Source organism: Elaeis guineensis, chromosome 13, assembly GCF_000442705.2.
Source record: "Elaeis guineensis isolate ETL-2024a chromosome 13, EG11, whole genome shotgun sequence".
Lineage (NCBI taxonomy): Eukaryota > Viridiplantae > Streptophyta > Magnoliopsida > Arecales > Arecaceae > Elaeis > Elaeis guineensis.
The window spans coordinates 10,823,987-11,112,344 of NC_026005.2; the positions used below are offsets into that span (position 1 = coordinate 10,823,987).

Genomic DNA, 288,358 nt, shown 5'->3' on the forward strand with positions numbered 1-288,358 from the left:
TCCCTCACAAAAGCTCTCTCTCTCTTGGAGACCCCCCTGAACCCCTGAAGAGCCTGGCGACCGCTGTCCAGGAGTCTCCTGCTCCTTCTCTCACAGCGCCCTCACCTCTCTCTCTCTTCTCGGGGTCGTACGGCCTTCTTACGGCGAGAAACACAAAACCACAACCCTCTGTTTGTCTCAGGCCTTTTTAAAGGCTTAAACTAGGTTTAATCCTTGATTAGAGAGGGATTAGGAATCCTAAACAAAGCCAAAAACCTCCTGGACCGTCGGATCAAGACCGGGAACCACCTGGGCCCTCCGATTGCGCTCCGGTCCACGGAATAGTGCCGTGAACCGCGAGAAATGCGTGGGAAACGCCCACGCGGTCCACAGACCGCGCCGTGGACCACCCGGTCCACGGTGGATCGGGGCAAGGGCCAGCAGGCCGCTGGCCTAGGCCGGCCCGCGCGCACGGGCCTGGGCCGCGCCTGCGCGCGGGCCCGTGCGCGCCTGGGCTGCGCGCCAGCCTGGGCCACGCGCCCCGCTGGGCTGCGCGCCCGCCTGGGCCGCGGGCCCCCCCGCGCGGGCCTGGGTCGCGCGTCCCGCGCGCCGCCGCCTGCGGCCGCGCCGCTGCCGTCCGCCGCCGGTCGCCGGCGATCCTCCGCCGCCTCGATTCTCGTGCCGACTTCATAAGCTCGTATCTCCTCCATCCGAGCTCCGTTTCAGGTGATCTTGATCTCGTTGGACTCCGTTTTTCGCCGCGAACCTCGTTGTGGGCTCAATGTGGGCTGAATCTCGAGGCGTCAAATCCTAACAGTTATATACTGAAGCTTCAAGCACTATATATTTTGGTGCCAATCGGACTCCTGGGCAACAATTTTTTTTTATATAAGCTCCATCATTGAAGCATATGGTTGTTCATAAATAAGCATAATTTATATTATATACTAAAAGTGGATTGAAGATTTTGAATATATCAATTTTCTACTGTTACCGGAAAGTAATTAGAGGAGGATCATCAAATTCGATCTGATCACTACGAGTACAAGTAGATAGGGTTTTGAAATAAAATCTGTTGCATCAGAAAGTTGAATCACATATCAATTTTATAAAACAAAAAGATAACTTTTAATAACCTGCTCGTACAATATTTGACTAAGATGCCTTTTTAATAAAAAAAACAATTAACTATTTACAATATTATACAATCAAAGAAAAATTCCATCATGTAAGTCTTGATATAGGTTGATTAAGGTAAAAATTATCGTTTCAGCAAGGATTTTGATTGAACATATCTCAAACTGAAAAGAATTAGGCAAAACAATTAAAGAAATTTGATTTAAAAGTCGAGATCTACCTCCTATAAAATTTTAATTTTTTAATTCTTATCCTCACTACTCATATCTAATTTGGAAAAGTTGTAACATCTTTTAATTAAAAGAGAAACCTAATTTAGATTATATAAGGATGCATTTTATTAGTATAAATTGAGATTTTGTAACTCAATTTTATCATTGCTAATAAAAGAAAGTTCCTTAATAAATCTGGGTGGCAAACCTTGCTTCTCTTTTCCTTCAAAAAAAAAGAAAAGAAAAGAAAAAGAAGAAGAAAGAAAGGAGGACTAAGATGCTACTTTACCAATTTTTCTATTAACTATTTTTTTTAAAAAAAATTAAACTTAGTAAGTAGAAAGAATTTCTTCCTTCCTCTCGATTGGATTAGGTTCAAAAGCTTGTTTAGTTCTGATACATTTCAAGTTAAGACCATGCACCCATGGTCAATTATAGCATGACCTAGACATATTTTAGTAATGCATGGAAAATTCATTAGAATCTCCAAGCATATAGTGTTGTCAGCAAGAATTCTTTTGATTATGAAGTAAGCAATGGGATTCCCTATTCTCTTTCCAACCAATGCTTAAGGTTAACGCTAACCCACCTTACATATCTTCATCCCAAATCTTGATTTACCCACAAAGTTTCTATTTTTATCACATTCATGACCCAAAGTGTTTGGTTCATCGATCATTTTATAATAAATCAATTTGGCAGTAGAGGCTCTCCTTCTTTGTCATATCATTGCTTGGTTCCTAAAAAATCCAGAGATGAAAGATAAAGTCATGCTGTTTTTGTCCACTTTTTGGCTGTAGAGCATAGAAAATGTATGATAACAAATCCCTCTTTTCCGTGCAATCAGAATTCCCGATTATTATTTTTGTTATTTTCTCTTCACAAGATGGTTCAGACTCAAGACAAAATCAAGTAGAACATCAAATGTTAAAAAAAAAAATCATTTTTTACCAGCACCATCCTGCCATAAGGTACTTGTATGTTTGTTCCCCCACCTTTGGCTTGTAAGTAGGAAATGTTTTACTAAAGAGAGGCACAACATAGAGGCATAACCTTGTTCCATGTAAAGGTAACCAAGAAAAGATGAGTAAAATTCTCATGACTCTAAGAAACAAAAAGTGATTTCAATGATTGGACTGCCCTCAATCGATACACTTTGGACTTTTTGCACAAGACACTCATGTGTTTGCTCAGAAAAAAACATAATCCAAACTTCATCATACAACATTTTAGATCACTTTATGGGTGTTATCCATGTGATGCCTGCATAGGATTCCACATGCACATTACTTTGGTTGCAAATGATTAAAATTTCCAAAAACAAAAAGAAGAACAGCCAAAGTTGAACATGGCAACATGTCTCAAAACAATTATACTTGTATTCATTGCCAACAAAGCGACTAATTCTATGATAGCATGGCAAAGAACCTCCTTCCTTCCAATATAATTTTATCATCCAAGTCAATTTTAAAAAAAAAAGAATAGAGATACATGTATAGAGTTGAATACATTTCGGACATATATATTTGATTGGAGGAAATTGAGCTTTGAACGAGTGATTTCTATTTTAATAATTTGATTGACAGAATTACATTCCTTACTTTAATTTCAAAGAACATAAAAATATCATAATTTTTTAAAATTCAATCTTGATTTTTTTCTTAGTATTTAGATCCGTTTCAAATCCTGGCTAAAGTCATGAATCAAATGAGCCGAAAAAATATGATCATTTTAATTCTTCTTTTAATCCATTCCACTTTCGATTTCAAGAACCCAACGCATCTTTAAATAAAACTATTTCATTATTTCTAGTAGAATAATTCTTTCAAAATTAAGCAGTAACCTTTTTAATTACTCTTGTTTTACCGTTGAATAAAAAAAAACTGAATAAATAGATTTTATTCCACATTTCAATATGTCTGCCTAAACTCTTCAAGCATCAGACGTCTAGATTTGAATGCATGAAATGGACGGCGGAGATGGCCCCCTGATTGACCTGCTTTCAGAGCGAGCCCTGCCCAATCCCTGGCGGCGACTTGTAAGGACTTCGGACAGCGTACCTAAAACATGGTGGACCCGCACCTCTTCTCGCAACCAACCTCTTCTCCAACCCGCACATTTTGTCGCGTACCCATTTCTCCACCGGCTCGGCGCGAAAGAATGATTGATCCCTTTTGTGTCCGACGACCGTTGGATCTCACCCTGCCTAGCCCTCAAAGCATTCCTACCCCTCCATTCATCCGTTGCACAGATCTCGAAGCTGCCATTGTATGATCCAACGGTCAATACCTGCGGAGGAAGGTGAATCCTTCTTTCGTGCAAAAGATACGACCCCTCATTGCCCTAGAGTACCCCGACGCTGATTGCTGACTAGGGTAATTGCTGCAAGCAATCTAACAGCCAATCCGAGTAAAAAAAAATTTGGGCACCGGGAAAACGTAACAACGAAGGAATCCAATCAAAGAGAGAACCGAGGACTGGTGCCACAAAGAAATAGGTCCCATTCTTTTGTCCCTTCTCGGGGTGCAGGAACATTATGGGAGAAAATGGAGCGAAAACGTGGCCCCACCCCTATCTTACTTTTTTTAAGTAGAGACGCTGGAGGAAAGGCAACCAACAGCTCAAAAAACCGCAGAAGAATTGAAGGGAGGGGAGGGGCGGGCGAAGAAAGAAAGAAAGGAATGGAGGCGAGTGCAATGAGAGCCGCTCTCTTCATCGTCCTCGCCACCGCCGCCGTGACCGCCACCGCTTCTAGCGAAGCCGACACCGTGCTCTTGCTCTCGACCTCCTTAGACGCAGGTAAATACTCTCCTCCTCTTCCTCCTCTCAAATCAATTAAGGGTTCTTATTGCTTCCATTTGAACAGATTTTTTTCTGGGGAATGTCTCTTGGTCGGCTCGGGTCTCGATCTCGCGGGGATTGGACTTCTTTTTCCGATGGGAGGAAGGGGATTTCTTGGATCGGGTCGTGGTGGGGTGGAGGGTGGCGCGGAAGATGGCGGTTGCGCCGCTGCTGCGGGCAGCGGTGGTGCTGTGCCTGGCGATGTCGGTGATGCTGCTGGTGGAGGTGGTATCCATGGCCGTCTGCAGCCTCGCCGTCAAGCTCCTCCGCCGGCGGCCGGAGAAGCGGTACAAATGGGAGCCCATTAAGGGCGATCTCGAGTCCGGCAATCTGGCCTACCCCATGGTCCTCGTCCAGATCCCTATGTACAACGAGAAAGAGGTGCTTCTCTCTCTTTCTTCTGGTTTTATTAGCAATAGCTGTGGGGATTAATGGGGGAAAGGGATTGGGTGCTCATAGGTGTACAAGCTATCAATTGGGGCTGCGTGTGGGCTCTCCTGGCCGTCGGATCGAATCATCATCCAAGTTCTCGATGATTCCACGGATCCAACGATCAAGGTACATTGCATCATAATCTCGATTGGTAGCTGGATTATTTCAGCACATAAATATATATCATTAACCTGGTAGATTCGCTAATTAACTATATTTCCATTTCGAAAAATTGATAATTTCACCCTTCTATTTTGCGGTTTCCCACCTAATATTTTCTTTCCAAATTTTAATTGTTGTATTGGTTGGGGCCGGGGGGTTAGTGTTAACTTCAACCAGTATTTTTATGTTTCCAGCGAGTTGTAGTCTACTGTTTTTTTTTTTTTTGTTCCCTTCCTGCTAAAAGAAAAGCACTGGATGAGAATATCCTTATTTTACCTTCTCCGACTTAATTATGAAAGGGGTAAAAAATGCAGCTGATGAAAGTTACCGTATCATGTCACATGGAAAGTATCCCTGTAATTATGAACACGTGGGCCCCACACATCGCGCAGCGTTTTCGTCCTTGGGCTCGTTAGTTGGCTGGCGTGGGCCTAGAATGTTACAAACGAGAAACAATGGGAGCGCGGTTTGGTCGGAGACGGGCGGCTGAGTTAGACCGCTAATGACCGGACCTGTTTAATGACTTCCTCGTGCTCCTTGGAGCCCGTGGGAATTGTGGGATCTTCTGATGTTAGTCCTAGCATACTTTCCTTTACTAAACTTGTCCCATTATATCCACTTGATATAAACTATTGGTGTAGTTGTTTTTTCCTTCTTTTCGGTGTGCGAGACAAAATTATATCACCCTCTGACATTTAGAATTTTATCAATTTAACATAAGAAGTTATAGTTGTCTCACATGGTAAATTGTTGTTATTGGTTTGGTCAGAATGAGTGGCCTGTTTTGTTAATCCTTTGGTCAGTCCAGGTTCGAGATAAAAAAAGTCTGGTGAGTCGCAAACGTTTTTTTTTTTTAATAAGTTGGGTGGTGGCTTCAGAATGTGCCTAGGGGATATTCTAAGAAAAATGATATCAAGACAAACCTTGTGAAAACAAATATGGAAAGAGACATGGAAATAAGGATGATGTGCAGGTGGTCCCTACCTGTGAGCTGAAAATGAAAGACCTGTGAGAAAAGTCCTAAGAGCTGGTGTGAGTGTAGCAGTTGTCATATTCTTTTTGGAGGTTTCATTATTTTTTCCTAATCCGAAGAGGGGGTGACTTGGTGGTAACCGTTTGCCAGCTTTTCATTGAGATTATGTTCCAAGGAGTTTGGTTTTCCTCCCAATTTAGTACATGATATTTGCTCTTTCTAACTTGGTGATAATGAGGCCTTCTGTTAGCCAAATTAAGCATGCTGAAACCAAAAGGAAAAATTGCGTATTTAGCAAGTCAAAGACAGAAATGTTATTTGGAGTCAAGAAACTAATCAGTTATTTGTATGACTATTAATATAGAATCATGGTGATTGTAGATCTTCATTTACCTGAAAATATTTTATAGTGATTAGATGTACGGCGTAATGCCTAAATGGGCAGTGGACAGGATTATTTTGTTGAAATTTGATGTTTCTTTTAAAATTTAAACTTTAACTTAAAGAATGATATAGGATCAGGTCTGTCATCTGCATCAAAATGCCATTGGGTATGATATGGTTCAAATAACATCCACCAGTTGGCAGTTTCATCAAGTTTTTCTGCTGAAGATATTTTATGCCTAGTGGCCCAAATTTCATCTGAAAATATGAATAAATTATCCCTGATGGCCTTTTGTCTTTTTGTTTCTTAGTTAGTGGAACATATTATTATTAAGATAAAGAACCCGCTGAATTAGCTGCAAGTAAGTGAATTCTAGTTAATTCAGATCAAAATGTCTTCATGTAAAGTGCAACTAAAAGAAAGATATCATTGCTGGAGATTTGGCACTTTTTTTTTTCTTTTGAAGTTCTGCTTTGTGCTTAACTCAGGATCAGTGGACAAGTCAACCTGGTTAAACTAGGGTAATTTTCCCAACCATCTTCTCTTTAAAATCATTATAATCCATTAGTCTATGACCTCAGCTCAGGCCACTTGATATATTGTAGAGCATTTCAAAGTAAAATTGTGGTTGGAATCACCCATAAAGAATGGCACTATGGCTATTCACTCTTGTTAAAATGGTTCTAATTTCTAAAGAATTTGGACCCTACCTTTCTCGACTATGCCAAGCCTATTAGCCCATCAGTATCAGGTTCTAGAGTATGTTAAGCCTTGTGACCCAACATACAGTTCCTTCTGCTCCTTGATTATATCATTGATCTCGTGGGATAAGTGTATCCTGGTTTGTCTGTGGAACGGGATGCCTCACTATCCCGTCTTGTTCTAATGGCGCTTCTGGTCATACATTCTGATAGATATCCTCCATCTTTCTTCCTTTCGTCTTTCATTTCTCTTTCTTTCTTGCATTCTTTTTCTTCTTTTTTCTCTTCCTTCTTTGCTTTCTTTTTCTTCTACCTTCCTTTCTCTTCTTTCCTTTTTCATTTTTTTTCTTATCCATTTCTTTCTTTTTTTTCTTTTTTCTTCTTCTTTTCTTTCCTTTCTTTCGTATTTCCTACGTTTTTTTTCCTTTTCTTTTCCCTTCCCTTCTTTCATTTTAACTTCTTTTTTCCTTTCACTTTTTTCCTTTCTTCATCTTTCCTTTTTTTTATTTTTCTCTTTCTTCCTCCTCATATGGATGGGTTTCGAATTTCCAACCTTATCCTGGTCCCATTTTATCATAGGAACATGATGGGACAACTAGGACACACTCCATCTTGCTAGGACATAAAATCTTGGATGCAAGGACCGCCGAACTGGAATCAGAGCCCGTGTCGACCAGTCGACAATACGGTTCGGTACGGATCTGTACCGTTCCATGCCAGGTTGAACCGATAGGGTAGAGAAGGGGAGAGGGAGAAGAAAGAGAGGAAGAAAGAGAAGGGGAAAGAAGGGGAGAGAAGGGGGGAGAGAAAGAGGAAGAGAGGTGCCGGAGGTCGTCGGAGGACCTGAGGGCGGTCGAGACAGAGGAGGACCTCTGCCCTCCTCCTGTGCGAAACAGGGGTCCGCCCCTTTTTGCATTTTTTTGTGGCTTGTATCGAGCGAAGCGCGATAAAAGCCAAAAAAAATGCAAAACAGGGGCGAACCCCTATTTCACATGGAAGGAGGGCGGAGGCCCTCCTCTGGCCTCAGCCGCCCTTAGGTCCCTCGGTGTGGGCTCGTCGGCTGTCGGAGATATCATGGTGGTGGCATCATCTGTTCGAAGGCCTCGACAGCCTTCGAACACCCGATAAGGCTCTCCCCCTCTTTCTCTCCTTCCCTTCCTCCATCGTACTATGCTCGGCAAGAGGTTGGATGGCTTTTGGCAGCCGTTGGAGGCCCTTTCTTCCTCTCCCTCTCCTTATCTCCTCCCTTTCTCTCTCTCTTTTTTCTCCCTCCCTCCAAGATGGCCACTATGCCGTTTTGTACGTTGGAACCGGACCGGTTTTTCATCAGTACGGTTCGGCATGGCCTGAATTGTCCGATTCAGAACGGTTCGGCATGGCCTGAATTGTCCGATTCAGAACGGTTCGGATAACGATGCTTAGATGTAACCTTCTTTTCTTTATGAACTGAACTCAATTTAGGTATATATTCTATTTACTTATTATAATTCTAAAAATTATGCATCTATCTGTGTTTTTAGATGCATCAAAAAGTATTGATAATTCATGGCCAATGATTAAAATTTACATACAACATATTTTCTACTAGGCTTCTATGATATTATTTCTTATCCAGCAAACATATACTGCTAAAGTCAGTGCTCAAATTTATTTTGGATACCTTTCATCTTAAATTTATTTTGGATACCTTTCATTAAAACCAGCATTGATACCACATCATATCACATAATCATTACCATAACCTTCAAGACTCATCCCAACTACTTGGGTCATCATGCCACATCCCAGTGACAAATTATATTCACAGCAACTATGAAAAGATTACATTTGAATGATGAACATCAAAAAGAAATAAATAAATAAAATTGAACCTTGATGCCAATTTTCTATGCACATGGGAGTAACAATAAACTCATGGTTCTGGTTCATACATGGCTTATCTTGACATCTAAAGTTGTTGGTATCTGGCATAAGGCACAAATAATTCACCCAATTAATTCGAGGAAACCTGCCTTGGAAATTGACATTGATATATTATTACTCATCAAAGATATACCTTCCAGTCTGAACCTCACCGACGGAGTTGTTACAGCCAAGTTGTTTAACCTGTCTTAATTGTAAGCTTACGGTTTTGCAGCAAATAATTTAATGATTCCAATTCTATCTTCTAGGTAAGTAGGCTAGCAATTAATTTTCGTTCCTAAGAAATTTGAGTTTTCTAACGCTCTTAATTTCCTTTTGCAAAATTTCCATGCTAGGATCTAGTGGAACTGGAATGCAAGTTTTGGGCAAGTAAAGGCATGAATATATATTATGAGGTCAGAGGCAACAGGAAAGGGTACAAAGCAGGTGCCTTAAAGGAAGGAATGGAACATAGCTATGTTCAACAATGTGACTTTGTTGCCATATTTGACTCTGATTTCCAACCAGAATCCGACTTTCTTATGAGGGCTATCCCTTTTCTGGTGTATAATCCAAAGATTGCTCTTGTTCAAGCACGCTGGGATTTTGGTAAGACCAACAATTTCTTCTGCATAAACTTCAATATCCATAGAAGTAATTTCACATATAAAAGAATTTTACTATGTTACGACTTAATGGCTCATTTCATAATGTGCTAATTCCAGACTGCATCTATTTTCTACATCTAAACTGCCAAGTGATTTGAGTTCCCGAAATAATGTGTGCCACTACTTCGGCTAAGACACCTTAAAACTACGTTGCATTAAGTAGGACATGATCTAACCTGTGAAACATTATATTTATGCTTGCATATGTAGACATTGCATCTGAGTGATTCACATACCCAAGCACAAGACTGTACCTTGAGCCAAACAAAGGGGCAAAAAAAAAGAAAGATTTCAAGTCTGAAGACATGCAGAAACTCCTGTTTACTGGTAGACAGAAAATGCTGCCTTCCTTGTTGAATGTGAAATTAGGTAAAAATGTCTGCAATTTTGAATCGACTTCAAATCTTCATTAATTCATCTCCATAGATGACATTAATTTAGCCCTGGTGAAATCTATCTTGTCAATGCAAACATGCAGCCTAATCTGATAAATAGACTTTATAGAAAAGCAGTTAGACTTTTGAAACACTAGACATTTAAAACAAGCTTCATAATCATAAAGTTAGGCTAAATAGGACACAATACTCTGATTATGTAGATTGCATTTTAAGCACAAGGAGAGTTTATTAGATGCAAATGTGGAGATGAAATAGTTTATTAGATGCAAATATGGAGATGAAATGCAATTAGTGGAATTTTATCCCAAGACAGTTTGACTTTGAAAGTGGGCCTAGAAAAATGGATATGAGATCTTAATGATCAGCCCAATAGAACAAATACTCTATTCATTTTGTAATTTAAGTTCTAGGGAAGTTGAATCATGAATGTAGAATTGGCCATTGTGAGCTCAAGAATGATGAAAAAATTGAGTAGAATATAACACTTGCAAGTATTCGATGGTTGAAAGAAGAGTGTGAGAAGGTAGATAGTGTGCCTTAATTGGGAGAAGTGTTCTTTTTGGCTGTATCTTTGAACTGCAGTCAGATATGGGGTTCCTTCATGTGCCATTTTTATCACATTATTATAAATATAAACATCTGGTTTGAGGATGATGAAACAATTTGCCTGTTCGCCTTTCCTTTCTGCTCTTTTCTTTCCTTTTTCTCCTGATGCTTGCTTCCAGTTTGTTAAAAATCATTTCATGTACTGTTTGGTGAAGACTTTATACTTTCCATTTGTTTAAACAGCAAATTATATTTTCATAGGTGCAGTTATCTTGAGTCTTCCAAGAGAATTATGTGTGGCTATCTATGGGTTCACCACCTATATGATCTTTGTCAAGTCAGCACACTCATGGTGAAAAGTGGATGGATAGGTTCAAGTCCTTCCGATTATAACCCCGGAACAGCTAAATAAAATGATAGAAAAATAATAGAAAATAAATTTGGCATGGTACAAGATTTGACATGGTTCACCAAAAATTTGGGTTACGTCCGCTAGAGCAGTGAGAGATCCACTATAATAAACATAATATAGGGATCTATTGTAATAAACCTAGGATACGGCCTTTTACAAGAGTTTGCCGAGAGGAAATAATCCAAAAAAATACAAGAAGGATATATAAGAACAAGAATTTGCCAAGAAATCTATCACAGATCCACTATGGTAAACATAGTATAGGGCCTTTTACATAAGAACATATGAGGATAAACATATGTGATAGATTTCTTGGATTTTAAAATTTGGAGGATAAACATAGTATTTACAAGAGGAAATAATCCAAAAAAATATGAGGATAAACATAAGAACAAGGCTTTGCCAAGAAATCTACCACAGAAGAAGCATGTCTTTTAGAGACCTAATACGTTGAGACCAAGATAAGACTATGGGAAAATAAGTTTATTCTATCTATCCACCCTCTCTCTCTTCTCTTTCTGTTCCTCTCATCTTCTCTTTCTTTTCTCTTTTTCTCTCACTTGCTCAAAAGCACCACTGAACCGCTCTTTTTCTCACCGGCATACAAGATGCAAAAGCTGCTCTTTATATGACTTGAGAGAGAGCATTGTTTCTCTTATTACCCAAGTTAGTTAAGGAATTTGTCCCTTCCTAGATGGTTGCATAGTCAACTCCAAACCAAACTTCGCTAAATCTGGGCTTTCCTAATGGAAATAGAAGTCCAAAACCCAATATTCTCCACCTTAGCTTCAATTGCCAAGCCAACCAGGAAATCCTGCAGAAGCCCTCTATCTCCCATCTCTCAAACAACGCCCCCTCCCCCTGGAGTAGTTCAACTCCTACTTGTGAAAAGCTCAAGCACCACTTGAATCTGCTTCTCCTGCCACCAATAGCATCACTCTTCCAGAAATTTCTCGGGGAAACTGCTTCTCTTGCTATAGCAAAAACAACCCTAGATGGCCACTTGCCTCCAACTACATCTTCCCAAGCATCATGTCTCCATTTCACTGTACCCACCATTAAAACTCTGCATACAAACCTGTGTCTAATCAACTGGTATATGTTGTCGTACTTCTTGCCTTTTATTAGCACCATGATGCCACATGTCATTCTCCACCTCATGCTGAACGCTTATAGCCTCTACAGTCTAGTGCACCAAGCAAAATCAACTTTCTGCAAATCTTTGGGATAATATCTCACCCGACTCAGAGTATGCACTACTCCATCAAACATCTGGATTTTTATTGTCGCTATACCACCAATCTCAAAAACTGAACTAATAGCCAATTGAACATTACCTTTACCTCAAAAGAATTGAACCCATCCCTTCCAGAGCAAACATGGTAAGAAATACCAAAATCCAAAATCCAAGCACCATCGAGAGCACCCATACCTTTAGAGATTGTAAGAACCTCCCCAACACCAATAGGCATAGATATTACCGTTTCTTTGGAAAACTCACCATCGTTCTGCTTCTATGTATGCTGTAGACATACATGTCTAACATACTCCTTATGGTAATGAAACTACACTTTGCCTTTATCTATAGACTTGAATCTCGATTATGCATCATCAAATCCTTTCTCTAGGATCTTCCTCTCTATCAGTGTAATACTTGAAGAGCCCACCTAACTATTTTTTCAAGCCTCCTCAATAAGCAATATTGAAACCAAGTTCTGCTGAGAGTTGCTGCACCATTGAAATTCATGATCAAACAATCCTATGCAATCAGGCATGGAGCTAAGCAATACCGCTGCTTTCTCCTTATCGTTGACCACGATCTCATTGATTGCTAACTAGCTAATCAATGTATTAAACCAATTCAGGTGCTCTTGCAACGAAGCTCCTTTCATCTTCAAGGTGTACAACTGGCTTCAAAGAAAAATCTTATTTAGTATAGATTTTCCCTTACATATGCTTCTCAACTTTTGTTACAATCCTTCAGCAGTAGTTTTTGAGGAAACATGAAGCAGAACTGACTCATCAAGTGTCAGATGAAGATCAGCTGTCACCATCTTGTCCCTCTTGGCGAGCTCTTCCTCAATCATCATAGAAGGTTTCTTTTCTTTGCCTTCAACCACCATGTCACACTCATCCTTCACCAACATAACCTGCATTTTAACTTCCAAAGTGCAAAGTTGATGCTCTTAAATCTTGGAATTTAAAATTTGGTCAAACTGCCCACCATCATGAAAAGTATATTAGTTTTCTCTACCATGGTTCCAAGATCAGATACCAATTGTTATAACCCAAGGACAACTTAATAAAATAATAAAAAATGATATAAAATAAAACTAGCACAATACATAAAGATTTAATGTAGTTCATATCAAATCCAGCCTACATTCATTGGGAAGCAAGATATTCATTATAATAAATAGAGTATAAGGCTTTTCATACGAATGTACCGAGAGAAAATAACCCAGAGAAAATACAAGAAGAGATCTTACTGAGAAATCTAACATGGAAGGAACATGTCACCAAGAGACAGCGGAGATGTCGAGACTAAAGATACAACTCCAAGAAAAATAATTTTCTTCTCTTCTCTCTCCTCCTCTCTCTCTCTCTTCTCTTTCTTTTTTTCTTTTTCTCTCAACTGCTCAAAAGTGCAGTGGAACACCTTTGTTCCACTCCTGCGTAAAAGATGCTGAGACCTCTTTATATGACTTGAGAGAAGGCATCAGTTCTCTTATTACCCAAGTTAGACGAGGACTTTGTCCTATCGTTGTGGTCCCATAATCAACTCCGACTGTGACTTGGCTAAATGTGGGCTTTTCTAATGACAAAATAAGTCAAAAACCCAACAATTCCGGGCCAAGTAAGGATTATCAAAGCCCCCTTGCCGCCCCTTCTTTCTCCTCCCCTCCCTCAGCACCCCGATGCATCAAAAAATAGGAGAGAGAGAGAGGGGGGGGGATAACATGTATGCTAAAAATTAAATAGTCATTGCGGCAAGTTTACCTTACACTTGGTTTTGTATGAGGCTTAATACACTTTCTGCAAAGTTTCCTCCACGAGTTTTGCAAAAAAGTTTTTATTCATTCTGATATTTCTGTTTTTAATTGACAGGAAGTTGCTGATGTGGCATTTCCCGGACGATTTTGCAGTGAATTCTACTGAGTGCTTGATGACAAGGATACAAAAGATGACCCTAGATTACCATTTCAAAGTGGAGCAGGAAGCAGGTTCATCCACCTTTGCCTTCTTCGGATTTAATGGTAAACCACCACCCCTTTTAGTCTCAGTTTAATTATTTGGAATGGGAATATGTTTATTGTCCTAGTAGATATATCAATTTTGCACTTTTTTTTTTTGGTTAAGATGACTTGGTAAGTTTCCTTTTGGCATTTGTTATTGTAATGGAAAAATGACTTGAATTTCAATTTAGTCCTGAGGAAAATCAACTGGATGCTTTAAAAATGGAATAGAGATCGAGAAATCAGAACTCAATAGAAGTTATAAGCTGAAAACACATTTTCAAGACATGATGTTTTTTCTAAGACTTAACCTCTTTTTTCTTTTTTTTTTTTTGATAAACTAAGACTTAACCTCTTTAGATTGATATTATCTAATGGATCTGCTTATAGGCACTGCTGGTGTGTGGAGGAAATCAGCTATTGATGAAGCTGGTGGTTGGAAAGATCGAACTACAGTAGAGGACATGGACTTGGCTGTTCGGGCAAGTCTTAAAGGATGGAAATTTGTTTATGTTGGTGATATTAAGGTATTAAATCTGCCTTCATTTAAGCTTGTTTTTGAAGTTAGTGGTGTGGGACATTGTAACATAGTTTATGTGGAAAGACCAATGTCATGTTCTCTTAAGTCTTAACCATTGTCATGGGTTGATGAATGCCTCACTTTAAGTGAAACCATGGATAATGGTTTTTCTTCATTTGTGTGTTTCAAGCTTGATCATTGTCCTTACAGGAAAATTCCACCAATTGAATAAAATTGACAAATTTGACCCATGCAAGATGGGACTACAGACCTTCAAGTTATGACTGACTCTATTCCAGAATCCAGCAAAATAAAAATTGAAAATCACCAATGGCCTTTTACTGGATAAATTTTTTTAACCTAGCTTATATATACATATATAATGCGTGAGTTTGAACTATTTCTACCAAAACAATGGTTGACAAACTTCCTGCTAGATTACTCATTCTTGTAGTATGGAGAGCACCGACAATTTCCAGATATTCTGTATGCTATGTAATCATCTCAGATCCACTGTGACTCTGACAAGTTATTAGTTGTCTGTGTACCACATTCAGTCAATCATTTTAATCTGCAAATCTCTGGTGAAGCCAATTGTTTTTTATGTTAACATCAACTGTAGGTCAGAAGTGAGCTGCCAAGTTCTTTTAAGGCATACCGCCATCAACAGCATAGGTGGACTTGCGGGGCAGCAAATTTATTCAGGAAAGTGGCAATAGAGACTGTAATGACCAAGGTAAGAATTCCTGGAAGGTGCAGGGTATGAGGATATTATGTAGAAAATTGTGTTTTGTATTATCTGATATGTTCTTTGTATGGAGCAGGAGGTATCCTTGTGGAAGAAGTTTCACGTGCTTTACAGTTTTTTCTTTGTGAGGAAGATCGTAGCCCATATCGTCACCTTTGTTCTCTACTGTGTTGTAATTCCAGCATCGGTTCTGGTTCCAGAAGTCAGCATTCCTACCTGGGGAGTGGTTTATATCCCAACAACTATTACAGTTCTCAATGCCATCAGAAATCCTAGGTCTGAAACTTTCAAAAATTATTTAAATATTCTATTTTACCCCTAATGAAGTGCCCTTGTGTGGTAGAGTCATATTAAAACTAGCTCTGCCATGTTCTTAACAAAATCACTGACTATTTGACTTACATTTATTGTCATTTTATGCAAAAGCATGTGCACAAACTCTCCACTTTATTAATTTCTTTAACCTGTTACGCTTTTGATTTGGATGTCAACAGGTCGATCCATCTTATGCCATTCTGGATTCTTTTTGAAAATGTGATGTCCATGCACCGGATGAAAGCAACCATGGTTGGTCTGTTTGAGGCAGGAGGTGTAAATGAGTGGGTTGTGACAGAGAAACTGGGAGATGCTCTCAAGGGAAAGCCTGAGACCCAGATACTCGAAAAGCCTCCGATCAGATTGAAAGACAGGTAACAATCATGCATATTGTATATGTTTACATCAGACGGACATATTACTGATATTGGTGACTTGCATTCTTTCATCAGAATCACGTTCTCAGAAATTGGATTTGCAGTCTTCCTCTTCTTTTGTGCATGCTGTGATGTTGCTTTTGGAGAAAATTACTACTACGTTTACATCTACCTCCAGGCTCTTGCATTTTTGGTAGTCGGCTTTGGTTATGTTGGCAGCTTCATCCCCAACTCATAGCAATGCTGGCACAATCAGTCATCATTTCTATTACTTCTGACAATTCTTTTGCTAGATCATAAAAATCACACATGATGTGAGGAGCTGTTGACAAGGAAACCCCGAGTTCTGAAATTGCTCCCTTGTAACAGTACAGTCAAATAGAGGCTTCAACCCAAAACAAGAAAAAAAGAAAGAAGGGCCAGATTTTTGGAGCCCTTGTTCCAGTGATTTCACATTTCATCTAACCGACGCTCCGACCATTCTTCTTGCCAGGTAGAAGCATAAATTTGATGACCATATGAATGCATTATTTTTATATGCAGGAGAGATGAAAACGAAGTAAAATGATATTTTGTATGCCCCTGGCTTTCTGTTAGAATTTGTTTTTTTTTTTTTAATTTTTTGAGTCATTTTTTTGATAAATTCTTGAGGAAACTTGAATTTAACCATTGGTTTGAGTGTTTCGATTGTTCTGGCTGTGGTGGCTGATGCATTGTTTCATGTATGCAACTGCACTTGAAGAAAGCAAATATACCACTCATCTGCAACAAAGCTCTGTCATGTGTATGGAGCTGATCAATGCTGCTGAACTGTTATGGCAAAACTCGTCGTGGGTATGACAGATCTTTTAGTATTGGATGCATGTCGTACATTCATGGAAGTGAAGGAACCTAATGACTGCAGCGTAAAGTGCGTGTTGTTGGACCTGTGTTTGTGAATACCCAAGAAATAGTTTGCTTGTGGGGAAGTCCACGTAGAATCACTGGAATCCAGTTGATGTTTATTTGGTTTTCGCTGCATGGCAGTAGGAATGAATATGATATAGGTATTATTCGTTTTGATTCATTTTCATATCTGAATTAATTTAAATATAAATAAAAATTTAAGGATGCAATTAATATCAGTATTTATATTTATGTTTGTTAAAAAAAAATAAATATGAATATTGATAAATAATTATCTAATTTATATTCGAAAATACAAATCTATATGTAATCATATATAATTATATAATATTTATTATTTTTTTTTAAAAAAATATAATCATATAAATATGTTATTAATTTGATTTATCATTTATTTAACAGTATTTTTAATTTATAATCATAAAATTTAATTATTTAAAATATATTTATAATTATATTTATATTTTTAATATTTAAATTATATTCGTATTTATTTAAAATAAATATGAATATAAATTTTTATATTTAAATAATTTTTATATTTATATTTATATTCATTAGATAAAATAAATATAGGTATGAATATATTGATATTCAATCCGTGTCTAGCCCTGGATGGGAAGCCAGAGTGAGTTTACAGAAGAGCTGTAAAACTACTCCGTTTTGGTTCCCGTGTTTACAAGTGAAGGTTACCTAAATAAATATAGGCATGGATATTGTGGTATTCAATCTGTGTCTAGCCCTGGATGAAAGGGCAGGATGAGTTTATAGAAGAGCTGTAAAACTACTCCGTTTTGGTTCCCGTGTTTGCAAGTGAAGGCGCCTGAAAACTGCGTACGCTCCACACCATTGCAGCATTTTGATTTTCCGCTTATAAGTTTATTAAAAGAAAAAAAATCTAGCTTCTGCACATTTGGTGGTAGGATTGCCAAAATACGATCCAATCAACCAATCTAATTCGTGTTCGACTCATCATATACAGATTTGAATTTAGACTAAATGAATTTGAGTCAGGATTGATCCATTTAATCTATTTAATAATTAGATCAGATTTGAGTTTTAGATATTTGACATGTTTAACTCATTTAATATTTAGATAAGATTGAATCAGATAATTTATTTAACCTATTTAACCTATTTCTGACCCATTTAATCCGATCTGTCTAACCTGTTTAATTTATTTAAGATCTATTTAATCTATTTATAACCTGTTTAATCTGTTTCTGATCCATTTAATCCGTCATGTTTAATCTGTTTAACCTATTTAATTTTTTTAATAAATAAATTAAATAGATCGAATCGATTATCTGATTAATAAATAGATCGGATTCGGATTTCAATTTTTGATCCGTTTAATAAATAGATCGGATTTGAGTTGATAATTTTTTGATCCGATTTATTTATTATCCGATCCATTTATTATCCGATCCGATTGCCATCCCTACTTGACGGTGATGTATCGATATAATAATCTATTATTATTATTATTATTATTATTATTATTATTATTATTATTATTTTAATTTATATTTATTTTTATTTTTATTTTAGATTTTGTTAAGCTTATCCAATGAAGCGGCGAGAGCCCCAAGGCCGGGTTAGCGATGTGGGAAAAGCTGACCAACTGCAAATAGGACATAGCCACTTTTCTGGTTTAAGGGTAAAAATATATAGCACTGCACGTGCCAGACGGTACCTTAGTAACGTGGATCGGAGCTTGATCACGGTAAGGCCAAAGCTTGCAAGCAAACGTGGCGCCCCAGGTTCTGAATTCCGAATAAACGTGGAAGAATGGTCGCGGATTTATGCTGTCACATCCGGTAATACAAGTTGAGCCGGTCATGTCTCTTGTGGGCTATAAATATAATTTGGACTGGATGATTCTAACCTAACCTAATATATATTTTGGACTTGATTTGGTTCATACCTTTATTTTCAGCAGATTGAATTTGGTTTTCTTAAAAAAAATAAATTTGGGTTCGAAATGCATAAATATCATACCAGATTTAAACTAGGACCAGACTTAAAGCCTCGGACAACCTAATAAGCTCATTCCAACCCAGTTTATCATGCACGTCACACCTCCAAAATAACAGAATTCTTTTGGAAACCTGGCCAAATCTAATTATATTCGAAGTAAACCAACGCTATTTAAGTTTAGATTTAAATCACAAATTACATTATGAATTCTTGATTTACTTTTAGCATCTGGCAGTACGAAGCTAGACGGAATGAATAATCACCCCTCATCCTTTTGAAAGGAAGGAACAAAGAAGAAGAAAAGTTGAATACAAATTGAGCTGTAACTGATAGTCTTAAAAAGAGATTAGTTAGGTTAGACTAGATATTATAAAAATCTATGTTTGCTTTGATTTAACGCTAATGGTACGGTAAGATCACCAGGTTGCAGCAAACTTGCTTTGATTTAACGCCAATGGTACGGTAAGATCACCAGGTTACTCGAAAATATCTCCGCCTTGCCTGAAACAGAAGGACACAAGCACACCATTGGCCGCATCCACCTCATGCCAATCCCAGCCAGACAAGAAGTAATCTCCCCTCCACCAGCAGGAACAATTCAGATGCCAGCACAACTCTTGCTGTCTCTCTTTAATATTTTTATTTATTTATTCATGCGCTATCAGAATATTCGAAGAAAAAACAATGTTCACATATCGGAAAAACAAAAAAAAAAAAAAAAAGGTGTATCACACATAACACTAGATCCATTGAATCCAACGTCACTCTTAGGTCGGCAAACATTGATAGCATGATTCGGGAATCAACCAGAAAAAAAAAAAAAAGAAAAGTAAATAAAAATAAATAATTATCAAACTTTGGGTTGGGTGGGCTGGTAACAAACTTCCAGATCATTCTAGAGTTCCACTATCAGTCCTTTTTAATCCACCGCCCAAGCCTCCTTTCTTCCCAATTTTATTCCTGTTCTTTTCTAATCTTAATTCCAAAATCTCTCGCTCGAGGTGAGATGGCGGCGGAGTCGGAGAGCGAGGCAGCGAACGCGGAGCAGCAGATGAGGGAGGCGGCGGCGGAGTCGGAGAGAGAGGGGGCGAACGCGGAGCAGCGCGTGAGCGAGGCGGCGGGCGGCGGGGAGAGGCGGAGATTCTTCCCGATCTTCGTCGGCGTTATGGGGCCGCCGCCACCGGCTGATGGAGGACCGGCGCCGCCGCCGGACCGGATCGTGCTGGTGAACCCGCTGACGCAGGGGATGGTGGTGCTCCAGGGGGACCCGGAGCTCGTGGCGGAGCTCCTCTCCGGGAGGGGCGGGGGAGGATCAGGCGGCCCGCCGCCGGCGTCGAGGGCGTCGATCGAGGCGATGAAGATGGTGGAGGTCGGGCAGGAGGGGGAGGAGGTGGGTGAATGTCCGGTGTGCCTGGATGAGCTCGCCGGAGCGGCGGAGGAGGAGGCGGCGGTGGTGAAGGAGATGCCGTGCCGGCATAGGTTTCATGGGCGGTGCATCGAGAAGTGGCTGGGGATGCACGGGTCGTGCCCCATGTGCCGGTTCCGGATGCCGGCGGAGGAGGAGGGGGACTCGAAGAAGGGCGGCGGCGGGGAAGAAGGGGAGGCGGAGGAAGAGAGGAGGAGGAGGAGGAGGGAGGTTTGGGTTGCGATCGCTTTCAGCAGGGGACAGCGAAGAGATCGGCAACGGGGAGAAGGGGAAGCAGGTGATGATTAAGGAGGCAGGTTGATGCTTTGGGATTTGTTTTTTTGTTTTTTTTTTAAGTTAAGAGATTCTTTCCCTTTTGGTTGAAGGAGGGTGTGTACAGATGATGAAATGTGAAGCAACGTTTTATTTTCGGTTACCATTTATTGATATTTGGATGATTGCATGATTAATAGATGTGAACTCCGAGGTAGCTATGATCCAGGGATAATGATTCACGAGTAATCTGTATTTCGTGAGAATCCAAAATCATCGTTTAATAAAACTATTCCAAATATGTTTTTGAAGAAACATATTTTTAATCCTATTAATTTTGATGATATAAATATATATTAATTAATATTATAGAATTAATAATTTTTTATATTTATAATATATTATTTTATTATTAGTATTTATTTTGATTAGAAAATAAAAAAAAAGTAATATATTAAATAATTTCATTATATAAGGTACAATAATATATCATTAAAAAATATGATTAATAATATAATATAATATAATATATCAACATAATTTGGTATTATATATAATTTGATATAATATATTGATTGTATATTAATATATTAATTTTTTTTGTTGGATTATGAGATATTTTTATCTTTAAATTTCAATTCAATATCACTATCTTATGGTGGTCTTAGATTTCCAACCTTCGATCATTGGGTTTGGTGATGGTTTGAAATTACTATTATGTAGGATCATCATGGTGCATTTAGATATGGTGATTTTATTATTTTTATTTCATCATTCTTAATCTTAGGATGATCATTTCGTATTAAATTTCTTTGAGGGTTTAAATTTTTATAATGTGGCTGAATTTGAAAGGAAAAATTAATGTCTTGGAATGGTTATGGATTTTTGTTACTTCAATAAGTGGTTTTGATGATGTTAAAATATTTGAATATAAATGGTACTAGTGTAAGTTTAATGGAATGGTTGTAGGATTTTTATGGTATAAAGAGTCGATCTTGAGTTTTTTATTCTTTTTTTTTTTTGTAAAAGATCTTTAGTTATTAAGAGTTGATCTTTGAACATCCATGGATTTAAATAGAAGATAAATAATTATTTAAAATATTTAAAAATTGATCCTAGATATTGGTAGTTGATTTTGACACATCTGAAAAAAATTGATACAATTCACGAGTTAATCCCAGCAAGATATGAGCGACTTCTACCGGCTTTAAGGGAGTGTTTGGTTGTCTTTATTTTAAGTGAAATAAGGATTTATTCCATCTTATTCTCCCAAACATCTTCTAAAGTGGTGGTCGGTTCTACAGGAATATCAATTTCAGTCAACCTGCATTAATTATGCATTAATTGCATCTTGTTTTTATCTTCCTTGAATAAGCTATTCCATGTTGGATCATGGAATAGCCTATTCTAGGACTTTAACGAGAATTAATTGCATCTTATTCTAGGTTAGAGAAAAATACTGCATTAATTGCATCTTATTTTTGATAGAATAGTAAATTTCCAACTAAACAGAAATCTGAAATAGGTGTGATAAATAGCTATTCTCTGAGAATTCGTATTTTTATTTCAGAAATACCAAAAGGACTACCAAACACTACCTAAGAGTTTTTGTATTTAAATATTAAATTCTTTATTTGTTATATTTATTATTTTGTAATAAATTTTTTGAAAATAGAAATGTGGGGATTAAAAACTATCTAAGCCCAGAATTGGATGTATGTACTTGACTGAGTCTTGAAAATTTAGTTGGAAAGATTTTGGTTGGTGAGTTTGATTAAAATCAATTCAGTTTAATTATGAATTTAGATAAAATAATCCGACTATAATTAAGTGAACTATAGTCGAAATTTCAAAGCAGGAGACCTTAAAAAGTGAACGCATATACTAAGTTTGGCATCACTATAAATTTCTTGTATTGTGATTGTGTGTTTGTTTATCTCTTTTTCTGTTACTATATTTGCTTTTCTCCCAGCATATCACAAGCACACTTGTAATTTGCATCTCGAACTGCTATTTTTGGACAATAATTTTTGTATGATCTCTCATGATACCTATAATTATAGATCACAAAAAATATTCATATATTTGCCATTTAAAGACTACATTGGTTTATCCTAGTTTCCATCAATAGTTTTGATTTGTTTTCTTAACTGCATTTATACGAGAAAAAATTACAAATACACCTCTAGTTTGGATGAGAAATACTTCGATCCTATATTTAAAAAAAAAAAGTTAATTAGATACCATAACTTATTTTGCAATTGCAATGGTTCAGCCGTCTATCAACACTTTAACATCGTTAACAGAAAATAGAAAATTACTAATTTACTCTCCATCTGATTGGAAGGAAACCGTTTTAGGGGGAAAAGTTGCCAACTCTCCGATCTATTTGGGAGTTCATATTCACTAGCACAGTAGGAATCCACGAATTAGCGAGTGCTGGCGTTGGTGGCAGAGGGTGACAGTTGCTAGCCGACGCCCATGGTAGATAATACTACATCTTAGGAGAATAGCCGGCAACAGTTGTCGGGAGCGGGTAATAGATTGCTGGATCCGGCGGAGTTCTCCCTTCTCTGCCACTCATATTTTTTAGATGTTGACACTGTTTCAAAATCTATTATCTCAATAGATCAGATACTACTTTGAAATATTTTCTTGTCATTTTCCACAAAAAAAAAAAAAAATCCAACAGAACCTTGGTAGTTCCTATAGTTTTTGAGAATATTATGGTTTCTAAGAGCTCAAAAAAAAAAAAAAAAACAATTAATTGTTTCTAAGAAAGGTTAATATATTATGTTCTTATTGGCAGTTAATATATTATGCACCGATTAAAGGAAAAGGAAATAATGGAGAATAAAACTAATGAACCGGTTGGTGTCTAAGGTAAGTTCGGTAGTTTTGACCAGTGGTTCTTAAGCGGGAGCTACTCGCATTGATTCGATCATTGACGAATTAATAGCAAATCCCCACCACTGATCTCACTTACCTGGCCAATCTGGTAAGTTAGATTTTGATTAGATCACTTGGTGATTAGAGCTCACCCATGTCATTAGGTAAATCAGTGTGATTGATTTAGGTGCTCCTAATGCCAGCTTTAATTAAATTCTTTTTTAATCTGACTTGGTGAAGTCAGTGGGAGGATTGAAATTGGCTGGATGATTTCTTCTCCACTATCCTTTAATAAAATCCTCAAAAATTATTAGGTCCCTAAAATAATTAAGTTATAATGATAACTAAGTCAATGCCTCCCATTAAGTGAGTGATAATGAGTCCATTAGTTCAATGATCATTGGAGGCCCAAAGGCCTGGTGCTCATTGGCTAATGGAATTATCATTCATAATATGATAATTTGGTTGAGTCTTTCTGATGGTGGTTAGGTTGGCCGGTCAAAGTCGGGCCTGATCATTTATTGGTCTGATTCACCAAATTAAGTCATGTTAATGGTTGGACCTAACCAGATCTTTTCAGTGGAGGCCAAAGCCTACTGATTAGGTTCTGGGGCAAAATCAATTACTAGAAGTTGTTTAGAGAAATAACTGGTTAAGAACCTACCCATAGATGCACATGGGTTGACCAACCAAAGTTGGGCTCGTGTGTAGTCTGTGTGGATTCTAGTACCCATTAAGGAATTAAAGTAATTCCTCGAATTGGAGGTTGAGGCTACCAGTTCGTAAAAATATTGGAAAAAAACTTTAGACTAAAGTCCAAGTCTTTAGTATTAATTTATGTATTAATAGAGGTCTGCATTTTCTTTATACAGCTATGGCCACTACCCTGTCGCTCCAGTCATTATTAGATAATGACAAGCTCATTGGACCTAATTTCGATAGCTGGTATCGAAAATTGAAAATCGTCCTTGAGCATGAGTGGATCCTTTATGTAGTAACGGATCCAGCACCTGAGGAGCCAGCTCCGAACGCTAGTAAGGCGATCCGAGACACTTACCAGAAGTGGCTCAATGACCGCACCACCATCCGATGTATTATGCTGGCAGCAATGAATGACGAGTTCAGCCGCATGTTTGAGAACGTCCAGCCACAGGAGATGCTTCAAATGTTGAATGACTCCTTTGGCACGCCTGATGACGTTGAAAGGCACAAAACTAGTTGTGCCATTTTCAATGCTCGGATGAGGGATGGGGCCTCAGTCACTGATCATGTACTGTACATGATCGAGATGATTGAGCGCCTGAGCAAATTGGGTTTTTCTCTGCACGAGCAACTCGGTAAGGATGCGATCCTTAATTCCTTGCCCAAGTCCTTCCTCCCATTCCTTACTCATTTTCGAATGACAAAGCCTACAGTAAACTACCACGGGTTGTTGGGGTTGCTGCAGAACTTTGAGAAGGATCACCAGCTCCATAAGGAGTCGGCGAATGTAGTGGGAGGGTCTTCTTCTCGTCGTCGACCCTTTGGGAAGGGGTAGAAGAACAAGAACAAGAAGGTGCTGCCTCATACTGGGACGGTTGCACAGGGTCAGACCAAGAAGCGCAAGTCCGACCAGAGCCAGGCGGAGTGCTTCTTTTGCAAGAAGCAGGGGCATTGGAAGAGGAACTGTCCTCAATACATTGCCTCCCTGGACTCGAACAGGCCGAAGAAGAAGCAAGGTAATTATATGATAACTCCTTGCAACTTTTCTATTTGTGATACTACTGCCTGGATATTGGATACCGGAAGTCCTTATCATATTTGTAATTCGATGCAGGGTCTGCAGGTCAGTAGGAGATTTGATGAAGGCGAGAGGTTTCTGAACGTTGGAGATGGAAGTAAATTCCAGTTCTAGCTTTAGGAATCATGAGTCTTGTAATCAATTCTCGTAATGTAATTCTGAGTGAATGTCACTATTGTCCAAGCTTTTTATTAAATATTATTTTTGTAGGCCTTTTGGCCATGTACGGTTATGATTTTTTAATAAAAAGAAATATTTGCAATATCATTTTGAATGGTGTTACAATGTTTGTTGAACAATTAAATAATAGAATTTACTTACTATCACAGCCTGTTAATGTGGTTCAAAACTTCGGTAAACATCCTAGAATAGATAATATGTCAGAAGTCTACCTTTGGCACTGTAGGCTAGGTCATATCAATAAGAACAGGATAAATAGGTTGGCTCAAGAAAGAATTCTTGAACTTGGTGATCGTGAATCACTTCCAACCTGTGAGTCTTGTCTTCTTGGAAAGATGACCAAGTCACCTTTTACTGAAAAAGGTGAGCGAACCAGTGAACTCTTGGGTCTGGTACATTCTGATGTATGTGGACCTATGAGCTCAAGTGCAAGAGGTGGATATTTCTACTTCATAACCTTCACAGACGACCTATCGAGGTATGGGTATGTCTACTTAATGAAGCATAAGTCGGAGTCGTTTGAAATGTTCAAACTATTCCGAAATGAGGTAGAAAAACAAACCAGAAAGTGTATTAAAATTCTTTGATCTGATCGAGGAGGTGAATACCTTTCCAATGAATTTCTGACGTATCTAGGAGAGAATGGGATTCTCTCTCAGTGGACTCCTCCTGGAACACTACAGCATAATGGTGTGTCTGAAAGGAGAAATCGGATCTTATTGGACATGGTTCGATCCATGATGGGGTTTGCTGGTCTACCGATCTCCCTCTGGGGATATGCGCTCGAATCGACTTGTTACCTTCTAAATAAAGTTCCGAGTAAGTCTGTAGCCAAAACGCCATATGAGATATGGATAGGACGTAAGCCAGTACTCTCGCACCTTAGAATTTGGGGGTGTTCGGCTTATGTTAAACATTTAATTACAGACAAGCTTGGACCTAGGTCTGACAAGTATAATTTTATAGGATACCCAAAAGAGATCAAAGGATATTATTTCTACCTTGCTGATGAGCAAAAGGTGTTTGTCAGCCTTAAGGCAATCTTTTTAGAAAAGGAGTTCCTTAGTGAAGAAACTATTGCCTCTAAGGTCGAACTTGACGAAGTTCGACAGGTGAAAAAATCGACACATGTTACTGAACCTGAACTGGATTTGATTAGATCAGATCCGGAGACCATTGATTATGCACCCTTAAGGCAGTCTGGTAGAGTACCACATCAACTGGACAGATACTATGGTTTCTTGGTCCGGGATGGCGATCCTGTCGAACTTGATGAAAATGATGAGGATCCGATCACCTACATGGATGCAATGCAGAGACCTGACTCTGAGAAATGGCTAGAGGCCATAAAATCTGAAATGGAGTCCATGAAGGTCAACGATGTATGGACATTGGTTGACTCACCCGAAAGAGTGAAATCCATAGGGTGTAAGTGGGTCTTCAAGAGGAAGAGGGACACAGACGGAAAGGTGGAGACCTATAAAGCCCGTTTGGTTGCCAAGGGATATCGTCAACGTTATGGTATAGACTATGACGAGATATTTTCTCCTGTGGCAATGCTCAAATTCATTCGGATTATGCTTGCGATAGCTGCCCATCTAGACTATAAAATCTGGCAGATGGATGTGAAGACAACTTTCCTAAACGGAGAGCTGGACGAAGAGGTGTATATGATACAACCTGAAGGGTTCACATCCACAGATGAGTTTAAGGTATGCAAGCTACAAAAGTCCATTTATGGACTTAAGCAGGCATCTCGGAGTTGGAACATACGTTTTGATAGGACGATCAAAACGTATAGCTTCGTTAAGAACGGTGAAGAGCCCTGCATTTATAAGTGGGCTAATGGTCCAGTAGTAGTATTTCTTGTATTATATGTGGATGACATTCTCTTAATCGAAAATGATGTCCCTGCATTACAGGGAATAAAGATTTGGCTATCGTCACATTTCTCCATGAAGGATCTGGGAGAAGCTTCCTACATCCTAGGGATGAGGATCTATAGGGATAGATCCAAAAGGTTGCTTGGCTTATCCCAGTCCACGTACATTGATACTATGCTGAAAAAGTTCAGCATGGAGAATTTCAAGAAAGGCTATCTACTGATAGGCCATGGAATTTCTCTCTCGAAAAGAGATTGTCCGACAACACCTCAAGAGAGAGAGCGTATGGGTAGGATTCCATATGCTTCGGCAGTGGGATCTATCATGTACGTCATGACATGTACACGATCAGATGTGGCATACTCACTAGGGGTAGTGAGTAGATACCAATCTGATCCAGGGGAGAATCACTGGAAGGTTGTTAAAACCATCCTGAAGTATTTAAGAAATACTAAGAACCAGTGGCTTATATATGGTGAATCGGACTTGAGACTTATAGGGTTTACAGACTCTAGTTTCCAGTCTGATCGCGATGACAGCAAGAGTGTGTCAGGATTTATTTTTACCCTTGATGGTGGGGCTGTCTGCTGGAAGAGTTTCAAGCAGCACACTGTGGCTGATTCAGTATGCGAGGCAGAGTATATTGCTGCATCAGATGCTGCCAAAGAAGTGGTGTGGCTGAGAAAATTCATCATCGAGCTTGGAGTAGCACCATCCCTTGTTGGTCCAGTTTTGCTCTACTGTGACAGCTCTGGAGCCATTGCTCAGGTGAAGGAACCGAAGGCACACCAGCGGACGAAGCATATTCTGTACCGCTACCATCTCATCCGGGAGATCATGGATCGAGGTGACATCGACCTTCAGAAGATCGACGGGAAGGAGAACCTGGCCGATCCATTCATTAAAGCCATTGCGGTGAAGGAGTTCAACGACTACAAGTCGAAGATGGGTATTAGATACTGCACCGATTGGCTTTAGGCCAAGTGGGAGATTGTTGAGAATAGTGTCCCAAAGCCAATCGTCAGCCTATTGACGGTTGTGCTCCTTTTGTATTAGTACATGAATTATAAATAAATAAAAATTATTTTAGCATTTTTTCATCACAAATGTTTCATCTTCTAATGAACTCCTGTGTTGTGGTGAAGTCCTTAGGACTATTTAGACTCGACAAAGGAGGATTTGTCGCTTAGTCCTTAAACCTGTTCGCGACCAAATGATACGTTGTTACCAAAGACGACAACGTTTATCGAGCATAGGTCGTTGTGTGCCATATGGGTTGGTTGTCCTCATAACCAAGGAGTGTGGAGACACTGGTATGGCATACAGGTGAGATGTAATGGTACATCTGCACTGAACGTGACCGACTTCGGAGTTATTTCTTCTGTCAAGATTTGCTCCGATGGGATATGGATATAAATATCCCTCCGACCTGAGACCGCCACGGTGACTTGCAAGCAACTCACTGCACTTAGGCACTGGACTACCTGAATTTCTAATTCAGTGACGGAAGGCTGCTGGGTGTAGTCAAGTACTTGACTTGTCGGTACGTATGTCAAGATGGGATTGACCACTCTAGTTTAGGAGCTGTGTACAGTCGTGTTTCAATTTAGTAAAACCTTGGCCAGGGTAGTCCTAGTGAGGAGTCACAAGACTAATTGAGTTGAGCACGATTCGGATGATCTCATCAGGGTTGACAGTTTAACCCTGAGTCGTCCTAAACACAGGGGTCAAAAGGGATGAATTATACGGTAACCATATTCACGTAGGTTCTGAATATTGCGATTGTGACTATTCGACCTATCCGATCGTCGGGTACCATTGCTAGATGGTCACTTCGATTAGTACAGGAATTGGTTCCTGTGCTACCGGCTTAGGTTCGAACCTGCGGGGTCACACACATTAGAGGTTCCTTTCTGATCTGATGGCTGATTATGAGTCTTATGTGTCTGGGACTCTATAATTGAGAATTAGGATTCTCTGATCATGAGTTCCACACATTTTGGGTACCGAGGTCAAAATTTTGAATTTCAAATTTTGAATTTGAAATTTGAACTATTTGATCAGGGTTTCATATCGATGGTCTCTGATACCTAATTGCCCATTGGATTTGGATTCAATATTTATGAGAGATTTAATTAGTGATTTGATCGCTAATTAACTCAATTTGATTGAGTAATTATTTTTAGATCAAGTCCAATTGAATTGGATTCAGTTTGGATTGACCCGATTAGGTTAAGTGTTGATCTAATTGCTAAGGTGGCTTAGTCCCTGATTTGATTAGGGGTTAGGTTTAGTTAATTCTTGATTTGATTAAGATTTTATTGAGCCTAATTAAGCCTAATTGTGTTAGGTTTAATCTGGTCTAATTGTACTTAACTTATTTTAATTAGGTTGGCTCAATTTGAATCAGACCACCTTGTTTTAAATTCTCTGCGCCACCTAACTTCCTTGCGTCCATTTGAATTCACGAGAAAAAATTTTCTCATGAATTTTTTTTCACGCAAAGCTCTCTCACGCCCATGTTTCTGTGCGCCAATTATTTGGATTAACTTGGTTTGTTACCCATCCAAATTCAAAGGGGTTTTGAATTTGAATGGATAACCAAATAACCATGCGCCAGCTTATCTTCTTTTGTGCGCCCCATATTCCACACGAGAAATGGTTTCTCGTGAAAGTCTCCACGCATAAAAAAAAGGCCACACCATCTCTTTTTTCTCACACAAATGGATGAGGATAAGATTGGTTGACACTTGAATTCAAATTTGATTTGAATTTAAGTGAGCAACCACCTCATCTTATCCACTCACACGCTTTCAACATCTCTTGCGATGTTTTATAAAATGAGAAAGGGAGGGGGCATGGGAAATGAAAGAAAGAAGAGATAAGGGACGTGGGGAGGTTCTGAAAAAATTTTAAAGTGTTCAAAATTTATCGAGAGGAGAGAAAAAGGAGAGAAAAGTGGGCGCAGGGTTTTTGGTGTGTACCCTAGGGTTTCTACCTAGGATTCGGGAAGTGAGATTGGTGTGCCACGAGTGTCGTGAGTCCACCAAATTTCAGGAAGAGATCCATCAGCCTCTCAACCAATCATGCAGACGATCCGGAGCATCCGAGGAGTCGGCACACATCGATCGAAGGAGTTTGATCAACATCAGCCATCAAAAGGGTGAAATCACGAACTAGCATTCGTGAGGAACCGATCAGACGGGAGCTTCGTGTGGATGATCTGCAGAGGCCAGACACTAGTGTGGCTGCGATGTGACAATCAGAGCCCTCCGACGGTGATCAGATTGCGGTGATCGACTACCCACAAAAGGTGATGTGTTCTGAACACAGTACAGTAAAAAGTTTACTGTTTCAAATTTAAATTTCAAATTTAAATGTATGCTGTTGTATCATATTTAGATCCTAATGTAGGGTTAATTAGTATTAATTAATGAGATTAATTAATAATTTCACTGTAAAATAGTAATTTTGAAAAAAGTTTTAAAATTACCATTTTGCCCCTGCACTGAATTTTCACTTCACGAAAATCATGAAGAAAGGGGACGGATCTCTTGTTTTTCGAGAAAAAAAAAGAAAGAGGAAGAAAAGCTTGCCAGCCGAACCCCATCGCCGACCGGCTTCACATGGTCAGCCGTCGTTGCCAGACCTTCGGCCAAGCCGCCACCCCATTGGAGCCCGAGCCACTGAGGGGGGGACCTCACGGTCTTCCCCTGTTTCGGCCCAAGAAGGCCGCGGGAAGAAGGAAAAAGAAAAAGAAAAGAAAAAGAAAAAAGAAAAAGAAAAGAAAAGAAAATACAAAATAGAAAAAAAAATAAAAAAAATAAAATAAGAGAAAAATTTTCTCTCTCCCCTCTTTCTCCCTCTTTCTCTCTCTTTCTCTCTCTATTTTCTCTCTCTAAAAAGAAAAGAAAAAGAAAAGAAAAAAAAATATATATATAATAATAATAATAAAAAATATATGTGAGAGAAAGTTTTTCTCATCTCTCTCTCTTAAGTCTTTCTCTCTCTAGAATTGAACTTTTTCTCTCTACCTTCTCTCTAAAATTTCTCTCTCTAAATTCTCTCTCTATTTTTTCTCTCTAGATTTTTTATCTCTTTTTATGGATTTTATCTCTCGAGGGTCATTCTCTCTCTCTGATTGTATCACAGACCCTAGGATAAACTTGAGATGAAAATATGATAACCTGAAATTACTCCGATATTCGTGCAGAATTGGATCCCGATCCAATCTTTATTCGAAATTGATAACATCAATCATGGTTAATCCATATTGAGTCATCCTGATATGATCTTTGATGATCTCGATCATGATTGCCACTTTTGAAGGATACGAAGATTCTCTCTTCACTTTCTCTCTCTACTTTCTCTCTCATGATCGACTTTCTCTCTCTCTAAAAAAGGTCTATGAATCCTGTATCGAGTAATGCCTTTATCTTTTAGAAGCTCATATTGACTCTAACAAGATGATCCGAAGTTGCTTTGATATCCATGCTGTATGTCAACTTCATTTGGCCATATCAAGTATTTTTCAAATCCATTATTAAAGAACCCTATTGATTGATCTTGACCTTAATTCGATCTATGCTTCACGATTTCTTGATCAAGTCACTTAAATCTGATCCTCAGATTAGAGACCCTGAATTGCTCTGGTATCTGGATGGTCCGATACATCCGGACAACAGTCCTCTTTCCTTATGATTTAATCTTGTTATATTTATGGAATAGAATTTGATAATGATTTGATATTTTAAATAGGATTAGCTGATTTTTCTAACGAAGTCTGAAGATCTAAGATGAACGAGGTAAGTAGATCTTATGCTCCTTATTTATTTTTTAAATGATCATGTTTTTATGTAAAGAATTGCTATCGATGAAATCATAATTTTTCATAAAATAAGGATCGGCATATGTAATATGAAAAAGCATGTTTTATTATGAGCATTGATTTCATGAATATGTCTTATAAAAATAGCATGATTATGAAGCATGAATTTTATTGTTTTTCCATCTATGTATATGTATGCTTTAAGAAAAAGATATAATGATTTCAAAGGCTCTCAGATGGCTATGAATGAATCCCTTCGGGAAGCTCGACATCCGGAGCTAGCATCCACATGAAACATGGCCCTACCAGCGGGTATAAAATTGGCACATGAATTAAAAACTCTGTCGATTAAGAAATATGGCCCTGTCACGGGTATAATAGTGATCTTAGCACGAATATCTGTGAGCAATATTTTGAAATATGACATGAATATATGATGAAAATGATTTACGATTCATGATTGTGAAATATACATGATTTATGCATGCATGATGAGTTTATAACTCGTTTTGTTATATGCTCTATGAAATGCTTTATTTTGTATTACCTGTTATTTTCTAAATATTGCATTATCATGAAAAACTTATATTTGATCCGATAAGAAAGTGCAAGTTCTACTTACTGGACTAGTGTACCTCATATTCTTTTTGTTTTCTTTTTATTTGAACAGAGAAATAAGGTTAGGATCGGTAAAAGGAATCCAAACTTGAAGATCGGCATAGCAAGCTTGAAAATTTGGCAGCCGAAGTTTAATTTATTTTAAAATCATAGATTTGTAGTTATTTATGAATGTTGAGATTCGGGTTAGTACTTGCTTTTGGATTTAGATGATATGAATCAATATTGGTTCGATTATTTGATGAATAATAGAATTGAATTTTTTTTATTTGACAAATTTTAGATGATTACGATGGATTGGCTTCGTGTTATCGTGGGCTCTATCCCTCGGTAGTATGACCGTGTTATGTCTCCGATTTGGGGCATGATAAATATACAACAACAACAACAAAAGATGAGGGAACAATGCTGGCTCTCGATGGCCTTCAATAACTGTGCGAAAATTATCATTCTTTTCCAAGCGATCCTTTTGATTCATGAAACATGTGTGGTTCCTACCTGCTGCCATCTAGACGGTCGTGTAGCAGATCACAATGGTCATCTTCATTTATAACTTGGCTTTTGTGAATATCTTTTTTTTTTTTATTTTGATTTATTTGAACTACGACATTCACACTAAAGAAAAATTGGAACATGTTAATATTGGATCAGCATGTTACTATCCGTACATCCTAAATTGATTTTTCTATATGCCAACCAGACAGGATGATTGGCACCCGTCTCAACATGGCTTCTGGTCTGGTTCTAGTTATAATCACCATATATGCATAACTACACACACGCTCTTTAGACTACACTTGAATAGGTCTCAACTTAAATTCTGTCAAGTTTAGATTATATGTAAGAGATTTTACATTGATGGTCTAAGTTATTAAATATAATTTATTATCTCTAAATTTTTTATACCATAAAAATTATGTAATTTGAAGATCTTTAGCCTATATATTAAGTGATCAAAATTTAGATAGTTTAAATAATATGAAACAATATAAAATATTTTGACTACTTAAAGCATAAACTAGATATTTGTAAATCATATGTTTTTTAATATGTAAATAATTTAAGATAGTAGATCACATCCAACTTTTTAGATCATTGATACAGAACTCTTAATTTAGACCCGATCAAATCTGAATAGAGATCAACTCGAGTGTAGCCTAGTCAAGCTCTTTATCTCTCTCTCTTTATATATATTCGTGTGTGTGCATGCGCACGCATAAGATAGACTATGTTTCTCTTAAAAGGATGTATCTACTACTCTCGCATTCAACATCAGTAATTGGGGATCCAAACTAAAAAGACACCATTTGTCCTAATTTATATCACTAAAAATACGTAGAAACAAAATAGCATATATTTTCATAGTAAAATAATAAAACCATATTTTGCAATGACCTGAGCATTAATTTTAACATTTGTGGATTATAATCAATAAAATAGATTATTAATTTAAATACTTTATCATATATCTTAGCTTACTAACACAATAAAAATTGTTCATTTTTATGTCCGTATGATACAAGATTAGAAATATATGATATTTAATTTTTAGATATTTGATGGTACAAATCATATTTAATAGTGTAGATCTTCTAATTAAATGCCCTATTATTGGCTTCGGACTGGGAAGAGGTAGAGCCACCACATTAGAATCTCTCCCCAGTGCACCTGCTGGGTGAAGAGACCCAGCAGGCCGGCCAAAGGCCAGTAGGCATCCAGAAAACCCCATGAATAGGTCTAGGATCCCTTGGAGCATCCTCGGCATGGTGACCTCAGGCTTACCTAACAATGGCTCAAGCAAAACTAATTCAAATGCTATGTGTCATCTCCATGTTGCCCAGCTTCAATCACTGTATCTAAATAAACATACAGTATATACGAGCTATAATGGAGGACCAAGCTTTAGAAAGGTCTGGTTTTCTCACCAAAACTAAAGACAAAGGTAGGTCTGGTTTGGGCCACCATCCACACGCGTACATCAACAGTAACAAACATATAGGAGAGCAGCAGCTAATGGCCGAAGAACTCTCATATGCTGTGGTCCTCAAAGTAAGAGACAATTCTCATAGGCTAATCACTAATGGCATTGCTCACTCCCAGCTTTTACTGGCCAACTATCTGTTTAGATCAAGCTCTCTTGGCACCCCAAAACTATTAGTTTCCTGCATGCCAATTGCTGGCTGTTTAACACTGGCTTCCCCAAAGACGCTGCTGCAGCTTCTCTTTGCCCCACTGAGCTTGTCGTTCACTCGAGTCTCAATTGTTTTCCTGCTATTAGGATTGATCTCCTCAGACCCTTCACTCCAGTTGTCGAGAGAAGAGCTGCGCTCCAGTTTACACTGCTTTTGAACCTTGGCCTCCTGTCTCTCTATAGATGAAGTTAAGCAGCTGTCTGTAGAGCAATCAGCATGTTCAGCTCGTTTGGGAATCAAGCTACCTTGCGACAAGGAAGAACTCAAGCACTCTGTCTCTACTGCAGAGAGCAGCTCCGAGAGCTCGGCCTTGGCAGCCTCCACTCCCAATGAATTCGAACTGTAACTAGCAAGTGCTTCCTGTGCCTTTCTTAGAACCGATTGCAGATACTTCCCTTGCGCTTCTATGCGGAGCTGTAAGTGCCTCTGCACCTGAAGGAGCCATTCAAGTCCTCCATTAGAAAAGACTTTGGTTTAATCCGATGACTGTAAGTATCGTCTGATCTCACCTCAATTTGTTCCTGCAATTTTCTCTGCACCTCCATTTGCATCTGTAACATGGTCCTAGAAAGAGAGAATTTTTATTCTATGAGCAGCAACAATATACTGTGAGCATAGATTGAGAAAAGAAAACAGTTTGTGATTTCATTCATCATACTCATCGAATTGAGCTGGTGTTTTCTCCTCGTCAATATGCGCAGCTTCATTCTCTATGGTCTTGTTATTAGCTGCCTCACAATCTGCTACAGAAGACCATTTTAGTCCAGCAAGAGAAGTTTTCAGTTCAAACAACACAATAACAGAGTACTTCACCATCTTTTCTATCATCATTTGCTGTGTTCGTATCTCGACTCTTCGCGAGCCTATATTTCTGAAAAATACAAGAGTGGTCCATACTTCAAACAATTTTCTTTTCAAGAAGATTCTGAAGGTATTGGACTTGTTAGGGAGAGAGCATGCCTGAAGATGACTCTTCAGATGGTACAGAGTAAGGCCGGGAACTCCCATGTTTCGCATCAGTGATTTCGGTGTCGCTTCTGTGATTGGATAAGAGACACGAGAACTTCAGAATAGAGAGCAAATTAACAATTCTAATGCAACAAGTTAGAGATTGATACTTACTATCCGCACCACCGAGCTGAGAGACTGCATCAGTGAAGCACTCATGAAGTTGTCGAGTCCATTTAAGCCGTGGCTTAGCATCAACCGACAGGACCAACCCTCGGTTGTTGCCTTGGTTGGGCATCTCCTGTGAACCCATCAAGAACTAAAGGCATGAGAACTTGAAGAAGGTATTTAACACCCTTGGAGTCCGGTATGGGGCCTAGGTCCTTGCCTCTCTTCCACCATATATCTGTTGCAGGAGATGCTCTCCTGATGCCTCTGGGCTTCACTCAGCCTTCTCACGTATGAATACATGAGTGGGCCTTGTGGAAGAATATATGCATGAGCTGTGGTTCATCTTTTTCTCCACTCCATGCCATCTTTCTTTCATTTTTCTTTTTCTCTCTAATTTTTTCCACTTCTTTGACTTGAAAGGGAGAGAATCTTTGGCACAGTAAACAGAGAAAAGCAAAACAGTTCAAATTTGGGTCTCAAAAGGATAGAAAATAAAAGAAAAGTAGCTATCGTTTTTTCACTGTTCCACATTCTCTTCTCTTTGCTGGATCCCTCCCCCACCATATTGAATAATGAGGTTGCAACTTTCACCAGCAGCATGTAGCTTTGAGTGTCAAATATAATTGACTTCCCTATATCACATATTTCTCTCCTAAATATCACAGCAGAAGTTATCTAATTGCCCAAAAGGACATTTCTCACTACAGAAGGCAACAAAATTTTTTGATACAAGTGGAAGATTGTATTTGGCTCTTCTGCTGATAAGAGAATCAAAGAATCCAATCTAGATCTCAGAACAGAAAAATTGGAACTCATCTTGCTCATTAGTCCATGCAAAAGGACAAAGTTCAATATAAACACAATAATCCAAAGGACAATAAAGATGACAAGATTACAAAAGAAGCAAGATGACAACCTTATTGGAATCAAACTTTTTAAGCAAGGGCTGTATGGAAAAGCAGTTAAAATGCAGCACTCTCTGTATCCAGATGGTGACTTCACATGCTTTATACTATAATTCTTGAAGGCAATGAGTGCTAGTACATAGATTAACAATCCGTGAAAAGCAGCACCTCTTATGGCCGCAAGTTCTCATATCTTTCTGGCAATGAAAACAGATACCTGGAATACTTCAACATGGGAAGCAAATCCATGCTGTATCAGGTGCTTCAGACTCTGAAATACAGAAATAAAAGCCTTCCACAGGTTGTACTAAGGTCATTTTCCCATCCTGAATCTGGATATCATGGTATTCTGAAGCTCTTGCGTTTAGTCAAGAAAAGGGACACTCCATTAATCTTTTAGTGGGCAGTGTGGACTCTATACCATTCCCAACTTCATCTCTTTGAACATGAAATCCAACACTTGCAAAATGACAATTTAGCACCTCCTTTGTTTTTTCTTTTCTTTTTTTTTTTTTTGAGGGAAAGGGAAGCAAAGATGCCACCCTGATCTAATCCAGAATTTTGCACCAAATTGTTTCAATTGTACTTCTGTTAGAACGAAAACATATATTTCAAGAGGAATTGTATTTTCTGTCGTTGAAAGCTATTGTTTGATCCAGAAGAGATGGATGAGATGAGTCCATTAACACATCTGAAAGGACAAGCAGATTACTTCCATTTCTCGGGATGCGGATTATTAAAAGTGCTTTCCCAAATCAGAATTTGATGATTGATCTTCAAGTGCTGCCATATCATTACAAAACATTCTCGTGGTCTGTTAATCATTCAAAGCTGCAAAGTTTAGACATTAATATAGTATTGAAGTTAGAGAGATAGGAGAGGTTCTTTTAGTACTATATTATATTCCAACGTTGTGTCGGTGCAACAGCACACAATCAAACCAATAACAAAAGGATCTGACAAAGCATCCACTCGATCAACAGAACCACTTGTAGTCCTTAGTGCCATTTCCTCCAAAAAAAAAGGCCCCCATCTTCATGTTGCAAATTCAGGACCTACTTTCAGTGTGAAAGCAAAATGTATACATCCAGTAGAATGAAAACTTCTTCTTATCTTTTACTGGTTCATTCCTAAGTGCCCCTAGCAGCTATGATTCCTTGGTGATTCACCAAGATGGCATGCTGGAATATTGGATTTTTGATAGTATTCCCTTTTAGAAAGAAGAAGAAGAAGACGACAATTTGTTATAGTAGTTCAAAGGTTTTGCTAAACCATTTGACCTCTGGGAATTGTTCCCATAGCAAAATTAAGTCACACTGCTGTTTATAATACCAGGTTTTCTTGTGCATGGAGTTAATAGTTATGTTTCTCAGAATACTCATCTCTTGAAAGCATTTTTTTATTATCTTCATTGCCTTCTCATTTTTCAGTTAATAAAATAAATCAATATCTATAATCTAGTAATTTTGAGCTATGTTCCCATGCTCTCATCAATATTCATATCTATCTTCATGTTAGAGCATTGCAGAAAATTAGAAAAATATCATGATCAAGTATATACCATTGCTTCCTTCTTCTCTTCTCTTGGGTGTAATTTACCTCAAATACAGCAAAGAAAGCTGTCCACACGTATATCAAAATATATATTTAAAGTATAGAAGAGATGCGAACAATTGAGGTACCTTTTCTTTTTAACCAGCTGCTGTACGTTGGAATGCTTTCTTGCTTTAATATATTCCAAAAAAAGAAAAGCTGATTCCGGGATGATGCTGAGAGACCCAAGGTCAGTAGGCAGTAGGTAAGGCTACTCACAAGTCATTTGGCAAAGGTGCCCATCAATAATTCCTAAAGAGCTCATCAAAGTTGATCATCTAAATCCAAAAGCATGCAAAGGAGGTGAGAATATGGCTAAAGGAATCAAGAAAAGGACTAGCAAGATTCCCCACTTAAGAATTTCCATGTATATCATTGCGGTCTCATGGATGATAAACAGAAAACTTCCAATATCAAGTGAGCATGATTTCACATTTGTGCAATGGAAATTAATGTTGAGAAGGTACTTTGTTGATGGGCTATACCAGATTTCTTCACCAAATTGTTGATGTGTTCTTGAATCATCATATTTCAAGGAAAGATGGTTAAAAGACAAGATAATCCTTCTTTTCTTAGGGAAAAAGACAGGATAACCTTGGCCAAGCCTGACAAGATATTACAAGTCTGATTCAGATATCCGCAAGCCATCTTCAAACATGACTTGGCTGAACAGCTGGCTGGCTATATGCTTTCAGATGTACATGGAAAGAATCAAGAATCCGGTTCAAAAGCTGCAGCAAGATTCTGATGACAACATTCAGTTCTGTGAGGGAAGGGTAGCTATAATTACAGCTGGTTGCAGCTCAACTACCTAAATTATGACCCTACTTGGATAGCATATTACTTAGAGTATCCAACACAGCAGGAACACCATAGTTGCAAAATTTGAAAGAATGGGCTAAAGCATCATAGATTAAGTTACAAAGTCTGACCAATCAACACCTACCGTGGATGCTTTTATTATCACCTCAACTTTCTGAGCTTTTACTGTAATAACCCAGATATAAAAAAAAAAAAAAGAAAAAAAGAGAAAACAGAGGATATCGGGAGGAAGAAGACTCTCAACGGGAGTCTTCTTCCCACCGTGAAAAGGAGAGGGGAATCCGAGTAAAAAATGGATTCCTCTTCTATAAAACCCCCTTTTCCCTCCCTTTAGGTCTTTATCACGGGATTTTGAGAGATTATTAAGAGTTTAGAGGGATTTTTTCAAGATTTTTGCTGTGAGTTGTTTGAACAGGAAGAAAGGATTGCCGGAGTTCTTCTCGGCTGTCGGAGCTCGAGGTAAGCCCCTTCCTTTCTTCCTCTCCCTCTTCCCTTTCTCTCCTGGCCTAAGACCACACCGCCGGCCATCGATTTTGCTGGAAAAAAATTTCAAAGAAGATCCCCTGTTTTTCAAAGAAAAAAAAAAGAGTCGCCGGCCGAACCCCATCGCCGACCGGCTTCGCACGGTCGGCCGTCGTTGCCGGATCTCCGGCCAAGCCACCGGAGCCCGAGCCACCGAGGGGGGGACCTCACGGTCCTCCCCTGTTTCAGCCAAGGGAGGCCGCGGGAAGAAAAGAAGAAGGAAGAAGAAGAAGAAAAGAAAAGAAAAGAAAAAGGAAAAAGAAAAAGAAAAGAAAAAGGAAAAAGAAAAAAAAAAAGAAAAAGAGAGAGAGAAAAATAAAAATAAAAGAAGAAGAAGAAGAAGAGAGAGAATTTTCCTCTCTCTCTTTTCTCTCTCTTTTCTCTCTCCTCCTCTACCTTCTCTCTCTACATTTTCTCTCTCTAGATTCTCTCTCTAGACTTTTCTCTCTCTTTACGGATTTTGTCTCTCTAGGATCTTTTCTTCCTCTCTGATTGCATCATGAACCCTAGGATAAAATTTAGATGAAAATAAGATGATCTGAGATTGCTCCGAAATTCGTGCGGTAGATCTGATCCCAGTCCGATTCTATTCGAAATTGTAACACTTAATTCATATTGAGTCACCCTGATAGGACCTCTGATGATCTCAATCATGAGTGCCTGATCGAAAGGATAAGAAGGTTTCTCTCTTCACTTTCTCTCTCTACTTTCTCTCTCTAGAATTTTTTCTTTCTTCATGAATTTTCTCTCTCTAGAAGTATTATGGATCAGTGGAGGATCCAGATACATAGACAAGTCCTAATTTTGGTTAATCCTAAGAGAGATCCTCGATCTGTATTATTAGGATCGATTATCGGTAATTTTCTCCATATATGATCTTTAAATTTGATCAAGGTTACGAAGAGATGATTGTCTGCAAATGATATCGAGTGGAATATTTGTTAAAAAGAAATTCATAAATCAAAGAAGAACATTGATTTCTGTGCTTGGATCAGTCACCAATAAAGGTAAGAATTCCTGTACATTATCACTATTATATATATGCTATTTTACTGTTGGCCTTGCATTATTGGTTTTGCATTATCCGATTTGAGATCGATGAATTTATTATATCTGAGATACTGTTATTTGATTTTGAGCATGAGTATGTTATGTCAATATATATGTATCAGAGATTGATGGCATGATTATACATATCTGAATTGATCATAATGCAAGTCGGAATTAATTTGATGAAATCAACACATAATGATTAAATGAAAAGAAAGAGATATATGTATGGACTAGCCTTGTCATGTGGAACAGTCCGCCAGGAGCTTATGCCTGAGACAGCCCCCACTGGCTTACAGGTGGATCAGCCGGTCAGGAGCTCATACTTGGGACAGCCCGCCAGGAGCTTATGCTTGGGACAGCCTCTCACGGGCTTTGGTACGTGGGACAGCTGGCCAGGAGCTCATCCTGGGACAGTCTTGAAAGACTTTTTAAGTGGATTCGATCCGGATGGTGACTGAGGTATAGAATTGGATAGTCCAGAACCAGAAAGAAAAGGCTAAAAATCATGTGATTATGAAAAGAGAAATGAAAGATAAGACATGAAATAATTGTTGAACAAAAGTGTTTTACCTGTTAACATATGATGATGCATCTATTTTGACAAGACAGAAAATTTATGAATATTGCATTATTCTGGACATTGAACATGAGATTTTATATCTTACTGCTTATCCTTATTTTCAGACTATATTACTATATCAGTGTGATATGGGAATTCTAATTGGGCTGTAAAGCTCACACCCCTTCATTTTTCTTTTTCTTCTCAGAGTTACAGGACATTCATGATTGGCTATGGCTTGGATTTACGGGTGAGCAAAAGGATAAATAGAGTGTCATAGTATTTGATCAGAGAATTGAAGAAATTTAAATTGTAATTATGCAAGATTTTACGAATTATTGTTAAAATTAATTGTTATGGATGTTAAGGTTGTAGTGATTTAATTTGGCTTTGCATATTCTTTAGGGCTTGCTCTAAGGAGTGTGCGGCCATCACGTATCCGACCCGGGTGTTGGGTTCAGGGCGTGACAGAATGGTATCAGAGCATAGGTTTTGATCATTGGAGATTACGATACAAATGATTAGGATGTGATAGAATAATATCAAAGCTGAGGTTTAAGATCACTAGGGATTATGAAGAGATATTAAAACTTTATGTAAGATCAATAGAATGTGACAGAGTGATATCTGAGCTTAGAGCTTAAGTTACATTTATTTGGAGACAATGATACAAGTGATTAGGATATGACAGAAAGTTTAGGATCACTAAGGATTGTCATATAAGTGATATCAAAATTTTGGGATTATAATCAATAGAGTATGATTGATAAAATCAGAGTTTAAGATTATGATTATTAGAGGTATGATAGAATGATATTACAATTTAGGTTATGATCATTAGAGAATATGATTTAAGTGATATTTAAGCTTAAGATTATAATTATTTGAAATTATGATTTTAGTGATATTTAAACTTAGGTTATGATCATAAAGAATATGACAAACATAAAACAAATGATTCAGTAATTAGATTTCGAATCAATAGGTATTAAGATGAAATTTATGCATAAGTGGCATGTGATATTTATAATAGAATTGACGAGTTATATCTTAAATTTTAATTAATAAGGGTAACCTAAGTATGAAAAGAGTTGACCTTAGAATAAAGTGGGAGGTATTGATAAGTTATGTTGAGTATACTAGAGGATTTTAGAATGTAAAACTTATATGATTGAAGATCATGATTTTTCTTTTAATTCCAATGATAATTGTCTGAACATTATGAATTTTGGACTTATCAAAGAAAGTTAATTAGGGTTTGGTCTAAGAAGAAATTACATCATATGAGAGAGAAATATTTTTGAGCATTGAACCTATAAGAGGATCATATATGAAACTCAATCTTAGAAAAAAAAATATACATGAATTTTATCATGAGAATATGAGATACACATTTTGGTGAAATCTTTGGTTACTCAAAATATTATATTCTGAATATGATTCTTTGATCTTTCAAGTTGCATTGAATTTCAAGTGAAAAGTTTACTTTTCTAAGTAGATCAAAAGTATTTTATTATTGTTAAATTAAAGAAAAAAATTTATTTTATCAGAGTATGATATACAGGTTATGATGAAATCTTTAACAATTTATATTTTCATCTTTGGATTAGATTCTTTAATTATTGAAGATAGTGGAGTGTATTAATTATTCAAGTCAGAGTTCGGATTTCTGAATTGAACTAAGACATCTTGTTAGTGTTAAATTTTGAATGACTTATACAAGGGATAAGATTTTGTATGGATTTATCGATTAATATTAAAGGTTGTGATGAAGAGAGCTCTATAAGAAATAATCAAGTTGATTCTACTTAAGGATGTTGGCTTAAGTTCTTTTAGTTGTCAAGTTAGAATTAATTCTTTTAAAAAGGAAGATTGATTTAGAAATTATCTAAATGATTGTAAGGTAAATCTAAGATTAACTTCAATTAATTCTAGACATGTTGGATTCTTGAAAAGTGATGAAACTTATACAATGATTTCAAATATAGAAAGTAGATCAAGATTTAATTTTTATATGCTATGCCCAAAGGTAGTAAAGATGAAGAAACTTAAAATTTTGTCCTAAGTCTTATATGAAATTTGAAGGTTGGATCTATCCTGGATCGATCTAACATATAAGGATATTTTTATCTTTGATATAATTATATAATTTGATAAATTAAGATCAGAGTGCGCAGCAAAAGCATGATGGGTTAAATTGATTAGAAATATTAATTCTTTGATTCTGAAGATATTATGGAATACATTAGTTGTAAATAAAGAATGATTTTTAATCTGATCATAGTCAGATAATTTTTGTTAGTAGGTTGCTTCATTGTAGATAATGCCAAGAAATCCTAGATATCTCAAATTTATTAACAGCTTGATAGTTCTATTATCAGTTCAAACTTAGAATGTCTTGACATAGATCTCATATATTTTTTTTTAATTTAATATTATTACTTGAACTGATATAGAAGATTGAGATTTTTCTTAAGATGAGAGTCTATATATAAAATTTGTTGGAAGATCAAGTGAAGAAAGAAATCGATGATTGTGAAGAGTGACCGATGTTTGACGTTTATTTATTTTTCTATCAAAGGTAGTCTGAGATAATTATGAAGTTGAGTGAAATGTATTAGACAAATAATGGTGGTATATTAATATAAGTCCAAAATATTATAGTTCTTCAAAAAGTTGAGAAATCAATAAAAAGGGATGAGTTTGAGATTTCAAATAAATTTTGTTATAACAAGATCATGAGAAATAAAAGACATTATTGTAAGCTTGAGAATGACATGAAGAATGTATACTTTGAAATAGGTATCTCAAATGACATAACCTAATTTCGAGGACGAAATTATTTTAAGGAGGGAAGAATGTAATAACCCAGATATAAAAAAAAAAAGAGAAAACAGAGGATATCGGGAGGAAGAAGACTCCCGTTGAGAGTCTTCTTCCCACCATGAAAAGGAGAGGAGAATCTGAGTAAAAAACGGATTCCTCCTCTATAAAACCTCCTTTTCCCTCCCTTTAGGTCTTTATCACGGGATTTTGAGAGATTATTAAGAGTTTAGAGGGATTTTTTCAAGATTTTTGCTGCGAGTTGTTTGAACAGGAAGAAAGGATTGCCGGAGTTCTTCTCGGCTGCCGGAGCTCGAGGTAAGCCCCTTCCCTTCTTCCTCTCCCTCTTCCCTTTCTCTTCTGGCCCAAGACCACACCGCCGGCCATCGATTTTGCTGGAAAAAAATTCCAAAGAAGATCCCCTGTTTTTCAAAGAAAAAAAAAAAGAGTCGCCGGCCGAACCCCATCACCGACGTGCTTCGCACGGTCGGCCGTCGTTGTCGGATCTCCGGCCAAGCCACCGGAGCCCGAGCCACCGAGGGGGGACCTCACGGTCCTCCCCTGTTTCAGCCAAGGGAGGCCGCGGGACGAAAAGAAGAAGGAAGAAGAAGAAAAGAAAAGAAAAGAAAAAGGAAAAAGAAAAAGAAAAGAAAAAGGAAAAAGAAAAAAAAAGAAAAAAAGAAAGAGAAAAATAAAAATAAAAGAAGAAGAAGAAGAAGAGAGAGAATTTTTTTCTCTCTCTTTTCTCTCTCCTCTCTCTACCTTCTCTCTCTATATTTTCTCTCTCTAGATTCTCTCTCTAGACTTTTCTCTCTCTTTGCAGATTTTGTCTCTCTAGGATCTTTTCTTCCTCTCTGATTGCATCATGAACCCTAGGATAAAATTTAGATGAAAATAAGATGATCTGAGATTGCTTCGAAATTCGTGAGGTAGATCTGATCCCAATCCGATTCTATTCGAAATTGTAACACTTGATTCATATTGAGTCACCCTGATAGGACCTCTGATGATCTCAATCATGAGTGCCTCATCGGAAGGATACGAAAGTTTCTCTCTCCACTTTCTCTCTCTACTTTCTCTCTCTAAAATTTTCTCTCTCTTCATGAATTTTCTCTCTCTAGAAGTATTATGGATCAGTGGAGGATCCAGATACATAGACAAGTCCTAATTTTGGTTAATCCTAAGAGAGATCCTCGATCTGTATTATTAGGATCGATTATCGGTAATTTTCTCCATATATGATCTTTATATTTGATCAAGGTTACGAAGAGATGATTGTCTGCAAATGATATCGAGTGAAATATTTGTTAAAAAGAAATTCATAAATCAAAGAAGAACATTGATTTCTGTGCTTGGATCAGTTACCGGTAAAGGTAAGAATTCCTGTACATGATCACTATTATATATATGCTATTTTACTATTGGTCTTGCATTATTGGTTTTGCATTGTCGGATTTGAGATCGATGAATTTATTATATCTGAGATACTGTTATTTGATTTTGAGCATGAGTATGTTATGTCAATATATATGTATCAGAGATTGATGACATGATTATACATATCTGAATTGATCATAATGCAAGTCGGAATTGATTTGATGAAATCAACACATAATGATTAAATGAAAAGAAAGAGATATATGGTATGGACTAGCCTTGTCATGTGGAACAGCCCGCCAGGAGCTTATGCCTGGGATAGCCCCCACTGGCTTACAGGTGGATCAGCCGGTCAGGAGCTCATGCCTGGGATAGCCCGCCAGGAGCTTATGCCTGGGACAGCCTCTCACAGGCTTTGGTACGTGGGACAGCCGGTCAGGAGCTCATCCTGGGACAGTCTTAAAAGACTTTTTAAGTGGATTCGATCCGGATGGTGACTAAGGTATAGAATTGGATAGTCCAGAACCAGAAAGAAAAGGTTAAAAATCATGTGATTATGAAAAGAGAAATGAAAGATAAGACATGAAATAATTGTTGAACAAAAGTGTTTTACCTGTTAACATATGATGATGCATCTATTTTGACAAGACAGAAAATTTATGAATGTTGCATTATTCTGGACATTGAACATGAGATTTTATATCTTACTGCTTATCCTTATTTTCAGACTATATTACTATATCAGTGTGATATGGAAATTCTTACTGTGCTGTAAAGCTCACACTCCTTCATCTTTCTTTTTCTTCTCAGAGTTACAGGACATTCATGATTGGCTATGGCTTAGATTTACGGGTGAGCAAAAGGATAAATAGAGTGTCATAGTATTTGATCAGAGAATTGAAGAAATTTAAATTGTAATTATGTAAGATTTTACGAATTATTGTTGAAATTAATTGTTATGGATGTTAAGGTTGTAGTGATTTAATTTGACCTTGCATATTCTTTAGGGCTTGCTCTAAGGAATGTGCGGCCATCACGTATCCGATCCGGGTGTTGGGCTCGGGGCGTGATATTTACCAAAGCCATTAGGCCTTTATTTAGGTATGATACTGCGAGTTACACATCCATTTGTGCGATGGTACAAGTCCAGCAGCATGTAGGAAGGACTGCAAAAGCACAGGATATGATGAAGAATGCTCCAAACATAAGAACTGACCAAGAAATTCAGGTATAGCATTGTATTTACTTAAGAATGATGATTTATGACTATAATTCTTCCAGTAACATGTAACTATATCTTAACCTTGATTTGCCAAAGGACTACATTCTTGCCTACAGAGACATCCACTCTCAGTGAAATCAACAGACCAAATGTTATTACCTGCAAAGCGGACAAGGTCAAGGATGTACAGATGCTTTCCTGACAGTTAGATGGTTTGACTTGGTCAGCATGTCCAAGTATACATTTTGAGAATTGAGCCTGGAATTGATGAAGGATCATTCCATTCATACCAGAAAACTCATCCTTTGGTTTCTTGTGACAATCTCTAGTTTGACATCATGATCACATTTCAGATCCTATGCATCAACAAAAGAAATTAGGAGCTGCGCAATGTGTATGTCCATTTCAAAAACATTAAAACAGTTTTTACTAAGACAAAAGGAGGTCACAAAGTGAAACAAAGGTCATATGACGGATGAAACAATGGAGATCCTCAAGCATCAAATGGAGGAATCACGTTAGAGAGAACAAATGATATGTCAATATTGCAATATAATTAATAGTTTAGGATCTTTTAGCCATAAAGACTAGAACAGAATCTAGCTATAGTAACAATGACAACCTTCCCACAATGTTTCCATCCTGTTTAGATACCCCATGTTCCATCTCATCCCAAAGGCTTCAAAAGAACCTTCAATCATCCTGATCAGAAGAACAAATGATTCTTTTCTTCCTTAAGGCTTCCCAAGATAGTGACAGAGCAGGACCCCATATGCTAAAGGAAAACATATAGTGCCCTTATCTGCAAGGAAACTGGTAGATAGAATTTTGAGAATAGATGAAAGTCCAAACAAGCTTGACAGCTCTGACGCATAGCAAAAATCAGAAGGGACATCTGTTGCTTCCATATCTTAACTTGCTATTGAAGCATCCACTTAAAGAACATTATCTCTAGAAAGAGAAAATCCCAAATTCGAGGCTGCCAATCTGGATCTTTTTTAAACATTGAGACTTTTGTTTCCCAACCTTGCTACGCCCCAAGCCTCCACTACTATTAACAATAATCTTCCCACTAGCTTAAGGCACTCCATAGTAAGAGCCATAAGCTAAAGCTGCTAAACGACCTCAACTTTTCCAGATTGGCTTATTAAAGATTTGCTTGAATTTGAAATGCTTACTTTAACGAGAAAAGATGAGTTATACTCAGGTTTTATCCTGAACTTTTCACCTACTAAAAAAAAAAAAAAAACAAGAGAACAAAGTTGTCACAAGTCTCAACTATCATGAAATTCCTTACTTTAAATGAGTTACACTCAACTTTTATCCTTAACTTCTCACTTACTAACAAAAAAAATTAACAAGAGAACAAAATCGTGGCAAGTCACAACCGACATGAACCACTAAAAAAACAAAATTCAGCTGGATTCAAATAAATATTCTTGAATTCATGAAAACACTTAGGAAAATGCGCTAAAAGAGTTTGCCTGATCAATTACCGTATCTAGAAATGGATGCCATATTCAAAATATTTTGCGTAGGTCTGTCATGCTTCCCTGACCATCTACACTTGTATTCTCTACAGTTAAAACATCCCATGCCCATATGTGTCATGCAAAATGCAAAACCTTTTTTTTTCTTGTTCTTGAAATATGATGCATGCTGTCGCGTGAACGATTTAAAATTTGTGTACATTAAATAAATTTTATACCAGACAACAGAGTAGAGTACCGTTGCTTTAACCTTTTATTGCTTCCATGTAACGTGTAGCACTCTCTTCCCCAAATTTTTAATGCATAACTCCATCTTTCAGGCATTTTATCTTTTTTTAAAATAACCTCAGCCATAGCCCACCTCGCCTTTTTCAAACCCCTCACGCAGCATCAGGGGTCACTTCCATGATTCCAGCATCACATTTTCTCACACAAACCTTTCTCACTTCTCATCAGAACCTTTCCTTGTCTTAGATGACGAACTTTTGTGGTCCACCTCCAATATTTTCCCTGCAGCACCATCACCCCATTACTCCAATTACCAAAGAGAGCATCAATTGATGACTTTGTTAGAACTGAGTCAGAAAGCATAAGTATTTGATGGTGGGGCCGCATTCTTGCACTCAAAGGAATAGCTCTCATAAAAGAAACCAATCTATTTGGAGCTGATGTCAAACATAGGGCTCTTTGAAAGGAAAACTGTATTTAATTCAGCTACCTGGATCTTCTCAAGAAAAAATTCTGCAACCTGGATGGTAAGTCAGATTCTTCTGCATTCCTACATACAGGCTCCTTGGGAGAAAGTTGTATCCTCAGCTGCTGGAGATGATAGATGTGATCTTGATAGATTTGTATGCTCCAGCCATTTGACTAAGTCAGAACTCAGAAGCATAAGTATTTGATGGTGGAGCAACATTCCTGCACTCAAAAGAATAGCCCTTACTAGAAAAACCGATTGATTGGGAATTGATGATGTCAAATATAGAGCTCTTTCGGGAGTAAATTGTTTGCGCTAAAATTAATTCATCTATCTGCATAATGAGTCATTTTCCTCTGGTTTCTTCCACAAAGGTTCCTTGAATGATATTTATTCTCTCAGCTGCTGGAGATGATACATGGGATCTTCATTGCCTGGTGTATTTGAGCCATTCAACTTAACAGTGGGCCTCTATCTGTGGGAAGCCACTCTGGTAAGCACAGTTTATCTTGAAATAAGGACCAGGGAAACAAGGAAAGAAACCATAGTAGAATGCCTTCCTTATAATTGGATCCATTCACAACGATCACCCCTAATTATCTAATACACCATCCGAACTGTCCTTTTTCATCAACACATCCTGCAAACATAATCTCCATGAAATTGGTGTGTCACATTTATACAGGTTTGATATAGACAAATTTATCTTTTCTAACTGCCATGAGCCATTTCACAGAGTAAGAGAAATTGGTGGGTTCTTGGATATTTTGGTTATGAATTAATCAGTAAATGTTTAAGCTGGCATTGCTCAACAGGACATAAGGCCGAACCCTACAAGACATAACATAAAATGCTCTCTTAGAGAACAGGCGATGCAAATAGTCACCATACAATAGTAATGCAGGATTTCGTAACCTACCAAGTGGTGCTCCTCCTTCAACATTTTTCCTCCTTCCTGATCTGTGGATCATTAATTTTGTCAACTGCACCAAAATGAGCTCAGAAATCGATATTTGTTAAGTGCCTTCAAAGAATTGAAGCCCAATCAGGATTTATATTGCTTACCCATAAAAGTAAAATCTATGAATCACAATCAGAGGTCTAGAAACACTGTATTAGGAGGCAATATGTTGCTGCATATAAATGTGAAGATTTACTTTTTTTTTTTTTTGATTGTTGTTATATAGAGGTAATTACTTAGGTGCTATTTCTCTTGAGATAAAGGAAGAGTCAAGGCTCCACCTTAATTACTACAAAATCAGCAGAAGTCTTGTTGATAACAGGAGAATTTAGGAACAGAAGAAATTTTAGCAGGAACAGCTTAGATACATGATGTGAAATGAGTGATATTTCATTCAGGCTAACCATTAACACCATGACTAAACTGCTTAGAACACATCTATTTGAAAGAATTTTCAAAGCAAGAAAATAGAAAGTCCCCAAATTTCCCCTCTTCAGTGTTATGTGGTAGGTTTCAGATGTTCTGTGCAAAGTTGCATGCAATTTTAAGCATTCCCTTAACCTTAATTTGCACTGAATGACTGAAATAGATACATCAAGCTGTGAGAATTTTCTAGTACAGGCTCTGAACAAGACTTCACCACTAACAAATTGGTGCCAAATTCCTAGCTAGGGTAACTTCAGGTAAGATAGAGGCTTGCCCTTAAACCTAAAAGGATTGTTCGGCCAGATGGAAAACTTACCTCATAAGTTGTAGATCTTAAGCCTATGCAACTCATAGCAGCTATCTAAGATTCTCCGCACTTGGAGATAACCAGATAATGAGGGAAGGAGACGTGATTCAGCATGGATTGAAAATTAAAAGCTAAAGAAGCAGACTGAAATACAATCCAAGTTTTCATCAAAAAGTGCAATCCAAGTTGTGAGACCTCTAAAATGAATGTCGCAATGTAAAAATAATTCCCAGTAACAATAAACTAAAATGCTCTTATTCACTATTTCAGACGTGATTCTAGTTGACCAAATTGATATCTAAATCTCACTCAAAAAAAAAAAAAAAAAAGATATCCAAATCAAGTCATGACCTCTTAAACGTAAAATAAATCATAATTTCCAAAAATTAGTTTTTCTTCCGAGATCAAATTTCCAAAAAATTAGTTTGATTATATGTATCATGTATGTGTCAATGCCCTGCATCATGCTTCACTGACTCATTTGAAAAGTTAGACCAGAAGACAAATCTAAATTCCTGCGCCAACACTGAACCTTGCTACCATGCTAGACTATAGAGTGACGGTGAAATCACACAGCTAATTTGGTACATTAAAATAAAGAATCCAAATGAATCCTTCTTGACATAAATTGCCTTGTCAAATTTTATCTATTGCCCTGTTCAAAAAGAAACATTATCCATTGTTGGGCATATTCCTAGGGGAGGTACTTCCTCAAGGTTGAACATTTTCTTTGGTTTTTGAGGATTTTTTGTTCATGAGTGCTTTCATATGTAAGATGTTGTCTGAAAGAATCAAGACAAGTACTCCTAAGACTATAATATAGCAGGGTTTACCAACTTTGTGGATGAGTTCCAAGCTTTTTGATAAGAGTTAGAGCTCAGTCATGAAAGCTTTGGCTTATCCTATCAGACTCCGGCCTCTTTTTAATAGCAAACAATGAGCCGTCAGCATATCTTACATACCAAAATTCCTTCTTTTGACTAAAAATATGGATAAACAAGATTCGTAATATCACAAAATAAATCCCATGACATGATTAGAGCATAATTAGCAGGATATGATGAACAAGATTCAAGTACATTAAAACAGAATGTAATGTACTAATATCAAATGATGTAACATCATGCTAAAAAAAGTTAGGAAGGTTGTTGCTGTGTTTTCCGGCATAGATGGTTCACGTAATCTTGTGATATATCATCTCCAAAAAGGTCCAACCTCTAATATCTCAAATCCCCCACAATTTTCTATTCTTTTATTTCTTCACATCTTGGAGCCTCTTTTGGCCTCCATGCCACTGCCAACGGAGCAACCCCATGACGAATAGGAGCACAAAATCACCTTTCAAAGGTGCCATTTTTTCCAAACGGGATTTTGACGGGGTTCGGCTGATGGGATTGAAATGGAATGGAAGGACGCGGGAATCCATCAATTGGGGAACCGCAAGGTGATCGAATTCTTGGGATTGCTCCGAAAAATCGAGTCTTTTTAGATGTTCCCGGCTCATGATACGTGGGCACCGAGCCCTAGGCCGAGCTCTATTACCGAACCCCCCACAGGTGACGTGCCTTAAAAGGAGGAAAAAGGTCCGCTTAGGGATCCATGTATTAATTTTTATTTCATGTTTGCGGAAACCCTCTTTCTTGATTCATATTTATATAACAAACCAAGAAAACACACAAAGCGCACCGTCGGTTAAATCCTCTTCAAAATTACATAAACCTAATTATGAACTTTGCTATGGATGCAAAAGAGCAAACTTACACTTTTCTTTATTTATAAATTAATTTGTTTTTTATTTTTATTTAAAGTACCCCGATATAAAATATATGAAAAATGCAAGGTTCATATTTTATTCTATACAAAACTAATACATTAGTTAGAGTATGCATAAAATTTTCTACATCATAGTAAGTTTAACCTCATCCATGAGTTAAAATAGAGTTAACAGGGAGTGTTTTATTTGAATTATTATGATTTTTTTGATCATTTTTTAAATATGTTTAAAAAATAATATTTTTTTCAAATATTATTGTACTATAAATAACTAGCAAAATATCAAAAATAAAAAAATAGACTCTTTATTTCTTTCTTTTTGATTTGAAAGAAAGGGAAGGGCATCCTGTTGAACTTTAGTTACCCATGCCGAAATACCTACCACTGCACCCTCCCCCGTTCGAATACAGAGCTTTTGTTTCCTGAGTAAAATGCTGTGACTATTGGGACAAACATCTCCTCTCTTATTAGTTGATATTAGAGAAATATTTTCTCATTCCTCTGTATATGATTAGTTTTGATTCAATAAGGGAGAAGAAAGATTCCATCTGCCCAACTCATATCTCCCAAAATAATTTATAAAAAGATAAAAAATCAGCAGAAAAGTAGGGTGTTAGTCCTTTTGTCGTTCCTTAACGATCAATTGATGAATCAAAATTATAATATATATTTTCTATTTATAATAATGAGATCCATCAATGTACGATTTGGATTGAATTCTTTTAGTAGTTCGAATAATACTAACTTTTCAGCAATAAATATAACTAGTAAGAAAAAAATGAAAAAAAATAAAATTTTATAGAAGATAGATTTTGACTTCTATATCAACTTTGCTTGTTGTCGCTTTATTTATTTTTTCTTGAATTGGAAGATAAGTCCAGATAAATTTTTCTCAAAAAAATATTTCGATTTGACTAGTCTATTCTGAAAGATCAAATGATAGAATTTCGGCCTATTTTAATCTTCTATGAGGTTGATGCTATATAAAATTATCTAATTTTAAAAAAATTATCTTATTTAGGCATCATATGATCAAGTTATGATCTCTGAAAATTTGACGTATGATTGGACTTTCCAATATAGTAAATCTTACTTCTGGATCTTGTCAAGCCCTATTAGTAGTGGTTAAAGTAGTTCATATTAAATTTGATGATCTTTCTGAATATAATCAAAATGATTTATATCGAATCTAATGATCCATCTAGATATCTGTAGTGTCAAAATAGTCCATATTAACTTTGATGATTTTTTTGAATTTTTTTTTTAAAATAAAGGGCATAAAAGATCAGCCCATACTTTACGAGGAACAAAATGGATAAAAAAAAGGAGGGAAAAAATAAACGAAAGAAAGAAAAGTAAAAATGAAAAGACAAGAGAACCCAATCGTCTCACGTATAAGCTTATCTTTTCTGCTAGAACTTAGAACGTGTACAAGACATGTTACAGACCATTGATATTTTTCTAAAACAAATTATTGCTCAATCAGTTGTGCACCCATAGCATGTTTTTTTTTTTGGTTATGTATCATAACCAAACAAGCCTTGTTGTCACTATCTGGACATCTTTATAAATCCTTACTCACCTAATCATTCTTATGTGGAATTATAATTGAAGTATTTTTCAAGTTTTTCATGTACTTTGTCACAACTTGCATCCTTAATATTACTTTTTTTTCTTTTTACTTTACAACCTTAAATAGCATCCCTCCTTAATGAAGCTCACCCTAATCTTCTGTATATCCAACCAATATCATCTCCATTAGTTATACACTATTTTGTTCTTAACTTTTGCAACTCATGTAACTTCCGTAATATAGTCATTTTTTACTCTATCTTTTCTATATTTGCCTTGCATAGGGCTGAAAATGGGACCGGCTGGCCAGAAGGTTAGATTTGGGCTTGGATTGATTAAGTTTGGGTCAGATTTGAGCTCAAAATTAGAGCCCATAAACCTTTTAGGCCAAGTCTGGGTAGTTATGTGGCTTGGCTCGAGGCAACCGTGAGCTTAAACTCGAATTCAAGCTTGGAACCAGCCAGATATACGGCCGCAGAGTTGGCCTAAAAAAGTTACATCACTTATGCGGTCTAACTACAGCGGACCCATTGCAAGTTCCAGTGGAAGATTGGATTCATCTGTGTTTGGCTTTGTTGGGCTCTAAATTCTAATTCTCTCAAAGTCCTACCTCTTCGGTGACATCCGACAAAACTGAAAAATAATTCTCTTGAAGTCCCAAATACTCCCGATCCCTTGGAATCTATTTTTTTATGGATAAATATCATAAAAAAATTAGTCAACTTTCTTATTGACCAACTTATTTATGTTCTCATATTTTTCAAGATGAATAAATTATTTTTTCATGGATAGTATTTATCTATCAATTAAAAAAAAATTCTAACCCATCTAAGGGATGGCTAAATTATTTTTTTATTAATTAAAAAAATAATCTTTTAAATCATTTTTAATATATCCTTAACCGTATATGTGATAATCTGATTTTTTTGCACGAATCTCAAAGCAATCTAAAAAGAAATAGAAAAGATACAGAAGGAAAGAAACGAAGAAGACTCCCAGCGGAAGTCTTCTTCCATCCAAAATCATCAGAGGAGAATTCAAATCCGTAGAGGATTTGGCCTCCCCTCCAACCTATAAATCTCTCCCTCTTCGTTCATAGCAATCGATGCCGAACAACAGACTTCTTCCGTCCTCTTTCTTTCTCTTTTCTAACATTGAAGCTATGGACACTCTCACCATGTCTGCCTAAATTTTTCACCGAAGAAGCTGTTGAAGCTCGAGGTAAGCCCTAGACTCTCTTCCTTCCCTTCTTCCCCTTCTTCCCATATTTTTGCATATGGCCATCGACCATCGAATCCATCGGAAAAGCCATATGAATCAAGACCCTATTTTTTCCTATTTGGTCGAGCTTTATTTCTCTTCTTTCCGACCACCGACGCCGCCGCCTTCGGTGCTACACCCCTGGATCTTTACCCCCAACCTATCAACTACCTTCCCCAGAGGTTTCGGCCATCGGTGATCGAGCATTGACTGAAAAAATATTAAAAAGGGTGAATCCCTTATTTTCTGAAATTCTTCACTTGATTTTCTTGTTGTTCGGCCCCCACCGCCAGTCGGCCCTTTCTCCACTACGACCACCTGCCGTCGGCCACCTGCTGCTATGGTACACCATCGGTCTTCTGGCCAAGAACCACCAGCCTCGGCCCTGATCCCTCCTCTGTTCGGCTAAGAAAAGAAAGAAAGAAAAGAAAAAAAAAAAAGAAAGAGAGAGAAAAGAATTTTCTCCCTCTCTTTCTCTCTCTAGGGTCTTTCTACTCTCTCTTTCTCTTTCTAACTGCACCATGGATCCTATGACGAACTTAAGATGAAAATAAGATCACCTAAAATTGCTTCAAAATCCATGCAATAGGTTGGATCTCAGCCCGGCCTTTATCCAAAATTTATAGCATCTGATCACAGTTAATCCATATTGAGTCACCTTAATATGATCTCCGATGATCTCGATCATGATTGTCTCTTCTGAGGATACGAAGATTCTCCTTCTATTTTCTCTCTCATGACTGACTTTCTCTCTATAAGAAGATCTATGAATCTTGTATCGAGTCATGCCTTCATCTTCTAAGGACTCATGTTGACTCCAACAAGATGAGTCAAAGTTGCTTTAAAATCCGTACTATATGTCAACCTCATTTGGCCATATCAAGTATTTTTCAAATCCATTATTAATAAATTCTATTGATTGATTTTGCTCTTGATCCGATCTGTACTTCATAATTTTTTGATCAAGTCACTTAAATCTAACCTTCAGCTCGAAGATACTAAATTATCCTAGTGTCTGGATGGTTCGACACGTCCGATCAATAGTCCTCTTTCCTTATGATTTAATCTTATTATATTTATTGAATAAAATTTGATAATAATTTGATATTTTAAATAAGATTACCTGTGAAGTCTAAAGATTTAGGATGATCGAGGTAAGTAGATCTTACGCTCCTTATTTATTTTTAAATAATTATATTTTTTATACAAAAAATTATTGTTAATGAAATCAAATTTTTCATAAAATAAGGATCAACATATGTGATATAAAAAAGTATATTTTATTATGATCATTGATTTCATGAATATATTTTATGAAAATAGCATGTTTATGAAGTATGAATTTTATGACTTTTATATTTATGTATATGTTTATTTTAAGAAAAAGATTTAAAGATTTCAAAGATTCTCAGATAGCTATGAATGAATCTCTATAGGAAGGTCGACATCCGAAGCTAGTATCCATATGAAATATGGCCCCGTTAATGGATATAACGTTGGCATACGAAATAAGAACTCTGTCGATTAAGAAATATGATCCTGTCATAGGTATAATAGTGACCTTAGCATAAATATCTGTGAGTAATATTTTAAAACATGATACGAATATTTGATAAGAATGATTTATGAATCATGTTTATGAAAAGTTTATGATTTATGCATCCATGATTAATTTATGATTTATTTTATTATATGCTCTATGAAATATTTATTTTTATAATATTTATTATTTTTTAAATATTATATTATCATGAAAAAAAAATTATGCTTGATCCGATAAGGAAGCGCAGGTTCTACTTACTAGGCTAGTGTAGCTCATATTTTTTTTTTAATACAGAGGAATAAGATTAAGATCGATAAAGGGTTTCAGGCTTGGAGATCAGCATAGCAAGCTTAAAAATTTTATAGCAGAAGTTTAGTTTATTTTATGATCATGAACTTGTAGTTATTTATTTATAAATTTTAAAACTTAGGTTGTATTTGATTATAGATTTAGATGCACTGAACTAAATTTGATTTAATTATATGATGAATAATAGAATTGAATCTATTATTATATTCTATTTATAATGGATTTTAGATGACTATGATGGATAGACTTCATGTTATCATGGGCTGTAACCCTCGGTAGTATGACCGTATTATGTTTTGAATTTGGGACGTGACATTTTATGGTATCAGAGCAATAGGTTTGATAATGGATAGAACATAACGTTTAGCAATAGGTTTGATCATTGATAGACCTTAAGCTTAGGATTGTGATTCCTAGAGATGACAGACAAAGAATATAGAAGAATTGATGTAGATTAGAATTATACAACATGATTGGATTTCAAATTAATAGATATTATGATATAATATCTACATAAGTGGCATACGATGTATATAATAGAACTAATGAGTTATGTCTTAGATTTCAATAAGTAGGGTGACCTAAGTTTAAGAGATGTTGACCTTTGAATATGAGATGTTGTACTAATGGTTTTGCTGTATTGTGTATACTTGTTCCATTATTTAGATAGTTTTGAGAACTCTAAACTCGATATGGGTGAAGATCTCGATGATTTTTTTTTATGTTGATTGTCTGATCATTATAATTTTTAAAAAGAAGTTATTTAAGATGTGACCTAAGAAAGAATTACATCATATGGAGAGAAATATTTTTCGAGCATTGAGCCTACAAAAGAATCATGTATGAAACTCACATGTAAATAAAAAATATATTTGATTCCATTGGTGAATTGAATTTTATTATGAGAGCATGACATACACATTCTAGTAAAATTTTTAATAATTTATATTACTATTTATAAACTGGATTACTTTATCTTTCTTTTGTTTGTTGGAGATAGTGAGGTTATTAATTATTTTAAGTTAAAATTTAGGTTCTTGAGCTGATTTAAGATATGTTGCTATTGTTGAATTTTGTTTAAATGAATTTTAAGATGAAAGGGACAAGATTTTATGTCAATTTATTGATGGATGCTAAGGGTCCTAATAAAGGAAGCTCTGAGAGAAATAATCGAGTTGATTTGATTTATAAGGGATGTTGACTTGAGATCTTCTAGTTTGTTGGAGTTAGAGTTAATGCTTTTACAAAGGAATATTAGTTGTAGCTATCTAATTGATTGTTAAGTGAATATAGGGTTAACTTATTTATTTCAATTAGTTTTAGATTTATGAGGTTTTAGATGAATCATGGAGCTTATATAAGGGCTTCAAATATGGAAGCAGATCAAGATTTAATTCTGATGTGTTATGCTTGAGGCATAATAAAAGATAAAAAAATTTAAAAATTTTGTTTAAAATCTATCAAAACTTTGAAAGTTGGATCTTTTGAGATTCTGATATAAAATGATATTCTTGTCAAGCATTTATCTGATAGCACTATAGGATTCAATGGGTTCAGATTAAAGTGCGCAACAAAATAGTAGTTGAATTATATTAAAACTGGCTAAAAATACTAATTCTAACACAATAAGTGTTATGAATGGAGACTTAATTTTTAATAAAAAAAAGATTATCATTGACAAATGAAAGGATAAGCTTGTTGATTTTTGGGCTCATCTAGATATTGCAGTACTATTTTTGATGATTGATTCTTTTATTATTAGTAATGATCAGAAGAATTTAAAGCATCTTAAGTTTAAGATTAGTGGACTGATATTTTTTGATATAGTTTGGATGTAGAATGCTTCAGATACAGATATCTTTTTTTTTTAGCTTTGATATTATTACTCTAGTTGTTTGAATGGATTTAAAGATTTTTTATGATAAGAGTTCAACTGTTACATCATGCAAGAAGTTAAAAGGATAAAGAAGGTTGCAAATTATGGTAAGCATCTATTGCTCCAAACTCTTTTATTTTTATTAAGAATAGATAGAGTCGATTATGATTTTCATATGAAATAATCAAAAGCAAACAATTTCATAAGCAAAGAATTATGATATTTTAAGCAAAGATTAAAAGATCAAAGAAATTCATTATCTCATGGATAGAAAGATGTCATGAGGTTTGGGAGGCACGACAAGCTAAGTCCATGATATGTTGGGTCTTTTTGAAGTCTTGGATAGAGTAGAGATATTTCTTATAAACTAGCTTTGCCATTAGAATTGTCTAAAGTGCATAATGTTTTTCATGTTTTCCTATTGAGGAAGTTTGTTTTTGATATGAATAATACGATAGATATGAGCTATTGCAAGTTAAGTCTGAATTATTCATCGAAACAAGCAAGCAAGTTTTGAGGATGATTTTTTTTTCAAGAAGGGTAGAATATGACAACCTATTTTTTTTTTATCATACAAATCTCAAAGCAACCTAAAAAGAAAAAGAAAAAAAAAGGAAGAAAACGAAGAAGACTCCTGCTGGGAGTCATTTTTCATCCAAAATCATCGAAGGAGAAGTCAAATTCGAAGAGGATTCAGCCTCCTCTCTAACCTATAAATCTCCCCCTCTCCGTCCTTAGCAATCAACATCGAACAGCAGCCTTCCTCCCTCCTCTTTATCTCTCTTTTCTTCCATTGAAGCTGTGGACACCCTCACCATGTATGCCTAAATTTTTCACTCTACCGGTGCACGAGGTAAGCCCCAAATTCTCTTCCTCTCCTTCTTTCCCTTCTTCCCATGTTTTTGTATATGGCCATCGACTGTCGGATCCATTGGAAAAGCCATATGAACCAAGGGCCTATTTTTTTCTGTTTGGAAGAGCCTTATTTCTCCTCTTTCTAGCCACCGATGCCACCACCCGTGATGCCACACCTTCGGATCTTTACCCCCAACCTATCAGCTATCTTCCCCGAAGGTTTCGACCGTCAGTGATCAACCATTGATTGAAAAAATATGAAAAAGGACGAATCCCCTATTTTCTGAAATTCTTCACTTGATTTTCTTGTCATTTGGCCCCACCGTCGGCCGACCCTTTCTTCACTACCGCCACCTGCCATTGGCCACCTACTGCCATGGTCCACCATCGATCTTCTGGCCAAGAACCACTGGCCGCGGCCCTGACCCCTCCCTGTTCAGCCAAGAAAAGAAAGAAAGAAGAAGAAAAAGAGAAGAAAAGAAAAGAAAAGAAAAAAGGAAAGAGAGAGAGAAAAGGATTTTCTCTCTCTCCTATCTCTCTCCTTTTCTCTTTAGGGTCTTTCTACTCTTTCTCTTTTTCTCTCTCTAATTGCACCACGGATCCTATGACGAACTTGAGATGAAAATAAGATGATCTGAAATTGCTTCGAAATCTATGCAGTAGGTTAGATCCCAACCCAGTCCTTATTCGAAATTTATAGCATCTGATTACAGTTAATCCATATTAAGTTATTTTGATATGATTCTGATAATCTCGATCATGATTGTCTCTTCTGAGGATACGAAGATTCTCTTCATTTTCTATCTCTACTTTCTCTCTCATGATCGACTCTCTCTCTATAAGAAGATCTATGAATCTTGTACCGAGCTATGCCTTCATCTTCTAGAGATTCATGTTGGCTCCAACAAGATGATCCGAAGTCGCTTTGATATCCGTGCTGTATGTTAACCTCATTTGGCCATATTAAGTATCTTTCAAACCCATTATTAATGAACCCTATTGATTAATCTTGATCTTAATCTAATCTGTGCTTCACGATTTTTTGATCAAGTCACTTAAATCTGATCCTCAACTCAGAGACCCTAAATTGCCCTGATGTCTGTATGGTCCGATACGTCTGATCAATAGTCCTCTTTTCTTATGATTTAATCTTATTATATTCATCGAATAGAAATTGATGATGATTTGATGTTTTAAATAGGATTACCTATGAAGTCTAAAGATTTAGGATGATCGAGGTAAGTAGATCTTATGCTCCATATTTATTTTTAAATAATCATATTTTTCATGCAAAAAATTATTGTTGATGAAATCATATTTTTTATAAAATAAAGATCAGCATATGTGATATGAAAAAGTATGTTTTATTATAACCATTGATTTCATAAATATATTTTATGCAAATAGCATATTTATGAAGTATGAATTTTATGGCTTTTTCACTTATGTATATGTTTGTTTTTGAAAAAAAATTTAAAGATTTCAAAGGCTCTCATATAGATATGAATGAATCTTTATGGGAAGGTCGATACTTGGAGCTAGCATCCACACCAAACATGATTCTGCCAATGGGTATAAAGTTTGTATAAGAAATAAGAACTCTGTTGATTAAGAAACATGATCCTGTCATGAATATAATAGTGATCTTAGCATGAGTATCTGAGAGTAATATTTTAAAATATGATAGGAATATCTGATAAGAATGATTTATGAATCATATTTATAAAATATTCATGATTTATGCATCCATGATTGATTTATGATTTATTTTATTATATACTTTATAAAATATTTATTTTTATAATATTTTTATCTTTTAAATATTATATTATCATGAAAAAAATTTACATTTGATCCGATAAGGAAGCACAGGTTATATTTACTGGACTAGTGTAGCTCATATTTTTTTTTATTTTTTTTATACAAAAAAATAAGGTTAGGACCGACAAAGGGATCCAAGCTTGAAAATCAGTATAGCAAGCTTGAAAATTTTATAGTAGAAGTTTAGTTTATTTTATGATCATAGACTTATATTTATTTATTTATAAATTTTAAAACTTAGATTGTATTTGATTATGGGTTTAGATGCTCTGAACTAAATTTGATTTAATTATATGATGAATAATGAAATTAAAAATTTTATTATATTCTATTTATAATAGATTTTAGATGACTATGATGGATAGGCTACAAGTTATCATGGGCTGTAACCTTCGGTAGCATGATCGTATTATGTTTCGAATTTGAGACGTGACAGTATAATAATAATATAATATAATATAATATAATAATCATAATAATATAATATAATATATTATCATATAGTATGATAATATGATATAAAATATTATATTATAATATTATAATAAATTATTATAATATAATATAATATATCATATTATTATAATATATTAAAATAATATAATAATATAATATATTATTATATATTAGCATATTATAATATATTATAATATAATAATATAATGATATATTATATTATTATATGTAATAAATTATATAATATGTGTTATATTATATTATACTATATTATGATGTAATATAATAATATAATAATAATATATAAAAATAATATAATATAATAAATCATATTATGCTATTATATATAAAAATATTTATAATAAAAAATATTATGAGAAATATGGATAGATCTTAGCAACTTATCCAAAAAATTAGTAATATAAAAAATATGGGTAACAGATTCACAAGCCATTTTTTAGTACATAAAAGAACTTGGATAAATTATTTTTTTATCTAAATATTGTCTAGAAAATATTTACTCAGAAAAATATAGATTTCTGGATAAATCTTTTATCCTTGAAAGAACCTGCCCTTAGGAGGATGTTTGATTGGGAGAATTGGGGTCTGAAATCAGAATAAGAATGGATGACTTCTATTCCAATCATTTGGTTGTAAGGAGCATCATTTCAACTTCGATTCCGAAGTGGAATGAGAATGACTCAATCTACCTAAAACTAAATCTCTCTATTTTTTTTAAAGATTCAAATTTCTATTCTGATTCTGATTTTGATTACGAACCAAACACTTTGAGAAATTTAGCCATTCTGATTCCGGTAGCGAACCAAACATCCCCTAAAAATCTTTGATCAACTAAGGCCCTCTCTTGACATCTTCGAGTATCCACCTTCATGTCCTCGACCTCCACCAATCCATCGCCTCTGATAGCTAGTCATCAATCCAAGTAAGCAAAGGCAAGATTCAGACTTCGCCATCGGGGGAAACGACTACCATGGCGATGGAGGATGAGTAGTTGCAAGAGGAAGCCAAGGTTGGCACGTTGCCAACATTGACCACACTGCCATTCGCAAGTCCATCTTTGATCCCAAGGTTTCTCACCTCTATGACTTCAGTATGCTCTCAATCCGATCCCTACCTAATTTCGAACACTATTTAGGGATCGGTTGGATTGGACTGATGAATAGCAATTTTAGGATAGGATTGACAGAATCTAAGGCAGAAGTTTCTAAATTTTGTTGTTGGGATTGGCACCCTAGTTTAAAAGGATGGTGGTGGATTCAAATGATCCTATAAGACTCTGGATCCTCTAATTGCATTCTTACGGGCAGCGGATGTTGACAGTGGTAGTTGAAGGTTATAGCTACCACCCAATTTTTGGCCCAAATGGGTTATTTGGCTTGCCCGATCAGATTTTGGTCAGGCCTTGGCTTAGGGTTTGATCAGACTTGGATCTAAATTTTTCAAAAAACCTTCGATCCTAAGTCTAACCTGAAGCCTAAAAAAATTTTCTAGCTATATTCGAGTATAGGTATAGCCCAGGCTAACCTAATCCATGTGATAACCCGGCCTGTTGGGCCTAAAGCCCATTAAGCCCATCCAGAAAAAAAAAAGGAAAGAAGACTCCCGATCGGAGTCTTCTCCTTCTCCGGTTCTGATTGAAAATTAGAGTCCTAGGGCCATTGAAGGACCCTAAGATGAGCCCTATAAGAACCCCCTCCTCTCCTCTATGAGAGGAAATAGCAATCACCGACGATCACCGATATTTTCTCTCCGATTTTTTCGATTGAAGCCGCGGCCCCTCGATTCATGCTCACCATGATTTCTCATCGATGGGGTCCCTAGAGGCTAAGGTAAGCCCTTCTTCCTCTTCCTCTCTCCTCTCTCTTTTTTTCGTGCCTCTGTGCACAACTGCCAGCGATGGGTGTCATCGGATTTCGTCGGAGAAGGGATCCTCTATTTGGTCTCTTCTTCTTTTTGATTTTCTAGCGCCGGCGATCACTGTCGACCGTCGGCCTTAGTCCCTCCAAGCCTCGGGAGAGTCGCCCTCTTATCGCTGGCCACCGCCGTGTCGGCTGCGGCCCCTGATCAGCCGACCAAAGGGGAGACCACACGATCCCTGCTTTTGCCCAAGTGAGCCACGGGAAGAAGGAAGAAAAAAAAAAAGAAAAAAAAAGAAAAGAAAAAGAAAAAAAAGAAAGGAGAAGAAGATGAAGAAAAAAAAGAAAAATAGAAAAAAAAGAGAGAATTTTCTCTCTCTTTCCTCTCTCTTCTCTTTACCTTCTCTCTCCAATTTCTCTCTCTAAATTCTCTCTCTATTTTCTCTCTCTAGACCTTTTATCTTTTTTTATGGATTTTGTCTCTCTAGGATCATTCTCTCTCTGATTGCTTTATAGATCCTAGGATAAATTTGAGATGAAAATATGACGACCTGAGATTACTTCAAAATTCGTGCAGTAGATTGGATCCCGATCCGATCTTTATTCGAAATTGATAACATCGATCATGGTTAATCCATATTAAGTCATCCTGATATGACCTCTGATGATCTCAATTATGATTGTCACTTTTGAAAGATACGAAGATTCTCTCTCCACTTTCTCTCTCTATTTTTTCTCTCATGATCGATTTTTTCTCTCTAAAAAGATCTATGAATCCTGTATCGAGTCATGCCTTCATCTTTTAGAGATTCATATTGACTTTAACAAGATGATCCGAAGTTGCTTTGATATCCATGCTGTATGTCAACCTTATTTGATCATATCAAAGATCTTTCAAATTCATTATTAATGAACTCTATTGATTGATCTTGATCTAATCTGTGCTTCATAATTTTTTTTGATCAAGTCACTTAAATCTGACCCTCAGATCAGAGGTCCTAAATTGCTTTGGTATCTGAATGGTCCGACACATCCAATCAACAGTCCTCTTTCTTTATGATTTAATCTTATTATATTATGGAATAGAAATTGATGATGATTTGATATTTTAAATAGGATTAGCTGATTCTTCTAACAAAGTTTGAAGATCTAAGATGAATGAGGTAAGTAAATCTTATGCTCCTTATTTATTTTTAAATGATCATATTTTTATGCAAAGAATTGCTATTAATGAAATCATAATTTTTTACAAAATAAAGATCAGCATATGTGATATGAAAAAATATATTTTATTATGAGCTTTGATTTCATGAATATGTCTTGTTGGTGCAGAATTCCGTCGATGCCGGAGAAGCTAGAGTCGAGGGGATCACGGCCGCCGTCGGGACCTGCAAGAAAAGTCTAAACCGAAGTTGGGGGTGCTCCAGCAAGACCCTCCAATGCTCAAGTCAGTACTCTGCTTCAACAGAAATGGAGCACTCGAATGAGATTTTAGCAGAGTTTGAGAAAGCTTGAGAAAACTTTCTAAAACTTATCGAAACTGTTGCCTTACCCCATTTTATAGTAGAATGCGGTATGGTCCCGCCATTAATGGTGCAGACAACTGGAGAGTTGTCAAATCGTCGGAGGCTGTCAAATCGATATGGGTTGTCAGATCATCAAAATTGACCCATGTCTTTGGTAGGACAATACCCGAGGACGGCCGCACAGCATGTCCTTGACGGGACAACAGCCCATAGCGGTTGTACAGTGTTTGGATGGGATGGCCGACTATATGTCGGTATTCGACTGTCGGGATGTCAGGTGATGACTCGGAAACATCATCGGCTGATCTGGTGCCTTGTGGAAGCTGGACGTTGGCTGCCACCCCCGACAGTAAGTCAGTGATATGGGTTCAGTCGTTCGATCAGTTGGAAACAGTATCGATCTGTTTGACCGGTATACCTTCGGTCGGGTATTGTCGGCAGTCATTGTCGGAGTCATCTGTCTGTCCGGTAGGTAGAGTCGAGCGTTGGTCGGACCGGTCCGAGGATAAGTCGACGTACGGGGGTCAGTCGGTATATCCCAATAAGGACCATGCAATGGCTCCTTTCCTGTCTTGTGGTCTATGACCACCACCACATGGGCCGATCACAGAGAGGTCATAATAGTGGAGACCCTAGAAGATTCAAACTCCTTCCTTAGCATCCAGCACTACTCAGTTGTAACTGAGATGGAGCCCATCCGTTGTAGAAGTTCGGATGGAGATCGGTTGCCGTGAAAGTCCGAATGGAGACCGCTTATCGTAGAAGCTCGGATGGAGACTAGTTGCCGTGAAAGTTCGAACGAAATTCGCTTACTGTTGAAGCTCGGATGAAATTTGAAAGGTGGTCGACCATTGTAGAAACTTGGATGGAGTCTGGTTACTGTAGAAGTCCTGCTGCTGGAGAAGTCCAGACATTGACGGAGTCCAGAAGAAGCTCGAAGTAAAGTTGATCGTGATAGGAGGAAGTCTGGAAAAGATTCAGAGAGTAGTCGATCACTGTAGAAAATCGGTTGACAGTGAAGCTCAGAGAGTATTTGGAGCAGTCCGATAGACGACTGAAGGAGCTCATTATTGGAGAAGTCCGAAGGGTACGATAGGAGCTCGTCCGTTGGAGGAGTCCGGAGGACACTGTGAAAGGTCGACTGCTGGAGGAGTCTAGATGGTACTGTAGAAGCTCGTCTGTTGGAGGAGTTCGGATGGTACTGTGAAAGCTCGTCCGTTGGAGGAGTCTGGAGGATACCGTGGAAGGTTGACTGCTGGAGGAGTCCGGATGGTACTGTGGAAGCTCGTCCGTTGGAGGAGTCCGGAGGACACCGCGGAAGGTCGACTGCTGGAGGAGTTCGGATGGTACTGTGGAAGCTCGGACGGTCGGAGAAGTTTAGAAAGACGTCGCACGAGGTCGGAAGTCAAAAGAGTCCTGAGAGGGTTGGCCTCTTACGAACTTCGACTGGGGTTATTTTATACCCAACATGTCTTATAAAAATAGTATGATTATGAAGTATGAATTTTATTATTTTTGCATCTATGTATATGTATGTTTTAAGAAAAAGATATAAGGATTTCAAAGGCTCTCATATGGCGATAAATGAATCCTTTCGGGAAGGTCGACATCCGGAGCTAGCATCCACACAAAATATGGCCCCACCAGCGGGTATAAAGTTGGCATATGAATTAAGAACTCTGTCGATTAAGAAACGTGACCCTATCACGGGTATAATAGTGACCTTAGCATAAATATTTGTGAGCAATATTTTGAAACATGACATGAATACATGATGAAAATGATTTATGATTCATGATTGTGAAATATACATGATTTATGAATACATGATGAGTTTATAACTTATTTTATCATATACTCTATGAAATACTTTATTTTGTATTACCTGTTATTTTCTAAATATTGTATTATCATGAAAAACTTATGCTTGATCCGATAAGGAAGCACATGTTCTACTTACTGGACTAGTGTAGCTCATATTCTTTTTTTTTTTTTTTTCTTATACAGAAAAATAAGGCTAGGATCGGTGAAGAAAATTCAGGCTTGAAGATCTGCATAACAAACTTAAAAATTTGGTAGCGAAAATTTAGTTTAATTTATGATCACAGATTTGTAGTTATTTATGAATGTCGAGATTCGGGTTGGTACTTACTTTTGGATTTAGATGCTCTGAATCAATACTGGTTCAATTATTTGATGAATAATGAAATTGAATCTTTTTATTTCATAGATTTTAGATGATTATGGTGGATTGGCTTCGTGTTATCGTGGACTCCATCCCTCGATAGCATGACCGTGTTATGTCTCAGATTTGGGGCGTAACATTTTATGGTATCAGAGCTTAGGTTATAATCATTTGGGGACTATGATATAAGTGATTAGGATATGATAGAATAGTATCAGAGCTTAAGGTTATAATCATTAGAGTTAGGTTATGATCACTAGAGAATATACTTAAGTGGTATTTGAGCTTAAGGTTATCATTATTCGGGATTGTGACTTTAGTGATATGTGAACTTGAGGCCAAGATCATGAGGAACATGATAGATATAAAAAAAAAAATTCAATAATTTGATTTTGAATCAATAGGTATTATGATGAAATTTATGCATAAGTGGCATATGATGTCTATAATAGAATTGATGAGTTATATCTTAGATTTCAATTAGTAGGGTTGACCTAAGTATGAGAAGTGTTGACCTTAGAATGAAGTGGGAGGTATTGATATGTTATGTTGGGTATATTCGATGATATTGGAATGCTAAACCTATATGGATAAAGGACATGATAACTTTACTGATTTTGATGTTAATTTTTTTTTTTTTGCAAAGAAAGATTGGTTTGAAAGTTGTCTAAATGATTGTAAGATAAATCGAAGGTTAACTCAAATTAATTCTAGACATATTGGATTCTTGAGGAGTGGTGAAGCTTATGTAATAAGTTCAAATATAGAAGGTGGATGAAAATTTAATTTTGATGTGCTATGCCTAAGAGATAGTAATGACAAGGAAATCTTAAATTTTATCCTAAATTTTATATGAAATCTGAAAGTTGGATCTATCTTTGATTGATTTAACATACAAAGATATTTTTATTTTTGGTAGACTTAGATAATTTGGTAAGTTGAGATCAGAGTGCGCAGCAAAAGCGTGGTGGTTTGAATTGATTAGAAATATTAATCTTTTAAATCAAAAGATATTATGAAATACGTTAGTTATAAATAAAGAAAGATTTTACTGATAATAAAAGAATGCTAGAGAGAAAATCTATCTGATCAAGGAAAGACTCAAGGTAGCACAGGATAGACAGAAGAGGTGAGCAGATAGAAAAAGAAGAGAATTGAAATTTTAGGTCAGTGATCATATTTTTCTAAAAGTATCACCTACAAAAAGTGTCATGAGGTTTGAGAGACATGGCAAGCTTAGTCCACGATATATTGGACCTTTTAAAATTTTGAGCCGAGTAGGAGATGTTGCTTACGAACTCCCCTTACCATCGGATTTATCTAAAGTGCACAATGTCTTTCATGTTTCACCACTAAGAAAATTTGTACCTGATCCAAATAATGTGGTAAAGTATGAGCCATTGCAAGTTCATGAAGACTTGACTTATGAAGTTTTTTCCCTCCGAATTGTTGATCGAAAAGAGCAAGTGCTAAGACGACGCATCATTCTATATGTAAAGATTCATTGGAGTAATCATGAGGAGAGAGAGGCTATTTGGGAGCTTGAAGATGATATGAAGATGAGATATCCATATTTATTTGAAAATAAAGGTACGTTAAATTTTGAAGATGAAATTTTTTTGAAGGGTGGTAGAATGTGATAACCCGACCTGTTGTGCCTAAAGCCCATGAAGCCCATCTAGAAAAAAAAAATAGGGGAAGAAGACTCCCGATCGGAGTCTTCTCCTTCTCCGATTCTGATTGGAAATCGGAGTCCTTGGGCCATTGAAGGACCCTAGGATAAGCCCTATAAGAAACCCCCTCCTCTTCTCTGTGAGAGGACATAGCAATCATCGATGATCGTCGGTGTTTCCTCTTCGATTTTTTTGATTGAAGCTGTGGCCCCTCGATTCGTGCTCGCCGTAATTTCTCGCCGGCGGGGTCACCGGAGGCTGAGGTAAGCCCTTCTTTCTCTTCTTCTCTTCTCTCTCTTTTTTTCTGTACCTCTGTGCACAACTGCCGGCTACGGGTGTCGTCAGATTCCGTCGGAGAAGGGACCCCCTGTTTGGTCTCTTCTTCTCTTTGATTTTTCAGCACCGGCAATCACTGCCAACCGCCGGCCTTGGTCCCTCCGAGCCTCGGAAGAGTCGCCCTCTTGTCGCCGGCCATCATCGTGCCGGCTGCTGCCCCTGATCGGCTGACCAAAGGGGGGACCACACGGTCCCTGCTTTTGCCCAAGTGAGCCACGAGAAGAAGGAAGAAAAGAAAAAGAAAAAGAAAAAGAAAAGAAAAGAAAAAAAAAGAAAAAGAAAAAGGAAAAAAAGAAAGAAGAAGAAGAAAAAAGAAAAATAAAAAAAAAGAAAAAAAAAGAGTGAGAATTTTCTCTCTCTTTCCTCTCTCCTCTCTTTACCTTCTCTCTCCAGCTTCTCTCTCTATTTTCTCTCTCTAGACCTTTTATATTTTTTTATAGATTTTATCTCTCTAGGGTCATTCTCTCTCTCTGATTGCTTTATAGATCCTAGGATAAACTTGAGATAAAAATACGATGACCTGAGATTGCTTCGAAATTCGTGCAGTAGATTGGATTCTGATTCGATCTTTATTCGAAATTGATAACATCGATCATGGTTAATCCATATTAAGTCATCCTGATATGACCTCTGATGATCTCAATCATGATTGTCACTTTTGAAGGATACGAAGATTCTCTCTCTACTTTCTCTCTCATGATCGACTTTCTCTCTCTAAGAAGGTATATGAATCCTATACCGAGTCATGCCTTCATCTTTTAGAGATTCATATTGACTCTAACAAGATGATCCGAAGTTGCTTTGATATCCATGCTGTATGTCAACCTCATTTGATCATATCAAGGATCTTTCAAATTCATTATTAATGAACTCTATTGATTGATCTTGATCTAATCTGTGCTTCACAATTTTTTTTGATCAAGTCACTTAAATCTGACCCTCAGATCAGAGGCCCTGAATTGCCCTGGTATCTGGATGGTCTGACACATCCGGTCAACAGTCCTCTTTTCTTATGATTTAATCTTATTATATTTATGGAATAAAAATTGATGATGATTTGATATTTTAAATAGGATTAGCTGATTCTTCTAACGAAGTCTGAAGATCTAAGATGAACGAGGTAAGTAGATCTTATGCTCTTTATTTATTTTTAAATGATCATATTTTTATGCAAAGATTCGCTATTGATGAAATCATAATTTTTCATAAAATAAGGATCAGCATATGTGATATGAAAAAGTATATTTTATTATGAGCATTGATTTCATGAATATGTCTTATGAAAATAGTATGATTATGAAGCATAAATTTTATTATTTTTTCATCTATATATATGTATGTTTTAAGAAAAAGATATAAAGATTTCAAAGGCTCTCAGATAGCTATGAATGAATCCCTTCGGGAAGGTCGATATCCGGAGCTAGCATCCACATGAAACATGGCCCCGCCAGCGGGTATAAAGTTGGCACATGAATTAAGAACTCTGTCGATTAAGAAACATGATCCTGTCAGGGATATAATAGTGACCTTAGTACGAATATCTGTGAGCAATGTTTTGAAACATGATATGAATATATGATAAAAATGATTTATGATTCATGATTGTGAAATATACATGATTTATGCATGCATGATGAGTTTATAACTTATTTTGTTATATGCTCTATGAAATACTTTATTTTGTATTACCTGTTATTTTCTAAATATTGCATTATCATGAAAAACTTATGCTTGATTCGATAAAGAGGCACATGTTCTACTTACTGGGCTAGTGTAGCTTATATTCTTTTTATTTTTCTTTTCTTATATAGAGAAATAAGACTAGGACCGGTGAAAAAAATTCAGGCTTGAAGATCTGCATAGCAAGCTTAAAAATTTGGTAGCGAAAGTTTAATTTAATTTATGATCATGGATTTATAGTTATTTATGAATGTCGAGATTCGAGTTGGTACTTGCTTTTGGATTTAGATGCTCTGAACCAATATTGGTTCAATTATTTGATGAATAATGAAATTGAATATTTTTATTTGATGGATTTTAGATGATTATGATGGATTGGCTTTGTATTATCGTGGGCTCCATCCCTCGGTAGTATGGCCGTATTATGTCCCGAATTTGGGGCGTGACAATCTATTTCCAACTCTTGCCTTGTATCTATCTTATATTACTATTTTTCTTATATTTATTACTTTGGTAGCCTTTTTATTCTCTAATACTTTGAGCTATATAACATTGCGCATCTCATTTCTGTTTTATGAAATTATCTTTAAGGTTCTGAGGTACACATTAATATGATAATGTTTATAGTTCCCAATTCACAAGTGACTGTTTTAATTATACTAAACATGAAACTGACATTGCCATCAAAAGTTATGATTTGATTTAAAACTTAAAAAATTAGAAAATGAAAATCCACATGTTATTGGCTTCCTTTCTCTTTAGTGATGCATGCATAGTAAATTACCAAGATCATGATCAGACCAGTCATTTGTATTGGTAAGGAACCTACAAATTTTATGTCAAATATTTCAGATCAACTTTCCAAATTTTTCATTCATGTATGTCTATACGAAGGGTCCTCTAGTGTCAATTACCCAATCTTTTTAATTCTTATTACCTTCACACATCACCTTCTCTTTTGATCTTTTACACAATTTGAAGCATCTCTTAGTACAGAAAAATCTCATCCAATCGAGTTATTATACCCTGCACCATATATACCATATGGTGGTGCACCACACCAATCATCCCATTTCATTCCTCTGGACTCTATTCATCATACAGTCGTTTCAGATTGCTGTCCGCAAAAATTAGATGAGGTGCTTGGCTTTGTTTATATTTTATCTCATTTTCATAACACAATCAGAGGCTAGGCTAAAGTCCTATGCCAATCCAAGTTCTCTCATTGGGTGAAGACTCGTTGAGATCAGACTCAACATCCTAGCAGCCAAAAAATTACTATCCTGGTCCACTGGGATGCACAAGCCTACCCTGGCTTTAATTTAGAAAAATTAAAATAAAATAAAATCCGGCACACTTATAATCTTCTCTCTTGCATTAAAGACTTCCTAAAATATTTAAGTACCTGAACTTCCCATGCTTACAATTTTCTGATAGTCCGGCGAGCATCAGAACATGGTGTCCAAGTGCATGTCTTCACCACACACCGGATCACATTACTACAGCAACTACTCTTGCTTCGGGTCATTCATTCCATTAAACTATTTCAGTACTAATAAGTTGTTAGATTATAAGATACTACTAGTTACAGCACTGACTAACAAAAAACAAATCATCTTAAAAGTCTCAGGTCCTTCCAGGTGGCTTGGGAGTGTGGCGATTGTTAGCACCAGATCCCGGATAGTCGTTGCTTATCTGCAAATCTATCCTGCCACTGATAACTTCTGATATGGCTTCTTCCATGTTTATCTGCATTCATTAGCAATGATTCATTAGTGCACTTTGCTTAGCAAAAATTATATGAGAGCCTAAAGAAGGAAAAGAAGAGAGAGAGAGAGAGAGAAAATTAAGATTCAGATAGCAAATGGTTCCCTTGTTTTCAAACCTACTCCTAACCACTACCTTGAATATATAATTTTCAACAAAAAATGCATATATATTTAGAAATATAGATTCTTTTTCTTTCACTGGATTGCTTCGCTTTTTTTATTTTTAATGTTTTTATCTGGCAAATGGTTTCACGCATTTGTTATAATGCTTCATTTGAAGGAAAAAACTATACCGTTCATGAGAGACATAATATCAAAGACTTTCTCAAAGATGTTCATTTACTGATTCTTGTTTGAATATTTAATATATATTGTTATGAAGAACTAGTCTACTTCATGTTTTCACATAAAATATAGACAAAGAAAGCCCAATAAGCATGTGCTAAGGACCAACATGGCTAATAGATTTGTCAAGTTCGTAGAACTACCTAAACAAGAATCTCTCCTTGATATTTCCATTACGTTCAGTTGCCGATGCATGTTTAAAAATATACGATAGAGGCACCAAAGTATCTTTGACTATTTCCAAAGTCTGCAGCTTAGATCTGGGGGGTTTTTGGAGCATAAAGGCCTATAATTCCTGTTGGCTATGTGAGGGTGGCCTATGAAGGGGCGGGCTTTGGTGTGTTGTTGTATGTTGACCTCCTTCTCCTTGTTCTTTCATTTTGCTCTTTTTCTTTCTCCTATCTTAATTTATTCCTTCTCTTCTCCTTTGTATCATTTCATTTCCTTAATGAAATGATGGTGACTAGTTAACAATTTTGCTCTTAAAACAAAAATAAAAATAAAAATCCCGAAGTCGAGTCCATGTTTCCAAATAAAATATGGAAACAGAAATCCTTAAATAAATCATTTCTTCTACAAGTTCAACCTGACTAATAGATTTTTCAATTAATTTTCAAAGGAAGCGAGAGTCTCTCCTAAATATTTTCATAAAACTCCTCTTTTTTTCTTTCTGAGAAACAAGGATACATGAGATTTTTTATAATTAGCGTTGTTCAAGTAAAAAACAAAAAACAAAAAAAAAAAAACTGAAGAAACCAAGGAATTAAGCTTGAATTTACAACTTGATGCTCTATGATATGCTGTTTTGGAGGGGCATGTCTAATTATGTGCTTTTCTATAAGCACAAAAGCAAATGAATTGTGAAGGAAATGATAAAAGAGAAGGAATACTTGAGATGAAGATGTCAAAATTGAATGAACTTAAAATTTAGTTGCCGGTTTTCAATGAAATTATTGGTACCTCTGAAGTATCACCAAGTGATGGAAGATCTCCAATCTCCTGCAGCAGCTTTTGAACCCCTGAATCAAACACAAAAAATCAAGTAGTTCAGTAGAATCCTCCCAAAAGTAGTTCAAAGGAAGAAGCTAAGAAGGGAAGAAAAAAAGGGGGGTGGGGGATTTAGATGATTACTTGTGGAAGGAATAGCATTGGAGGGGGTGATGAGGTGACAAGAGACCAATAGAATCACAAGTAGATGAAGGCAGGCCCTTCCCATTTCTCAAGCTCTCAATGCAAAGCAGGTGTTGCTGTCACATGTATTGCTCCTCGATTCAAAGTTCAGTGGTCTCCTTTTATACAATTCCTTGTAATGGCCAGCTGGGGCACATTCGTCCCCACTCGAGCAAAAGGCAGAAAGGTTAATTAAGGAACACCCTGTCTGAATGCAAATGGACATCTACCTAACTCCCACTCTCTTCTCTTTATTGTCATATTCCTGTTCCCAAGAACAAAGTATCATATGATTCCCATCTCAAAAAATGCTTCACATGATTCTTAGTTTGCCCTCGTGTAGGGAACGACAATGAAACCCTTGTGGTGTACCAAGAGAAGTAATTGTTGCACAAAGGGGTATTTGGTGAATCCAGAACAGCAGCAAGGAAGTGTACCATGTTACAAATGAGATATTTAGTTGGGAGTGGGTGATGAGGTTATAATGGTGGGGGAAATTAAAGTGGCCAATGGGGCATAAATTATTATTGAATGGAAGTGGGGGGATGCAAGTCCACATGGAGGGGGAAAGAAGTAACCCACTCGAGGAGTGGGCTATGATGTCAGATAGATTGTGATGTCCAAAAATCTTAAAGCTCGAGACTGCAACCAATTTAGTTCAAGTCAAAAGTTCTTTTGAGGTCTTGGGAAAGGCTCACGGAAGAAACAAAGCCGACAGTGGTGCCTTTAGTATTTCCACCGACCAATGACTTCCTCATTGTCCCTTGCTCTGCATGGTTGGATAGGGAATTACAGCATTTCATTAAGTCAAAAGTCCAGTGCTTCGTGCACTGATGTGAAATATAGGAACACAGTTTGAGAATTAGACTTCAAGCATGGGCAGTTGTACTTCTCTTCCTTAAACTAAACGGTTAAAGTCCACGGGGGTGATGGCCTCTGCTAATAGGGATGCTGAACTCTGCAGCCTTCCACTTCGTCGGTAACTCACGACAGATAACTTCCAGCAACGGTCGACGCCCAAGAAACTTGCCTACAGGGCAAAGTTTTCACGGCAGACGCGACCGTTGAAGCTCTTCTTCTTTTTGAGGAGTAGGGGAGGCTGGAATAAATCAGCAACCCATCTTTATTAACAAAAAAATGAAAAAGGCTATTTGCAAGAGAGCTGACTATGTTGAAGATTACGGATCACTGAAAAATATATTTTTAAAATCAAAACAGAAAATAAGAATATTATCCTAAAATATAGAAAGCAGCACCCAAAGCTCTTCTTCTTCGTCAAAAGAAACGGCTTTGTTTAACTGTTTTCATAGCCTTTCAATATACATGAAAGAAATTGTTATTAAAATTTTATGAAGCAATAGAACTTATATAAGATAAGAGCCATCGGTGCTGTCTAGGATTTTTTGCACCAATCTGTCTACAACCGCAAGAAGAAATCAAGTTGGATGTGCTTTTCACTATCGTGGAGCAGCAAATTTTTTTTTTTTGGCATAATTGAGTTATTGAAGCCTAACTCACGTTGTGGAGTAGCATCTTGATTTTTCAATTTTTCTTCCGAATATTCACATAGCCTTTTCAATATCTACGGACGAAAGAAATTGTCTCCCATCAACCATCTTGGTCCTCCAATTGAGCCACTTCAAGCCAACCATCTGGAACACTCTCCGAATAACTCTTGGTCGATCAAACCCAGGCGGAGGTGACGACACTTCCTCTGATCGTATGCTAGTTTGGTCGGACGCCACGCGGCCATTGGCAATATACTCACCACCACCCCGTTCCCCCGCTCGCTCTTCCTCAAGCTTATCAGCGTTGGAAAGTTGATCCTTACTCCCCTTGATTTTTTTTTTTTTTTTTTTTTTTGAAGAAAAGGAAACTGACACGTACTTTAATTACCTAAATGTAGAATTTTAGTTCTGTTTTCGTAATTTCCGCTTGTTAGTACATAATTTCTGATGACTGGTAGGACAAGTCTCACGTCCTGACCGCTAGTTAAATTATATATGATCGTACACAACTCTCTCTACTTGAAACGTGAAGAGGAGAGGGCTAGAATTCAACGGAAATCGTGAGGGATAAATCTTCTGTTTTGAAGAGCCTGAGTAAATAATTTTTCTTATAGTATCTCTATTGGAAGAAGAAATGAAAGAGAACGGAAATTATTTGACATAAATTCGCTGAATCTGCTTTATCTTTCCAAAAGATAGAAGTGATTGCAGATGCTTGGAATTTGTTTGCAAGCTATTTTGTGTTGTGTATGCACAAACGTGTGCGTACATAAAATGGTCCAGCGGTTGGGCCAAGAAATTAAGCCATATAAGCTTCCTGACAAGTGGATTCGTCCTATTACTTTGGACCATTAGACCATCTGATTTTGACCCAAGACCGTTATTAAGTAGATATCCCAAACCAGACATCCCAAAAGGACAAAAAAAATAAATAAAATGAAGAAACAGAGATGCCAATCACTGGACATGGTCCTACTAACCTATTGTAACACCCGATTCATTTGGGCCCTGGATCAAGCCCAAAAGCCCAAAGCCCATATTAAAAAAAAAAAATGGAACGAAAAAGACTTCCACTGGGAGTCTTCTTCCACCCAAATCACCGGAGGAGAAGTCGAATCCGAGGGAGATTCGATCTCCCCTCCACTTTATAAGACCCCCTCTCTCCCTCCTAAACAACCCACGATGATCATCGATCTCTCTCTCTCCTTTCTTCTTGTTTTCTCCAATTGAAGTCAAGGCCTCCCGTACTCGTGCTCGTCGGAAATTGGAGCCGATGACGCTGTTAAAGCTTGAGGTAAGCCCTTCTCCTCCTTCCTCTCTTCCTTCCTCTCCTTTCCATGGCTCCGTGCACCCCCCCTCGTCGGCCTTCGAGATCGTCGGAAAATCCATGAAAAGGGTGAATCCTATTTTGCTCTATTTCAGCCGGATCCTTTCCTCTCTTTTCCGACCACCGGCGCCGTCGGTTGCGGCATCTCATCCCTAGGATAGAATCCTCATCCCTTTATCTCTCTTCCCTGAAGGTATTGATCGCCGGTGACCGGAAAACAAAAGAAAAAATGGCTGTCCTCTGTTTTTACGATCTCTTCTTGATTTCTCGCCGGCCGAACCTTGCCGCTGGCCATCCCTTGCTCCACCTCCGCCTCCACCTGCTGCCGGACCTCCGACGAAGCCATCGCCCTCGCCGAAGCCAAGCTGGAGCCCCCCTCGTCCGTCCCCTGTTTCGGCCCAAGGGAGGCCGTGGGAAGAAAAAAAAAGAAAGAAGAAGAAAGATGAAAAAGAAAAGAAAAAGAGAAAAAAGAAAAAGAAAAAGAGAAAGAGAAAAATAAAAAAATAAAAAAAAAGAAGAGAGAGAAATTTTCTCTCTCTCTCTCTCCTCTCCCTCCTTCCTCTCTCCTCTCTCTACATTCTCTCTATATTTTCTCTCTCTAGACCTTTCTCTCTCTTTATGTATTTTATCTCTCTAGTATCTTTTTCTCTCTGATTTCATCACGAATCCTAAGATAAAATTGATATGAAAATATGATGACCTGAGATTGCTCCAAAATTTATGCAGTAAATTAGATTCCGATCCGATCTTTATTCGAAATTGATAACATCAATCATGATTAATCTATATTGAGTCACCCTGATATGACCTCTGATGATCTCGACCATGATTGCCTCATCGAAAGGATACGAAGATTCTCTCCCCACTTTCTCTCTCTACTTTCTCTCTTCATGGATTTTCTCTCTCTTCATGGATTTTCTCTCTAGAAGTCTTATAGATCAGTGGAGGACCCAGATACTTAGACAAATCCTAATTTTGGTTAATCCAGAGAGAGGTCCTAGATTTGTGTTATTAAGATTGATTATCGGATAATTTTCTCCATATATAATTTTTATATTTGATCAGAGTTATGAAGAGATGATTGTCTGCATATGATATCGAGTGAAATATTTTGTTAGAAAAATTCATAAATTAAAGAAGAACATTGATTTCTGTGCTTGGATCAGTCATCGGTAAAGGTAAGAGTCCCTGTACATGATCGCTATTATATATGTTATTTTACCGTTGGTTTTATCTCATTGATTTTGCATCGTTAGATTTGAGATCGATGAATTTGTTATATCTGAGACACTGTTATTTATTTATGTGATTTTGAGCATGAGTATGTTATATCAATACATATGTATCAGCGATTGATGGCATAATTATATGGGTATGATATATTTATTACACTGCAAAATTTGAATTGATTAATGAAGTCAAATATTATAATTTCATGAAAATGAAAAGAAAGACAAATATGATTTGGACTGGTCTTGTCATGTGGAATAGCCTGTCAGGAGCTTATGCCTGGGACAGCCCCTACAGACTTATGTGTAGAAGAATCTGATCCGAGAAAGATCATGAATGATTTGATTCGAGAAAGATCATGGCCACTTTGATCCGAGAAAGATCATGAATATTTCGATCCGAGGAAGATCACAGAAATTGATCCGAATAAAAGATCATCGCATGATCCTGATAGTCCAAAGCCAAAGCCAAAAAAAAAGAATTAAAGATGATGTGATAATAGAAGAAAATAGAAAGATAAGATATGAAACAATCGTTGAATAAAATTGTTTTACTTATTAACATATGATAATGCATCTCTTTTGATAAAACAGATAATCTATAAATATTTACAGTATTCTGGACAGTGAACATCGACTTTTATGTGTTATTGCTTATCTTTATTTTCAGATTATATTATTATATTGGTGTGATATGAAAATTCTTACTGGACTGTAAAGCTCACACCCTTTCATCTTTTTTTTTTCTCAGAGTTACAAGATGTCCATGGTTGGCTATAGTATGGATTTATAAGTGAGCGGATGCATAGATAGAGTACCGTTGATACCTGATCAGAGGATTGAAAGAATGTTAATTGTAATTATGCAAGTTTTATGAATTATTATTGAAATTAAATATTATGGTTGATAAGGTTATAATGATTTAATTTGGTCTTACATATTCTTTAGGGCTTGCTCTAAGGAGTGTGCGGCCATCACGTATCCGATCTGGATGTTGGGTTCGGGATGTGACAAAGTGGTATCAGAGCTTAGGTTTAAGATCACCAGAGATTATGAAGAGATATTAAAACTTTATGTAAGATCAATAGAATATGACAAAGTGGTATCAGAGCTCAGGTTATGATCATTAAGGATTATAATATAAGTGATTTAAATATTACAGAGTAATAACAGAGTTTAGGTTATGATCATTGGAGATTATGATATAAGTGATTAGGATTTGATAAAATGATATTAGAGCTTAAGTTTAAGTCACTAGGGATTATGAAGTGATATCAAAACTTTATGCATGATCAATAGGATGTGACAGAGTGATATCAGAGAATATAATAGAATAGTACTAGAGCTCAGGTTTAAGGTCACTAAGGATTGTCATATAAGTGATATCAAAACTTTGGGATTATAATCAATAGAGTATGATTGATAATATCAGAGTTTAAGATTATGATCATTAAAGGTATGATAGAACGATATTAGAGTTTAGGTTATGATCACTAGAAAATATAATTTAAATGGTATTTGAGTTTAAGGTTATAATTATTCAGAATTATAATTTTAGTGATATCTGAACTTAGGTTATAATCATGAGGAACATGATAGATATAAAAGAGAAGATTCAATATTTAGATTTCGAATCAATAGATATTAAGATGAAATTTATACATAAGTGGCATATATATCTATAATAGAATTGACGAGTTATATCTTGGATTTCAATTAGTAGGATGGCCTGAATATAAGAAGAGTTGACTCTGGAAGGAAGTGGGAGGTATTGATATGTTATGTTGAGTATACTCGATGATTTTGGAATGCTAAACTTATATGGATGGAAATCATGATAATTTTTTTAATTTTGATGTTAATTATCTGAGCATTACAAATTTTAAATTTATTAGAAGGAATTAGGATATGGTCTAAGAAGAAATTTCATCATATGAGAGAGAAATATTTTTGAGCATTGAACCTATAAGAGGATCATATATGAAACTCAATCTTAGATGAAAAAATATACTTGAAATTTATTATGAGAATATGAGATACACATCTTGGTGAAATCTTTGGTTACTCAAAATATCATATTCTGAATATGATTCCTCGATCTTTCAAGTTGCATTGAATCTCAAGTCAAAAGCTTATTTTTCTAAGTGGATCAAAAGTATTTTGATATTGTTGTTAAATTAAAAAAGAAAATTTATTTTGTCAGAGTATGATATATAGGTTATGATGAAATCTTTAATAATTCGTATTACTATCTGTGGATTAGTTTTTTTTTTAATTTTTCTTATGATTGTTAAAGATGGTGAAGTGTATTAATTATTCAAGTCAAAGTTTAGATTTTTTTTAAATTGAACTAAGACATCTTGCTAGTGTTAAATTTTGAATGACTTATACAAGGGATAAGATTTTGTATGGATTTATTGATTAATATTAAGGGTTGTGATGAAGAGAGCTCTATAAGAAATAATCAAGTTGATTCTACTTAAGAATGTTGGCTTGAGTTCTTCTAGTTTGTCAAGTTAGAATTAATTTTTTTAAAAAGAAAGATTGATTTAGAAATTATCTAAATGATTGTAAGGTAAATCTAAGGTTAACTTCAATTGATTCTAGACATATTGGATTCTTGAAGAGTGATGAAACTTATGCAATGATTTCAAACATAGGAAGTGGATCAAGATTTAATTTTTATATGCTATACCCAAAGGTAGTAAAGATAAAAAAATTTAAAATTTTGCCCTAAGTCTTATATAAAATTTGAAGGTTGGATCTATCCTGGATTGATCTAACATATAAGGATATTTTTATCTTTGATAGACTTATATAATTTGATAAATTAAGATCAGAGTGCGCAGCAAAAGTGTGATGGATTAAATTGATTAGAAATATTAATCTTTTAAATCAAAAGATATTATGATGAAATACATTAGTTGCAAATAAGGAAGGATTTTATTGATAATGAAAGGATGCTATAAATTTTGATCTAATCTGATCATAGCTGGATAATTTTTATCAGTAGGTTGCTTCATTGTAGATAATGCCAAGAAATTCTAGATATCTCAAATTTATTAACAGCTTGATAGTTCTGATATTAGTTCAAATTTAGAATGTCCTGACATAGATCTCATATTTTTTTAAAATTTAATATTATTACTTAGACTGATATAGAAGATTGAGATTTTCTTAAGATGAGAGTCTACATATAAAATTTGTTAGAAGGTCAAGAGAAGAAAGAAATCGATGATTGTAAAGAGTGCCCGATGTTTGATCTTTATTTATTTTTCTATCAAGGATAGTCTGAGATAATTATAAATTTTGAGTGAAATGTATTAGACAAATAATAGTGGTATATTAATACAAGTCCAAAATATTACGGTTCTTCAAAAAGTTGAGAAATCAATAAGAGGAGATAAATTTAAAATTTTAAATAATTTTTGTTATAACAAGATCATGAAAAATAAATAATAATAAGACATTATCGTAAGCTTGAGAATGACATGAAGAATGTATACTTTGAAATATGTATCTCGAACGACATAACTTAATTTCGAGGATGAAATTATTTGAAAGGGGAAGAATATAACGCCCGACCCATTTGGATCCTGGACCAAACCCAAAGTCCATATATAAAAAAAAATAGAATGAAGAAGACTTCTGCTGGGAGTCTTCTTCCATCCAAATCATCAGAGGAGAAGTCGAATCCGAGGGGGATTCGACCTCCCCTCCACTTTATAAGACCCTCTCTCCCCCTCCTAAACAACCCACGATGATCATCGATCTCTCTCTCTCTCCTTTCTCCTTGTTTTCTCTAATTGAAGTCAGGACCTCCCGTACTCGTGCTCATCAGAAATTGGAGCCGACGATGCTGTTAAAGCTTGAAGTAAGCCCTTCTCCTCCTTCCTCTTCTTTCCATGGCTTTGTGCACCCTCGCCGGCCTTCGAGATCGTCAAAAAATTCATGAAAAGGGTGAATCCTATTTTACTCTATTTCGATCAGACCCTTTCCTCTCTTTTTCGGCCACCGACGCCGTCGGTTGCGGCGTCTCCCTAGGATAGGATCCTCATCCCTTTATCTCTCTTCCCTGAAGGTATTGGCTCTCGGTGATCGGTCAATGATCAAAAAATAAAAGAAAAAATGACAGTTCTCTATTTTTTCGATCTCTTCTTAATTTCTCACCGGTCGAACCTTGCTGCCGGCCATCCCTTGCTCCACCGCCACCTCCACCTGCTGCCGGACCTCCGACGAAGCCGTCGCCCTCGCCAAAGCCAAGCTGGAGCCCCCCTCGTCCGTCCCCTGTTTCGACCCAAGGGAGGCCGTGGGAAGGAAAAAAAAAGAAAGAAGAAGAAAGAAGAAAAAGAAAAGAAAAAGAGAAAAAAAAAAGAAAAAGAGAAAGAGAAAAATAAAAAAATAAGAAGAAGAAGAAGAGAGAGAAATTTTCTCTCTCTCCTCTCCCTCCTTTCTCTCTCTTTCTTCTCTCCTCTCTCTATATTTTCTCTATATTTTCTCTCTCTAGATTCTCTCTCTAGACCTTTCTCTCTTTATGGATTTTATCTCTCTAGTATCTTTCTCTCTCTGATTTCATTACGAATCCTAGAATAAAATTGATATGAAAATATGATGACCTGAGATTGCTCCGAAATTCATACAGTGGATTAGATTCTGATCCGATCTTTATTCGAAATTGATAACATCAATCATGGTTAATCCATATTGAGTCATCCTGATATGACCTCTGATAATCTCGACCATGATTGCCTCATCGAAAGGATACGAAGATTCTCTCTCCACTTTTTCTCTCTACTTTCTCTCTCTAAAATTTTCTCTCTCTTCATGAATTTTCTCTCTCTTGAAGTCTTATAGATCAGTGGAGGATCCAGATACTTAGACAAATCTTAATTTTGGTTATTCCTGAGAGAGATCCTAGATTTGTGTTATTAGGATTGATTATTGGATAATTTTCTCCATATATGATTTTTATATTTGATCAGGGTTATGAAGAGATGATTGTCTGCATATGATATCGAATAAAATATTTTGTTAGAGAAATTCATAAATTAAAGAAGAACATTGATTTCTGTGCTTGGATCAGTCATCGATAAAGATAAGAATCCCTGTACATGATCGTCATTATATATGTTATTTTACCATTGGTTTTATCTCATTGATTTTGCATCGTTGGATTTGAGATCGATGAATTTGTTATATCTGAGACACTGTTATTTATTTATGTGATTTTGAGCATGAGTATGTTATATTAATACATATGTATCAGCAATTGATGGTATGATTATATGGTATGACATATTTATTACACTGTAAAATTTGAATTGATTAATGAAGTTAAATATTATAATTTCATAAAAATAAAAAGAAAGAGAAATATGGTTTGGACTGGTCTTGTCATGTGGAATAGCCTGCCAGGAGCTTATGCCTGGGACAGCCCCCACAGGCTTATGTATAGTAGAATCTGATCTGAGAAAGATCATGAATGATTTAATCCGAGAAAGATCATGGCTACTTTGATCCGAGAAAGATTATGAATATTTCGATCCGAGGAAGATCACAGAAATCAATCCGAATAAAAGATCATCGCATGATCCTGGTAGTCCAAAGCCAAAGTCAAAAAGAAAAGGATTAAAGATGATGTGATAATAGAAGAAAATAGAAAGATAAGATATGAAATAATCGTTGAATAAAATTGTTTCACTTATTAACAGATGATAATGCATCTCTTTTGATAAAACAGATAATCTATAAATATTTGCAGTATTCTGGACAGTGAACATTGATTTTTATGTGTTATTGCTTATCTTTATTTTCAGATTATATTATTATATTGGTGTGATATGAAAATTCTTACTGGGCTGTAAAGCTCACACCCATTCATCTTTTTTTTCTTCTCAGAGTTACAAGATGTCCATGGTTGGCTATGGTATAGATTTGTGAGTGAGCGGATGCATAGATAGAGTACCGTTGATACCTGATCAGAGGATTGAAGGAATGTTAATTGTAATTATGTAAGTTTTATGAATTATTATTGAAATTAAATATTATGGTTGATAAGGTTGTAATGATTTAATTTGGCCTTGCATATTCTTTAGGACTTGCTCTAAAGAGTGTGCGGCCATCACGTATCCGATTCGGATGTTGGGTTCAGGGCGTGACACCTATGCCTACGTCATCGATATCCATTTCGAGTGCATAATGATTAGGACCTGAATTGGACTCAGATCGAGCCGATTTTGGGTCGGACTTTGAACTTGGTTCGAGACAATTCAAGCCGGGCTTGGACCTAAATATAGAACCCGTTTATTTTTCGAGCTAGATTTGGATATATCTTTGATCCGACTCGGATCGAGCTCAAATGTGAACCCAAAATTCAGTCTGAGATTTAGATCCAGCTCTTAATTGGATAAATTCCATGGTGCATAACATGCTGCTGCTGTTTGTATTTCATCAATTCCCGATTGCGTGCTATCCACCGTGCAAATGCTCCATGATTTTCCTGCTTGAGGGACCACCCCCAAGCCATCTCCCTCGATCACCACCCCCAAGCCTCAGTTTCCTGATTTGCTCCATCCTCCACCACTCAGCAACCTCCTCCCATGACACTCGACCACCTCTGTGAGGCCCTCCAATTTCTTCGGAATGCCGTCCTCATCATCACGGTGGCCATAATAGCTGGCGTTGATGCACTTGCAGATATCGTAGCGAGAGCGGTGCTTCTTGATTTCGGGGGGCTTCTCGAAGAGCTTGCGGACATCAGGGAGTTTCTTTGCCACACTGAAATAGGGGCAGTCGGGACCGCAGCCACTGGGGTTGGGAACATCGACAATGTTGCCCTCGAGGTCGATCATCTTGGTGAAGTTCTTGATGTAGTTGGGACCCCAACCTCCATGATGCGGCATTCCCAATGTTTGCGTTCGTGAAACAGTTTGTTGATCTCACTGTTCAGGTCGCAGAGGCGGTGCTCGTCAAGGCCCTCATTCTGGATTCCGATAATCTTAATGTCAATCTCGTGGAGGATCTCAAAGCACCATCAGTCGGCCTCAACGTGGTCGTGGCATTCAGAGGTGACTCGCAGGCATCGTCGTAGTCGTGGCCGGCCGTTGAAATAATTGAGGGCTTAAGAATTTTTATTTCGCAGGCTGGCCCAATCGGATTTGGGCTAGGCTTAGGGCCAAGCTTGGATCTGAGTCTTTCAAAAAAATTTGGGCTTTAAGTCTGACCCAAAGTCTGAAAAAAATTTGGACCGAGCTTGAACAAGGATATAGCCTGACCTGGCCTTGCCCACTTCCTGCCCTTTATTAATGATCACTTGCAATTCACAAACAATCCTAGCACACATATTTGTAAATGATGTTTATAATACTTGGACTAACACCAAATATTCTTCCAAACGAAGGAAATATATAGCTTACCTTGTATGTAATGCTAGCTAGTTTCTCAATATAAAAATTCCACAAAGCTATATCAATTGAAAGGTCAAATTACCACATTTGCATATTAATAACCATCCTATCTAGGATTGTAGTCAATGTTGCTAGGATCCTATCTCCAACCGTTTATCCATAGCAGCCGAGGGCCGAGGCTAATCCTTGCTTTCCAGGAAATAGAACAAGAAATCCTAACAAATTATTTTTTTTTTTTTTTTTGAATGTAAGGGTGGCAAAAAATCCTAACAAAATTTTCATACTCGATTCTAACCTCCAAAAAATCGCCAACCTATCCATTCTGTTTGAGTTAAGCCTCTCCCGTAGGCGGCAGGGATTTCAAACGCTCCAAGATTCTGTGATGATCCTCTAAAGTTTTTCTGGGGGCGAAGCTGATCCCATGCCTGAAACAAATGTTGTATTTTCAATAAAATAGAAAAAATAAAAATCTTTTTCTTGATGAAAATTCTTCTATTTCTCTCTTGTCATACATGAAACAGAGTGCTATCACAAGCTGATCCTAGAATTTTCTAATTGATTTTTAAATTTTTTCTCCTCCATTAAATCCATAAATCCTGAAAATTAGTAAACTACCCTTTAAGTGCGGGCATGTCATCAATGTTGTAAAAAAAATTTCTCACAAATGAGCATTTAACAGAGAGATGAGAAACAATTCTTGCATCACCACCGCATGGTGGATGTCCGGCATTCACGGTCCACTCCTTTCATGCCAAAATTTCGTTCGTGTGAAACCGATTTTTTAAAGCTAGTCAAATGAAGATGTTGACTTTATAATTTTATAGAATGGGTAAATGTGGCCTTTGAATATTTTGGCACCTCTGAAGCTGTACTCCATATCCTTCCTGCTACTATCCTTAAATGATTCTCTATTTCTCCACTCTTCGTATATAAGATTTAATGATTGACGAAACTTCCTTTTCAAGCATATTGCTTCTCATTTTTATTTCTAAACTCCATGCCTATCTGCATCTCTATGGTCTTCTACTCCATCCTTCTCTTCAAAAGGATAACTTTATCTCATTTTTTCTGTTTTTTGCTACTTTTTTAAGCATAGAACATTTTTTTATCTAACTTAATTTCATAATTATTTTATTATCAGTAAGATGGTTGGTAACTAATGGGTTAATTATCTGTCAGTCTCCAATTTCATATATATATATATATATATATATATATATAAAAGAAAATCGTAAAAAGTGGTTGAAGGAGGTAAAAGAGTGGTGGAAGCAACAAGTCGTCGCCATGTGTAGAGAGAGACATAAAATAGAGAGAGAGGTATTGGGTGCTGAGTAGGACTGAAGGGGGTTTTCCATTCCCTTTCCACCCGGCGAGAGATTAAAGCGGAAAGAATCAAATAACACCCTCCGGAGGCCACAAACCTCCGACTTGTGGCTCTTATTCCCATCCTCCCCTGCTCACGTGTGCTGCTCTTTCCCCTCCGCCTTCTCCCCTCCTCTGCTGTTGTTAAACCAACGGGGAGAAGCCATCAAACGAACGAAGAAGAACTCGACGACGAGCCAGAGATCCCTCAGAGACACGGCAACCAAGCGCTTTTTTTTTGTCTTTTTATAGATAAAAGAGAACCAGGGGGAGATGGCAGAGAGCAGAGACCAGGCGATCAAGCTCTTCGGCAAGACGATTGCTTTCCCGGCCAGCGACGACAACAGAAAAAAAGAGGAGGATAAGGTAGTTTGTTCTTTTATGTTCTTATGTTCTTGATCAGGGATTGGATGTCATGATGGGTTTGTCGAGGAAAGATTTGATCTTGCCATGTTTTGGGTGGTGGATTGTTGCTTCGGTTGTTCTGGGGTTAGTTGATTGTGCTTTTTAATTCTATTTCTTTCTTTGGTTTTGTAGCATGGATTCTTGTGAATCTTTGGTTAAGAAAAACTAGAGATTGAGATGGGATTTTAACTTTCATTAGATTTTCACGGAAAGAAAGAAAGAAACTTTAATTTTCTTTACTTGTATGGATGTTTCTGTCCAACCAGAACTTTTTTTTTTTGGTCCATATTTCTGCTTTTTAATTTTCGGGTCTCTGAGAGGTTCAATTCTAATAGAACCTTCCGTTACAAAATTTTCAGCTGGTATAAATGATATATTCCGATGCACAACAAGGCCTTGTCACCTACTAACAGTTATACCATATGTTCCATAGGCTGCATGTTGTTAATTATTTATCCTTTATGACTAAAATTGTATTTTCAGTTAAATGCTCCAGATTAGTATACAAAGCTACTAAATATCATCTTGGGTTTTGGTCTATCTTACTGATGATCGTAAGATTAAATCGTTTTATTGCCAATATATAGCAAGTTAATAATACTGGATTTCCTTGAAATGATTTGACCACTGGAGTTTTATTTGGAGTGCAGTTAGGAATGCTATTATTCTACGCATGTTGAATTCCAGCATTAGATATATCATGATCTTAAGATTTTGTGTCAAAATAATAATCAGGAACAGGCCTTCACTTTTTGTTGCAGCTTTCTTACGGAAACTCCACTATGAAATTTCAGGGTAGTTCAGATAAAGCAACCATCCATGAAACCAAGGACAAAGGTCATGACTCTCTGGATTTAGAAACAAAAAGTGAGCCACCAATATCCTCCTCAGCAAATGAGACCTTGAGAACCTCTGCTGATCAAGCGGCTACAGCTATGAAGAATCTAAAGCCTGAAGAACAAAAGAATGAAACAGGTACCTCTCAAGAGAAAATGATGAAGAGGCCTGATAAGATACTTCCTTGTCCTCGGTGTAGCAGCTTGGATACCAAGTTCTGTTACTACAACAACTACAATGTCAACCAGCCACGCCATTTCTGCAAGCACTGTCAGAGATACTGGACTGCCGGGGGCACAATGAGGAATGTGCCCGTCGGAGCTGGACGCCGCAAGAATAAGAACTCGGCGTCCCAGTTTCGCCACATCTCGGTCTCTGATGCCACCTTCCAGACAGTCAGACCTGAAGTTCCTGACCCAATTCATCACCCTCCACTAAAACCGAATGGAACTGTTCTTAGTTTCGGGTTGGATACCCCTCGTTGTGAATCTGTGGCCTCTGTATTCAATCTTGCCAACAAGACAATGAAGAATTGCAATCAAAATGGATTCCATCGACCAGAAGAGCAGGTGGCTCCATTTTCTGCTGTGGAAAATGGTGATGATCGGTCGAGTGGATCTTCAGTGACAGCTTCGAATTCTACTGGTGATGGAATTGGTGCTAATCAGCAAGAGCCAGTCATTCAAAACTGTCAAGGAGTTCCAGATCAAAGCCCATACATTAGTGGATCATCACCTTGGCCATATCCCTGGAGCCCAGTTCCTGCTTTCTTTTCGTCGAACTATCCTCTCTCTTTTTATCCTGCACCGGCTTATTGGAGTTGTGCGGGTCCTGGCACTTGGAGCTTCCCATGGATCTGCCCTCCAACTTCTTCAAGCAATGGTTCCTCAGGAGCTGGATCCAATTCTCCAACCTTAGGCAAGCATTCAAGGGAAGGAGAAGTGCTCGATAATACCGATTCAGAGAAAGGAGAGAGTCTTAAGCCGAGCAACCAGGAGAGGTGTCCCTGGATTCCTAAAACATTGAGGATGCATGACCCCAAAGAAGCTGCAAAGAGCTCAATATGGACGACCATGGGATTCAAATATGACAGTGCTGATGTAATTAGTGGTGGAATGCTATTCAAAGCCTTCCAGAAAAAGGAAGGGACAAAGAATCACACTGCAGAGACCTCTCAAATATTGCATGCCAATCCTGCAGCTTTGTCACGAGCCCTCTACTTCCAAGAGAGCTCGTAGTGGAGCTGAAGGCTATTGCAAGATCTTTTGTACATAAAGCAAGTGAAGTTTAACAGATTAGGTAAGTTGACAATCCTGAGATTTTCTCAGTGAAATTATCATGGTGCAGTCACTCCATCAACTTGAGGAAGAAAGTGAGTTTCTCTGGTTTTCCCACCAGAAGCCATCTAGGAGTAGCTCAAGTTACTTTCAGTCCTTCCTTGATGTAACAGTAGAATTCCCCTATAATTTCACTTAGCTTTATGTTTTGGCTGAGTTTATCTACATTGATATATCAAATGATTGAGAAGAAAAGAATGATGCAAGGAAGAAATGGATATTTGTAGTTTTTTTGATGGTAAAATGGATATTTGTAGTTGTACTAAAAATAATTTCACAAACTTAAGGTTGTGCCTCTTTTTCCCTGCTTTTACATCGAAGAGGTGTCTCATTTGCTTCACTGTATGCTATTTTTATGCCAATAACAAGTTTATAGGTTACTAATTACCACTGTTTCCTCATTCTTAGAATGGTTTTAGTTTGCTAATTACCAGTGCAACCTTTGGGATGTTACAAAACCTAAAGAAGATTGGCGTTGATCCACCTTTGCTGCTGATATTCCATGCTCTCTTAGTGACCAAAGAACCAAAGTAGGAGAGATATGAGCAACGGCTAAATGACCAAAGAACCAAAGTAGAAGAGATATGAGCAACGGCTAAAAACGGGAGAGGACTGAGACACGCCTTCTTAGTTGCAGTGAAAGATCCAAGAGTGCATTCATGCAGGAACAGGACACCAGGATAGCAGAAAGTCCAAATAATTGAAGGCAAAACAAGATACAAAAGATTTGGTAAAGCAAAAGGACAAAAGTTGCTGTAGGCGCATCTATTGTGATGCTATCCATGAATGCTTTCCACACACAGGCAAGCATCTTTCTTTTCCAAGAGACCGGGTCCAAATAACTCAACCAAAGTTGGAGGTGGAAAATACCACTCAAAAATGTTTCCTTTTCTGAATTCATAAAGGAGAAGCATAAGTATCAAAGGAAAGTTCATTTCTACTACAACAATTCTGGACAAACTTTTGGGCCACATGAATAAGAGTTGATATACCATTCTTTAACTAGATTAATTACTCTTTGCAATATTACTTGTTCTATGCTTTTTAAATTAGTACATGACCTATCAATACAAAACATGAGGAAGAGCTTTAAAATCAAGGCTTTCCACTTTGATAAAGAAATAAATTGTTATAAGTTTTCTTTATGCTGATTCTGAAAAAGATCCATGGGAGCATGTAATATTGTGGATGAAAGCTCACCTTGTATCCGGCAGGATTTTGATCACTTACACAGCAACAGAATTCTTCGTAGAGGGAAAGAGGGACAAAACTTTTCACCTCAGATATTGCAATGGAGCATGAGCCAGCAAATTCAACACATGATCACAATTAGTACAGAAACAACCTCCTAAAATGACAGAATTGAATTGGTAAAAGTTTAGAGTCCATTTCAGATGCTGAGCAAGGAAAAAGAAGGCCTAGGAGTTTACTAAAATGAATTTTACTAAAATATACATGTAAATGAGTTCAAACACCTTGAACCTCCTAACTCTGGTTAGCAACCACCAAAAAAGTAGCAAGAGAAATTGAAACCCTAGAATGCAAAGCTATTCTAAAAAGCTTAACTAATTTATGTGGCCGACTCATTGCATAAAGAATTATGAACATTTCTCAGTCAGAAGGGTTGAATTATAACTTGATTTCATGACTAATCTGCTGACTTTTGATCTTTGGTGCCCAATCTTTTTGACTTTTGATTTTTTTTCTTTTTTTATTATAAGTGACTTCATTTGCACTTGCAGGATGACTAACTTTATTTTTCAAATGGTTGAATATTGTTAGACTTGCTAGTCAACTTTTGAACTCCAAGTAGATATCCACAAATAAAGTTTGTCCATCATAGTGATAACGTTTCCTAATTAACGAAAGCAAAAAAGACTTCCTTTAACCATGTGATGAACAATACTTTATTTTAAAGATAAAAACAACCAAGTGACCATGGCACTGTCATAGCACAAAAAATAGGGTCTTTTAAGCTTTAAGCATGTGTTTTTTTTTTTTTTTTTGATAAGGCGGTTGCTTCAAACAATTCTTGTGTGAATACAAGCCAAAAGATAAATAATGTCTCTAAAAGACAGAGGCAATACTACTATAGAAAGAGGCTACAGTAGCGGTTCGGAACGGCAGTGGTTCCGAATTACTGCTGTAGCCAAAAAAACCGTTGCCATAGCCTACGGCAACGATTTCGTAACCGCTGCCACTGTCACCATTGCCGTAGAACCACTGCCACTATCGCCATCGCCGTAGGAGCCGCTGCCACTGTCACTGTCGTTGTCGCCATAGGTTTATGGCAACGATTGCTGCAACCGCTGCCATATATAGGGTATAGCAGTGGTTACTCAACTGCCACTATAACAAACTGTAAAGCAGTGGTTTTCCAACCGCTGCTATAGATTGGCTAAAGCAACGATTGGATAACCACTACTATAGCTTTCTAGAGCAACAGTTATTTAACCGCTGCTATAGCCATCTATAGCAGCGGTTATACAATCGCTGCTATAGAGTCTATAGCAGCGGTTTCATATCTGCTGCTATATCTTCTATAGCAATGGTTATAAAACCGTTGCTATATCTTCTATAGCAGCAGTTATGAAATCACTGTCATATTTTGAACTATGGTGCGGTTTTACAACCAATGCTATAGATATACGGCAGTGGATTGTCAACCGCTACTATAGATTTTGGCAGCGGTTGGCACAGAGCTACGGCAATAGTTGGTATGGCTACGGTAGCGGTTGTGCAACTACTACCATAGTCTATTGACTAGCAAAAAAAATTAAAATTATCATTTTTTATCTTTTTTCTATTTGATAGACGTAATTCAATATATAATTACTCAGACTAAAACTTGCAAGAACTAAAAATTTCACATAAAATTTAATAACAAGCATAATATTTCTCAGATACTCAAATTATATTACTCAAATTATATTACAATATTTCTCAAATAAAAATAAAATATATCAAAAATCAGACAAATCAAAATCCTCCTTTCCAAGCATCTCATCATCATCAGGAGGGACTGAAGCAGGATCGAGAGGGGCTATAGCAGGAGTAGAAGGGGCTGTAGCAGGAGCTGGAGGGGCTGCAGTTGAAACGCTAGCCAACATATCCTGAATGCTCAAAAAATCAGCTCCAAGATGAGTGAATAGCTATATCACTATAGTGGACATGACGCTCTGTAGCTGAAATACGTGCTCCTCAGCTTGAGATGCACGTTTCTGAGCCTGAGCTGCCTGCATCAATGCCTCGTCAAACTATCCCCGATTGATGACCCTGAAAGTGTGTGAGGAGATGCTCACCTCAGACCAGTAGCTTGTCGGCGTATGTTCGGATCTGCAATGAATCCTCTCAGAGTGCTCAGATCCCAAGACCTGAGACAGATGGTCATGGAGTTTGAAGGTGTCTGAGCTCTCGCTCGCAAGCGCATCTAACTACTCCTGTAATTGCAAATTCAAATAAAATCTCATAAGAAATGCTATAATACTAATCATACTAATCATACTCTAGTTATTACTTACAAAAATCCTCCTGATTGTGGCGTTCATCGACCTACCCTTCTTGTCCATACAACTCAATCAGAAGATAGCACTACGGCTGGACATCACCTCCTCTCTCGTCAACTATAACAATCAATCAGCTTGTTAGAAATACATAAAAATAATAATTCAATAACTTATAAACTAAAGGAACTCACCGATACGGCCCAGAACTTGACGGTACGGTCCAAAACTCGACAGTCCAGAATCCACCAACATGGTCCAAAACCTGACAGCCCAGAATCCGACGGCACGATCCAGAACCCACCGACACGGCCTAGAATCTGATGGTCCAGAACTCGATGGCACAGCCGACGGCTGCCGGCATGGCCTAAAATCCACCGACGGGGGTTGTCTTTAAATATTATTATGAAATAATTATAAATATTATTATAAATATTATAAATAATTATAAATATTATTATAAAATAAAATGAAAAAAAAAAAAAAAAGTCATCCATGTGGCTGCAGGGAGGGGTGGCGGCGATGCTAGAGAAAGGGGGCGGTGGAGGGGCGGGGCATGGGGCCAAAGAGGGCTGGGGCTGAGGAAGGGGGTGGCTCTAGAGAGAGGGCAGAGGCCAAAGGGGATCGAGGTCGAGGGAGGTGGGGCATGGGGCCAAAGGGGGCTGGGGCTGAGGGAGGGGGGCGGTACTAGAGGGAGGGGGGCAGTACTAGAGGGAGGGTGGCAGCCAAAAGGGACCAAGGCCGAGGGAGGTGGGGCCAAAGGGGGTTGAGGGAGGCAGGCCCAAAGGGGGCCGAGGGGGTTGGGGCCCAAGGGGGCCGACGGCGGCACTAGAGGGAGGGGCCGACAGTGGGTCGGGCCGATGATGTGGGTGGGTAGGGTTTTGGGTAGAGAGGGAAGAGAGAGAAAGAGGTCGGTGTGCGAAATAAAAAATGGAGGATGCGATTCGGAAGAAATTCATAGACCTATGGCAACGATTTTTGAAAATCACTGTCATAGATCTATCACAGCGGTTATCAACCACTACAATAGATATTTAGGGACCTATGGTAGCAATTTTAAAAATCGCTGTAAGATATCTATTGCAGCGGTTACAAAGAAACCGCTGCTATAGGACCTAAATATAAATTTTTTTTATATTTTTTTCTAAATATGATATAATTTTAAAATATAAAGTCCATCTTCATTGTTCATTATCTAAATAATTATCGTTAGAGTATCATGACAAAAGATCGTCTCGATCCGATAGTCTTAGCTATGTCGATCAATAAAATTTGATATCGACGGTCACGAATAACCGTATAATGATCTTATAGATAGAGACCATCGATAGGTCTAAAAATTTATAACAACGATCTTGATGATATTTATAGCATACTATCAAAATTTTACTTCAATCGAACATTATTATCATGATCAATTTAGCACGGAATAATTTCGATCGTTAAATGAAGAATAAGTGATCAAAATATCAAACGACATCTAATTATAAGATAATTTTTTAGATAAATGATCTTTACTACTACTTTAATCATTTATATGATGGTGATCGTAAAATTTAAAATATGTGTATATGAACGATCCAAAATTATATATCTCTTGATATTCATTCTTAAAGTCCTTAAGTAATTATGCTTGTGCTTTTGTAAGATCTACTTAACATGGATGGTTCATATAGGCATGATTTAAATTTTATAATCATCATCATACAAATAATTAAAGTAGTAATAAAATTATTTATCTAAAAAATTATTTTATAATCGAACACCGTTTGGCTTTTTGATCACTTATTTTTTATTTAATGGCTGAAATCATCCCATGCTACATTAACCATGATAATGATGTCTTATTGAAATAAAATTTTGATAGTGTGTTACAAACATCATCGAGATCATTGTTATAAATTTTTGAACCCATTGGTGGTTTTTGTCTATCAGATCATCATGCAGTCGTTCGTAACTGTCGAAATTGAATTTTATTGATCGACATAATTAGGACTATTAGATTGAAGTGGTCTTTTGTGATGACACTCTAACGATAATTATTTAAATAATAAATAATAAAGATAAATTTTAAATTTTAAAATTATACTATATTCAGAAAAAAATATGAAATAATTTATATTTAGGCCCTATAGCAACAGTTGCTTAATAACTGCTGCTATAGGTCTATTACAGCAGGTAAGTAACTGCTGCTATAGGTCTATTATAGCAGGTAAGTAACTACTGCCATAATGATATAGCAGTGATTATAAGTAACTGGTGCCATAGGTTTGAGATATAACCATGATTATATGTAACCGTTGCTATAGGTCGAACTTATGGCAGCAGTTATAAATAATCGCTGTCAAAGGTCTAACCTATGGATGCGATTATGAGTAACTACTGCCATAGGTCAAACATATGATAACGATTAATTAATCGTTGTCACATCTCAAATCTATAATAGCAATTATGTTGAAAATTATGTCCCAAAGTCAATCGTCAGCCTGTTGACAATTATGCTAAACGATATAAATATATATGAATTGATAAATTAATAAATTATTATTTAAATTTTTCATCATAAAGTAGTGTACATCTTCTTAATGAACTCTAATTGTTATGATGAAGCCCTTAGGATTATCTTTATCGATATAGGAGGATATATCGTTTAGTCCTTAAAATAAGTTCACGATCAAATGATACGCTATTACTAGAACAATAGCGTTTATCGAGTGTACGTCATTGTGTGTCATATACCTTGGTTATTTTCATAATCAAATGATGTGGAGATACTGGTATAGCATACAAATGAGATGTAGGAGTATATCTCATTGAACGTGACCAATTGCTGAGTACTCTGTCGTTAAGAGTAGCTCGTGAAGGATGTGGATATAAATATCTCTCCAACCTGAGACCACTATAGTGACTTGCAAGCAACTCACTGTGCTTTGGTACCGGACTACCTAAACTTTTAATTTAGTGATAAAAATTTTTAAGTACAGTCAAGTACTTACGAAGTTAATGTATGAGTCAAGATGGAATTGACTCCTCTGAATAAGTAAGAATTAATACATCGGTGTATTTCAATTTAGTAAAACTTTGATCAAGGTAATCCATGTAATGGATTTGAAAGGTTGAGACACAATATAGTTGACTATTTCAGAGTTTGATAGTTAAACTCTAGGTCACTTTGAGCATTAGGGTTAAAGACATGAATCATACGGTAACAATATGCTAATAGGTTCTTTAATGATGCTTTATAATCTTTCGGCCTATTCAGACATCGGGTACCATTGCTAGATGATTACTTTGATTGATACAGGAAGTCCATTCTTATACTATCAGCTTAGGTTCGAATCTATAGAGTTACACTCAAAAAAACTTTTCGACTAATCATGTGGCTGATCAATGATTGAGAATCATTCTAAGATTTAATCATCAATTCGATTGCTGATTAACCTTATGTAAAAATTATAATAAATTAATTTATTAATTATTGATAAATTATAAGAGAATTGATTAATGATTAGATTACTAATTATCTCAATTTGATTGAGTATTAAGGTTGGATTAAATCTAATTAAATTAGATTCAATTTGGTTTGATCCGATTAGATTATAAGATGACTTAATCGCTAAGGATGTTCAATTTCTGATTCGAACTTGATTAATTTTTTATTTGATTAGAATTTAATCAAGATCATTTGTTACTTAATTAGATTAGGTAATCTAATTGGATATAACCTAATTTGGTTGGATCAAGAATCTAATTAGAAATAAATTCGAATTCAAATTCGAATGGAACAAGAAAACCCCTTGCGCCACCTTTCACTGCGCCCATCTTTTCTTCATGCGTTAAAGTATTTTTTGCACAAAATTTCTATCACCCAGAAGGTGTGTGACACCTTCTTCTGATTTTCTTTGGATTAGAATTTGGTTGGTTCAAATTTGAGTTCAAATTGGTTTGAAATCAGATTGAAACCAAGAGTCCAAGTTTTGTTGGACTTCTCCAAGCTGCCGACCACCTCTCTTCCCATGCCAAAATGATTTTTTATGTGAAGTTTTTTGTGCCAATCTAAGTGCTGTCACCACCCTTTCTGAGTCCCTTAGATAGGAATTGAGTTTGATTCAAAATGAAGTTCAAATCTGATTTGAATTCGTAATAAGATCAAATCCTGTTTGAACCTGAACCAAACAACTCAAATTCTATCCTTATTTTTGATGGACGCCACCTTAAGAAGGGGTGTTTTTGTGCACCCCATCAGATGAGATCTAAGACATGAGGAACTTCAAAGAGGGTGTGAGAAAAACTAGAGAGGGGGCAGGCTTCACTGCATGAGAAATAAAGGATGAGATCTTCCTCTTTGGGCGTGAGACCTAGGGAGGGCTTCTAGGGTTTCCTAGTTCTAGTTTTGTGAGAGAAAAATAAAAAAGAGTTTTATTCTTCTTCTTTCACACCATCTCCTCCTTGAAAAGCTCTATCTTCTAATCTGGAGGTGTCCATTCGATTTGAAGAAAGAAGTCTCCATCAGCCATCCAGAGCCTTCATCATAAGCTAGTACTCTTGAGAAGGATGATCTATTTGGGGCTTCGAGTGGACTATTTGTAGAGGCTGGACGTACTGTGTGGTAGCTCGATATCAGAAAGAACCTCCTACCATATTTATCTATAATGATGATCGTTGATCCATGATCAGATAATGAGTTCTGAACTCATCGGATCATATCTAACCATTAAATCTGATTCAGGACATCGATACGATCGATATAGTCTTTTATGTTAAATTAAATTTTTTTTATATATTATTTTTATGTCATAGATTCTTAAAAAGGTAGTTTAGATCTGATCTAAAGTATGTATAGGAGATTAAATAGTTTAACTACTAATTTTGCTATAAAAATTTTAAAAAATACATGCTTTGAACTGCCTATTTTTCAATAATGGTATCAGAGCTTTGATTTCTTGTGACATAAATTTTTTGCACAAATCTGATATTAATTTGATTTTAATTATTTAAATTAGATATAAATAATTAAATTAATGTTCAAGTAGTATAGTAATTGGATTGGGTAGATCGCCATTGACATCCGATTATAGGAGAAATTAGGGTTTCATGGCTCTCTTTACCCATTCGATGGGGATCTCTTATAGTGTGTAAAGATACTACACGATTATTTCTCATCTAGATGAACAACAAAAAAATTTTAAAACTTTATTTTAGATCTGAATTAATGTATCTTAGATCTGAAATTAGGATTTTGATCATTAGATGATTGTTTGTAAAAATATTTTACAAAACTGAAAACTATTTTTAAATATCGAACCCCAATCCATGCCAGCCCAAAACTTAATTTAGAATTAAGTGATCTAGATTTGAGAATCAAAGATCTAAGACATCAATTTTATAATTCATGGGATAATGGGTTAGCTCGAGTCAAGTCCATTTAACTGGGTTAGACCTAGGATTAGAAATCATTGATAATGGACCATGTTGGTAATTGATCAAATCTAATTAAAAATTAATTCTGATTGGGTCAATTTCTTCTCTTGATCAATTTTCAATAGTTGTAGTTCGTCAAGTCCATGTCTTTGATTAGACCAAGATGGACCTTGATCGTAGCTCCATGGTCGAATCCAAGTCTATAAGTCAATCAAATTGAAACTGTTTAACTAGTTGATTTCTAAGGTAAATTTGACAGTTTTGATCAGTGATCACTAATTGGGAGCTACTTAAATAAATTGAGTCTATAGCAAATTAATGGTATATCTTTCCCACCGATCTCACTTACCTGACCAACATGGTCAATCATGTTTTGATTAGATCACTTAATGATTGAGCTTGACCCATGCTAACTAGAAAATTAATATGACTAATTTAGATCCCCTAGTTTAACTTATCTTGAGTTCTCATCATCACTTGATAAAGTCAGTGGTAGGATTTATGACTCGTTGAATGGATCAGATTAAACCTAATCTTCTTTAATCTGACTTGATGAAGTCAGTGAGAGGATTAAGAATAACTGATCGAGTCTTTTCTCATCTATCAATTTAATTAATTAAATCTTCTAAAATTATTAGATTCTTGAAAATAAAATAGTTATGGTGATAACTAGATCATAGCCTCCCATTAAATTGGATGATAATAGGTCCAATAGTTGGATGATCATTGGACGACAAGGTCTGATGCTCATCTGCTATTGAAATTATCATTCATAATAAGATGACTCAGTCGAGTCTTTCTTATGAATGATCAGGATAACCGACCATAGTCGAGCCTGATCACTTGTGGTTAGATTCTTATGTATGATCATATTAATGGTTGGATCTAATCAGATATTTCAGTAGAGGCCAAATCCTACTATTAGGACCATGGGGTAAAATTAATTACTAAAAATTATTTGATAAAATAATTAGTTAAGAATCTACCCATAGAATGCACATAGGTGAGCCGGCCATAATCAGGCTCATGTGCAACTATGTAGATTTTAATACCCACTGAGGAATTAAGGTAATTCTTCAAATTAGAGGTAGAGGCTATCAATTCATTGAAAAATAGTAGAAGAATCTTTAGACTAAAGTTCATATCTTTAGGCTTAATCGATTCATATACTAATTAAGTTTCGACTTTTTTTTTATAGTTATGGCCACAAACTTATCGTTCCGATCATTGTTAGATAGTGATAAATTGAGAGGATCCAATTTCGATAGCTGGTATCGAAAATTAAAGATAGTCCTGGAGCATGAGAGGATCTTATATGTGCTAACAGATCTGGCACCTGAGGAGCCCACTCATAACGCTCACAGTGCGGTTTGAGATACTTACTCGAAGTGGCTCAACAACCACACCACGGTACGTTATATTATGTGAGTGGCTATGAATGATAAGTTCAGTCACAAATTTGAAGAAGCTCAGTCAGAAGAAATGCTCAAAGTGTTGAATGATTCTTTTGACACTCCTGACGATATTGAGCGGCACAAGACTAGTTACACCATTTTCAATGTCAAGATGAGGGAGGAGGCATCAGTAATTGATCATGTATTGTACATGATTGAACAGATCGAGCGCCTCAATAAGCTCGACTTTTTCTTGCATGAGCAGCTTGGAAAAGATGTGATTCTGTATTCCTTGTCGAAGTTCTACTTATCGTTTTTTAATCATTATCGAATGATGAAGCCTATAGTAAACTACCACGGTCTGTTGGGGTTGCTGCAGACTTTTGAGAAAGATCACTAGCTCTATAAGAAGACAGTGAATGTAGTGGGAGCATCTTCTTCAGGCGAGCATCATCCCTTTAAGAAAGGAAAGAAGAAGAAGAAAAATAAGATGCCAGGTGCTGGGGGTCAAACTGTGAAGTTCAAGTCCAAGTCTGACTAGAGTCAAACACAGTATTTCTACTATAAGAAGTAGGGTCATTGGAAGAGAAACTATTCTCAATACATTGCTTCCCTTGATCCGAACAGACCGAAGAAGAAGAAGAAGAAGAAGCAATCGGTTGCTAAGCAAGGTAATTATATGATAACTCCTTGCAACTTCTTAATTTATGATACAATGATCTGGATATTAGATACTGGTAGTCCTATTAACATTTGTAATTAATTGTAGAGACTTCAAGTCAGTATGAGATTTAAAGATTGTGAGAGATTTCTAAATATTGAAGATGAAATATCAATTCCAGTTCTAGTTTTAAGAATCATCAAACTTGTATTCAATTCTTATATCATTATTCTTAGTGATTGTTATTATTGTCCTAGTTTCTTATTGAATGTAATTTCTGTAAGCCTTCTAACCAAAGAAAATTATAAAATTTTAATTAAAAAAAATTTGTGATATCATTTTGAATAGTATTACTGTAATGCATGGACAATTGAACAATAAAATTTATATTGTATCACGGTCCAGTGTAATATACGCATCGAGAAAATACTCTAGGATAGATGATATCTCGGATGGCTATCTTTGGCATTGTAGGCTAGGTTATATTAACAAGAACAGGATGAACAGGTTAATTTGAGAAAAAATTCTTAAGGATAATGATTGTAAATCATTGTCAATATGTGAATCATATCTACTTGAAAAGATGACCAAATCATCTTTTACTAAAAAAAGTGAATGAGGCAGTGATGTTCTAGGTCTTGTACATACTGATGTATGTAAATCGATGAGCACAAGTGCAAAAGGAAGGCATCAATACTTCATTACATTCACAGACAATCTATCTAGGTATGGGCATGTCTACTTAATAAAAAATACACTACAAAAAAATAAGTTATTAGTTACGAAAAATTTTCATCGCTAATAAGTCAAATTCGTCGCTAATAATAATTAGCGACGAAAATTTTATCGCTAAAATTTTATTGCAAAAGATACCGTCATTGATAATATTTTACGACGAAATTTTTTTTCATCATCAATAAATATAATTTATAATGAAATATTTTTATCATAAAAAATTAAAAATAAAAAAATTTATTCATAAAAAAAAATAATTTACGATGAAAATTATTCATCGCTATTATTTCAAACTTTTTAGCAACAAAAATTTTCCATCACCAAAAATTTTATTTAATTAAAAAATAAAAATTAAAAAACTTTAGCGACTAATATTTATGTCATAAATAAATATTTTTTTGATAGAATTTTACATCACTAATAATTATTTACGATAAAAAAATTTTCATCACTATTAATTATATATTTTTTAAAAAATTAAATTATTTTTGTAATTTTTTTAGCGATGAATATTTCATCGGTAATAATCTCATCACTAGTTATTTTTTTTTGAAATTTAGATTCATCTTTTTAAGTTATATGTATAATATTTTTTATAAATTAAGAAATTTGAATAAAAAATTTACATAATAAAATGACAAATAAATTTTATTATTTTATTATATCAAATTAAAATTATAAGAGTTTTAAAAAAAATACATCAAAGAGCCATCACATATCGTTATGTGGAGAATGAGGTTGGGATGGAGAATGCTCGATGGAGCTTGGACCGGCCTGCTGCTGGCTCAGCATCTGGATCGTCAACTCCATATGCGCCATCTGCTCCATCATCTGGATTGTAGCTACTGATATTGATCGACATATGCAGCCAGCTCCTGAGCTCGCTGCTCAGCCTGCTGTCAATCCTCGACAGCCTGTCTCTGCATCTCCATCAACCGAGCCTGGCATGTAAAATGGATCTCAACTCTAGATGATTGTGAAGATGGAGCAGTGATCCCATATTCTAGACTCCTAATATAACAAGATCTCGTACCAAGCATCCAATCATAGATCTCATCATCTGTGGGTGCGGTCGAGCCCTCAGGGGAAGGCTAGGATCTCATGTCGGTCATACGATCTTGAAAATAAAAATTAGAGTTATTTTAATTTTTTAATAAAGATCAAACTATGAATCAAAAATTAATTAAAAAAACTTACAAAGAGCTCCTGGCTCTCCGTTGTCCACTCTCCCGACCGTCGCTGGTGGGTCTGTTGGTAGAAAATGATCCTAACAAGAAGCTCACCACTCTCAGCATCTCTCTATAATTTAAAAATTATTTAAAAAAAATTAAATAATTAAAAAAATATATCATAATTAAAAATTTAAAAAATATGTACTATGTTCTCCATGTGGCGAGCAAATGATCTCAAATCTCCATAATGCGACACGGTCTGTCTCGTCCAGTTTACCGCATTTTGGGCACATCGTCTCTATAAAATTAGCAGTAAAATTAGTAGATAATAAATATAATTTAAGAATAAATTATTAAGTCATTAAAATCTAAAAAAAAATTTAGATGTGTAATCTGATATGTCAAATCCTCGTAATGCCGGTATATGGTAGTCCAGTCGCCGATGGTGATGCTGTCGTAGGGTTACAGCCGCACTACCTCCTACCTATGAGCCTGCACCACCCGGTACCAATGCTGATGCATATAATGGCGATAATCCTTGAAGCACAAGAATAGATGGGTATCGATCGCTCACCTCACACGATCATCCTAAAAATCGACGATGTCAAATACACCTTGTCAATAACAAACATTAAAAAGATACTATACAAATTAAATATTCGTAATATAATTTATTTTATCTATATGTGGGTGTAGAAAATCTGTCTCTAAGCCGGGACAACATGACACCAATTGAAGAGCATCACCGAGGCATAGCTGTGGCATATGATGCCCAGCTCGGTCTGTCATGGCTCACACCATCTCCTAATGGATCTAGTGTAGCTGACCAGTATCTCTATCCGGAGATGCTATCCTGGGTATTCATATTTTCAATGCTCTAAAGTGAGGTTCTTTGATGGACCTTGCCCTCGCCTGACCACCAATATAGACTGACCTAAAACAATAATAAATAAATTATTAATATGATCCAAATCAAAGAATCAAATTTGATTATATATAAAATATAATGATTAATACCATTGGGACTAGACTCACTGGGATCCGCCTCACTGGGACTCGGCTCACTCGTAGTCGGCTTACTGGGACCTGCTAGTGCAGGACCCTCTGACACTGGAGCCGGTGAGGCAATGGAGATCGATGAAGGCACCTCAACCTCCGAGCTATCTGTAGGTAATTGTGAATGCGACCAGCATCGTCTATCTCCTGGTGCCATATCTGTAAGAATTGAGATGTAAATAAATATAATATTATATAATAATAATAAAAATCAAATAATATTCTAACGAATATAATTATATTGCATACCATTATTGCAACACAAAATTGAACGAAGAATAAAAATTTATGCATCAATATTCGTATCTTCCTCGATGTGTAGATCCTTATCTGAATTACAGTAATCGATATATGTATCATCTTCTATCTCATCGTCATTTATGAACTGATCGTCACCCTCTGACTCATCTAGATTAGATACAAAATCAGCTCCAACTTCGTTGGACGGAAGATCAGCCCTATTCAAAAGTACCGTTACAAGTTCTTCATCAACCAAAAACTCGACTGATATTTGTTCTTCTTGCTGAAAAGCTTTCTCTTCATGTAAATCCAAAATTTCATCCATCTCTAACCGAGTTGGTATGTCATATACGCCTCTAGGTATTATTTTTTATGTGACATGCCAATTACCTCGATACTTTAGGTCCTTCAAATATATTACTTATTTCGCTTGAGTTGCTAATATGTACGGCTCATTTTGGTATCATGTTCGTGCAAGATTTATGCTGATAAATTATGAATCGACATGAATCCCGATCTTTTTATTACTAATATCCCACCATTCACACTGAAATAAATATACAGAATTACTGGACTCATATTTCAGTTCTATGATATATACCAGTACACCATAATAATCAATCTCTTCTTCTCCTTCATATCCTGTTGTAGCAATTTTACTATTCTGGGTCCGTCGTTGCATCTCAAGCTCCCTTATGTGAAATCTCATTCCTCTAATGATACAGGATGTGTAGTGATTAACCCTTCGATCAGGACCACAAGCTAAATCGTGTAACTTATCGATTGCACCCACTTCTTTATTAAAATACTTATGTTTCATCTGCATTATAAAATAAAAAATTATGTTGATTGAAATAATATTATTTATAAATAAATAAATAAGGTATCACTAATGCAACTTACAAGATCATCAAATTATTTTATAAATTTTCTCCTATATCGATCATCTGCATTAATATTATTCTCTCTACATAGTATACTCTTGTGCTCACTACAAGAAGTTACAAGTTTTAATTTTACACCGACATAAAAAAAAAATTTTTGATCATTAAACAGTATCGTAAGATAATACTTACTCAATAAAATCTTCAATTTCTTCATAATTACTTAGAACGTAAAAGTGTGCCTTAAATAGCTCATTCACATCCATAAATTCAAATTTTCTTGCACCAATAGGTCGAACCATTTGTTTAAATATAGACAATGTCAGCTTATTATCACTCCATTCACGATCTGCATTACGATCTGTATGATTGAATCCTGTTTCGATATCATCAAGATACATTGAGCAGAATGTGACAGACTCGATAGGTACATATGCTTCCGCTATAGAGCCTCCAGGCCTTGCTTTATTGCGCACATACTTTTTTAAGGTGCATAAGAATCTGCAAATAAAAATAAATTTTAATTTTAAAAATATATTTACATCTTATAACTGATATGACAAAATACGTATAACTTTTTTATCTTTCAATAGGATACATCCATCGATAATATATCGGACCGTCTAAAAGAGCTTCTTTTAAAAGATGGACAGCTAGATACACCATAACATCAAAAAATGATGGTGAAAAATTTTTTTCTAACTTACAAAGAATGAATATGATATCCTTCTCTGATCTCTCAAGTAAGTTAACCTTCAATTTTCACCAACATAGTTCTCGAAAGAATACTCCCAGCTCAATCAATGCAGTTTGAACATCACCACCTAAATAGCCACGTATGACCACAGGAAGCAAATATTGCATCATCATATGGGAGTCATGGCTTTTCATACCAGAGATATTACCATCGTTGTTCCCAACACATCGCGATACATTTAAAGCATATACATCAGAAAACTTTAAGATTTTGAACTATCCACAAAAATTCTTCTTTTCCTCTCCAAACAGTGAATAACATGTGGGTGGCATAAAAAATCTCTCACCTAGATGAATTAAATATAACTCCAGTCGGATTCCCATTTTCTGCAGATCAAGATGAGCTTTTATACCATCTTTTATTTTTTCTGAAATATTCAAGATAGTACCGATGATATTATCACAAATATTTTTTTCAATGTACATTACATCTAGATTATGATGAAGTAGTAGCTGCTTCTAATACGATAGTTCAAAAAAGATGCTTCGCTTCGTCCAATTCAGATCAACTTCAGTACGCTTTCGCTTGCGAGTACCCGATATTTTTTTAAATCAGATATTTTCAATAACTTCAAGTTGTTCTAAAATTTTTGATCTACTTAACTCCTTGGGTGACGGATGTTGATCGGACTTACCATCAAAGAATTGATTATAACGGATCCTCCAAGAATGATTAGCAGGAAGAAACCGCCGATGACCCATGAAACATATTTTTTATCCATGCTTTAAATGTAAGGATGATGCATCCCTATTGCATATTGGACATACCAGATATCCTTTGGTGCTCCATCCAGATATATTTTCATATGTCAAAAAAATCATTTATAGTCCATAATATCGAAGCATGCAACTTAAAATTACTTCGATGCACAGAATCATATGTCTGAATCCTGTTTTCCCATAACTCCTTCAGATCATCAATCAAAGGTCGTAGATATACATCAATTTCATTACCTGGTGCTTTCGAATCTGAAATCAACAGTGACATAAAAATAAATGGTTCTTTCATGCATTTTCAAGATGACATATTGTATACAACTAGGATCACAGGCCACATGCTATAAGAGGTACTCATATTGCCAAGGGGATTAAATCCATCTGTCGCTAGACCAAGCCTAATATTGCATGGGTCACTCACAAAGTGCGAATACTTTGCATCGAAGTCTTTCCACACTAAAGAGCCAGTCAAGCGGCTAAGTATGTCCTCCATCGAAATTCGCTGCTCATAATGCCATCTCATTTCTTCAGCTGTCTTTATAGACATATACAATCTTTAAAGTCTTAAAATTGATGAAAAATATCTCAAAATTTTTTGAGGTATCTTCTTTCCTTTCTTATTATCGATTTTGTATCTAGACTCACCGTAATTCGGACATTCAGTTGCTTGTTCGTTATTCTTATAAAATAATATGCAGTCATTTTTGCAAGCATGTATAGGAGTATAGTCAAGTCTAATTTTCTGCATGTATATTTTTGCTTTAGAATATGATTTTGACAGTCTCTCTCTATCGGGCAGAGCTACTTTAATCAATGTTAAAATTTGATCAAATGACTTCTGACTCCATCGGTTCACGATTTTAATATAAAGTAATTTTATCAAAAACTCTAACTTTAAAAACTTTGCACAGTTTGGATAAAGTGGCTCTCATACATCCCTTACAAGCTTTGCAAACTGTTCAGAAGTTTCTTCTACCTCAAGCTGGATATTATGTTCATAATCAGAATTGCTTTCAGATGCAGCAGTATTCACCTGTACATTCGAACAAGCACTTTGATATAAATCATGTAATAATTCTCCTATACTCGTATGTTCGACAGGTCCATCAGCATCACTATCATCTTTAGTATCATCATCGTCGTCACTACCTCATTCGGATCATCCTCCCCATGCCATGTCCAACAAGTATACTTCTTATCTATACTATATTGTAGCAAATACTCCTCAACAAGTGTTATGTGATGATATACCATATTGACACATCTCTTACATAGACACTTTATTCGACTAGCACTGTCAGCCTTATGCCGTGCAAAATAAATAAAATCTCGAACTCCTTTTCGATATTCAGGCAAAAAAATTTCTCTAGCATTCATCCAACTTTTGTTGATATTCATCTAACAATAAACATAAAATCATTAACAATCAAAAAAAGTTTCATAGTATTCAGGATCCTGATCCGAATTTCAGACTGAATCGTGTTTCGAATTTCAGCCAAAATTCTGACTCGGATCTAGATCCGAATTACTTCATACAAAATAACACATATTAAAAAAGATATGCAGATCGAAAATTAACACAGAAAATGTGTGGCCCTATCTCTTTATGAAGTAAAAATGCATGATCCTATCCTTTTCAAATCATTACTAACAGGTGTGGCCCTATCCCTTTCAGAAAAGTAATAATCTCACTATTGTTATTAGTGGATATTTTATCTCATTTTTGTGAAAATTTCGACAACATCTCCTTATGGTTCTTCAAGTATATAATGTAGATATGGTACCCACGCACCCTATCCACCATATACCTGGAGAACAATAGATAGATAACTACTGAATACCACATAATGAAACGAAATATCAACTATTAACAATAATATTATTATTATTTTTTCAAAAAATCTGAATACGGGACATCCAAGTTTCGATCTCGATAAAAATCGAAACTTAAACGAAAATCTATGGCTCAATGTAACTTAAGTACCATCTTTGAACGTGCATTCGAAGATGGATTTCTAATTTATCAAAAAGGAATAACTTTATATTGAAATTTCTTGATCAGAAATTTCAATAGAGTTTTCTCTAAAATAGAAATATCTTTTTTATTTATAATTTTAGCAGCATACAAAACAGCACATAAAATAATTTAATTGTAACAAGTAACAGCAATGTGCATTGTATTAGTGAAAAAATAATTAGTCAAATAATTAACTAACTTCAGTAGTAACACTAAAAAATAATATACAATAATTATAATAATTTCAGCATTATATTTCATTCTCATGAAGACCTAACTTGACTCGCCCCATCCCAACCACACCTTCCCTAGCCCAGCCCGGAATAGATCGGACCGAACCCGAACCAACCCGACCCACCCCGACTCCACCCGACCCGCCCCAACCCGACCCAACCTGGCCCGACCCGCCCCATCCCGGTCCAAATCGAAACCGACCCGGCCTAGACCCTACCATCCCCAACCCGCCCCATCCCGGCCCGACCCACCCCAGCCCGACCAAACCCGACCCGGCTCCACCCGACCAGCCCCAGCCCGACCCGACCTGCCCCACCCCAGCTCCGCCATCCCCGACCCCAGCCCGATCCGACCCGACTCCACCCGACCTGCGCTAGTCCGACACGACCTGCCCCATCCCAGCCCGAACCAAAATCGACCAGGCCCAAACCCCACCATCCCCGACCCACCCCATCCCAGCCCAACCTGCCCCAGCCCGATCGGACCCAACCCGGCTCACCCGACCAACCCCAACTCGACCCGACCCTGCTCGACCTACCCCATCTCGGCTCCGCTGTCCCCAGCCCCAGCTCGACCCGACCTTACTCCATCTTACCCGCGCCAGCCCGACCGGCCCCATCCAAGCCCGACCCACCCCAACCCAGGCCCGACCCATCCGAACCCATGCATGCCCGGCCCGCAGGCCACCCATGCCCGGCACAGCAGTGCCCTGGCTCACCGTTGCCAGCTCCGGCTCGCCGGCCCCTTTCTGGCCCACCGTCGCCGGCCTGGCTTGCAAGCCCCGACACAGCCACGACCCGACCCCATCCCGGGTCGTCGTCACCGGCTCTGGCTCTGACTCGATGGCCCCGGCCCCTCCCCGGCTCACCATCGCCGGCCCCGGCATGCAAGCCCCACATGGCCGTGGCCTGCCGTCTCGGCCTAGGTGCGCCATCCCCGGCACGCTGGTCGCGGCACGTCGGCACGATGCCGTTCCCCATCCCTGGCCCGAACCCACCGCCCCTAAAAAAAAGAATAGTCGACATCACCGGCTCCGGCCCATCGTCGGCCCCATGTCACCGTCCCCGGCCCGCCGTCATCGTCGCGGCCCACAGGCCCCACATGGCCGCGGCCCACCATCGCCGTCACGGCCCGCAGGCCCCATGTGGTCGTAGCCCACCGTTTTGGCCCAGGCGCACCGTCCCCGGCACGTTCCCCATCCTCGGTCGAAATCCACCCCAAAAAAAAAAACAGAGATGAAGTCAACTCACCTCGACAGCGGCGGCGGCAGTGGCGGCGACGGAGGAAACCGAAGGCACGAGGGACATCGGGGGGGGGAGGAAGCTCGTGGGAGGGGGAGGAAGCCGGACTGCCGGGGGGGAACGAGGAAGAAAAATAGATTTCTGATGGGAGTTGATGGGACGTGGGGTTTTAGCAGCACAAATTTTCGTCGCTACTAATCAATTTTCATCGTAAATAATTCGAACAAAAAATATTTGCGATGAAAAATTAATTTTCATCGCTAATAATTCTCATCAAAAAAAATTCTCGTTGAAAAAATGCAACCCCAAAAAAATATTATTGACGATGAAAATTTTTAATTTTGTCGCTAATTACATAATTAAAGACGAAGAAAATTGTAATTAGCGACGAAAATTTTTTTTCATCTCTAATAATTAATAAAAAATTATTTAAAAAAATTTCTCCTGATCAAGTCTTGTTCTCCGTATTATTTTTTTCATTCATTTTTCATTCATCTCTTAGCCACAATAATGCAATAATATATGTATATGTGTGTGTGTATATATATATAGCTATTGTAGTAAATACATCAACTTTCCAGAACATTTTAGTAATAAAATAGATGAACTATAGTAAGAAAAAAAACTTGCAACAACTCTGCCGCTTCTCATCGATAGTCATCTCGATGAAGCATGGGTGATGCAGTGCAAGCATCCACTCCTCAAGGGCCTATACCACCACCTATTATAGAGGATCCGTAACGATTCAACGACCTGATTCGACAGGTCCAAGCATTGACCAACACCGTCCGATATTTACGCAAACCACAGAGCAATGACAACCCCCGCAACATGGTCCTCAAACTATGCCCTCTCCGTGTAGCCAGCAAAACTGCTTCCAAAGAATCCCCTTTGAGGTGTGCGTCGTTCTGTCTTGATCGATTGACAATCACCATTCCATCAGGGTCCAGGCATGAAGAATAATGCCAACGTTCTCCGATCTCCTCCAATGAAGATTCGACCTTGGGCTACTCTCCGTGCCTCACAAAATATCGTCGAGAGGAGGACTTCGAGCAAAAGGTCCGAAAGATCGAACGTCATCTGGACGAGATTCAAATGGCAGCCAAAAAAATGACAACATCCTCAGCTTCAATTTCTAACCATCTTTCTCTTGATCCATCCTCCAAGAATTGATTCTAGATTGGTTCAAGATACCACAAATAGAGCCTTATAAAGATTAAGGATCAGGGATATCTAAATATTCTATATTTTTTCTTGTACACATTATTTTTTAAAAATTATCTAATATTTATTTTTATAAATATAGAAAAATTTACTATAATATATCTAAACATCCTTCAATAAAAAAAATTTATCGCTAATAATCTAAAATTTATAAATTTTTAAAATTTTTTATTTTTTTCAAATATTAGCGATAAAAATTTTTTATCGTAAATAGCAGATTATTAATGATAAAAATATATTTTTCATCATAAATACATGTTATTTACGACAGAAATAGAGTTTGGATCACAAATAATTTATAATTTTTGAATTTTTAAATTTTTAAATTTTTTTATTTATTAACAATAAAAAATTTTTATCATAAATAATAGAATATTAGTAACAAAAATTGAGTTTTTATCACTAATATCCAATTATTGATGACGTTAAATATTCATTGTAAATAATTTATAATTTTTAAATTTTTAAAATTTTTTATTTTTTTCATATAATAGCGATAAAAATATTACATCATAAATACTAGAATATTTTTGATAAAAAATATATTTTTCATCATAAATACTCATTATTTATGACGTAATATTTTTATCATAAATAATCTATAATTTTTAAATTTTTAAATTTTTTATTTTTTTTCAAATATTAGCGATAAAATTTTTTCATCATAAATACTAGAGTATTTGTAACAAAAAATTACTTTTCATCATGAATACATAAGTATCTATGACGTAATATTTTCATCATAAACAATATATAATTTTTAAATTTTTAAAATTTCTTATTTTTTTGCACATATTAGTGATAAAAAATTTTTATCATAAATAAAATGTATTTATGATGAAAATTTAGTTTTCATCATCAATAATCTATTATTTATAATGTAACATTTTCTTCATAAATAATCTATAATTTTTAAAATTTTTTATTTTCTTTCAAATATTAGCGATAAAAATTTTTCATCATAAATGCTTGAGTATCTGCGATAGAAAATAATTTTTCATCATGAATACTCTAGTATTTATGATGTAATATTTTTATCATAAATAATTTATAATTTTTGAATTTTTAAAATTTTTTATTTTTTTACATATTAGTGATAAAAAAATTTATCGTAAATAAAATATATTTATGATGAAAATTTAAGTTTCATCATCAATACTTCATTATTTATGATATAATATTTTTATCATAAATAATCTATAATTTTTAAATTTTTAAATTTTTTTATTTTTTTTAAATATTAGTGACAAAAATTTTTCATCATAAATACTTAAGTATTTGTGATAGAAAATGATGTTTCATTGTGAATACTCCAGTATTTGTGATGTAATATTTTTATCACAAATAATCTATAATTTTTAAATTTTTAATTTTTTTTTTTTCACATATTAATAATAAAAAAAAATTATTATAAATAATAAATATTTGTGATAAAAATTTAGGTTTCATCGCTAATACTCTATTATTTATGATATAATATTTTTATCATAAATAATCTTTAATTATTAAATTTTTAAAATTTTTTATTTTTTTTCAAATATTAGTGACGAAAATTTTTTATCATAAATAACATGTATTTAGGATGAAAATTTAAATTTTATTGCAAATACTTTCATTATTTATGATGAAATTATTTTTATCACTAATATTTAAAAATTTAAAATTAAAATAAATATTTTATTATTTATGATGATCAATTTTGTCTGATCAAGTGATATTTCTTGCAGTGATAAGTTTGAATCGTTTAAAATGTTCAAACGATTCTGTAGTGAGCTAGAGAAACAAACTGAAAAGAATATTAAAACTCTTCGATCTGATCAAGGAGGTGAATACTTTTTCAGTAAATTTCTGATATATCTAGAAAAGAATGGGATTCTCTTACAATGGACTCATCCTGGAATGCCACAGCCCAATGGCATCTCAGAAAAGAGAAATCAAATCTTGTTGGACATGGTTCGATCTATGATAGAATTTTCAAATCTGCCAATCATATTTTGGAGATATGCACTCAAGTCGGCTTGCTATGTACTTAATAGGGTTTTAAGTAAGTCTGCGAATAAAACATCACATGACATATGGACTGGACATAAATCAGTACTCTCACATCTTAGGATTTGAAAGTGCTCGACTTATGTCAGATGTTTAAAAATAGAAAAACTAGGACCTAGCTCTGACAAGTGTATCTTCATAGGATATCCTAAAGAAATCAAGGGGTATTACTTCTACCTTGTGGATGAACAAAAAGTGTTCGTGAGCAATAAAACATACTTTTTAGAAAAAAAAATCTTAATAAAAGAATTAGGACTTCTAAAATCGAGCTTAATGAAGTTCGATGGGTAGAAGAATCGACACAATCTAGTGAACTCACAGAATTTGATTTAATTGAATCAAATTCAGAATCCATTATTGATGCACCATTAAGAAAATCCAATAGAGTATCACGCCCATCGGACAGATACTACGATTTTTTTGATCTGAGATGGAGATCTTGTTGAACTTGATGAGAATAACAAGAATTCAATCTCCTATATGGATGCAATGCAGAGATTTGACTTCGATAAATGGCTTGAAGTCATGAAATCTGAAATAAAGTCCATGAAGGTTAATGGTGTATGGATATTAGTTAACCCACCTAAAGGGATAAAATTCATAAGGTGTAAGTAGATCTTCAAGAGAAAGAGAAGTGCAAACGAAAAGGTGGAGACCTCATCAATATTATAGTATTAACTATGATGAGACGTTCTTTTCTGTGGCAATGTTGAAGTCCATTCGGATCATGCTTGCGATAGCTATACATCTGGACTATGAAATCTAATAAATGGATGTGAAAACAGCTTTTCTTAATGGTGAGCTGAAAGAAGAAGTGTATATGATACAATCTGAAGATTTTACATTCACAGACGAGTCTAAGGTATGCAAGCTTCAGAGATCCATTTATGGATTGAAACAAACAAGTAGGAGTTAGAACATGCATTTTGATAAAATGATCAGAACGTATGGCTTCGTTAGGAACAGAGAAGAACCCTACATATATAAATGGATTAACAATTTTGTGATAGTATTTCTTATTCTATATGTAAATGACATTCTCTTAATCGAAAATGATATTTCTGCATTATAAAGAATAAATATTTGGCTATCACCTCAGTTCTCCATGAAGGATTTGAGAGAAACATCTTACATTCTTAAGATAAAGATCTATAGAGATAGATCAAAGAGGATGCTTGAATTATCCTAGTCCACGTACATTGATACCGTGCTGAAACGGTTCAGTATGAAAAATTTTAAGAAGAGCTATCTTTCGATAGGCCATAGATTACTCTCTCAAAGAGGAATTGTCCGACAACTCCTCAAGAGAGGGAGCATTTGAGGAGGATTCCATATGCTTCGATAATAGATCCTATAATGTATGTTATGACATGCACAAGATCAGACGTGACATACTCACTAGGAGTAGTGAGCAGATACCAGTCTGATACAGAAAAGAACCAAAGAAAGGTTGTAAAAATCATCCTTAAGTATTTGAGAAATACTAAGGACTAGTGGCTTGTTTATGGAGAATCCGACTTAACACTTATGGGGTTTACAGACTCTAATTTTTAGTCAGATCATAACAATAGTAAGAGCGTGTTGGATTATATTTATACCCTGAATGATGGAGCAATCTGCTGAAAAAATTTCAAACAGCACACCGTGGCCGACTCTACTTACAAGGTGGAATACATCGCGGCATCTGATGCTACGAAAGAAGCTGTGTGGTTACGAAAGTTCATCGACAAGCTTGAAGTGGCACCCTCCCTCAATAGCCCTATTTTACTATACTACGACAGCACTGGAACTATTGCTCAAGTAAAGGAATCGAAGTCACATCAGCGCACCAAACACATCCTGTGCTGCTATCACCTAATTTGAAAGATCGTGAATCGAGATGACATTAAGCTTCGAAAGATCGACGGAAAGAAGAATCTGATCGATCCATTTACAAAATCCCTCAATATCAAGGAGTTTCAAGATCATAAATTGAAGATGGATATATAATACTATACTGATTGGCTTTAGTCCAAGTGGGAGTTGTTGAAAATTGTATCTCAAAATCAATCATCAGCGTATTGATGGTTGTACTAAACGATGAAATGTATATGAATTGATAAATTAATAAAATTATTATTTGACTTTCTCATCATGAAGTAATGTACATCTTCTTAATGAACTTCAATTGTTGTGATGAAGTCTTTAGGACTCTCTTTATCGATATAGGAGGATATATCATTTAGTCCTTAAAATAAGTTCACGATCAAATGATACGCTATTACTAGGATAATAATATTTATCGAGTGTAGGTCATTGTGTGTTATATGCATTGATTGTCTTCGTAATTAAGTGATGTGGAGACACTAGTATAATATATAAGTGAGATATAGGAGTATATCTCATTAAACGTGACCAACTACTGAGTACTCTGCTATCAAGAGTAGCTCACGAAGGATATGGATATAAGTATCTCTTCGATCTGAGATCACCATAGTGACTTGCAAGGAACTCACTATGCTTTGATGTCGGACTATCTAAATTTTTAATTCAGTGATGGAAGATTTTTGGGTACACTCAAGTACTTGCGAAGTCGGTATGTGAATCAAGATGAAATTGATCCCTCTGAATAAGTAAGAGTTAATACATCAGTATGTTTCAATTTAGTAAAATCTTGATCAGGATAATCTATGTGATGGATTTGAAAGCTTGAGACATATTGTGGTTGACTATTCTGGGGTTTGACAGTTAAACTCCATATCACCTTAAGCATTAGGATCAAAGAGATGAATTATATGGTAATCAAATGTCAATAGATTTTTGAATGATGCTTTACAATCTTTCGACCTATCTGGACATCGGATACCATTACCAGATGGTCACTTTGATTGGTATAGAAAGTCTATTCCTATACCATTAACTTAGATTCGAACCTATATGATCGCACTTAAAAGAAGTTTTTGGCTGATCATGTGGCTGATCAACAATTGAGAATCATTCTAGGATTTAATCGTCAATTTGATTGATGATTAACCTTATACAAAAATTATAATAAATTAATTTGCTAATTATTGAAGAATTATAGAAGTATTGATTAGTAATTAGATTGCTAATTAGTTTAATTTAATTGATTATTAAGGTTGGATTAAATCTAATTGAATTAGATTCAATTTGGTTAGACCCGATTAAGTTATGAGATGACCTAATTGCTAGGAGTATTCGATTCCTGATTCGAACTCGATTAATTCTTGATTTGATTAGAATTTAAGTAAGACTATTTGTTACCTAATTGAATTAGATAATCTAATTGGGTCTAACCTAATTTGGTTAAGCCAAGAATCTAATTAGAAATGCATTCGAATTCGAATTCAAATGGAACAAGAAAACCCCTTATACCACCTTTCACTGCGTCCATCTTTTCTTCACATGTGAAAGTATTTTTCATGTGGAAGTTTCCTTGCCCAGAAGGTGTGTGATGCCTTCTTCTGATCCTCTTTAGATTAAAATTTGGTTGGTTCAAATTTGAGTTCAAATTGATTTGAAATCAAATTGAAACCAAGAGTCCAAGTTTCGTTAGACTCCTCCACGCCGCCAACCACCTCTCTTCCCATGACAAAATGATTTTTTGTGTGAAGCTTTTTGTGCCAATCTGAGTGTTGTCACTACCCTTTCTGAGTTTCTTAGATAGAGATTGAGTTTGGTTCAAAATAGAGTTCAAATTTGATTTGAATTCATGATAAAATCAAATCCTGTTTGAACTTGAGCCAAACAACTCAAATTTTATCCTTATCTTTGATGGATGCCACCTTAAGAAGGGGTGTTTTTGTGCACCCCATCAGATGGGATCTGAGGTGTGAGGAACTTTAGAGAGGGTGTGAGAAAAACTAGAGAGGGGGCGAGCTTCCCAGCGTGAGAAATAGAGGAAGAGATCTTCCTCTTTGGGCGTGAGATCTAGGGAGGGCTTCTAGGGTTTTCTAGTTCTAGTTTTGTGAGAGAAAAATAAAAAAGAGTTTTGTTCTTCTTCTTTCACACGATCTCTTCCTCGAAAAGCTCCATCTTTTGATCTGGAGGTATCCGTTCGATCTAAAGAAAGGAGTCTCTATCAGCCATCCGAGTCTTCATCGTGAGCTAGCATTTTCGGGAAGGATGATATGTTCGGGGCTTCAAGTGGACTACCTGTAGAGGTCAGATGCATTGTGTGGCTACTCAGCATCAGGAAGAACCTTCTACCATATTCATCTGTAGTGGTGATTGTCGATCCGTGATCAGATAATGAGTTTTGAACTCATCGAATCAGATCTAACTGTTAGATCTGATTCAGGGCATCGATACGATCGATACAGTCTTTTATGTTAAATCAAATTTTTTCATGCATTATTTTCATGTCATATATCTTTAGAAAGATAGTTTAGATCTGATCTAAAGTATATATAGGAGATTAAATAGTTTAATCTATTGCTTTCGCTATAAAAATTTTAAAACATACATGCTTTGAATTGTCTATTTCCCAACATGTTGCGTATATCCACTGCCACATGTCAAATCTATGACAGTGGTTATACATAATCACTATCATATCTCTAATTTATGATAGAGGTTATATATAATCGCTGCTATATTCAACCTGTGGCAGCAGTTATGAATAACCATTGCTATAGATCCTATCTATGGCAGTGATTTTTTATAACTGCTTCTATACAAGCTATGGCAGTATTTTTCGAACTGCTGCAGTAGTAAGCACTGCTATAGGCTTTTATTGTAGTAGTGCAAAAGAGAAACATCAATCCAAACCCTCCAGAAGTGATGAGCAACAAATGAGACTATTCAATCTACTGCACTGTTCGCCTCACGATAAATGTGGTGAATCACATGAGAGTGGCATCCCCGAAGCAAACTCTGGATATCACACATCAGGGGATGAGAAATCACTGCACGATCCTGAGCTCCCTGTAGCCAAGTCATCACGATTCTTAAATCTCCATCTACCACTAGCTGGTGGACCCCAAGGACCATCCTCGCATAAACATTAATACCTTCCCAGGTCGCCCTCAACTTTGCAGTGGATACTGCGATCTCTACCAGTCAAACACCCCCAGCTACAATAAATTGAGAGTTAGGACCTCGAATCACAAAACCAGCGCCACCTCTTCCATCAGCGACACTGCCATCAAAATTGACCTTCAGGAAGGTCGAGGGTGGGAGCTCCCAAGAGAAGAAGATCTTCTTTCGTGCTCAATGAGGAAGAAGAGAGCTCAAGTATCTCAAGTCACTAAGGTCAAGTCAGACGGTGAATCCTCCATAATCTCCATGGGCAAGCCAAATATGATATGTAGTGTAAGCTGTCCTACTGCCAATAAAGATGGTGGCCTCAGACTCTATGCTCCATCTCAGGATCTTCATAAAACACTGGACAGGCAGCTCTCCCACATCGACCAGGAAAGGGGGGTTGACCAAGCACCACATCCGCTTGGCTCTGTGGCAAAGAAAAAGAGTATGCTCCACCATCTTGTCCTCCAGATCGCAGCACGGGTAGGAAGTCAGAATGTCCATCACTTTGCCTCACAGCAAAACTCTGGTGGGCAGCCAAAACCATGCCACCTTTTACAAAAATAAACTGACCCTAGGGTAGATCCGAAGCCTCCAATCCAGGCACCATCCATCATCCTTGTCAGCTCACTGGTCACTGTCCTAGAGATGCATGATGGCCGCCAAACCCTGACGTCCGGTCCCTCTCAAATGGGGATCGTCAGGGACATCACCCTCTCCACAACTGATCATCGAAGAGCCTAGCAACTAGCTCCATATCGCAAGTCCTCCCCTGTGCCTGAAAAAGGTCACACACCCATGCCCTATCACCAAGCTCCATACTAATGAAGGTTGGCCACCGACTCAGAGGGAGCTCGAACAGCCATGGATCTTGTAGGTGGTCAATCGACGGTCCATCCCCCAATAGCCATGTCATCTGGGCCAGAACATCTAGAGCATGATGACAAATCTTCTTTCATATATAGGAGCTACTCCAACTGACTTGAATATCATCCACACAGGCCCAAGTACCATGCCTGGCACGCATCATTGCACTTCAAAGACTATCAGCCTGAAGTAGAAATCTCGCAGCATGGTGGGCAATCAAAGCCTCATGTCGGACCAGCAAGGACTGAACCCCCAGCGCTCCCCCCATCACTGATCGACAAACACACCACATCCCAGGCCTCTAGGTGAACTCCTATCCCCTCAGGTGAGATCTCCAGAGAAAACTCCTAAACTGATGTTCAAGCCTCGCTAGAAGGGTCCTCGGAATAATAGTATAAGATAAAAGATAAATAGGAATGGCACTAAGGATAGATCTGATTAGGATAACTCTGGCCATCATCGACAATGCTCTGGACTACCTGTTAGATGTGTGCCCTAGATGCCAGATTGGCTGACACATTCCTGTATAAATCTAAGGACAAATTTATAATTTTGACTATAAATCAATAAATAGGTTATTCTTCTATCACATTGTGTACATTGTGTCTGTGATACATCCTTTAAGTTAGTAGGAATGTCAATTCATATTTTCAAGAGTTGAAAATTTAAGGCATGAATTTACATAACTAACTCATAAACAGCTCCTGACCATAGGATCATCACGAGGATGGTGATCGATCCAGAAAGTTGGTATACGATCGCTTTCTTAGGGTAGATGTGTCTTGAGTCTATGGTGTGGAGACACCAGAATGAGAGTATAGGTATTCATTGAGAACGAGAGTACTGAGCGTGACCATATCGAGCAGTCATAAGGAAGTCTACCTTCTCATCGATGACTAGCTCGATGCTGCAGTTGTGTGTCTAGTTCTTTGACCTGAGGTACATCGACAGCTCATCTTGAGTGTGTTATAGTTTGACTACACCATAACTCGATCTCCTAGCTATTTGAAATCCTGAGGTGTATGTTGGTTGTAGCATATTCATTATAGGAACTAGGTCGCACCAAGATGGGATCTATCAACCTCGATAGATGAGAGGAGTAGTCCTATGATGATCGAAAGATCGAGTCCTTAAGTCCATGACCATGACAGAGTGAAATAATGAAAAAAGAGTTTTCCATTGGGGTTTCACATCGGACTCAGATCGATCGATTGATTCATATGACTGATGTTGGATTTGACGAGTTCATCTTAACCCTAATTCAGTCAGGACTCATGATAGAGGAACTCAATCACACAGGTAGCTGCACCGAGAGGTTCATCTTCAGTTCTGATGGGTTGCCACCATATACTGCTAGGTATCACTGATGGATTTTGAAAGCAATTAGAATGATATTGATGATCGATCATTCTAATTGTCTGAATCAAAAGAGTTCTGATCCATCGAAAGGAGTTTCAATGATGTCGATGATGAGATCACAATATGTCCATTACCATACAGAATTGAACCTAACTGGATCACACTAACAAGGGTTAGGATCTGGATGTCATCAATTGGACTAACCTAATTGATTTGGATAAGATCCAATTAGGTTCAAAGAAATCGTGCTAGCACACGATTGAGCCTAACTTTCTCCTCATATAATCTTTTCTGTCTCTACTGAGCCAAATATGATTTGACTCATCCAGAGAATCTTGAAAAGATTTTTCTCAGTCTAAATGAAGCTTGTCCAGCTCAGAAAAGGCTTGTCTTAATTCATGAGATGAATTTAAGACAAGCACCTGCTAATTCCTGTCACCTGTCAATTTCATTTTAGGACATCTGTCAAATGTTGACATATGGGTCTTAAACTGAAGAGAACTCACTGAAAGATTTTTGTAAAGTATCCACATGCCAAAACCACATTGAATTGGGCATCATAATCAGATTATGGCGTGAGTCCAATTGGATTAAAGTGGGTGCCCCAAATGGATAAAGATGAAGAGTCCTGATTAACATGGACTCTTTGGCGCCAACCCTTGCTTGTGCTTATCCAAAGTTGGCACCAACATAAGAGAGAGGGTGGGGGTTCTTATCTGATGTGATTAGATGATATCACTCCACCAATCAAAATTTTTTTAGAATTAATTAGAATTTTTTGATTGGTCGAATGATGTGGCACTGCGCAGCACAGCAGGATCTATATAAACCCTGCCTGTGCCTAGGATTTTAAAATTTTTGTGAAAAACCATCAAAGCTGCCACCCCCTCCCTTCTTCTCCATATCCTCCCTGCTCTCCTATCTCTCCTCTTCACGTCCAAGGAGTTGGACCTTCATATGGTGCAAGGAAAAGGTGTGCTGATGCTTGGAATAGAAGACTGTAGGACATCTTCGACAGGCTGCTGCTCCAACTTCAAAAGGAGTTCTGAAGTACTTTCAAATCAGATAGAGATCTGATTTTTGGAGCATAGATTCATGAGGAGAAGATGTTCTAGGTCCTGCCTGAGTGGATATCGATAGAGGTCAGACGCTTACGTGGCTACATCAGAACCTCGGACTGTGCAGAGATCATCTACAGGGTAATCAAATTATCCTTGAGGTATGTCTATACTTCTTATACTTTTAGATTTAATTTAAATTTTAAATATCAGATAATAAAATTAGATCTAACATACATTAGATTTGAAATAACATAGGATAAAAATTTTTAAATTATTCCGTTTCAGATTTGATGAAATCTAAAAGATCCTACAAAGAAAAAAGATGATTTTTCCTTCACTACCAACCCTCTAGACATCCATGAATCGAATCCTCCTGCTGAGCAAAAGCAAACCTTCGAAGATGTCGCTTGATAATAGGAACCCCAAGGTATCGTAGGACTCCAGAGTGCTCCACAATGCTGAGGATCTCCTTGATGGCATGTCTATCCTGAGCCCTAGTCTTTGAGTAGAAATAAATAGCCGACTTCACCAAGTTCACCTTTTGCCTGGAGGTAATACAATACTCCTCCACAATCCTCCTAAAGACTGCTACATTCCAAGCTAATGCACGGCCCACCAATAAGCAATCATCTATGAAGAGTAGGTACGAGATTGGCTAATCTCCAGAAGCCTGCTTGTAAAGATCTATAATCTAGCTCCTAGTCGCCAAATGTAGTGCACATGACAAAGCATCATTATATATAATAAACAGGTATGGGGATAGAGGACAATCTTGGCAGAGGCTAACAGAGGAATAAAAGAACTCTGATGACATGCCATTAATCAAGATGGAGAAGGAGCATACATACATCCTTTGATCCAGCTAATCCATCGACTGTGAAACCCAAAGCTCTCTAGGGCCTGAAAGAGGAATTCTCAGTACATCTGGTCATAGGCTCTCTCCATATCTAGCTTGATGGCCATGAGATATTTTTAGATCCGAACTCTCTGCAGATCATGCATGAACTCCTACATAATCAGGATATTGTCGGAGATACTGGGACTGCCAACAAATGGCCCTTGCTCAGGGCAAATCAAGTAGGGAAGGATTGGCTTCAACCTACCCATTAAGATCTTAGTGCAAATCTTATACAGAGTAGTACATAAGCTAATGGGCCTATAATGACTGGGCTTAGCAGCATCCTACCTCTTCGGAATGAGCATGATGCAGGTGCTCTTCTAATCATTTGACATAGCTCTTATAACAAAAAACTACTAAATCACCTCCACTACCTCATCATGAATGATAGCCCAATACCATCTAAAAAAGAAAGAGGAAACCGTTAGAATCGGAAGCTTTATCCTCTGCCATAGCCCAGACTGCCTCACGAATCTCTTTTTTGGACACACCACCGATCAGAGAGGCATTCTCCATGAGTGAGACCTGGCAAGCTAGTAGGGGAAGTTGAGCCCTCCCTAACCTTGCCCAGATGCATAGACCATCTCGATCAAAAGAAGCTAAGGATCTCTTGTCTCACCTCATCAACACTATTAAGCCACCACCCATCAGTGCCCCTCAGCACCTGGATCTAGTTCCTCTACCTCCTCAACATATGATTTTTCTCCAAAGGGTTGGTCCTACATCTAATGAATCAGAAGTCTTGAACAAAAATCATATGGGGCACGCATTAGAGAAAGAAATATGGGACAGGCTTCTAATTTTGCCATGTATTCCCTAGTATTCATCTTAAAGAAAGAATCTAAAAGTCAAAGACTCCTCTTGCTAATAGAATTTTCTATTTTGTAATTTAAAAAAGGCATCACATCCTCTTTCCTCATTTTTAGAGCTTGCTTTTCATTGGTATATGCTATACAATCAGATAATATATGCCAAGCAAATTAATCATCCAATAAGTCAATATATATCTCTAAATAAATTGATATATAATTTTAAAAATATAATATTCATCAGTACATAGCGCACGACCAGATGATACATACTCAATAAATTAATCATCTAGTAACTCAACATATATCTCCAAGTAAATTGATATATAATTCTAGAACATTATATTCATAATTGCATATTACTATATAGCAAGATGAAATTGTGTAAAAGACGTGCCCATATTTCAGTAAAAAGTATATTATAGAAACTGTATATCAATTTATATGTAAGTATATATTGGATGACTACTGAACATATATCAAAGAGACTTATTTTATTTATTAAGAAGTCGAGAAGTGTATATAATTAGGCCATATAGGATATATCGGTGAATATGATGTTCCAAAACTATGTATCAATTTAATTAGAGATATATATTGGGCTACTAGATGATTAATTTGCTATATATCATCTAACCGCATACTATGTATTGGTAAATATCATATTTTCAAAATTATATATTGACTTACTTAGAAAGATATATTGATTTGCTAGATAGTCAATTTACTTGATGTATATCATCTAGTCATATAGTATGTATCGATAAAAAGTATATTCTAAAAACAAAGAAGAAAGAGAATGTTGTATTTTTTTATTCCAATTAAGGGACTAACGACTCTAATAATAAGAGAAGTCTTTGATTTTTAAATTCCTTCTTTAATATCGGTACTAAGAAAAATATGACAAAATAAGAAGTCTGTCCGGTATATTTCTTTCGGTCCCTACCCATATGATTTTTATTCAGAATTTCCTTTACACAGTGTGTAATAATGCTTTAATGGTTGATATTTCTCATTACAACAGAAAATTGAAATCACACTTCTCTTAATGCTACAAAAAGTTCATTGGTTTATTTGCAGCATGGAGTTCATTCGCTGGTTTTTTGTTTTTGTTCTTTTTAGAGGGAAGAAATTAGGTTGGGGTCTAATTCGATCTATATATTAAAAAATCAAACTAAATTACAACATTTAGCCTTACCTAACGAGGATGTACAAGACAGTATGAAGGTATCTGAGCTGTTATATTTGGCTCCAAATTATTCTTTCTTTATTTGTCTCCCGTGACAGTTGAGAATTCTACATCGGCTGAATTTCTATTTTGAGAAGGCTTTCTTCCTTTATAAGGTGGCCTCGGGCATCTTTCTTTTGATAGAGAGGTTAGAGCGGGCGGAGGTTTTTCTAGGGCTTCTTGTGCGGGCCTGTTTCTTGCTTGTTTTCTTGTGCAGGTTTGCTCTCTGGCCGATCTCTCGTCTGTGCCTCTTGTGCGCGGGTTTTGCTCTCTGGCTGATCTCTCGCCTGTGCCTCTTGTGCGCGGGTTTTGCTCTCTGGCCGATCTCTCGCCTGTGCCTCTTGTACAGAATTTTGCTCTCAGGCCGATCTCCTGCTTGTGCTCTTGTGCGGGTTGCTTTCTGATTTTTTCTTCTGTTGGTCTTCGGCTGGTGGTCTACCTATCTTCTTCCTTCTCGGTTTCACGGATGCCTTGTGCTGCTTCGGTTGGTAAGGAGGTATCATTTTGATTTTTTGCCGAGGGTTGAGGAAGGTATCTTCATCTCAGGTATTATTTTATCTTGATCTATTGCCGAGGCTGAGATTGGTTGATCCGATTGGATCTTGGATGCCTTCTATTCAATATTTTATTATCTTCTTGTTGGTTTCGGATAAAGGTATTTTATACCTCATATTGTACCTATTTTTCGAGATAGATTGATAGTGAATTGCTCCTCCTCCCCGTGGATGTAGGCCTTTTGTGCCGAACCACGTAAATCTTGATTCTTTATCTTTGTTTATTTATGCCTGCAATATGTTTGATGAATTATCTCAAAGAAATTAGATATTAGATCACAAGCCTAGATCGATCCTATCCGGTGCGCGTTGCTTCAACAATTGGTATCAGAGCACTTGGATGGCTGGTGACAAGAAATCAAGTTTCTCAATGGCTAATGATCCGGTGTCTGTCTTTCACTCTACCACCATCAGGCATGAAGTGGCCATCTTTGATGGCACGGGAGATTTTTCACTATGGAAGGTAAGGATGAAATACTTGTTGGTTAAAGAAGGTGTTGCAAAAGCCCTTAAGGGTATGGATTCAATTCCGGGAGATAATGAAGCTGTTAAAAAAGAGATTAACGAGAGAGCCCTAGGAACCTTGTTTTCAGGTTTAAGTGATAAAGTCCTTCGCAATGTTGTGGAACTAGATACAGTCAAAAGTGTATGGGAAAAACTAGACAGTTTATACGTGACAAAATCCCTGACTAATAGATTATATTTGAGGAGAAAATTACACACATTTCGTATGACAGAAGGAACTTCACTTAAGGATCACTTGGATGAGTATAATAAGCTCCTGCTTGACCTAATAAATGTTGGTGTCGATGTAGATGAAGAAGATAAGGCTTTGATTCTTATTTACTCTTTGCCCAAGTCCTTTGAGCATATTACCACTACCATGCTTTATGAAAAAGAAATAATAAGTCTTGAAGAAGTAGAAGCTACTTTGTTATCCAATGAACTTAGATTAAAAGTACAGCTTCAGCATCAGACTCAGACTCCAGCTCAAGGTCTTACTGTTAGAGGTAGAGATGAACAGAAAAAGATGGACAAAGAAGAAGTAAGTCCAAAAATAGATCAAAGTCTAGGCCAAAAGACCAGGTATTTATCACTATTGCAAAAAGCCAGGTCACTGAAAATCTGAGTGTAGACTTCTACAATCTAAAAGGGAAAAGAAACAAAAGGATAAAGGAACAATCTCTGATACAGCATCAATTGTAGTTTCTTCAGGAAGTCATAGCAGTATATCAGATGATGCAGTATTCACAGCTGCCTGCAGTGTTAGTCATGCTGACACTTGGATAGTGGACTCTGGAGCATCCTTCCACATGACACCTTACAAGGAATGGTTCTCCTCCTTTAGATCTTGTGAAGGTGGTACTGTTCTTCTTGGAGATGATGGCATCTGTAATATAGAAGGTATTAAAATAATTCAAATTAAATCAAATTTAAATACCATGGTGATATTGGATGATGTCAGATATGTTCTTAAATTAAAAAAGAACCTTCTCTCAATACATGCCTTTAACAGAGCAGGATATGAGGGCAGATGGGGTAGAGTATCTATAACTATCAATAAAGGGGTATTAACTTTATTAAAAGATAAATTAAGTGGCACCCTTTACTATCTGGATGGCAGTACAGTTGTTGGTCAGGCATCAGCAGTACAATATTTTCTTGAGTAGTTGACACATTTATGGCACCAGAGACTAGGACACATTTCAGACAGAGGTCTACAGGAGCTGAGCAGATGTGGTCTGCTGAGAGGTCAGAAGATTGGTGCACTTGGATTCTGTGAGCACTGCATATTTGGAAAACAACACAGAGTCAGCTTCACTACAGGCGTGCATAGGACAACTGGTATATTAGACTATATTCATTCTGACCTATGGAGACCTGTCCCAATTATATCCAAGGGTGGATCAAGATATATACTTACTTTTATTAATGATTACTCCCGAAAAGTCTGGATATACACCATTAAAAATAAGAGTGATGTATTTGAAACATTCAAATGGTGGAAGTCTATGGTCGAGAGGCAAACTGAAAGGAAGGTGAAAATTTTTCGGACTGATAATGGTTTAGAATTTTATTCTACAGAATTTGATGACTTTTGCAAGTCAGAAGGCATTATTAGACATAGAACAACAGTGGGTACACCTCAACAGAATGGTGTGGCAGAATGCATGAACCGAACACTACTAGAGAGAGTCAGATCTATGCTATCTAGTTCAGGACTAAGTAGAGATTTTTGGGCAGAGGCCGCACACACAGCCTGCTATATTATAAACCGATCTCCAGCATCAGCATTAAGCATGAAGACTCCGGAAGAGATGTGGACAGGAAGACCTGCAGACTATTCAATACTCAGAATCTTTGGGTGCCCAGCTTATGCATATGTAAAAGATGGAAAGTTGAACCCCCGGGCTAAAAAGTGCATATTTATTGGATATGCATATGGGGTAAAGGGCTATAGATTATGGTGCATAGAGACAGGATCTCAAGGATTTTTAGTCAGCAGGGATGTGACATTTCATGAAACAGCCACTGCTTCAAGGCAGCTACAGCCTAATTCTTCTCAAAGTGATCAGGATCGGGGTCAGCAGGAAAGGAATGTTGTAGATATTGATCAGACTGTTAAATCACAACAACAACAGATAGATGCACAGATTCAGACTCAGGAGGAGGTGACATTACAAGATCATAATCAGATTGAGAGTATTGCCACTCGCAGACCTAAGTGTCAGATCAGAGCACCTCAAAGGTATGGTTTCGAGGATTCTGCTTGTGCTGAGTTAGTCTATTATGCTCTGAGTGTTGCAGACACCATTGGTGATGAGCCGACCATATTTCAGGAGGCCATTAGTAGTTCACGAGCTGATAAATGGACCATGGCTATGGTTGAAGAACTTCAGTCTCTAGAAAAGAATCAGACTTGGGAGTTAGTCAAATTATCAAAAGGTGAAAAGGCAATTGGCTGCAAATGGATCTTCAAAAGGAAAGAAGGAGCCACTCCTCAAGATTTTAGATATAAGGCCAGGTTGGTAGCAAAGGGATACAGTCAACGGGAGGGTATTGATTACAAGGAGGTATTTTCTCCTGTAGTCAAACACTCATCTATCCGTGTGTTACTTGCTTTTGTTGTTTCTCAAAATCTGGAGCTGGAACAACTAGATATTAAGACAGCCTTTCTTCACGATGATTTAGAGGAACAGATCTATATGCAACAACCACCTGATTTTGAGGTTTCAAATAAAGAAGATCATGTATGCTTACTCAAGAGATCATTGTATGGTCTCAAACAGTCTCCAAGACAGTGGTACCACAAATTTGACAGATTTATGGTCGACCATGGATATAGTAGATCTCCATATGACAGTTGTGTGTATCACCAGCAGCTTTCAGATGGGTCCTTTTGTTATTTGTTATTATATGTGGATGATATGCTAATTGCAGCCAAAGACATGTCAATCATCCAGAAACTGAAAGCCGAGCTCAGTACTGTATTTGATATGAAGGACCTTGGACCGGCAAAGAAGATATTTGGGATGGAGATTATACGTGACAGGCAGTCAGGTAGATTTTTCCTTACTCAGCATAGTTATATTAAAAAAGTCTTGGACAGATTTGGTATGTCTACAGTCAAGCCCGTCACTACCCCCTTTGCCAGTCATTTTAGACTTTCTGCCAGAGACTCTCCTCAGACTGAGGATGAGAAGAGATATATGTCTAAAGTGCCATATGCGAGTGCAGTTGACAGCATCATGTATGCGATGATCTGCACTCGACCTGATATTTCACAGGCAGTAAGCGTAGTAAGTAGATATATGGATAAGCCTGGAAAGGCTCATTAGTCAGCTGTGAAATGGATACTTAGATATCTGAAAGGCACTTCTAAATTGGGATTGATATTCTCTACACAGAGTAATTGCATAGTTACAGGATTTTGTGATTCAGATTATGCTTGTGACTTGGACAGGAGAAAATCTTTGACTGGATATGTGTTTACTCTTTCTGGATGTGCAGTCAGTTGGAAGGCTACTTTGCAGTCTACAGTTGCTTTATCTACCACTGAAGTAAAATATATGGCATTGACAGAGGCAGCAAAGGAAGCTATTTGGTTAAAAGGGTTAGTACAGGATTTGGATCTCGAACAGGATTGTTTAGACATTCATTGTGACAGTCAGAGTGCTTTGCACCTTGCCAGAGACCAGATGTATCACGAACGAACAAAACATGTAGATGTCAGGTATCACTTCATCAGAGATCTGATAGAGAAAGGTGATGTCAGACTTCAGAAAATATATACTGCCCATAATCTAGCTGACATGTTCACTAAACCAATCCCTGCAATTAAGTTCAGGAATTTCTTGAACTTGATTGGAATAAGCATTTGGTAATGCCCTACGGGGCTTGTGGTGAGGAGGAGGTTATAAAATTTTTCACATCTGATATAAAAGGTACAATATTTGTCGCAAAGAGAAGGATTGTTATATTTGGCTCCAAATTATTCTTTCTTTATTTGTCTCCCGTGACAGTTGGGAATTCTACATCGGCTGAATTTCTATTTTGAGAAGGCTTTCTTCCTTTATAAGGTGGCCACGGGCATCTTTCTTTTGATAGAGAGGTTAGAGCGGGCGGAGGTTTTTCTAGGGCTTCTTGCGCGGGCCTGTTTCTTGCTTGTTTTCTTGTGCAGGTTTGCTCTCTGGTCGATCTCTCGCCTGTGCCTCTTGTGCGCGGGTTTTGCTCTCTGGCCGATCTCTCGCCTGTGCCTCTTGTGCGCGGGTTTTGCTATCTGGCCAATCTCTCGCCTGTGCCTCTTGTACGGGGTTTTGCTCTCAGGCCGATCTCTTGCTTGTGCTCTTGTGCGGATTGCTTTCTGGTTTTTTCTTCTGTTGGTCTTCGGCTGGTGGTCTACCTATCTTCTTCCTTCTCGATTTCACGGATGCCTTGTGCTGCTTCGGTTGGTAAGGAGGTATCATCTTGATTTTTTGCCGAGGGTTGAGGAAGGTATCTTCATCTCAGGTATTATTTTATCTTGATCTATTGCCGAGGCTGAGATTGGTTGATCCGATTGGATCTTGGTTGCCTTCTATTCGATATTTTGTTGCCTTCTTGTTGGTTTCGGATAAAGGTATTTTATACCTCATATTGTACCTATTTTTCGGGACGGATTGATAGTGGATTGCTCCTCCTCCCCGTGGATGTAGGCCTTTTGTGCCGAACCACGTAAATCTTGGTTCTTTGTCTTTGTTTATTTATGCCTGCAATGTGTTTGGTGAATTGTCTCAAAGAAATTAGATATTAGATCACAAGCCTAGATCGATCCTATCCGGTGCGCGTTGCTTCAACATGAGCTAATACAGGGACTAATTTCCTCATCTTCTCCAAACAGCACCTTGTCCAGTCCTACATTTGTTATAATTTCATGTGAAGCTAAACTTATCGGATAATCAATAAGATAAACATGATTTTAATTCTATAAATCCAGCCATGGTCATTCAGTAAGCCAAAACCGTTGCGAATAAGCATGGTGCCAACAATCATGTCAGCTCAGTATATTTTGTTCTACCAAATATCTCTGGCTTCCATTCCCCAAGAAAGAAGGCAATGAAAGAAGCCATTGGAATTCCTTCCTTCTGTTTTACTCCACTAATGTTCCAGTGATTTCTTTGCTTCAGAAGCATCAGTTGGTGTTAGTAGGGGCCAAAAAAATGCTGGTTTGGCAATCAAAAGCACTGCAAGCCCTGTGAAATTAAGCGTAGTTGTCTTGGGACCCTGAGCATGTGAAGAAAGTGGTTGTTTGTCACATTATCCCCTTGCCTGCCTTAATCCTCTCTATTGTCTTCTTCGAAAGGAGGCAAAACAGGTACCTGCCTGCTTTGCAATTTCCATTTGTATGCTATAAACAGAAGACGGCAATTGAGTTGGGTGGATCTGCAGATTTCTGCTTAAAAAAATAAGAGGTGATGAAGCACCTTTCTTTTATCAAAAAGATGATGTAGTTTTCCCCTTTTCTGCAGGTTTACTTGATATCCTCGATACACTTTAAAATTTTGATGGAAAGAAGTAGGCTAAGTGGGACTAAATTTGTTTGGACCTGCGTGTAAAGGAAAATTTGCACCAAAATATGATTAGAAAGTTGGCTAGAAAAGCCACTAATGTGGTGTAGGAATAGCATTGTCCTGGACCACTTGGATGGAAAGGAACTTTTTTTTTTTTTTTGAATAGTAACAGATGAAGCAAAGAGCTTCCCCTCCAAATTTACTAGAGATGTGAAAGTTACAAAGATTTAGAAGGATTTACGATGATATTAATTAAGAGCAAGAGGAAGAAAGAGGAAGGTACGACTTCTGAAAATTTAAGTGGACCGAATACACCAAAGAGAGGATAAGAGTGAGCATATTTTCTTATGACTGTCAATATCCTTCAAAGAACATCGGTTACCCTATAACTTGAAACTCCGTAGAGTGTTACATAGAAACATCCTAACTGAAGATATGATTTTAGGGAGATCCTTGAGTTTCTCTCATGCCAAATTTGCTAGCATGCCAAATTTGCTAGCAAAGAGCAATGATTAATTAATCCTATGTTCTTCTGAAAGCTGCATGAATTTGTTTTCCTCCAAGAAATCCATAAGTTAATGAAATTAGAGGGCCATTCTTTAATTTGTGGGTACACATTTTGTAAAATGAAAGGATTTATGAAAGATCTCGGAGGCAATGGTCCTTAAGTCTTTCGAGCTTATCAATTTTGCATATATCTCACTCGCATAAAAACGGCCATTTAGGATCTTCGAAAGGGCTTTTTAGAATACCTTATATGCATGATAACCCTGCTCTATGCTTAGGCCCGACCTTGTTGGGCTTGGCCACCTTGGCACGTGCGCCTCACACATGCATGATGAAGAGGAATTGAGAGTCTTCCTCTTCCTCTAAGTTCATCGGAGAATCGAAGTCTAGGGGTACATCGAAGTACTCCAGTGATTTGATCTATAAACCTTCCTCTTTTCTCTCCTCTATGCATTATGTTCAAAATCCCAATCAATCACCAGTAAAACCATTGATTTCTCTTAGCTTCTGTCAAGTGTTCCTCGGTAAATCACCTTCATTTTCACACAGGAGGTGAGATAAGGTTCTTTGATGTCTTATCTATTCTCTTTCTCGATCCCCTGGCCTCCTTTGTCACCTTAAATTGATCGAAAAAAAACTAAATTTTACCCTTATCTTCTATTCTTCTGCCAAGCCGATTGCTATTGCCAGATGTGGCCATACTCAAATTGCCAAGGGCTAGAGCCATTGCTGTCATCACCAAAGGGTCATCGCTAGTCATGGTCACCGCCATTGGTGTTGCTGGCCCTAGATACTTTCTCTTCCCTTGTTTTTCCCCATTAAGAAGAAGAAGACGAGAAAGGGAAGGAAAAAAATCTTCTTTTTCTCGCTCGTCTCTTTCTCTCTCTATTTTCTTTCTCTCTTTAGAGACCTTATGGACTAATGGAAGGTCCAAGTTCTTGATGGGTTTGGATTGATGCTAGGAGGCATCCTTGACCAACATTGTGAGATCAAGGGTCTTGGACTGGCTTTTCGTGCAATCAGATATTCTAATCTTTTATAATTTTTCATTATAAACCTTGAACATTTATAATTAATCTGCTAGCCTAGTTTTGTAGATGAGCAATTGTCTGGGTAAGGTAGTATTAAGCCAAATACTACATCAAGTTCGTAGACTTAGGAGCAGGTTGATATTCATATTATTTGAGTTAGTCATCAGTAAAATAAGGATTCTTTAACACAATCATTTACATAATTATGAAAAATTATATATATAGATGATACATATTGGATGATGTATTATACATTATTGACTTGATGCTATATGGATTATGATTAATTGAAGCTTAATTATAGATATCATTTTGAATAAGAAAAAATATGACTTAATTGATGGGGTGTGTACGGCATTTGGATTAATTAATCATGCAAGAAATATGGTGTATGTGTTGGGCTATCCTCGGACTAGAATGTGTTTTGGCCTACTACAAGCTGGAGCATGACAGTGACTAATCTAATACCGAAAATCAAAAGATCACTTTGACATAATAGATGGGGCATAGACGGTATGTGGACTGATTGGCCATGCAAGAGATATGGTATCTGCTGGATCAATTTCGAATTGAGGTACAACATTGTCTTTGGCCCACCATGAACTGAAGCATAATTGTAATTAGTCCAATATCAAAAAAATAAATATAATAATTTTATATAATTTAAGAGTTGAAAAAAGGTGAGTATATAGACTAGCCTGCCATATGTAAAACGTGACATATCAGTCGTGGGCTAAAATATGATATTATAGTTGCTGGCCATGGACAAAAGCATATCGTGTATATCTGGCTTGCCATATGCTGGAGCATTATTGTAACTAATCTAGTGTTTAACTCAAATCAAGATGATGAATTGCATCTAATAGAAGGATATCTAGACTAGTCGATATATGTGCAATGTGGTATTTGTGATGTCAGCTATATATTGAGATGTGGTTGCCAACAATGAATAGAAACATAATATATATTTGGCATGCCATGGGCTGAAGTATAGGCGAATCTAGTTCAGTGCCAGAATGATAATATTTTCAATATTAGAACTGTGTTAATCGGTTAATGATAAGTAATCTCACTGAATTAGTATTGAATAGGATTACTGGTTGATGATATATAATGTATTTAATATAATTAAATACATTATATAATTACTGGCATAGATGGTATATGGATTGATTGGCCATGCAAGAGATATGGTATCTGCTGGATCAATTTCGAATTGAGGTACAACATTGTGTTTGGTCCACCACGAACTAAAGCATAATTGTAATTAGTCCAATATCAAAAAAATAAATATAATAATTTTATATAATTTAAGAGTTGAAAAAAGGTGAGTATATAGACTAGCTGGCCATATGTAAAACGTGACATATCAGTCGTGGGCTAAGATATGATATTATGGTTGCTGGCCATGGACAAAAGCATATCGTGTATATCTGACTTGCCATATGCTGGAGCATTATTATAACTAATCTAGTGTTTAAGTCAAATCAAGATGATGAATTGCATCTAATAGAAGGATATCTAGATTAGTCGGTATATGTGCAATGTGGTATTTGTGATGTCAGCTATATATTGAGATGTGGTTGCCAACAATGAATGGAAACATAATATATATTTGGCATGCCATGGGCTGAAGTATAGGCGAATCTAGTTCAGTGCCAAAATGATAATATTTTCAATATTAGAACTGTGTTAATCGGTTAATGATAAGTAATCTCACTGAATTAGTATTGAATAGGATTACTGGTTGATGATATATAATGTATTTAATATAATTATGATGATATTATTCAATTATCAAATTGATGATTTATGAATCTTATTATTTTTCCAACACTTATATATATTTGCTCAAAGATATTCCAGATTCATGCCAATGTGAGTATAGAAAATTCTTATTGGGTTGTAAAGCTCACAACCCATCTTTCTTTTTCTTTTTCAGAGTTTGCAGAATACATAATTTCAGATGAATTGGACCATAGAATTTAAGTGATGGAATCGTCTTATATGACTTATATGATCTCTAGGACATCACTCTAGAGTTCATTCGACTGTATCATGTGGTTAACCCGGGTGTTCGAGCATGACAATATACTTTTTTGAACAGCCAATAAATCCCAAAAATTTGGATGAGCACACCGGTTATCTTTGAAATGGAACTTCTTCATGAATCAAATTATTTACTCATAGTAGTGTATGCTTCTAGAGTGTTACATATAGATCTATGACCTAAAAGCTTTAAAGCGCAGAGAGAGAGAGAGAGAGAGAGAGAGAGAGAGAGAGAGAGAGAGAGAGAGAGAGAGGAAATTTTTTTCTAAATATTTTGTGACTATTGGTTTTGAGTACATCAAGCTCCGGTGGAAACCTAATATACAAGTTTCTTCATAAAACTCACAATAAGTGAGATATCTTATTAACTTAATTTATTCACCCAATTCATAGCTTTCAATTGCCAAGTATTTGGCTCTTCAATCACCAAACATTTGGTTTTTTTAATTATCAAGCCTTGTGCTCCTTTATTTGCTCATCCGCTGAGCTTCAAAACATATAATATACATGCTAAAATGTGAAAAGTTAGGCAGCCAAAAAGACATGAATTTGCCTACTTTGGGCATCCTTATATTGGGCATTGCAATCTCAATGTCTAACAGAATCAATGCAAACTAAACAGTTCTTAAAGTAAGTAGATGGAACATAGTCTCCACATATGCTCCACATAAAGAACAACCCAGGCTGACATCCCATCCTTTATTGGTAAGAATTTCCTCAGTATGAAATCAGTTCTTTAATGCCAACGATAGGAAAATTTTCAGTTTCTCAAGTATTGGCACTTTGCAAATAACTTTGTAGAAAGAAGAAAGAACACCACCTGAATTAAGAAATTTGTAGAAGGTATGAACTGAGAAAATACCACTCCGTCAGCTTCTACAATGGTTCATTTGAATCTCTAAATGGCCTGATATAACAAAGTATATCTAATAGAAGCTCCAGTTGATTAGATTCATCTAAGGTGAGTGGACATTGAACCTTTAAATTCCACTCGAGCAAGTGCCGATTCAAATAGGATGTAATAGTAACACTTGTTGCCTTTACATACAAGTTCGCAATGCAAAAAAAAAAAAAGCATTAACATATTTATTCAGATTTGACCGAGGGGATTTCGACTCGGAAGTAATAAAATTTAGATATTGGCAAGAGATAGTAGATAATCAAAAAGAAGATTCTTGAACCTAGAAAATTGTCTATGGTAAAAAATTCTAAAAGAGAGAGAGAAAAGAAAGAAAAGAAGAATCGGTGGCAATTTACCCATCACTTGACCTGAGGCCCATCAGCCACAAATGAAGACCATTAGAGATAGTAGTGCCAACTGACCCGAAAACTTGAGAGCGACCTTCGTGCATTCCTCCATCGCTAACTTATTGGGAGTTGACGCAAGAAAGCCACGCTGCAATTTAAAAGCAGTCTACCACGTTAAAGCATGAGTGTATAGGAAAAGTTGCAAGCAATGGTGGTTGGGGAGAGGACCCAGCTCAATATTTGTACGTTTCTATGTCATTATTTTAGCAAAGTACAGCAAAAAGATCCACCGGATCACCAAGTATAAGTGATTAACATCCCTATCAAATATCTATATATTGGAGAAAAAAAGGATACTTACAAGGATGAAAGTGAAGGATAACCGAAACCATTAACAACTAATACTATTAATGCAAAATATTTTTATAATAAATAATCTAGTGAAGAGTCAAAGGCACGCCTCGGGCGAACTCGCCGTGTTAACATGCATGCATTACGTAAATAGTATTTGCATGGTTTTGCAAACGTATATGATGACCATGGGAAGGTCACGTCTTGTTTTCCTAGGACAGTCTGTAATGTCATGTTAGGGATCTCCTCCATGGAGTGATTTTTGCTTTGGACCAACCGACATGTCGTTGGTGGATCCAATTTGAAGAGAAAAAGTTCATGCGCAAATCAATTGAAGCTAATCCTCCCCTCCTAGTGGACAAACTAGCAAGGATCAGATTACCCATGCATATATGGGTTCAGATTGTATCTTGCTCGAAAGAATGCTTGCCTTTTCTTAACAACATCAATCATTAGATCGTGTTGTGATAGCTTCGAGATTTATACAGATAGATAAAAGAACGAGACTAAAATGCTTTGAAATTTGTACAAGATATTGGTTAATACTGTGAAAGAAGATCAATCTTTAACTCGAACCCCTCATGCATCCGGTATAAGCAGTAATTGCTCGAAAAAAATTACTGGTACTATGGGAGCATGCGGTGCTTTAAGCCGTAGACAGAGATGCTAAGATTCTCAAGGCGCTTGGTATGTTGGAAACATAGAAATGACAGTATGCCTCCAATCTGATGAACAAAAACTAAGAGGAAGTTGAGGGGGGATCAAATCCACTTTTACACCAAAGGATGACAATTATGAGAATGCACGAGCGTGGTTACCTGGCTTTTGCTGTAACTCGGTGTACGTGGTGGATCTAGATGTGTACTGACAGATGTAAGATAAATCTATGACCCCACACCTTTGAAGTTTTTAGATGGCACGTAATTCGTCATTGTATGTTCCAATAGAGGTCTAAATATGAACAAGAGCTGTTTAGTTGACCATTGGAGGCCAGCCTCAATTCACCTTTCTTGGTGTGTGTCACGTTTCTTGGCAGCTATAGTTGAAGACACTTTCTAGTCAAAAATATTATGAAACATATGCAAGTAAACCAACGATTTAAGAACGAGCAGAGCACTACAAGTTCCTCGTATTAATTGGTGCAAAAGCAACGCAAAAAGTTTCAAGGCCTCGCAGGCTAGGCCTTTGGCAGGTCTATCATTTGATATTTAGTTTTTATTTTTTTTTTCTTTGCAGATGCTATCTTTTTCTGGTCTTAAGTGATGTTACGCCAAACTTAGACTTCCTGAGTGGGCAGTGGCCTAAAAAGAAAGCTCAACAGTGTTAAAGACGGATGGGATCCATAGAATTTAATAATCATGAGACTGGAGTATCCATCATCTTTGGTCATTCTAACCCTACTCCTTTTGGAGAAATTATTGCCTACACTTCATACACCACATAACTGTGATGCAGCCAATCATAACTGCCGCTCCCTATGATGGTGCACCGAGATGTGTGCTTTATCTATGGGACTGTAGGATTTAATAGTCGTGATTGGCTGCATGCATGACCACATGGTGCATGCAGACACTAATTTGTTCTGATTGAGAGAGACCTCTCTCTTTGGGCTAAGATTGAGGGCGCCCTCCTCTTGGACCAAGCTGTAAAAGTGTTGCCTCTTGATGGAAACTTACGTTAAAGAAAATATTTTGGTTCTTGGATATGTTTTGTGTGCCATGCTCTATTTTTCATGGGTACATGTTAAGTATGTGAAATCATAAAAGAAGCTTTAATTGGACTTGATCATTTGGTAGTGATAGGATGATAGAATCAAGCACCAATGCGTAAAAATTAAACGGTGACAATAAATGTTCTCAGCTTTCATTTTGTAGCTCTTATGGATTTCAACTAATCTAGCAAAGTAGTATAAAACTTAAAACTCCAGACAATTTTATCACCATAGCTGCTCACGAGATGAAATTACGGCAATAGATATGGAACAAGCCAAATAGATTTTTCTTCAAGAAAATATAAAAGCAGATTCTTTCAATAAAATATAAAGGCAGATTTCTCAATAATTGATATTCCTCTGACAAAGTTGTATGATTACTTATACCTCCACTGAACAATTTTGTCACTACCTTGCGAAGCCACAAAACAAGCCAAAATCCATGCTTGGCAGGATATTGAAGAGACAAACTTTGCCCACCAAACCAAAGGTGAATGGACGCTCACAAAGCTATTCTATCTAAATTCCATGTCACCCACAAGCCACATCTATAATTCAATCATTTCATATCATCTACTAAATTGAACAGATAATTAAACTTGCCTAACCTTGAACGTGTTCTTATCCAAATCAATTTTGGGAGTTGGAACATTAGGTCAGGTTCGAATGAATACCAGAAAAGCTTGTTGACTAGGTTCCATTTTTGACTCTACAAACTTAAGTACACCCAATCTCATAAGATTGATAAGAATCTCTTCCTACATATATTATGGAGCAAACTTTGTTTGATGATCCACCAATCATGGCATTGATTAGTCCTACCTATTTGAAGGCTATTTTACAAATATCTGCATTATTTTCATAAACATATATTATTTAAAATCTCTCCCCTTTCTGCTCTCTCTCTCTCTCTCTCTCTTTGTTTAAGAGAGAAGCAAAAGTGTATCAACAAAACATGATTGCATCATGAAGTTGTATAGATAATTAAAACTTTTTAATGAAATCAAGGATCACAACCATCCATTTTATACTTCTTCAAGTGTATTGGATGTACCAACATCCAGTCAATGGTTCAACTCATGCTCTCTCACTTGGCAAATTTGAGACCTAACCCAAAGGCTGATCCACTAAAGCCTCAAAGTCGGTAGGGTCCGTGTCTTGGGACTCAAATTCGAGGCCCAGAACTAATCCAGGCCAAGTAATCTGAGTTTAAATTTTAAAAAATAAAAAATCTATAACAAAGTAAAGAAATTTCCCGGTTAAAAAATACACTCACTACCTATAATATATTCTCCTAACCGAGATGCGGTGTTATCGACCCTTATTTTTTAATGCCTCCCGGTCCCCGCACTCAGGTGGATGTAAGGAAATTCTCATCTTTTCCATCCCTTCACGAAATCACTCCAATCAGAATATACAACGGGGTGGATTCTTCAGTATCCTATCAGACCAATCGAAGTAGAAGGTGGTGAATACACCTGCGGTGCCTCAACTCAGCGCCGTTGAGGGTAGGCGAAGGACCCGGTACACAGCAACCAAGAAAAGGCCGCGAGCGGTTGTGCAGCATTTAAGAACCCCTCCCCTCTGACCTCCAGCTGCAGTGTCCCGATCCTGGCGGTGATCCGATTCCGGCCTGGTCCCTAGCAGTTATCATCAAAATAAATGGCCTAGTCCAAACTATAAATTATACAACCAGAGGAAGGAGGAAGAATATTTGTGATTCAGAGAAGGACCCATTTTCAACAGAGATTATATATCAAGGAAGGAAAAAAATGGGAAAGCCTTGTTTCCTTGCACTTCTTCTCCTCTCAGCCCTTGTGTTCCTCTCCTTCTCTCAAGGTACTTTCATTTTTTGTTAGCTTTTTTAATGGTTGGTCATAATTGTAGGTGACAAAACTCTGGTTTCTTTATGTTGGGCATTCAGGATATGGGAGAAGGATTAGGGTGATGAGGCATTATGGGAGGTGGCATTCGCCTGTGCCTGTGGTACATGAGGTTTGTGTTTTTCCTATGCTCTTCTCTTCCTTATTTCATGATTTTGTTTGTTTTTTTTTTATCCTTTTGATTGTTATTTTTTTTTATTTGTATTGGTTGGTGTTTCAGGAAAATTCAGGGATGGAGAGGAAGATGGTGGAGATGGAGATGGACTATCAAGACCCAACAGCCAACACTAACCCGAAGGGTGGGACACTGCCCAATTCTCCAAGTCCACCTCCTGCTCTCTAAGCTTCAGGACTAGCTCTCAAGAAGAAAAGAAAAATAGCATAACCAGGATGAATAATGCGTTTCTTTTCTTAGATTATCTTCTTTTTACCAATAAAATTGAAAGGAGTGACCTTATCTTTTTTTAGGCCTAAGAACGTTTTTCTTTCAAAGATAAGTCCTTTTCATGGAGATGTATCTAGTCTCTGGGCTTTATTTGTATATCATCTGCCCCTGTATGTGTGTGTTAAGTAGACCCTGCTGATTTAAATTTCTTTGTCTTTCCAAAAATAAAGAAATATTGCTTGTCTTTTCATCATTGATTAGCGAAAAACCTAATATAATTTCAGAACTTTTGGTCCAATATCATTTTGTTTTCCTCTGGTGCAACTTAAATTCCATGCCCGAGCTGATTTATTGCTAATGCAGCCTTCAGTGGTCCTTATCTATTGTTTTATACAGTTAATGCATTGGCATCTATGATGTTGAATCCTCTGGCCATGAGTGCAAATTAAACTGTAAATCTTCACCAAAACAAGATTAGGAGAAACTATTCTTTCATTGATATAAATATTGTACAATAGTTATTCAATAAAAGGGCGGTATGCAGTTTCTACGAATCTTACTATCAAAATGTTTGACTTCTTGAGAAATCATTTACTTTTGGATTTTATCTTATTTGGTCTCTGTTCGTTACTTGTTATGTTGGGGTTGGAGCAATATAATAGATAGTTGTGGTGTTGTTAGTTAGTTCGGTCATCAGTCTAATTGTTATCTAAGTCAGTTTGCTCCTAGAAATCAGTTGCCTAAAGGCTGAACATAAAGAAATGCATGGGAATTTGTATAACTAGGATTAAACAATGTCTCTGTCTTTAGTTTATTTCATCAGGTCAAGGCTAATACTTGATTCCTAATTTATAGAGCTGACTCCATTAACAGCCTAGGAGACACACACGCCTTTGGAAGGACGCAGATTGGTTCTTGTTATATTTTGGTTCAGGAGCAAGTTAAAGAAATATCAGAAAAGCTCGAGATCTTGAACTTGATTTTAGGATCACCTAGCCAATTCGAAATTTAGAATCCCTGCTATCTACCTTGAAATAACCAAGAAATAAATCTGATGCATTAGATTAATGACTTAGTTAACAATATTAAAGATGTAAACAAACAAAGAACTGATGCATTAGTGTTGATTGAAGTCAAGGGGATGATATATGTATTAGTAGTTACTCCAACCACCTAAGAGGGAGATTCTAACAAGGAATACAGCCAATATCTTTTCAACATCTGGTTTCTTTCTCTACATGCTAAACCCCCAAGGACCACAAGGCAAGCTAAGATCATGCCCATGAGATTATAAAACAGTAGATCCAAATGGCTTTGGATGTAAAGTTGCAGTGCTAATGTATCCACACTAATCTGATTCTCTGCTAACCAGAGGGCTTGGAGGTTTTAGGATGGTTAAGTTTTTGAAAATGCAGGCAAATTGAGTCCGTATGATAACCTAAATATTGAACCACTTCGGCCTCAGGAAAAACTAGATCATGAAGGGGAGACCTGATCCAGACTTCCTTGCTAGAGGAAGAAAGTATTGCATTGGCGCATTTTAATTATGAGGGGATTCCAAAATGAACCAAGAATATTAGACAGTATTGCAATTGTGCATTTTAATGGTGAGGGGATTCCAGAATGAACAAAAAGTTTAATGGTGTGTGGACTCCAGAATGAATGAACGAGATGGTGGCAGATTTATATCGCTCTCATACAGATAAAAAGAGAGACAACTGGATTCCCCTGTTTGGAGTAGTGTTTTTTTTTGGCTCACCGGCATATGGCATGGATTCAGGTTTCGATCTACATCTATGAAACTTCCCAAAACAAAATGTTAATCAAACCTAAACAAAGAGTACGTCTGAGAATCTTCATTTGTTGTACAAGATTTAGTCACTTGTTTTCATGATTGTGTGATTAACAAAGGAAAAGTCTGTTCAAGAAAGACTAATCTTGTCAGATTATGAAATGCTTCCTCCTATAATACTTCCCAATGAAACTATATCAGTATGACTTGTATTTGATGGTCAACTTTAACTTTGCTGCCTGCCAATGGTCTAAAAAGCACAGGTTCAGTCAAAGTATAACATCATGACATAACAACATGTATACTTTGACAGCTTGCCATACATACTGCATTCAGAAATTTATGGCATGAATGGAGATGAGAACTTAGTGGAAGCTGCATCACATGTGCAGGCCAAAAAAAAAATTTCATCAATGGGATCGCTTATTTTGATCCTCGAAAGTAGCAGAAAGAATGATTAGCCAAATATGCCAATCCATCTACACAATTTTGTGAATGGATTTTATATCAACTATTTTCTTTGGCTTTTTAACTAATCGACGAGGGTTTTGGAAGCATACATATCCACTAAGCTTTGAGCCATAAGAGAGAAGGATCAATAGCCTAGTCAACTCAAGCAGTAATATTTATGACCATGATATGGGTGTGAATATTGTTTACAGTTTTTACTACTTCTCACAACACCTTCAAGCCAAAGTTGTCATAGTGCAATACCTCATGAGCATTGATGTTTGATGACATCACTTACTACTAGTGGCTGGAACTACAGCGCTACAGAACTCTGAGGAGCTAAAATTATACACCTACCAGAAAGTAGAATGCATCTGATGATGGTCACTATATGCAGTAAATCTCAATACAACTGACACTTAGGAAAGCATCACAGATCCAGACATTGTTGATGCATGGGTAGACAATAATTCCATGCCTCCCTGATTTTAGTTGGCATAATAGGAAGAATCATGCCAGCAGCTTGCTTGAAATATAATTATCTGAAAGTGAGAGAAAAGCCTTAGGATTCTAGGTCTGTCAAAGGATAAGCATTGATTTACTCAGAGAGAAATCTTACAGGTGGACTTGATATAAGTCTAACCTAATATGTAGCCTGAGAAATTGCTATTTTATCAAAGAGGCATCAATGTCCAAGTACAAAGACAAATGTAAGTTTATCTGCCAGCTCGGTAGATCAAGAAGTTTCTGTTATGTGCAGAGCTTTTAATTGGGAATTTCATACAATGCAGTCATTGTCACAACCTCATCTAAAGGAGGCCAAAACTCACCGTAAATAAATCTCAAAACACACACACACACGCACGAACCCAAAAAAAAAAGACAAAAAACAAAAAACAAAACAAAACACACACACAAAGAGGGCCAAAACTTCAAAAACCAAATGCTTGTATTGTGGGTAACTGAGGCATATTAGCCATAACAAGGAAAATTTGGCAATTATATGAAGAAAGCATCAAACAATAAGGAATGACCTCTATAGATCTCTTGAAGGGGACATTGATGGGGCAAATCTTTCTGTGCAAAAGGCCATAGATTCAAGGAGGACAGATGCTCTGAGAAGCATAAAGAACATGGTCTAACCAAGCCTCATAGAAAAGTTGAACCTGAAGATGGAACAACATAGACCTACCATATCTGTTTTTATGATGGCAGTGGGTAATTAAATGTCAACAGTTCATTAGATTTTCTAGGATACACATTCAACAATTTTTCTGGTGTTGCTGCAATGTGGTCGATACCCTATTTATTAGGGAGTTATTGGCTTGACAAGAAAGTGAAAGAGAGTTTATTTGCATTAGATGCAATCCCTATTGCTCAACAAAAAAGGGTCATGATAGTGAAGATGAAGAAAGAAACTACTACTAGGGTAAAATCAGGGCTCTGGGCTTTGATACCAGCCCTATACCGCAAGCTACTATGGGCCAGATGGTTTTGATTTCCAGTTAAGTCAGGGAGAACTGGTGAGTATACCTTGGAATTGCCTATCAGAAGGTAACGATGCTCACAGCAGGAGAATACAGAGAACAGAAAAGCATGCCAATAGAGCATCTTTGAGCCCTGTGTGCTAAATAAAGGTCACCCAGTCTAGCCCATGTCCTTGCAAGAGACAATAGATATAAAGCCCTAAATTGCCAAGCAAATTAAGGGCACATTAGATGATATTAGATCATAGTCTTTTCACAGTGGAATTGGTGTGTCATTAGCAGACATCATATTTAGACACAATTACTAGTCGACCCAGTCTGAACTCTGTGGTCTTCATCCATTCATGAGAATGACATCATAGGTTGGTCATTTAATGAATACCATTTTGCTAAACCAATTAATATTTTTTTTTTTTGATGATAACCAATTAATAATCATAAAGGTGTTCATCCATCCAGCAACCCAACTAACAAATTTTGAGGCATATAGCTAAAAATGAGTAAATCAGACTCTCTTTTAAATTCATCCTGAAATAGTAGAGGAAAAGCTTGCTAAAGAAAGGTGTTAAAGGAAAACTGAAAATATTTTTTGGATTGTCCAAAAGGCAAACCTCCACTTACCATCCCCTTCTTTTGTGGATTATCCACATAAGGCTAGTACTCCAACTATTCAAGGTCAGTATTTCTTAGTCCCTTTCCACAATTTTTCTAGTTGATTGCCAAATCCCTTTCCCCCAACTCCAACATGTGAATTACAGACATGTCTGTGCTCTCCCCCTGGAGGCCTCCTCTCATCTCCATGGAATATGATAATGTCATCTCAATGGAATATCTACCACAGTGAGAGCTTATAGTGAGTGCTACTGCTGATCTTCCTCTTATCCTCTAATTAACTGATATCTAAGGGCCTTTGTGGTATTGTGTTTGTTTCCTATTTCTGTTTTCACTAAAGAAGAAAAATGAACTAGACCGCACAATATGTATGATGAGGTTACAACAAACTGAAGCTTAAATAAAACAGGACCTTATCAATCCTGTTCTAAACTCCAACTACAGCATTTCAGAGATCCATACCATGGCAAATTAGAAAGGCCGATCAATTACTTATTATATCCTTTTAAGGTGGGTTTATCTTTTGAAATTAATTGTAAAATCTTTAGAGCTTATGCAAGCCAAGATTTCTTCCTTTTAAAACGCTAAAAAATAAAAGCAAGGGATAGCTTTAGCTTTGTGCAAATCCTATCTTCAATATCAATCTTCATATGATATTCCACTAATTTGTAGAGACAAAAACACAAAAACAACAACTATAAGAAACAGGCAGTAAATTTTCCTTACTTTTACCATGCATATGCAATTATTTTAACCATTTTTTTTGTAGAAATTATTTGAACCATTTTATAAACGGTATACTCATGCTTATTAATGTACATTCTTGATCGCTCAACATTCAGATTCATACAATACTGTCAGCCCTTAGGTGCACTAACTCCTTTGTGAATTATAAATTAATCATTAAATGCCACTGCAGCAAAGTAAAAAAAAAAAAAGCAAAAAAACAGAGTTAAAAATCCAAATGGAACCAAAGCAGCACAGCTAGAGTCATCGAAATAAAAAATTAAGAATCAAGAAAATTAAATGAAGAAATCTAAGATCTAATGACCTTTAAAAATAAAAACAGGAAGGAATGCCAAAATGTAAATAGAGTCTAATAGAATGAAAACAGAAACAGCAACAAAAAAAACACCAAAATAATGGAGCAACCTACAAGTTGTTGGTCTTCCCCCAGTTCATTCTTCTCCGCCTTTGTAAATATTGGCTCTTAGATTTTGGACATTTTTTATTATAATTTTAATTATATTTACATTATTTATATTAGAATCCTTTGAGTGAAAATTTCAGCATTTATTATGTATAATTTGTTCATGGAAAATTGTTAATTGGAAGGGCTAATTCGAATCATTGTGATATAATGTCTCACTTGAAAACAACAGTAAATTTTTTGCCTATGACATAATTCATTGAAAATTAATGTCGTTTAGTTTTCAAGTCATGGATGTGGCTTGCAAGTGTAGTTATGAGCGATTCATATGGTAGTTAAAATTCTTTTTCCTTATGATAGTCTTCTAAATATATCATGAAGGCCTTCCAGCTATATGTGTAGTTTATAAATACTTTTTTTTTTTTTTTTTTTTTTTTGATGGAAGTAGCGGAAGTGAGAAACTTCACCCGGATTTTATTAACAAAAGAGTACAAAAAATAACTACAAAGAAAATATTTACATGGAGGAGGGAAGGAAGGAGGAAATGGCCTTGTGGCAATCCAAGCCTTTGAGATCGTTGAAGTCTTCTTTTTCAAAAAAAACTAGCATTTCTTGCATGCCATATGATACCCATAGCTAGTTGATCTCACCATCTTTTGAGATTCTAAGTTAACTAAAAGGAAGAATGAGTAGATGGTAAACCTCTGAAATTTAGTCATGAAGTAATCGTCGACCAGATGGAACTGGCAAAGGGGCATTTGATAAACAAGTGTAATACTATCTTTGATCTCTCTCCACGCAACGAGGCAGCCAACATTAACTCGCCAACCTTTTCTTGCTAAGATCTTATCCATATACAACTTATTTTTCAGAGCAAACCACCTGAAGATTTTTTTTTTTTTTTTTTTTTTCTTCTAGCATTTGAGATTTCCAGATTAGATAGCAAAAGTATCAAAGCAAACCTTCTATATTGATGAACTCATATTAAGAAGCAACACTGAAGAAATCATCACTTCTGGGTCAGTAAATAGGAATATCCACATTTCTAGAAGGCTAAATAGAAGAAAAAAAATCCATGAGCTGATTCATGTCATGGTCTTCAGAGAAGGAGAGGGGGCCAAACACTCTAATCAACCAACGCCGCCTCTTATGGCTTCAAAATAAGGTTACAAGGAAGTTTCTTCTACCTGCTCTGCAATTAAGGTCATGGAAGGAGCAAGCAAGAACGGGACCTAGCCAACTATTTCCCCAAAATCTAATGCTCTCACCATTACCTAGTTTAAAGAAGGTACAATTCCAAAAGGCTTCTAGGACAAACACAATCATGCTCTCTCAAAAATTTAGCAACTTGAAACATTTTCAAGAGAATAGACCTATTTGCTATACTCTATTTGGCAACCCATATGAATAGCTTAAGATTTTGAAGTCAAATGGTTATCATATTCTAAACTTATGTAAGATTGTGAGTTCATATCCACTCAAAATTTTCAATTGATTGTCTAGTTAATTAACCTAATTATTTTCTTGACTCATGTTGTTTACCATTTATTTTTTTGATCTCATATTATTTATCTCTATATTCCTCAAAATTTATTTATCTCTATATGCGTTATTTAAACAGTAAATGAGGGATGTTAAATCTGATGTGCTTTGCTGACTCATATCAGTTATCAACACCAAACATGACATTACATCCTATTATCTTGCTATTAAAATATTTTCGTATACTACATTTGTTTGCCACACGCACGGCAAACCTCCAGGATAGCTATCTCCAAAATGTTTTTTTTTTTTTATTTGAGAGAATTAAGAGTTGTGCTATGGTACTTCTTAAATATATTTTATATGAAATTAAGAAGCATCCTGACCGTTGATTACTTGACGGTAATCTTGGGAATTTTCCCAATCGATAATCCTAAGGGTTTCTTTTATTATTTTTATTGCTTGACTTCCCACCCCATTCACTGATCCCTTCGGTGCCGCACTTCTCTTCGCTACCCCCCTCCCTTCCCCCACAGTCTCCGTACCGGCGGCCTCTTTGTGTCGGCATCATCGCGGGCTCTCCTCTACCCCACCGCATTCAGGCATCTTCCACCCCCGTTCCCCACACGCTGCCTCCCCTTATCGGCGGCCTCCCCATGCCATAGCCTCCCTGCGAAGACAGCGCCGGCTGCCCCCTCCTCTCGCCAGCCGCTCCCTCCTCACGCAGGCAGGCGTTGCCTTTCGGTGTTCCCCTCCCTTCGCCGCCTTCCCCATCTCACCCGCAGCGTCCACGTACCTGCGGCCTCCCTGCACCGGCAACGTCGCTCCCCCTCCTCTCGCCTGATGCGTCCAGCTATCTTCCACCCTGTGTTCCCATACCTGTGGTGTCCCGATGCCGCGGGCTCCCTGCGACGGTAGCGTCACCCCCATTCCTCGCTCCTGTTGTATTTGGGCATGATCCTCCCTGCGACGGCAGCAGTTCTCCTTCTGGGTTTTTCCACCTCTTCGAGCAGGTGAACTATTTGGTGAGCTAGATTGAGGGAATGATGATTGATCGTGATGAACTTGATAATTTAGAAATTCATGACTTAAGATTGATGTTTCTTCTAATTGACGTAGGTTCTATTCGAATCGTTTCCACTGAAGGACTTTAGGGCCCGTTCTTTTATTGGTAAAAGATTTACCCATGAAACTATATTTTTTTGAGTAAATATTTTTCAGATAATATTTAGGTAGAAAAATAACTTATCTATATCCTTTTATACATAGAAAAGTAGCTTTGAAATCTGTTACCCATGTTCTTTTGCATTATTATTTTTTCGGGTAAGTTGCTAAACTTTATCCATATTTTCCATAATACCCTTTATGTTTCTTGGGTCAAATTTGATGATTTATTTATAAAGCTTAATTTTTTTTGTACCAAACTAAATAATTTATTTTGTACCAAACTAAGCTTTTAGTCTATACCAAATTATCCTAACATAATAAAATTATCAACTTCTAATAAAGATATATTTTATTTTGGAATTTGTTTGATTCAATGCTTTGCTCCACGGTTTGAAAAAGCTAAAGCTTTTGCTTGCTAGAATGTGTTCCCTTTGATGGAATGCCTGAAGGAATCTCAGTACATGATCGCGGAAGTGAAGCAGAAAATGAAGGATGAGTCCGAGCGGTTCTTGCCTGAGTATGGGCTGACAGAGCTCTACCATGCTTGCTTCACTCAAGAGCCTGACAAAGTTCTGATTGTTCTTGTATATGGTAAACCATTCCTTGGGGCCATTCAGGGTGACTCATTTGGAATTGCTAGCTTGGAACAGCAACTGAGGAAACTGGAGCTAAGTCTTCTTGAATAGTTTTAGATACTGTGGCTGTAAGTTCTTTTATGATAAAATTGATTGACAAATTTTGATGTAACACTAATCCAATTTGTAACAGTTTATTGATATTGGAAGTCTAATTGGATATCCAATTCTTTTCTATGTTATCATTAAAATTCAAGTTATATTTCTATATATTTTGAAGAATTTCTTTTCCAGAACTTGATTTCTTTCTTTTTTGTTTCATAATTATGTATGTGGCTCGTCAAGGTTTTTAATTTCCCTTCAATTTTCTGTTTGATATCTGATGCTTGCATAGTGCTCTACCTTTCATTAATGAGATCATTTCACTGATGCTGGGGCATAGTGGTTGATTAGGAATTCATATCGTGAATGGAACAAAAATCGCGGTCTCTACACAAGCATTATTTGCTTGAGCTTTCGCCTAATAAAGTCCTATAGTCAGTGTACAGCTATAAAAATATATAACTTGGAGATAGTACTGAGTATAGTAAAATAGTAAACAGTGGATGTATATAGAAATAGTTTGAAACGAGATAGCATCATCAGCACAGGGGCATTGTTAAACAAGCATTGACTCGTTCTGTGAGTCGGCAGAAAAGGTACAAAATAGTTATGAAGAAACATAAAGATCATGAGCTCTATAGCAAGAATAAAAAGTAAAATCCTGTATCAAGTTATTTGAAACTTCTTGAGTAGTCCACCCACAAATACTTCACAATTTCATCATAAAATTCATTACATATAAATACCAAAATATGAGACTAAGATAAACATTACTAACAAAACAAGTAAACATAGAACAACCCACATCAAATACTAGTATGTAAGTACCAAAATACCACTCCAAGATAAATATGAGTAACAAAACAAATAAAGATAAAACAACCCACATCAAGTACTGGTATATTAGTATCAAAATATAACTCCAAAATAAATCTAAGTATCAAAACAAGTAAACATAAAACAACCCATATCAGATACTAGACTCGTAACCAAAATGCTTCATCGGCAAATACTTTCTACTGGTCACGTCCCACTATAGCAAGAACATAAGCATGTCTATAATCCTCTGGCAAACTAAAAAAATAATCAGTCTCCTGCACATCACTTGAAATTTTTCTCCCCACCATCATCCTCTCATTTTGAGTGAGCCCTTCAATCTTGAGAATCTCATCAAATACTTTCATTCTCATCTCCCTTTCCACATTGAATGCTCCAGCCAAGTGTTTCATATGATCCCCAGCCATTTGAAAGTATGATCCCAACTTGGACAGCTCATCTAAAAGGACTTTCACCAATGGATCATCTTCGGTAGTGCCCCTTGATCTCTTTGACCTGTGCTGTCTAGAAGATGAAGGACCTGTTGCTTGACTAGGTTGCATGCCAATAGGTGACTGTGTATCAGATGCAAAACCATAGTAATCTTCTTGGATATTTTTCAAATCTATATTGTTATTCCAATCTATATCAAATATCTCTTCATTAACAAACTTAGTATTTGTTACTCCTTCTTGCTCCATATGCTCTACAGCATCTGCCGGTGTCTCAGCTGCTTCTCCAATTGCTCTGTCTCTACCAAATACTATCGCCAACTGATCCAAATGAGGGAAGGACTTATTCCTAAGCCCTTTGGCATATGGATGACTCTTTAAGAAGTAATGAACAACCAATTTATCAGTTGAGTGTTTAACTTAGAAATTTATTTAAAAAAAAAAGATGATAAGAAAGGTGTTAAGATTTAATAAGAATATATCTTACCTTTATCCAATCATTGAAGACACTCTCCTCACATATGATGCATTTATCTTTGTCATTCCATCCAAATCCTGAAGCCTGAGGTCCTAACATCTCCTGAATAGCATTGTATTGCCTTTTTAGATGCTTTACCCTTGATTCAATATGTGGGCTAGACTTTAACCCACAACCAGGAAGCTTCTCCTCCATCCACTTCTCCAATTGCACAAGATATCCACTTCTGAAGGTGCCATTGTCCGCTTTCCAATGTCCACAATTTACTAGATCTAATAAGCATTCAACCAACTTTGCATCTTCAACAGGTCCCCAAGTTCTATTCTGCCTCGATGCTCCCTTCATCTTTTTAGAAGTTCCCACAATTGAAGTGCTCATTTCTATACATTGCATATGACAACCACGATACAATTTGAAACACATGATTAGTTAACATGAATTAAAATAAATAGCATATAATTCTTTCATTGAATATAAAAGCAATCCATAAACATTGCTACAAAATAAGCTCACAACAAATTATGACAAGCCATAAAAAGTTGTTCATACTATTATATGCCAAAACAAAGTTGTTCCAAATATTACAAGGCCAAATGATGTAACAAAATAATATCTAACATACATCCACTAGAAGAGACATAACAATCTAGTACAATATAAATTAGAAGAAAAATCATCTCTGTCTCTCTTGCTGCCACTGTGTGAACATCTGTGTAGCCAATGTACCCCTCCAAGCATTCCATTCATTGCTTGTTTCCATTATTGTTATTCTCTCTTGATACATATCCTGCATGCTATCGACTTCATCATCATCAAGTGCTTGCTCAAGTGGGTCAATGGACATTTCCCTTCTTATAAAGTTGTGAAGAAGACAGCAAGCAGAGATTATCCTACAATGAGTTTTAATAGGATAGAATGACGGTCCTCTAAGAATTGCCCACCTCATTTTGAGGAGACTGAAGGCTCTTTCTATGACATTTCTAGTTTGTGAGTGTTTCATATTGAAGAACTCTGTAGGTGTTGAAGGTTGAGCTCCACTTCTCCACTCACTAAGATGGTATCTCTGACCTCTATAAGGAGCCAAAAATCCTTCACAATTTGGAAAACCAGCATCACATAGATAGTAGTAACCTAATATCAACAAACATAGTCAATCATCAAATAAAAATTTTAGATAAATATATAATTGCTCTATAGTTTTTTTCATGCTTAATTTACCTCGAGGTACTCTTAATCCATTTCTCCTAGCAATTGCATCACGAAGAATCCTACTGTCTTGTGCAGAACCCTCCCAACCGAGCAGAACATATATAAACTGCATATCTTGAGAGCAAACACCCAAACATTTGTTGCAATTTCATTCTTTCTGGTCCGATATCTAGGTTTATCATGTTCTGTAACTCGAACTCTAATATGTGTACCATTTAAAGCACCTAAACAATTCTAGAATTGCAAAAAAGGTAACAATCAATATATGCTTACAAAATAAAGATAACTAAACTATAGTAATGAAGATGATACCAACCTTAAACCACCTCCATCGATCATCTATTGAGTTTTCAAGCACCGATTCTAGTTTTTTAAGTAGAATCTCATATAGGTACAGTATTGCATGAAGAATAGCATTGAAATGTCTACTAATTGTGGAGCCTGATCGACGGAATAATAATTGCACGGATCTATTTTTTGAATGGTGATCTATTGTATTTAAAAACATGGCTACCATTTCTTCTATCCTTATATCTCCACTAACTGTCAATTTTCCAATTGTCTTCAACATGTTACACAATTTCATAAAACATCTCCTATCCATCCTTAGATGATCTATACAAAACTGGTCACTCTCCATTGTCATATGCCTAATGTTTGCAAGTCGAGTTATATATCTTTGTTCATGAGTCTCTCTAATTTCATCACCTTCTTCAGATATCAGCCTATGCACTGATCTCCTCCTTCTCCTAATGACTATGACTAATGTGACCATATAACATGCAATTAAGAACTTCATCATCATATTATAATATATCTCTATGATAGCCATAGCAATTCTTCTCTTTCTATTCCTATCTACACGATCAATGGCCATCCCTGCACATACAAATTGATTATAATTAAAGGTGTGGTCAAAATTGATGATTGGATAAGAGGAAGAAAGCCTTATCATAAAAATGATAGTAAACTAATAAATAAAAAATATTGAAACATATTAGAAATTGGTTTAAAAGGAGGAGATAGGATAGTTTGCAATATAGACTACTATTTATAATTTGATGATTCTATCTCAATCTAAGACTTCTTAAAATATCTTGTACCATATTTTGATTTCTGAAAAAATAGAAGAGAAAAATATTGAATAGATTACATTAGCTAAGTTTTAACAAAATGATTCTTAATTATCATAAATAAAACAAGATTTAATCATAATTAGATTCTATCAATATTTTTTATATTTGAATTTGCCATTTTGGTGTTTCTGTTTCATATCAGATCCATATCTCATGTCCTGCCTTCATGCTTCACAGTAAGATGATATTCATTTTTATTTTTATTAAATGGACCAAAAAGTATAAAATTTTAACTTACTTGAAAAATTAGTTGCATACCATAACTAAATATAAGGACCAGCACCTTTTACCTTGATGAAAACAGGATGTCAAAGAAAAATATTACAAACATAGCAGGATACTTTATCTAGTCAGAAAAAAGGTAACCTAAGGAATCACTGCAAAAAAGGTATAGATAATAATATTAACCTGTACTTTAATTTTTAAAATTAAAATTTGATTTCGTAATTCTATATCCTATATAACTTCTTCTATCAGGTTCTTATCAACCATGAGATTTAAAAAAAAAAAAAAAAAAACCCTCGCGTGCTCCCCCTCCTCCACTGCATGCCACGTCATCCAAAACCAGGCTAATCCCTTTCTTCCCCACTACATTCTGCATTCTCCATTCTCTCCCCGCATCCCATCCTCCCTCTCAGATGCTTCCACATTCTCCCCTCTCTCCTTGCATCCTGTCCTCCCTTCCTCCCTACAAACCACCCCCCACCAATGCCCTATCTAGTTGGCAGATTAATGGTTTCCACCATGTACAAGTGCTTGAAAGGCCAGAGCAGTGAAAATGAGTTCTTGTGATAATGACTAAGACCCCAACCCCACCCGCCCACCCAGCCAGCACCCCGCTTCTTCCCTCTCCCCCAAAACCCCCCAACCCACCCCCCAGCATCCGCGTCTTCCCTCTCTGCCCCCCCACATCCGCGTCTTCCCCCTCCCCCAGAGACGGAACGGAACAAAATTACGGAAAAAAAAAAATAGAGGCAGAAAAAAAATTTATAAAAAAAAATTGATAAGATAATTTTGCATATATACCTTGGAGGATTCAAGAAAGCAGAATCACCACGAATGAAGATGGTAATGATCAAAGAGATAATGAGAAGAAGAACATGAACTAAGCTTTGAAAAAAATAGTCTGAGTTATTAGGCATTAACAGTAGAGGCATCAGAAATGAGAAAAATGATATTTTAGGAATAAAATTAAGAGATCACTTTACCGGTTGATGAGAAAATCATTTAGCCATCCCCTGGATGGATAAAATTTTCCTCCTATTTCATGGGTAAATGCCATCCATGGAAAATAATTTACCCATCTTGAAATCTGTGAGAACATGGGTAAGTTGGTCAATAGGAAAGTTGACCAACTTTTCCATGATATTTACCCACAAAAGAACGAGCCCTTAAGGGTTTTGAGTTGGTCTTGGAAGGAGACGGTCTGTATTTTAATCGAGAGGCTGCTCATGTAATGTTTAGTGAATTATGTGCTAAAATTTATCCTCAACTATTTTGCTATGCATAATTTATTATTTGAAAAAAAATTTATCATTAAATTTATAAAATTTTGTATGTTTTGTGATCTTTTTTTATCATTCAATATTGGTGAATTTATAATATCAATTTATGGAAAGCAGTTTTGCATTGAAAAGCAAGATCCGGATGAAGTTAACAAAGATTTAACTCAGTATGATTATGTTAATCCACAATATGATACATTTGAAGATATTATCCTAATGATCTTTTCATCAGAAGAGCAAAGTTATCAATTTTACAATACATATGCCAAGTATCATAGGTTTAGCATTAGAAAAGATAAAGTGTTACATGATTTAAAATCCAATGTCTAATCCAAAGACATTTTGTTTGCTCAAGGGAAGGATTACGAGACGAGAAGGATATAGATAGAATAGAAAGAGAAAAAAAAAATGAGCTCTAACTCGATGCAATTGTCCTGCACAATTGATGATTTGTCTGAATCAAAATATAGAAAAGTGGTTTGTTCTTGATTTTAATGAAAAACATAATCATCAGTTAGCTGAAACAAATGAAGTTTCATTTTTAAGATCACATCATAATATTGATGGCACTAAAAAGATAGAAATTTTTAGTTTAGCAGCTGTGGATATTCATAAAAATAAAATTCTGAATTTCATAGAGCATAGAGAAGGTGGATATGAGTATTTGAGTTTCACAGCAAAGGGATCTTTATAATTTTCAATATGAAAAAATTAGAAAGAAGATTCTTCGAGGAGATGCTGAGGAGGCAATAAATTATATGAAGATATGTAGTATAGATGCTCAAGAATTCTTTTATAGTTATGAAACAGATTGTGAAGGCTATTTAACCAATTTATTTTGGTGTGACACTCAATCTCATCTTGATTACAATGCATTTGGAGATGTGCTCATATTTGATAGTACTTATCGTACTAGTCATTACTCCATACCTTTCATTCCTTTTGTTGGAATAAACTATCATCATAAAATTATAATTTTTGGATGTAGAGTTGTTTCTAATGAGACCGTTGAAAGTTACAAATGGTTGTTATCAATATTTCTAAAAGTAATATATCAAAATCATCCAAAGTCTATCATTACAGATGATGACCATGCAATGTGTAAAGTGATCAAAAGTACACTTTCAAACACCGTTCATCGCTTATGTAGTTGGCATATATAGAGAAAGTTGCTTGATCATATAAAAAATCTAGCTATTTTGTCTGATATTAGAAGTCTAATATTTGACAGACATAGTCCACATCAATTTGAGAGCAAATAAAAAGTTGTGAAGTATAAGATTAGTGGAGATCATGAATACGTGAAGACACTATACAAAATTAAGAAACATTGGCTACAGCCTATCTTCAAGGATAAATTTTTCTTGGATATACAAATACACAACGAAGTGAGAGTCTGAACTCTAGTTTTCACATATATCTTGATCGAAAGATGTACTTGAAAGATTTTATTGATCATTATGAACTATGTGTATCAAGGTTGCATCGAAATGAGGCTCATGATGATTGTAGAGCATCACAATCATTTCTTTTTTATTGCATAGATTTAAAAGAATTAGAAATACATGCTGCAAATATATACAACCTTGCAGTATTTGAGCTTCTACAAAATGAACTTTTAAAGGTAAGATATTATGTTGTTACCAATATTATAGATTCTCCTCCTTCATTGGCCTTCATGGTAGCAAAGGATGATGAAATTATAGCAAAGGTTGATTGTATATTGGATGATGGTATTGAAAATATTACATGTAGTTGCTTGAAATTGCAAACAAAGGGGATACTTTGTAGTCATATTTTTGCTGTTTTGAATCAATTGGGATACAGAAAAATTTTCTTATGCTGCATATGGTCTCGTTAAACAAAAAAGGCCAAAATGGGAATCCCATCAAACAGGCATTCAGGCGCACACCATACATCCCAGCAATTGATTAAATATCAGCATTTGATAAGAATAGAAAATCAGCTATTTTATAAAGCATCCAAGTTCGAAGAGCGATATGATGAGATGTTAGCAATAATAGATAATCAACAAAAGCATCTAAGTATTTCTAATAATCTTAGGTTTTTAAGTTCCCATGTTGAAGATCTTCTCGATGGAAATAATGTTACTTCTCATAACGTCCTTGATCCTCTTTCTGTGAGTAGCAAAGGAGCACCAAAAAAATGCTTGAAGTCTCATCTTGAAATACAAAAGTATCGATATGGATATTGCAAGAAGCACGATCATACAATACATGGCCATCAAAAGCTAATATATTGCATAATCACTTACTAATATGGTCAACTTTTGAAATTACTTAATTTGATTTTTAACATTGTTGCTAATGACAATCTTTTTTTTTTATTACCACGTGAATCGGTGTTGTAGATAAGGCAATATCTATTATTTTTATTGGTGTTGTATGATTCATTTTGTTCATGGTCCATTATGTTTATGGTTCATTTTACAAGTATTGTTTGCAAAAATACTATTTCTTTTTATCTTTTATTACTTGCGAATAGAACTTCTAGTTGAGTAACAGTATTGAATATTGATGTGGACAGGTTTGGATTAAGAAGCATGCATGCATCTCCAGCAGCATCATGGCACTGCACAGTTGGACAGTGGGCATGGGTTGAAAACTTGACATGTGTTGTGCTCCCTTACAAAGAGATCAAATCAAGTGTGACACCCAGCCCATTTGGGCCTTGGACTAGGCCCAAAATCTAGAAGCCCAAATCTCATTAAAAAAAAAAAAAGAAAGAAAGAGAGAACAGGAAGAAGATTCTCGATAGGAGTTTTCTTCTCCAATGAATTCTGGATAGAATGGGGGTCTTAGGACCACCAGGGCCCTAGAGCTCTCTATAAATAAGTCTTCCCCCTCCCTCAAGAACCTCCACCGACGATCTTCAAGCTTGATTCCTTCTCTTTACTTTGTGGAAGCCGCGCCCACCCATTATTGTGTTTGTCAGAAATTGGAGGTCGGAGATGCCACCAGAGCTCAGGTAAGGCTTCAATTTATCTTCTTCTCCCTCTTTTCTTTGTCCCCATAGCTTTAGATCCTCATCGACCGTCAGGATCGTCGAAAATTTCATGAATCATGAAACCTCTATTCGGCCGAAACTTTTTTCCCTCTTTTTCAGCCACCGGTGTCGTCGGTTGCGGTATCTCATCCCCGACATCGGATCTCCATCTCTCTCTCTCTTCCCTTAAGTGCTTGTCTGCCGGCGACCGGCCAATGGTCGGAAATCATGAAGAAAAAGAGACAGATTTTTTATTTTTTGAGAAATTAAAAAAAAAAAGAAGGAAAGCTTGCCGGCTAGCTTATGTGGTCGGCCGTTGCAGTCGAACCTCTGACCGAGCCACCACCCTCGCCAGAGCCAAGTCGAAACCCCTCAGCCTGTCCCTTATTTCGGCCCAAGGGAGGTCGCAGAAAGAAGGAAAAGAAAAGAAGAAGAAAGAAGAAAAGAAAAGAAAGAAAAAGTAAAATAGAAAAAAAAAAAAAAGAAAAGAAAAGAGAGAATTTTCTCTCTCTTCTCTCTCTCCTTTCTCTCTCTTTCCTCTCTCCTCTCTCTACCTTCTCTCTCCATGTTCTCTCTCTAGATTCTCTCTTTATTTTCTCTCTCTAGACTTTTCTCTCTCTTTATGGATTTTATCTCTCTAGAATCTTTCTCTCCCTCTCTGATTTCATCACGGATCCTAGGATAAACTTGAGATAAAAATAAGATAACCTGAGATTGCTTCGAAATTCGTATAGTAGATGGGATTCCGATCTGATCTTTATTTGAAATTTATAATATCGATCATGGTTAATTCATATTGAGTCACCCTGATATAACCTCTAATGATCTCAATCATAATTTCTTCATCTGAAAGATACGAAGATTCTCTCTCCACTTTCTCTCTCCACTTTCTTTCTAAAATTTTATTTCTAAAATTTTCTTTCTCTTCATGGATTTTCTTTCTCTAGAAGTCTTGTGGACCAATGAAGGATCCAGATACTCAGACAAATTCTGATTTTGGATAATCCTAGGAGAAGTCCTGGATTTATGTTATTAGGATCGATTATCGATAATTTTTTGATATATGATTTTTATATTTGATCAGGATTATGAAGAGATACGATTGTTTGCATAAGATGTCGAGTAAAATATCCTATTTTTAAAATTTATAAATCAAAAAAGAATATTGATTCTATGCTTAAATCAGTCACTAATAAAGGTAAGAATTCTTGTACATAATCACCATTATATATATGCTATTTTACTGTTGGTCTTGGCATCATTGATTTTGCATCGTCGGATTTAAGATCGATGAATTTATTATATCTGAGATACTGTTATTTGATTTTGAGCATGAGTATGTTATGTCAATATATATGTATCAGAGATTGATGGCATGATTATATGGATATGACGTATCTAAATTGATCATAATGTAAGTCAGAATTGATTTGATAAAATTTATACATAATGATTAAATGAAAAAGAGAGATATGGTATGGACTAGCCTTGCATGTGGAACAGCCTGTCAGGAGCTTATACTTGGGACAGCCCGTCAAGAGCTTATACCTGGGACAGCCTTCACTGGCTTATAGGTGGATCAGTCGGTCAAAAATCCATACCTGAGATAGCTCGCCAAGAGCTTATGCCTGGGACAGCCTCTCACGGACTTTCGTACGTGGGACACCCAGCCAGAAACTCATCCTGGGACAGCCTTGAAAGGCTTTTGAGTGAAAATTTATTCGGATGGTGACTGAGATATAGACTTGATTAGTCCAAAGCCAGAAAGAAAAAGATTAAAGATCATGTGATAATGAGAAAAAAATTGAAAGATAAGACATGAAACAATCGTTGAACAAAAGTATTTCACCCATTAACATATGATGATGCATCTCTTTTGACAAGACAGATAATTTATAGATATTTGCAGTATTCTAAATATTGAATATAAGATTTTATATTTTATTGTTTATCTTTATTTTCAGATTATATTATTACATCAGTGTGATATGAAAATTCTTACTGGACTGTAAAGCTCACACCCCTTTCTTTTTCTTTTTCTTCTCAGAGTTACAGAATGCTCATGGTTGGCTATGATTTGGATTTGCGGGTGAGCAGATGAATAGATAAAATGTCATGATATCTGATCAGAGAATTAAAAAAATTTTAATTATAATTATACAAATTTTATAAATTATTATTAAAATTAGATATTTTGGATGTTCAGGTTGTAAGAAATTATTTTTGACCTTGCATATTCTTTAGAGGTTACTCTAAGGAGTGTGCGGCCATCACGTATCTGACTCAGGTATTGGGTTCGGGGCCTGACAGAATAGTATCAGAGCATAGGTTATGATCATTAAGGATTATGATATAAGTGATTAAAATATTACAGAGTGATATCAGAGCCTAAGTTATGCTCATTTGGGGACTATGATACAAGTGATTAGGATATGACGGAATGGTATCAGAACTTAGGTTTAAGACCACTAAGAATTATGAAGTGATATCAAAACTTTATGTATGATCAATAGGATGTGACAGAGTGCTATCTGAGTTTAGGTTTAAGGTCACTAGGGATTATAAAGTGATATCAAAACTTTATGTATTATCAATAAGATGTGACAGAGTGGTATTAGAGTATATGACTGAAGTAGTATTAAAATTTTAAAGTCATTAGAAATTGTGACATAAGTGATATCAAAACTCTAGGATTATAATCAATGAAGTATGATAAATAATATCAGAGTTTAAGGTTATAATCATTAAGCATATGATAGAATGATATTAGAGTTTAGATTATGATCACTAGAGAATATGACTTAAGTAGTATTTGAGTTTAAGATTATAATTATTCAGAATTTTGATCTTAGTGATATTTGAACTTGAGACTATGATCATGAAGAACATGATAGACATAAAAGAAAAGATTCAATATTTAGATTTCGAATCAATAGTTACTATGATGAAATTTATGCATAAGTGGTATATGATGTCTATAATAAAATTGATGAGTTATATCTTAGATTTCAATTAATAGAATTGACCTAAGTATGAGAAGTGTTAATCCTGAAATGAAGAGGGAGTTATTGATGGGTTGTGTTGAGTATACTCGATGATTTTGGAATGCTAAACTTATATGGTTGAAGATCATGATATTTTTTCTAATTTTGATGATAATTATCTGAGCATTATAAATTTTGAACTTATCAAAAAAAAGTTAATTAGGGTATGGTCTAAGAAAAAATTACATCATATGAGAGAGAAATATTTTTGAGCATTGAACCTATGAGAGGTCATATATGAAACTCAATTTTAGATGAAAAATATACTTAAAATTTATTAAGAGAATATGAGACACACATCTTGGTGAAATTTTTTGTTATTCAAAATATCATATTTGGATGTGATTTTTTTTTATCTTTCAAGTTGCATTGAATTTCAAGTCAAAAGTTTACTTTTCTAAGTAGATCTAGGATATTTTGATATTGTTGTTAAATTAAATACGAAAAATTAATTTTGTTAGAATATGATATATACATTATGATGAAATCTTTAATAATTCATATTATCATCTTTGGATTAGATTCTTTAATTTTTCTTGTGATTGTTAAAGATGGTGAAGTGCATTAATTATTCAAATCAAAGTTTGAATTTCTGAATTGAACTAAGATATCTTACTAGTGTTAAATTTTGAATGACTTATACAAGGGATAAAATTTTGTATGAATTTATCGATTAATATTAAGGATTGTGATGAAAAGAGCTCTACAAGAAATAATTAAGTTGATTCTACTTACAAGGATGTTGACTTGAGTTCTTCTAGTTTGCTCAAGTTGGAGTTAATTCTTTTGCAAAAAAAGGTTGGTTTGGAAGTTGTCTAAATAATTGTAAGATAAATCGAAGGTTAACTCCAATTAATTCTTGACATATTAGATTCTTGAGGAGTGATGAAGCTTATGCAATGAATTCAAATATAGAAAGTGGATCAAGATTTAATTTTGATATGCTATGCTTAAGGGATAGTAAAGATAAAGAAACTTAAAGTTTTGTTTTAAGATCTAAATAAAAATTTAAAGATTGGATCTATCTTTGATTTATCAAACATATAAGGATATTATTGATCTTTGATAAATTTATATACATTGGTAAGTTAAGATCAGAGTGCGCAGCAAAAGCGTGGTGATTTAGATTGATTAGAAATATTATTCTTTTAAATTAAAAGATATTATGGAATATATTAGTTGTAAATAGGAAAAGATTTTATTGATAATGAAAGGATGCTATAGATTTTGATTTAATCAGATTATAGCCAAGTAATTTTGCTAGTAGGTTATTTCATTGCAGATAATACCAAGAAGAACCCTAGATATTTCAAGTATATTGTTAATAGCTTGATAGTTCTATTATTAGTCCAAAATGTTACGGTTCTTTGAAAAAGTTGATAAATCAATAAGAAGGGATGAGTTTGAGATTTTAAATAATTTTTGTTATAATAAAATCATGAAAAATAAATAATATATAAAATATTATCAAAAATATGAGAATAATATGATGAATATAAATTTGTTAGAATATATCTCAAACAACATAACTTAATTTTGAGAACGAAATTATTTGAAGGGGGAGAATGTGACATCCGGTCCATTTGGGCCTGGAACTAGGCCCAAAATCTGAAAGCCCAAATCCCATTAAGAAAAAAAAAAGAGAGAGAGAACAGAAAGAAGACTCTCGATAAGAGTCTTCTTCTTCGATGAATCTTGGACGGAATGGGAGTTCTAAGACCACCGGGGCCCTAGGGCTCTCTATAAATAAGTCTTCCCCCTCCCTCAAGAACCTCCACCGGTGATCTTTAAGCTTGATTCTTCCTCTTTTCTCCGTGGAAGCCGCGGCCTTCCATTATTGTGTTTGTCGAAAATTGAAGGTCGGAGATGCCACCGAAGCTCAGAAAAGGCTTCAATTTTTTTTCTCACTCTTTCCTTTCTCCCCATGACTTTAGACCCTCATCGACCGTCGAGATCGCCAAAAATTTCATGAATCATGAAATCTCTATTCGGTCGGAATTTTTTCCTCTCTTTTCTGACCACCGACGCCATCGGTTGCGGCATCTCATCCCCGAGATCAGACCCCTATCTCCCTCTCTCTCTCTTTCCTTGAGTGCTTGGCTGCCGGCGACCGGTCAATAGCTGGAAATCATGAAGATAGGAGATGGATCTCCTATTTTTCGAGAAACTAAAAAAAAAAAGAAAGAAAGCTTGCTGGCCAAACCTCATCGTCGGTTAGCTTATGTGGTCGGCCGTCACAGTCGAACCTTCGATTGAGCCACCACCCTCGTCAGAACTAAGTCGAAACCCCTCAACCCGTCCCCTGTTTCGGCCCAAGGGAGGTCACAGAAAGAAGAAAAAGAAAAGAAGAAGAAAGAAGAAAAGAAAAGAAAGAAAAAGAAAAAAAGAAAAAGAAAAAAAAAAGAGAGAATTTTCTCTCTCTCCTTTCTCTCTCTTTCCTCTCTCCTCTCTTTATCTTCTCTCTCCATCTTCTCTCTCTAAATTCTCTCTTTATTTTCTTTCTCTAGACCTTTCTCTCTCTTTATGAATTTTGTCTCTCTAGGATCTTTCTCTCCTTCTCTGATTTCATCGCGGACCCTAGGATAAACTTGAGATAAAAATAAGATGACCTAAGATTGCTTCGAAATTCGTATAGTAGATTGGATTTCGATCCGATCCTTATTCGAAATTTATAACATCGATCATGGTTAATTTATATTGAGTCACCCTGATATAACCTCTGATGATCTCAATCATAATTTCTTCATCTGAAAAATACGAAGATTCTCTCTCCACTTTCTCTCTCCACTCTCTCTCTAAAATTGTATCTCTAGAATTTTCTTTCTCCAGAAGTCTTGTGGGTCAATGGAGGGTCCAGATACTCAGACAAATCTTGATTTTGGATAATCCTGTGAGAAGTCCTGGATTTATGTTATTAGAATCAATTGTCGATAATTTCTCCATATATGATTTTTATATTTGATCAGGATCATAAAGAGATACGATTATTTGCATAAGATGTCGAGTGAAATATCTTATTTTTAAAATTCATAAATCGAAAAAGAATATTGATTTCTATGCTTGAATCAGTTACTAGTAAAGGTAAGAATCCCTGTACATGATCACCATTATATATATGCTATTTTACTGTTAGTCTTGCATCATTAGTTTTGCATCGTTGGATTTGAGATCGATGAATTTATTATATCTGAGATACTGTTATTTAATTTTGAGCATAAGTATGTTATGTCAATATATATGTATCAGAGATTGATGGCATGATTATATGGATATGACGTATCTAAATTGATCATAATGTAAGTTAGAATTGATTTGATGAAATCAACACATAATGATTCAATAAAAAAGAGAGATATGGTATGGACTAACCTTGTCATATGGAACAGCCTGTCAGGAGCTTATGCTTGAGACAGCCCACCAGGAGCTTATACCTGGGACAGCCTCCACTGGCTTATAGGTGGATCAACCGGCTAGAAGCTCATGCCTGAGACAGCCCGTCAGGAGCTTATGCTTGAGACAGCCTCTCACGGACTTTCGTACGTGGGACAGCCGGTCAGGAGCTCATCCTGGGACAGTCTTGAAAGGCTTTTGAGTAAAAATTTGTTCGGATGGTGACTGAGATATAGACTTGATTAGTCCAAAGTCAGAAAGAAAAAGGTTAAAGATCATGTGATAATGAGAAGAGAAATGAAAGATAAGACATGAAACAATCGTTGAACAAAAATATTTCACCCATTAACATATGATGATGCATCTCTTTTGACAAGACAGATAATTTATAGATATTTGTAGTATTCTGGATATTGAACATAGAATTTTATGTTTTATTGCTTATCTTTATTTTCAGATTATATTATTATATCATTATAATATGAAAATTCTTACTGGACTGTAAAGCTCACACCTCTTTCTTTTTTTTTCTTCTCAGAGTTATAGAATGCTCATGGTTGGCTATGGTTTGGATTTGTGAGTGAGCAGATGAATAGATAGAATGTCATAATATCTGATCAGAGGATTGAAAGAATTTTAATTGTAATTATATAAATTTTATAAGTTATTATTTAAATTAGATATTATGGATGTTGAGGTTGTAAGAAATTATTTTTAGTCTTGCATATTCTTTAAGGCTTACTCTAAGGAGTATGCAGCCATCACATATCCGACCCAAGTATTGGGTTCGGGGCGTGACAGAATGGTATCAGAGTATAGGTTATGATCATTAGAGATTATGATATAAGTAATTAGAATATTATAGAGTGATATCAGAGCCTAGGTTATGCTCATTTGGAGACTATGATACAAGTGATTAGGATATGATGGAATGGTATCAGAGCTTAGGTTTAAGATCACTATGGATTATGAAGTGATATCAAAACTTTATGTATGATCAATAGAATGTGACAGAGTGGTATCAGAGCTTAGGTTTAAGGTCACTAGGGATTATGAAGTGATATCAAAACTTTATGTATGATCAATAAGATGTGACAGAGTAGTATCAGAGTATATGACTGAAATAGTATTAAAATTTTAAGATCATTAGGAACTGTGACATAAGTGATATCAAAATTCTGGGATTATAATTAATGGAATATGATAGATAATATCAGAGTTTAAGGTTATAATTATTAAGCATGTAATAGAATGATATTAGAGTTGAGGTTATGATCACTAGAGAATATGACTTAAGTAGTATTTAAGCTTAAGGTTATAATTATTCGGGATTGTGACCTTAGTGATATTTGAACTTGAGACTATGATCATGAGGAACATGATAGACATAAAAAGAAGGATTCAATATTTAGATTTTGAATCAATAGATACTATGATAAAATTTATGCATTAGTGGTACGTGATATCTATAATAAAATTGACGAGTTATGTCTTAGATTTTAATTAGTAGGATTGACCTAAGTATGAGAAGTGTTAATTCTGAAATAAAGAGAGAGATATTGATGTGTTGTGTTGAATATACTCGATGATTTTGGAATGCTAAATTTATATGGTTGAAGATCATGATACTTTTTCTAATTTTGATGATAATTGTCTGAGCATTATAAATTTTGAACTTATCAAAAGAAAGTTAATTAAGATATGGTCTAAGAAAAAATTACATCATATGAGAGAGAAATATTTTTGAGCATTGAACCTATGAGAGATCATATATGAAACTCAATTTTAGATGAAAAATATACTTAAATTTTATTATGAGAATATGAGATACACATCTTGGTAAAATTTTTGGTTATTCAAAATATCATATTTAGATGTAATTTTTTTTTATCTTTCAAGTTGCATTGAATTACAAGTCAAAAGTTTGCTTTTCTAAGTGGACCTAGGATATTTTGACATTGTTGTTAAATTAAATACGAAGAATTAGTTTTGTTAGAATATAATATATATGTTATGATGAAATCTTTAACAATTCATATTACTATCTTTGGATTAGATTCTTTAATTTTTCTTGTGATTGTTGAAGATGGTGAAGTGTATTTACTATTCAAATCAAAGTTCTGATTTCTGATTTGAACTAAGATATCTTGCTAGTGTTAAATTTTGAATGACTTATACAAGGGATAAGATTTTGTATAGATTTATCGATTAATATTAAGAGTTGTGATGAAGAGAGCTCTACAAGAAATAATCAAGTTGATTCTACTTACAAGGATGTTGACTTGAGTTCTTCTAGTTTGCTCAAGTTGGAGTTAATTCTTTTGCAAAGAAAGGTTGATTTGGAAGTTGTCTAAATAATTGTAAGGTAAATCGAAGGTTAACTCTAATTAATTCTTGACATGTTGGATTCTTGAGGAGTGATGAAGCTTATGCAATGAATTCAAATATGGAAAGTGGATCAAGATTTAATTTTGATGTGCTATGCCTAAGGAGCAGTAAAGATAAAGAAACTTAAAGTTTTGTTTTAAGATCTAAATAAAAATTTAAAGGTTGGATCTATCTTTGATTTATCTAACATATAAGGATATTATTGATCTTTGATAAATTTATATACTTTGGTAAGTTAAGATCAGAGTGTGCAGCAAAAACATGATGATTTAAATTGATTAAAAATATTAATCCTTTAAATCAAAAGATATTATGGAATATATTAGTTGTAAATGAGGAACGATTTTATTGATAATGAAAAGATGCTATAGATTTTGATTTAATCAGATTATAGCCGAGTAATTTTGCTAGTAGGTTATTTCATTGCAGATAATACCAAGAAAAATCCTAGACATTTCAAGTATATTGTTAATAGCTTGGTAGTTCTGTTATTTGTCCAAAATATTATGGTTCTTCAAAAAAATTGAGAAATCAATAAGAAGGGATGAATTTGAGATTTCAAATATTTTTTGTTATAACAAAATTATAAAAAATAAATAATATATAAAATATTATCGAAAATATGAGAATAATATGATGAATGTAAATTTTTTAGAATATATCTCAAACAACATAACTTAATTTCGAGAACGAAATTATTTGAAGAGAGGAGAATGTGACACCCGGTCCATTTGGGCCTTGGACTAGGCCCAAAATCTGAAAGCCCAAATCTCATTAAAAAGAGAGAGAGAGAGAGAGAACAGGAAGAAGACTCCCGATAAGAGTCTTCTTCTCTGATGAATCTCAAATGGAATGGGAGTCCTATGACCACCGGAGCCCTAGAGCTCTCTATAAATAAGTCTTCTCCCTCCCTCAAGAACCTCCATCGGCGATCTTCAAGCTTGATTCCTCCTCTTTTCTCCGTGGAAGCCACAGCCTCCCATTATTGTGTTTGTCAGAAATCGAAGGTTGGAGATGCCATCGGAGCTCAGGTAAGGCTTCAATTTTTCTTCTTCTCCCTCTTTCCTTCCTCCCCATGGCTTTAGACCCTCACCGACCGTCGGGATCGTCAAAAATTTCATGAATCATGAAACCTCTATTCGATCGAAAATTTTTTCTCTCTTTTTCGACCACCGGCACCGTCAATTGCGACATCTCATCTCCGAGATCGGACCCCCATCTCTCTCTCTCTTTCCTTGAGTGCTTGGCTGCCGGCGACCGACCAATGGCCGAAAATCATAAAGAAAGAGGACGGATCCTCTATTTTTTGAGAATTTAAAAAAAAAAAAAAGAAGGAAAGCTTGCCAGTCGAACCTCGTCGCCGACTAGCTTATGTGGTCGGCCGTCACAGCCGAACCTCTGACCGAGCCACCACCCTCACCAGAGCCAAGTCGAAACCCCTCAGCCCATCCCCTGTTTCGGCCCAAGGGAGGTCGCGGAAAGAAGGAAAAGAAAAGAAGAAGAAAGAAGAAAAGAAAAGAAAGAAAAAAAAAGAGAAAAAAAATAAAAAAAAAGGAGAGAATTTTCTCTCTCTCTCCTCTCTCTTCTTTCTCTCTCTTTCCTCTCTCCTCTCTCTACCTTCTCTCTCCATCTTCTCCCTCTAGATTCTCTCTTTATTTTCTCTCTTTTTATGGATTTTATCTCTCTAGGATCTTTCTCTCCCTCTCTGATTTCATCACAGATCCTAGGATAAACTTGAGATGAAAATAAGATGACTTGAGATTACTTCGAAATTCGTGTAGTAGATTGAATTTCGATTCGATCTTTATTCAAAATTTATAACATCGATCATGGTTAATTCATATTGAGTCATACTGATATAACCTCTGATGACCTCAATCATAATTTTTTCAAGATACAAAGATTTTCTCTCTACTTTCTCTCTCCACTCTCTCTTTAAAATTTTATCTCTAGAATTTTCTCTCTCTTCATAAATTTTTTTCTCTCTAAAAGTCTTGTGGACTAATAGAGGATCCAGATACTCAGACAAATCTTGATTTTGGGTTATCCTAAGAGAAGTCCTGGATTTGTATTGTTAGGATCGATTATCGATAATTTTTCTATATATGATTTTTATATTTGATCAGGATCATGAAGAGATACGATTATTTGCATAAGATGTCGAGTGGAATATCTTGTTTTCAAAATTCGTAATCGAAGAAGAACATTGATTTCTATGCTTAGATTAGTCATCAGTAAAGATAAAAATTTCTGTACATAATCACCATTATATATATGCTATTTTACTGTTGGTCTTGCATCATTGATTTTGCATCGTCAGATATAAGATCGATGAATTTATTATATCTGAGATACTATTATTTGATTTTGAGCATGAGTATGTTATGTCAATATATATGTATCAAAGATTGATGACCTGATTATATGGATATGACGTATCTAAATTGATCATAATGTAAGTCGGAATTGATTTGATGAAATCAACACATAATGATTAAATAAAAAAGAGAGATATAGTATGGACTAGCTTTGTCATATGGAACAGCCCACCAGGAGCTTATGCTTGAGATAGTCCGCTAGGAGCTTATGCCTGGGACAGTTCCCACTGGCTTATAGGTGGATCAGCCAGCTAGAAGTTCATACCTAGGACAGCCCGTCTGGAGCTTATGCCTGGGACAGCCTCTCACGAACTTTCGTACGTGGGACAGCAGGCCAGGAGCTCATCCTGGGACAGCCTTGAAAGGTTTTTGAGTGAAAATTTATTCGGATGGTGACTGAGGTATAGACTTGGTTAGTTCAGAGTAAGAAAGAAAAAGGTTAAAGATTATATGATAATGAAAAGAGAAATGAAAGACAAGATATGAAACAATCGTTGAACAAAAGTACTTCATCCATTAACATATAATGATGCATCTCTTTTGACAAGACAGATAATTTATAGATATTTGCAGTATTCTGAATATTGAACATAGGATTTTATGTTTTATTACTTATCCTTATTTTCAGATTATGTTATTATATCAGTGTGATATAGGAATTCTTACTGGACTGTAAAGCTCACACCTCTTCTTTTTTCTTTTTCTTCTTAGAGTTACAGAATGCTCATGGTTGGCTATTGTTTGAATTTGCGGATGAGCAAATGAATAGATAGAATGTCATGATATCTTATCAGAGAATTAAAAGAATTACAATTGTAATTATGCAAATTTTATAAGTTATTATTGAAATTAGATATTATGGATGTTGAGGTTGTAAGAAATTATTTTTGGCCTTGCATATTCTTTAGGGCTTACTCTAAAAAATGTGCGGCTATCACGTATCCGACTCGAATGTTAGATTTGGATGTGACATCAAGTATCCTAAAGCCTGATCGTCATGTGAGCATGAAAACTGAAGTGGTTTGGATTGCAGGTGTTCGTGTTCTTTTTCTTAGTATGTCTGTCTCAATTGCTAGTGTATGTGTATTTTGCTGCCGGTCATTCACTTTATAAGCGTCTATGTATGCCTTTTTCCACTATTGGGCTCATGAAAGTTTGTTGTCTGAGTGTGTAGACATAAGTTTCTTTATTGGACATGAAAAGTTAAGAGTTTTATTCTGTGATAAAATCTCTGTTTGTATTCTGTGATAAAATCTCTGTAGGTATCGATAAAATCAATGATAAAATTACTCTGTCCATCCAATACCAATCTATTTTACTGTCGGTCATTCACTTTATAAGCATCTAGTTTGCTGTCGGTCATTCACTTCATGCATTCATCAGGAAGTTCCTTTTGAATCATCATGAATTTTGCAAGATGCAGAGTGTCAATTCAGTGGCTTCTGCACTCGCACAGCCTAAGCTGAGGAGACTAATGTGTCATAGAAAATCAACCATAAAAGTACGGAAAACACATACATTTATCCCAACAGGCATTTCTCTCATTCTCACAATCATGTGGTTTTCATAGTCTCATCTTGCAGCTCCCCCACTTTCATTTTCTCCATCCTGAGTGCATGAAAAACCTTACAAAAATGAGCTATAATGATACCTAATACCACAGTGAGTAGAGGGAACTAAATCAGCCTATCCATATAATGCCACATTATCAAGCACTCCACCTAAGCCTCTCAATCAGAAGCTATTCTTACTGCAACGTAGGAAAACATGAACCAATGAAAGAAAAATAGGCAAAAAAGGAAGCTAAATGTTACACACTAAAACAAGACCTCTAAGACACAATAATTTCAGCCCCTTAATTTTCCATTAGACCATATCAAAAAGCTAATTTTTCATTAGATAAAACACTCTTAAACGTCGTACATTGTCAAAAGCATGTTTTGAGAGATTGTACACATGATACCTGCAATCCACGTAGAATGAATAAAAGTAAAATTAGCCCCACCAAGGTTAATAAGAAAATGAGACATGCATTGCATCCACAATAAGTAGAAACAAGCCACTTTCCGTAATTAATGTTGTGTTTGTTTCGATCCCATTGTATCACACCATTCGGCTGAGCAACTTTTGGTCCTTTATACTCGCCTAACCAAACAAAACTTTTAGCATAGTTTTGTAAAATTTAAATCATCATATGGGTCGTAGACGATACATTCGAAACCTATTTTTAAAAAAAAAATTACTTACTTGCCAATCAGGACAACGATAGAAGTAATGCCCGTAACTTGCTTTTTAAAAATATAGAGCTTCATCACACCTCTTCCACAAGGACAAAGAGGCCTTTCATTTTCCATTTCTTGTCGCACACCTATAATAGACATAAAAATTATGAATCGGAAATCATGAGATTAGGAATTGGGAGAGGGCTAATTGAACTTTAATCCATGAGAGGAATCAAAAGATTGAAAATTGAATTCATATCAGTCGATATAGCAACATAAATCTTTACTTGGAGAAATCTTAGAAGGAACTCAGATTGCATTTGGTAGCTGGCAATTTATTCAGATTGTTGGTAATTTAAAAGAACCCCACCAAATTACCATGTTTGATATGCTTTTGAGTTAGTAATCCAGATTACCTTCCATAAAGTAATCTGGATTATCAAAGAGAGAAATGACTATCCAGATTATCTCCCATGACGTAATCTTGTAATAATTTTTTTTGACGAAACTACCCTCCTTCCCTCCTCCCAACCGGTGCGGTGCCACCCGTGCCTCCTACCCAACCCCCCCAACTCCTCCTTTGGTGACCCCTACCACCTCCTATGCCGCCTTCGTGGCCCTCACCAAAGGCAGCGCAACGGGCGGTCGAGGGGCAGTGGGTGGTGGCCAAGGCAGCACGGGCGGTCGAAGGGTAGGGAGCGGTGGCCAGGGCAACGCGAGCGGTCGAGGAGCCAAAGAGGGGTGGCAATATGACGAACGGTCGGAGGGCCAAGGTGTGGTGGCCAGGGCAGCACGAGTGGCCGTGGGGTCGAGGGGTCGAGGAGGGGTGGCAACGCGACGGGCTACCAAAGGGCCGAGGTGCGGTGGTCAAGGCAGCATGGACGGTCGAGGGACCGAGGGGCTGGGGAGGGGTGGCAGCACGATAAGTGGCCATGGAGCCGGGATGCGGTGGCCAGGGCAGCGTGGGCGACCGGGGGTACGGGGTGCGGTGCCGGAGGCACAACAGGCGATGGGGACAGAGGAGAGGGGGGGTAGGGGCATGGCGTGCAAGGGAAGAAGAAGGAAAAAAAATAAAAAATAGTTTAAAAATAATAATTTTTATAAAAATAATAATAATAAGTATTGAAAAATAATTTTTTTCATATAATATTTTTTATCATTAAAAAATTAAATAAATAGTTTAAAAATATTAAATTAATAATTTGATTTAAAGATATTTTAAAAATTTGATGTTATATTATCAGTAATCTAATTGTCATACCAAACATGTCAATCAAGATTTTTGATAATTTTTTTGTATTATTATCTATGTATATCAAATATAATAATTAATATTATTGATAATTTATTTAAATTATAAATAATTCAAATTATTTGATAATCTGAATTATCACTATGTGACAATGCATCAAACACAATCTCAAAACTTTCTGAGAAAGAGAAAACAATAAAACAAGTTCAGGGAGCATAAAAACCAGGCATCATATAATGTTGCCAGCTAATAGTGACTGAATGACCCTGGGTTGGAAAAAAGTCACACATATACGAACAGTCTAACTAATAAGATCTGGATATAGACAAATTATAGTTTTAAGCAAAGGGTACTAAATCCAAGAGATGAGAACAGGTGCTATGAGATGAGCCAGAAAGTCTCCTGAAGCTTGGGGTAACAAGAGGGTGGTGGCTTGGAGGGCCACCAAAAGTAGTGCTAATTTAGTGCATCCCATTTCTTATCCTCTCAGTTGTTTTGAGTTCAGATGTGAACCAAAGCGAAGGAAATAATGTTTTTGAGCTCGTCGATGGTTCCTTCCATTTTTTTTTAAATAAAGGAGGAGGAGAGGAAGATGGCTCACCAGTGGGAGGAGAGGAAGGAGGTTAGGGCATATGTGGGGACGACACTATCAGAGGCAGTCAGTGAGAGGATAGGTGCGACGACACCGCCAGCGCGAGCAACGAAGATGGTAAAGGTGAAAGTGCCGCTACATGGAGGCGTGTGGATGCACTTGGCAAGCGGACGGGGGGCAAGGGTGTCAGGGGCGCATGGAAAATGGTGGGGGCTTGTGGAGGGGGGTTTCGGGCACCCGTGATGCCAAAATAAGGACATGGTAGGAAATTTAGGCGGCCATTTTTGGCGCCCAAAATCTGAAATTGATTAATTTCTAGAGCTCTCCATGAATTTTTTTCAAAATTTTGATTTAAATCTAACTCATTTTATGGAGCTGAAAATGACTCAACTATAATCGAATCTAAGTAAAGCTCGACCCCACCACAGCATTGATTGTGACTATCCATCTGATCGAACCCAAGTAAAGCTCGATCCCACCCCAGCATAAATAATTATGACTATCTATCTAATCAAACCACTAAACCCGTAGTCAGAACCCAAAGGTATGTCCACGTCAGCCCGATTGTGACTATCCAACTGATCAAACCGCAAAAATCATGGTCCGAACCCAAGTGACTGTGGCCTTGCAACTTAGATTTCTCCCCACCCTCACATATTTTAGAAGGAGCTTTCTCCGCACCCTCATATATTTTAGAAGGAGCATTCTTCGTACCCTCACAATTTTCAGAAGGACCCTCCTTAAAGGTGGCTTTACACTTAAAAACTTATGGTGACTCATTTGATCCAAACATTATCTACTTCCCCTATAATATAAAATCTTATTAGCTTTACATACATAATAAAAGTACAAACTCTTAAAAATTAATTTTGATATTACTTGGGGACCCATAAAATTCGCCATGATACTTTTCGATCTCTTTTCTACACAAAGAGGCTCTTCTCTCCCAGGAAGAGTCAATTGCATCATCATCTCTCCATTGGTCCATCCATGCTCTATCTCGTACTCCTTTTTCTGTCTACAATACTCCTCTGTAGGGATGGCAATGGGTAGGGTTTGGGTCGGGTAGTATACTACCCATCCCCAAACCCGAACTTAATATCCTATACTCAAACCCTACCCGATACCCAATCGGGTAAGAAAAGTGATACCCATCCCCATACCCAACGGGTTCGGAGATATTCGTGGAAATCCATTTTTCCATATCCAATCCATACCCGCCCCATACCCAACTCATACCTGTCCATTCTATATCCAAAAAAAAAATAAAATAATTTTATGCATATTATCAATCAAAAATAGAATTACCAATTACATATATATACATACATACATACGCACATACACACTTCTAACACACACACACATACATGCATGCATACATATACATACATACATATATATAATTATATATATATATATATAGAGAGAGAGAAAGAGAGAGAGATCATATATATGTATGTGTGTATATGTGTGTGTATATATGTATATGTATGTATATATATATATATATATATATATATATATATATATATATATATATATATGTATATATATATATATATATATATGTATATATATATATATATATATGTATATGTATATATCTATATATATATGTATATATATATATATATACATTCGGATATGGGTTCGGGTATTATCCATACCCATAGGTTCGGATCGGATTCGGATAGAAAATAGTACTACCCATACCCTACCCATACCCGTATTATAGTTTTCGGGTTTTATCCAAACCCGAACCCAAACCCAGTCAAACCCTATTTTTCGAGTTTGACCGGGTTCGGGTAGGGTGTATACCCATCGGGTCGGATTAATTTTGCCATCCTTACTTCTCTGTCCAATAAGCCATGAGAGGATATGCACGAGAAACAACAATAGATTCAGATAGAGAAATCCAAATATGCTCATAGTATAAGAACTATATATGGAACATTCCAAGCCAAATAAGTAAGTGTAATAAATTAGAAATAATAATTAGATTACTTTAAGATCATATAAAAGTTCAAAATTGAAGAAATGCAAGGCACCCTTGTAGATGTTTTATCTTTCCAGACTGCATCTTTAAAATATTCAAAATGAGAAAATCTAAGGTGAATTTTACCAATTAAATTTGTGAATATGGTTGACATCTTCGACTATATTTAAGCAGGAAATAGGAATATCAGCGTTTGTGCTTGGAGCAAGAAAAACTTCTATTGGTAAAAGAATGAACCTTCTTTTAAAATATTCATCTCTATCATTAGTATTCTTGATACACGAAATCAAGTAATTTATAGTGATCTATCTTGTGCCATCTATGGCATACATGTCCACTAAAATTTGATTGGGTTTCTACTTTTGACTCAATATCTCCTCTCCTTTATCACTCAACCCTACTATGCAATATAAATCTCATTCTGTGATAGAGATATCCACGTTATTGATCAAGATCAATCTTTTAATGGGAATATATCTTTTCAACAACCAAGCCAAAAGAACTCAATAGAGATTGGTCGTTGATAAATATAATGTACTGCCAAATCCCAACTACTACACTGCATCCTTCCGTGCATTATTTAAATTATCAAGTATACTGATCAATCATCTTGGAGAGCATCTTATATCTGTTACTAAATCAATATTTTGTATTGAACTTATATCTTATATGGAACTCATTTCCTACATAATTCATAAATAAAGATTAATTTACTTTATACCATGATTCTATCATGCAACCATATATAGATAGAAATTTTAATCTACAAGCATCAAATTAAATGAATATACTTGAAAAAGTACCATTTGAAATACATAACATGTGTGTTGACGTGTCATTTGAGAAATATATTTAAAAATTTTAAATTTAAAAAATTTATACGTACAAAAGATTCAAATTCTAAGAAACACATACTGTTTATTTAAATATTTCATAATTACTCAAAAAAATTAATTATGCATTAAAATATGTCTCTGGGCTATGCATTTGGCTGGATTAGATCGGAACCGTCCTGTCCCACAAATGCTGACGTTCTAACTGTGGCCATGGTGAGGCTAAAGGTCCCTGCATTGTGAGGAATAAATTATGATGGTTTGATTATATAAAACAAAGAGTAAAATGACCTGCTGGAAAATGTCATCAGATTGTATGATGTGCAAAGAAATATGTTGGAACGATACAATCGACTTTCGACTTCGATCCTATATCGATCGAATGAACATATTACATCGACTGACAATCGACTGACTGACCTACAGTCAGCTATTTTCAATCAATGACGGACAACTCAGTTAACCTCTGACCAAAGACCATCAGCATATTAGAGTTACCAATCAATGCTCATTCGGATCTCTAAGACTACTGACTTACCATTATTACCGATATATAGTCGGCCTATCTTCTCAACACACTACCTAACCATTGTAAATAGTTATCAACTACGTGTCACAGTCATTAGTGGGTATAAACAATCTATTAACTCCATAATTATGGTCCGATAATTTAGCACCATAAAAAGTGGAACCACGTACTTGACGGTTACATCAGAATCATCTATAAAAGGGAGGTAAACAGCATGCATTGATAAGATAATTCTGGATAAAGACTTTGCCATTTTCAATTCTCTTTATCTGCTGTTCACCAACCCTCTCTCTGAGTTAAGCATCGAAAAGTCTCCGTCGGACATAATTTTGATCTGTGAGAACTTCATTTTACAGGTGTTCTTCACTGACAACGGATGCAACAGAGAATTGGCCGCAACAAATTGATCGCAATAAATTGGCACACCAGGAAGGGGAAAACTACAATCAACCATATCGAAAATTAGAGCTCAACACTCAATTGGATCGGCGAGGCAGTCATCCCATTGGAAAAATGTTTCTCCCCCACCTTTAGTGGCAGAGTCTAGTTCTTTGCATCCTGTGGTCACCACAGACGTACAAATTATTGCACTCATGTAGTAAATGAAGATTTTGACGGAGGCGGTTTAAAGCCTCCAACAGCAGCAACAGCTGCCGGTGGAGCGGTTGATGGCTCAATCAATGCCATCCAGGCACAGCCGCCATCCTCCACAGTGCTCACCCTCCTCATCTTCGGAGCGGCGACCGTCTCAACACTCCCACCAAGATGGACAACCACATTCTCGACACTCTCACCGTGCCACCCATCATTCACGGTGTTCTCCCTCTCTTTCTCGGGAACACAGTATCAGAAAAGAAAAACAGTCGCAGACACCTACTGCTTCTCCTTCTTCAAGCTCTTCAAGGGGTTCTACCCCTGAAGTTTTCTAGCAACGATGGCTTAACGACTATGAACGCAAGTTCAAAGAGATTGATCGTCAGCTATCCGACTTCAGGTCGAAGGTCGGAAGTCCTCCAATGACTACGACTTCTACACTACCCAGCCTCTCTCTCAGCGTATCCTGAATGAACCGATTCTCTCTCAGTTCAAGATGCCATAGATGGAGCCATACGACGGCTCCACTGAGCAACTCTTCGAATGGCTGCTGGAGTTTGGTATTCCGGACTTCAGTCGGGAAGCATCAACTCTTTTGAGCAGCTTAAGCATTCTTTCATGGCCCATCTCAGCACTAGCCGAAAGCCATCACGGACATCTGACAGTCTCTTCTCAATCAAGCAAGGTAAGACAGAGATGTTGAGAGATTTTGTGGTTCGTTTCAATACGGTCACACTTGAGGTCAGGGACGTCAATGAAGACATGGTTATAACGGCCATGAAGAGAGGTCTGAGGGGATCTAGATTCACCTACTCTCTAGACAAGACTCTCCCTTAGATCTATGCTGAATTTTTGGAGCGCGCATACAAGTACATTCATGTGGGTAAAGCTATTTCTGACCGACGTCAGACAGACGAAAAAGATCAGAAGAAGAAATAAAAAAAAAAAAGTAAAACTTCGATCGAATCAAGTAGGCCGACTATCAATAAGTGAGCTTTACCTCGATGATGGAGTCCGAAGCTGAATAGCTACAGCAGGTATAACTCCTATACTCCTCTTTCTACTCTCTGTGCATAGATCTTGATGGAGATTGAAGGAGAGAAATACTTACGACACCCCCCACCAATGAAAGTGCCATCAAGGAGTCGAGACAAGAAAAGGTACTATCGGTTCTATCGTGATCACGATTATGATACCGAACAATGCATCCAACTCATGGACGAGATAGAGGTTCTGATTCGACGAAGCTATCTCAGAAAATTTTGACATGATCATCTGACTCAACCTTCCACCGACCAACAACCTCAGCCATAAACTGAGGAAACACTCAACAATCGACCAACGATGGGAGTAATCAATTGGGGGGCAACTTTTGAAGAAGAGTCGGTAAAGAAACGATGACTCGACAATGTATTAACTTTTTCGGAAGAAGATGTTCAGAGAATTCAAACATCCCATGATGATGCTATCATTATCTCGATAATGATAGCAAATTATGATATAAAAAAAAATTTAGTGGATAATGAAAGCTTGATAGATATTTTATTTTACTCGATTTTCTTTCGAATGCAACTACCGACTGATCAACTCAGAAGAGTCTCGATGCCATTAATCGATTTCACTGAAAATGCAGTTACTGTGGAGGGAGAAATCACTCTCTCACTAACTGTCGAAATAAATTTACGACAGAGTACTATTCTCTTAACATTCATGATTGTCCAAGTTCTCTCGACTTATAATGCCATACTCGAACGACCTGGACTTAATGCCTTAAAAGCAGTAGTCTCGACATATCATCGCTAGTTCAATTTTTGATAAAAAATAAAGTCGAAGAGATACATGGAGATCAACAACTTGTCCGATGTTGCTTCCTAATTTTCACTCAGAATAATCAACTTGAAGACTCTTTATCTGTTGATAAATTGGACCAAAAAAAATGAAGAAAGAGGTGAACCAGCCGAGTAACTAGTTTCTATCCCACTAAAAGAAAAAAATCCTGAGAAGACGGTCCAAATTAGATTGCAGCTGTCTGATCTGGAGTAACAATAATTAATAAATCTACTTAGAGTAAATATCGATATTTTTGCTTGGTCGGCTACTGATATGCTAGGCATTCTTTCAAAAATAATAACCCACCGACTAAATATTGATCCAAAGATTAAGCCGGTGAGACAAAAAAAAAATTTTTACTTCTGAAAGGCAGAAGATCATCAATGAAGAAGTCGGCAAGCTCCTCGCAGCTGGCTTCATCAGAAAAGCTACTTATCCCGATTGGCTCGCCAATATAGTGATGGTAAGAAAGATTAATAAAAAATAAAAAATCTACATGGACTACATAAATCTGAACGAAGCTTGTCCAAATGACAGTTTTCTCTTATCAAAAATTAATCAACTAGTTGATGCGACTTCGGAGAACCGACTCTTAAGCTTCATGGATGCCTTTGTAGGGTACAATCAAATTCGGATGGCACCCGAAGATGAGGAGCACACAACCTTCGTAACTGACAAAGGCATCTACTATTATAAAGTAATGCCTTTCGATTTAAAAAATATCGGTGCAACTTACCAACGACTAGTTAACAAAATCTTCAAGACACAGATCAGACAAAATATAGAAGTTTATGTAGACGACATGTTGGTGAAAAGCCTTCAAATTATGGATCATATCGGGATCTGGAAGAAGCCTTCGGCATACTTCGACGATATCAGATGAAGTTGAATCCGACTAAATGTGTATTCGGAGTAACTTCTAAAAAGTTTTTCAGATTTTTTGTGTCACAATGAGGAATCAAGGCCAATCTCAAAAAAATAAAGACTATCATCAACATGAAGTATCCTAGTTCTAAGAAAGAGATACAGCAGCTCAATGGAAGGATCGCCACACTCAGTCGATTCATCTCAAGATTGACAAAAAGATGCTTGCCTTTTTCAAAACCTTGAGGCAAGCAAAAGACTTCTCATGATCAGATGAATACCGACAGTCCTTCGAAGATCTGAAAAGATATCTTACATCTCTACTATTACTTACAAAATCAAAGATCGGAGAAACTTTGTATCTCTACTTGACGACATCGACGAAGGCAGTTAGTTCGGTGCTTGTCCAAAAGGATGAAAATCAAATTCAACGATCAATCTACTATACAAGTAAGGTGCTTCATAATACGGAAGCAAGATATTCAAGAGTGGAGAAGATGATCTATACTCTAATCATATCATCACAACGATTTTGCCCATACTTCCAAGCATATTCTATCATCGTCTTGATGGATCAACCGTTGAAGGCAAACTTATACCGACCTGATATATCAGGTCAAATGATAAAGTGAGCAATAAAGCTTGATGAATTTGATATACAATATCGTCCACGTCCGTCAATGAAGACACAAGTTCTGACTGACTTCGTCGTCAAATATACAACACTTGACAATAATCCTGAGGATGAAGCTAATGATAAAATAAAGCCAGTTGAAACTCTGGAGCCCGACTTAACGTCGATATGAGTGTTACATATTGATGGAGCATCTAATACACAAGGTAGCAGAGCTGGTCTCATCCTCACCAATTTTGAAGGGGTTATAACTGAATATGCCCTTTGATTCAACTTCAAAGCTTTGAATAACCAAGCCAAATATGAAGCACTCTTAGCTGGCTTAAATATTGCCAAAGAGCTTGATATTGACAACCTGAAGGTCTTCACTAACTCATAATTGATTGCTAGATAAGTTAAGGATGAATTTGAAGTCCGAGATCCCATTATGATAAAGTATCTTTAGAAGGTGAAAGATCTTATTTCAGTCCTAAAATATTTTGAGATCTTTCACATCTCAAGAACAGAAAATGCTCGAGCCGACGCACTTTCGCAACTCGCAACCACTTCTTTCAACTCGTTGGGTCAGACATTTATCGAATGCCTCGAACAGTCGCATATTGATAAAGTCAAAAAAGTGCTACAAATCACTGATGAACCAAGCTGGATGGATCTGATTATTCAGTACTTGACTGATAAAACTTTATCTATGGATCCCTCAGAAGCCAAACAACTCAGATGGATGGCCTCACAATATATTTTGATGAGTGGTCAACTATATAAGAGGTCATTCTCTCTTTCCTTACTGAAGTATTTGGGATCGACAGATACCGACTATGCACTCAGAGAAGTTCATGAAGAAATTTATGGAAATCACTTGGGAGGCAAATCTTTGGCTTATAAGATTTTGTGACAAGGATATTACTGGCTCACCATGAAGAAAGATGCAGCTAAATTTGTCCAAAGGTGTAAATCATGTCAGAAATATGCAAATATACAACATCAATCGACTAGCCAGCAGACATCAATTGTTACACCATGGTCCTTCACACAATGAGAAATTGACATATTTGATCCTTTTTCCTCCGACATCTAGTCAGAAAAAATTCATAGTGGTCGCCATTGATTACTTCACCAAATAGATAAAAGCTGAACCTCTGGCATAAATCACTGAAAATAAGATGAAAGACTTCATTCAGAAATCAATCATATACAGGTTCGATCTACCACACACCATCATCACTGACAATGATCGACAATTCGACAATTAGAATTTCAAAGAGTTATGTGCGAAATTTTATATTGCGCACAAACTTACATCAGTCGGCCATCTACAATCCAATGATGAAGTGGAAGTGATAAACCAAATAATCCTGCATGGACTTAAAATCAGACTGAATGAGGCTAAAGACCTCTGGGTGGAAGAACTATATCCAGTCTTATGGGCATATCGAATGACTTTTCGCATACCAACGAGAGAATCACCATTTAATCTGACCTATGAAATAGAAGCGATGATCCCACTTAAGATCGGATTATCATCAGCAAGGATGAAACAATACAGTGAGCCGAGCAATTCAGAATGTCGGAGAGCCAATCTAGACATGCTTCCAGAAGTCCAACAACAAACTCAAGTTCGCAAGGTAGCATATCGGCAAAGAGTAGTCCGGTACTATAATGCAAAAGTTAAGCCAAAGATCTTCCATCCAGGAGACCTAGTCCTAAGAAAAGCAAAAGTCTCAAAAACTTTGGATCAAAAAAAATTATCTCCGAATTGGGAATGACCTTACAAAATAATCGAAATACTTAGACCGGACGTATATCGACTGGAAACTCTTGGGGGAACAGCTATTCCTCAAACTTGAAATGCTGACAACTTAAAGATATATTATCAATAAAGTTGTTCATATGTACAGTATTTAGAATGAAACATTAAATTTTAGAATTATAAAAGTTTCAGCCAACTATAAAGTGATATTAGACCAATAGATCGATGATCAAGTCTTATCGACTATATTTTGATTTTCACTGTAAAAATCGACACATCAACTATATATCGGTTTTCACTGTAAAAGTTGATATACCGATTGTATTTCAGTACCGACTATATTTTGACTTTTCACTATAAAAGCCGACTCTAGTCGAACGACTATTTATGCCAACTTAGTTTTAATTAAACAAAATTTTATGCCAATACAATTCAGGTCGAATTGAAATTATACTGACTTGACTACGGTCGGTTGAAGGATATTCGGCTTGCCACCGATTATCAAATAATTAGACATACTGACCTGACTACGGTCGGTCGAAGGATATTCGGCTTATTATCATTTATCCAAATACCTAAAAGATAAAGTATGTTAATGGATATTCAACTATTCGACTAGACTAACGGATAATTCTATAAGTACTGCTGAACGTTCAGCTTACCGATCGATATTCAGAAAACAAATGATAATTCTACGACATTGCAAATACACACAAAAGAAAGAGTTAGTATTTAAAATTTTTTTTTTCATTCATTGAAAAGAAAATCACAAAATTGGACCAAAGTCTGATTACAAAAGTTCTTGATTACAAAAAAAAATAAAAACAGTACACCGATCACCAATCATCGTTCCCATCTCCTTGCTCCGGCGCAGCATCGACGACTGGAACAGCTTCTGGTGCAGTCGATATATTGTCTTCAATCGATGTGGCTCCTTCTTCGATAGCTTCATCTCCTAAGCCAGGAGAAATAATGCTGCTCAAATCCAGATCTGGGTATAACTTTTCAACTGCATCTCGGCTGTCCTCGTACCCGACGTAGTAAGAGGCGAATCCGCCTTCAAGGATTTCTTTCTTAAACTCTTTTGAGTTCTTGAAGTTCTCGACGGCTTGATTCAGAGCTTCTCTTGCCGACTTTGCTTCAGCTTTTGTCAACTTTGCATCAGCTCTTGCGGAGGCCAACTCAGCATCGGCCAGTGCCAACCTTTTCAGGGTGGCCCGATGCCTTTTACGTTCGGCTTTAAGTTCGTCAATACACACATCCCTCTCTCACCGAAGCCAATGGATGAAGTGCCTCTTGCTCTTGATCTGCGACTCAAGAGACAAGATATTCTGACGAGCTGACTTAAGTTCGGCTCTGAAAGATTGCAGATCAACAGTTAAACAGGAGACTTCTTCCTGAAACTTTGCCTCCCGCTCAGTCGCCGCCTGGAGTTGCTCAAGTGCAGCCGTCTTCTCAACATTGATGGTCGCTACTTTGTCCATCCAGGACCAATGAAAGTCCGCAATCTTCCGATAGCCGACCTCCAAATTATGCATATCGTGCATCCACTGAAAGCAAAAGATAAGTCAAATCAAATCAAAATATATATATATATATATTGAAGAACTGACATCGAGTATCATCGGGTAGAAGGAGGAAAACATCTCAGCGACGGGCTGATTCTTCCTATTCTCCCGATCAGTTGGAAGAAGGGCAACTTCAATGAGCCTCCTGGCCAATGCTGGATTGGCCAAGGCCGACTCACCCTCAAATATCCGGATGTAGATGAGTATTGGAAGGCCTTCAATCGACCCATCATCGGTCGAAGTTGTTGGCACCTTTCCCCGATCCCTGGTCGGCAGCCCCGTGCTTGAGAACACAGAGAAGTCGATGCTCGACTATGCCCGAGAAGTTCCGCTGTCAGAATGGTTGGCACAGCAATGGACTGTTCTGGTTCGATCGTGACTTCTATCTCGGCCCAAAACTTTGATGGAGCCGTCGATGGTATTGCAGCAACTCCATCTTCTACTACTGCCCCATCTTCAGCGGATGGTATTTCAGGGAGCATTGTCGGAGCTGACAATGCCAAGACTGGTTCGGGAATCCTCTCCGATGGGATGTCAGATTCTCTCGCCAGTAGAGTAGTTACTCAACCCTTCTTCGACGGTCGGGAGGGTCCAACTTCAGATGCTGTCTTCTTCTTGGCAACGTGAAGACGAATGTCAGCCGACGACACTTGTGTCTTTGGCTACATAGCTACAATCAGAACAAAAAAATTAGTACAATTCAGAAACAAACAAAAGGAAAAAATGAAAGTGGACAACTATGCTATACCTAAGGAGGTAACCGAACTAAGGTCGGCATCGTAGAGAGCTTGTTCGATCATCAGCTCTCTTTGCGGTGGAACTGCCATATCCTTTAGTCAGTGAAAATCTTCCCGATCATTGACCTCCACCCGACTATTCTCGTTGGGGCCAGTCCTCGGATCACCTTAGCACGAAGGAAAGCCCTAGAGAGAAGGAGAAGAAACCAAAAAAAATTGATTCTTCAATCCATAAATGGATGATGAAAGATCAGTAATAAAAAAAAATCTTTTTTCGGGTTGAAGAACTACCAACCCTTGGCCTTTAAATGGGGATGAAGGACAAAAAAGTTCGGAAGAGAGAAGGATGAGATTCAGTCGGTATGAGCCGACATAATAAAGCAAAACTAATGATCAACCGGATGGAGTTCGGAGCCAGCTGAGCAGGACAGAGATCGTAATAGTCAAGAAGATTTCAGACGAACTCTGAAATTGAGAATCGAAGATCAGCCCGAAGGTCTTCAACATAAAATGCAACTTGGCCCGAAGGAGAGGAGTTCATCCGACCATTGGAACCAGGAGCGAAGAGCTGATACTGCTCCGGGATGCAATACTGCTCCTAGAGCCGTTCAATATTGGGTTCGGATAGTGAAGAAACCTCCACTTTCGGATTCGAAGGAGAGTCGTTGATCGAATTTTCTATCCTGAGAAGAAGAAGCCCTAGCCATGAAGATGAAAAATTAGAGAAAACCCTAAAATAAAAACTCAAAGGGGAGATCGACTCGAGGAGAAAGACAAGAAAACTTGACCTTAAGCCAAAAAAGGGGTTGAGAAGAGACCCTGGAGCTCTGGTACTCAGGTGATCTTCCGACAGAACCTTCCGCAGCAGAGAATGGTGATAAAATGCAAAGTAAAAATTTGGCTGAAAGTGACTGCATATATATAGGACCCCTCAACGGTTCAGATGAAATCGATCAAATCTGAATCTCATCATATGATGACATGTGGCAACATCTAGATCGACCATTAGTCGGACAGTTCGACGCACCTACTCCTGATCGTGCCACCTCATCGTTATCTGCATGAACAGCTCCAACCTAATGATGTTCGGACACGTGGCCAAGATCTACTAGTCAGAATCAAATAATCCAGCATCGAATTATCTTCCTGAAACGACGTCCGGTACCGAATTGTCTTATCGAAATGACAGCCCAATAATGATTTTGCAGCTACCAAAATGACACAATAGCTAGAGATCTCTCGTACTACAAAAAATTATAAAGACTAGCAGCCAAGTCGGAACTCGAGGCAACATGTGACAACTCCCTTCGTCCAACGTGATAGACCACATGATGATATATACATCGGATTTGAGAGTGGAGGGCAACTGTTGGGACAATACAACCGACTCTCAACTTCAACCCTACATCGGATGAATGAACACATTACGCCGACTCATAATCGACTGACCGACCTACAGTCGGCTATTCTCAATCAATGACGGACAACTTAGTTAACCTCCGACCGAAAATCATCGGGATATCAGAATTATCGATCGATGCTCATTCGGATCTTCAAGACTACCAAGACTACCGACTTACCATTATTATCAATATATAGTCGGCTTATCTTCTCAATACACCATCTAACCATTGTAAACAGTTATCAACTACATGTCATAGTCATTAGTGGACATAAACAATCTATTAACTCCATAATTATAGTCCAATAATTTAGCACCATAAAAAGTGAGACCACGTGCTCGACGGTTACATCAGAATCATCTATAAAAGGGAGGTAAACAGCAGGCATTGGTAAGGTAATTTTGGGTGAAGACTGTCATTTCAAATTCTCTTTATCTGCTGCTCACCAACTCCCTCTCTGACTTAAACATCGGAGGATCTCCGCCGAACATAATTTCGGTCTGTGAGGACTTCGTTTTGCAGGTATTCTTCACCGGCGACAGGCGCAACAGAGGATTGGCTGCAACAAGATATTATATGAAATTTTTTTAGTTTGCATTATGGTAATAATTGTTCCATCAGATCTATGCTAGCTCTGCAATACATTTTCTTCTTTAATATATTGATTCATGAAAGTATAACAGTGCTAGACATTGAAATTTGGGAAATTAGAAGGATCTTTCCATTATTCTTACTTTGAATAGCCTTTTCGCCCTTGTAAATCCAATTTTTTGAAAATATTCAGACATTACAAGTCTCAATTGCCATTTAAACTTGTAGCTTTTGCTTGTATGTCAAAAGATTATATAAGTTATTGAACAATTATGCACATAATTTTGATAATCTGAGGATATAATTGTCTTTCATTTACTTCTGAACCAGAACATAAATCTAATTGGGTCATACATTTGCAAGTCCTTAATGGTTGTGGTGTGCCTAAAGTTCTTGATTCTGGCCATCCAGATTTCAAGGCTGGAGACTTCGTCTGGGGAATAACTATTCCGGGTGGGAAGAGTATAGCCTGATTACAGCGCCCCAAGTCCAAAATCAAATATATCGTGAAAACAACTTAAATAATTATATATAAAAATAATATATAACATTAGAAAAATCTGCAAGCTTGAAAAGCATGAAGCTTGTAAAACATGAGGACCGAAAAAATTGAGAAGTTTGTATCTTACTAGAACTCCAAAACTTTTCAAATAAGATGAATTAAACCAACTAAATGAATTTAAAAAATTTCATAACAGAGCACTTACCATTTCATGAAAGAACTGGGGGAAAATGTTGGTTGGAAGGTAGCTCCGAATTTCATCAAATGGGTGGTGTGCGGGACACAGAAGAGGGTATTCTTTAGATGAGCGGTCGATCGAGAAAATCAATACAGCAACAATCTCATGAATCCAAGCTATCATGGCTGCTGCCGCATGCCGCCGACGAACACCAATGAGACGAAGACACATCCTCCACGACTGACGACGAGCACCAATTGTCGCTTCACATGATCTACTACCGCCTCTCAAATGCTGATCGCCAATAGGAGATGGGACCATGAACCGGGAAATGAGAAAGAACATTGATTTGAAAATGATCGAAAAATGAGGAAGAAGATGACTTTGAAAATACCCCCAGGACTCATTTGGTTTGCGAAAGACTTTTCTCAGGAAATAACTTTTCGAAAAGTTATTTTTTAAAAATAAAATTTTAATATATTTGATTAACTATAGAAATATGATTTATTATAAAGTAGCTTATCTATGGAAGAGCATCTATTTTTTTAAAAAAATTATGTAAAATACCTATCATATCCTTAGTAGATATAAAACCATACATTTTTACTCATAAACTTTATATAAATATTAATATTATATTTATATTAATATAAATATAACATTAATATATTATAATATAACATTAGACCATAATAATTTATTTTATTAATATTGTTGGGTATAAAATATCCACGGCCGAAGTTCTCAGTGGGATTGACCCTTGCGGGCTCCGTCCACGACGCCAAGAAAGACTCCGCCCGGACTCCTACGGGAGTCGGGCTCCGTCCGCGACTCCAAGGAGGACTCCGCCCAGACTCCTACGGGAGCCGGGCCCCATCCACGACTTCAACCGCAAGGAGGACTCTGCCCGAACTCCTACGGGAGCCGGGCTCCGTCGCCAACTTCAACTGCCGGTAAGCCCCGTCCGGACTCCTACGGGAGCCGGACTTCACACCTAAATCAATTGCAGGAAGACTCCGCCCGGACTCCTACGGGAGCCGGGCTCCGTCCGCGACTCCAAGGAGGACTCCGCCCGGACTCCTACGGGAGCCGGGCCCCATCCACGACTTCAACCGCGAGGAGGACTCCGTCCGGACTCCTACGGGAGCTGGGCTCCGTCGCCAACTTTAACTGCCGGTAAGCCCCGTCCGGACTCCTACGGGAGCCAGACTTCGCACCTAACTTCAATTGCAGGAAGACTCCGCCCGGACTCCTACGGGAGCCGGGCTCCATCCGCGACTCCAAGGAAGACTCCGCCCGAACTCCTACGGGAGTCGGGCTCCGTCAGCAACTCCAAGGAGGACTCCGCCCGGACTCCTACGGGAACCGGACTCCATCCGCGACTCCAAGGAGGACTCCACCCGAGCTCCTACGGGAGCCTAGCTCCGTCCGTGACTCCAAGGAGGACTCCGCCCGGACTCCTATGGGAGCCGGGCTCCGTCCGCGACTCCAAGGAGAACTCCGCCCGGACTCCTACGGGAGCCGGGCTCCATCCGCGACTCCAAAGAGGACTCCGCCCGGGCTCCTACGGGAGCCGGGCTCCGTCTGCGACTCCAAGGAGGACTCCGCCCGGACTCCTACGGGAGCCGGGCTCCATCCGCGACTCCAAGGAGGACTCCGCTCGGACTCCTACGGGAGCCGGGCCCCATCCACGACTTCAACCACAAAGAGGACTCCGTCCAGACTCCTATGGGAACCGGGCTCCGTCGCCAACTCCGACCGCTGCCGAACTTCAGCCGACAGATCTGCACTCCCCGGCGCGACACAGCAACCACCACGATCCTGCTCCACTTCCTGCGACGGAGTCCGCGCAGCTCCGTCATTCCCTGACAGATCGCTATGATGGCCACGACTCTGCTCCACCTCTTGTGATGGATCTCGCACGGCTCCACTATTCCTCGGCAGACCGCTATGATGCCCACGATCCTGCTCCACCTTCTGTAATGGATACTGCGCGATTCTTCCATCCTCTGGTGAGTCGCGACAACGGACGCCGCTCCACTCCCTGCGGCAGACTCCACGTGTCGCGCTGCAGTAGGGGCCACGGGTCCACTCCACTACTCCTCGCAATAAATTCCTCCAGACTCTGGGCGGCCCACTATCAGACGGTTACAGGCGTCGCTATCAATTTGTCGCCCCCTCCGTCTATAAAAGGAGAACCCGAGATACGTTATTCGATAAGCTCTCGTTTTTACCTAAAAATTCTGCTAAAATTTTCGTTCGAGCACTCCATTCTTGTTGAGGCAGAGAACTGACTTGAGCGTCGGAGGATCTTGCCGGAGCAACCCCACCTCCGGTTTAGACTTCTCTTGCAGGTCCCGGCGGCGACCGCGACTCCCTCGACTCCAGCTTCTCTGGCGCAAGTGGATTTTTGCACCAACATGATTGGCGCTAGAGGAAGGGGTTGTGTCTTCGCAGTATACTTGTTCTTAAAGGAGCGCTCAACGGGACCGCCTCCGGGCATCTCTTCCGGCGTCCCCTCCCCCCTCCTTTCTCCACTTGGTCCTTGCTCGATGCCTCCCCACAAGGCATCCACGCGACGATCCACGGCCTCCGCGGCCAGATCTCAGGCTCCGGCCTCCCCTCCTGTTTCTCAACCTCCTCCTCCTCCTCCGGCGACGGCGGTCGGCGCGGAGCAGTTTGATCTGCTAGCGCAGCAGGTCAGAGGCCTCACAGAAGCTGTGCAGACTATGCAGCAACAGCAGCCGCAGGCATCAGTGCGCCTGGAAAGGGTGTCCCCAGAACACCAGAATCCGACGGCGGGGCGGGCCACTTGGGCCAGCCGCCCCGTCCTTCCTGAGAAAACGAACCCGAGGGTGGAGAGCCCTCAATCGGACCACGACTCCACCCTTGAAAGATCCCTACCTCTGTTCTGCCAGAGGACCCTCGAGACTCGAAGTCGGGAGGATTTCCTAAACCGGAGACTCCAAGAGATGAACCGGCGGATCGAAGAACTCCACCATGCTCCCCCCGCTTATGGTGAGGATATTTGTACTGACCCTCCTTTCTCTCAAATGATCATGCAGGAACCGATCCCGCCAAACTTCAAGCTCCCCCAGTTCGAGAGCTACGACGGGACTTCAGACCCGGTCGATCACCTGGAAGCCTTCCGGACGATGCTGCTTCATGGCGCTCCCGACGCCATTCTGTGCTGAGCCTTCCCCTCCACCTTGAAGGGAGCGGCGAGAAACGGGTACTCGGCATTGAAGCCAGGTACCATCTTTTCCTTCGATCAAATGAGCCACCAATTCGTGGCCCATTTTGTCAGCAGCCGGCGCTCCCGAAAGGGTTCGGAGTCCCTCATCAATATCAAGCAGAGGGAAGGGGAGTCCATTCGGGCCTACATCAACCGTTTCAACGTCGCGGCGCTGGAAGTCCGAAACTTGGATCAATCAGTCGCAATGGCCGCTCTGAAGGGCGGCCTTCAAAAGAATGACCTTTTGTTCTCCCTGGAGAAGAAATACCCCAGGGATTTTGCTGATTTGTTGGCTCGGGCTGAAGGATACGCCCGAGCGGAAGAAGCCTTCAAAATGAAGGATGAAGAGACAGCGAGGGAGCGGCAGGCGGGAGACTCGGGTAAGCCCGCAATCGAAAAAAGGTCGAGAGAAGCCCGACCGCGTTCTCGATCCCCTCCGGGCACAAGCGTGCCCGTACTCCACCCCGGGTGCACAGGCAGAGGAGTTCGGATCGCGGGGTTCGGCGGGATTCTCCATCGGGAAGGTTCCGCAACTACGCCCCCCTCAATGCCTCGAAGACCCAGGTACTGATGGAGGTCAGGGAGCAGCTCCCTAGGTCGGAGAGGATGCGCACGCACCCCGGGAAGCGCAACCCCAACAAGTTCTGTCTCTACCACCGCGACCACGGCCACGACACGGAGGAATGCATCCAGCTCCGAGACGAGATCGAGGAGCTCATCCGGCGAGGTCGACTCGATAGATTCATCCGACGCCGGCCTGAGGGTAGAGCAGATCGGCCAAGGGCCCTGCCGCAACCTGAACCGCCAAGAAGGGAGGAGCAGCCCGGAGATCGGCCTCCCATCGGGACCATCGACTCCATCGCCAGAGGGCCTCAAGGAGGAGCAGACCTCCCGCAATCGTGGGACTCGGGAAACCTGTAAATGTATCGCTTACGATTTCACCTTGAATTTAAATTCCTTCCTACTTGACAGGCTCTTCCCATTTGGCATGGATTTGTCGCGACTGGGTGTAACCCCTTCAAACGCCTAAAACAAAGTTATGTTAGGAACGAGGGGAGAACCTCATCCTAACATACCTAAAATGAAAGTCCGATTATCTCGAGATCGGATTGGGGGAGAGGCCTTACAATGCCCTAATGTGCCCCCACAGCCATGTCAGGAACAGGAGGAGAACCTCGTCCTGACATAAGCAAAGTTGAAGGCCCGATTCTTTTAGACCGGATGGAGGGAGAGGCCTTACAACGCCCTAATGTGCCCCCACAGCCATGTCAGGAACAGGAGGAGAACCTCATCCTGACATGAGCAAAGTTGAAGGTCCGATTCTTTTAGACCGGATGGAGGGAGAAGCCTTACAACGTCCTAATGTGCCCCCACAGCCATGTCAGGAACAGGAGGAGAACCTCGTCCTGACATGAGCAAAGTTGAAGGCCCGGTTCTTTTAGACCGGATGGGAGGAGAGGCCTTACAATGCCCTAATGTGCCCCCACAGCCATGTCAGGAACAGGAGGAGAACCTCGTCCTGACATGAGCAAAGTCAAAGGCCCGGTTCTTTTAGATCGGATGGGGGGAGAGGCCTTACAGCGCCCTAATGTGCCCCCACAGCCATGTCAGGAACAGGAGGAGAACCTCGTCCTGACATGAGCAAAGTCAAAGGCCTGGTTCTTTTAGACTGGATGGGGGGAGAGGCCTTACAGCGTCCTAATGTGCCCCCACAGCCATGTCAAGAACAGGAGGAGAACCTCGTCCTGACATGAGCAAAGTCGAAGGTCCGATTCTTTTAGACCGAATTGGGGGGAGAGACCCTGGCGATGGCCCTTACGTGCCCCCGCGGAAACGGGAGGAGAACCTCGTCCTGATGGTGACGAAATCCGACCGCCCAACAAGATTGGATGAAGGAGAAAAGCCCCTCAGCGGCACCTCCACACTCCTATGCAACCCCGCAAAAAGCAAGGGGAGGGCCCTCACTTTGAGAAGAGGAGGGATATTAAGGAGGAAGAGCGGCGAGCTACGGTGGAAACAGATAAAGGATGAACCACACCAAAGACCTAAAGAACCTCATCTCAATAAAGACGGGGAGCTCCTACCAAACACCCCCGGTATCTGAGAAAACTCTCGACACAGGTCAAGAAGACAGCGACGCCCCCTAGGTAATGCGGAGTTCGGACCGCCAAGCTCGAGCTCGCGGCCACGAACGACGAGGAAGGCAAGCCAACGTATCGACGACTGGGTGCCTCCCAACGACGTCAACATCAGACAGGTCGGACGACAAGAAAAGTTCGGCAGATGACAATTTAATACAACGCACGGACGAGGTAACACAAATTTTTTTTTCATTCCATTTCCGAAATACACACTACAAAGTCCGGAAGGATAAGGAAAGAAAAGCAAAACGACAAAAGCGGGACGAAACAACAAAAGAGAAAATATATACATGAAAGGACAGAAGGACGAAAAGAGCCCTAGGGAAGCTCTGCTCCCTCCGACCTAGAATTATCTGCTCCACCCCTCATCCAGGACTGCCTGAGATTCTCAATTTCTTCTTCTAGCTCTCTCCTTCTCTACAGCGCGTCCTGGAGCACCCGACGAAGTCGCTGGCTCTCGGTCTCCGCCTCTCGATGCCTCTTTTTCAAGACCTCAGATTCTGCCTCCACGTTCGTGACGGCCCGGTGCTCGTATGCCAGCTGGATCTTCAGTTGTTGCAGCTCAGCCATCTTTTCCCCGAGGGCGACGAAAATCCCTTCAACGGTTCCTCTTAGGGACTGGAGCTCATCAGAATCCCGAGCGGAAGTAAGCTGAGCCCTGTCAGCCAGCTGCCTCTGAAGACGGGCGACTTCGTCGGTCGCCACCCTGAGTCTCCCTTTATATTCATCCACCTGCCTGCGCCAACCGACCCGGTGCATGTCGTAGCTCATCTCGACGTCTTGAAGCTGCTGCTGAAGGGCGGAGACCCTCTTCGACCACTCCCGATCGCTGTCGGCCCGGGCCAAGAGCCAGGATGAACTCCCTTCCAGCTGACCGATCTTCTCCTTCGCAGCAGACAGTTCCACCCTGAGAGCACTGATCTTGGCAGCTTGAGCCCAAATTCGGTCGCTGGCGCTCTTCTTGCATTCCTCAAGCTCCTTCGCGAAGTCTGCCTTCCTCCGGCTATACTCCATGATCCCCTTCACGTGGAGATTCCGAAAGCGGGTGGCCTCGACGGTGGCTTCAGAATGGCCCTCCCTCAGTTTGCGAAGCTCGCCTTCCATCTTCTTTGATTTTTTTGTCAAGTGAAGGACTTACCTCTTCAGCCGCTGGAACGTCGACTTCAGCGGGATCCCCAGGGGTAGGGGAAGTGCTTCCGCAGGACACTGCCATCGGAAGGCAAAAGCGTCAAAACACGACTCATTGCAGGAAGAAAAGCAGAGAGAAGAAGGGAAGGAGGGAGAAGCCACCCACGACAAGAAATTCAACTTTATTGATTGGATGATTTTTGAAGACAAGAAAGAAAAGGAAAATTGCAGAAAAATTAAACTACAAGGTCGGAGGTCTCAGACCTCAGAAGCAGGAGTTGGAGAGCTCGGCGTCCCCGGCAAGGGAGCTGCGATAGCAGTGGTAGCAGGCGAGGGACCGGCCTCGTCTTCGGACTCCTCACCTAGGAAGCTGAGGTCGAGCTCCGAAAATTTTCTGGCCACTTTCTCTTGGCAAAGCTCGAACCCCTTGATGAACGCCTCCTGGCCAAATTGGACATTCAGGTCCCTCATCTCCGCGGAGGCCTTGAACTCCTCTACCGCAAGAGCTCTGGCCTCCGAGACCAGGACTGGAGTCTGCTCAATCAAATTGGCGACCTCGGCCTCCGCCTTCCTCGCCGTCTCCTCCAAGGCCTGCTTTTCCTCCTCTCAGGCTTGTTTCTCTCTTTCCAGGGCCTCTTGGAGGGTGACTACTTCGGCCGTCTTTTCTTGGAGGCGAGCAACCTCGGTCCGGCAGCGCTCCTCCACCTGGACGATGTTCCTCCTCGCACGATTTGTCGCCTCGATATTGGTGAGAAGCTGGTGCCCAATCTGCAAGGACGGCTAGGGGATCAGAACAAGGGCCGAATGGCCGGGTAAATGAAGATTTGCTTACCTCAAGGAAGGACCCTAAAGAGTCCCAGACCCGCTGCTCAGGATCGACGTGGTCGATCCTCTCGACGACTTCGGGCAGAATGCAGCCGTCGATTAACTGCCTGATCAAGTCCCTGTCATTGAAGGGATTCTCCGGCCCCTCTTCGGAGCCGAGGGACTCGTCAGCAGTAGTTCGGCGGCTACTCACCCTGCGGGCCACCGACTTCCTTCTCTTCCCCCTCTCGGCTACGGGCGCCTCCATGGGGCGGACCCCCGGAGCGGGGGCCCCAGTCGGCGGACTTCTCGAGGAGGTCCGGGGAGCCGTTGGTTCGGCGTTCGAGAGAATGTCGATCGCTGGAGCTGCCTGGGCGGGCGCGGTCAAGCTCGACTCCTCCGCCCTGGCCCTCTTTGCCGATCCGACGGCCGCAGCACCCTTTCTTTTGTGGGCCTTGAGGCCCCTGGCAAGCATCCGTACTGCTTCGGCGTCCATCTCTTAAAAAAAAAAAAAGAGAAAAGAAGAAGAGAAAGAGGAGAGAAATCAGAGATCAAAAAAAAAAAAAAAAGAAGAGAAGAGAGAAAGAAGAAAAAAAAGAGAAAAAGGAAAAGAAAAAGAGAGAAGAAAGAAGAAGGACAGAAGAAAAGCAGAGAAAGGGAAAGGAAAAGATGAAGTACTCGCAGGATCCTGGGAGCTCAGGCCAATGTTGAACAGAAATTGCTCCCTTAGAAGATTGGGAAGGGAAGGGGCGGAATAGGCGAAAAGCTTTCGGGCAGCCTGGAGGTCATCCTCTCCCAGGCTGGGGGCCCGGCGGACAGAATTTCTCAGAGAGCCCCAAGGGGGCAGGCCCAGCCTCAGGGTCGGGCAGTGGATGAAGAGATATTTCCCCTTCCAATTGTGGATTGAAGAAGGGGCGCCTTTTAGCAACCCCTTCTTGCCGAACTGAGGGGAGAAGTACCACCAGTCCTTTGTCGAAGGATGACGCTTGAAGGTATAGAAGTGCCTAAACAGGGAGAGGGACGGTTGGACCTCGACTACGTGGCAAAGGAAGAGAAACCCTATCAAAAACCTAAAAGAATTCGGAGCAACAGAAGCCAAGGAGATGTCTAAGAAGCGGAAGAGGGCGACAACAAAGGACGGAAGCGGAAGCCAGAGTCCGGCACAGAATGCCTCCTGATACAGGCAAAAACGATCGGGTGGGGGAGTGCTAGCCCGGTCAGAGGGGCTAGGCAGCTCCAGGTCGTACTCCGAAGGAACTCCATACTGAACTCTTATCAGAAGGAGTTCCTCCGAAGTAAAGAAACATGGAATGGCGCCCGATGCAAAAATCGAGTGGAGCCTAGCCCAGACGCGGGTTCGTCTACAGAGCAAGGGACTTGGGGGTTTGAGGCGGAAGAACTCCCGGAACCACTGGGAGCAGAAGAGCCGGACAACATTTCAAATAACTTCGAATGAGGACTCTAAAGATCCCGAAGAAGGCGGGCAGGATAAGGGGCGAGAGGTCACAGGAAACTAACTCGGAGGAATACAAAAAATAATGGCGAAGAAGAGGTCCCTAAGTGGCGGAAAGGAAGATGAAGGTGCTGGGACTAACCTAGATCGCTCTAAGGGATGCAGAGGGGCGAGGACAGGGACGACTTGAAGGGCGCCAATGGCCCAAGAAGACGCCAACAGAAACAGGGCTCTCGAAGGAAGGGCAGATACTGGTAGAACTCTGGAATGGAATAGGACCCCTAAGGGTGGAAGGACGGGTTTAAATAGACCCTGGGATCCGACGCCATAATGATCGCGAATCCCCCCAGGCCAGTCCGCACCCGACGCATGTCCCACTCCCTCCGGCAGGCGGCTAAAAGCGGCTGACAGATTGGCAGGGCCATTATGGCGTCGTACCTGGGCCAGTGCACCGGCGGGAATTTCGAAGGGTCCCTTCGTATCGCCCCGATTCGAAAATACTCCAGCACGCGCGCATTTAATGCCAAAATATCTGGGGGCGGTCGTGAACAGGATTCGAGGAGACAACTTCGGCTATGCCAATCTCTCTGTACTTCCTTCATTCGAAATTCAAACTCGGAAGTAGGGGGACAGATGTACTTCCTTCATTCGAAATTCAAACTCGGAAGTAGGGGGACTGATGTTGGGTATAAAATACCCACGGCCGAATTTCTCAGCGGGATTGACCCTTGCGGGCTCCGTCCACGACGCCAAGAAAGACTCCGCCCAGACTCCTACGGGAGCCGGGCTCCGTCCGCGACTCCAAGGAGGACTCCGCCCGGACTCCTACGGGAGCCGGGCCCCATCCACGACTTCAACCGCAAGGAGGACTCCGCCCGGACTCCTACGGGAGCCGGGCTCCGTCGCCAACTTCAACTGCCGGTAAGCCCCGTCTGGACTCCTACGGGAGCCGGACTTCGCACCTAACTTCAATTGCAGGAAGACTCCGTCCGGACTCCTACGGGAGCCGGGCTCCGTCCGCGACTCCAAGGAGGACTCCGCCCGGACTCCTACGGGAGCCGGGCCTTATCCACGACTTCAACCGCGAGGAGGACTCGTAGGAGTCCGGGCTCCGTCGCCAACTTCAACTGCCGGTAAGCCCCATCCGGACTCCTACGGGAGCCGGACTTCGCACCTAACTTCAATTGCAGGAAGACTCCGCCCGGACTCCTACGGGAGCCGGGCTCCGTCCGCGACTCCAAGGAAGACTCCGCCCGGACTCCTACGGGAGCCGGGCTCCGTCCGCGACTCCAAGGAGAACTCCGCCCGGACTCCTACGGGAACCGGGCTCCGTCCGCGACTCCAAGGAGGACTCCGCCCGGGCTCCTACGGGAACCGGGCTCCGTTCGCGACTCCAAGGAGGACTCCGCCCGGACTCGTACGGGAGCCGGGCTCCGTCTGCGACTCCAAGGAAGACTCCGCCCGGACTCCTACGGGAGCCGGGCTCCGTCCGCGACTCCAAGGAGGACTCCGCCCGGACTCCTACGGGAGCCGGACTCCGTCCGCGACTCCAAGGAGGACTCCGCCCGGGCTCCTACGGGAGCCGGGCTCCGTCCGCGACTCCAAGGAGGACTCCGCCCGGACTCCTACGGGAGCCGGGCCCCATCCACGACTTCAACCGCAAGGAGGACTCCGCCCGGACTCCTACGGGAACCGGGCTCCGTCGCCAACTCCGACCGCTGCCGAACTTCAGCCGACAGATCTGCACTCCCCGACGCGACACAGCAACCACCACGATCCTGCTCCACTTCCTGCGATGGAGTCCGCGCAGCTCCGTCATTCCCTGACAGATCGCTATGACGGCCACGACTCTGCTCCACCTCCTGTGACGGATCCCGCGCGGGTCCACTATTCTCTGGCAGACCGCTATGATACCCACGATCCTGCTCCACCTTCTGTAACGGATACTGCACGATTCTTCCACCTTCTGGCGAGTCGCGACAACGGACGCCGCCCACTCCCTGCGGCAGACTCCACGTGACGCGCTGCAGTAGGGGCCACGGGTCCACTCCACTACTCCTCGCAACAAATTCCTCCTAACTCTGAGCGGCCCACTATCAGACGGTTACAGACGTCGCTATCAATTTGTCGCCCCCTCCGTCTATAAAAGGGAAACCCTAGATACGTTATTCGATAAGCTCTCGTTTTTACCTAAAAACTCTGCTAAAATTTTCGTTCGAGCACTCCATTCTTGTTGAGGCAGAGAACTGACTTGAGCGTCGGAAGGTCTTGCCGGAGCAACCCCACCTCCGGTTTAGACTTCTCTTGCAGGTCCCGGCGGCGATCGCGACTCCCTCGACTCCAGCTTCTCCGGCGCAAGCGGATTTTTGCACCAACAAATATAATACTAATATATTAATATTAGATTAATATAATATGAATATTTTAATATAATAAATTTATTAATATAGATATATATAATAGTATACTAATATAAATATTATATTAATTTTAATAAAAATAATATAATAATATAAATATTAAAATAATACTAAAATAATAAATATTAATATTATATTTATATAAATATTAGATATAATATTATATTAATATTATTCTAATATTAATATAATATTATATTATTATTTTGTATTTCATCCTAATCATCCATTGATATTTTAATAAATTTTAGCTATAGATCTTAAAAGAGTATTTTAGGAAAAAAATACCATCACTTTCTATATTATGAAAAGTGTCAAAATCTATCTCTTCCATGGATTTTACTTTTCATGAAATGTGAGAATTGACTTTTTATGAAAAATATTTTTTTCATTCTCTTCTTAAAACTCCAATCAAACAAGAGATTTTTTTCCACTTTTCAGAAAATGCCTCTTTCTTCCTTTACTTTTTTTCAACCAAACGAGTCCCTAAAGATCTCAACAATTGCAGTACTATCCATTCCAACTTTGAAAATGGTACTGGATTTTAAAAAAATTACCCGCAACAGCCGCGATTATGACTGGCTACAGGAACTTTCTGATAAACTATCTCTTGCCATCTTTTATTAGTCGGACGGTCAGAATATTTTTTAAATGGAAGATACCATAAATATCCTTTGAAGCACCGTAGAAAAATTCAAGAATTAAATCACGGAGAACTTTAAAGCAGTGTTTCACGGTGTAAACACGTCATACTATGAATACTCAAAATAGATGTTTTACAAGTATACCTGGTCATTCTTTTTTTTTTTAATTATATTACGAAGCTTCCTCGTTGCTTCTCCTTGCAGTACTTTTGACCATGTTGAACATTTTATTGAAAGAAAAATTCACTTTCCTATAGTTTTCTTAGGTTTGAGAGGCAGTCCCCATTTCCGAGGTCACGTTACAATGGGTCTGGTTTGGAGGTTGACCACTGCCATTGATCCATAAGATTGGGCCCTACCAAGTTGTCCGCAGACGGCAATTAGCCTTCGCATGGGTCCAGTGGTGGCTGGGGGACCATTCGTCAGACGGCTGAACCTAGATGACCGTGTTGTGACATTTGCTTGGAAAAAAAACCTACCAACCTTTCCAACATTCCATGGAAACTTCAACCTTTCAATTTGACTGTAATACTAAAATCCAATGTTTGCAATAAAAGGCACACTTTTTAGACCAAGATGACCTACCAGCCGTCTCCATATAAAAATTTATAAAGGGCGTGTCATGGCCACATACGTATGGATGATTAGCCTTGCATCATCTCTCTCTCTCTCTCCTTCTATTTAGTATTATTTTTTTCAAGTAATTTTGTACATATTTGTTAGTCCTTGCCTGGGTGTCCTTGTACAAATAAGATCATGCCATGTGTCAGGTCCAGAAGTTGTGTAGCGTGTAGCGATAGCCTCGCTCGACTCAAACAAGTCTCGATCGTTCCTTTCGTTTGTTCAACACATGGGATTTGTCCGTGGCACGGTCACCTCCTCATAAATTGATCACTTTTGACCATCTCAAGTTTCATGCTAACACGACATTTTCTACTAAATTATGACGGTCGAAAACGAATACCTGGAAAGAATTTATCCTCTCCTCCTTATGCATGGAGAACCTGGCTAACAGTTGAGTTGTGTTTTGCACCGTTTTCAAACGTGACATCAACTACAGCATTTATGCTGCGAATGGAAGGAAGAGGTTCATTGTGCTTGAAGAGTTATGCATAATACAATTCAATGATTGATGAGTTTCTTATCTAATCTGATCTGATTTAATCCAATCTTTTTAATCTATATGATCTAATGCGATCTACATTTTTATTTAATCCAATCTCATTCGAAGTGGATATAGATATAAATTTTTTAATTACAATTAGAAATAGGTCGAAGAATGATAGTGCTTCACGCTATGGATTATTTGATACGTGGCGATTATTGGGCTTATTCCTCGTTAGAATGATCTTGCAACTCATTTACCCTCTCCTCCGGGAGGAGGCGGAACACAGTACCGATTGGATATCAAATCGGTGGTGAAAACGGTTAGTCTACTCCGCGCTTCATTTATCGGTCGCTTTGACCTCGCAACTTGTATGGGTTATAGTCATGACAAGAAATGAGAAATGTTGTGGCAAAACTTAAAATTTTGATCATTTGGAAAGAAGATTGCGCGGTAAATGTGAGTCACTTGAGGATAGGTTCACAAAACGAGTTGTTATCATGCTAACATTATGGTTTGAGCAACCCACAAGTTCTTAGTATTCGCCCAGCTCATTCTTCTCCTCATTTGTAAAAATTGGCTCTTAGATTTTGGACATTTTTTATTATAATTTTATTGTTTTAATTATATTTACATTATTTATATTATAATCCTTATAGCAACATTTATTATTATAATTTGTTCATAAAAAATTGTTAATTGGAAAGGCTAATTCCAATCATTGTGATATCATGTCTCACTTGAAAACAAAAATAAATTTTTTTGTCAATGTCATAAAACATTTAAAATTAATGTCGTTTAGTTTTCAAGTCATGGACATGGTTGACAAATATAGTTATGCGCAATTCATATGATAGTTAAAATTCTTTTCTTTGTGATAGCCTTCTGAATGCATCACGGAGACCTCCCAGCTATACGTTGTAGTTAACAAATACAATTACTTTTTGATGGTAGTGGAGGAGGTGAGGAACTCCACCCAAATTTTATTAAGAAAACAGTACAAAAAATAGCTACTATTGTGGCCAATCTCCCCGTTGTCCGATCATCGGGATCGCGTACCTGCAAAAAAAATCCTCACTAACCGGAGATGCCTCCTACGGAGATCCTCCGACGATCAAATCAGAGAAGAGACTAGACAACAGTAAAAAATCAGGAGCTCAGCGGGGGAGAGAGAGCGAGCTAGAGAGCTAGAGAGTTTAAAGGCACTTACCAAAATTGTTGCCTTACCCCGTTTTATAGTAGAATGCAGTATGGTCCCGTCATTAATAGTGCAGACAATTGAGGAGTTGTCAAATCGTCGGTGGCTGTCAAATCGGCGTAGGTTGTCAGGTCACCAAAATTAACCCATACCTTGGCAAGACAAAGCTCCAGGACGGTCGCACGGCATGTCCTTGACAGGACAACAGCCCATAGTGGTTGTACGGCGTTTGGACGGGCTGGCCGACTATATGTCGGTATTCGACTACCGGGACGTCGGGTGGTGACTCGGAGATACCGTCGGCTGATCTGGTGCTTTGTGGAAGTCGGACGTCGACTGCCATCTCCGACAGTGAGTCAGTGAATTGGGTTCGACCGTTCGGCCGGTTGGAAGCAGTATTGGTCTGTTTGGCCGATATACCTTCGATCGGATATTATCAGCAGCCATTGTTGGAGTCGTTGTTGGAGTCATTGTTAGAGTCGTCCGTCGGTCCGGTAGATAGAGTTGAGCGTCGATCGGATCGATCTGAGAATAAGTCGGCGTACAGGAGTCGGTCGGTATATCCCAATAACTACAAAAAAAAAAAATACATGAAAGTAAGGAGGAGGGAGGAAATGGCCTTGTGGCCGTCCAAGGCCTCACTAGAATAAAGGTTCTCCCATAGATTGAAAAAGTGAAAGGCCTTTGAGAGGATTGATCCGGCTGGAGCCTTCCTTTTCAAAAAATTTGTAGCATTTCTTTCGTGCCATATGATACCCATAGCTACTTAATCTCACCCCCTTTGGAGATTCAATCTTACATTGCTTCTGCTCTAAGCTAACTAAAAGAAAGAAAGAATACATGGTAAACCTCTAAAATTCAGCCATGAAGTAATCGTCGACCAAATGGAATAGACAAAGGGGCATTTAATAAATAAGTGTGATATTATCTCCGATCTCGCTTCACACAAAGGGCACCGGCATTAACTCGTCAACCTTTTCCTGCTAAAATCTTGTATATATGCAATTTATTTTTGATTTTTTTTGGCTTTTTAGATTTCAAGATTAGATTGTAAAAGTTTCGAAATAAACCTCACTTGTTGATGAACTCGTAGTGAGAAGCAACACCGCAGAGATCATCACTTCTGGGTCGCCAAATAAGAACATCCACATTTGTAGAAGGCTAAATAGAAGAAAGTAGATCCATGAGCTGATTGCGAAGGAGGGGGGGGGGGCCAAACACTCTAATCAACCAATGCCACCTTTTGTGGCTCCAAAATAAGGCCACAAGGGAGTTTCTTGTAGTTGCTTTGCAATAAAGATTATGGACGGAGGAAGGAAGAGGAGCAGGACCTAACCAATTGTTTTTCCAAAATCTAATCCTCTCATCATTAACTGATTTAAAGGATCTACAATTCCAAAAGGCTTTTAGGACAAATACGTACAATCAAGAGATCTCCAGAGAATAAACCTGTTTGCTAAACTCCATTTGGCAACTCATATGAATAGCTTAAGGTTTTGAAGTCAAATGGTTATCATATCTAAACTTATTTAGAGCTGTGAGTTCATATCCACTCCAAATTTTCACTCAATTGTCTATTTAATTAACCTAATTATTTTCTTGACTCATGTTGATTACTATTCATTTTTTTTATCTCAACTTATTTATTTCTATATTCCTTAAAAACCTTATTTATCTCTACACACGTTATTTAGACAGTAAATGAGGGATGTCAAATATGATGTGCTTTTTAAATGACTGATTATTTTTATACCATGACGTTTTTTTTTTAAAAAAAAAAAACCATGAAGAATTTCAAAGCAGTGTTTCACACTGCGAACGCATCGTACCAAAAATGGATGCTCAAAATAGATGTTTTGGAAGTATACCTACTCATCCTCTCTTGTTTTTGTTATTTTTTTTATTACATTACCTAAGCTTCCTCGTTGCTTCTCCTTGCAGTACTTTTGACCATGTTGAACATTTTACTGAAAGAAATATTCCCGTTTCCTTCGGTTTTCTTAGGTTTGAGAGGCTGTCCCCACCTCTGAGATCGCATTACAATGGGTCGGGTTTGGAGGTTGACCACTGCCATTGGTCCATAAGATTGGGCCCTACCAAGTTGTCCGTAGACGGAAGTTAGCCTTCGCATGGGTCCCATGGTGGCTGGGAGACCGTTCGTCAGACGGCCGAACCTAGGCGACTGTCTCGTGCCATTTGCTTGGAAAAGAAACCTACCAATCGTTCCAACTTTCCATGAAAACTACAACCTTTCAATTCGACTATAATACTCCAATCCAACGTCCAAAATAAAAGGCACACTTTTAGACCCAGATGACGTACCAGCCGTCTCCCTATAAAAATTTATAAAAGACGTGTCATTGTCACATAACTGTGGATGATTAGCTTTTCCCTTTTTTTTTTTTGTTTTTGGTTTTTTTTTTGAATGAAAGAGGAGGCTGAACGCCACCTAATTCATTGAAGCTAATGTCTCATTGGATTCAAGAAGAACGCAAAACTCTGGTACTCCTACCAAAACTGATAATATATGCTTTCTACTTAGAACTGACATTTCTCTCTAGCTTATTATTTTTTTAAAATAATTTGTACAAATTTGTTAGTCCTTGTGTGTCCTTGTGCAAAGAAGATAATGCCATGTATCAGATGCAGGAAGCGTGTAGCGTGCCGTGCTAGCCCCGCTCAACTCAGAAATATCTCAATTATTCCTTTATGTTTGTCCAGCACATGAGATTTGTCCCTGGCACGGTCACCTCCGGATAAATTGATCAGATTTTTTTTTTTATATAAACAGACGATCACAACAACCTGATGCAAAATAATTCAAAAAGTAAGATATAAAAAATCTCACAATACCAGCAGATAATCTCCATTCTATCTCCAGATCCATTTATCTGAGTGGTCAGTAATTGATCATGTTGGGATTACCGACCGATCCCGCTCATACCGACTCATAGTCGGGCATATCCGACCGACCGACCGACCGATCGACCGACCGATCGATCGTCGGACGCCATTACCGATCGATTAACGACTCTCTACCGACTGCACCAGGGATTCCGATGACCGACTCCCGCAACGTGCCCGACTGACCGTCGGAGAGGTCCGAATCTCCACCCGATGCCACTCAGCCGGCCACCGACCTAAGATCGGTCGACTCCTCCGATCGCCGTACTACTGCCAGAGGCTGTCGGTCCTGACAGCAGCATGCGGCACCGCCGCCTAAGGGCATCATCCCGCCTAGGACATTGTCAACCCTAGTGATTTGATAGCCCCACCGCGATGTGACACCTTCACGACTACTCTGACATTCTACAGTGAATTGACAATTCTTCAATTGTCCGCGCCATTAATGACGGCGCCATACCGTGCTCCACTATATATATCGGGGAGGGCAACAGTGCTAGGGGCCTTCCAAGAAAACTCTCAGGCTTGCTCCCTTTCTCTCTCTCAATTGGGTTCTCTGTCTTCATTTCACTGTTGCCCAGTCTCCTCTCTGACTTGACCATCAGAGGGTCCCTGCCGGAGCCACCTCCGATCAGTGTGGACTTTGTTTTGCAGGTACTCATTCTCGACGATCAGGCGACGAGGGGATTGACGCCAACAGATCAGTTTTTGACCATTTCAAATTTTATGGTTGCACGGTATTTTGTAGTATAGTATCAACGGTCAAAAACAAGTTATCTTGAAAGAATATCTCCTCTCCAACCTTTTTCAACCTTTTACTCTGGATCATTTTGAATACTTTAATAGAAGCAATGGTTGGTTTGGGTTGCATCTTTTTATGAATGATTTTTTTTTCACGGCATCAAATTGCAGAGTTATCTGGGAAGAATATCTCCTCTCCAATCTTTTTTAACCTTTTACTTTGGATCATTTTGAATACTTTAACAGAAGCAATGGTTGGTTTGGGTTGTATCCTTTGATGAATGATCTTTTTTTCATGGCGTCAAATTATGCTTTGCATAACTTTCAAATTACAACGCCAGTCGTGATCTTTACTAAGGATGGAAGGAAGAGGTTCGTTGTGCTTGGAGAGCTGTGCAAAATACAATCAACGGTTGATGTCATTAAAGAAGATCGATCATTCTTTTGCGTGGAAGATACAATCCAAACCCTATTTCCCAATGATCTTTGAAGTCTGACAGGCAGCTCTCAGCCATCAAGTCAAGGTTCAATGGATCGAGTCCGCAGGTGGACCATAGCCATGTGTCCATATCCTTTCTAAAGAAAATGTCATGGGTCCAAATGTCCAATACCCTTTCGTTCGAGCCTTTGATGAATGAGAGACTATTAATCAGACGGCCCAATTTGAATGCTTGTGCTTGTCAAATACTTAGAAAAGGAAAGAGAAAACAACTTCTCTTGGAAACTTGCATATTTTAACCCGACTTCCCTTTTCTAAAAGCATCCAAGGTTCAAAGGCACACTTTCTTGACCAAGAATAAACACCAGCCGTCTCTAGATAAAAATGTATGGACTACCTCTTTGGGTCGCTGCTAGGTGAGGATGATGATTTTTGATAAGCTTTCACTCAATAGGTGTTTCAAAGGTTTCAACAATTTCAGGTGCTGTAAATTTTCTGAATCTAAATAAATTTGTTTGGTGGCTGGTTACAGCCTCCATCACCATCCAAAAAAAAAAAAAAAAAATTTCAACAATACACAACTTATTTTTATGTATGTTATGTTTTTTAAATACTAACCCAATTTTTCTTTTAAAAAAGAAAAGAGAAATTGAAGCCAAATTAATCATAAAAATTTAAGTAACAAACCGTACATCCATTTACATGATAAGTAAATTGAGTTCACCCTTAAAAAAGGCTTAGGATTCAAAAAAAGGGCAACAAATAATTATGATTTTTTAAAAAATAATTATAAACTTAAAAAATATAATTTTTTATCAAATTAATTTTTAAAATATAGTCAAGTATATAAATGATTAAGAATTATTTACATATAAAATAATATATCCAAGAACCGAAACTAGAGGAGCATGACCTTCGAGGCAAGTCCTATCTCACTACGAATTATTTATATTTAATTCATAAAAAATTAGTAGATGACAAGTTAGACATGCTATTCATTCCTACCAATGACAATAGTTTAGCCATTATCCTAATATTCTCATCTTTCTCATTGTTTACATAAATAAATACAAAATACTAAGAATCATAAGTACATATAAATATACTTGGTAATTATATATCTACTCTTTTTATGTTTTTATGTAATACTTAGATATTTGAATTCTTTCAAAACTATTTACAAATTAATATGCATAGAGTTAAATGGAAGCTACACCTCATTATAAGGTTATTGGATGTAATCTATTATTTCTAAACTATTTATATATAAAAAAAAATTATATGATTTAAAGATCTTTAGAATCAATTGATCAAAAAAATATAGAGTTTTTGTTTAACAGAAAAATATTGGTTGGGGGGTCACATGCCATGCATAGCAAAAGTTAAGTACTGAAACGTATACCTCTAAAATATGGGATAAAAATCTGTAATTATCTGAAATCTTGAGGGAGGTCATGGTAATTTAATCAAATAAATATATAAATAAAGGAAGCAGGCCTTGCCTGCCTCTCTCCCTTTCAGGGAAAATTCCACGAGGTCCGCGCGACCAGTCCCACTTTGGGGTATCCCAGCTCCTTCCAGGAACCACCACTCTTGTTTCCTCCATCGTTGTCAATATGACCACTTCTTCTTCCTTTCCATGACCCATTTCGCACCTTGTGCACCTCAGAGGAACCTTCCTCAATCTTGGCGGCCAACCAAGACCCCTAATATAAGACCATGCATCCTCTCCCCTTCCTGTCCTCACCAAAACAACATCAACCTATCCTTCCTTCTCTCTCTCTTCTCTCTCGCGCCCCCACCCCCTTCCCCAAATAGCTAGAAGGCAATGGAGAAGACAGCAAAATGCACCCTCTACCACTCTCTCTCATTGGCAGATCCTGTCTCTCTCTTCTATAGCACGATCTGCATCTGGATCAGCATACTTCTTCAGAAGTACTCTCTGAGATTTCTGTCCATCTTGGGATCCTACTTCGAGTTCCCCACGCCCACGTCAAGAATTCATGTAGAAAAGAATACCTCAAGTGAGGCTCGAGGAGACCTTGAGCTGACCAGAGAAGATGTGGAGACGGTCATGGAGAAGATTGGGATGTCTTTGAGCCAGGAAGGCGACCAGCTGAAGGAGCGCATGACCTTTGATGAGCTTTCTACCATGTTTGAGGAGAAGGGGCCGAGCTTGGATGAAGTGGAGGCGGCTTTCTCTGTGTTTGATGAGAATTCTGATGGGTTCATAGATGCCATGGAGCTCCAGAGAGTTCTTTCCAAGCTGGCCTTCGGAGAAGGGGTGTCCTTGGATTCATGCAAACAGATGATCGCAGTGCATGATGAGAACCAAGATGGAAGAATTGATTTCAGCGAGTTTCTCAAGTTTATGGAGGGCAGCTTCTGCTGAATTTCTCCATTTTTTCCCCTTTTGTTCTGTTTTTTTTTTTTTTTTTTTCTTTTCCTCGTCAAGGAAAAGTTTGACATTGAATATAGTCCCCATGAAGAAAAAACAAGTAAATTCTTTTACAAATTCTTCAGTTTTATCTATATTTTTCCTTGCTAACTACAGCAATCTAACAGGGCATACATGTCCACAGATAAGAGCAGTTGCTTGAGAATTATGAAAATTAAGAAGCCAAAAGAAAGATATAAAGGCAGAAGGCTCTCTAAGATTGAATAGCCACTTGAACTCATGATAGAGAGGATGGCGACTCATGGATAGAGATGCAGAGTTCCAGAATCGGTAACTGAGCTATTAATTAAAGAGAAAGTATCCTCTGGAAAAGATAAAAAGGGCATGGAGCAAGCAAAGACGGTATGGAATTGCAAAGAAGATAGTTTTCATTCTAAAAAATTAAAAGAACTTAATAGCTTTGGAAATGAATGGCACACCACTGTACTCATATCTAAATCCACTTTATGAAAGGGAGAACTACAAAAAACAGAATCAGAGGATTGGTGATGAACTAAACTGATAAAATTTCTCGAGAGAAAACCAAACTGTTAAATTTTAGTCACTCATGCGCAGAAGAATTTGGAGAAAGACCTGAACAAAAGAATTTTGATACCTGAAAGAAGAAAATAGATCAAACAAGATATTTACATCAGAAGAATGACATGTTTACTCTTTCGGTGCAGTGCAGAGCATTCTACAGCCCACGGTCCTTGGTTTCATGCCTGGAAAGATAGATTAGTCAATCCAGATTATCGAATTAAGCTTTCTATGAGTTTATTTACATGGGATGGATGCCACAAAGGGGGAAGGCTAAATAATTTTCTTATGCTAGACTCTTAATAATCATTTCTCCAATTACCCGTTGTAACTGTTGAAATTATTTTCAAAATATAGGGTTCAAGCCCAAGCCCAAATATGATGAGGTGCGGGAGTTATTTGGGACCAAGCCCAAGCCCACATAAGAAAAAGTTTTGGTGGGATTTTGTCCCACGTTGGATACTCAAGGGTTGGGACTCTAGTTTATAAAGGATTTTGCACATGCCATCTAGATTGGATAAAGTTGTGTTTGGTTTGTTGGCCATGTGGCAAACCTAGGTGACCTAGATGGATATAATAATTAATTAATATATATATAATAATTAATTAATTACTTAATATGGCACTTGGCACCTGGCGCATTGGCGCTTGGCATTTGAACTGTTAAATATAATAATTAACACTTATTTGCGGTTATTATTTATTCTTTTGGATTTTGAATTTCAAACGAATAGTTCCAATTCATTTGGTAGTTATGATAACTGCTTGATTGAAAAAATTGCATCTGTTGAGATGTCTTTTCAAAAGTGTCTTTTCATATATTATAAATATCTGACCTATGAAACCAAACAGATATGATCAGAAAATCCAACATCTCTTCCTCTTTGTGCTCAAATCATCTCTATTAACGTCTGCTACAAAAAACAATAAAAGAGATAGATAATTCTGTAACACCGGCGTGCTTAGTGGTCCGACGTTACGAGTGCAAAGTACCGCCGAACAAGTGGGCTTCATTGTATCCTACAGGCTATCGCAAGACCCCGATTGCACAACTTCTGATGGGGATTAACACGTCTTAAGTAAAATGGTATTGCAGTACGCCTTGGAATAACTCACCAACAAACCATTATATTTCTAACAGTAACTAATGGAATAATAATAACTCAAAGTTGGACATTCAACAGAGTGAGCTAAGCTAATGGTATAGATTATTACCATGTCATCAATAGATGTTGATGTTGGCTCTTTGTTGACAAAGAACTAAAAATTTAGTAGTATTATAAAAGCTATTGATATAATTTTAGATTAAAGCGGACTGCAGTGTAGAAATGATGTTGTTGTCCATGAGGGGCATGCAAGCAGAATGACTATATTTTTAGACTGCAAACAACTGTCATGGCTTGCTGAACTCTCCAAACCTATAATACATGACGCAGGACAGAAGAAGGAGAGAGTAGAAGAAGAGGAGGAAAGAGAGGAGAGGAAGAAAGAGGAGAAGAAGGCAAACGGAGAGGGAAACCCAATATTCATTTCTTATTAGACGGTTCTCTATCAATACATATTTTAAATACCAATGAAATATCAGTTTTTTTTTTTTTTTTTTTTTTTTTTGAGGGAAGGTTGAATGGTAAAATGATGAATAATAGAGGAAATGCAGAGAGACAAAATCAGACAACAACAGACAGATTGCATGTTGAGATTATGATATGGGCACCTAAGTTTAGTACTTGAGATTGGAAACTAGGAAGTCAACGCCACATCTTACCAGCTTGCTCAATTTCAGCTGCTCTTCCTAACAAAAGTGGGGGTAATCTGACCAAAAATTGTTGCTTGATGATAATCCGACCAAAACCAGGCATTCATAATCATAAAGGAATTTTGAAAGAATGCACTTGAAATTTTTCTTCAATGAAGAATTAAATGTCATCCATGATCCATAATGCCAGAATGTAAATCCATCAGTTGCAAAAACTTCATCCTCGGTTGAGACACCAATAATGTTTAGATGCAAAACCCAATCGCTAGTGTTATTCCATAAGGAAATTCCGAATCCAATTCTGATGTCTTAGCAGTTCACCTGTCTTTCAGCATAAAAATAAGGGAGAGCACCCAGTGTTATCATGCACTGTATATGGAATCCTCTGTTCATATGATTACAAGTACAGATGTTTTTTTTAACAAAAAAAATTAATTTTTTAAATTTTTAGAAATCGGAGGCTGGGTGAACAAGAACATTGTACCAAAAAAAAAAAAAAAAGAAGAAAAAAAGAACAGCTTAATCAACAAATACTCCAACCAGTATGCAGATGGGAAATAGCAACTTCAAGTATGAAGGTAGGCCAAAAAAAGAGAAATTATCTCAAAACTGCATGAAAATATGTGGATTTTTATTTCTTCTGACTATCAGATGATTCGCATTAAAAATGCAGAATGCATGGCAACTGCGAACAATTGTAAAATAAAATAGACATGAATTGGTGTAGCTAATAATGCTTTATTTCTACTTTGGGGTTTCCTTTATATGCTCCCATCCATGTCAATAAGAACTATTTTCAGTGTGCGGAATACAAAGAAAATGTCAAAGGCAACAAGAGAGCCTCAAACAAGTTTGTTTGTCATGAATGGGCTAATAGACCATAGTATCACGAACAGATGATGGTCAACAACATTTCTGGTTCTTTGCTCCCATATAAGCTATTGAGGTGGCTCGACCTTTCTGCAAGGTGTCCTGCCTTAGTGTTAGTAATGCAATTGCATGAAAAGAAAAATTGTACAAGTAGCCATGTCATCTATAACTTCAGAAATCCACCGCATAGAAGATCTCACAGGAAAAAGAAAACTTCTAGATAACGTTCTACCCAATATTCTGGACAATTTTGTGCATTGGCATAACATAGGTTGCAATGCTGAGCATTAAAAAAGAATTGGAGGTTTTCAACTGAAGGTACCAAATTGGAAGGATTCAAGTAGGAACGAAAATAGGCTGCCAAGAAAGCAAATATAATGGGGTTTAAACTGAATACTCTGAAACTCCATTTCTCCCTTCTTTTTCCTTGCACCATCAGGTACATGATTTCTCAAAACAAAAAAAAAAAAAATCAGAACAAACCTCTGTTTTGCAGTAGATATATACATCAAGATGGTTTTTACCAGCAACCCTTCAAAACATCCATACAGATCACGGGAAAACATTAGAAATATATATAAACAAAAAATTGGCATCCCTAACCGTTATTTTCTTATTTGTGACTTTTGAAATGAATTTTTTTTTTCTTTTTTCTTTTGAAGGAAAATGGAGGGACTGAGACCTCCCCCCAAAATGAAGTGAAAATCTTCATCAGTAATGCTGTAATCACTAAATCAAAAGTTCTTAATGCAATGGGAAGGTGCTTCTGAAGTAGTTGCAATAGCTACTGCTTCTTTTTCTTCTTTATCATTGATCAAGGCAAATAGCTACCTCTTCTTCTGTCATTCTATCAACTTTTGGACATTGCACCAAACACGATCCTTTCTCTACCTTGACAGCTATTTTGATATCCTAATCAAGTCCAGAGCTATTTTGATATACTAATCTGAGTCCATCTCTTCTTCTGCTTTCTTCCTTCTTTTTTATTCAGATGAGCAAGAAAAACCAATGGAAAAGACATCTCCCGGTACAATGAGAGAGAGTGAGAAAGGATTCCAGGAGATGCCTTTCTTTTCTTTTCAAAAGGAAAACGCATATCTTGGAATCCTTTCTTGCTCGCTTTCTAATTGTTCTTCTCTTGCGCAACCATCAACTGGTCATCAAACTTCAGTAGCTCTTTTGGAGCTTCCTGTGTTTGCTTAGATTGTACCATATTAAGTTTCTCAATTTTTCAATTTAAATTCACAGCGAACAGCACAAAATGAACACATCTATTCTGGCCAAAAGAGACCTGGATCGCAGCACTCAAGATGTGGAGATGGTGCTGCAGAGAATTGGCATCCCTTCCATGCCTTCTAGTCAGGAAGGCAGGTGCTTTGAGGAGCACACGGGCTATGATGAGCTTTACTTCATGTTTAAGCCTGGCTTGGAGGAAGTGAAGGAGACTGTTGGGTGGATGTCTGGCCAGGACACCACCTCCCAAGACCCTTTCAGTACCACGCGATGCAGCAGGAAGAAAGAAGAAACAAAACAGAAGAAAAAACAATCAAAATACGTGGATCAGCCACAAAAGGGCTCGCCTCCACGGGGCATGCAAACTTCACTATGAAAAGAAAATTTTACAAGAGGAGACCTCACCCTCAACCCTTGTACACCCAATTCTCTCTCACATGAAGTTCCCCTCACAAAAGCTCTCTCTCTCTTGGAGACCCCCTGAACCCCTGAAGAGCCTGGCGACCGCTGTCCAGGAGCCTCCTGCTCCTTCTCTCACAGCGCCTCACGCCTCTCTCTCTCTCTCCTCGGTTCGTACGGCGGCGAGAAACCAAAACCCGCTCGTTCTCTGCTGTGTCTCAGGCCTTTTAAAGCCTTAAACATAGGTTAGAGGGTGATTAGGAATCCTTAATCAAGCCAAATCACGTCCCAAGCCGTCCGATCAACACCGGGAGCTCTCTGGACCCTTAGATCGCGCTCCGGTCCACGGAATAGGGCCGTGGACCGCGAGAAACGAGTGGGAAACGTCCACGCGGTCCACAGGCCGCGCCGTGGACCACCCGGTCCACGGTGGACCGGGAATGGGCCAGCAGGCTGCTGGGTCGCGCGTCCCGCACGGGCCTGGGCCTGGGTCGCGCGTCCCGCGCGGGCCTGGGCCTGGGACGCGCGTCCCGCGCGGGCCTGGGTCCCGCGTCCCGCCCGGGCCTGGGTCCCGCGTCCCACGCGGGCCAGCGGGCCTGGGACGCGCGTCCCGCGCGCCGCCGCCTGCGGCCGCGCCGCTGCCGCCCGCCGCCGGTCGCCGGCGGTCCTCCGCCGCCTCGGTTTTCGTGCTATCTTCGAAAGCTCGTATCTTCTCCATCCGAGCTCCGATTCAGGTGATCTTGGTCTCGTTGGACTCCATTTTTCGCCGCGAACCTCGCTGTGGGCTCAATGTGGGCTGAATCTTGAGGCGTCAAATCCTAACAATCTCCACCTCGACTCGATATTCAGCCTCCTCCAAACTCTGAGAGCTTCTGGATCTCCTCGCCCCCATGCCCTGGGGCAATCGCCTGCTGATCATGGATGGGCAAACATGGGAGTCGAGCCAGGCTGCTCGATCCCATCTCCGTCGTATGCTGTGCTCCTCCTGACCTGAGACCTGTTCGGGGCATCATCCTGCGGCAATAGGAATCTTACCTTGCGACGTCGCCTCTCGTCCTCCCGAGTCTCCTGTCTCGTGCCCGATCCGCCTCCTGGAGCTCCACCTCGCTCTGAGCTCCACCTGGCTCCCGATGCTCCACCTCGCACTGGGCTCCCTGCCAGGTAATAATGTCCTCTGCTCCCCTTCTTCCCCTCCAGCACAATCCTATCGCCGCGTAGCACCCTCAGGATTCCTCCACCAGCTACCGTCCTGTAGCCTCTCGAATCCAGTCTGCTAAGTGAGATAAGATTCCGCCTGAAATTGGGTATGTATCGGACCTCCCCCAATCTCCTCACTACACCGTCATGTGTCCTCCAGCTGACCGTCCCAATGCCTCTGATCGCACAGCTCGATCCATCCGGCAGATATACAGTGCTCTCACTGTTCTCCAGGGAGTCAAACTGCTCCTCTCTGCAACACACATGATAGGGGCATGCAGAATCTAATATCCACTGCTGGGAAGAAGTAGATACCTCGTCAGATATCTCCAGGACATCTCCATCTGAATCGCTGCCGGCCGTCGCTACAGCAGCCACCGTCCGATTTTTCAGTTGAGGGCAATCTCTGGCTAGATGCCCCAACTCCTCACACCGGTAACACCTGATTTTGCTCAAGTCCCTCCTGGACTTAGACCGCCCTCGATGCGATCTCCTATCGCTCCGTCTACCGCCTCCTGCACCTCCAGAAGCCACCAAAGCTGAGCTATCGACACCTGAGCTCAAAGCTGGGTTCTCCCTCCTGAGAACCTCGTTCTGGAGTATCGCCGCGATGACCTCGTCCATCTTGATAGTGCTCTTCCCCACTAGAAGAGCAGTCACCAAGGACTCGTACGAAGAAGGAAGCGACGCCAGCAAAACCAGCGCCCTGGTCTTCTCCTCAACGTTCTCGCCAACGCTGAGAAGGTCGGTGAGGATCTTCTGGAAGTGGCTCAAATGCTCCTGCACGCTTTGTCCCTCAGTCATCCGCAGTTGGTAAAACTGCCTCCAGAGGAAAAGAGTGTTGGTGAGAGACTTCGCCATGTACAACTCCTCGAGCTTCGACCACAGCACCGTCGGGGAAGTCTCGCTCAGCACATGGATCACCACCTCATCCGCCAGGTACATGCGGATGGTACTCACCGCCTGCATCTGTAGCCGTTTCCAATCCCGCACCTCCATGGTGGTCGGTTTCTCATCGCACAAGAGAGCTTCGTTCAACCCCTGTTGGATGAGCACGTCCTTCACCCTTGCCTGCCACAAGGAGAAATTGCTCTTACCATCAAACTTGTTGATCTCCATCCTGATTGTTCCTGTTTTCTCCATCTTCAGTCTTGCTCACCACCACTGCAATCTGCGTCCTTGTACCGCCTTGCTCTGATACCACTTGTTGGGTGGATGTCTGGCCAGGACACCACCTCCCAAGACCCTTTCAGTACCACGCGATGCAGCAGGAAGAAAGAAGAAACAAAACAGAAGAAAAAACAATCAAAATACGTGGATCAGCCACAAAAGGGCTCGCCTCCACGGGGCATGCAAACTTCACTATGAAAAGAAAATTTTACAAGAGGAGACCTCACCCTCAACCCTTGTACACCCAATTCTCTCTCACATGAAGTTCCCCTCACAAAAGCTCTCTCTCTCTTGGAGACCCCCTGAACCCCTGAAGAGCCTGGCGACCGCTGTCCAGGAGCCTCCTGCTCCTTCTCTCACAGCGCCTCACGCCTCTCTCTCTCTCTCCTCGGTTCGTACGGCGGCGAGAAACCAAAACCCGCTCGTTCTCTGCTGTGTCTCAGGCCTTTTAAAGCCTTAAACATAGGTTAGAGGGTGATTAGGAATCCTTAATCAAGCCAAATCACGTCCCAAGCCGTCCGATCAACACCGGGAGCTCTCTGGACCCTTAGATCGCGCTCCGGTCCACGGAATAGGGCCGTGGACCGCGAGAAACGAGTGGGAAACGTCCACGCGGTCCACAGGCCGCGCCGTGGACCACCCGGTCCACGGTGGACCGGGAATGGGCCAGCAGGCTGCTGGGTCGCGCGTCCCGCACGGGCCTGGGCCTGGGTCGCGCGTCCCGCGCGGGCCTGGGCCTGGGACGCGCGTCCCGCGCGGGCCTGGGTCCCGCGTCCCGCCCGGGCCTGGGTCCCGCGTCCCACGCGGGCCAGCGGGCCTGGGACGCGCGTCCCGCGCGCCGCCGCCTGCGGCCGCGCCGCTGCCGCCCGCCGCCGGTCGCCGGCGGTCCTCCGCCGCCTCGGTTTTCGTGCTATTTTCGAAAGCTCGTATCTTCTCCATCCGAGCTCCGATTCAGGTGATCTTGGTCTCGTTGGACTCCATTTTTCGCCGCGAACCTCGCTGTGGGCTCAATGTGGGCTGAATCTTGAGGCGTCAAATCCTAACAGAGACATTCTGTGTGTTCGACGACAACTTCGATGGGTTCATAGATGCAGTGAAACTGCAGAATTTTCTCCCAAAACCGGGCTGCAAAGAAGGTCTGTCTGTCCTTGGAAGCACGCAAACAAATGATGAAAGCAGGGATGGGACAGATTGACTTCAATGACTTTGTCAAGTTAATGGAGAGCAGCTTCTGCTGATAATTCTACTGCTATTATAACTGCTACTACGGCCTGTACTTCAATTTACTTGCATGACACAAGTTCTTTTTCGACAGAACTTGTATGACAGATGTTGAAATAGAATTATTTTCTTTTGCAACATAAAGCAGTCACGCTCTGTTTGAGTACCTTCGATCCATCTATTTTATTGGTGAGATCAACTTATGCGAAAGACCGAGTGGTTATTGCCTTCCCTATCATCCAAAAATAAAAAATAAAAATCAACTGATGCATGTTTGTCCATCGTCTCAATAAAAAAATTTGACTCCCATTTAAATTTGATCATCTTGGCCATCAAAAAAAATATTCATTCACAAATATCACAAATTCAATCATAAATAACTCATGATCAACTTAAATAAATTTATACTTCAGTGTTCTCTGATTCACATATCGTAGACTAAACTTATCCTTACGCCATTTTATCATGATCCAAATCTCATAAAAAAAAAATAAACAAAAAATATTATTAAATTTTTTAATTATATATAAATATTCAAAATCTACCTAATGTATCGTTGGTGTAAGACTAAATGCATGCTAATACATATCTTCATAGCTAATCTTTAAAGCCGAAATGCATAAAACTCAGGTAAAAGCACAAAAGAACTTCACAGAGAGGGAAGACATTCAGCTAGAACAAAGCAAAATCAGTATCCATAACATAAGGGCTTGATTTTCAAAATCACAATTTGTTGACGGTAAACTCTTCTAAGCGCAATTGTAACACCCCGGCCCAAATCAGCCCAAAAAGCCCAAAACATTACAAAAAAAAAAAAAAAAAAAAAAAATGATGAAGAAGACTCCCGCTGGGAGTCTTCTTCCACCCAAATCACCGGTGGAGAGGTTGAATCCGAGGCGGATTCGACCTCCCCTACATCCTATAAAACCCCCCTCTCCTTCCCTCTAAGGTTGGTCACGACGAGCACCGGATTTTTCTTTTATTTTTCTCGAATTTTTTCGTTGAAGCCGCGGATGTCCTCATCGTGTTCATCTCAAATACTCGTCGGAGACCTCATCGGAGTCGGAGGTAAGCCCTTCTCCTCTTTCCTCTCTTCCTTCCCATCTTTTCCACGGCTTCGTGCACCCTCGCCGGCCGTCAGGATCGCCGGAAAATTCATGAATAAAATGACCCTGTTTTTGCTCTGTTTCGGCCGAACTCTTCCCTCTCTTTTCCGGCCACCGGCGCCGCCGGTTGCGGCGTCCCATTCCCGAGACCGAACCCCCATCTCCCTCTCTTCCTTCCCTGAAAATTTCGACCGCCGGCGATCGGCCAATGGCCGGAAATCACGAAGAAAGGGGACGGATCCCCTGTTTTCTGATTTTTTTTCTTTGTTTTTGCCGCCGTCCTCCTCTTCGCCGCCGGCCGAACCCCATCGCCGCTGTTGTCGGATCTCCGGCCAAGCTGCCGGAGCCCGAGCCACCGGGGGGGGACCTCACGGTCCTCCCCTGTTTCAGCCAATGGTGGCCGCGGGAAGAAAAGAAGAAAGGAAGAAGAAGAAGAAAAGAAAAAGAAAAGAAAAAGGAAAAAGAAAAAGAAAAGAAAAAGGAAAAAGAAAAAAAAAAGAATAGAAAAAGGAAAAAAAAAAGAATAAAAAAATAAAATAAAATAAAATAAAATAAGAAGAAGAAGAAGAGAGAGAATTTTCCTCTCTCTCCTTTCTCTCTTCTTTCTCTCTCTTTTCTCTCTCCTCTCTCTACCTTCTCTCTCTATATTTTCTCTCTCTAGATTCTCTCTCTAGACTTTTCTCTCTCTTTACGGATTTTGTCTCTCTGGGATCTTTTCTTCTTCTCTGATTGCATTATGAACCCTAGAATAAACTTGAAGATGAAAATAAGATGATCTGAGGTTGCTCCGAAATTCGTGCGGTAGATCTGATCCCAGTTCGATCCTATTCAAAATTTGTAACACTTGATTTATATTGAGTCACCCTGATAGGACCTCTGATGATCTCGATCATGAGTGCCTCATCGGAAGGATATGAAGATTTCTCTCTCCACTTTCTCTCTCTACTTCTCTCTCTAAAATTTTCTCTCTCTTCATGGATTTTCTCTCTCTAGAAGTCTTATGGATCAGTGGAGGATCCAGATACTTAGGTAAATCCTAATTTTGGTTAATCCTAAGAGAGATCCTAGATTTGTGTTATCAGATCGATTATCGATAATTTTCTCCATATATGTGATTTTTATATTGATCAGGGTTATGAAGAGATGATTGTCTGCATATGATATCGAGTGGAATATCTTGTTAGAGAAATTCATAAATCAAAGAAGAACATTGACTTCTGTGTTTGGATCAGTCACCGGTAAAGGTAAGAATCCCTGTACATGATCACTATTATATATGCTATTTTACTGTTGGTCTTGCATTATTGGTTTTACGTTATCGGATTTGAGATCGATGAATTTATTATACCTGAGATACTGTTATTTGATTTTGAGCATGAGTATGTTATGTCAATATATATGTATCAGAGATTGATGGCATGATTATATGGATATGACATATCTGAATTGATCATAATGCAAGACAGAATTGATTAATGAAATCAACACATAATAATTAAATGAAAAGAAAGAGATATATGGTATGGACTAGCCTTGTCATGTGGAACAGCCGGCCAGGAGCTTATGCCTGGGACAGCCCGCCAGGAGCTTATGCCTGGGACAGCCCCCACTGGCTTACAGGTGGATCAGCCGGCCAGGAGCTCATGCCTGGGACAGCCCACCAGGAGCTTATGCCTGGGACAGCCTCTCACGGGCTTTGGTACGTGGGACAGCCGGCCAGGAGCTCATCCTGGGACAGTCTTGAAAGACTTTTTAAAGTGGATTCGATCCGGATGATGACTGAGGTATAGACTTGGATAGTCCAGAGCCAGAAAGAAAATGTTAAAATCATATGATTATGAAAGTAGAAATGAAAGATAAGATATGAAACAATTGTTGAACAAAAGTGTTTCACCGGTTAACATATGATGATGCATCTATTTTGACAAGACAGAAAATTTATGAATGTTTGCATTATTCTGGACATTGAACATGAGATTTTATATTTTATTGCTTATCCTTATTTTCAGACTATATTACTATATCAGTGTGATATGGGAATTCTTACTGGGCTGTAAAGCTCACACCCCTTCATCTTTCTTTTTTTTTCTCAGAGTTGCAGGATGACTTAGATTGGCTATGGCTTGGATTTACGGGTGAGCAGAAGGATAAATAGAGTGTCATAGTATCTGATCAGAGAATTGAAGGAATGTTAATTGTTATTATGCAAGTTTTATGAATTACTGTTGAAATTAAATATTATGGTTGATAAGATTGTAATGATTTATTTGGCCTTGCATATTCTTTAGGGTTTACTCTAAGGAGTGTGCGGCCATCACGTATCCGACCCGGGTGTTGGGTTCGGGGCGTGACAAAATGGTATCAGAGCATAGGATATGATCGTTAGGGATTATGATATGAGTGATTAGAATATTACAGAGTAATATCAGAGCTTAGGTTATGATCATTGGAGATTACAATATAAATGATTTGGATGTGATAGAATAATATCAAAGCTTAGGTTTAAGATCACTAGAGATTATGAAGAGATATTAAAACTTTATGTAAGATCAGTAGGATGTGACAGAGTGGCATCTGAGCTTAGAGCTTAGGTTACGTTCATTTGGAGACAATGATATAAGTGATTAGGATATGACAGAACAGTACTAGAGCCCAAGTTTAAGGTCACTAAGAATTGTCATATAAGTGATATCAAAACTTTGAGATTATAATCAATAGAGTATGATTGATAAAATCAGAGTTTAAGATTATGATTATTAAAGATATGATAGAATAATATTATAGTTCAGGTTATGATCATCAGAAAATATGATTTAAGTGGTATTTGAGTTTAAGGTTATAATTATTCAGAATTTTAATTTTAACTTAGGTTATGATCATGAGGAACATGATAAAGAAGATTCAATATTTAGATTTCGAATCAATAGATATTAAGATAAAATTTATGTATAAGTGGCATATGATATCTATAATAAAATTGACGAGTTATATCTTAGATTTCAATTAGTAAGGTTGACCTAAGTATGAAAAGAGTTGACCTTGGAATGAAGTGGGAGGTATTGATAAGTTATGTTGAGTATACTAGATGATTTTATGATTGAAGATCATGATACTTTTCTAATTTCGATGATAATTGTCTGATGCGTTATGAATTTTGGATTTATCAAAAGAAAGTTAATTAGGGTATGGTCTAAGAAGAAATTTCATCATATGAGAGAGAAATATTTTTTGAACATTGAATCTATAAGAGGATCATATATGAAACTCAATTTTAAATGAAAAATATACTTGAATTTTATTATGAGAATATGAGATACACATCTTGGTAAAATTTTTGGTTACTCAAAATATTATATTCTGAATATGATTCCTTGATCTTTCAAGTTGCATTGAATTTCAAGTCAAAAGTTTATTTTTCTAAGTAGATCAAAAGTATTTTGATATTGTTGTTAAAGTAAAGAAGAAAATTTATTTTGTCAGAGTATGATATACAGGTTATGATGAAATCTTTAATAATTCATATTACTATCTTTGGATTAGATTTTTTTTAATTTTTCTTGTGATTGTTGAAGATGGTGAAGTGTATTAATTATTCAAGTCAGAGTTTGAATTTCTGAATTGAAATAAGATATCTTACTAGTGTTAAAGTTTGAATGACTTATACAAGGGACAAGATTTTGTATAGATTTATTGATTAATATTAATAGTTATGATGAAGAGAATTCTATAAGAAATAATCAAGTTGATTCTACTTAAGGATGTTGACTTGAGTTCTTTTAGTTGTCAAATTAGAATTAATTCTTTTAAAAAAAAAGGAAGATTGATTTAGAAATTATCTAAATGATTGTAAGGTAAATCTAAAGTTAACTCTAATTGATTCTAGATATGTTGGATTCTTGAAAGAGTGATGAAACTTATACAATAATTTCAAATATAGGAAGTAGATCAAGATTTAATTTTTATATGCTATACCCAAAGGTAGTAAAGATGAAGAAACTTAAAATTTTGCCCTAAGTTTTATCTGAAATTTGAAGGTTGGATCTATCTTAGATCGATCTAACATATAAGGATATTTTTATCTTTGATATAATTATATAATTTGATAAACCAAGATCAGAGTGCGCAGCAAAAGCATGGTGGGTTAAATTGATTAGAAATATTAATTCTTTGATTCTGAAGATATTATGGAATACATTAGTTGCTAATAAAGAATAATTTTTTTGTTCTGATCATAGTCGGATAAATTTTGTTAGTAGGTTGCTTCATTGTAGATAATGCCAAGAAATTTTAGATATCTCAAGTTTATTAATAGCTTGATAGTTCTGATATTAGTTCAAATTTAGAATGTCCTAACATAGATCTCATATTTTTTTTAAATTTAATATTGTTACTCGAACTGATATAGAAGATTGAGATTTTTCTTAAGATGAGAGTCTATATATAAAAATTTGTTGAAAAAAATCAAGTGAAGAAAGAAATCGATGATTGTAAAGAGTGCTCGATGTTTGATCTTTATTTATCAGGGGTAGTATGAGATAATTATGAATTTCGAGTGAAATGTATTAGACAAATAATGGTGGTATATTAATACAAGTCCAAAATGTTACAGTTCTTCAAAAAGTTGAGAAATCAATAAGAAAGGATGAGTTTGAGATTTCAAATAATTTTTGTTATAACAAAATCATGAGAAATAAAAGACATTATTGTAAGCTTGAGAATGACATGAAGAATGTATACTTTAGAATATATCTCAAACAACATAACTTAATTTCGAGGACGAAATTATTTGAAGGGGGGAGAATGTAACACCCCGGCCCAAATCAGCCCAAAAAGCCCAAAACATTACAAAAAAAAAAAAAAAAAAAAATGATGAAGAAGACTCCCGCTGGGAGTCTTCTTCCACCCAAATCACCGGTGGAGAGGTTGAATCCGAGGCGGATTCGACCTCCCCTACATCCTATAAAACCCCCCTCTCCTTCCCTCTAAGGTTGGTCACGACGAGCACCGGATTTTTCTTTTATTTTTCTCGAATTTTTTCGTTGAAGCCGCGGATGTCCTCATCGTGTTCATCTCAAATACTCGTCGGAGACCTCATCGGAGTCGGAGGTAAGCCCTTCTCCTCTTTCCTCTCTTCCTTCCCATCTTTTCTACGGCTTCGTGCACCCTCGTCGGCCGTCAGGATCGCCGGAAAATTCATGAATAAAATGACCCTGTTTTTGCTCTGTTTCGGCCGAACTCTTCCCTCTCTTTTCCGGCCACCGGCGCCGCCGGTTGCGGCGTCCCATTCCCGAGACCGAACCCCCATCTCCCTCTCTTCCTTCCCTGAAAATTTCGACCGCCGGCGATCGGCCAATGGCCGGAAATCACGAAGAAAGGGGACGGATCCCCTGTTTTCTGATTTTTTTTCTTTGTTTTTGCCGCCGTCCTCCTCTTCGCCGCCGGCCGAACCCCATCGCCGCTGTTGTCGGATCTCCGGCCAAGCTGCCGGAGCCCGAGCCACCGGGGGGGACCTCACGGTCCTCCCCTGTTTCAGCCAATGGTGGCCGCGGGAAGAAAAGAAGAAAGGAAGAAGAAGAAGAAAAGAAAAAGAAAAGAAAAAGGAAAAAGAAAAAGAAAAGAAAAAGGAAAAAGAAAAAAAAAAGAATAGAAAAAGGAAAAAAAAAGAATAAAAAAATAAAATAAAATAAAATAAAATAAGAAGAAGAAGAGAGAGAATTTTCCTCTCTCTCCTTTCTCTCTTCTTTCTCTCTCTTTTCTCTCTCCTCTCTCTACCTTCTCTCTCTATATTTTCTCTCTCTAGATTCTCTCTCTAGACTTTTCTCTCTCTTTACGGATTTTGTCTCTCTGGGATCTTTTCTTCTTCTCTGATTGCATTATGAACCCTAGAATAAACTTGAAGATGAAAATAAGATGATCTGAGGTTGCTCCGAAATTCGTGCGGTAGATCTGATCCCAGTTCGATCCTATTCAAAATTTGTAACACTTGATTCATATTGAGTCACCCTGATAGGACCTCTGATGATCTCGATCATGAGTGCCTCATCGGAAGGATATGAAGATTTCTCTCTCCACTTTCTCTCTCTACTTCTCTCTCTAAAATTTTCTCTCTCTTCATGGATTTTCTCTCTCTAGAAGTCTTATGGATCAGTGGAGGATCCAGATACTTAGGTAAATCCTAATTTTGGTTAATCCTAAGAGAGATCCTAGATTTGTGTTATCAGATCGATTATCGATAATTTTCTCCATATATGTGATTTTTATATTGATCAGGGTTATGAAGAGATGATTGTCTGCATATGATATCGAGTGGAATATCTTGTTAGAGAAATTCATAAATCAAAGAAGAACATTGACTTCTGTGTTTGGATCAGTCACCGGTAAAGGTAAGAATCCCTGTACATGATCACTATTATATATGCTATTTTACTGTTGGTCTTGCATTATTGGTTTTGCGTTATCGGATTTGAGATCGATGAATTTATTATATCTGAGATACTGTTATTTGATTTTGAGCATGAGTATGTTATGTCAATATATATGTATCAGAGATTGATGGCATGATTATATGGATATGACATATCTGAATTGATCATAATGCAAGACAGAATTGATTAATGAAATCAACACATAATAATTAAATGAAAAGAAAGAGATATATGGTATGGACTAGCCTTGTCATGTGGAACAGCCGGCCAGGAGCTTATGCCTGGGACAGCCCGCCAGGAGCTTATGCCTGGGACAGCCCCCACTGGCTTACAGGTGGATCAGCCGGCCAGGAGCTCATACCTGGGACAGCCCACCAGGAGCTTATGCCTGGGACAGCCTCTCACGGGCTTTGGTACGTGGGACAGCCGGCCAGGAGCTCATCCTGGGACAGTCTTGAAAGACTTTTTAAAGTGGATTCGATCCGGATGATGACTGAGGTATAGACTTGGATAGTCCAGAGCCAGAAAGAAAATGTTAAAATCATATGATTATGAAAGTAGAAATGAAAGATAAGATATGAAACAATTGTTGAACAAAAGTGTTTCACCGGTTAACATATGATGATGCATCTATTTTGACAAGACAGAAAATTTATGAATGTTTGCATTATTCTGGACATTGAACATGAGATTTTATATTTTATTGCTTATCCTTATTTTCAGACTATATTACTATATCAGTGTGATATGGGAATTCTTACTGGGCTGTAAAGCTCACACCCCTTCATCTTTCTTTTTTTTTCTCAGAGTTGCAGGATGACTTAGATTGGCTATGGCTTGGATTTACGGGTGAGCAGAAGGATAAATAGAGTGTCATAGTATCTGATCAGAGAATTGAAGGAATGTTAATTGTTATTATGCAAGTTTTATGAATTACTGTTGAAATTAAATATTATGGTTGATAAGATTATAATGATTTATTTGGCCTTGCATATTCTTTAGGGTTTACTCTAAGGAGTGTGCGGCCATCACGTATCCGATCCGGATGTTGGATTCGGGGCGTGACAGCAATGCACCGTAGAAATGGACCGACAGCTCGGTGGTTTCAGAAACTACAGTTTTGTCAGGCCTTGTACCGAAAACTTGGGGCATGCCATCAAGAGCTGTCATCTTTGCAGCTTCAGCAGCTTTGAAATGTCACAAGATTCTGATAAACCATCAATACAGACACTGTTGAACGCATTCATCTTTAAGTCATAGACGCTCTCTCTCTCTCTCTCTCTCTCTGCATGTACTCATCTCATCCATTACTCTAATATTTTATTATTTATTACATTCAGAGGAAAGTCAAAACGTAAATGATTGATGCTGACAACCTAACAGAGTTGGTTTCTCTTCCTTCTACCAGGTTGTGAAAGCTGCGGGAGGAAGTTGTGAACAGAACTGACAATAAGAACTGGATGTCTCGAATCTAGATGCAATTAAGCCAAGGAAGAGTAGTATCAAGGGATTTAATTTGGGACTAGATGTAAGATGGAGGTCAGTCCAGGGGAGGACCTCCATTTGCTGTGGATTTTGCAAGCCGTTATGATTGGATGGGTCAAAGCAAGGTTATCTGGTCCTCGGTGTCTTTAGTTTTGCTCTTGCTTTTTAGGGCCTCGGGGAGTAATCCGGACCGCGAACAACCGGACCATTCCACCCCACACGTAGCCCGTATCTTACGAGAAGGGAAAAAAATCTTACAAGATTTTTGTTTTTCGGAGGCTGTTCGACGCTTTTCCTTCCCCTTCTCATGCTTTCTGTGATCATTGCCTCTGTCCATCCATCCTGCCAGATCTCTCCGGATCTGTTGGGATTTCCCCATAAAATCCCTTATATTTTCTTCCCCTGTTTTAAATCCGATAGTAATCAAGTGAAAGCAAGACTGAAATCTACGTCATCGGTATAAACACTTAGGATCTATTTGGATCATCCTGTGCAATAATTTATAAGGATCCATGCCAGGCGAGACTCAAATTCATAGTATTCATATGAATCTTTTCAAAGAGGACCGGTCCAAATTCCATAAGGACAAAAAAAAAAAAAAAATCGTTGGATCCTCTTTCTATCATACAAGAATGGATTGAAAGACGTCCAACTGATACAAGCTAGGCCAAGCCTTATATCCTATAATACTAGATATAATTTGTGCATATAATTTACAAGATCATGTTGGATGAGCCAAATCCGATTCTTGTTAGATTTTCGGTCCAATTCTACAAAAAATCCAAGCAAGTCTTAAATAAATTTATAGATTGAGTTGGTTTTTTTTCTTCTGCTCAATGAATCAAGTTCATTTAGAGTAGTATTAGAGAATTTATTTTTTAAAATACCATAGATTTTACCTCCAATATTAAAATTTAATTTAATAATATAAATATTTTTTTGATATATCATTTTGAATTTATGAAGATAATAATAACAGACATGCACATTACATGCTAAAAAAATTAGTAAAAGAAGAAGAAAGAATTTAAAATAGGATATGTAAAATATGTGGATTAGGTAAAGAGTATTATTTTTAAAAAATTAATTTTACAAAAGAATACAATTTGTTACGGACGATATCCCATCTTTCTAGGATGCCGACTTCTTCCAAGTCATACTCTTCACCAATCACCATGCCGTTCTTGTTTAGTCCAACAAGGATCCAAATACCTTTTTGGGGGGGGGGGAAAAATCAAAATACAAGACTTCAGACAGGGGTTGATAGTTGTGATTACGAGCAAAGTTTATGATGGTCTATGCCGTTCAATGGTTTTCTTTGCTGCACGGCGCCATCAAAACCAGCATAATTACAACAATGCGATTGATCCAGGACATTAGATGCATGGATATATCTTCGATGCATGCTCTTCCATAATCACTCCATCATCATCCAAAAGCAGTTCCATGGTAGGAAGGCATTGGTCATCAATTTATATCAACAAGGTTGGTTTTTATTTACAAAAAAAAGGCCTCGTTACTAGGGAAGCAAGAGAGGAATGACAGGAAAGAAGACCATCAGGAAAGTGAACGATGGCAATGAAGCATGAACTGGGGTCAGGCAGGAACATGGTCTGACAAACTATCTCATGAACTGGGCCTGGTGGGTAGGTATACATCATCTCATGATGATGTTGTGTGAGGGGAGGGAGTGTGTCATGTGCGAGCCCAGAATACACGCATAAGATCCTAGGCCCTGACCATTCATTGGGTGCAGAACAAAAGTTGCGGGGCTTCCATGCCTATAAGGGAAGGAGGGGGGAAAGCATGACACAACGTGCCATGATTCCCTTGCTGGTGAGCAGCAATAACAGTTGCACACCTTGGCCATTAATGCATGTCAATTTGCTGCTGAAAGGGGAGGAAAGAATCTGTATCTATGCGAAGTCTGAGATCTGCTGCAGGTCCATGAAGGCCGAAGCCTGATTGGATGCTCCCACTGCCCCATGCTTGAAACACTGTTCTCACCTTCACTCCACGAAGAGACTGTTTTGTGGCCACATAAATTCTCACCTTCACTTCGCATTAAGAGAGTTGTTTAGCCAAACATCACTCAAAGGCTTTCTGGAGTCTTACAGTTGAAATTACCTACAACTTAAACTGCATTGTAACTTAAATTGCGGTAGCTAACTTATATGAAAGTTCATTTCTATACTGGGAAGAAAATATATAGAAAATTGGACCATGTTAATAGATATTTCATCAAACACCTTGCAAGTAGATGCTATGGGACAAAGCACTAAACGTACATGGAGACAAGGTATTCAAGATGAAGAGGTTGGCCTCAAAGTCACTGGCAACAAGAGCCTGGATGTGGTTATAAGTGCCCATGAAGAGAGCAGGCAAGGCAACAATGCAGGCTTTGAGATGCACGGAGAAGGTGAAGGAGACGATGGGGCAAAGGCACCGCATCATAGAGTAGGGGTAAAGAGGTGGGCAGTGGTGAAGGAGGAGAAGAAAAAGATGAAGTGGAGGAGAGAAAAAGGAAAGAAAAATCTTTTTTTTTTCCAAAAAAAAAAAATAGCTACTGATCATTTGTAGCCCATCTTATGGTCATTTTTATTATAATTTGACTAACCATAAGATAGCCTTGAATTGCAGCCCAACGGGCAACCCAACTTACTGAGCAAGCTGAGTTGCAAATGTCCAAGAAAGCATACCACCTTATATTCATAACTTGAGCTCTATGCGACTCCACTTGCATGACTCCAAACAGTGACTTAGATGCAATGCCAACCATAATTATCCACAAAGATGCCCAAAAAGATAAAAGTAGATGTTGATATATCATATAACTGTTTCATATGGCTAGTCGTATCAAACCATCAAAATTGTATAATAGACCAATGTTAGCAATGACTGACCATTATTTGTATCTATCAAAGAAAAATAACACAAGTATAGATATGTAGGGCAGTGTCCAAGCAGCATCCGTATCTGTCTCCGACCCACACACACTTGTAAAATCTAAACAGTCTAAAAACCCAAATAGCAACATATGATAGCATCAATATATTTTCAATTTTATTTTCAAACAGTAATATATTCAAGTTAGTAAGCTTTATCTTAAACAATTAGAAATCAGTCATTTAACCAAACATAGTTGTACAATTAGGCAGATGCAGTTAATTTTGTATGTTATTTTTCATCCAATCATTCATTGTTTAGTTTAAAAGTAATAAATGAAAATTGGAAGAATCGGACATAATTGGATTTGAAAATAGCACTTTATGAAACATAATATTAACATTTAATTCATATCTATATCCACTTAGAAAAATAGACTGTAGTATTCAATGAGCATCCATATCGATGTTGATATTCATCAAACAAATGTATCTATCCAGCTTTTTTCCTCATCATTTTTCAATATCACTAAATATTATCTATTGCCGCTGAGAGGATGACCTGTCTTAGACTATTGAGCTAGAGTCAAAGAAAAAGATGATGTGGTGATTTTCAGAACTTTAGGGAGATGCGTGCACCGGTGTTGAATTCTTGATCGATCTTATGGATCGAGTCTTGCAAAACTACTAAACACAAGAAAATCCTCACGTTAAAGGATTTTCCGACGGTGAACCCTTCGATACTTAAGTTAGTTCTCCACGAAAGCAAATAGTAGAGATCTGAGTTCTTAAAAAAAAATTTAATGATGATCGAAAGTCGAGTATAAAATGGGATGGAGTTCAAATTGAAGTGTCAGATGCTATATGAAACGAGAGAATATGTTTTGATGGAATTAGGATTGCTCGGAGTTACATGGGAAAAATAGGTTCAGTTTATATAAAATCCATCTCCGAAAGGTCTGCAGTTTAAAAATATTCAAATGAGATCTGTGGGAGAAGATGGCCAGTCGTTTTATTATCTAGCGAGTGAAAATTACCTAGTGAGTGAAAGATTCTGAAATTCCTTCGGTATAGGTGACAGCTATTCAGTGATCATGTTAATGCTCCTCAATATGGATATGTGCGAGGTTGTTATTGGATCACGAGCATCATGATGGAGGGAGCATTTCAGATGTATCATCATCCATCTCTCAAGTGATACATTGTGGAAAGTTCTATTATTTAATCGTTCATAAACTAGTATCAACTATTATCGCAAACTTGTGCAAGGGCAGTGAAGTCTTTTCCTTTTCTCAAACACATAATAACGAGATTTTCTTTTTCTGTTGTTGTACCTCTCTTCCCAGTAGGAAATTTTGTGCTCAAACGTGCAGAGGTAGTGTTCCTGGGCATAGGTTACTCTTCTACCATTTCCAAGAAGCCTTTGAGGAAAAATAGAAAACCTCTTCACTCTAATCATTTACGATTGTTTTCCTGGTTATAGTTGACAAATTTGCAGATAATTGCAAAACATGAAGAACTCTGTAGTCGACAATAAGCACACCCTACAGTTTTGTTTAGCGAATTTTTTTAATCAAATTATGAAGAGAACATAAAAGTCTGATCAAAAGGAGAATGGTTACAATGCCATGTCAGAAGAAACATCGCATGTGAGACACCTTACATTGTGCTCTATGTATCTTATAAGCTCCGTGAGTTTGTCCTTCCTACTGGTACTGGGTGAGAGAAAGAAAAATGCAGAAGGGTGACGATGCAATCTACTTGACTAATTATTTTCATCTATAAAAAGGTTCGGTCTCAAGAAAAGTGGACCAGGTGTCAAAGTTACATAGAACTTGAGGTAAGAGAATATTTCTTACGTTACTTTTTTGCCACCCACCTCAACTGCAATGCTCTCATTTACCCATCATGGCTTACGGGTTCCTAAACTTCTAAGCACTATGCACCACCTCTAGAAAAACTAACCCTCTTCTTCTTGGGCTTGGTCTTTCTGTCCCTTCATGTGGCTCCTACTCCAAGGAAATCTATGAAAGTTGGCGACACGGTGGCTTCGAAGTGGCTGCCCTCTTTGTTCTCATCGGACGACGACGATTCAAGAGCTGAAACCCGGGATGCAGCTGAGGCTGTGGAATCTGAATAGTGGGATGCATGGCTTGGCTGCTGCATTGCAAACATAAATGGAGGATGATGGTAAAACCCCATGAAAGAATCATCCCTTGGCCAATCCCAGGAGCTGTTGCTATTGAAATTGGCATTGTCATGACCCCTGCTACCTGCACCCACACCAAACACACAACGAAGTCAGAAAGGAAAAGGGAAAAGACAATACTTATTGACCTTCACATAGTCGAACAATTAAATTCTTCAAATTTGTTTGGATTTTGATGGAAAGTTGGGACCAGTTCTACCCTGGATATGGAGAGTTTGTTCTTGTTCTTTTTTGCCCTTCCTGTTTCATTTTATTGTAAATTTCTACACATGTTGGCCTGCCATTTATATAGGAAGGTAATTTCCGGGTGTTGTGGACACTGAAGTGCAGCTAGCTTCTGTAGAAGCTTGCCCTGCTTGAAGTCCTGGCGTGATCTAGTTTTGATCTCCACTTCTCTTTTCAAGCAAGCTTTAGTGGGAGCTGGTTTATGGAAGTGGGGAATATGTACCAAACTAGTTGCCAAGATCTTTAAAGCTGGCGGTTTGGAAAGAAGAGAGGAAAAGTAAAGGGCTTTAAGTACGGTGGAAACAACGCCACAGCCACAGCCACAGCCACAGGTGAGAAATTGTATAAAATTTAATGGAACCGATGCAACATGGTACTAGAACCAAGTGATCCATATGCAGCAGTAACAGTAGTAGTAATCATAGAAGACGAAGAAGAAAACGTGGCAGCAGGGACAAACCAGAAAAGAAATCAAAGGGTGTTTGCTGGATATAAAAGCCATCGTGACTTGAGAGGGAATCCCCTACTCCGAGTGTCATGTGATGTGAGCCAATGGAGCCATCGATGGCAGCAGGAAATGTGAAGGAAGAAGAAGGACAGCGACCAAACCCACAGACTGCCGCTGTAGTAGTAGTAGTTGTTGTTGTTGCAGCTTCCTCCAGTCTCCTTTGGACAGCTTGGCTCAGCTTCCTCCTCCTATATGCATTGGACTGCTCCCTATACTTCCTAGCCATGATCACATGCCAGTGGTTTTTGACAGCATTGTCAGTCCTCCCTGGGAAAAGCCTTGCAATCATGGCCCATTTGTTCCCATACAATCTGTGAGCAGCCATTAGCTTCTCCTCCTCCTCCTCACTAAAAGCCCTTCTGTTGATCCTGGGGTCCAGCTGGTTGAACCACCTCAGCCTACAACTCTTCCCTTAAACCCCACAGACCAAATAGTAATATATTATCCAGTAAACTGAAATCAATGAAGGAAGTCCCAATGCTTGGGACTTTAAGCCAGCAGAGTAATATTATAATGAAAACCAAAAAAACAAGGGTAACTTGTTTTCTTTTTACCTGATCTACCTTCCAGCTTCTCTGCTATGAGGTTCCAGTTCTGAGGACCATAGATAGCTACAAGCTCTCTGAGCTTGGAATCCTCTGCAGGCCTCCAATGGCCTCTGGCGCAGAGCTTTGATTGACCACAGTCAACAGTCTCCTTCCCACCCAGTGAGCCCTCATTGGTGGTGTTCTCTCCATCCGGGCTTTCCTCTCCAATGGCACTAGGCTCCTTCTCTCCAGAGCCATCACTGCCATCGGAACACTTGTGCCCCACCTCGCTTTTCTGCGGAAAAGGGAAAGTCCAAGAGGTCTTCTCAGAGCTCTTGGTGCAAGGATGATTCCCGGCTGAGGTGGTTGGGTTGATGGAGAGGGAACTTATGTCAGCAAACACCCCCTTGGAAGAGGAAGGAGAGGAAGAGTAGTTCCTAAAGCCCCACCTGGTATCCATGCCTTCACTTCCACCACACTGTTGCAAGGCCATGAAGAGAGACAAGCAGGAGCAGAAGAGAAGGGAGAAGGAAAGAGAGAGCAGAAGAGGAGAGTTTAAAAGATAATAAGAGGGGCTCGGGGGTGGGAGGGCAAACAAAACTAGAAGGAACAAAGCGTTCTAACAGAAACCCACGCAACTCTTCTTGCTATCAGGTTTTCATGACCACTCCCTGACTGGCCCAGCTGTCACGCTTTCACATCTTTAACAACCCCCGCTCCCTCTGCCCCACGTGTGGATGTCATCTCACCACATGTGTGAGATGTAAATATTTCTCCTCTCTCTCTCTACATCTCAGACCATCTTAATGGCCGTCCATCTCTCTCTCCCTTGACAAAGGAAACTCTACTGTGCTGTCTGGTTGGATGAGCCCTGCAGAGGCCTAGACAGAGCTTTCTTTTCAAGGGCGCGAAATTGAGCTTTGACACGACTCCCTCTGTCCCAACCCCAGCCCTAGTAAATATAGCACATCTCTGGCTCTCTCTCTCTCTCAGTCCTTTAACTTGAGAGGGGAGTTAACCTGGGTTTCAGTTAACCACCTGAAGTAGACTGAACAAAGAAAAGAAACCCGTTGCAAGAATGAATGACCTTAGAAAATGTTCTGGACTAATGGGAACAGTCCAAAAGGACAACAATGGCTCCAGGTTGGACTAACACCCATTTCTTCAAGCAGTTATTCCAAAGGTTCTTTCTTTCTTGTCCTCTTGCGTGAGTCCGAGTGAGACTTTGAGGCCTTTCTTGCACCAAATCCACTTCCTAAATTTCTGCGGCCACCCATAAAAGCACTCATCTTTTCAATCAAAGCCACCTCTTAATCAGTTAATAACTTGTTCCAGAAAAACCCCAACGCTTCATTCCAGTCGAGTCTTGAACGAAAACGCTGCACCAGAATGGACATTTTAACTGTTCCTGAGGTTAGCCTTCACAAAATCTCCTTCCCATCGGAGCCTCTCATCCCCACAGCACTCCACATGAACAGAACAAGCATTCACCCAAAAAAAAAACCCAGTACAAGGGTCTACAAGTTTCCATAAGAGGAATGTACCGGCCTGCAATCCCGTGCCCTGGGGCATCCACCGCCCCGGAAAGACCATTTAAGGACCTTCTTGTCCTCTCCCACAGCCACTGTTTACCCTGTGGAAATTGGCAAACCCTGTGACAGACGTTTCATTCAATGAGGCGTCCACAGTGCAGCAGGAATGTACCCCACCCTGCTAGGAAAAGAGGGGAGAACTGAGGTGCTGCAGTCAAAAAAAAATCCAGCAGCTTTGAAGGACTGATATGGGGAACAACCTAACTAAACTTACGTGGGGAGTACTTGGACGCATAGGAGTTCTCTTTAATAGGCCATCAACAGGGCAAAATGGCATTAATCCTTAGCCCATGAATGGCCATCTTGCTGCTAGAGTTCTAGTCTGTTACTAGTTTGCACCCACTCATGCAAAGCCTGAGACCATGGCGCTATCTGAGTGAATGTAGCCACATGCATTAGTTGTTCTTTAAGATCTTACCCTTCCCTGGGAGGCAAAGCATTTAAAGTTGCGCTGACTGGGAAGTCATTTTGGAAAAAGGAGCACATACGAGAGAAAATATCACAGACTAACAATTTGGAAGGTCTTGGGTGGACCCATATGTTACCATTTATAGAGGGATGACAAACGAGTTTACGAGGAGGAAGCTAATATTTTAAGTCCACAACTTTTTTGCCATTCATTTTGTGATGTCTCGGTAGCATGGATGTAATAGTTGTTGAGCAATTTGTGCAATCAATTTGTTTGTAATCGGAGAAGTTACCCAGATCTCCTAAAAGAGCGTCTCATAATGCATTTGAGTGCTTGTAAATCAACCCAAAAGTGAATCTATTTATAGCTTGGTGACATCAACATCTTTTCAGATAAAAGACAACAATATCCATGCAAACCCTTGCTCAGTCTGTTCACTATCATGTTGTATTTATTGATCCTTATTTGGCATCATTTAAATCAAGAGACACATCACACTGCAACCTTTCCTTGTTTCTTGTACACCCGAGATGGTATCTTAGGTTTCTCCCTCCTCCATGAACTCCATAAACAAAAAGCTGATCTCCTCTATTTAATAGCATCAATTATTACCTTCATAGTGCATCAACACTTTAGTATCTAATTTTACAAAATTTATTCACTAAGCTGCTCCAAATTTTTCCATTTAATTGCTTGTATCAACTGCATAAAACCATTATATTGCTCTAAAGTTTGAGAAATTATTAGATGGACCAGGTTCACCATGGACTTAGGCTGAAATGACTCTATTTTCCGTCCTCTTTCTTCTTTTTCACATGTAATAGCTGTACTTAACCAGTGACGCCCCTCTCCTTGGCACTTCCAATGGGGGAAATTCTGGAGTTTGAATTCGAATGTAGTTCACTGAAGAGCATAAATGCTCAAATACTAGTTCTGTCCCTAAAATTGTCATTCAATTAATTATCCCAGGATCAAAAGTTTGTAAGGCACAGGGTTAGCAGTCTCACTGTATGACAAGCTACTTGCATCGAGATAGTCATCAATATCTCTGCAGTTCTCTTCAGCACAATGACATAAACTATAAGGCTTTGGGGGTTGCACATTGTTGCAAAGAATGTGGTTACTTAAACATACACTTGCAGAAAATGATGCACAGAAAGCATTGCTGGAAAATTCAAATGATTTCAGTAGTTAAGGATCAGTTATTCTATGAAAGCAACATGGCCAAGAAGGTTCCATTACAACCCACTTGCCTAGCAAATAAATGTTGGAGACCCAGTTAAATTTACTAAGGAAGATGGATTCACATGGGCTTGCCTATGACTGTCCTACCCTTTTCATCTATGTATTCTATCCCACAAGAGAAAAAAAGGGGGCCAAAAAAAAACATCCAAGGCCTCCTCTTTGTTGGTAACCACTATGAACTAGAAGCACAAAAACACAAAGGCACCTATTTGGCAGCTGTCAGTGTTAATATTGATGAAAAAAGATCTTCCAGTAGTCATAGCTCATCACAATGTCTGGGTTTTAGTTGCCCTTGCCATGTTGAAGGAACTGGTAGTCATTGTCAAGGAAATAGTTAAAATATTGCTTGAGGTCCATACATGTTCAATTAACAATATGTACCTTGCATGCATAAAAACAGTTAATGCAGAACATCATTGTGAGGTCAGACTTCCAAAGAGCTGATTTATATGTCTAATGATATGCGGACACATAGTGCACCAAAACTAATGCTGTGGGGAAACCCTGCTAATTAATCCCTGATAAAAATAATAGTGCTTGATATCACTCCAAATGCCCTACTAATATGTTTAAATTAGTTCTCAAAAAATAATGGTTGAATTGCCTACTCACTGATGTAAACTCAAGGAAAGGCCCATGGGTCTGTTGGATGGTCTAACACCATACAGAGATAAAGGATCTAAGAATGGGTGTGGGTCAGTCCCTATACATGTCCTTCGGTGGAGTTACTGATGACAATTATAACTACTGAACCATGTCATCCCCTTAGCTCTTTGAGGCCCCAGAAGGAATTCCAGAAGTGGGGTGGTGGTGTTGTTAAGAGAAGTGATGATGCCATAAAGGAACTCCAAAGATGGCATGGATCAGTTATGATTTAGTGGGATATGGAGGTTGGATGGAATGAAGGAGAGGGCCCTCCCTGAGTCCCTAACCACCTCCCTTGTTCCTATTTACTCTGAGACAGATGACAAGAGTTCTCCTGGTCCCCAACTTTTCAGACCACCCAGAGAATGGAAGGGTGCAAAACCTTGCAAGATGATTAAAAAATAGCATAGGAGGAGAATATCTTTGCTTCCATCATATAATCCTCACCTCCAGACAAATTAAGGGAGTTTTTTTTCCATCTCTCTTAGATCAATTGTGAGTGATGGGAAACAAAGACATATCCAAGGGTGGAACACTTTATATATAGTCCTCTCTCTTCCCGAGTATCTGGCACCAGAAACCGACCGACTCTAAAGTTCTTCAAATCAACCCTTTTCCTTCTGTTTTCGTGACCCCCCACGTCAAAGTTTTTATTGCTTTGGGATTAGTTTTTTTTCCATTCTACCTATCAATCGGTTTGATAAGACCTAGAGGTTTTTCTTTAAATTTTTTATAAAAAAAGACTACAATTTTGAAAAGGACATCTATCACATTATAAAAAAGCTGGTAGGCTGGTATTGTTTTCAGATTTCAGAGGAAGGGGTGGTGAATGCTCCACCGAGGAGAGAGACGGGGGAGGTGAAAGACTTCTTACGGAAAAGGAATGGGTTGGCAGAAAAGACCAAACCTTTGCGTGCCTGAGCTGTTATTTTTTGAACATTACCACATATGCTTTAGCGGTGACATTGCAAGTGAGATAAAATGACAAATCTTGAAGCAATCAAAAAATACATGTGCTTGTGTACAAACTATGAACATAAATTTTAGTGGCTGATTGGTATATAGAAACATTAGGAGATATGAGATGGGTCCACCATATAAAGAAGGGGTCTGCATCAAAAGATTTTGTTGGCTCTATCCCCTTGGATTTATATGAAAAGGATGGGTGGTGGTGCACCATCAAAGCAGTAGATGTTTGCCCCCAACTTCCCTTGATCTCCATGTTGGGAAACCTTGGCCACCCTCAATACAAGACAAAACAACTCTAGAATAAGATTCGAAGGCAAAAGAATAAAGTCGCAAAGGATAAAAGCAAATTTGGAAGGACTTCTACTCTAGGATTACAATGTGGATATGGGTAAAATAAAGATCACTTGCTTTTAAAGTCTCCTGCTACACTTGCCCCCAACCTTACCTAACCTTTCTGATCGCGAAGAAGTAATGCTACACCAACCAAAAGGCCTGGATATTCAAATTTTGATGCACTAATTTATGTGTTCATGAGCTGAACTAATTTAGTCTAGAATCTATAGAAGACTAATTGCCATAAAACATGGTTAGACATGGGTGGATTGTTATTTAGATGGCTACAGCATGCTCACATATTGCACAACAGCAAGCTCTTGTTAAGGAAGCTCACGTATTTTATTGCACACCATGGAGGAGAGGGGAGAAAATATATCAATTAAGTCCCTGCACTCAAAAGAGGTAGAGACTATGATGGATGCTACACAGAGGTCTTTATGGTCTGTGAGACAATTATAACAACCTATGACTCAAAATATGCAAGGTTATTCTCCCAGAGAACAGTGCTATCAATGCCTGCTTCTCAGTCTCTCTCTTTTACCGGAAGCCTAACATGAAATATTGCCCGAATCCATTGGCACAAACATGTCCCATCCCCCACAACCAACTGATGGGGAGGCATTATGCTGACATGAAGCCTATGTATGCATGATATGTGGATGCTATTTATGTAAGTTTGGGGGTGGTACTGTGCCTATAGCATTTAACTAGGCCAGCACACTAGAAAGACGTAACTCTTTTTCTTTTTTTTTTTCTTTTTTTTTTGCCTTTTATGATACTAAAAAGACTTAAGTCACAACTTATTGATGTTATGAAAGTATGAAGTACTTGGGAAAGAAACAACGTGTAAGGATGAGGAAATTTCCATGAGACAGTCCGCTAGTGCTCGTTTTTTGCACACTCAGTTTAATATTGCAAATTAAATTTACTTTGACTTCTGCTTAATTCCATGCTAACACACACCGTGATATGTTTCTAAATATCCTCTATATCATCTGGTATGAACTCTAAAAGAATGATCTTATATTATTTCACAATGTATGAGGACAAAATAAAGGAAAACATCTTATAATAGTTAGGGATGTGCGAGAACGAGATATAATGAGAAAATTCAGAAGAACCATGGCTTTCCTGAGGCTCTTGTGGGTTCACTAAAACAGGTCATGCATGTCATAGGGTCCTTCCAAGGATCTAAAATATAGTAGCGTCATGAGTTTCCTCTTAAAAAAATAAATACATCAGAAGAACAGAGGAAGACAGAGGTAACTTGGCCTCACAATCACCACCAAACAAGAAGTGCAGCTTTTTAGTGCAATGGATGGATGGATGGCAGAGGGATCCGATCGTTTGTCCAATCAATCACAACCAGTGGGATTTAAAGTTAAATATCGCGGTCATTTCCAAGGAAACAGCCAACTGAATACCACATTTTAAGTCTTTTAACTCACTCTCTTCCGTGTGGAGAGGGGCAAGACAGGCCAGAGGGCAGTTACTTGCTGCCAGACCAGCGAGACTGGTGACCAAAAACCTACCACCTTGTAGTAGGGGCTCTCACTATTTCCACCCAGTCTTTGTTCATAAAGGCGGACACATTGGAAGCTCCTATGGAAAAGGACAAGCAAAGACGGATAGTAGGAGCTTCTTGTAGTGTCTGGGTTCGTGTGGTTGGCTTTTTTTTTTTTTTTTTCTGGTTAATAATACAAGCTTTGGGATCACCATTAAAATAGTTGTAACTCATGGATCTTTACGTTGTTATGTCCCACCTCTAATAGATGTCATGAAGTTGTAGGACAATGTGAATGATGAGCTCAAGAAAACTACTTGAATGTGCCAAAAAAATGTTATGAACGATGATAATAGCAACGGCCAAAGATCTACACGACCCTTACAATGAGTGTCTAAGTGATTGTCGGAAACCCAAGTGAAGCAGGATTTTTGGCTAAGTAGTTAAGGGTTATCCATTAGGACTCTTAGTTTTTTGCATTATCATATGAAGGGAAAAAAATTCTGTCGTTTTTACTTCTTTTTGTAGGGAAAGGCCTCTACATATATTAAACTGTATTCAAGAAAACTGAAGGAAAACCAGATATAGAGATTGTAACACAACAAATATTGTTATTATTATCAATGACAATTGCATTCTTCCGATACTAAATTCTAAATCTTCCAAGTTTTTCTCTAGTGGTAATAGAAATAAAAATAAGGGCATCCCTATTCATAGGACTCTCGCTATTGTAAAATTTAGAAAGGGTCACATTTGAACAAACTTATTTTTGTATATTGAGAGGTTATTTTCATGTTTTGAATCAATGATGTCTAAGTTACAGGCTCACAGTAGAGCATTTTCTAATAGTAATAATAACAAAAATCTAATTGCCAAACCTTCCAAGAATTTTCTTATTAAAAAAAAAATCTCTTTGTTGGCCTATTAGAACCTCATCTTAGATTTATAGGTTTATACAAGGGCAACAACAAGAAAATATTGGATTACTTATAATTGTAATTGTCCATGTCCTCTCTCCTAATCTAACGTTACTGTAATCGTCGGTGTCCTATCTCCTAATGTAACATAATTGAAGTGCCAGTGTCCTTGCTCCTAACGTAACGTGTTAGAAAAATGCTACCCAGGCTGAATTATTAAAAAAACAATGATAATACCTATGGGAGCCCATAATTAACCCACGGCTCGAGAAATTCTTTGTGCACCACAAGCGGTGTAGAAAATCTGACGTGAAGCGCATCATTTATGAAGCGCATCATTTATGTGATTGATCCCTGTAGTCATCGCTTTTCAATACATATTTAATATTTGTAGTTCCGCTTTTTCGTTCAAAAATTTTATATGACAAAAATATTTATATGCAGAATTATGATATTTTATGACATATTATAATTTTCTATATGCAGAATATCATAATATAATCTAAAAAATTATGACATCCTGTACATATTATAATATTCTGCATCAAATTATGACTTCCTACGTGTAGGATGTCACAAAAAGATCCAGAATGTCACAATATGAGTCTGGATGTCATAATATAGAAGGGGTGTTTTTGTCCAATTATTTTTCAATGTATATTTAATACTTGCAGCTTTATTTTTTTGTTTAAAAATTTTTAATGATGAAAATATTTTTATTTTTTGAAAAAAATTATAATATTCTGTACATATTATGACATCCTGCGTTATATTATGACATTTTTGGACAAAAATTATGACTTTCTGGATGCAAGATGCCATAATATAGACATAGAATGTCATAATTTTTTCAAAAAATAGAAATATTTTCATTGTTTAAAATTTTAAACTAAAAAATAAAATTATAGACATTAAATGCATGTTGAAAAATGATGACTACATGGATCAATCAGAAAAGATGGTGCATTCCACATCAGGTATTTCTATCGGTACTCTCAAATATATTCAGCAAGAGCTTCACAAGCAATTTTGAGGAAATGAGAATTTCTAATATGAAGCACAGAGCTATTTGAACATGAACCGTCTACCGTACCAGGAGTGCAACCACTGAGCTACAGCTTAATTTGCACACTCCAGTGCATATAATGCACCTAAAGTCCTTCACATTAGAACGCTCTTGCTGGCAGACTCGAGGGGTACAATGGACCTTCATTATCGTTTAAGCCATTACAACTGGTAATGGTCTAAGTTGATTATTAGCAATTCCCTGAAACACTTTGGAAGGTCATTATCTCATTAGTCCCTCGTATGAATGAGTAGAAGGTGAACCGCCACAGAGGGGCCCAACAACAGAGGAGAGGTGAAGAAAATGCCTGATGTGAGCAGAGTCAAAAATTTCAGTTGATGGGATCTTAGGGGTGGTCAGAGATCAGGTTAGGGTGCAGAGAGTGGTTTGGACTTTGGATACTTCTTTCAGGCTGTAGGACAGGGTGACGTTTGAAAAAAAAAAGCACCATTGCTGCAAGCTGGGACTACCCATTGGTCCAAAATCTCTCTCTCTTATATATTTATTGCAAGCTTTAGGGGGAAGAGGACCACCAATGGATTTCATACTTTTACCGAAAAGATGAGTCTTACAAATAAATCAATTGAAGTAGATTTTCTGAGGAGATATTACTTTATCCAGTAGCTACCCTAAATGTTCTCGGACTACTAATGTTTCTACTTTGGCTGATAGACCATAAAGATGAAAAGATATTGGGTTTAGGATTGTGGTGTCAACAGTATGTATTATAGTTGCAATATCTCCATGGATCAATAAAATCTGACAAATGCATCGAAGAAATTTTTGGACCTTCATGCTCCGCTCATATATTTGATGAGTTACGACAAAAGCACCATACATCATCTATTTAGCAAGCATAATTGAGTCTTATGACCACGACTTTTAACTGCCACATGAGCGGACAGGACTCTTGCTGAAAGAGAGTCAATCAACAGCTCTTACCACTTCACACATCTAAAATCAATACAAAATATAATACCTACAAAAAAGTTAATATGAACACCTTGAATTACTTAAAACCCAGTATCCATGACATTACCACTTGTTTTCAGTATATATTTTTCAGAACCATTCCCATTGTATAAGAACTCTACTGCTCTGTAACCCATGCCAGGTGTATCCTTAATCAAAACCATGACCCTAACCAAGATCATCACTATGAGGAGACGAATGACAGTAGCTATTGTTGTCACGCAGTATATGTACTTGAAATGTCTTAATCACTGGTTTAGGAGTGTACCTTCATACAGCTACAATGCTGTAGAAAACAGAGTTAAGGGTGAGCTGGCCTGTTAACTTGTTTTGCTTTTTCTGGCTCTCTTTGTAAGACAGCGCCCCTATTCCAACCAGCAACAGATTGTCCTCGACTGCAGATTCTTCCTCTCTCCAAATCTTTGCCCAGAAGACAGGTAAGGAGCAAAACAAATGAATCGTTTAAAGAGAACAGGAACTGGGCATGGCATTTCCATGGTCTGTCCTCTTGAAGCCTAACAAAAGGATGCAAGAATAAAAAAGGATGTTTTCAGTCTGAGGTACTGCTTTACTGCTATCTGCACCATTCTCCTTTCAATGAATTCAGCTGATATTAACCATTGATTGGCAGCAAGCAGGCAGTGAATAGTTGGATATGCACAAGAACAGTCATGGGGCATAGATAAACAGTGATATCAAACTCAAAACCATTTACGGCTCATATCACCTACTGGGATCCTTCGAGGCTCTTCGAGCGTCTGTCGATGAGAAATCGAGCGTGAGCATCGGCATTGGACCACTAATCCTAACTTTCAACATATGCTGATAATCTTTAAAATCTAATGTCATTATTTTGCTCTAAGAAAACCTATTTCAAGTAATCAGATAAACCTCAAATTATCGGCCCCATCAAGGTTGAGGGAATGGTTAGGTCTTTCGAGAGACCTAAGCAGTATCAAAGTCTAAATAAGTATTTCCACTACTGCTGCTTCTAATATGAGAAGACTCTTTTTAATGGACACGATGTTCATTGTCAGGAGCTGTATTTCATTCGGAACTAGGAACCAGAAACGAATACCCACCAATATGATCTATGGTCTGCAGAATAAATGAAGCTTAATATCGAACTGTTATGTAACTATGTAGAAATTCAAATGCACAGACAGTTAAGGGTGTTATCCAACAGTTATTTAAGTCAGGAATGCCTGCTCGAATGAGGAATCAAGGTTCTCAAATAAATTTACACAAAGAGGGTGCTTTTTGATGCAGGTTCAGGAGCAAAATTCCAAAGGAACCTCTCTTTTTCTCCTCGGGATGTAGCACTACAGGTGCAAGATTCTGGGTACTGAGGCTGGTGTTCATGCATATAGCCCAGCTAGAGCTCACCAGTGAAGGCTGCAAGTATGTTATATCTGAAATATCTGCAAACCAAATATGAGGCTATAAAGCTGTTAGAAGTGGTTCTGAAAGGATATTGACATGAACATGTGTGGCCCATATTTGTGAAATAAGTCTTTTGACTGTTAAAATTGGTCTACCTACTCCATTACTTTTATTAACCTATCACTGTGAAGCAGATTGCTCTGCATGCAGCAACATAAAGAGAGCAATTGGGGAAGCCCAAGGGGAACTTCAAAAGCTAGTCAGTATTGAAAATTGCACTATTTTACCAGAAATTAATTGTTTAGAGCCATTTTACCATATGTAACTTGGATCATCCAATAAAACGTCAACACATGATTCATTGTTGAAAAAGGTTCACTGTTATCCAAACTTGGTTGAAAACTTTGAATGAAAAAAATTCACTGTTAACCATGGTTAGCTAGCTTTTACTGTTTTCGATGGAAAAAAGTTTAATTTTTTTGGCTGATATGTTGACCTTTTATAGGTACAACTGGTAGAACAGTTCCAACCAATAATTTCTCTTGTTTTACATAATCTATGGATTTAGAAAACTCTCCTCAGTCTTGGTTATAGGGGGAAAAAGATTAAAATACAAGCATACAACTGCGACAGTTGAGGTTTCCCAACTGTGACTGCTGGTGACCATTACAACCCTATAAATACTTTCCAGTCCACATAATATCTTCCCTTCTATATAATACCAGACAGAAAATCTGAGGGTGCTTTTTACTCAACTATGTGGCTCATTAATCAATATGTAGATATTCATCTGAAAAATGGTAATACGATGCCTAATCATCTACAAATGAAATTCATGCAGACAAATTACTGAAGTGATTGGAGTTAATAAGCCTCTTCAATTAATGATTAAAACAATTGGAGGACCTAAGCATGTAGTGGCAGGCAGTTGTCTGATATCTAAATACATATCTTTAGGAAATCAAATAAATTATGTCTTCCATGGTATAAATGTAGGTCACCAAGACTATCTATACAAGCATTAGCCTAAGCTAAATATTATCCTCCCAATGCTCATAATGTAACATAGAAGCAAGAAGATACATTAGATACCTCATTGCAGGCTCTATGACCTGAATGAACAAAAGAGTTTGCAGAGGTGCTCTCAAAAGAATGCCTCCAAAAACAAGCATTTCATGCAAAGGGGTGGAGTTGTATTCTATAATATTAGAATCCACGCAGACATAGGCAGGATTGCGACCTACTTCAGGTGTAACCTTTCCACGAGAATGAAGCACTATGTAAGTTGAGTTTGCAGGAAAGACATTTGATGTGTCTTGGAGATCCCAAGAGAGCAAGAGCAAAAGATCTTTCCAATTTGAATATTCAGAGCATTAAAGATGCAAGGATAGCAGTAAAATCACCAATTTAATGAGAAATCAAAGGTCAGATAGAAGCCCCTCTTTCACTGCAATTCAGTATAGGCATATCTCAGAACTACATGCCACTGTCAATAATTCGTGAGATAAAATACAAAATTCGGATGGGAGATTAGGCCCACCTACAGGCATGGTAAAGGAAAATATGCACCATGCATAAAGTTCCCAAACACTTGAAACTACATAGAGCTACGGCTTCTAGACTCTCCTCCACAAGGCTATGTAGCTCTCGAACCGGCTTCAGAGAAATGTCAAATCAGAGATGAAGTAGGTGGGTAGAAAGATTTCAAAATTGACCATTGTGCAGGAAACAATCATGAATTTTTTATTATCATTATTTATGTGCAAAAATTAGGCTTGCTTCCAGTATAATTGTTGAAATTGACTCGCAATAGCGCACTAGCACAGTCCAACTATGATATGATTTATGTTACAATGGAATATTTAAACTTGTCAAGTGAAGGCAGTAAAATAGCATGAAGCACTTTTTCATAATATCATCTAAAAAACAAGGGAGGCTTGATCTGCAAAGATGCAAAAAATGGGATCTTTGTATGCAATTGATCTATAGTAAGAGATTTATGTGTGAAAAACCCATTATTTAATAAAGATGCTACTAGAAAACAACACTAACAACGTAATAAGAACACATGCCTCACATAATGCACACCAATAGTCTTGATCAGGGATTCAGAATGATAAAAACATAATTGACAATAACCTAAAGTGATGCATGCACTCTAATGCTCCCATCCATAAGATTATTAAGATTCTCTTTCAATTGTTGCATGGAAGAAATAAAGGAATTCATTCCATTCTCGAGTTTTTTGCACTTAATACACAAAAATCATACATAATAAATGGAAATCACATCGCTTTTTTCTCACAAATCCCAAAGTTAAACAAATTAACATGAAAGAAATAACTCAAGTGAAAGATTCTCATGTGACTCTCTTAAATTAAATCTACAGGTTTACAGATTCAAACAGCATCTTAATTAATGTTCTGAGCTTTTAGCTTGGTACAGAAAATTCTAAAAGTTGTTTTCCCTACAGTTGGAACATGTTCACGATCAATCTCTCCTTCCTACCTTCTTTCTCCTTATATTCTCTACTCAATTATTTTGAGTCAATTCACACTACTAGGTGCCAAAGCAACTTTGAAAAGCCAGTTCATGGCCTTAGACAGTAATACCTTCTTATTATATAATTCAAGGGAAGGTATGGAAATTATTTTGTAGAACATTGGAAAGAACAAAAGTGTTCGCTGAATAAAAGGATAAGATATTCTATTATGCCATGATCCCTTGTCCAAGCAACAATAAATGTTATTTTCATAAAAAATATTTCTATGAATTTGCAAAGCATGACTGAAGGAGCAAAGCATGGTCTGCCCAATTAACCAGAACCGCCGAGTTCAGGGAGTACCAACTAGAACTGGTGCAAAAACAGGTCAGTTTGGCTTCTTGGTTCAGGAAACAATGCAGCCTAAACTGCTCTAATCAAGTGGAACTAAGCGATCCCATGACCAAAAGGAGAGAAGGCCACAAGATGCCATGCTCCTCTCTTTTCTTAAAAAATTGTGAAGGGAAGGATGAGTTATGTGAAGAAAAACTTGCATACTACACCACAATATGAAGTTCACGATAAAAACTTAAAATCCTTGCCTCAATTAAAAGGCATTAAAAGGAAGATGGTCTTGCTTATAAGAGATCTGTAGGCAATGATAAGGACCAAGTTATGTAGATCCAATATAGATACCCATGAAAAAGGCTCTCACCAAACCGGTACGTATCTACGTCAATATGGTTCAGCTAGGTACTGTACCGCTATCTAACCATTATGGTCCTACCAAAGCCCTTGCAATAGAAAATTTAAAAAAATAAAATATACGATAGCATTATAAAAATGCCAAGCCCTAATAGGAAAAATGAAGAAGAAGATATCTAGCATAGCAACTATTAATTGTGAAAATTTGCTCTATAAGTTTAAAAAACAAAAAAAAAAAAAAAAAAAAAGCATGGCAAGAGCTAGTTATACTGAATAGATGATAAAGCAATGATATGGTGTGCATGATATGGACTTGTTGTATTCAAACTTGAGATAATGGAAGCTCCCGAACTGTTTTTTCTTTTCAATTCTTCTACCAAACACCATGGCATCTCCTTAGGAGTGACCCCATGAGCATGTCCAACTTCAACAAAAGAAATCCTTTAAGTTTATACGCATCACCATAAAATTCCTTAAAGGAGAAAAAGTTGAAGAACTGAAGAACATTAAAGCCGATGGTAAAAAGTGGAATTATAGTAGTCTCTAAGCACCATGTTAGCACATGCACTCACATGAATACACATCAAAAAAAAAAAAGCAACATTATAGTATCTAACTTTGGTAGAACATGCATGTACTCTAAGGCAAGATCATTGCTAAGCATTGCTAGAAGTATCAAATCAGGGATCCAATGAATGGCAACAACGAGTTTCTCTTCCTAATTCAACAAGAAAGGGATTAATATAATGAACAGTCATTTCAAAGAAAATATATGCTAGGATCTGAGACATCAACCCTCCTATCACTATATGGTTACTAGCTTTCTCGGATCGCATATTATTGAAGAAGTTCAACCTGATTATTCAGAGGAAATGGTAAAAACTGACATGGATAATCTTTCATTATTAGAATGTCCTCTTGTTGGACTTATTCCTCTTGCAGTCAACTTTTAACCAAAAGACAACTATGAGGGCATTGGTGCAAATGGAATGTGCAAATGAAAGTGCAAGGTTACCTTCAAAAAACCTGCAACAACATAAGTTAAGAATATTTGTGGTCCACCATAGACAAAATGAAGTTCAGAGGCAATAAATTAGGTATCCAATTTTCAGTTATAGGCACAGAATCTGTACTCGTCCTTCTATTTGCGGCTGCCATGAAGATTTTAGTAGATTTCTTTGAGATCTTAGCTGCCTGATCAAATTAGGGGATTCAAGATGGCTAGGGAGATGCATTTTAACCCATCTTCATATTTTCAGTAACATCCTTCTGTTATCTGGCAATGCACTTAAAGGGTCCAAAAGTAAACAAGCTTACCATATGGATGCAATTACCAGCAAACATCTTACCAAGCACCCATAATTTTCTTGGAGAAACATGGTTGTGTTATTCAGATCTGCTTAAGTGGAGCCTTGTTCTGTGAAAAGCAAATGATGCAAATCATCACAAAACAAAGCACAAGGGAGCTAAACTGAATGGAGGGTTGCAAGACCATGCTACATATGGATCCCAATGCCTACATCAATAGACTACCCTTTCAACAGAAGCACTCAACGCACTTAATTACCAAAGCCAAAGCAGAATAAAGGTCTAGAATCAATAAACATAAAGAAAACAAGCAGCATCTTCCCCATAAAGCTTAAATATAAAAGTTTATTACTTGAACCATCAAAATCGCTCTCTAAATTCATTGGAATCACCTCTTATGTGATTCTTACCATTGTTAGGAAAAAAAACTACTGCCATTGAGTATTGAACTAGTTAAGGAAGCCTCATAATACCTTAAACCTTTAAACAATGTAAAATTTGGCACTTATATTTAATGCTCAGTCTTCCTTCTCTCTTTCTTCTTACTCTGTTTCTATTCCTCTTCAAGATTGGTAAATTTCGATATACACAAATTGAAAAGCTGAGAGAATAAATTCCAAAGGATCACTGCAGAGCAGAATCATATGCATTTGATAAAACATTCTCGACACATGCTCTTATTTCTCTACCGATACTTATATTATTGCAAGGCAAAAAATCATTCTTAATTACAATAAGAAGGATGGACAATTATTCTTACACATTATATATATTTAAAAATCCCATAAACTCACATCAATATGAGCTACAACTTCTCGCCAACAGGGTTCAGCCGCATCTCCACCAACCGTTGCCTGAACTCTCCATCACTGACCTTCAGCATCTCAGACAGCGGCATCGAGAACCCATTCTCCACCAACATCTGATGCCGGGGCTTAATCTTCCCCTCCAGGCTAAATGAGAAGTACTGCGGGAATTCCTTCAGCTCCGAAATCTCTCTCCCCATCTCCCTCACCAAAAATGCCACCTTTGGCCGGAAGTTGTTCTCGATGCTAAACGTCAATAGTCCCGGCGACCTCAAGACCATCTTTTTCGTCTCCCAGGAGGAGAATCCCAGGCTCTGGAGGTAGTCCAGCTTAGGGATGAGGGTGCCCTCGACGCTGGACACTAGGAGAACGGTGGTCTGGCAGCTGATTCGATGCTGCCCGACGAAGCCGAGCCGCCGGAGGAAGTAAAGGGCGGGCTGGAGCTGGCCTGGGACGCTGGAGACGAGGAGGCGGGGGCAGCGGACGACGGCCTTGCGGATGTCGGCGGAAGGGATGTCGGTGGGGCCGAGGAGGAAGTCGAAGACGGGGCGGAGGTCAGCGGACGGGTCGCAGGTGAGGAGATGGGGGTACATGGAGAAGATGCGGCCGGAGTCGGCAGGTCGGAGGCCAAAGGAGGCGAGGAAGTCGGCGATGGAGCAGAGGGAAGAGAGGGGGGCGGCGCGGAGGGCGGGGTTGAGGGAGAGGGCCTTGGAGGAGTCGACGCCGAGGTCGTGCTCGAGGTAGAGGAGCTTCTCGCGGAAGCGGAGGCCCGCGTCGCCGCCCGCGACAGCCAAGGTGGAGGAGGAGAGAACGGTCGGGGAGAGGGGCCGGAGAGGAGTGCATGCGGTCCTAGGTTTAGGGTTAGGGTTTTTGGGGGGTTTAGCGGAGGGAGGAGGGATAAGGGACGGCTGGAGACGAAGCGCCATGGTTCATTAAACTGATAAAATTCGCTGTGTCGTTCCTCCAACCGACCCAACTCCCCTGCTTTCTTTACATATGGTGTCCTCCTTATCACCTTGTCTTCGTCTTCCAGCTTTTTATCTTGCATGATATATATCCCAGGTGTAATGATAATTACGGGTTATAATTCTGGCTCTTTTATTCTCAGAGATCATGCAGAAGCATGTCATTTGGCTAAGGACTGGCAAGCCTGTCTTTGTACAAAATTCTGTGTTCCTCTGGTAAACTGATGTGCCGAGCAGGATGCTTAAAATTTTTCCCAAAGTGACGAGAACTTATTGGTTAGAATTGTTGTACCATATGGATTTTAAACCATACAAGAAAACATCGCCACATCATTTAGTAAAATTAAAATAAATCTAATAACAATTGGATTGAAAATAGATAATCATGATTAATAATGTATTTTATTTTTATTTATACTTTTCAATCAGACAGAAAATTTTGAATCATCAAATGATACGACGGTATTTTATTAGATGATTCGAAATTCATATGGTAGAATAGTTCTAACTAATAATTTCTCTAAAGTGTTAGTTTGTTGATAACAACCTTTTATGTCTCGAGTGCTTATTGATTCGATCAGATTCATCACTCAACTAGTAGACCAATCCAATTGTGAAGCTACATGCACAATGTTGGACAAAATGAAAAAGTACATAATATACGGGGATAGAAGAGAACGATCTTAACAATAGTGGGGGGGCTAGTGTTGGTGAATTAGGTTCTCAGGACAGTGCCATCTATTGGATGTAAATAATGCAACTTCCATCAACCATTCTCAGGAAGATTGACAGGATGTGCTGAGACTTTTTATGGGGTGATCAATTAAAGCATGATAAAGCAAAGCATCTTTCTAGTTGGAGCTCTGTATGTAGGCCCAAAAAGTAGGGAGGTTTAGGCATCTCTAACCTTGGGGTATTAAACAAAGTGCTACTCTTGAAATGGTGGTGGAAGTATTACATTGAGCATCAAAAGCCCTGGTGTACCCTTATCAAGATCATATACCATCATAGAAAGCTCCTATATCATATTCGTCGAACCATCCACAAAGCATCGCATCAACATTCTGGAAAGAAATTCTCAACAATCACGAGCTCTTTCTGCAATTCTTCTCCATTTTATTTGGTAATGGACACTGGGTATCATTCCGGCATGACATGTGGATCGGATACAAAATGCTAAGCTCAACCTTTCCTGGACTCTATTTTTTTGCTAAGAAACAAGCATCAAACGTAGTAGATTTCTTGTCCTTAGTGGATTGGGAACAAAACTTTAGAAGTCCAATGAGTCATGTTGCCAGAAATGAATGTAATGTTTTGCTGTCAACACTTATATCTATCCAACTCTCTAACAAACGGACAATTGGAATTGAAATGGAGTTCGAACCATGTCTTCATGGTGCAACAATGTTATTATTTCTTGACATATGGAGGTATCGTCTCCCACATCGGTCGAGTAATATGGAAACTTTCTGTTGCGGCCAATCGCCTCGTCGTCCGATCGCAGGGGAGCGTGCACCTGCAAAAGGAAGTCCGCACTGACCGGAGGCGGCTCCGGCGGGGACCCTCCGACGGTCAAGTCAGAGAGGTGACTGGGCAACAGTGAAATGTAGACAGAGAGCTCCGAGAGAGAGAGAGAGAGAGAGGAGCGAGCCTGCGTATGTGGGAGAGACGGGCGGATCGATCCCTTGCACTGTTGCCTTCCCCGGTATATATAGTGGAGCACGGCATGGGCCGTCATTAATGGCGCAGACAAGTGAGGAACTGTCAACTCACTGTAGACTGTCAGGGTCGCCGTGAGGATGTCACATCGCCGCGGGGGCTGTCAAATCGCTAGGGTTGACAATGCCCTAGGTGGGATAATGCCCCTAGGTGGCAGTGCCGCATGTCGCTGTCAGGACTGACAGGCTCTGGCGGCTGTACGGCGATCGGAGGAGTCGGCCGACCCTGGGTCGGTGGTCAGCGGAGTGGCGTCGGGTTCCTCCGTCGGTCGGTGAGTTTCCCATGAGTCGACCATCAGACCCTTGGGTTCGGTCGGTCGGGAAAGATACGCCCGACATATCCTCAGTCGGCGATGGGCCATTGAATGGCCGTCGGTAGCGTCCGTCAGTCGGGCGCTCCCGGCTGTTGGTCGGGGCACCCCGACCGTTAATCGGTTGGTATGCCCACTGGTCAGTCGGAGTCGTCCGCCAAAGTTGGGCGGTCGACCAGTCGGTCGGCCAGCCGGTCGGTCGGTCGGGCCGTTGGTCGTTCGGGCCCTCCGACAGTTGGTCGGTCGGTCGGTCTGTGGGTTTCCCCCAACAGTTGCCCCCCTCCACTCCTAAGTCGGGTGGTGAGCTGGCGACTAGGAGTGGATTCGTCGTATGCGAGGATCCGACCGTACCGCCGGTTGATACGGTGTCAGGCGCCTCATAAATGCCGAGCGATTCGCTGGCGTCCGACGTCTAGTCGGCGTCAGACGTCTCGTCCCATCAATCATCAGGTGTCAGTCGGCGCCGGACATCCCGCCACGTCGAATGTCTCGCTGGTGTCAGCGATAAAACTGGCGCCAAGTGTCATGTCCCATCGGGAAGAGGAACCATCGTGTCCCATCGGAAAGAGGAACCGTCATTCCCGCCGTCCCTTCGGGAACACCAAACGTCGCGTCCCGCCATGCCACGTGGCGTGTGGCCATTGGTTCGCGTTCGGTGGAGCGGATGGAGGTGACGTGGCGCAATCTGAAGGGTGGTGCGTCGAACCGTCGGACCGTCGAACGGCCCTGATGATGCCACGTGGCGAAATCTGGGGAGTCTTCGTCGGTCGTGCCTTCATCTCGACCGTTGGGGGGCACTATATATACAAAGTTACCCCCCACATGATTTTTTACCCTTCTCATTTTTACAGTCGAGACTCTGCCGCTTGAGCCTCCGCTCTAGGTACTTCTCCGCTCTGCCCCCCCATTTGCGATTTCTTCCTTCCAAGGGCTAGAGTAGCTTTCCCCCTCCTTCTTTCTTTCTTCCTCGCCGTTTCCTTGAACTAATGGCCAGGACATCCCCACGAGGTAGTCGGTCGGGAGAACCGACCGAAGACACTCGGTCGTCCCCAGAGGTGGAGGCTTCTTCACTTTCGGGGCCGAACGTCGATCGGCTCCGGGAGCAGTACTGCATCCCGGAGCAGTTTCGGCTGTTCGCCCCTGGCGCCGATGGTCGGGTCAATAGCCTGCCCGAGGGTCAGGTGGCGTTTTATCTGGAGGATCTCCGGGCCGGCCTTCGATTCCCGGTTCCGGAGTTCGTCCGGAATGTTCTGGACTATTACGGGCTATGCCCGGCACAGCTTGCGCCGAACTCGGTTCGGCTAATAGTTAGTTTTGCCCTCCTGTGTCGGCTTTTGCCGACAGAACCTCGGATCTCCCTTTTTCGAGTTTTCTTTGTCCTCCGACCCCACCCTAAAGTCCGAGGGTGGTGGTACTTTATCCCTCGGAAAGGGCTTTCCTTCATCACTGGTCTTCCGACATCCATTCACGGATGGAAGAACCAGTTCTTCTTTGTGTCGTCCTCTGCTCCCTGGGGATTTTCCGTCCGTTGGGGGAATCTCCGAACCGATCCCAATGAGAACAGTCGGGTGGAGGCCGATGATCGGGAGGACTTCCATCGGCTAAAGGATATCTCGGTGCCGAAGCAGAGCGAGCTCGTCACCGAGCAGGCCTTGTACGACGCCGGCCTTAGCCCGGTCCCCCGTTTAGGTCGGTTTGCATTCTCCCGACATCTTCATTTTCTTTTCTGTCTTCTTCTTTAGCTCTGACCTTTCGTCGTCTTTTTCAGATATGCCGCCGAGGACGCGACTGTCGGCAGCCGACATACGTCAGCATGCCGTGAGGAAGAGGCCGGCGGCAGGTGCTGGACCGTCGCAGCCTCCCAAGAGGCCCCGCGTGGTTCCGCCGAGCGAGCCAGCCGAGTCGGAGGCGGAGCCGGTGATCGCACTGTCGGCGCCGACAGTGCTTGCAGACGTCCCGTCCGAGGGACCGTCAGTCGGGGGAGCTGCTTCGCCCGACCGTCGAGCGGCCGGTTCTGTCGGGGGCACGCCGACCGCCCAGCAGATTCCGGAGGTTCGGGAGGAGGTCCGCGAACCTGAGCGGCCGACGCATGCCACTGCCGCGCCATCGGCCGAGACTCGGTCGGGTTCGAGCTTGCCGTCGATCTCCAACGTCAGGGCCTGGACGGCCAGCCGAGGTAAGGCCCCAATGGCGTCGGGTGACGAAGGTCGGTCGGCGGGCGGGTCGGCCGACTTTCCGCTTCCCGAGGGTGCGTCGGGCTTGGCCAACCACGACTTGGCCAGGAGATTGTGCCAAGCACTCCTCCTTCCCACCGACATCGAAGCGATGAAGAACCAGCGTGTCTCCGACATGCTGTCGTCCTTCTATCCGATGATGATTCGGGTAAATTCTCCTTCTCTCTATTTTTAATTGCAGCCTTGCGAGTTCGGCTTACTAACAGTCGGCTCTTTTTCGTGCAGCTGGTCTTCAACATATCCGAGCTGGAAGCCGGATATCGAAAGTTTGGGGACATGCGCGCGGCCTGGAGAGACAAGGTCGCGGGGCTCGAAGCCGAGAAGACCATCCTTGTCGACCAATTTCAGCAGTCGGTCGACTGGGAGAACCGGCTCGAGGGCGAGGTCTCCCGACTTTCGGAGGAGGTTTCCGGGCTTAAGGAGACCAACGCGTCGTTGGAGTCGGAGCTTAAGTCGGCGAGGGACGACGCGGCCAAGAAGTCCCGAACCATCCGTCGGCTCCGTCACGAGCGAGACAGTGTCGGCAAAGAGCTGGAAGCCGAGCGCGAGCAACTCCGAGCAAGTCTCGGGAACCTCGCCAAGGCCGAAGAAGGCTGTTCCACCGTGCAGGCCAACGCAGACGTCGCCAAAGCCGAGGCAGAGTCGGCAAAGGAGGCTTTGGGTCGGGCGATTGAGGTCTTCCGGGACTCGGAGGAGTACCGCGAAGAGCTCTTGGAGAGCGGCTACCTTTCGTACCAAGTTGGGTACGAGGATGCTCGGGAAGCCGTTCGGAGCTCGTACCCTGAACTCGATCTCAGCGGTGTGGTTCTGCCAGAGTCGGAGGCCCCAGCTGCGGAGGAGACGGCCGGACCAGCGTCGGAAGGTCTCTCCACCAGGGCGGAAGCCGAAGACGTCGCAGAGCCGGTTGCCGAAGACCAGTCGGCCCCGACGGCTGAAGTCGGAGCAGAACCGCCGACCAACTCGCATCGTTGCCCAGTCGAGGACGTTGACTCCGACGATTAGTCGGTTTTGTTTCGTCTTGCATTTTGCTTTGACTTGTAATCGGGCTTCGGCCTTTTCCTTGTAGACTTTCTTTTATCTATGGATAGAGTTTCTTTAAGTTTTGAATGAAATCTCCTTTTGCCTTCTCCCCTTGTTTGTAATGCCAAACATGTCTGCAATGTCGAACGTGAGTCGCTAACTTAGTTAAGTCGCTAACCCACGTAAGTCGGTAGGACTTCGGCAACTTATGCAGCCTCGAAAGTAGAGTGCGTCCCGACTTTAGGTCGATTTTCGATAGTCGAAGTCGTCGGTCGGATGCATCTGTTGAGTCGGGAGCCGACCGGACCTGGTAAAGGTTCGGTAGTCGGACTTCCATAGATGCGTTTAGTCGGTCGTCGTCCGGCGCAGTGTCGGGGAAACGATGGTAGGTCGGGTCCCCATGCTCTTGCGTCGGGTTCTGTGTCTTCGACAGACGGTAGCAAGCCGAATGTCGTTCAGCCGGCCGCAGGTCGGTCGGCAAGTCGTGGGTGCGACTAAGGTCGCGTCGTGTGATAGTCGGTGGCAAGCCGAATATCCCTCGACCGGCCGTAGCCTGGTCGGAAGCCGCGACAATGGTCGCGTGGGCTTTTAGCCTTTCTTCGGTCGGGGCCCGATCGGCCTGTCGGCCGATGGATCTTGTCCGAAAATTCGACCGTAGAAGGAGTATGAACTCCCGTCGCAACAAATGCATCGGCCTTTGTCAGGGGCGGATGTGTTGCCGAAAGTCGAAGGAGTGCAACTCCCGTTTATAAGAGTCTGCCGGCCCTTGTGAGGGTCCGACACGTCGTTGAAGGAGTGTCAACTCCCGTCATTGTAGATGCATCGGTCCTCGTGAGGGTCCGATGCGTCGTCGACCGTCGAAGGAGCGTTGACTCCCGTAATTGTAGATACGTCGGTGCTCGCTAAAGTCCGACGGGTCACCGACGATGAGGTCGTCGATTTTAGGTGGGTGCTAGGCCCACGCTGATATGTAGGGGCTGAGCACCGATCATTAGTCGAAGAGTTGAAACTCCGAACTTTCAAACTGAACTTGTATTCCGACTTTTGAATTTGCAAAATTCACTGGTAATACAGCTTCAAGTTGTCGACGTTCCAAGTCCGGGGAATGGGTTTCCCCTCAAGGGTCTCCAGCCGATAGGCTCTTGGCCCGAAGGTGTCTGCAACCTTGTAGGGTCCTTCCCAGTTGGGAGCCAGCTTCCCTTGGTCCAAGGGCTTCGACACTTCTGTCTTCCTCAAGACGAGGTCGCCAGGCCTGAAAAACTTCGGTTTGACCTTGACGTTGTAGTACCGGGCGACCCTCTGTCGGTAAGAAGCCATTCGGATTTGAGCCTCATCCCGTAGTTCGGGGAGGAGGTCTAGGTCGGCCCTCCGACTCTCGGAGTTGTCTGGCTCTTGGTATTGCTCGACTTTTGAAGATGGAAGGCCAATCTCGAGCGGGATCATTGCCTTTGTCCCGTAGGCCAAGCTGAACGGCGACTCCCCGATCGGGACACGGGGGGTCGTTCGGTAAGCCCACAGAACGGAGCCCAGCTCGTCGACCCAGAGACCTTTGGCTTCATTCAATCGGGTCTTGAGTCCGTGAAGCAAGGTTCGGTTGGTCACCTCAACCTCACCGTTGGACTGTGGGTGCCCGACGGAAGTCAGTCGGTGGCGAATGTGGTACTTGGCGCAGAAGTCTTTGAAGTCTTGGTTGTCGAATTGCCGTCCGTTGTCGGTGATGATGGTGTGCGGCAATCCGAACCTGAAGATGATGGACCTTTGGATGAAGTCCTCCATCTTCCGCTTGGTGATCTGTGCCAAGGGCTCGGCCTCGACCCACTTCGTGAAGTAGTCGATGGCGACGACGATGAATTTCCTTTGGCCCGACGCTGGTGGGAATGGACCGAGAATGTCGACTCCCCACTGGGCGAAGGGCCACGGAGCGACAATGGGAGCGATTTGGCTGGCCGGTTGGTGTTGGATATTGGCGTACTTTTGGCATGGCTCGCACCTCCGGACCAACTCTGCCGCATCCTTCTTCATGGTCGGCCAATAGTAGCCTTGCCGCAGGACCTTGAAGGCTAGGGATTTGCCCCCCAAGTGGTTCCCGCAGATTCCTTCGTGAACCTCTCGGAGAGCATAGTCGGCGTCGGTCGGCCCCAAACATCTAAGCAAAGGGAGGAAAAATGACCTTTTGTAGAGTCGGCCGTCCATGATCACGTATTGCGACGCCGACCATCGGAGTCGCTTGGCCTCCGCGGGATCTTCAGGACTGATCCCGTCGGTCAGGTACCGGACGATCGGGTCCATCCAACTTGGCTCGGACGTTAGTTGCTGCACTTCTTCGACCCGATCGATGCTCGACTGCTGGAGGTTTTCGACGAACGTCCGACCCAAAGAGTCATAGGCCGACGTTGCCAATCTGGAGAGAGCATCGGCGCGGGCATTCTCCGTCCTGGGGATGTGAGAGATCTCGAAATACTCGAGGCGTGCCACGAGGTCCTTCACCTTCTGAAGATATTTGATCATGGTCGGATCTCGCGCCTCGAAGTCGCCCTTGACCTGCCCCACGATCAGCTGAGAGTCGGAGAATGCCCGGAGGCTGTCGATGCCCAGCTCCTTCGCCATCCTCAAGCCGGCGAGGAGTGCCTCGTATTCGGCTTGATTGTTGGAGGCCTTGAAATCGAACCGGAGGGCGTATTCGGTGACTACCCCATCCGAATTCGTGAGCAGGAGCCCGGCCCCGCTTCCCTGAGCGTTGGAGGCTCCGTCGATGTGGAGTACCCAGGTGGAGATCGGGTCTGGCTTAGAGACCGCATCTCATCCCAGGTCTCCAGCTCCCGACCCTTGGTCGGCCGTCGGGCATTCGGCGATGAAGTCGGCCAAGACCTGGGCCTTTAGGGCAGGCCTTGGTCGGTATTGAATGTCGAACTCACTAAGCTTCATTGCCCACTTAGCGAGTCATCCAGATGTGTCGGGCCGATGCAGTACTGCCCTCAGGGGCCGGTTGGTGAGCACCACGATGGCGTGGGCCTGAAAGTACGGTCGAAGCCATTGCGCGGAGACGGTCAGGGCGAAAATCATCTTTTCCGTCTCCGAGTATCTGGCTTCGGCGCCGTGGAGCACTTTGCTGGTGTAGTAGATGGGCTGGTGAGTTCGGCACTCATTTTCCCGAACGAGCACCGAACTGATCGCCTCGGAAGATGTGGCCAAGTAGAGATACAAGGTCTCCCCGACCTGCGGCTTTACGAGCAGCGGCGGGGAAGCCAGGTACCTTTTCAGGTCTTCGAAGGCCTGTCCGCACTCATCCGACCAAGAGAAACCGTTCACTTGACGCAGAATCTTGAAGAACGGGAGGCACCTTTCAGTCGATCGGGAAATGAATCGGCTAAGAGCGACGATTCTTCCGTTCAGCTGTTGGACCTCCTTCTTGGTGTTCGGATGACGCATGTCGAGGATTGCCTTTATCTTCTCAGGGTTGGCCTCGATCCCTCTCTGAGAAACGAGGAATCCGAAGAACTTCCCTGAGGTCACCCCGAAAGCACACTTGGTCGGGTTGAGCTTCATTCGGTGTCGTCGAAGGGTGCAAAAGGTCTCCTCGAGATCCTGAACATTGTCCGGGATCTGCGTGCTCTTTACCAGCATGTCGTCCACGTACACCTCCATGTTACGCCCGATCTGGTCTTTAAAGACCTTATTGACGAGTCGCTGGTAGGTGGCGCCGGCATTCTTCAATCCGAAGGGCATCACCCGATAACAGTAGAGGCCCTTGGGAGTTACGAACGCGGTGTGCTCCTCGTCTTCAGGCGCCATCCGGATCTGGTTGTACCCGACGAAGGCGTCCATGAAGCTGAGCAGTCAAAATCCGGACGTCGCATCCACCAGCTGATCGATCTTCGAAAGTGGAAAGCTATCCTTTGGGCAGGCTCTGTTGAGGTCGGTATAGTCGATGCAGATCCTCCACTTTCCGTTGGCTTTCTTGACCATGACGACATTGGCGAGCCAATCGGGATACGTGGATTCCCGAATTAAGTCTGCTTCGAGTAGCTTGTCCACTTCTTCGTCAATGGCCCTCTGCCTTTTTGGGGCGAAGGATCTTTTCTTCTGCCTCACCGGCTTCATCGTCAGGTCGATGTTGAGTCGGTGAGTTATCGTTTCCGGAGGGATGCCCGACATATCCGCTGCCGACCAAGCAAATATGTCGGCATTGGCCGTCAGCAGCTCCGCCAGTCGGCGTCGTTCGGCGTCGGGCAATTGAGACCCGACCCAAACTTTCCTGTCGGGACTTTCTCCTATCGGGATCGCCTCGAGCTGCTCGGCGGGCGAACCCCGTTCTTCCTCCTCCCTTTGGTCCAGCTTGTCGATGGTCAGAGGATCCTTCGTCTCGTTGCTTTGAGCGGAGATTTGGAAGCATCGCCGGGCGAGCTGTTGATCTCCGTGCATCTCTCCGACTCCGTTTTTGGTCGGGAATCGAACAAGGAGATGGTACGTCGAGATGATCGCCTTGAGGGCGTTCAGCCCGGGTCGCCCAAGTATGGCGTTGTAGGCCGAAGGAACTTGGACGACCGCGAAAGTGAGGAAGACCGTGCTTTGCCGTGGTTCGATGCCGACCGTCACTGGCAGGGTAATTTCTCCCTCTGTCGTGATGGTGTCTCCGGCAAAGCCGATCAGGGGTGCAGGGACCCTCCTAAGTCGGTCAGTTGACAGTCGCATTCGGGAGAAGGTTGAGTAAAACAAAACATTCGTCGAACTTCCATTATCAACAAAAATTCGTTTTACATCATAATTGGCTATTGTCGCCGACACAACAACAGCATCATCGTGAGGGGTTTCGATGCCCCGAACATCGTCTTCTGTGAAGGTGATTACGTCGTCCGGGCGTGGCCTTTTCGTCGGCTTCCCTCCTGCAGACGTCCCCGGTTCCAACCGCTTGGAGATCATGTTGATGACTCCGGCCGTCGGCTGGTTGGTCGGCGCCTCTTCAGTCGGCTGTGGGCGTCGATCGGCAACCGGTTGAGTCGGCGGACCCTTCCAGAATTTGCCAAGGTACCCCCGACGGATGAGATTTTCAATCTCATCCTTCAACTGGATGCACCGCTCGATATCGTGGCCGTGGCTCCGATGGAACCGGCAGTACTTCCGATGGTCGAGGCCCTTTGCCTTCAGAGGCGGAGGCCGTCGTAGGTATTCCTCTCCCTCGATCTCCATCAGGATCTGCGCACGGGGAGCGGAGAGAGGAGTATAGGAGTCGTACCTGAGACGCACCGGCCTCGGAGTCTGCTGCCGAGATGGCTTTTGGATTCGTCGGGGCGGTGAGACCCGACTATCGGTCGGGGGCCTGCTTGGTTCGGCGGGCTCCCGACCTTTTCTCCGCTTCTCCTTCGGGCCTCTGGGCTCGGCCAAGCGTCGGTCGGACGCTCCTTCGTCCGTGCGCATATACTTGTATGCGCGCTCCAGTAGCTCGGCATAAGTCCGGGGGAGGGTCTTGTCCAGAGAATAAGTGAATCGGGACGCCCTCAAGCCCCGCTTCATGGCTGAGACAGCCATGTCTTCGTTGAGGTCCCGGACCTCGAGCGTGGCCGCATTGAATCGCGCCACGAAGTGTCGGAGCATCTCGTTTTCCCCCTGCTTGAGGGAGAAAAGGCTGTCCGACGTTCGCGGCGGCTTTCGGCTAGTGCTGAAATGGGCCACGAACGAGTGCTCGAGCTGCCCGAAGGAATGGATACTGCCCGATCGAAGATCGGAGTACCAAGCCCTGGCAGCCTTGCGGAGCGTGGCGGGGAAGCCGATGCAGAAAAGAGCGTCGGTTGCCCCTTGGATCGTCATGAGAGCTTTATAGCTCTCGAGGTGGTCGACTGGGTCGGTGGAGCCGTCGTATGGCTCCACGTGCGGCATCTTGAACCGACTTGGAATCGGCTCGTCGAGAACCAGTCGGGAGAGAGGTTGGGCGGTCTGGAAGTCGAGGTCGTTGGAAGACTTCTGACCGTCCGTCTGCAGTTGGGCGAGTCGGCGGTCGATTTCCTCGAACCGTCGCTCGTAATCGTCCGCTCGTCGATGCTGGGAGACCCCAGGAGTGGAGTCTCCGGAAGATTCTGAAAGGGAGGCCGACGGTGTGCGCGGCCGCTTCTCCTTCCTTGCCCGTTCCAACGGGGAGGGAGAGGGCCGCTGGGACCGTCGGTCGTCGCGCCGTGGTCGTCCCTCCTCCTCTCCGTGGGAGTGCTGTTGGGAGCGCTCGCATGGGGGCGACGGGAATCGGCGTGGTCGTCGGCGGCTGGTCCTGGAAGGCATAGGCCGGGCCGCCGGCTGCTGCTGGAGGCTTTTGACTGCATCGGTCAGTACGGTCATCTGCCGTACAATGGCCGCGATCTGGGCCTCCGCGGTCACTGCAGGGCGCGGCGAGCTAGGCTCCGCCGCCGGTGGGGGCGGGGAGGCCTCTTCCCGGCGGGAAGAGCGCCTCGCCGACCCGGTGACTCTCGATCGTTGAGCTCTTGTCTTTGTCATGCTGTGTGGCCCCGGGGCGGGGAGGCCTCTTCCCGGCGGGAAGAGCGCCTCGCCGACCCGGTGACTCTCGATCGTTGAGCTCTTGTCTTTGTCATGCTGTGTGGCCCCCCTACCTGGCACGCCAATCTGTTGCGGCCAATCGCCTCGTCGTCCGATCGCCGGGGAGCGTGCACCTGCAAAAGGAAGTCTGCACTGACCGGAGGCGGCTCCGGCGGGGACCCTCCGACGGTCAAGTCAGAGAGGTGACTGGGCAACAGTGAAATGTAGACAGAGAGCTCCGAGAGAGAGAGAGAGAGAGAGGAGCGAGCCTGCGTATGTGGGAGAAACGGACGGATCGATCCCTTGCACTGTTGCCTTCCCCGATATATATAGTGGAGCACGGCATGGCGCCGTCATTAATGGCGCAGACAAGTGAGGAACTGTCAACTCACTCTAGACTGTCAGGGTCGCCGTGAGGATGTCACATCGCCGCGGGGGCTGTCAAATCGCTAGGGTTGACAATGCCCTAGGTGGGATAATGCCCCTAGGTGGCAGTGCCGCATGTCGCTGTCAGGACTGACAGGCTCTGGCGGCTGTACGGCGATCGGAGGAGTCGGCCGACCCTGGGTCGGTGGTCAGCGGAGTGGCGTCGGGTTCCTCCGTCGGTCGGTGAGTTTTCCATGAGTCGACCATCAGACCCTTGGGTTCGGTCGGTCGGAAAAGATACGCCCGACATATCCTCAGTCGGCGATGGGCCATTGAATGACCGTCGGTAGCGTCCGTCAGTCGGGCGCTCCCGGCTGTTGGTCGGGGCGCCCCGACCGTTAATCGGTTGGTATGCCCGCTGGTCAGTCAGAGTCGTCCGCCAAAGTTGGGCGGTCGACCAGTCGGTCGGCCAGCCGGTCGGTCGGTCGGGCCGTTGGTCGTTCGGGCCCTCCGACAGTTGGTCGGTCGGTCGGTCTGTGGGTTTCTCCCAACGCTTTCCATTCCTGAAAAAGTGAAGTTATTGACCTTGTTATATTACAATAACAAAATCCCGACAATCGAAAAATTGGAGAAAAAAGAAATTTGCAGGCCCGAGACACTGCCCTCTGTGCTCCAATACTCTTGAAACCACTGACAACCTCTTCTTCCAGTGCAAGTACTCCAAAAAAATGCTAGGATCTTCTCTTGCGGAGCTTGAACATTGTAGGGCTGCCTTCATCAGTCCAAGAACTCTGGAATAGATGGAAGGAGCAGATCTCTAGATAGAATTTAGCGCCATCTCTAGATAGAGCCTTGTTGTTATTACTTGTTGATTTCTTTGGAACGAAAGGAATCAAAGGGTAATTCAATTTGCGTGCAAAGCAAATGATGAAAAAATAGCAAGGATGTTCCAAAGCTGGTTGACACCGATGTGACACAACTACACTACAACTATTGATCAGCATCTAATTCGAACTGGGGAGAATGCCCGAAGCAGCTATGCCTGTTAGCATCGAGATTATGCCCAGCAATAACCGCTCGGGCTATTTGCTCAAAGATTCTGTATGCCTCGTGTCATCCAGATATTGATCGGCTGAGTTGGCAAATATGACCTCATTGTATGGCAAATTTAAGTCATATCACTTGCTCTCCACTTTCGTGCCAGAGCTATTCTTCTTGACTCAAGTGAAGGAAGTAGCTGGATCGCCTAATAGGTAAGCTTATAGTGCTGAAATTGAGCTATCTGATTTAGCCCAGAAATCTCTAGTGACAGCATTCAATGCCCCACATAATTTCTATGGTGCCGGTTCCCTTTCTCGAACCATCACTAATTTTGGTGGAAAATCGTTAATGCCACATCGCCTTCCCAAGGTGCTGAGGAGGATCGATCTGTGGGAGCTAAGGATGCCATATGTCAAGCTGGCAAGTATTGGCTAGCTAGGCCAAATAATTGATCGGGTGCTTAGATCAATGTTGATTAAGGCTTTCTTCTCCGAGACGAATTAGAAATGGAAGGTTCTTAGCCATTCTTTGCCACAGCCATTGCAAGCTTCTAATCTAAGTCGCAAAGCTCTAGCATCCGATTATTGAAGCTAGTGATGTAGCTTTTGAAAGACGCATTTTCTCCTTATTTCATGGCAAGCATGTCTCTTATGTTCTTCTTTTGCCTTCAACTACTAACAAAGTAAGTCATTATTAGCAATTTGGCTGATTAAAAGAATGAATGAATCCAGATTGGAGGCCAAAATATCAAAGGCAAGCAGCTCTTCATATCATGGTCGAAAAAGCTCTGTATAACATTACATCAACCTTTCTTTGTAGTATTATAAGAGTTTTGAAGTTCTCAAAATGATCAATCAAATCTGAGGTACCACCATATACTTCTTACTAAGGTATTTCGAACCTTCTCATGATTGATTCTTCCATGATCTCCTTGGGAAAAAGAGGGTCAATCATCATATCCAGATCGACCCAAGCTTGATGTTCCTCTCTCTATGACTTTGATCTTCTTATTCAATCTCTTTGATCTGGCAATTGAGGTTGGCCTCTCTCTTGGAAAGCCTCTCTAACTGGAGCGATGAAGAGCCTCTCTAGTTGGCATTTGGTTGTTGTACGTTATGCACCATGATCATCAAGACCTGCACTTGCTATACGATCGAGTTGAATTGCTCAATGGTGACAGTCTTAAAGATTAGTTGAGGGGTCTGAGATCTTCACATGTTGTGCTGGGAACTATAAGATTCCTATTGAACTTGATTGGTGGTAGATTGATTAAACTTCATGTCATTAGATTTCGAGTAAATTTTAAAGTTCTTCCTTTAACATCAACCTATTGCTGTCTAATATCCGATTTTCAGGAGTTGGCCTTCTGGTGGAGATTGGCCTACGCGGCCAGGGCTGGGCTGCACAGTACAAGAGCTGATCTGTGACCAAAATAAAGTGAGCAGGAGCTGCTGGAATGCATTGAGTAGGTGATGGAAAGTCTGATGCTTCCATCAGGAGTTGTCTGATGCTTAAATCCGATGGAATTTAGAAAAATAACAGTACGAATCTGGAAAGAATGACGAGATAAAAACTAGATGTAAAGTCTCGGATCCCTTGATCTTGTTTATATAGAGAAAGGGGGTGAGAATCTGCCAGATTCTAATCATCCGACCTGAGCTGTTATATTTTTTCTTTATCTGCCGTTCCCGACGGTTACATCCTTTCTCCTAAAGTGCGCCGAAATTGAGCCGAGCTGTAACCGCTGATACTATTTATGAGATCTGCTCAGCCGTTGATTCCGGCGCGATTTCCAGCAGCGAATCTGAGCCTTCCATGCGGGATCCGACAGAAGGAGAGTAATAGAGGCGATGGCGAGGCATCTCCATGAGCTTTAGCTCTCGGCGCTCTCCTCCTCCGCGGTTATCTGGCTCTAGGGTTTGGGTTTGGGGCGGGCGGTCGAGCGCTGATTCCCTCGGATTGGAGCGGATTTGGGGCCGGCGGTGGCGGCGGCGGCGGACGGCGGCGATGCTGCGGTTTTGGAGCCAGTACCAGTCCCACAGGGGTGGCGCGTTCGCTGCCCTTCTGGTGCTCCTCCTCCCGGCGTTCTGCCCATCTCTCTTCTCCCCTCTTGGCCACGCCTTGCCTTCCATCTTCTCGGTGAGTTATGCCCCCTATCACCTCTTTCTCCCATTCTGGAATCGTTGTGATTGAATTGATTCAGAAATTTAGCGGATAATGGTCTTCATTATCTCAATCTGATGTGATCTCTTCATTTTTGGAGTTGTGAAGGATTCTATCGTCATAAGTTTTAAATTTGTCTCAGTTACTAGCCACAGGATGCATTTATAATGTTTTATATGCTAATAATTTTAATGTTGGCTTCGGCTTTGAGTTTGGGAGGTATTAGTTATGTGTCACGAAAGCATCACTTTTTCGGTTCTTGTGTGGTGGAGTATTTTAGTCAGTAGAGAAGAGTAACATGGTTAAATCTTAGATGCTTACTTCCCATGGGGTCACATAACCATCAATTAGCTTGTATTTACAAGAATAATGGAGCTAAAGTTTGATATGGTAACTTGCTATTGGGTTACATAACCATCAATTAGTTTTTATGCACGCTAAAACTTTGTTTAGTAGTATCTGGGTCTGGTTGGTTGTTATTCGGTCACTAGCAAGGGGAGCCAGAGAGCTGGATGGTCTGAGGAAAGAATTTCTTGGGGTTCCATTTGATCTGTTTGATGTACCGACTTCCCATGAATTTACTATGTTGGAGAAGGATTTGATTTGGTTGTGGGCACGGTTGAATGAGTTGCTTTGTAAAGAGATTGAGTTCTTAGGTTGTACCACTGTTGTTAACGAGTTATTTTGTATAGGGAACTTTTTGGTTGTGGGTGCAATTGAGGGGGGCACATTACAAGCCCGAGTAGTGTTATTTGTATAGGGAACCGATTGCGGATGCAGTTTCAGATATTTGGCTCTACATATCATGCTTATTTTTAGATTATCGTTTATTAGGTCCAGTTTTTCATTTAAATGTGTTAGGCAAATTGGCTTTAATTCATGCTCTCAGGTGTCTTGACAGGAGAGATTGCAGTTAGTTCATATACTGGTCTACATGTGTTTTTGGTCCAGACCCATCTCCCGGAAACACAGAACTAGTGGACAATGTGATCCCAACCCTGGCTTATGTTGTGCTTTCAGTTTGTTGTTTAATTTGCTAATAGTGTCTGGGAGCCCACGCACAGGAAACAAAAATGAATTTCAGGGTTTCTCCATGTATGCTTTGCAGGCGTAATGCATATATGGTTCGTTTTGTAATATTTGAAGATTGTCAGTGTGTGGACCATATACTTAAATGCTTAAATATCTGGTTTCAGTGGTTTGAGTTGGTCAACACTTTTTCCCAATATTTTAGTAAGTTGTTTAGTAAGCAATAAACTGCAGACAATTTTAGTGCATACAGCTATTGTTTGCTATTGTAATTTGTATGCATTTTTGCTTGCACTATAGTATTTATGGTTCTTCCAGTTATGATTCTCGTATGATGGAGGAAATTCTTTATTGCAGGAGTGGAATGCTCCTAAACCTAGGCATATGTCTCTTCTGAAGGGTGCTTTACAACGCCAAATAGTGAGTAAGCTGTTGAATTAGCAGTAAAATTCTTTCATTGAGCTTATAGATCACTTTATATCCATGTCTCTGATTTTTGTTCCTTTTTCCTTTAGTCGGATGAGCAGAATTCTGAGCTCTGGGCCTCCTTAGCACACCAAGGATGGAGACCATGTATAGAATCTGAAAACAACCCTGGTAAGTACTTGATAACAGCAAGAGCTCAATTACTTTCACATCTTAAGTGGTAAGTTAGAAAAGAGGTAGTTTTAGGTACTTCTTTGCTTTTAAGCTAGATTTATTTGATCTTCATGAAATTCTTATCTTTCTACAGACATTTTATTTTATTTTTAAATTGATTTGCAGTATCACTACCCACTAAGTCAACAGGATATATTCAAGTATTCCTTGATGGCGGGTTGAACCAACAGAGAATGGGGGTAGGCTTTTACATCATCCAAGTCATCTGAGTGGATATCTGATATATGAACACATGTTTATGCATGAGAGAAGCCTTGGTTGCTTATTTTTTGGGAAAGCAAGCCACGGCTTACTTATCGAAAATTTTCGTCTTATAGATTTGTGATGCAGTTGCTGTTGCTAAAATTCTAAATGCAACCCTTGTGATACCTCACCTTGAAGTGAATCCTGTTTGGAAAGACTCAAGGTAGCTCTTAAGTAACATCTTGTTCCTGTTGTTCTCTCAGTTGCTAAGTAGGGCATTTGGACTGCGAGCATTTAAATTAACTTGCATTTGCTGCTGCAGCTCCTTTGAGGATATTTATGATGTGGATCACTTTATTAGTGTCTTGAAAGATGAGATATCAATAGTTAGAGAATTGCCTCAGGAATTCTCATGGAGCACAAGAGAGTATTATGCTGTGGCTATTCGAGCTACTAGAGTTAAAACTGCACCTGTTCATGCTTCAGCGAATTGGTATATTGAGAATGTTGCTCCCATTCTGCAGAGGTTCGTAAAAAGGATGAATATTATATTGGCAGCTGACAAAGAAGTTACTGAAAAAACTTCTACAGTCATCTAAAACTTTATTTTTGTTCTCATTTTGTTTTACCATTGTTTTGATCATTCTTGATGTTAAATCTGTATTGCCAGATATAGTAGGTTATCATGTTTATTTCTGTTTGCTTGGTGATGGAAATGATTAAAGTTACTATTCTGAATTATTTGGCCATCTGATTTTGGAAGTTGGCATCTTTGTCATACCTGTATTGCAGGTTGCAACATCTTTATTCATCAAGAAGAAGATTTAGTTCTTGATAAGATGGTTCATGTTTAAGAATGTAAGGAATCTTCATGAAGAGTTAGATTTGAAACATTTGATCTAGTCTGTATCTATCCGAGTTAGTGAACTTTGTCAGAGGAAGTTTAAAGCTCAACCTTATAGAACATTTGCTTTGGTTTTCTAGACCTAATATGGTGTTCTTTTCCTCCTTTTTCATGGTTATTTCTTCTCTTGCTGTTACTGTTTTCATCATCTATTGACACCCATCGCTAACATGACTTCATTGAGTATTGAGAATGCTCTTGGTAGTTCATCTTTGCGGGCATTAAAAGTCAATCCTTCAGTTGAAGAGTTGCTTTATGACATCATTTCATACAGGCTTCTTCTGGGTTTGCTTAGACACGTTTCTTCCCTTATGTTGATTCTTCTTCTCTATTTTTGACTTGCAGAAATTGGCTAATCTTCACCAGTCTCCTTTGCACATGACTGAACCATTTCAACTAATTTGGTTCCCTTCACTTAAAGTGATGCAACTGATCAGCTCCTGTCACGGATTCTTTTGCTAAATTTCCCCTCTATAGGTGTCCAACTTGGGATTCCATCTAATTTTTGCATTGCATATGCACCTTTTCTGCCCCCCAGCATAGTGAATGATGAGCCTGGGTTGACTACAGGTTCTTTCCATTCTTAAACCCAAAATTCAGGAAGACACTTTCCTTCCATTTGTAAAGTACATCCAAACAAAGTGTGATTGGACCTGCAGCCTACCCATGGAATTGTATATTTACACTGGGTTGTATTGGCTTTTAGGACAATGGTTTATGGTAGAGGCTGACAATAAATCTTCAGTTAATAACAATAGCATATTTGTAGCCTTTCTTATAGAATGGTATCATCATACAGATTCATTCATTTGGCATTTACTTTATTGTGAAATTATATCACCTATGTAAATTTACCCTCATATTTTCGTAATTTCTTGTACTCATTCTATCTCATTTAGCATCGATACCTCGTCCTTGTGGATCCTTTCATACCTTTATCTACTTATTCAATCCCATTTCATTTGCTATATACATGTGACACCAAATGTGAATTTCTCTCCTTTTTTTTTCCTTTGAGGGTCCTGATAATATGAGCTAGTAGCAATCATTTCTGATGCAATCCTCTAAGTTGGTGAAGGAGACAATATTCAAGTTAAGGTACAAGGGAATAACTTGAAGAATCCATCTAAGATTTTAATTTGAAATGATTCCACCAGGAAAAATTAGAGTTTGCTGTATGCTTATCATAAAATAAATAGGTAACAGATATGTCACCTAAATCTATACCTAGCCAAATAACTTGCTAATCAAATCACCTACAAATGCTTCAAGAGATGTTTCCTTGAAGCAAACTGACAACCATTGACATTTGTCTTGTGATCATTAATTGCCCATACCATTTGTCACACTTCAATGTTAGGTTTCAAGCCAGGTTAAGAACCATACCATTTGTTTCACTGAAATTTGGTTTTGAAGTCAGCTTAAGAACAAGTACCCCACACTTAAAATGGATACGTGTGCATTGAGATTGTCAAGTTTGCTTCCCTGCTATGTCTAAATGCTTTTCTTTATCCGTAAACACAAACTCCTTTGAGCCTCTACCCAAGTCCCGTACACTGAGCCAAATGTCCATGAATTCTCTTATAAATACATTATTCTACTAGTAAATACAGTCTACCATGTCCACCTTGTGGTCTCTAATAGATATCTATAAGAAATTATATATAAACTAAACCATTGAATGTATCAAATCTACTGGAAGTAATCTTGATTGATAGGATCACAGGAGTCCATAAAATGTTCCTTGAATCAACCATTTGCATTTCATATGCCTGTTTGAGACTTCTAGAATTATTAAATTCCATAGTGCATATATATTGCATAAATTGATTATGCTATGGAATCATAATAGAATTCTGTAAGCAAAGATGGTTTGAACAATTGCTATTACCTGTTACTACATCTAAGTTGCAATTGATTTGATTCACTTGCTGTAACTGAAACACAAGTTTTCGTAATAATGGACCTAATCTGTATCATATAGTGCATACGAGCTGCTTATTTCTTTCTTGCATGGGTATGATTTTGTATCAGCCAGCCTATTCTCATTGCTATTTCTTCAGCTACGGGATTGCTGCTATTGCCCCCTTTTCACACCGCCTGGCTTTTGACAACTTGCCTGGGGAACTTCAACAGCTACGTTGTAAGGTCAACTTCCAAGCATTGGTTTTTGTTCCTCATATCAATGCTTTGGGGGAGGCCCTTGTTAAGCGCTTGAGGTATCCAGTTGGCAAACATTCTGATGAATACATACAAGAGGTAGTGGATGAAAATGTTGATGCAGCATCAGGAAAGTTTGTTGTGTTACACCTTCGGTTTGATAAGGTATACTTTTCTTGAGAGCAGTTTGATGAATTATTTCTTAATGCCATGATCTTTCACTTTAGCTTTTAGAATTCATTACAAACAAAGACTGGAATTTAAACAGATTTAGATGAACCAACCCCATGTAGTTCAAATAAGGCTTGTCGGTCTTGGTTATGGCAATGTATGGTAAGTCCACTATTAACTAAAAATTGTGCAGTGAAATTTCTAACATGAATGATGATGTCCAGGACATGGCTGCTCACTCAGCCTGTGATTTTGGTGGCGGCAAAGCTGAAAGGCTTGCTTTAGCAAAGTACAGGCAAGTGATTTGGCAAGGAAGGGTCTTGAACTCTCAGTTCACTGATGAGGAGCTGCGAAGCCAGGGTAGATGTCCATTGACTCCGGAAGAAATTGGATTACTGCTGGCAGCTTTAGGCTTTGACAGCAGAACTCGTCTGTACCTTGCTTCTCATAAGGTGTGATATACTAACTCATTATAAGGAATTTCTTCTCTACTGAATGGAGTATTCAAATGCAAAGATGGGTTATCTTTTATAGGTATATGGTGGGGAAGCCAGGATCTCTAGCTTGCGCAAGCTTTTCCCATTGATGGAGGACAAGAAAAGCCTTGCTTCTGAAGAGGAACTAGCTAAGGTTGAGGGAAAGGCTTCTCTTCTAGCTGCTGTGGATTACTATGTGAGCATGCAGAGTGATGTGTTCATTTCTGCATCTCCTGGAAATATGCACAATGCTGTGGTAATATTCTCAGTTTACTTTGTTGTTCATCTCAAATAAATATTGCCAGAATTGCTGACCGAGGCTTTGGTGGTTTTAGGTGGGTCGTCGCACCTATTTGAACTTGAAGACCATAAGACCAAACATGTCTTTGTTAGGACAGCTCTTCCTGAACAAGAGCATGGAGTGGTCTGAGTTTCAACAAGTGGTCCAAGCAGGGCACAAGAATAGACAAGGGCAGATTCGGCCTAGGAAGCCAAAACAATCCATCTACACATACCCTGCTCCAGATTGCATGTGTCAGCAGTGAATTATTTGTTCTTTTCATTCATATTGCCCATGAGTTACTACTGTGTTGTATGTAAAGCTTGAAAGACATTCATTTGCTGCTCCTCATTGTTACCTTCCATAGATGTGATAATGAATACCTTTATGTATGAATGTACTTCTAGATGGTCGTGATTGAAATGGATATTGCTCTCTCGGTACAAAGCGAACTTCATATTGTGTCATGCAACAATCCATGTTTTCTGGAGCTGCTCTAGTTGCCCAGCGTCTGTGGCATGTAGAACCTGATGACCCATATACTGACTCTTTCTACCAAAAAAGGCTAACTGCAAAAACCTTGCTAACAAAAATCTGTTTCAAGAACAGACGCGGTTCTTATTACCGATTATGTCTGCACATTTTAGTTCCAGTTTTGTTACTCTGTGAATTCCATTTTGTTGCTTCAATCCACCATGCTTCTCTGCTGGTAGATTTTGTTGAAGCCAGAGCTCAATATCAGTTTTTCTTTAATATGGAAATATGGTACTCAGAATTTTGATCTTAGGGTTCTTGATCTCTACTATAAGGTAATAAAGAAATAGGGTTACTGGAAGATGGGAAAGGAGGAGCTCAAAATAAAGAGATTGGAAAATACCAGCAGCCCAAAGACTCTTAGCCCAAGCCCAAAGCCTAACCTGTATTCAGCCCGGGCCCAATTCCAGTACCAATCCATGTGAAGATTTTAAGAACAAATACAAAATTTGATTGTCTTCTAGTATTTTACTAAAAAATATGTTAATCTAGTTATTTAGCTAATACATATATGACTCTGGTATATATTTCTTCCAGTTCATATCTTGTAAAAAAGACTTGTAATCAGGCCCTGGAATAAATACAGGTTAACATTTCTATCCTCATTAAATAAACATTTAATTTTGTTCTTATTGTTCCTTGATGACTTATGTCGCAATTTCCATTTCCTTTTTGTTTCTGTCAGTTACCAGTCTGAACCTGAAAAAATCTATAGTGCTGATCATATTAGGGCAATGAAAGAATCTGTAAAGCACTCTATTAACCAAGTTCAAATGCACAAGGCATATGTTTTGTGAACTTATCTTATACTTCCTACTGTCTATAATATGAATAGATTTTTTTGATCATCTGTACGCATACTTTAGCATGAATGCACAAAAAAGAAGGTAGTAAATAATTTTCTGTTGGATGTCATCCAAGTTGTTATTTTTGATCATTTAGGCTTCAGACTGTAAAGCAGTCATACATGTCTGCAGAAGATAGTTCAACATCATATTGTTCATTGTAAATTAACTGCCCAGCAAGGCAGCAATCCTTGGTGCAATAATATGCCAGAGGCCACATCAATCTTATGACTCTGGAATCCTTAATATATTGAAAATTTTGATCTGCATCCTTCATCAAAACTTTTTTCCCTTGTCTTTTCATAAGTCATCACTGATCCCCTTTCTTAAAATGTGCAATGTGATATGCTTGCATTTATTTTGCAGGTGTTTTGAAGATATTGACAAGTTAAGAGGTATTAACAATATTGTAAATTTTTATCATCTGCATGTTTACTGTAGTTATGAGATTCGATTGTAATCACATCTTTCCCTGTTCTTCCTTTTAGATTGATGACTGAAACTTTTTAGATGCTTTGAATTGACCATGGCCAGTAGTGATTATATAATCCAATCTTAACCTTGTACAGATGTTTCTTGTGTGTGGCAGTTTCTCCATATTCTGCTTTGTAATTTTCTTTTCTTAAGGTAAAGCTTTTGTGGCATGTCTTTTTTATAACTAATATGTGGTTTTTTTTCTTTCACTTTTCCTTTTTTTTTTTTTTTTTGGTGGTTAAAGAGTGTTCTACAGATATTTCTGTTCAAGGCTTTCCTAGATACTTTAGCACAGGGAAGCAAACAAAGTCTGATAGACAAATTAATGATGTTATCTTGAATCAGTTAGGCCAGAACGCATGCTTAGGACTTCAGCTGGCAGGCCACAACCCTTATCAGTCATATGGTCTGAATTTGATTTGTGGAAAGAATTTCAAAACTCAAGCTGAAGTTAAACTACAAGAAGCAACCATAGATTACCAAATGAATAGCTTTGAGCTGCCCAGGCCCAGATATGGACATCTACCTCTTTTTCTTGTGGTGTTCCTGTATTTGCTAACCACTCTTCCCCACAGGTCAGTTTTTTTGGATTTGCATTATATTTCTGTTTATGTCAATATTTTGCTAAGACCTTTTGATATTGGTAATATGAACAACTAAAATGACGGAGCTATGCAAGATGGCAACAATAAGCATAAGAAATAATATGGTATCAAGTATATTTTTTGCGAACACTAATCACCAGCAAAACCATGCTTGCTGAGTTTAACATAGAAAAAAATAGATTGAAAAACATATACTTTGGACAAATTACTTCAGTGGTACTTCCTACTTCATGTACTTCAAGTATTCAAAAGCTTTCGTTACTCTTCAAAAATTAAAAAGAAAACAGAGTAACCAAAGCTTTTGAATACTTGAAGTACATGAAGTAGAAAGTATTACTGAAGTAACTGGTCCAAAGTATATGTTTTTCGACATTTTTTTATGTTAAACTCAGCAAGCATGGTTTGCCGGTGACTGGTGTTGGCAAAAAATACACTTCAGCTTCTGGCACAGATGCAGTGCTTAATGCCCCTTTTCTGCTGAATTGCCACGCGTTTCTGCCAGACATTCCTTGTCATATGCTCATATTGATGTTTTTCAATGTGACACCCCTTTTAATGATTAACTGGAAAGATGGCATATGACTGTGGAAATGTAGATAAGGGTGGAATTCCAGGTTTTGCAAACATATAATGCTTCAGCAATGTGTTCATAATCATGTGCAATTTTCAAGTTTACTTTTGTTTCTAAAGCATAACTGAAAGCTTTTCCATGCTGCTGTGTCAGTCAGTTTCAGAATCTACATGCTTAGCCCTTCCTTTGAGATTGGATATATATTTGCAATCTCAGCATGCTATGTGTACAGTGTTGAGTTCTTAATAGCATGTTGCATCTCTTCATGTTACTTCTTGGGCTTATATTTTCTTGTAAGGGTGTTCCTCTAATATCCTGGGTCCGAGTTAAATTATTTGTGACAAGAAACATAAAATTAAAAACAAAGTTCCAAGCTGGAAAAAAACATCTTATGTTCCGACTTAGTGGGCATGAAACTGACTATATTTATGCGTATCCTTTGATTCAAATAATATTTTTCCACGATTGTGTAGTATAAAGTTATGGTAACCCTCCGGCAAACATAATTTAGACAGGTACCAAACTGCTTCTTAGGAATGCATGCAAAGGTGGATTGCTAGGGACCATGGCTTCTGGGGATGGCAATGGGTAGGGTTTGGATCGGGTAGTATACTACCCATCCCCAAATCCAAACTTAATACCCTGTACCCAAACCCTACCCGATACCCAATCGGATAAGAAAAGAGATACCCATCCCCATACCCAACGGGTTCGGGGATACCCTTGGGTAACCCATTTCTCCATACCCAATCTATACCCGCCCCATACCCAACCCATACCCATCCATTCTATACCCAAAAAAAAAGTAAAATAATTTTATGCATATTATCAATCAAAAATAGAATTACCAATTATATATATATACATACATACATACATACGCACATACACACTTCTAACACACACACACATACATACATGCATACATATATGCATGCATACATATACATACATATATATATATATATAATTATATATATAGAGAGAGAGAGAAAGAGAGAGATCATATATATGTGTGTGTATATATGTATATGTATGTGTGTGTGTGTGTGTATGTATATATATATATATATATATTCGGATATGGGTTCGGGTATTATCAATACCCATAGGTTCGGGTCGGGTTCGGGTAGAAAATAACACTACCCATACCCTATCCATACCCGTACTATAGTTTTCGGGTTTTACCCAAACCCAGTCAAACCCTATTTTTCGGGTTTGACCGGGTTCGGGTAGGGTATATACCCATCGGGTCGGATTAATTTTGCCATCCCTAGTGGCTTCTAAAAAATCTCTCTCTATCTGGATGCGAATGGCCTCGTCTTCTTGTTGCTGATGGGTACTTAAATCTGCAAATTGGTCTCCAATTTCAATGTCTATTGAGGTTCTACCTTTCTCTGCAGCAACCAACAACCCATCATGATTTGTAGCATAGTTGCAGTGCTAACTTGGCATAAGCAGGCTTGATGGCATTTCCTGCTGCTGATTAGCACAACTCTCCAGCTGATATCAAGTTTTTCTCCTCGCTCTTTTTCCATACAATCATCAGACAAAAGGGTACTTTTTTTAATGGGCATTATGTTCTCATTGTCATACTTGTTCAGCAACCTGGCTAGTATGACAAATTTTTGTATATACTGCTTCTTGGATCATCTTGGCCATCATACCTCTTATATAGAAAGATCCTTGTAAATTATATTGTAGTTGACCCCTCTTGACCTGCTTGCATGGCCAGAATGCTTTTGTTCTTGTAAATTATGCACAAGCAGCAAAGCTTCATAGACTGTAATACGTGTAAAAATTAAGAGATGCCCCAGACAAACTGACAGGACTGCAAACTAAATTCAGGTAAAACTGAAATTTATATATCCAATTAATTCTCTTTCAATACTTTAAATGGAAGGATGCTTCTGTGAATCTTAATGCTTTAAGACGATCAATGTTCTCTCCTTGCAATTCCACGCTTTACATGATCAGTTTTTTCCTCATTTCTTCATCAATAGATATCCATTGCAATCTCTCATTTGTTTCTTATTGTCTTAAACCATAGTTTGTCATATTGGAAGAACATCGAATAAATTTACTCTCAATAAACGCAACAAAACGTCAAAGTAGAGAAGAAAAAGTAGATGGCATTACAATAATATTCAAGACCCCACTGTACATGGCAGTTATTTTTCTTTTGCTTTCCATGGTGTCCCTTCTGACTCAAACAGGCCATCTAACCCTTCTGTTACGCGAGAAAAGAGCCTAGCCCCTGAGTGTCTGAATGATGGTGTTGTGCCATGGGTCAGAAAGGTGCTGCAGGAGGTTGTCAAAGGGACCTTGACCAGTAACATTGTGCTGAACCAGAAACCCCAGGAATGCCAGCATTGCCAATCTCCCTGCAAATCAGTCACCCAGGACTTAGCAATCCATACTAGAAAGAAAGAAAGAAAGAAAGCTTTTTTAATGGGTGTTTTGATGCTGAGAAGTTACCATTTGCGAGCTCCTTCTCCTTGGCCTCAACCGTGGGGGCGAAGTTGAGGGGGTTGAAGATACCCCCAGGATAGCCAACCTCATTGGGTGGCAAGCTGTAGTTCTTGAAGATGGGGTCCTGGTTCACACACCCTGGGTTTTTGATGTCCTGCCACCTTCTGATCTCCACGTAGTGGAACAGGATGAATTCTATGACGAAGAGGGTGGAAGATGATGCAAAGTATTCTGCCTTGCCGGCGTCATACCACTTGGGCGCGTTGATGATCCCAATCTTGGTGAAGACCTCCGGAAGGAGCATCCCGACGACGCCCAGCATCGCCCACCGGCTATTGACCAGCTCTGCCTGCACGTACCACCTCAAGTTCTCTGGATCCTCGGCCAGTCCAAGTGGGTCGAATCCATTGTCCCCGGGGAGGCTGTAATTTTAGAAGATATATGAAGATTGTTAATGGACTAACACTAGTTCTTATCGAGCTTGCACTTGGATTTGAGACATGGTATTGACCTGCCATTCAGGTAGGAAGGTGAAGGCAGGCCAGGGAGCCATTCGCCCTTCTTTGCTTCCACCTTGAATGATGTGGTGGTGTTGGAGCGTGTTGTTTTGGTGGCGAAGCCTCTGGCGAGTTTGCCGGAAGAGCCTGTGAGAAACCTGGGTTTTGATGCCTGGGGCCGGAAGACGGCAACCGGAGCCTGAGTTGAGACCGCCGCCATCTTTCCGATGAGTTCCGGCGAGGATAAGAACTGCCTGATGATGGTGTTTTAGGCTCTGTTCACTCCTTTGTATTTCGCTGGAGAGGTATATCTGTGGTCTGAATTCATGGATAGGATGCATGGTTGATCGTATGAAGTTTGGGAGATTGGACGGTTAGGATCTGCATGGGTGTTAAGGGAACCAATGACAACTTTTGCGCCTTATCCCTTCTTATCTGATTGCAAGACCCTAAGTATCAGTTGGAGCCCCGCCATTGGTCAGAGAGAACCTTGTCGGGCAACTCGGATGGTGATTCTTCTTTCCATGCATAACAAGTGACTGGTTCTGGTTGCTCTTGATCAAGGGTTGGGTTGGAAAAATCTTGGGGTCCCAACCAGTTCCGTGGCGTAATGCTATTGGGGGGACAGAGAATGGACAGCAGTCAACCAGGAAGTGCATCTAATTTCTTCTGTCTTGGGTGTCCATGATGTGGTTCGCATGGTTGTGATCTTAGGAACCCACAATGGGTTGGGACAAGTTAATCTAGACCTTGGAATTTAAGGTTAGGCCCACGCCACGAAAAGTCCAAAAGTTCCGAGCTTTTGATACTTCCATTACTCACCAAGCTTTAGCCCAGCCCAGCCCAATATATATTGCTCTGCTCGGAGTCCAAACTCTATGTTAACATGGGCCAGAGAGATACATCAGGTCTCCGTGAATGAGAAATTCTCTGTGCACCACCTGCGGTGGAGAAAATCTGAGATGGAGCATACTGCAGCAGCTGAATGGTCTACGTAGCACGAAAAAAATACGTCTCTTAGCCATCAACTTGGCCATCTGACGTCGCATTTAATAAGACAAGATATACCGGGAGCGAACATCGTGTATTTAATGTATGGAAGTAGCCCTGTCTGCTGAGACATTGGCCCGGTCTATCTCATCCGGGAAGTGGAATCCCCAACGAGAGCGATCTCATACGGGGGCTGTTGAAGTTGAAGACGAATGAGGTATAAGCTGTTAAGGTTTGAAAACATTGCATAACATAATCAAAAAAGAAAACACTGCATAACTTCCACGGAACTGCACATGAATCCTTTAAGGAGGTACTTGATTTACGATCAGAATCGAAATCAGAATAGAAATCGAAATGACTTGGAATTGAAATCGTAATGGCCAAATTCTTCAAAGTATTAGGTTCGTGATCGGAATCGAAAAGAATCAGAATTGGAATGAAAATTTGAATATGTAGAGGAGAGTAAGGATTGAGTTCTATATAGATTGAGCCATTCCCATTCTACTTCAAAATCGAAATCAAAATGGGAGTCCTCCCAAGCAAACGATTGGAACGAGAGTCAGCCATTTCGATTCCGATTTCAGACTCCCACTCTCTCCAACCAAACATCTCTAAAATTAACTATGGTGCTTTTTAAAATTTTTGTAGGATAATCTTATAGGATTAGGCTACACTGGGATTAGGGCTACACCAGGATTAGGGCTATATAGGGATTAGCAACATTATGATTCAGAAAATAAAAAAAAAAAATTAATAAAAAGGTAAGCGGTTGGAAAGTGGTTAAGGTAAATTTTTCTAGATACCTGGTAATAACCAATGGTTAGGATGAGTTTCTACTTCTTGATTAAAAAAATATAAAGAAATATTGTAGCGCTCCCCTAATTTTTTTCATCATTACTCGAACAAAAAATCTTTCTTTTTTGAATCATAGGTAACCTCTGATTTTTGGATTGAAGAGGGGATGCGACATACATTCAACATATATTGGATCATTCGTTCACGGCACAAGATCACTTGATATGTGATCAAGTAAAGCTCAGACATGCATTGTAGGAAAAAGCTGGGTGCATCATGGATCCATAGCACATGATGTGTGATTGACATTAAATTTAGAGTTAAAAGGATTTGCAGCACGTAATGAACCTGCCTACCAACCAAAGCTGAAATGAAGTCATTGACTTCAGACCGGTAGACAGACCGATGATAAAGATTCTAAGTAGTTCTTTAAGCCTTAGAAAGAAAACCTGTTGGCGCAAAGAAAAAAACAAAAGTTACGCTGTTTGATTCAAAGGATTGTATCCATCTCCAAGTCTAAATTTGATTGCTACTGATGCTGCACCAACCATAGCAGCCGGTCGCTCCCTCTGCGCTCTCGCCCCCAATAATTGATCGAATTATTCTGATACTTTGGACTGCCTGTTTACTCCTTTGTAATTAGACACGTGTTTCTTTTTGAAGGGAAAAAATTATTGTTAAGAAAAGATAGCCTGCCTCAAACTACGCTATGCTGCTTGCCATATTGTTATTACAACATCCAAAGGAGGAAAGTAATATGAAAAAATTGCTGCAAGCTATGCTACTTGCCATATTGTCGGACATGTACTGCAATTTATATAGGGTAAATATTCAAGATAAGATTCGTAGGCATGACATTCTTAGTAAACTAGTGACAAAATATGAGCCAATCTACTAATCTAACTCATGTTCAATCCATCATAAATAAATTTAGATTTGAGCTAAATAAATTTAGATCTTTGTTTAATATTTGATCCAGATTTAAATTTTAAAAGTCTAATCATTTAATCCGTTTAATATCCGAGAACCATCGAATTGGATTTAAATGGATCCATTTGAATGGGCTGAGTCATATGTGATGAGCTAATGGTTGAATATCATCATGAAATTGCAATTAAAATTTAAAACCGCTTGCTCAAACGTCCTTTTTTCTGATTCCCACAACCCTAACACCCATCGTGATTAGGGTTTTGACCGCATTCACCTCTCACCGGTTCCTCTACCCGATCGTCTTCTCCTCCACCTCGATCGCCACTAATAGCGACATGGGCCTCTATTGTCAGTGATATAGGCCTCCACTTCCACAAGAAGCTTCTCTACCCTGAGCCTGAAGGACGAATTAGATCTATAATCAAAATTCTATGATAAAAAAAGGAGGCAAAAAAAAGATATAAAAATAAGATTTGTGAGGGTTGGGTTCTTCAACATGGGGTGGGCACAATAGCTCTGCCTCCTAGTGGCGCTCCTCGTTATAGCCGTGCTCCTCAAATTGATGGTATTCAAGTTCACCATCATCGATGGCATTGAGGTTGCGGTGCCTGATCAGATGTATCCAGAATACTATTTAGAAGACTAATCTAGGTATCTCCAGTGGTAGATCATAAAAAATTGGTATTGTAAGGTGGCGAGGGTATGCTCATGGGCTTTAAGGACGATGCTAAGATCATTGTTACCTCATGATTTTTTTCTCTTTAGAATATTTTTGAGGTCCGTATTGATTCCCTGGACATTCAACCCAAGCTCTCTTTTTTGCTCTCTTTTTCTCTTTTTTTTTAATTTTTTCTTAATTTTTTTAGATCTTATTACAAGAAATCCAATGAATCTTGAAATGGAGTTTAGATGTGTTATTGTTTGTTTGATTTTTGGAGATGTTACGGTTTGAGGGATATGTGAGCATTCCTTTGCTATGTGCTAGTATATTTGTTTTAGATTGGGTTAATAAGCACAACAGGCACAAGTCTAACACTATTTATTAAACAACTAAAATGAGTTAAATTGAATTAAATAAATATATTATCTATTTAATAAATATATTAAATTAAATTAAATTAAATTATTTATTTATTAAATAAAATAAATTTATATTTTAAAATTTAATTTATTCAATAAATAAATAAATTTTAGATTTGAAATTTTTTTGATAGGATCTATCCTACTTCAATGCCGCCCTTAATTTGTTCGAGTTCTTTTTCCAAATAATACGAAAAAAAAACTTTTTTACCAAAATATATCAAAACGAAACTTATTTACCAAACTAATGCAAAAGGGAAAAACGCCATTTTGAATGGCATTTTTTCCCCTTCCACGTCAGCCCCTATTTCCACGCTGGCATCGTCCGAAAATAAAAAAAAAAATAAAAAAATGCCATTTGGAATGGCGTCTTTAAAAACGCCATTTTGAATGGCGTTTTTAAAAACGCCATTCAAAATGGCGTTTTTCAATTTTGCCCCTGGAAAAAATCGTGGGAAAATGGAAAATTTTGTTTTTTAAACTTTGGAATTAGTAAATAAATTAAAAAATTAATTTGGATTGAAATATAAAATATAAAGATTTTAATTTATAATTAATTTAAAAAATTATAAGAAAAAAAAATTATCATAGAAAATAAAAAAAAGAGAAAGAAATATGAAAGAAATGAAAATATTATTTCAAATTACTTTCGGAAATTAAAATTAATTTATTTTAAAAAGATTCAAAAAATTTTTAAGAAGAGGGTTAAAAAATTATATAAAAACATAAAGAATTGAAAAAAATAGAAATTATAATTGAAATTGAATAACAAAGTTTATAATTTTTAATTTTAAGAAATAAGAATTATAATTGTAAATGAAATTAAAAATTTTATTGTAAATAACTAAATAAATTTAAATATAAATTTTTAAAGTATTTTTTAAATAAAAGAAAAAAAATACTAATAGAATATAAAAAAGATAAAAGTGGAAAAAAATTAAAATTAAAATTTAAAAATATAGAAATTATAAAGTAGATTAGAAAAAATATATCATAAAATAATAAAATTAAATTGAATTAATTACAATTTTTTTGTTAGGGTATTTTATAAATGTGACTTAAAAAAAGTAAATTTGAAATAAATTTTGATAAAAAAATACATTAAAAAGTTAAAAAATTATGAAAAGTTGAAAAGTGAAAATTTTTAAAAAGTCACCAAAAATAACAAATATAAATTTATAACCAAAAAAAATGTAATGTTTAATTGAAATAAAAATATTTTTTAAATATATTTTATAAGAATAAAATTAATTTAATTTAAAAAATTTTCAAATAAAATTTAAAAATGACCTAAAAAAATTTCATAAAAAGATAAAGAATTGAAAAAAATAGAAATTTATAAATAATCAAAGAACAAGCATTATAATTCAAAATTTAAAAGAAATAAAATTTTAAATATTAATTGAAATAAATATATTATTTAAAATTACTTTCGAAAATTAAAAAGTAAATTTATTAAAAAGATTCAAAAACTTTTTAAAAATAGGGTTAAAAATATTATAAAAATATAAAGAATTGAAAAAAAATAGAAATTATAATTGTAATTGAAGAACAAAGTTTATAATTTTTAATTTTAAGAAATAAGAATTATAATTGTAAATGAAATTAAAAATTATATTTTAAATAACAAAATTAATTTAAATATAAATTTTTAAAAATTATTTTAAATAAAAGAAAAAAAATACTAGTAGAATATAAAAAATAAAAAAATAAAAAAAATAAAATTAAAATTTAAAAATATAGAAATTATAAATTAGATTAGAAAAAATATATCATAAAAGAATAAAATAAAATTAAATTAATTACAATTTCTTTGTTAGGGTATTTTATCAATGTGACTTAAAAAAATAAGAAATAATAATTAAAATTGTAATTGAAATTAAAAATAATATTTTAATTAATAAATTAAATTAAATATTATAATTTAAAAAAATAATTTAAATGAAGGAAAAAAAATGGGTGGAAAAATTAAAATTTAATTTGAATTAAAATTTGATAAAAAAAAATACAGTGTAAAGTTAAAAATTGAGAAAAAATATGGAATAAGATATTCATAAAAAAATATTTTTTTAATTAAAAGAAATAAAAAAAAAGGGGGAAAACGCCATAGAGAATGGCGTTTTCCCCTCCCAGATCCCTTTTCCCCTCTCCTTCTTCCTTCTCCCTTCTCCTTCTCCTCTTCTCCCTTCTCCCTTCTCCCTTCTTGATCTTCTCCGGCGTCTCTCAGACGGCACGGCGGCACGGCGGCACGGCGGCGAGGTCTCGGCGGCGGTGAGTTCTTCCCGCCTCTCTCTCCATCTTCCTCTTTCTCTCTCCCTCTTCCCCTCTCTCTCTTTCTCTCATCCTGGCGGCGGGCCACGCATCCCGACGGCGGGCCGCGCGTCCCGGCGGCGGGCCGCGCGTCCCGGCGGCGGGCCGCGCGTCCCGGCGGCGGGCCGCGCGTCCCGGCGGTGGCTCCCGGCCCCCTCTCCTCTCTCTCTTCCTCTCTCTCTCTCTCTCTTCCTCTCTCTCTCCCTTCTCCGTGGCCGCCGGCCACAGACTGGCGGCGGCGGGCCGCGCGTCCCGGCGGCGGGCCGCGCGCCCCGGCTGTGGGTCCCACGTCCCGGCGGTGGCCCCGGCCCCCTCCTCTCTCTCTTCCTCTCTCTCTCTCCCTTCTCCTTGGCCGCCGGCCACAGACGGCCGGCGGTGGGCCGCGCGTCCCGGCGGCGGGTCCCGCGTCCCGACGGCGGGTCCTGCGTCCCGACGGTGGCCCCCGGCCCCCTCCTCTCTCTCTTCTTCTCTCTCTCTCCCTCTCTCTCTCCCTTCTCCGTGCCCGCCGGCCACAGACTGGCGGCGCCGGGCCGCGCGTCCCGGCGGCGGGCCGCGCGCCCCGGCTGTGGGTCCCGCGTCCCGGCGGTGGCCCCGGCCCCCTCCTCTCTCTCTTCCTCTCTCTCTCTTCCTCTCTCTCTTTCCCTTCTCCTTGGCCGCCGGCCACAGACGGCCGGCGGTGGGCCGCGAGTCCCGGCGGCGGGTCCCGCGTCCCGGCGGCGGGTCCCGCGTCCCGGCGGTGGCCCCCGGCCCCCTCCTCTCTCTCTTCTTCTCTCTCTCCCTTCTCCGTGGCCGCCGGCCACAGACTGCCGGCGGCGGGCCGCGCGTCCCGGCGGCAGGCCGCGCGCCCCGGCTGTGGGTCCCGCATCCCGGCGGTGGCCCCGGCCCCCTCCTCTCTCTCTTCCTCTCTCTCTCTCCCTTCTCCTTGGCCGCCGGCCACAGACGGCCGGCGGTGGGCCGCGCGTCCCGACGGCGGGTCCCGCGTCTCGACGGTGGGCTCAGACGGTCGGTGGGGCCGCGTGCGCTGAAGGCGGGCCCCACGTGGTGATGGCTCCGATGCGATCGGTTGCGATGACGGTGGGTCCATGGATTCCGACGTTCGTTTTTTTTTATCTCATTAATTTAATTTTATTTTTATCTTTATTTAATTAAATTTAATTGTATTTTAAATTTTTAAATATATTGTATTTCATGAAAACGTAGACCCGTCAATTGATCAATGTATAATATTCTACGTTATCCGTATAAAATATATATGAAATATATATTTTTATATGGATATCGTAAAATACATACATTGGTCAATTGATTGTCCAGTTTGGACAGTTTGAGAATTGCATTTAATTCTATAGATAATTACATTATTCGAATGATATGCGGAGGGTTCGAGAAAAATTTCGGACAGTATTTTTCTTTAGTTCTCCTCACACATTTTGAGTCGTGTGGGGAGAACTAAGGGGAAATGCTGTCGAAATTTCTTTCGGTCCTTTTTGCGTATCGTTTGATTAATGTAATTAATCTATAGAATTAATGCAATTCCCGAATGGGATAGGATCTATCTGTACCTATTTGTTGATGATATGATGCATGTATCATGTAAATTTTTTCAATTGTATTTTAAATTTTTAAATATATTGCATTTCATGAAAACGTAGACCCGTCAATTGATCAATGTATAATATTCTACGTTATCCGTATAAAATATATATTTCATATATATTTTTATATGGATATCGTAAAATACATACATTGATCAATTGATTGTCCAGTTTGGACAGTTTGAGAATTGCATTTAATTCTATAGATAATTACATTATTCGAATGATATGCGGAGGGTTCGAGAGATATTTCGGACAGTATTTTTCTTTAGTTCTCCTCATACATTTTGAGTCGTGTGGGGAGAACTAAGGGGAAATGCTGTCGAAATTTCTTTCGGTCCTTTTTGCGTATCGTTTGATTAATGTAATTAATCTATAGAATTAATGCAATTCTCGAATGGGATAAGATCTATCTGTACCTATTTGTTGATGATATGATGCATGTATCATGTAAAATTTTTGTAATAATAAAATAATTAATAATATTAAATATTTTAATTTTGATTTTATTGTAGGTTGTTTTGAGAAAATGGCCAGTACTCGAGTTCGTGTTTTATTGTATTATGATGGCATGATACAGAATAATGATCAAACTGGTGTGCAGTATAGTCACCCTGCAAATCGGATGATTAGAATATCTTCATCATTATCACGTCAAGAATTATTGGATCATTTATACAGCAGTATTCCTATAGACAAAGAAAAATATGAAATAAAATTGAAATGGAGATCTCCTAATCTGTCGGGACAGTTAATGCAGAGTAAATATATCTTGGTTCCAATTGATGACGATGATGATGTCGAAGAAATGCTGACATTTCCTTTGAAATATTCAGATTGTCGATTTTTAGAATTATATATTGAAAAAGCAGATGTACCAAGCTTTGGATATCATAGTCGGTTTTTAACTCAAGCTGTTCAAACCGATAGTGTTGAGGCCGGTTTTGCAGAACAATATTTCATTACTGCCGGTCCTAGCTGTCCAATTATTCCAAGTGCTGTGATGACTTCTCCTGTGTCTTCTGCTATGGTGACTTCTCCTTTGGTACAAGTAGTGGTAAGTGCGGGAGACGACACTCATATAGAAAATGATGATTGGGTAGTCGGAGGAATAAATTCTGATAGTCTGGGTTTTGAATCAGATGAAAATGAAGATGAAGACAGTTGGATGGATGAGGACAGTAGCAGTAATGACGATGATGATGAAGATGAGAATGATGATGAAGATGTTCAAGCTAATATTAATGTGGAAGAATCTCAATCTCATTTGCACCAACCTCCACAATATTTTAATGATATAAATTTAGATGATGGTGGTTGTGTTAGTGCTGGTCGAAGATTGAATTCTGATAATCAATTTTGGGACTCTTCGATGACTGAATTTTCTAAAGGTTTAATGTTTGAGAGTAAAGATGATGTAAGGAGAGCTGTTGATCTTTATCACATTATGAAGCATCGGACATACAATGTAGTTCAGTCGCATTCGAAATTATGGTCTGTACGATGCGCATCATCAGATAATGTTCAGCATTGTAAATGGAGGCTTCGTGCTGCATTGTTGAAAAAGCATGGATATTTTCAAATCACAAAATATGAGGGTCCTCACACTTGTTTGTTTACGGGATTGAGTCGAGACCACAAACATGTCAGTGGAAAAATGATTAGCACATTAGTCCGACATATTGTTGAGAAAGATCCCGGTGTTAAAGTTGAAGCTATTGTGGCAGCCGTTAATGATCAATTTCAATATACAGTATCATACAGGAAAGCATGGTGTGGAAAGCATAAGGCATTGGTTGATATTTATGGAGAATGGGAGCCATCTTATGCTAAATTACCTTATTATATGGCTGCACTTCAAAATGCAAATCCTGGTACAGTTGTTTCATGGAATTTTTTTCAATCTGTGAATTCCAATGTTCGTGTTTTAAATTATATTTTTTGGGCTTTCGAACCATCTATTCAGGGTTTTATGCACTGCCGTCCTGTAATTAGCATTGATGGCACGCACTTGTATGGTAAATTTAAAGGTAAGATGTTAATTGCAACAGGCATTGATGCAGAGAATGGGATATTTCCATTAGCATATGCAATTGTCGATGAGGAAACGACTGCAAGTTGGAGTTGGTTTCTTTTCCAGCTCAGAACACATATCGTTAAAGATAGAAATGGAATATGCTTAATTTCTGACAGGCATCCAGGTATATTAAATGCCATCACAGATGAGTCTATTGGATGGAGTCCACCACGTGCCTATCATCGATACTGTTTAAGACATATCTGCAGTAATTTCAATACACATTTTAAAAATGTGCAGCTGAAAAGAGCAGTATGGCAAGCCGGAAGTGCTCATCAAGTTCGTAAATTCAATTTTATCATGGGCAGAATTAGAACAGTGAATGAAGAAGCTTGGAGCTGGTTGTCCGAGATAGAAAAGGAGAAGTGGACATTGGCACATGATGATGGTCTACGCTATGGTGTTTTAACTACAAATTTGTCGGAGGTTTTTAACAGTGTTCTACGAGGAGCTAGAAATGTGCCAATTACAGCTTGTGTTCAACTGACATTTTATCGTCTTGTCAAATATTTCAATACGAGGCATGCTCAAGCCTTGAGATATGTAGAGGAGAATCAAAATAATCTTTTTACTCCTCATGTTGCAATTAAAATTGCTGAAGATCAAGTTAAGGCTAACCAGCACCGAGTAACAGCATTCAACCTTCAAAGAGGTATATATGAAGTGCTTACGAGAAGAGCAGGCGGAGGACTACGAGGTGGAGAAAATTCTCATACTGTTACATTAGCTGAAAGAAATTGTTCATGTGGAAAGTGGAGCACGTATAAATATCCATGTTCACATGTTTTAGCTGTGTGTCAAGAAATTGCTGTACATTTTAGTGGTTTTGTGGATGATGCATATACAATTACAGCATATATGAATGCTTGGACCGGTAATTTCAATCCACTACCACATGAAGATTATTGGATGCATACACGTATGTTCAAATGCATGCCTGATCATCATCGTTTGAGACCGAAGCAGAAAGGTAGACCAAAGTCAACGAGACTACGAAATGAGATGGATGATAGGCAAATAAGAAATAAGAATCACTGTGGTATTTGTAGGGAACAGGGTCATGATCGTCGTCGCTGTCCTAGGATAGTTCAACATACTTCAACTTCAAGCAGCGGAAGAAATTGAAAGCTTTGAAAATTTATTTTTGTCAGTGTTTTATGAATTACTGCGAGATTGTATTTGAATTTACGTGTGTAATATGTTGGGATGAACTGAATTTTGTGTTTAAGTTGTATTGTGTGATAATATTATATTTAAAAAAAAATTTTAAAATATTGTCTTACTTTTTTTAATATATCTGTGATAATTTTGCTTGAGGCAGCGTATTATGGCTTACGATCCACGATATCTCGGTCCTCGAGACAGCAGTATTCTTACATTGCAGGAGCATCATCGATCGCAGACTATTTTAAATGGCGGCGTAAGTATTACAATCTTTTTTACTCTTTAAATTTTCATTTTAAAAATCATATACGTTATCTAATTATTATATTTTATTACAGGAGTCCAGACATCTTCGTCTACGACGATCCGATGCAGATTTCTGGAGGACAGAGGATATCCCACGTAGAGTGTTAGATTATTTACGATATCTGAGATTTTATGGAGTATATCGGATCGGTCGTATACAGATGGACGTTGGTCTTATTACTGCTTTGCTTGAGAGATGGCGTCCAGAGATACACACATTTCATCTTCCATTTGGTGTGGCGACCATCACTTTACAGGATGTCAGCATCCTTACTGGACTACCAGTTGATGGAGATCCAGTTACCGGAGTTGATCCCGCACTTACCATTCCGGAGTGGCAGGCTTTGTGCTTGCGATTGTTAGGGTTTGAGCCCGACGCACATTTTTTCGATCATTCACGACTCAGGATTGAGTGTTTGGATGATCGTTATCGTCATTTTCATATTGCGGATGATGCACCGGAGGAGATGGTGCAGCAGTATGTTAGGGGTCAGGTGCTGCGATTGTTAGGTGGTGTCCTGTTACCTGATACTTCATCGAATAAGATGAAGTTGATGTTTCTGCCATTATTAGAGGATTTAGACTTCGCTCGTCGACTCAGTTGGGGCAGTGCAGTACTAGCTTGTCTATACCGAGCTATGTGTCGGGGGGCCTATGCTGATCAGAGCGAGATTGGCGGTTATCTTGTATTATTGCAGGTATGTGAATTAAAATTTTTTATTTTTAATATTTAATTATATATGATATTGAATATATTATTTATTTAATTTTTGAAATTTGCAGATTTGGGTATGGGAGCGTATGCCGACTATCAGTCCATTACGACGACAGTTGCTCGAGATGCCATCAGAGCAGCAGGATCCTGATGTTCCATTCAGACTAGACGGTCCATTAGGATACAGGTATCGAAATATTATTATTTTTATTTAAATTTTTTTTTTTTAATTTATTTAATATTAGT

At 38.9% G+C, this 288,358-nt stretch overlaps 11 protein-coding genes, 2 long non-coding RNA genes and 2 pseudogenes across 19 annotated transcripts; 7 read left to right on the forward strand and 8 right to left on the reverse strand.

Annotated features, from left to right (window-relative positions):
- The first annotated feature begins 3,958 nt into the window (after nucleotides 1-3,958).
- On the forward strand, nucleotides 3,959-16,628 carry LOC105056609 (glucomannan 4-beta-mannosyltransferase 9). Of its 2 annotated transcripts, XM_010938865.4 has the most exons (10): nucleotides 3,959-4,127; nucleotides 4,195-4,550; nucleotides 4,629-4,727; nucleotides 9,081-9,333; nucleotides 13,895-14,005; nucleotides 14,375-14,511; nucleotides 15,127-15,240; nucleotides 15,329-15,528; nucleotides 15,747-15,941; nucleotides 16,020-16,628. In XM_010938865.4, the coding sequence occupies exons 1-10, from the start codon at nucleotides 4,010-4,012 to the stop codon at nucleotides 16,180-16,182; spliced, it is 1,746 nt and encodes a 581-aa protein (XP_010937167.1). In that variant the 5' UTR covers nucleotides 3,959-4,009; the 3' UTR covers nucleotides 16,183-16,628. The 2 variants fall into 2 exon arrangements, with proteins under 2 accessions (XP_010937167.1, XP_019709887.3); XM_019854328.3 differs by lacking the exon at nucleotides 4,629-4,727.
- A 2,987-nt stretch (nucleotides 16,629-19,615) lies between these two features.
- On the forward strand, nucleotides 19,616-20,674 carry LOC105056611 (E3 ubiquitin-protein ligase MPSR1). Its single transcript, XM_010938866.4, has one exon. It carries the CDS (start codon nucleotides 19,837-19,839, stop codon nucleotides 20,542-20,544), a length of 708 nt encoding a protein of 235 aa, XP_010937168.3. The 5' UTR covers nucleotides 19,616-19,836; the 3' UTR covers nucleotides 20,545-20,674.
- Nucleotides 20,675-34,490: 13,816 nt separating this feature from the next.
- On the reverse strand, nucleotides 34,491-36,735 carry LOC105056612 (myb family transcription factor PHL8). 3 transcript variants are annotated; one of them, XM_010938869.4, is made up of 7 exons: nucleotides 36,215-36,677; nucleotides 36,001-36,127; nucleotides 35,839-35,915; nucleotides 35,692-35,749; nucleotides 35,537-35,618; nucleotides 35,388-35,442; nucleotides 34,491-35,310 (listed from the first exon to the last, which is right to left on the reverse strand). In XM_010938869.4, the coding sequence occupies exons 2-7, from the start codon at nucleotides 36,122-36,124 to the stop codon at nucleotides 34,801-34,803; spliced, it is 906 nt and encodes a 301-aa protein (XP_010937171.1). In that variant the 5' UTR covers nucleotides 36,125-36,127; nucleotides 36,215-36,677; the 3' UTR covers nucleotides 34,491-34,800. The 3 variants fall into 3 exon arrangements, with proteins under 3 accessions (XP_010937171.1, XP_010937170.1, XP_010937169.1); XM_010938868.4 differs by having other exon boundaries at nucleotides 34,491-35,304; nucleotides 36,001-36,735; XM_010938867.4 differs by having other exon boundaries at nucleotides 36,001-36,504.
- A 7,817-nt stretch (nucleotides 36,736-44,552) lies between these two features.
- On the forward strand, nucleotides 44,553-219,961 carry LOC140853416 (uncharacterized). Its single transcript, XR_012136467.1, has 3 exons — nucleotides 44,553-44,592; nucleotides 218,478-218,590; nucleotides 219,440-219,961. It is a non-coding gene; the product is annotated as an uncharacterized lncRNA (long non-coding RNA).
- On the reverse strand, nucleotides 72,997-74,896 carry LOC109506545 (uncharacterized). The gene is made up of 3 exons (XM_019854475.2): nucleotides 74,742-74,896; nucleotides 74,571-74,629; nucleotides 72,997-73,245 (listed from the first exon to the last, which is right to left on the reverse strand). Exons 1-3 carry the CDS (start codon nucleotides 74,824-74,826, stop codon nucleotides 73,123-73,125), a joined length of 267 nt encoding a protein of 88 aa, XP_019710034.1. The 5' UTR covers nucleotides 74,827-74,896; the 3' UTR covers nucleotides 72,997-73,122.
- Nucleotides 85,313-86,980, reverse strand: LOC105056749 (uncharacterized; annotated as a pseudogene).
- LOC105056613 (cyclic dof factor 1) lies at nucleotides 87,604-90,504 on the forward strand. 2 transcript variants are annotated; one of them, XM_019854397.3, is made up of 2 exons: nucleotides 87,604-87,978; nucleotides 88,779-90,504. In XM_019854397.3, exons 1-2 carry the CDS (start codon nucleotides 87,886-87,888, stop codon nucleotides 90,090-90,092), a joined length of 1,407 nt encoding a protein of 468 aa, XP_019709956.1. In that variant the 5' UTR covers nucleotides 87,604-87,885; the 3' UTR covers nucleotides 90,093-90,504. The 2 variants fall into 2 exon arrangements, with proteins under 2 accessions (XP_019709956.1, XP_010937173.1); XM_010938871.4 differs by having other exon boundaries at nucleotides 87,607-87,978; nucleotides 88,812-90,504.
- LOC105056614 (uncharacterized) lies at nucleotides 139,838-140,764 on the forward strand. Its single transcript, XM_010938872.4, has 3 exons — nucleotides 139,838-140,082; nucleotides 140,168-140,238; nucleotides 140,347-140,764. The coding sequence occupies exons 1-3, from the start codon at nucleotides 140,016-140,018 to the stop codon at nucleotides 140,467-140,469; spliced, it is 261 nt and encodes an 86-aa protein (XP_010937174.1). The 5' UTR covers nucleotides 139,838-140,015; the 3' UTR covers nucleotides 140,470-140,764.
- Nucleotides 151,748-153,160, reverse strand: LOC140853283 (uncharacterized; annotated as a pseudogene).
- LOC109506547 (uncharacterized) lies at nucleotides 171,053-173,397 on the reverse strand. Its single transcript, XR_002165922.3, has 3 exons — nucleotides 173,206-173,397; nucleotides 171,378-171,498; nucleotides 171,053-171,275 (listed from the first exon to the last, which is right to left on the reverse strand). It is a non-coding gene; the product is annotated as an uncharacterized lncRNA (long non-coding RNA).
- Nucleotides 207,144-207,939, forward strand: LOC105056615 (probable calcium-binding protein CML46). Its single transcript, XM_010938873.4, has one exon. It carries the CDS (start codon nucleotides 207,246-207,248, stop codon nucleotides 207,807-207,809), a length of 564 nt encoding a protein of 187 aa, XP_010937175.1. The 5' UTR covers nucleotides 207,144-207,245; the 3' UTR covers nucleotides 207,810-207,939.
- A 9,876-nt stretch (nucleotides 219,962-229,837) lies between the features above and the next one.
- On the reverse strand, nucleotides 229,838-232,275 carry LOC105056616 (uncharacterized). The gene is made up of 3 exons (XM_010938874.4): nucleotides 231,638-232,275; nucleotides 231,036-231,494; nucleotides 229,838-230,414 (listed from the first exon to the last, which is right to left on the reverse strand). Exons 1-3 carry the CDS (start codon nucleotides 232,101-232,103, stop codon nucleotides 230,140-230,142), a joined length of 1,200 nt encoding a protein of 399 aa, XP_010937176.1. The 5' UTR covers nucleotides 232,104-232,275; the 3' UTR covers nucleotides 229,838-230,139.
- Nucleotides 232,276-242,371: 10,096 nt separating this feature from the next.
- Nucleotides 242,372-249,003, reverse strand: LOC105056617 (transcription termination factor MTEF1, chloroplastic). 3 transcript variants are annotated; one of them, XM_019854403.3, is made up of 2 exons: nucleotides 247,938-249,003; nucleotides 242,372-242,705 (listed from the first exon to the last, which is right to left on the reverse strand). In XM_019854403.3, exon 1 carries the CDS (start codon nucleotides 248,873-248,875, stop codon nucleotides 247,949-247,951), a length of 927 nt encoding a protein of 308 aa, XP_019709962.1. In that variant the 5' UTR covers nucleotides 248,876-249,003; the 3' UTR covers nucleotides 242,372-242,705; nucleotides 247,938-247,948. The 3 variants fall into 3 exon arrangements, with proteins under 3 accessions (XP_019709962.1, XP_010937177.1, XP_073104058.1); XM_010938875.4 differs by having other exon boundaries at nucleotides 242,372-242,686; nucleotides 247,938-249,001; XM_073247957.1 differs by lacking the exon at nucleotides 242,372-242,705 and adding an exon at nucleotides 246,914-247,252.
- Nucleotides 249,004-263,746: 14,743 nt separating this feature from the next.
- LOC105056618 (O-fucosyltransferase 31) lies at nucleotides 263,747-270,545 on the forward strand. The gene is made up of 10 exons (XM_010938876.4): nucleotides 263,747-264,262; nucleotides 265,673-265,735; nucleotides 265,831-265,912; nucleotides 266,081-266,154; nucleotides 266,293-266,381; nucleotides 266,481-266,684; nucleotides 269,126-269,387; nucleotides 269,618-269,845; nucleotides 269,928-270,125; nucleotides 270,205-270,545. The coding sequence occupies exons 1-10, from the start codon at nucleotides 263,990-263,992 to the stop codon at nucleotides 270,412-270,414; spliced, it is 1,683 nt and encodes a 560-aa protein (XP_010937178.1). The 5' UTR covers nucleotides 263,747-263,989; the 3' UTR covers nucleotides 270,415-270,545.
- A 4,745-nt stretch (nucleotides 270,546-275,290) lies between these two features.
- On the reverse strand, nucleotides 275,291-276,420 carry LOC105056620 (chlorophyll a-b binding protein 4, chloroplastic). Its single transcript, XM_010938877.4, has 3 exons — nucleotides 276,162-276,420; nucleotides 275,657-276,072; nucleotides 275,291-275,562 (listed from the first exon to the last, which is right to left on the reverse strand). The coding sequence occupies exons 1-3, from the start codon at nucleotides 276,365-276,367 to the stop codon at nucleotides 275,429-275,431; spliced, it is 756 nt and encodes a 251-aa protein (XP_010937179.1). The 5' UTR covers nucleotides 276,368-276,420; the 3' UTR covers nucleotides 275,291-275,428.
- Between the last annotated feature and the right edge of the window lie 11,938 nt (nucleotides 276,421-288,358).

Coding starts and splice junctions, on each gene's coding strand:
- LOC105056612 (XM_010938867.4), bottom strand. CDS start 36,139: ATGGGTTCACAGGAGATGCCCAACCAAGGCAACAACCGAGGGTTGGTC. Junction 35,916..36,000: donor TCAGCTCGGTGGTGCGGATA/GTAAGTATCAAT, acceptor ATCCAATCACAG/AAGCGACACCGAAATCACTG. Junction 35,443..35,536: donor ACACCAGCTCAATTCGATGA/GTATGATGAATG, acceptor CTCTCTTTCTAG/GACCATGTTACAGATGCAAA.
- LOC105056618 (XM_010938876.4), top strand. CDS start 263,990: ATGAGCTTTAGCTCTCGGCGCTCTCCTCCTCCGCGGTTATCTGGCTCT. Junction 264,263..265,672: donor CCTTGCCTTCCATCTTCTCG/GTGAGTTATGCC, acceptor TCTTTATTGCAG/GAGTGGAATGCTCCTAAACC. Junction 266,155..266,292: donor TGAACCAACAGAGAATGGGG/GTAGGCTTTTAC, acceptor TTCGTCTTATAG/ATTTGTGATGCAGTTGCTGT.
- LOC105056609 (XM_010938865.4), top strand. CDS start 4,010: ATGGAGGCGAGTGCAATGAGAGCCGCTCTCTTCATCGTCCTCGCCACC. Junction 14,006..14,374: donor TGCCTTCTTCGGATTTAATG/GTAAACCACCAC, acceptor ATCTGCTTATAG/GCACTGCTGGTGTGTGGAGG. Junction 15,529..15,746: donor AATGCCATCAGAAATCCTAG/GTCTGAAACTTT, acceptor GGATGTCAACAG/GTCGATCCATCTTATGCCAT.
- LOC105056613 (XM_019854397.3), top strand. CDS start 87,886: ATGGCAGAGAGCAGAGACCAGGCGATCAAGCTCTTCGGCAAGACGATT. Junction 87,979..88,778: donor GAAAAAAAGAGGAGGATAAG/GTAGTTTGTTCT, acceptor TTTTTGTTGCAG/CTTTCTTACGGAAACTCCAC.
- LOC105056617 (XM_019854403.3), bottom strand. CDS start 248,875: ATGGCGCTTCGTCTCCAGCCGTCCCTTATCCCTCCTCCCTCCGCTAAA.
- LOC105056611 (XM_010938866.4), top strand. CDS start 19,837: ATGGCGGCGGAGTCGGAGAGCGAGGCAGCGAACGCGGAGCAGCAGATG.
- LOC109506545 (XM_019854475.2), bottom strand. CDS start 74,826: ATGGGAAGGGCCTGCCTTCATCTACTTGTGATTCTATTGGTCTCTTGT. Junction 74,630..74,741: donor CAATGCTATTCCTTCCACAA/GTAATCATCTAA, acceptor TGTTTGATTCAG/GGGTTCAAAAGCTGCTGCAG. Junction 73,246..74,570: donor CACTTGGTGATACTTCAGAG/GTACCAATAATT, acceptor TAATGAATGCAG/ATAAACATGGAAGAAGCCAT.
- LOC105056614 (XM_010938872.4), top strand. CDS start 140,016: ATGGGAAAGCCTTGTTTCCTTGCACTTCTTCTCCTCTCAGCCCTTGTG. Junction 140,083..140,167: donor GTTCCTCTCCTTCTCTCAAG/GTACTTTCATTT, acceptor TTGGGCATTCAG/GATATGGGAGAAGGATTAGG. Junction 140,239..140,346: donor CTGTGCCTGTGGTACATGAG/GTTTGTGTTTTT, acceptor TTGGTGTTTCAG/GAAAATTCAGGGATGGAGAG.
- LOC105056620 (XM_010938877.4), bottom strand. CDS start 276,367: ATGGCGGCGGTCTCAACTCAGGCTCCGGTTGCCGTCTTCCGGCCCCAG. Junction 276,073..276,161: donor CCTTCCTACCTGAATGGCAG/GTCAATACCATG, acceptor CTAAAATTACAG/CCTCCCCGGGGACAATGGAT. Junction 275,563..275,656: donor GGAGAAGGAGCTCGCAAATG/GTAACTTCTCAG, acceptor ACTGATTTGCAG/GGAGATTGGCAATGCTGGCA.
- LOC105056615 (XM_010938873.4), top strand. CDS start 207,246: ATGGAGAAGACAGCAAAATGCACCCTCTACCACTCTCTCTCATTGGCA.
- LOC105056616 (XM_010938874.4), bottom strand. CDS start 232,103: ATGGCCTTGCAACAGTGTGGTGGAAGTGAAGGCATGGATACCAGGTGG. Junction 231,495..231,637: donor GAAGCTGGAAGGTAGATCAG/GTAAAAAGAAAA, acceptor GTGGGGTTTAAG/GGAAGAGTTGTAGGCTGAGG. Junction 230,415..231,035: donor ACCCTTTGATTTCTTTTCTG/GTTTGTCCCTGC, acceptor GTGTGGGTGCAG/GTAGCAGGGGTCATGACAAT.